A 288,358-nucleotide genomic window follows, 5' to 3' on the forward strand; every position below is an offset into this window, starting at 1 on the left:
AATACTATTTAGTTTATGCAAAAGCATGGAATGCACAACTGTATCATAGGCTTTGGAAAAGTCTACGAATATTTTATTTATTTATTTATTTATTTATTTATTTATTTATTTATTTATTTATTTATTTATTTATTTATTTATTTATTTATTTATTTATTTATTTACAGCATACTGCAGGCCGTGTGGCCCAAGCAGGAGGGGCATGGTAACAAATAAAAGTACATGTATAAAAGGCAGAATTGCAAAAATATGAAATTCAAGAAATGAAACAATATAACACGAAACAGCAATGTTAGTTAGGAAATACTAATAATATGAGTTTGGATTGATTCAGGTGAGTTGAGATGATGGAAAGGGATGAGGTTCCATTCTTCTATGGTTTGAGGAAAGAATGAAAATTTAAAGAGGTTTGTCCTGGCAACGTAAGGGGAGAGAGCGAGGGGGTGAGAATGACGGGTTTTCCTGGATGCGGAAAGTGTTATGTATGGACTAGGATCTAAAGAAAATTTACGGTTTATCAAGGAGTAGAGGAACTGCAGGCGTATTATTTTTCTCCTCGTTTGAAGGGTGTGAAAGCCATTTGTACGCAGTAATTCAGAAACAGACTCTTCTCGGCCGTATTTGGAAAAAATAAAACGTATGGCTCTTCTCTGTATCCTTTCAAGGGCGTAAATGTTGGTTTTGTAAACGGGTCCCAAATAACGCACGAGTATTCCAATTTGGGTCGAATAAATGTGGTATAGGCTAAGTATTTTACTTCATGGGATGCATTTTTAAGCTTATGGCGAAGTAGACATAGCTTTCTGAAAGCAGCGGAGGCGGTAGCAGCAATATGGCTATTCCAATTTAGGTTGTTAGTAATTGTAATTCCAAGATACTTGTACTCGCTCACTTCGGCCAAGGGATCTTGGCCAATAGAATAAGAAAATTTTAGGGGTAGTTTTTTGTTTGTTATACTTGACCTAGGCCTCCATCTGAAGGCCGAGGTCAAGTGCGTGGCAGATGTCATGAGCAAATCGGATGCTTGCGTAATGGTGCTGAGGCCACTGCGAAATCCATGCTGGAAGGCTGTTAAAATATTGTTGGCCTCCAGAAACTCAATAATATGTTTGTACATGACATGCTCTAAACGTTTACTGCAACTAGAGGCTAAGCTAGGAAATCGGTCTGTAGTTCGATAGGTCTTGTTTACTCCCAGATTTGCGCAAACGTATAACTTTCGCAACTTTCCAGGCTGATGGAATGGTACTTGTTTGCAAGGATTTATTAAATATTACTGTAAGAAACCTGCTGGACCAGAGAGCATACCGTAGAGAAAGGTATGAATGTTATCAGACTGAAAATAGGAGTTGGAAGCAGCTGCAATAATAATAATAATAATAATAATAATAATAATAATAATAATAATAATAATAATAATAATTTTATTTCTGTCTCAAGAAATACAGACAGAGGAGCTGCAGAAAAAGCTGTCATAAACAGCTTGACTCGGCCGCAGCACCGAAATACAAAGCAGCAGCGACAGGCAATCTCTTCGCAGACATGACGGCTTCATGTTAAGAAAGAATATAACAATATAGCAAGAACATAAGAAGACCAAACAAAATCTTAACTGCACTTACATGTGCACAAACCAAATTACTTCTTCACAAGCGTGATTACACTTGTCTAAGATAATCGTCAAATAACACGCATCAAATAGCAGCACGAATGACAAAGAATAATGGACACAATAAAAGTAGAACAAAAAAAAAACATCTTGTATTAAGCTTAACTGTTTACCTAAAGATTACTCAGTGTTACATTCTTTTACATATGAATTGCATATGGAACGTATATCTCGTTGAGTACAGGTAAACAAGTTGATATGAGGATCATTAGTGTAAACATCGTTTATTATAAAGGCTTGAGAAGTTCTTTTACCAGGCGAAATCACACCCCAAAATTCTTTAGGATTTCATTTTAGTAAACTAGGTAAACTAATGGCGTAGAAGAAATCTCTGGCTGCTTTAGTTTTTAGTCAAAGTTTATCCTTAGTATTCTGAAACAGTGTGGTTACAAGAGTACCACCGGTGCGTCTTTGTCGCCTAAGTCTAGCAAGGCGGCGAGAAAGATGAAGGATCTCTCCGGTAATCCATGGCAGGTCAACGTTTCTTGGTTTTGAGTGGAACAAAGCGGCTGACACATGTACGTACGGCAGCATTGAAAAGCTCAACCAAACTATTAACATCGTCGTAGATACTACGGCACTCGAAAACCGCTGAAGAATCAGCAAGAAAATTGCTGATAGACTGGTCATTGGCTTGTGTCAAGTCATAAAAAGTGCGAAGAACAAACTTAGCTTTAGGAACAGGAACATTAATAAGAACTAGTACCGCTTTGTGGTCAGCGATTCCATCCACAACGCCACACGTATATCTTTTTTCAACAAGATTACCGCTAAGAAATACAAGGTCCAGAATAGAGTGGCCTCTGGTATTCTCGGTGACAATTTGTTTTAGGTTACACGAGAGGGCAATATTTATTAGTTCTTTACCGATTGAAGAATCGTGTCCAGTGGTAGACCAGGATTGCCAAGAAATGCATGGCGCATTAAAATCGCCCAGCAGAACTAAGTTGGAACATGACACGCATATTTGATGAATATGCTTCTAAAGAGTACAGTTGGTCAACATCAGACCCCGAAGGGCGATAAATTACACCGATAACGACAGAGCAGTTGCCAAGAGACACTTTACACCACACAGATTCTACTTCATTATGAACACAGAGAATTGGAATGGTCGGACCGCAAGATTGAGCTACACCACCACCTCTTTTGTGTGTTCTGTCGCAGCACACAACGGTAAAGCCAGGTGGGGTAACTTCAGCATCGAAAACGTCACAGTGTAACTACGTCTCGGTAACACCGATAATATGAGGAGCATTAAAAGCGGTAGTAAGAATTCGATGCCAAACGGTCGATCGATCGATCGGTTCGTTGAAATTCACCCCCACCGTCGGCGTCCGAGACACACCGTCAGAGACGGTCTGCACAGGTGGCTCAATGGGTGACTTAGGTTCGAAAGGACAAAGCCGCTGTAGTAACGAACGAACAACAACTTGTATTTACAGTTAAAATTACAAAGTTCGGTTACAAGATTGCATAGTTTCAACAGTACATCGGTTACAAATTGTTACACTGGTTTGGACCACATAGGGCGACCCTCTTTCGGCAGAGCCGATGGTGCTTAGCACCGAAACCAGGTCCAGAACCCCCCTTCGGAGCTCTGCGGCCGCATTTTTTAGACGCAACGCTCCGCCCACAATCTTTACTGGCGAATTGCCGCCGGGTTGCGTCTCAACTGGACAATCCATTCACCAATCACTGCGTTCAGCAGAACTTGCGTGCGGGATTGGCCAGTCGAACGACCAAAAGTCAAACAACATCTTTTTTTAGTACAGTTCACGGTGTAGAATCCTCACCCGAAATACACAATATACAACAACAAAGGGGTGAGGGTCATGCCAGCTGTACACATCGCAAGTTCCGAGCAACGGCTCTCGAGCACAGCCGGCGCAACAAGCACTGACTAACAAAATACATTCACAAATCCCTAAAGCCTGGGAACGTCGGGACCATGTTTTCCAGTGCTCGAACATGTGCGCGACGCGATCGGATTCCAAGAACCCGCAGGCCATGCGGCGCCTTAAACAAGCAATTGTTTGCAAGCCAAACTGTCACAGAGGAGCCCGGGATAATTGCCCACCCGCCGAGGTCGGCCTCGTGTCCGGGCCGTAAGCCGAAGCAGACGTTCCGACGGCGCCTCGGAACCGAGACAAAACCGCAGGGTCCTTTGCGGCTCAAAGAATCCCTACGCCGGTCAGCGCGCGGTGCAAAGCCGTCAAAGTCAATGAGGCTGGCGCGCCTGCTTGGGGCCGCGCTATCTCCATTGCCCGCGGCTAGACCCGAACCAAGCACTCTTCAAGGGCGCCGATGAGAGCACCGCGGAAGTCAGACGGGCCCACCTGTTACGGCGTTTGACGCCCAGTCGGGGAGATCCCAGCTGGGAAGGAGTTTACCCCCGCCAGCCGGCCGCGCGCAAGGGAAACGCCTGTGGGGATCCTCAGGAAGCACAATGCGACGGGGGTCCGAAGCACCCTTTTTTACTGTGAGGCGCGACCGCAAACGTGGCGCTGATGGCCTTCTGCGCTCCCCGAGCTGTGCGGCAGCCCTGGGTGCCGACGGCGTGGTTACTCTGCTTGCTTGCACGGCCCCGCTCTGGGTCAACCGTTAACAGCCATTACTCAAGTGTGGAAACAATCTCGTCGAGACGCATGTCCCCTGCCCAGATGGCCCGCGCCGTCCGTATGGGTTTGTTTTGCAGCCGCCCGTAGCGGGGCTTACAGCGGTCAAGGAGACAAAATCAGGAAACTTATTGACAAGGCTTGTGGCATTCACATTCATAATTTTAAGGTCGTCATGCCGCATTTTCCGTCGTCACTGTGTACCATCCGAAGCGGACTTGGGGGAAGTACAAGAAGAATGAGTTGAAGCCGTGGTAAGGGCGTTAGTTTTGTGATCCCAGTCATAGCGGATGTTATCGATGAACACATGATCAAACTTTATACGCACAGCGTTGCCACAGCGTAGTCCCTACAGATGTCACCCATTATACCTCGTCCTTAATGCCACCAAACATGAAGATGCTGCCATAGCTTAGTTCATTGAGGACACAGACGAAACGAATATATCACGCATTAAAAAATACCACTAAAGCGAGAGTTTCATAGTTATTTGGAACGCTTCTAAATAAACCAGAAGAGTTATATCTTCGGCACACATTACGTTTAAGATATGCCCATTTTTTCCAAGTATGAAGTTTCTGAAACGCAGAGTTCTATTCGGAATTCGGAAAACGTAGCTGATAACGGCAACACGACCCTTAAACACTTGTTATATATATATATATATATATATATATATATATATATATATATACTACCACCGTCGCAAGCAGGCCTGGACGTCCAGGCCTCCTTGGCGGCTCAAAGCCAGGACTCTACCGGTGATCTCGTCCAGGCCATCGCCAAGCTGACACAACAGCTTGAGGCTATGACGAACGCCGTCGCATCCGTGAGCGGTCGCGCCGTTGCACCTCACACTGAGACAGCGTTTCGGCACCCTCCGTCTTTGACCCGTCCTGCCCGGCGACCCCGTCCACGTTTCCCTTCGCGAGAATATAATCCTTGGCACTACTTCGACCTCCAGGACGCCAAGATATGCCGTCAATGCTTCCTTGGTGGTAAAACCGGCTGCCGTGACTGCCACAACGACCGCAGTGTGCGTGGACACTGGCTCTGGTTCCTCGGGCAGCTGGACAGGCAGCCTGGTGGAGATGAGGCGCTGGAACTTCCAGCAGCCGGCTTTCGTAAAAATACCGCCGCTTTCAAGATGCCGCCATCCTTTGGGTTCACGCAATCAAATGTCTTGGGTGCTTTTGGTCATGCTTGGCCAGACCAAAATAAAGATCGCTGGTTGCAGCACGACATTGCGCTGCCGCCAAAGCATGGGACAAATACGAAGGCACCAAGCAGTAGCCCTGGCCTGACTGGAGTGCAGCTCTGATCGCTGCTTTCGGCCAGCTTCCTTTTGCCTGCGCGGCCCCTACATCCCCGAGCATCCGCTGCGGCTCGTCGTCGTCGAAGGTCGCGGGCGAGAACCATCGAGGGTTGCAATGTGGGCTTGTTGGTAACGCATCTTGAATAGGTTTACGGTAGCGCGGTGTGTGTGACCCTGTGTGTCTTCTTTTATCATACTTTTTAATCGCGCTACCATACACCTATTAAAGAGAACCAACGGTTCAGCAACAGCGGCCGCAAGTTGAGCCCTCAGCCGCCACCGCATCCGCCACAGGCCTCCGATTCGAGCTCCAGGCAGGCGTCTTCCGCCATCCATAGAGAACACAAGACAGCGGGTGCCGCTGCATCAGCAGCGGCGTCGGCAGCGGAGGCATGAGGCAACGACGCGGGCGATGTGCAGTACTGCGACTCTTGGGACACGGGCCCAGCTGCCGTGGCTCTGCAGCTGCTAAGGGCCGAAAAATGTGCAACAAGAGCCCCACTCCGGCACACGCCACCCCTGCCGCAGGGGTGGCGTGCCGCAGTCCGCCGACGAGATGGCCCGCAGGCGGCACATCTACGAGACGGCGAGATACGGACCAGGGCTTGGAACGAATGGCCCAGAGCCCTGCACTTCTCCACCCTGGGCTGCCTGCTGAATGATGATGATGATGATGACCTTGATGTGTTTGGCGCATACCCACTCACGGGGATTGACCAAGAGTCGGGCAGATTTTATATTTGTGTGAAGATAATAAATTTAAATATCTATAATTTTGATGAAAGAATTAAAGCGAGGAAAGTTCAAAACGATTCAGTAGACAGTCATTCAAAAAAAAGTATATATAGCATAATTGAGGCAATAAAGGACAAATGAAATTAACAATTCTATCAACAAAGAAATAGGTTTGATTCAACAATTAATTTTTTAATGGCGATGCATACATTCCTGTGCGAGTGCCCAAGCACAGACGCTCCAAAAGACAGCAGTACCGGAGTGTTCAATGGCAGGCCGAGCTGTTGCACTGTAATTCCCACTGTCCTTTTTCTCAGGGAGGAGAAACGCCGGCATTCTGGTAAATAGTGTTCAATTGTTTCTAATGAGTTTCGAAAATGGCACAAAGGAGAAATTGCCAGACTAGATCGATGCATGTATAAATTTAAGGGGAGAACTCGGCAACGCAGTCTCTTAATGTCTCTTCCGTCTGTCTGGTTTTGCAAAATTTCCTGTTCCAAGGGAATTGTAAGTGATGTAGTTCCGAGGATGACATTAGATTTGATTTTGATGTTAAAAGGATGTATCTTCTAAACCTAACAGGGCCGTTGATAGAAGCCTTGGCTAATCTGTCTGCCCCTTCATTCATAAATAGACCTTGGTGCCCAGGTACCAATATATAATGATAAACCCCGCAAATGAATAGGAGCCAGGGAGTGTAAAGTTTTTAATATATGCAACTCACCGGGAGCAGTAAGTGAGGTGTGCAGCGATAAAGAGTCTGCGATGACTACCGTGGTTGTCCTGAAAGCTTGTAGCTTACGCAAAGCTAGGAACACCTAGGGATTCCGCTAGGAATGTTGAAGTTGGGAAGCCGAATAGAAAAAGACCAATCCGATGATGATGAAAAAATTTTAACTCCGGCCTTTTCCTTACCCTCAGAAGCATCTGTTGCTATAATTATGTTTGTGTGGAGCTGATTCAAGTGATCCTGAAGTAAGCCGTTAAGAATACGCGAGGAAAGCTGCTTTGCATTGTTGGGGCATAAATCATCATAAGTAATAACCAATGAATTCGAGATACTGTTTATCGTGAATTACATCATTTATATGTATGTCTAACGGACTCAATAATGATTGTTATAATCATTTGAGGCGTGTGAAACCGAGGCCATGAGACTCCAAAAAATTGGGCTGGTTGATTGAGAAAGATTGACTGGGACCCTCCGAGTGGGGATTCATAGAGCCTTATGAATGTTCGAATGGTGAGCATTTTAAATCTCATTTCAAGGGAAGGTATTCGCAATTCCTTATAGAGCACAGCGTTTGCTACGAACTTTGGTAGCTCCAGACATAAGTGAAGTGCTTTTTGTTCAAGCAAAACTAGCTTATTTGCAAAAGCACTGGAGAATAACACACAGCCGAACTCTAGTATAGGTCGGATACACATGTGGTAAATCATTATTAGTGTGTCTGTGCATGCCCCACCGATTATCTCAAATCCTTCTCAATATCCCCATTGTATGGGAAGCTTTTGAAGTTACATGTTCAATATGGTGACGCCAGTTAACATTTTCATCAAAGAATTCCAAGGTACTCGACTTTCTCCATTTGTGGAATAGTGGAATGACGGTATGAAAGGGATACAACTGGGTCTTCTAGAGGAAAGGCAAGAACAGCACTTTTATTTACATTGAGGGACAAGCGGATACTGTCCAGCTATGCTTCTAGCTCGCATAAGTATCCCTGTAAGCACTCAAACAGTGACAGAATATCACTTGCCGAAGCTAAAGAACACTATATCATCAGCGTAAACGTACATGCTTATATTTTGATGATAAGGAATTGAGCTGAGTAAGGTGTTAAACAACAGCAGGGATAAAACTGCACCTTGGGAAACCCTGCGCATTTGCCTGAATTTTCTCAATGAAGTTCCACTATGTGCACAGTAAAACACCCCGCCCTGCAGGAACTCAGCAGTCCACTATTCAGGTAATTCAATATCCTGCATCCTCTTATTGATATACGATATTCCACACTATTGTATGCTTTAGAAATGTCTAGTGTAACTAGAGCTGCACATTTTTTTTTGCAACGAGCCAACTGAATTCGGCTCTCTAGGCCAACTGTGCGCACCAAATTGACGTCCCTGGTCTAAATACAATTTGGCAGGGTCTCAATAATTCTCTTGTGGTCACAAGCTTAATGATATATGTGTGTAATAATCTTTTTATTAATTTTATTAAATTTGATGCAAGAGAAATAGGCCGAATATTGTCTAGAACATACCCTTTGGTTTGCTCTTTCAGCAGTGGAATCACCTTCGAGATTCTCCATGCAGGAGGTATACATGCATACTGTATAGAGTAACTTACAGCATCTAACAAGCCATTAGGAGCGACGTCAAAGAGAAGTTTAATCATCTTAGTAGCGAGTCCATCAGGATCTGGGGCTGCAGCTGGTAAACGTGAAACAGCTTGAGACAATTCTGTCATAGAAATCTTTTTGAAATCTTTTGATGTGCCTTGTTTACAAGGAGAGGAGAGAAGAGAGGTAGCGAATCAGATCTCCAATCCTCTCGCAATTACATCTAGAGCCAGTTTTTTCACTGGTGGTTAAAACGATTCACTCCAAGTTCAAGGGGCGCGGAACCATTTTTTGGGATCTTAAAAACCGAAATAATGCATGCTTATATGATTTCAAAAGAAACTCATAATGGTGGATATTGTAATAATCCTTTGTCTTAGACTGTTCTTTTAAATATCCCAAATTTACAGTTGCCACCAGTTTTTAGGAGATTGGTTACGCACGAGTTGTCTCCATGCAGCTTTACATCACTTGTAGTCTCGCAAGCCGGTTGGACTAGCCTTGTGACTGGCGTCTACTGTTTGCCGCAACTGGGCATTTCCATGAAGAATAATCTGTGTATGGACAAACTAAAACTTTTTAGTATTTCGCAAAATGAGTATTTCTCCCTCGGCACATAGTTATTGTATTCTGGAGAGTCTCAATGTCAGCCACTATAATCATCACGTTACCGTATGCATCGAGCAGCACACGCAGCTAAAACATCTTAGGTCATCGCGGCAGGTTAGTACGGAACGGTAATATCATACCGTATACTGCACTTACCATACGGTAATACGGCACTGCTAAAACTCTCTGTTGTCAAAATGTTCCACACAGCGATCTTTTCTCCACAATAGGCAGTGTTCAGGCTGCTTGCGATAACTGCGTGTAAAATTTTGCCTCTACGGTGCTATCTCCTAAAGGAAGTGCAGCCTGAAAGTGCAACGGCACAAACAGTAGGGCGCCGAAAAACTTCATTATGACGCCAGGTAGCGAAGCTTCCTGCCGAAAGATAATCAATTGAAATTGCAAACAAAAAGATAGCCATGCATCTGTGTACCACATCAATAATGTAGCGTGGCCAACAAAGTGCGTACAAGGGAAAAATGGATGCCGTCTTTACGCAAGAATATATGATAAATTGCTTGCTTTAAGTTAAACCCTTTCTGGCATCCAATCTCTGATGGAATGGGGCAATGGCAACAGCATGAGATGAATTTTTTTCCACATCCCAGCTGACTATGTTGGCTAAGAGAAAAAGCCGAATAGTTGGATGCTAAACATTACTAACACTAATTGCTTTGTACAAATATTCTTATGCTCACCAGCACGAATGTCCGCATAAGCATTTCCAAAACAAAGCAGCCAGAGTCAAAATAAACAAAAAATTCATACTTTAATGTACTGTTTGGTCAGTTCAACAAATATACAGCTGTCTTCTATACAAAAGAGCAGAGAGAGAGAATGAGGAAAGAATGCAATGTGAGATGAATGTTCTGTGTGCGTGTTAGTGAGGTGAATGCACGATCACTCTAGTCCCAGCATCTGATTCAAAAATTGCACACCCATGATGATCACAGGCTGCCACACCACAAGATAACGAATAAAGTCCAAGAAGTTTCCATACAGGATGTGCGGCTTCTCCCAGCTGCATTGTGGAGTAAGAACATGACTGTTAAGGAACTCGCAGAACCGCCAAGCACAAAGGTGATCTTAAACTAACTGATCAGATGACAAGCATTTAACATGTAGGCCTAGCAAAACATTTTAAGAGTAGAAGCTCTGCAAGGTATGGGTATGCCAGCAAAATTTAGTCCTAATCAACCTAAATGCACATATGAAATATTAAACTTATACGAGCATTCAATATTCCAAATGCTAATCTTAATAATAAATCCTTGCCATTTTACTGATATCTGAAATACACTGAACCTTTCTTTTATATATTCAGCAATAGCCAAATACAGAGGGCAACTAATTTATTGGCAAGTATACAGCAAGAATCTGTTGAAGCGGTGCAACTGTATGAGGTTCATATGGAGCGTGATCAGAGACCTTTCAAAATGCACGTTCAATTTACATTCAGTTTCACCTCACGCGATTGGCCTAGGCCATGCAGAGTCGTCAGCCGCACTCGATGTGGCTTAGGCCAATCGCATTAGGCGAAACTGAACTTGAACTGAACACCCATTTTGAACAACGATCTCTGATCACGCCTCTGGTACGAGTTAGAATTATATTCAGCTGCATTAGTAAAGCAGTCATAATTAGTTAAGGTTGGCGACTGATAATTTGGACATGCTCAATTATCTAGACAGCTACACAGCACCACTACTGGCCCAATAAACTTTATGTATAAAGAAAAACATGGACATGTTACAGTGCGGCATTCAATAATTCAGTCCCCTTCATGACAGTATACTAATTTGGCTACCAAGTCTAGCAGAAATAGTGGTACTTTTGATTTGGATACATTACTGGCATGGTCATCAGCCATGTCACCACTGTGTCCTCGAAACCAAATATAGTGAATCCTACATTCTTAAAAAAGTTTACACCCTTTGGGTCGTATCTTGTCCCACAACAATAATAGTCATCTGTCTTGCCTGCATTTCCTTTCTATAAGGCTGCGAGCCCAGTACTTCCAAGTAATGAACAGCTTGCGCGTTATCAGTGTGACACAGCATTCTCCACAGGAAAATAGCGAGCAATGAGTTTCTAAGAAAGGAAATGCAAGCAAGGCAAGTGACGATTATTGTTGTGGAACAAGGTAAGTCCCAAAGGGTGTAACTTATTTAAGAGTGTAGTCGATCCAATAGTCCCTAAACCTGCTCAAATCCAAGACAAACCAAGCCATTAGGTTGCAAAGGCTGCAAATGAGCTTCGTCTTACAAAAAATTTTGCGCACACAGTGTTTGTTTATTTGCATACTGGCATGGTCCTGTGCAACTTCTACACGCAGTTTCAAGTGGTGCCAACTCAACCCTCAATGTCCATGCTGACGAGGGTGTCCATGCTGACAATTCAGTGAACGAAGAACCAGACAATGACTGTCGCGCAGAAACCCGCAAATGTTCGGCTATCCCAGCACAGTCACCTTTTGTTATGTTTCAGTGTATGCGTTGACTTTACTTTAGTCTATCTGTAGCAACAGCATAATAGATACAGATTGTCCAGGTCACAGGTAAGCGTACCAGAATGCAGCAACATGTTGACAAGCCTGCATTCTCAGACGATCACTCTTGAAGATGCTTTCACTTTTGCAATATTTCAAAGACTACCCAGATGCGTCAATGATCGACAGCCCTACTGGCGTTGTGGAAAGACAGTGCATTTGGCACTGTGCCAAGAATGTCATCGCTCATAGATGATGATGTGTCTGGCACTAGTTGCATAAGATCTCGCAAAACTGAAGGTATACCAAGAGTGACAATCTCAGAATACAGGACATTTTCTTTTTTTGTTGGTTGTGGGATAAAGTCAGTAAACTTCTGGCGAATTCCTATACTTTAGGATCCCAATTATTCAAACTTCTAGGCAGTCACCATTGAGTCTAAATTAACAATTGCCAACTATACAGTTAGCTTAAGAGATCCATGGTCTTCAAGGTGGAGAAAGCTCATGCAGAGAGGAAAGTGGGAATATTGCAAAAAATGTGTGATGCAGTGACAACAACAGCGAGTGCAATATTACATTTCCAAATACTACACTTCTTCAGGCAGCATTGGTTGCAGAAAATATTAAGTGACAAACGAACAATGAGCATCGCTATCTATCCATACAAAGTACTACGGAGGGGCTCAGATAGGCTGAGTAAATGCACACAGATGCACCTGCCTTCTTTGTCCTTTGTGAAATACCATCACCACAGCTGGGAATGAGTGAGATAATCACAAACACACCAAGAAACAGTTATCAAGTACGTGCTTACTGCACATACCTGATGTCCAACAAAAAATGTAAAAAGGATACGGGTTGCAAAAGATGCGCTTTAAGTCCACTTTCTCCTTGCAGTAGGGGCACGTCTGCTTCTTTCCAACAATGCACCACCCCCTGATGCAGAATTCATGAAATCTGTCATATTGAAGTGCATCCAAAGTCAAGGCAAATCAGCAAGTTTAATCGCATTATAACTAGCATTGTTAACCCTGCTGCCAATGTATGCTTTAATACTTTATTTGCAATGTTTCAATACAGAGAAAACGCAAGTCAATATCACTGTAAAAGAAAGCACCACAGATTTCTAAGTGACATACCTGCAATATCCAACTAAGTGAACATACATTGTGTACTCCTTGAGCACATACAAAAGAAAGATTAGTTGCTTAATTATATGAGAAATATGTGATAAAAAGAATGTGGATTCTCTGCGCATAAACTGCAACTGAATCTATTTATGGTATTACAATGCAGATCTGGCAAAGAACAAGCCAAGACATGCCGGTTTGGACATAAATAATGAAATTAATTTTCCACACAAAATACTTCAGAGAGAGCTAAATCAGAGTTCTCATTGGTGTGATGAAGTATGGGCACAATGATGGCACTTGTCAGGAAAAGTTCATCCAGGCCAGCAACCCAAAGCATAAGAGATGCACTTCAGTGCGTCTCAGGCTGTACGCAACAAGTTTCTCCAACATAAGTTTACACCAACCCACTGGGCAATGCGGGACACACTCTGTAGAGCACAATGATGTGCTAAGTTACAGCAGTTCTTACGAAGTAACACACAAACATGCTATATATAAACCTGTTCATGTTAAGATTGAGCAAGAGATAAATAATGCAAATTGTCCACTGCCTTCCGTACTACTCTCCCTGCTGCACACACCCACTACCCTCATCATAAAAACTCACAGCTTGCTACCACAACTTCAGTAGGATCCCGCTGATACATATTTTATGGGGCCATATAAAAAGAATATACGGTCCGACAAAATGTAATGTCTGATAATGCTTGCAGCAGCCCAACTGATGAGACAAAAAGGTACTTCGGCATTCTGCTTGATTTCAAGTTAAATAGGAAGCCAACGAACTTTGGAAACAATCTCAGTAAAGCTTGTTATCGTGGCCTAGTGGTTCGATTGATCCTTTAACCTGGTTGTAGCTGTGAATCACATTAAATGAATTGTAGTTTCCATCTGAACCTGGGGCCAAATCAATAACAGCTTCTTTTCCAGCACTCATAGCCTTTTTTCTTTTCTTTTTTCACTTTCCATACAGGCTTGTATGTCAAAGCAACTGCACAAGATATTAGAGTTCACAAGACAGCATCTGCAAACACGGGGTTGAATGACCCTTTGTGCCGTCATCCGCCCCCTCTCGGCTTTCAACTTCAAGAGCTGTTTTAAGATTGTTGACCGGCAAGAATCTGAACAAAGGCGATGTCAATTCTTATGCGTCCCACAGCAAGTCCCACAAAAAGGCTGTTTTCCGCACCGACATGCTGCAGTCAACGTGGATGCCACCAATGAACAATGTCGTGCAAGTGGTGGTCCGTAGCAACTTTTGGACATAATAACCAGGAAGAGAAGCACAACAAATGGGAATATACACTAGCAGGACCAGAGCACAAGAGTCAGAAAAACTTGACAGGAACATATTAACAAGGTTAGACAATACTGTATCAACGACACAGTAAAACAAGGTTTTACTGCATTCCTTTTGAGACCTTGATCACCAAAAGTCTACATAGTTTCTTTGAACATGTTTGAACATTCCAGCTGGAATTATAGTGCTCCCAATGAAAGCAAATGAACTTTACAGTAACTCAACCAGAAGTTCAGGAACAGCCTATGAGCATAGCAACTCATATGATCCAAAACCGGTAGTAGTGCAATTCATGTGAATATACAAAACGGAAATTAAAATGTGGATCATGGGGATATGTAGTGGGCGGAGCATTGCGAGCAGTGCCTTGCTCCATCTTAGTCTCTGCAGTGTTAGCCGTGAAAGGAGTGGGAAAATCACGGAAGAGATGAACAGCAGTCTTTAATGTGAATACCTCAGCTTCTATTAAATGCATACTAGTATTTCTTACTGTAACATATTTCTGAAATATTGTCATTTAGTGACACACACATTTCACGACTTTGTTAAATTCGTGACTTCGTTAAAGAAAGACTGAACCTGTTCTTTCAATTGTGCAGTTTTGTAAGCAATGTTAGACTAACGACCAAATTGTATGTCAGCAGTTCAGCATGCCTATTACAAGATAGTATTTTAATGTGGCACCACCAACAACTAGGCTGAACAATATACAATCAGACCTAATCAGAGGCTTCTTTTTAGTTTAATATCCTCATTGAGTGAGCTCAGTGCCACACTGGCACAAGTACTAACAAATTGCAGTATAAATGGAAGGAACAAGACCACACAGCAGCCACATATTGGAGCATCTGCAGGAAAGAAGTGCAACATAAGGACAAAAACAACAAATAAAGGAGTGACAACATCGGGTATATCGGTGGCTACACTCTGCTGATTTCCACAAAGTTAATGATGGCTTTAGTTTTACCAATGCGGCAGCATCAATGGAACAAGGCTTTCATTATTTTGCTTCGTTTGATGCAAGCTCGATGCAACTTATTTTCCCCTAAAATATCGTTTTGGAGCAGGATAATGCAATTAGGTGCTATTGGCACAATGCCAATAGCATTGTGCCATTCTGCCGCTCTTCCATCACGGCAAGTGTCTAACAGAAAGCAAAACCATGTGAGTAACTTGTTATAAGATGAGTCATTCCGCTCAGTATAGACATAGTATTCATAAAGAAAGGACTGCACCCAATAACTACCCTTTTCTCACATGCAAGACCAAAACACAGCGGACTGAAAAGTCCATGGACTACTGCGCAACTGATATCAGACTGTGCTATGTCCAAGCAAAGGCTAACATAATTGTTGCAACCACGAAAGCCTGCAAGCTTGTCCAAGAGATCAAAATAAGATCAAGTAGTAAATGCGATAAGAAACAGAATAAGAAATGGAATAATGGAAAAGGAGGAAAAACATTTCTTCTAACTAAAAAAAATGCAGATGCATACTTCGACCCTGCATGCCAACACTGCTGCAAAAGGATACATATGCCCACAGGGCAGCTTATACGATTCCTCAACAATTGCATCCGAATTGTCCAGAACGTGTATTTTGTTGCCACACACAGCACAAACATTGGACTCGAGTTGCCTCACGGGAACTCCTGTTGTTGTGTAGTACTGCAAGAGAAAAAAGGAGTGCAAACAAAACAATCATCAACGTGTAGCCACTTGACATTTTTTAAATTTTGGCAGAAAGAGCAAGATATAATCTCTCAAACCTTCATGCAATAGATGCCAGCATGTTCTAAAGGCTAAGATTACAGTGCTGTGGTTGCTAAAGTATTAGAAGTAAGGTTTATTCATTGCTATAAATGCAAACGTCCTTTTATGTTTGTAGAGAAAAAAAAAAACACATACAAGTCTCACTATTGTCCGAGACTGCCCTACAAAATTCAGAATAACAATGAGAAATACTGTATATAACGTTGGCTTGGGTTGCCATAAAATGCTGTAAAAGCAAAAGGTGCCATGCCACCTTGATATTTTAAGCCAGCTACACCCTTGGTACCATAGTACTTAAAGACAGCCACAGGCCAAGGCTGATGGTCTACCGCAACACAAACAACAGGAAGGCACATCTGACACACATCTGTTGTCCTTGTTCGGCTTGCGCTACAACAAAATAAGATATACTGTGCCAACAAGCCCCTATAGCTATCCTCATCGATTACAGCACAAACTCTACGAGACAACTACTGTATAGATTTTTTGCAAAAATGGGTTCAAGTAAGCAAGAACACCACAGAACCTATGGGAGAAATTAAAAATAGCCTAGCACCAATTTTTTCTGCTATTATGCCATTTCTCCACAAAACATAAAAACAGAAAGTTCCAAAGAAGTAACCTACCAGCCTAGATCGATACAATATCTTTTCTTTCTTTAGGATCTTGTTTGAAAAATCTTGATACACAAGAGTTTCAATGTCTACCTTACTTAAAAATGCAGTTATCACGGCTCGGAACTATATGCAGAAACTTGTGCTCAGCATAAGAACACCACAGTCGCTGAATCACAAGGGAAGATACAGACAGCCAAAGACCAAGCAATCCACCAGCAACACATAAGGGATATTCAGCTGCTTCTGCAGTGGTTCTGTATGAAAAACTTGGTGTCTTATTTGCACATCTCTTCACTGTACCGACTCCGATATAAACTAGTGCGTACATACCCCAATAGTGCAGGCCATTCGGTCTGTGACGACCTCCGAGACATCCCGACCCAACACACCATAGTATGTGCCATAGAACAGCAGCAGCAGGCCCACATCCATCCAACTCTGTGGCTTGGCCCGAAACACCACATTGACTCCAAGCAGTGTCAGCATCACCACGATATAGCCAATCACACAGAGCGCACAGCTGCAGAGGATCACATGGATTCACAACAGCATTTGCATTACAAAGTAAAGAAGCAACGAAAAAGCCCTCAACACATCAAAGTGGTAGTCCTCAAACCTTAATTCACAGGCAACAACAGTTCATAGGGTGTCCCAAGTCTTTGTCTTTAAAGAAGTCACCATATTTTTGCATAAAATTGTAGGGGAGTTGACTTCACACAATCTTGCATGTGGTGAGCACGCAAGAAATGGCCTATGATATGTACAAAAAACAGTGCAGCACACTGTAGTATACCGAGTGTTGTTGCCACAAAACCCTGCCTGGCTCATGTTCAGCCCCATTAAGTGCAGATTCACAAGCCATGTGTACATACCTAGTTCTCTTATGGATTGAGCAATTGATTCACGAGGTTTAACATCCTACAGAAATGCTGGGGCTCTAGTTTAATTTTGACCAGCTCGGGTGCTTTAATGTGCATCTACATGTAAGCAAGCAAATAGGCTGCCTTTTGGTGCTATCAAAATGTGAACATCGCTGCCAGAAACCAAACCTGCGAATGTGTGCTCAGCAAAAGAATTCCAAAGTCACTGAGCAACTGCAGCGCAGTCTTCCAATTGTATGATGCAATTTGTGGTTTCAGATGCACTGCACTGGCATGACATGCCTATGTCAACCTTCTCACATTCTGCAAAGCAATTCTGAACTTCAGCACCCAGATTGCTTTTTGAAAAGCAGCCACTGTAGAACAACTACCAAACTTAGAAATTGCAAAAGGACCATACCAAATACAACCAGTGTCCACATATTCAATCACCTAGAGATGAGGAAACAGTTTCAAGTTCAACCTGCACGAAGCCTGTCGCCACACTTCTCATATCTCACAAGGGGCCTCAACCTGCCCTGTAAACCTTGAAAGTTGAGAATGTATTCTACTTGCAAAGATATTGATGAACTTCAACTTTGTTGCAGAACGCGTCAGGCAGACAGATTTCCCATGCAATTTTATTTCAATTTGTTAGTATGGCTGGCTTCATTTATAGCACTCAAAGTCATCATATTAACAAGGTACTATCTTAACAGCACAAAGAGAAAAACAACTGCTTTAGAGTCATGAGTGATTCTGCCTGATAACAAAATGTACAAAATAAAGTATCCCTACATAGTTAAAAATAAACAACACCATACCTCTGCAAGTATATCACGTAGAACCATTTGTAGACCCATCGAGGCGTGGTCCCAGATATAGGTTTCTGGAGGGCCCAGCTGATAACTATACATGTGCATACAGTAAAAATGGTCCAAATAAACACAAAGCGCCACCAGTGAGAGTGCACCGAGATGCACACTGGTATCAGCCACATCCCAACCATAGTTGCTCTCTGTAAAAAAAGAAAGGAAATAAAAGGAATGTAAGGAGCATTCCCGCAATCACAGACTTGTACACATAATTCTTGCGACTAGATGTCCTCAAACTAATATTCCATAGCTTTTTTGCCGCCAGCAAATTCTTTTTGAGCAACAAGAAAAGAGCACAACCTTTGATGCATGGATTCTAATTTAGTGGACTTTGAAAACACGGGCCAGTGTAATGTAATAATTTTATCCCAATTTTCTACCTTTTGGACTTTGTCAAAGGACCAAGCAGTGCCCCACCAGTGTAATGTAATGTTTCTATCCCAATTTTTCAGCTTTTTGCACTTTGTCAAAGGACCAAGTAGCACCCCACCTTCGTTATCCACCGAATTGGTTGCTCATAAGCAATGGATGATAAGAAAAATGTAGAATCAAACAAAAGAAATCCTTACAGTATACTGGCCTCGATTTTGTGAGTCCTCATATCATGAGCCCTGACTTGCGTGAACTGCCCCCAGCAGCAACAGTTCTTAGAAAGGAATGTCACATTCAAAAAATTAAAACCCTATAGGTTCAAAAGTACTGAGCCTGCACTCCACTTGCTCAGTTTTGATGGGACGACCTCAGGTAAAAGAGCAGGCAAAACCATGCACAAAACATCCTGTTCGTCAGTGACTAGGTTGATGCACTGCAACTACCTCAAGGAAAAAATGCATAGGAAACCACTCGACCATACCTGATATGACTTGAAGTGTATCTTTTTCCATTGTACCAGGAGAATTTGTGCTATGACAACGGATGCTAGGAGAATAAGTATCATGTAGGCATGCATCTTTTCGTGACCTCTGTGCTTCTCGTGCAACCGGGCATGTTCAATCCTTTTGTGATCATGAAAGAAAGAAAAAAAAGATGGTAGGGGCCGTCCACAAGAAACACTGAATCAATAAAACAGCAATATCTAGCGTCATACACGAAGCTTAGCAACAGTTCTCACAACACCTGCAGTTCCATATGAAAATTCGACTCGCGCTGAATATAAAGACGAAAAGCATATGGTTCTTACAAAAGAAATGCCATAAAACAATGTGCACTGATCAGCGACGTCTGTAACGAGATATCAACAGGCAGTTTAAATTATGTAATAAAATCTGTTCAATAATGTCGATGCACAGACAAAATAAATAAGCACGACAGAAGCTCACAAGAATGTACTGTCGGCATAGTTGGTTCATGACCAATAACTTACAGTGCACGACAATGGAACAAGGGCGTACACACACACACTGCGACTAAGATTGCAACTCACCTGGCTCTGTCTTCATCTGGTAATTTCGAAAGGTCTATACTCTGCAAAAATAAAAATATACGCCGTGTTTTAAGTACCCTACGCGCTGACAGTTCATGTTAATGCAGCACAATATAAACTCACGCGAGTTTTTACGTAATGCCAAGCAGTACAATACAATGCTGACAGCTGGACTTATGTTTCGTTCACGGCTAGGCAAACGCACCTGTGACATAAATTTGCACGGTTCTCTTCTGATGACCAGGTCAGAAAATTCGACCCCAAGCTTGCCCTATCGGCATTTACATTTACAGCGTCTTCGCTCATTGCTTTATTACCGAGCTCGCAAAGATAAACATGCAATCGTCGGAATGTGTAACAGACGATCTTTAATCTTGTCAACCAATTACCGGTAAAGATCCAGGAAGTTCGAACGATAATTACACAGTCATTTATCGAATTATTTACAGAGGCACTGCTCTAAGCTGAGAAGCAAGGCCATCATATTGAGAGCTATTACTAAAGAGAACCGTGCGGACTACTTACATTGTTTAGTATGATATCTAGGCTGATCTCGCCGTGGTGATGTGCCATCTTGAGTGTGGCACCACAACGTGAAGTGAAACTGGTGAAGGCTTGCCATCTACTGCGCTTTTTTATCTGGGCAAGGTGTCGCTGCAGAGCAGTCACTAAAAGCCACACTGTTGTCTTCAGCTAAAGAAGGGCAAATTAGTGCGCAAATTAAACACCATTATTACTGATTCAAATATGATGCTCTATTAGTTGGCTAGACTTATGTAAATTGTTAAACTGGTTAAAGTGTTCCTACGTGCACCCTGTGCAGAGCAGACAGCCGAGCAGCTTCAATTTCGGTTTCGAATCACGCGTTTTTCTGCGCATGTTTCGGGACTAAATGTGCCACATGAGCAACACAAAGACACAGAAGCAAATAATCGCATTCGTCGGTACTTAGCGGCTTACTTGGCCAACGGCTGCGAAACCCTGACACGATCGTCAGTGACTTCCCAAAATAGCGCGCCCCGGGTGCGGTCCACGGTCCCAAACCCAGAATAGACGAGCGGACATCCTCCCACTCACTCCAAACACATTCTTCCACTGCCCAGGCAACCCCCGGAAGTGATCGGCCTCTCGTTATTCTGCCATGGCATCCACACTCACAGTCGAAACACCTCAGCAACCGAAATCTCGGAGCGTAAGCAAGAACAGCTCCATCAATAGCCTCTACACGGAGGGAAGCAATGTCGAGAGCGGCTACATGTGCGCGCTTCAGGAGCGACTGCTCGCCGAGTGCGCCAACCTGACCAAAGACAGTGACTGGCAGCACGCTCTCGTACTCGAAATCGGCTGCGGGTGCGGCGACACCACGAGGCAACTGTCGGACCGCCTTTCTCCACTCCTCGTTCACGGTGTTCTCGGCATAGACACGGATCAGGGAGCCATCGACTACGCTTTTTCGGTGCACGCCGACGAGAAGACGGATTTCGCCACGGCCAACGTGGAAGACTTGAACACTTTCGAACTTAAATGGGGCGGCCGTTTTGACTGGCTATTCTCGTCGCACGCGCTGCTCTTCGTGAAGGATCAGCCCAAAGCGCTTAGGAACTTAATGTGGTGTCTGAGGCCAGGGGGTAGATGCTTCATCGCAGTGCCCGCAGCAAAGCCGTCAGATCTTCACTCAGCAGCTGTCAAAGTGATACAATCCTCCACATGGAGCAAGTACTTTGAGGCAAGTCACTCGCATATACCTACAGTCGAGCTCGTTTAAGTGTTTGGAATATCCGAAGGGAATTGCAACAATTTGATATGCCAATAACTCAATATATACATGTTTGCATATGTATGCTGGTCACACTGCTTGAAGCGCAGTGGTATTCATGGTGCTACGTAGTACGGCAGCAGAGTGAAATCACATCCATTATAACGCAACTTTAATGGGTCTGTTGCAAACATGCACGCAATGTGTGCTGCATTCATTGGCATGCAGTGTAGTGTCACAGACTGCTGGGCTCATAGAGTAAAATACTCTATATATTTCCCCATGGTAGGCTGACAAAGGCTACACGATTGGCAGCCTCCACTTACGAACGGCAGCCTTCACTAAATTCTGCTAATGAGAAAGGTATTCAGAGCACTTGAACTCCTTGGGCTGTGCTGGACTTTGCGAGTTCACCTGAGCATCTATTTGAAAGCATTGAAAAGGGCAATTTGTGTGCCAAGAGGCTATGGCTGGTTATTACGCATGGCGGAATGATCAAAGGAAGAACTCATTGCATGGCTACAATGCCTAAGCAGTTGCAGCTAGATTGCCTACATCCACTGGCACATAGAAATTGCTGGACAGTGTCAATTCTACGGAAACCCGGAGGGAATGTACTCTTTGCAGGGCAGCCACAGCTGTGTTGTGTGGTTCTACATATTCTCTTCTTTCTCTCTGCATAACAAGTGGCTTCTAGAAATATCAAGTTAAGTCACTTATTCCTAGATGATAGCCTTCCAGAAAACAGATTCACTAAATCGTAGGATTACAGACAAAATGCAAGAATCGGCAGACAAGAATTGCAGTCAGCACTGTGCTTTAGTCGGCCACAGGTGTTCGGAGAACGCCTGTTTGTCAGTAGTTTGACAGCACAATACTACTGACAAGCACTCAACAGAATGAAAGCAAACCAGCCATAGCTGCTTTCTTAATGACATATCACCAACAGTTCCTATGAAAAACATTCTTAATATGCAACAAATGTAACGGTAGTGTTCTACCAACTTGGCATATATTCTATTGGAGGGGCCACCCAAACCATGTGTTCAGTGAGTAAAAGCATTCATATTTCACCTCTGAAAATGGCTTCATTTGGGAGACAGTATCTGTTGTAGTGTGGAACCTATAAAGCATACGCTTAACTCTCATTTGCATGACTGCATCACAATCTGCATACCCCAAAAAGGGAAACAATTTAGTATGTTTATTATGACTGCCCCATCATCCAAAGAACATTATGCCATATAAATTTTGTGTAAATGTTTGCTGGCTCTAGTGCATTGATCAACTGCAAATTCAGTTGGTCATGAGCAAAAGTCCACAGATATGGAGGAAAATTTTTTTTCTGTGCAGCTGGGCCATTCCACGCCAACCGTCCCAACCGTGGCACTCGAGAAAAATCGTTTCTCTCAAAAAAGTACGAAAAAGTTACTCGTATATGAGTATTACTTGCACAGCATTTTTCCAAAATATTTTGAATGGAAAAAAAAAATGTTGGCCACGTGAGCCTCATTTGAATTTTATGAAATGACGGAAAAGCAGGTGCAAAAAACAAGTTCGCCAAAAATCGTCCGTTTTGCGTATTATTTCAACATTTTGGCTTGTGCGTTGTCTGAACATTGTTCTTTCATTACATACGTATACTTCCAGTAGCGTGGAAGTGCACAATGTCGACCTACCTTAAGTAAGTGTACCTTCAAGATTCAGATTCTCACGAACTCCTGGTAATCTTGGCTTTCATTCCTCACCACACAGACCACCATGTGCACTAACCTGGTCTGTATTTCCCTCCAACATGCTATCAGGTGAAGTGGAAGCACGAACCAAAGTAATGTAATGATGGGACTAAAATTCAAATTATTTTTCTCAATAAGAACGCAAATTACTTCGATTAAAATTTCCGTGGCTAAAGTTGTTGTTCTTCTCAATGATACCCGCTTTTCTGCTTATTTTTTCATGAACCACCATAGTGTGTAACTAATGTCTAAACATAAGCCAAAATAGCTTACGAAGGTTGCAATGTAGGCTTGTTCGTAATGCATCTTCAAGGGGTGTGCAGTAGTGTGATTAGAAGACGGGACAAAAGAAAACACACAGGGACACACATAGCGCTGTGTGTTCCTATGTGTCTTCTTTTGTCCCGTCTTCTAATCACGCTACCATACACCACAAAATAGCATTTTTGCCAAATTCAGGCTTTTATTTTGGAGCCTGTGAGCAGCACATAGGCGAAAATAACATTTTTGAAGATGGTAAGTTCTAGGGACAGTTCTATAAAAGTAATTCTAGGTTTTTTTTCCCTCACCGGTTCTTGTAAAAAATTTCACAAAAGCATGAAGTTATTTTGTGAAAGCATGTTATAATGAAAGAACAATGTTCAGACAACACAAAACCTCACATGTTGAAATATTATGCAAAACGGCCGATTTTTGGCTAACTTGTTTTTTACACCTGGTTTTCCATCATTTCGTGAAATTCAAATGGCACTCATGTGGCCAAAATTTTTTTTCCATTCAAAATATTTTGGGTATATACTGTGGAAGTAATGCTTATATACGAGTAATTTTTTCGTAATTTCTTGAGAAATTATTTTTCTCAAGCACCACGGTTAGGACAGTTGGCATGGAATAACCCAGCTTATAGCTATGCCAACCGAGATCAACTGGTACAGCTAAATTTGTGCCTGTTAAAGCAATATATTGTGTTGAGATAATTCTGTTACATGGCTGTGCCTAGGAGAAATTTAGATTTTTTGCTTATGCCATGGTCTCTTAGCTTCTGACAGTAGATGAGTAAACATTACGCATGTGTTAAATTTAAGCAAACAAACAAACTGTGAGTCAAGAAATTCCTTTAATGAGTGACTTCACATAACATACTTCTGGAAAGTACATTTTGCCACATATACTTCATGACCTTGGTTTACTGGGAGAGGCCTCTGCCCTACAACTTGTATTGTTGATTATGGCAAATAGTTACTCAAAAGAAAAAAAAAGACAGAGAGAAAAGAAACTGTGGATGGCTTCAAGAAAAATCGAGATTACTCAAAAATGATTTACCGAATAAACAGCACCCAGGTTCCTCCCTTCCACTAAATCTTTTTAAAAATGAAACGCAATTATATATAATGTTTTAGATCTACTGAATGCACAAACATATAGGGCTTGAAATAATATCTCAGTAATCCTGTGCATTACTATATGTGGGATCTTCCAATGACATAACATTTTCATGGTTCAACACAAGCAATAAAATAAAACAGAGGTTCATTATAAACAAGCTACAATTGCATAGCTTGACAGCCAGAAGTGTTTCAGTCCTTGTTGAGCTGAAGTCCTGTTGATCTGTTGACCTAGCTTTCACAGTATTAGTACTGGGGTAATATTTCTAGAGCATTCAGAAGCAAGATACTGCTGCTAATCTCTGCCATATTATGTCCCAAATAGCCATCACCTTAAATGCCAACAATGGGCAGTACAACATCCTGAACTGCCTAGGAGTTGCAAAACAATCGCTGCAATGTACAAATTTGAGGTATTTCTCACATTTTCTTTTTTACTCTAATAAGCAGTAGTTTTCATTTAGCCACAGATTACAAGCTAACATTATTTTCAACTTATTCCAGCTCATTTAGCAGAAAACATGCACTGGACAACCTCTCCAATTATGAACAATCACCAGTTAATGCAACTCAACTTCAGTGGCGAAGTTTTTTTGTAGGGTAGGTGTATAGCAGAAAGCATCAACAATATCACTGCCCAAGCACTCTGTACAGATGGTTACTTAGCAAAGCTGAAATGTGGAACCCCAGTGTTTATTACTGGGTTAATCCCGATGGAGCCAGAGAGAGACTGCTGCATGCGCACTCGGCTGCGACGGAGAGCAACATCACTACTGGCGTAGCCAATCATGCGCCTCTCTTTCTCTCTCTCCTTTTTTTTTCCATGCATGTGCCTGGAGTGGCGCCGGAGTTTTCGGCATACAGGTGACGGATGGATGAATTGTCTAACCATATACAGCTTCACTGTAATATGAATTAGCAATATGATAAGAATATGAACAGAGTCCAACGTACTAGGCCATGCATAATATGCTTTAAACAAAGTTAAGCAAGTAGTGAATTTCTGCTCCATTCAGTTTCGCTCAGGTGAAGGCTACAATTGCCAGGGCAACAGTATTTTTAATTTATTATGAGCAAGTTTTTTAGTGAGCTTCAACACTCTGAGGAAGCAGCAGCAGCTTATGCAACTACCCCTTGCCAAATGTTGGGTAGCTGAAAGGGGCATGATGCTATGGCAGCAATTTAATGAGCCCATTCACATATTGTAGACATAGTGCTATTGCACAGCAGCTGACAAAGCGGAAGTATGTACTGCTTCAAAATGGGGCATGGCCATGTGCACATACATACGAACACATACCACATTACTGAAGCGATGACACATATTAAACAGCGGCTCTGCCTATGTAATCTTCGTGTACAGTTGTGTCTTGAACCACCATAGTCCATGTATATCACACAGATGCTACAAATATATGCTGCAATGGCACTGTTCGTGTGAATTTGCCCATTTATTTAGTTCCAATGCTACAAACAATACAATGACACCCATAAAATGCTTATCAGAGTTGATGAAGTTTTCATTGTGTAGTTACATTCAAGTAAAAGTGCAGAAGAAATCTGTCTCGATCAACTGAAGCATATTACAGAAATGTCAGAAAATCAACTTAACAGCATGCACAGCCCCATTCACTTGGAAATTTATCTTTCGCTTACCAAGGTCCACTTGTTTTACACACAAAGGAAGCTGCCATGACCAGCACCACTTTCAAGATAATGTATGCTGCTCAACACTGATGAACACTGATGAAGTTGAGAGCCTGACAAAAACTTGCATGATAGAAAAGACTCACGAACACAAAACAGATTGAGAACAAGGCTCCCATGTGCAAGCCGAAACTTCAAGTTTTTAATAATTTCTTCATCTTGGTCGGCATCTGCGTTCTTCATTACGCTCAACACTGTGGAGGCTAGCTTATTTGGATACTTACATAGCAGAAGCAAAAGATGGTTACTGAAAAGGCAAACATTTAATATGAAAAGTAACACAAGCCTACTAACAATACTGTGTACACTATATTATTGACCAAAAGTTGTCAAACAAGGGATGTCTCTGAAGTTGTTTCGGCAAGAAGACTTCATCCAACAGGCATTGCCAAAACATTAGTTCGAGCAACATTCCTCGTTTGACCACGATTGGTTTATCCAATTCTCTGTCTATGTATGATCAAAGTAGACTTCTGTGCCATACGAGAGACATGTGACATTGCATTTCACTTAGCAACCACTCAAGCGTGCTGATGTAAGCTAAAGCATTTAAATTGCTTTCACAGACAATCCCAGAGCTGGTTGCAGACATGGCAGATAAAAACTTCAATCGTCTGTGGTTCCATCATCCGCAAGCAGACCGCATATATTCAGCACTCCTCGAACAAGTTGGCTATGAAGTTTTGAAGACTAAGCAGCTGGAATTCAAATACAACTTTGCATCAACTGCAGAATATAAAGGTAAGTGTCTAGCATGATCCATCAGAGTAACAAAACCAACTTCAGAGCCTGTTTTCCAAATAAAATAGAAGCTGCCAGTAAAAATTATTGAGACAAGCTCTGGCCACTACAAATGTGCATTGTGTCCACGTTTTCATCACAGCTGCAGCTTAATTTATTAGAAACAAAACTAATAAGTTCTCATATAAATGGTGCAAGTAAAATTAAAGGGGGATGTGGTAATTGATGCTATTTTCATTATTTATGACACTAATTTGTTGAAATTTACTGCACGAATGCAATCTATTAGGCTGATATTAAGAACCGAATTCAGTTCTCATATGTTGTAGTTTTCAATTTACAACAATTGGCGCTATCTAAACGTCATCCCCCAATAAATTATTACAATTGCTTGTAATGCTTACTTCAAAATGTTCACAAAGCCCTATTTTGTGCTACAAAGCTTTTCGTAAATTTTTTACTGCACAGTAAGCACAAGAAAATTTGTTTACACATAATTATGTATACTGTCTCACAAATTACTTTTGAAAAAGGTGAATTATGAAAATATTTATGACATTTTAATATGAACAGCTTTATCACTCTTCAATGCTTCAAGAATTAATATATGCAAAGAACGACTCTACCCTAACTTATTCTGAAATTGCTAATGGATGAGTGACAGCAACTGTGCAAAAACTGTGCCTAAAGTTTGATTTGTCAGAATCATATCAGGAGAGCCTTAAAGCACGCAAAACCTGCCTGGATAGTAGTCTTTTGCTAGTTAGATCATATTTTCTAGAAATTTCTATGTAAGGCTTGCCATCTTTTAGCAGTATTATGCAGCTTGCCCTTTTTAAATACCTTGCAATTTTATTAACAGCTAACAATCACATGCAAATGTGCTGTCATAATTGTCCGCATGTCGCCACAATTAATATACTCATATAATAATATACTCATTCCCAGGTATAAACAGAACTTTGTCACGTGGCATGCTTTCAAAGTCTGCTCAAGTACGTTAAACATGGTCCTACAAGAAAGTTAGTATATAAGGTTATATTGCTGTGTAACACTGCACAACTTGGCCTGCTGAACCTACAGAGGGTTGTCTGCAATATGAAGTGGTGTTTCTTGGCAACTTCGGTCGGAAAGAATGCTTTGACAGCCCCAAATTTAGACAAAAATCTGCCAAACTGATCATATTGATCATTTTTCACGGGTAAAACTAATGTCAATTTGCTCAGTGTTTCCTTTAAAATCCCTTTTTTTTCTCAAATTATACTTGACCTTCCGCCTCATTCACATTTGTGACATAACCTCGAAACAGAAGCACATCTTGCAGTACAACTTAGTTTTTGAACATGGCACTGATGCAACGATTTTCAGCAATGAAACCTGATTATTGAAGTGCAGAACAAGAACTTGGGGCACTACAGTTGGCACTGGGCAACAAGAATTTCCCCTGACGTAGACAGGCTGCCATGCATTTAGACTAATGCTGTGCAAATATTCGAAACTTCGATTCGACCCGAAAGACACTTTTACTGTTCAAAATAAACCCACAAAAATTGCTGTCCTCAGCTTTTAAGTCAGCTTCACCACAGTACAGCTGTGTTATGCAGCGAAGTATGCGCTGTATTGAGGTAAGCTATACTTGTGCAGTGAAGCATATCAAAAGAAAGAAAGGGCGTTGCGATTGGCCTGCAGAGGTACCAACCTACAAAATTCTCCCAGCCCGCTGCAACTGCGGGGGTGGCGATCTGAAGGAGAAGCAACCTCCGAACTCTCCCAACCCGCTGCGGCGACTCGCTTTGTAAGGATGACAATGCGCCTTGTCAACAGCCCATCGGCGCCACTATGTCTAGACGCGGTTGGCGGACCAAGTATTGTTAGTGGAGTCGCCGTCGTCTTCACGGTTTGATTGGAGTGGGGGTACTCCCGGAAGGAGATGTGTTGCGATGCGGTCTCACGGGCACCAGAAGAGGTCACAGTCAATGGACAGATGCGGCGGCCACTGACTGCGGGTCAGCTTTGGGATAAAAGAGGCGCCTGCTCGGGCCAAGACCTCTGTCTGCAAGAAACCCTCTCACTTCGGTGTGTTCAGCGAAACCTGTGCAGAAGTGTGTAAACCCTCCCCTTCAAAGGCGGCTCGGCTACGATGACTTTGTACGCTCCCATTGGTCGAAGGTTGCAGTTTTCCCTCACCTAGGGATCTAGGGAGGACAGTGTTTATAGGCAGCCATTGAGCGGCTGGTGGGTGTGCATTCTCTTTCAGTCATGCTAGACTGATGAACTGTAACATTCTCATGTAGATACTGTAAATAAATTTCATATTCCTCGTTTTCGATGAGAACAAGTCCCTCCTTTCAACGTCCTCAGCGTGGATGAGTTGGACGATGGCATGGGCCAGCTACCATCTATTTCATGCCTGACCCCAATCCTTACAGGGGGCACTGTCACAGGGCCCGTGCTAGTGCTTATGACTAGCAGACACTATCAGCTCAAGTACCCAAACTGTGCTGCCTCTTCATGCATCTGGACACCACCAGCCACCAGGTGGAAACCTCTGTGTCTGCTACTAATCTGGCCATGTGCCACAAAACATCATTTCCAAACTACTAATTTGACCAAGTAGCAAGCTTAGCAATGTTTTTACACCCTTATTCTAAAGCAGTTGTGTACCACCAAGATACTTCAGTGGTAAAGTGGATTAATAATCTGGCTTTAGAAGCAAGGAAAATTTCAACACCAAGGAACCCAGATATGTCCTTAACAATGAAAGCTTCTGAAGAGGCTCCTTCCATGTCAGCACTGTGGAAACTGATAAGCTCATGAAGCAGCAGTAATTTTCACTTGCTTATGACTGCAATCTTTACTGCCACAAGCACAGGTTGAAAGTTATGTGCATGAAGGAATTTTGGGCCAAGGAGATCCGTGTGAGTGGTGGGGTAAGCACAATGTCCATTGCTGGCTCAGCAGGCAAAGAGGTACCTGCCAATACCAGACACTAGTGTCCAGAGAGCAGCTCTTTTCGGTGCCTGAAAGACTAGCAACATGCAGGTAAAGCCTGTGTTATTCAAGCTGTGGATTACTATCCTAGTACTATTGGTGGGGTTTCTGCTGGACACAACTAAAAGTCGTGATGTAGTGCAGCAAATGAGTGACTGGAGTAGCCGGTGCCACCTAAAGACACCAGCCTCTCCCATCATATCAGGTCAATAAATAGTGTGCCCATCCCCAAAATAAAAGAAGCTTACATTTGCCATTACCAACATCCATTTTTAACTGATGCCTTTTTTATACATATGTGGTGTCAGTTCCCAGCTCAGTTGATGCACACTGGCTACTATGTATTTATAAGCCAGATATCACCACCAATAATTTGCAATGCTGTTCATCTTAACATCAGGATAGGACCATAGGAAGGGGTGGATGGCATTGTAAATTTCGTTTTTAGTGGGTCGTGATGCAGCAGTTTGCAATGCACTCATGTTAGTGCTGTGTGCACTAAGTCAATGTCACTTGAGCTTGTGGTACCCAAGTCCCACTTCACTACAGCATACTAAGATAGAAGTTTCCAACACTGCGAGAACAGTTGTACTCAGGAAATACCACTTAAGATGCTTCTCGCCCTCTGGGCGCCCATCCTGCAGTTCATGCTTTTTCTTTTCTTTTCTCCACAGAGTTCCTCGAGACAATGTTTGCAAAGCCCATTCAACTTGTACCAGACACAAAACGGCCAACATTTGTTCGTGAACTTGCAAAGGCTGCACTGAAGAAGATGAAGAAGAATAAAGATGGCACTTACACTTGGATTGTAAAGTATGTGCTCGTCCTAGCTAGAAGGCCAGAGCTACTTTAAGGGGCAGCCATAAACCTTTGTTCAGGTGACATTACTTCTGTCTTTCTAAGTGCTGAAGAGGAATACTCAAAATGTCAAAACACTGCCACTCTCAATGCTCTAGCAACACTGGCTGTCTTATGGTACATTTTACTGGTCACCTTTGAGCGCTCGGAACACATTCACCTGGTTCATTCAGAGCACTATGCTCCAGCTCAGAGCACTTGGACGCACTCCGGAAGTGCAACTGAGACACGAGATCACATGGTTGCTCAGATTGCTCTGGGAGCAGCTGAACGTTTGGCTGGGGCAGGCTTTCTTTGGCTTTAATCTCGAGAAGGATCTGCATCACTGCAAACCAACTTGAAGCGTGGTAGGAACCAGTTGAAGGTACCATTATATTTACTTTTGTAGCATTTGCCACTCTCAGCTTTGCAAGTTTCTGTACAGATCGTATATGTGACTACTTCTACATTTGATTTTACATTCAAACAATGTAGTAATCTCTGAGCGCATACAGCAAAGGCACCATAGTTGGTGACAGTAAGTTTTCTGTTGTAGAAATGAGAAATGTAATGTTGCATTAGAAATAAAGACAGGCTTTTCAATAAAACCTTTAAACTTCGACATCTAGGGTATGTATGCTTTTGGTGTTTAATAAAAATGTTCCAAAGAGCGCAACAGCGCAGTGCCATTGCTAACGGTGGATACATACAAAGCAACACAAACAAAATATGAGTGATACTAAGAATTGACATTTATTGTGACAAAAAAAATGCATGATGTTTGGAATGGGCAATTTTGTGTCCCAGCCAAGTCCCCCTACCAAAATTATAGAGCACTTTGGCTATAATAAATATACAGAGCCACAAAATCAATGCCAGGTGACAGCATGAAACCAGAAAAGATGTGTGGCACAAAATGCAATGACAGCTACAATTTAGGCACAGGCAATACAAAACATGCAAATTCACAGCAATAAAAAAAATGTGCTTATAAACTATATTTACATGGGTCTTCACATTACAGGACTGAATAGTCACCGGCAACTGTCCATTATTGTGTTTTCCGCTTCTTCTTTCGGCCTTCTGAAATTCCATCCATCTTTCGTTTTCCCTGAAAGATGGACAATGCATGGTAATTATAAGTATTGTGAAATTATTGAGACAGGCTGCCACAGTCACATATTTTTACGCTGCAGCAGGACTGATGCACTATAACATGTTACTGATGTATGGAGGATATTATTAGGGCCTGCATGAACTTTGCAAAATATGTTTTTGAAACCTCGCATAAAAATTTCACCACGAATTTCACATAAAAATGGCAATAACATGATGCTCATGAAAAGCATTTTTGAAATCGCAACATAAGAATACATAATTATCGAAGTTCTTATCATGGTAAGTGAACTACACGTAACGAATGGCTTCTTATGCCTAGTGTGGCAGTCCCATCAGCCACAGAAAACTAAAGGACACAGCTTAGAAAGCTTGTTGAGCACAGAAGAAACAAGATCTATAACATTGTTTGCACTGCCTGTAAACGTGAATCAACTCCAACTTTCCCAGTTTTCAATTCACCTTGAACACAGACGTCTGTCTGCATTATCCAAAATTGAATGAAATATTATTTGGCATTAGTTTGGAGATTATGGGAGCAGCAAAATGTTTCTTCTGGTGCGATCATGCAGCCTGGAATTAAAACATGCGTGTACTGCATTGTACTGCTCTATTTCAGGCTGCTTGTGTAGTGAGCACAAAAGCTCCTTGCAGCACTTTTCTTTCCCCCAATCTTTTTCTTATGCTTTTGGATGCACAACACATTTTGTGCTACTTTCTAGCCCCAATATAATATTTAGTGCAAGCTCCTAAACCTAATGAAAGCTTCATTGGCTGCTTACCAATAAGACAGTCAACGAGCTTGGGAGACATCTGTCGTGCTTGGTGTGGTAAAACTTTTAGCACATTACTGGCAACAGGCAATGATCAAAAGCATTGATCATTACCCATTGTTTTTATCAGTTATGAACTGCACTTGTAAATTGTAACAAATGTGTACAGTCAAGCAGTTCACTGAAACCTTATATAGAACCATAATTAGGTTTTTATGTTTGCAGTATATAGCTATGCTGTTTGTAGATCATTCGCATGCATTGAACAAACATGTGCTGCACATGCTTAGCATTTCAGTGATACTCTAGGCGGTAAGAGTTCCCCTTACACATACCATATGGGAGGAGTTGGGCCTTGGAACAGAATTCCTTATTACAGTCGAACCTCTATATAACAATGTATGAGATACTATAAACAAGTAAATATGAAATTTGGTTGGTCTTGCTTCTTTAATTCGATAGTACTCTCCTACTACAGTAAAACCTCGTTAATTCGGCAGATCGGATAATTTGGACTTATAGCTTAGCCCTGGCGGGCATATGTATTATTTAATGGAATCAAACTCTTTCATTTGAATGTATTTGGCTGACAAGGGATAATTCGGACAACTCTCGGAGCTCAGTCAACACGGAGAGCTGCAAATGTGCAATGTAAAAGAGCAAAAATGGCACAAGCATCCAACCAAAAAGAAGCAGTAGAGTCCGCATCGCCATTGTCATCAGTGGAAATCGTGTGTGAACAACACGAATGCTGCAATGCATTGTGCTAATCTTTACCTTTAGAGGCCTTTAGAGGCAGTAGTTTCAATATGACTCGGTGCACACTTTGGCCATGTGCCTTCAAAACTGCAGGTTGCCAACCACGATTGCATCAATATTGACCACAGTTTTGTCCGCAGCTGTTGCGGCAAACCGTAGTTTTGCTTTGACTTTGTGGCACGTTGCCTGTGTGCCTTCAGAACTGCACAGTTGTAGTTCTGTGGCTGCGTTGATAGCAGCTACGATTTCATTCGCAGTAGTTGTGGCAAGCAGTACCATATTTTAAAATCTAAGTAGTTTCATTTTGACTTGGTAAAAAGCTGTCGGGGATGAAAAAAAAACAGGATTTCCTGATTCATTCAGTAAATAAAAGCATGTTGCCGTAGTAAGCATTTGTCTCTTTTGTTTTCATGATACCTTTGATAATTCAAATTAACATTCGGTTAATTCGGACATTTTCGGACATTCATACAGTCTGTTAACAGCACCAGATTGACTTCGTTGGGTCGCAGGCTTGGCAAGCCAACGTACTGATACCACACGATGACACCTATCGCACAGTTGTGTCATCGCAGCGATGCATAGCTGCAGAAAACCCTTTGCTGGCTTGTCAGAGGCACCTCAGTCGCGGTTCTTTCACGTGGATCTGACGACGATTTTTTTCCTGTCAGAATGTGTGTTGCCTGTAACTAATATCGAATATAAAGAAGCTATGTTTGTGGCCAATGAAACTTAGTTATAATGAGTTTAAGTGCTGTAGATGGGTTGTCTATGACATGCTCTTGTCCTGTGGGAAGTTGAGTATAGACAAAACTGAACGTTGTGTGAACGACCACTTAAGGAAACATGCGCAAAAAATAAACAAACAAGGAGAATAAGGGTGCACATATGGTGGCCCATGTTATTGCGTGTGGATGTGGCGCTCGATCTTCAGAGACAACCATTCTACCTGTGAGCAGAAACTCTTCATTTAGATTTGCACTGGAGGCTTTCTTTGTCGGGGAGAACAGAAAGAGAATAAACATGTTTATTAAATCGATGTGTAAGTGAACTTTCTATTGCATAATTAGATTCTGGGTTCAACTTCGTGCTCAACTGCCTTTGATCTACACATGCCCGTTGATATTGTTCGATATGCACATGCGTGACAAGAGGATATATATGCAGAATCCTTCCCTGCCATTAAACAGTTTTTAATAGTGCTTGTCTATGTCTCCCTTTCTTGTGTCGGTGTATATGATTGCACTAATTTACATGTTCGATGTGAACAAGGTCTGGGAAAAGACCACACAGGTAGAGCACTGATCCTGTGTAAGTCCTCAAGAGGACATTGAATATACTAAATGCTAGTTAGACTGGACCACACAAACCTTGGGTGTACTAGGGCGGCCACCACCTCTTCGCTTCCTCTCAGCCTTCTCCTTCTCCTCGAGCTCTTGGTTCTCTCGCTCAATGAGGGTAATGAGCGTGTTACACCGTCGCTGCAGCTCCTGCACATTGCATCAGCCAAAGCAAAAGACACAAGTGGGCTCACGTGTTACCACATGAAAACGCTACATCTAGACACTAGTATCATCAGCCATAGAGATGCTGCATAATGTTGATCTCGCAAAGATGTAGTAGTTCTTCAGATAGCAGTTCTAGCTTAGAAAAGAAAGATGAACACGGAGACTGCATGACAGGTTAATGCCAAGCTTGTGGGCAAAATTATTGCAACATCAATGTTGTCTAAAAGAAGATGAATACAGTGAAACCAGTTTATAATGAACTTGATAGTTCCACAAAAAGTGGTCATTATATCAGTAGTTCGTTATATATGAACTTGCCCTTAAAAACCTTCAGAAAATTAACCACACTAAAGTGGCATCAGCAGTTACAATCCAGCAGTACTTTGGTTTGAGAATCAGATTATATATGTAATTTTTGTTTCTAGTGTGTTCTGCACATAGCTGCAAGTTTCTGTTGAAAACAGCCATCTAAAGAACAGAATGCAGCATCATATAGCTCTTTCAAAATGGCACCCTGTTCCGATCACCTGTCATTTTGAAACTGCAGGCACAGACACCATTTTTTATTCGAGAGCTTGTGATATACATAGTATTTTACTACCAGTGGGACATCACTGTATTCTGCACAAGACAGCAAATCGTTCTAGTTGGTTGGAGGCAAAACTTTGGAAACTACTGCAGCATGCTACCATTCTGCGAAGGTCTCAGACATTGTGGTCTTGGCATTACGACTGTGTGACAGCCATACAAGAGCATAAAATTACGTTAACAGTGTCACTTCTGGTGAAAAAAATGCTATGATATCCGAAAGGTAGAACATCACCACAAACCATTATAAGCAACGCATAAATGAAGCACTGCTGAACCATAATCTCCTGATAATGGTGTAGTAACAGACAATCTTTTGCAACATTGTGAGGCGGCAGCACATTGTGCAGCCTTCTCACCAATTCAGGCTGTGTGAATATCAGTAATACCAGTAACACTTGAGCAGCCATTGTTCCCATGGCGGAAGAGCATAGGTGGTTGTTTCAAATCATTAAAATAGGCGTAATGCATGTGTTGCTGCAAGGACAACTGCACAAAAACAAGAGTGCCGTGTAGTGGCATCCAATAGCGCACTGGCACGCACACCAGTGCACACTTCGCGCCATGTTGTTTGTGCTGTATGCCTCCTCCTTGGAGGCATGCCTTGAAAGCGAATAGCCTTCTTCGCAGTTTCGGAAACCCACACACACATGCTCACTCATCTCGAAGGCCACAGCCTCATCATCATCAAGTATCATCGTCACGGTTGGACTGAAGTGGGGGTGCCGCAAGTCCACTTTGGTCGCACTTCCGTAATTCAGGGTTTCAAATGCACCTGCTTTTTACCTTGACTTGGATGAACTGCTCTTTGTAACAGTACGGCAATTTAAAAAACGTTCATTACATCTGGAAGCAGTTTGTACTGCTTCCAGATTTCCAATTGTAAATGCACTGGAATGCAGTAACTTTATGACCACAAATCATGACTGATATATTGTTATCTGGAGGAAAGTTCTCAAAAGATTTTTTATAAAAGGCTAAGCAAAGTGGCAGGTAGTAAGAAATAACACCAGACAACATATGTACCTACTCTTTTACTAACAAGTTACGCTACAGGAGACTTGACAAAATAAATTAACCCACCAGCACAGACACCTTAATTTGTGAGATAGTTCCCTTTCTGTCAGAATTTTCTCTACAACCTAATAATTTCTTCGCGTAAAAGAAACGCTATGAGGTTTCCAGGAAGGCTACGTAACATTTGGCTGATTCAATGCCTGTCTGTAAGAGCAGCCCCCCTTTGTGAGAACAAACTTTCCTGCAATATGCTGGCACATGTACAATATGCCGAGGTATGGTAAATGCCAAGTAACTTACAAAGCACGGCAATCCAATTTAAGATACACTGCAGCATGGCACAGCTGGCCCAGCATCATTGCCAACTACTCAAAGATCATGTTTGAGAATAATTGTGGATCAGTTAAGGCACTTTTACATGCAAATTAAGTTACTTTTGTGTCTGCAGCATTTAGTTCGCGTGAATTTTCGATCCGCAGTTACCAGTGGTAATCATAGAAGCACTGAAAGTTTAGTTTCTCCCTCTACCAGAACACACAGAGTGGCGTTTGCAAGGCGCCCGTGAGGTGTATGGTGGATGTCTGGATGTGCATGATTATCTAACAGGCAGGCAAAGATCGTAGCCAGGTAGGTCAGAGGTAGTGCTTTGCACTACCACCTGGCCTTTACTGTGGTTTTTCTCATTTATTGAAATATATTTAGGCATCCCCAAAGCCATGGGAAGATAAAATTAAAAAGCAAGAGAAATATAACTAAAAAGCAAGAGAAAGTTATAGGAAGAAGCAAAGATATAGCATGAAGTGTGCTGGGCGCCACGGCCTCCTTATGTGTAACTCCCAGATTCACTGAAATTTGGGTAGCAACTCTGCAAGGTCGTACAAGTCTGTTGGGTGTTTTTACTCCTAATTTATGATATAAGCTTTTCTTTAGGAGAAGCTGCGCCACCAAGGAAAAAAAACTGCAATGTGCTAGCATGTCGTGACTTTTACAGACATACATAACAGCACTACTAGGCAACACCAGAAAAAGAAGTGTTGCAATAGAATGCCAATGTGCAATCATGTCTAAATGTGTGCCCATGCTTGTTTACTTAACAACTGAAAGACGTGTCTGAGGTACAGAAATGAAAACTTACAGCGGCTGTTCGGGACTTGATAAACCAATCGAAACGGAACTGTGGTGCTTGTCGGATGGCAGCACGTAGCTCATCATATACATTTTCACGGTCAAAGCCCAGCTTGTGCAACATGCACACGAGAAAGCGGTCCTCCTCCTCGGTGTAGTTCTTTCCCTTGTTCGTGCCGTAGGCCATACGTAGCTGATGGAAGGGTGCCCGGTACCGACTCATCTTGGCTTCCAGGGCACGCTTGATGGACGCTCGCCGCTGGATGCGTGCCTCACCCTTCTCAATTTGCCCCATCAGCCGCTCTATGTCCTGCAGCTCATGGCAGCGTTCCCAGAACACTGCCGAGTACTCCATCACCTGGAAAGTGCATGTACGAAATATTCATTAAACTTGCCTACATGTCCAGAGTTCGTACTCCCGCCTAATCACTTCTAGAAATGTCACTTTCTCTCAATGTATAACAGCTAGAAAACAGCACCCAGTTATATCTAAATGTCAACAACCTATTTCTAAACAGCATTATATTTTGACTGCTTCAAGTTCCTTAAAGCCACTGAAAGCTGCAAGCGTGAACAAAACTCAATGGCACCACAGAAAAAAAAAAAAGGTTTGACAAATACGATGGCTAGGACAGCAAGCACATTCTTTCAATCTCGCGCTTTTGAAGAAATCAAGTCAACCACTTGCCTCCTCAGGTGTCTTTCCCTCAACATCTCTGGCAATGCTCTCAATGTCATCACGGCCATACTTCTCATTGGCCTTGATGAACTGATTGAAGTCTCGCCGAGCCCAGTTAGTGAACCCCTACAAAGAAATGCAGAATTATGACAATTAGGATTACAAGTTTGCACAGAACAGGGGTATCAAACACAGAGCTTATATTAGCCATTTGGTCTTTTTATGCCACTTTCAATGTTCTCCTGATTACACAACTGCATTCCCATACCTGCCAACCTGGCGAGATAAAAAATCGGGAGACTTTTTATTCGAGCCAACGGGGGAAGGGGTGGAGGGGGGTTGCATTCACTGTTTCAACTTCCGGTGAAACCGGGGGGTTTCGTTCAAACTTTCAGGCAGTGTTTGGTGGGTCCTTTTGCAGGAACCTTGCAGTAGTAGACTTTGATCACTTCAAAAATTTGTCGGAGTAGCTTCGCTCAAAACATGGTCCAGACTGACGGCCCTTCACTAGCAGCAGGTGTTGGAGGGTTGTGTTGCACAATGATGAGCAGAATTCAATCCTAGATTTTCGCGCCATGTTAAAAATCCTCTCACACTCTGCCTTGCTATGCAGTATCACGAGTAAATCGAACATCACCTTAGCAACTCAGTGAAACATGTTTTCCATCAGTGTATTTTTCGTTTTTCCAACCATAGACCACTGCACATCCCACCTTTCTTAATTCAGAATGTCCTCTTGAAACTGTACACCTGTAGTGGCACAAACTCGGCTTCGAGAGCATCTAAAGCGCCTTCAGCAGATTCATTGGAATCTCGGGGCAGCAGTTGAGGGAAACTGAATAAAGAAACGAGGACTCAAGAGCGCTACCTGCGAAATAAATTTCAGGTTGGCCACTACTGCATTCTTCAGAGTTGCGTTTCAGAGTTGCGTCCACATCCATAATGCTTCGCCTCGTTGCATTTCGGAAACATTTTCCGTAGGAGAGGCCCAACGTGGTCGCTGACCCTAAGGGGTAGGCTGCGTTCGGCGAGAAATCCCATAAACAGGCACTCTACACACGTGACACTGTCGTCACAGTTGTTCCGGAGAAAGTTCACTATGTTGTCCTGCTGCTCAGTGGTGCGAACATAGCTTTGATGCTTTGCCATGGACACGTGCAGTTTCGAGTCGTCTTTGCCACCGTGAGACACGCTGTCACATACACACATTGCACAAAATTCAGAATGTTCTCCTTTTCTTGATGTCAAAAAGCACGGAAATTCAGAAGTATAAGATCACAAAAACTTCTGCAAATACCACTTCTTAAGCTTTGATAGCATTATGGCATCAAGCACAAGAGGATTGTAACTTTACATGGTGCATCACACACACACGGCCTAGCGAACACTAATCATACACACAAGCAGCAGCAACAAGATGCACTGTGGAGGAAGGCATGCATGAAATGCAACAGCTACATTGGCTCTTGCTTTGGTTGGCTTACTAGGCACCGTAGTCGGCTGCTTAGTCGATGATACCAATGGTGCTAGTAGAGTGTACTAGTGCTAGTGCGGCCGTTGATGTTGACGATTACAATGTGGCTGTTGATTCCAGGGTGCCAGTTTCGCAAAAACCATTATTGCGCGAACAGAGACCACTTTTCAGGAGATATAAGACAGTGATCGTACAATCGGAAAGTTCAGTCAAAAATCAGGAGTCTCCTGGGCGAATCGGGAGGGTTGACAGGTATGCATTTCTCTAGGTCAGCCATGAGCTGTCAAACTCACAGTAGGCACACCAGTGCAGGGCTTTCGTATGTTTTCGTATGTGTTTCGTATGTTTCGTATGTGTACACCTGGCATGTGTTTCAGACCCCTGACACACTTAGGGCCCCAGATCTCTGAGTTAGAAGACAGGTAGTGATAGAAAATACAAACAGACACAGGCTCTACTTTGTAATGTGAAGCAAAACAACTTCAGAAAGCGTAACCCACCTCAGTAAGAAGCTTCTCCTTCTCTGCAAGCTCCTCCTCAGTCAGTGGCTCTGACTCGTCAATCTTTGCCTGTTCTTCTCGTTGAATGCGGCCCGCATCTGATCCTAGATCAGGATTTTTCGGGACCTGAATATCATAAAAGCAGATTCAAATGCAACGAAAGCCACCTCAATTGCTGCACAATGGTATTTCAGATCATTATGAATTTACTAAAGGAAGATTTCAAGTGTTTTATGTGCAAAAAGACATGCAGTTGTAATTCAGCTCTAGCCCCTGTTGAAAAAGATGCAAATAGTACTGAACACCTACATGTGCAAAAAAGAACTAAGATTCTGCTTGTTTCTGCAGCGTGTTGAAAGTTTCACGTTGAAGAATAAATCGAAAATTATACCAAACAAAATTGTTCACTGTCTAGTTCACACGCACAGTGGTTCCACCTAACCACAGTAGTCACTTGCACATCAAAAAACCAGATTTTCAACCAAGTTCACACCTTGTAGCCAATGGTTTTACGGTAATAGTAAATCTCCTTGTCAAGCAGCTCAAACAGCCTTGGAGGAAAGAACTGGAAATCCTGGATGTTCGGCTGTTTTGGAGGTCTGGGTGCCTGTGTGGGGAAAAATATATGCTGTCAGAAAAGGGATGACCAGCACAATGCGCAAGCATAGGGCAATGCAACGTCACCTTGGGGGCTTTTGGTTCGCTCACACGCAGGGCCTCCCTGAAGTACGCATCGACTGCATAGTTGGCCTTACGCTCCCGTTTGGGTGGTTCGATCCAATTCAGCCCCCCGCTCTGCAAGGAGATGGTAAATAGATGCAAATATTATAACAAATAAATGCTGCAGCACACTTATTGGCACACCTCTTCCTCAGTGGTAGAACAGCCATATGACCTTTTGGCATTGATCTTGGTGCAGGCAAAACTGATGTGGCTCAGCGATATAAGCGCTTTTGGTGCAGTGTCAAACGTACATCTATATACCACATGGTCACAGTATTAAAGGAGCCCTGATAAACTTTGTTGTCAAGTTGTGAAATGCATTTGAAGTTAAACTAGACTAATTCAGAAATACTTTGCAGCAAAAATTACTTCAATGCATTCTGCAGAAGCAGGGTTATTGGCAATCAAAGATTGCCTATGACCCCCTTCGCGGTGCTCTCGCTTTTTCTTCAATGCCTGGCAGTGCAAAGGCTACAGCGGAGCAGGGCGTGGCCACCACGCTCTGCCTACTGAACGTCACTGTGGTACGCTGTTCAAATGTACTTTTGGACCCTCACATAGACGCCACTATTTCCGATTTTGGTGCCAAAGACGCACCAAATGCGGTTGTCCTCCGTGAGCTGCCCTGCACTCAGCGAGCAAGCTTGTCATAACGCCCTACAACATTTGCGGCATCTACATTACGTAGCCGACTGCAGCTACATGCAACTGTAGTGCAATTGAGTGCGCGATTGCACTCATGTGCTCCAGTCTGACCATGCTACATGGTGCAGACTGGTTTTGTGTGCACCATTTGCGGCAAAGGTCTTGTGACTTCCTTCGCAGTGCAGTCGCAGCGCCCTCCTTCACCTGAAACATGCTTTTCACCACTGCAAGCACATCTCAATTATTTTTTCGCCAGTGAGCCGATCACCAGCAGATCATATGTCCATTGCGATGTAGCCAGCACTCTTCATCTTTGACACCTTGACACAGAGTCAAAATGAAACTACTGTTTGCCGCAACAGCTGCGGACAGTTTTCAAGAATGACAGCACCAACTTACCCAGCTGTTCATACATGCAAACATACTTAGGCTTAGCACTCAGAGGGTTGAAAACCAAGTACCTCCTCACCTTCTGTTTCTCTCTGTAGTCCTCCCCTTCAAACTTGTAGACAGATTCCTGCGGAGTGTCAAGGGTAAAGTTGCGCAAGGAGCCCTCGCCGAGCGACTCGAGCTTGGTCTTAAGCTCTTCTGTCTTGCGCTCGCCCTTCTCCAGGATGGCGTCAATGTCCTCGTCTGTGATCTCGCTATCCTTGGATGCAAAGATGTGGTCCGCCCCATGTCGAATCATGCCCAGCATCTCCTCCTTGCCAATCTTGGCCTGAGCATCCACAAGCCGGCCTGCATTTCATTTTTCTGAGTCAGCTCCACTCAGAATCATGGAACGCACTTTACGATTTACAGTAAAGTAAAGATGCCATGAGGTCAGCTTCAAAAGAATAATAAAAGGAAAATTAAACTTCACCGCTATAAAGTATGCTGCCAGCTAGGCAGCGTGGTTAAGCGGACAAATGGTACAAGTTCCACTCCAAGAAAAGTATCAATAACAAGCTCGTCAGTCACACATACTGATAACCCCAAAGCTTAGTTTTCCCTACAGAGAAACACCTATAGGGAAAAAAGAAGTAAAGGCAGAGTTTCCCAAGACCTACCCTGTGTGAAAGCCTGCCTTGTTTATCAACATAAAATGGAACCGGCCTTGACACCAGCATGGCTGTGAAAAGGTAATCTCACTTTGTCTCAGCGCTATGTCCACTGTAATGCTGTTGACTGTGCGTCACACTTTCTGCTAGACAATTTTTAACATAGGACGCCTGCATGCTATATGCGGATACGGCTGCACATACTGCAATGAGCTCTGCCCTTTGTATTCTATAGGGCTCTAACGTAAAAAGGTAGGGTGTGTCACGAATCCTTTTGCGCTTCTTTGTTCATTTTGTGCTCAATTATGCTCTGGAATGGTATTCTTGGCCAATACGTTTCAGAGATACAATCACTTTCGCAAGATCTTGCGCGACTCGGCACAGAATGCATCAGCGTAACCAGCCGCCAGCATTCCTGGCATAGCGCTAAGTTCGCTATCTACGCACAGTGCCAGAAACGTCGGCTGCGTACTTCAGCAACTCTAATGCAAAGTATCATGAAAGTGGTAGCGGTACTTAAATGAACCCTCGAGAATGCTGCCCGTGTGCTTGATATCTTTGATAAACAAAGCACAAATGGCAAAAATGATGTGCCACTTTCATTATGAAAACTCATTTAAAGAATAAGAAATTCCTGTCTGTGAAGGTAAATTCCACACGTCTCTTTTTTCTACATTACATTTACATCTGCTACATTCCTTCTTTTAAAAATCTGTGGCATGTTACATCAATGTGCATTTTTTTACTTTCTTACATTAAGCCTGCGAAAACTGAGGGTGCATTACAATCGGGTAGATCAAGAATCGGGTACTACTACCCGTCTCCCATCTTGCAACAAAAGAGCATGGAAGAGCCTAACATTTTTAAATTGAAGTGTAGTTGCACTTCAGAGTACATTTAACTTTAAAAAAGTAATGTGCCTCATGAAGTATGGAAGCTAGTGATGTTTAATAAATTTTTATTTACAGATCAAATTGATCACAAATATTGGAAAAAATTTGACTTCAGACATCGAACACTAAATATTTATTTTAAAGAAAATGAAGAAACACACAACTTCAGTGGAAGCAATAAATTTCACCAAGAAATATTTCTCTTGATTTGGCGCTAACAATCAACACTGAATTTTAACAAAAGACTTGGAGGACACTTATGCCTCGCCTTTAAGAGTGGAACACGATAGCGTAATCGGGCCTCATTTACATCGCCTTCTAATACGCTTGCCATGGTCTTGAGTCGCATAACTATGTTATTACTACGAGCGCACACTCCGGTGCTTTATGCCCTAGCGCCGACATCATCACTCCTCCTAGCAACCTCCGCAAGCAATGGAAGCAAGCCGCTACTGTCTCAATGTCACACGCACAGGCATTCATTCCCTCATGGTGGTTGAGGTGTCCACTGAGAAGCGAGATGGTTACTTCACCTTTCCTTTTCTCCAAAATAAAATTTTTATGCGATACAAACTCATCAGGTTGTTAAAGTACAATGGCCTATTACAACTGCCATCAACTTCACATAATTACCGCATTCATAATTAGGATATTCATAATTACTCATGTAACATCAGTACATGTCTCTAACACACATCATTGACTTAAAAGACAACAAACCACTCACTATTTTTCTGCCGCATTTTACTGAGAAATTCAATTAGTTCACTAATGCCTATGCGTCATGCGGAGGGCTTGCATGGTTCAGGATGCGTGGTTTGGGATAATGTTTTCTCTAGCGTACAACGCCACCGACATCTGATTTTCCGTGACATGGGGTCCTTAATGCTGCCATGTTAAGAAAACATTTTTTTAATCTGGTAACTAAGACATGAAAAATAGAAGTGGTGGTCCATATACTACTACCGAAACCACTGCCTCTCAGTATTGGTTCAGCATTTCCAGTAGAAATGAATTCACATTTGAAACGGCTGTGGAGTGTTTTTTTTACAATCAGGGAATGTGCATACCTTACATGCACCACATCCACCCTGGAGAGAAAGAGGCAAAGAGTGTGCGTGCATGTGTGTGTGTACTGTAACTGCCAACGGTGCTAAGTGGTAAGTTCACTATGTGCGGCACTAGAATGAGCACTAACCCACCTTGCTGGATGACCACCGTGTCAAGTCGCAGCTTCACTTCAGCCCTCTCGACAATGCGTTCCTCAACAGTGTTCTCAGTGATCATACGGAACACACGCACAGCTTTCGTCTGCCCAATACGATGGGCCCTGTCCATGGCTTGCAGGTCAACCTGAGGGTTCCAGTCTGAGTCGAACAGGATAACGACGTCTGCGGTTGCAAGGTTTATGCCCAAGCCACCCGCACGGGTTGAAAGCATAAACAGGAACTTGTCACTGTTGGGCTTGTTGAACTCATTGATGGACAGCTGTCAGGGAAAGAATATAATAAAGAACTTGTGAAATGCTGATGAAATCGACAGAAGAACATAAAACAGGAGTGATAAGAGCTGACAAAATATGCAAACAGTATTCATGAGAATGGTGTCATGTCACTACAAGTTGAGAACATACAGCAGACAACATAAAATTAAGGCACTGAATGGAACTGGCTTCATAAAGATTTACGTGCACCTTTCTTCAACAAAGCAATGTTGTGCTAACATATAGCCGGTTCAATGCTTTGCCAACACTGAATCATTACATCATCTTAAGAAAACCACTTTCCTGAAAAGCTACTAAGCGAGCCAAACGAAGAGCTATGCATACTGTGACACAAAGATGTCTAGATATCACTGCAGCAACAATTAAACTGCCCACAACTTTTATGATTAGCAGCGACATAATAAACACTTACACACAGCACTCAGGTGGAACCCAAACTTTTATTTGCTTGTTTCTCACAAAGTTCTGCTTACTAAAACAAGTAATTTTTTAAGAGGTCAGATCAAATAATGTGTACAAAAAGGATGTTTTACCGTGCGCTCTTCATGGGGTGTTTGGCCATCAAGACGACAGTAGTTATAGCGCCGCCAGAGGCAGTAGTCTTCCAGGATGTCAAGCATGCGTGTCATTTGAGAAAAGATCAGCACACGAGAGCCCTGGGCTTTCAGCTTAGGCAGAAGTTTATCAAGGATCACCATTTTGCCGCAGTTGTAGACTATGTGCTCATCTGTAGTGTACGGTGGTCCTAGAAGAAGCAGCAGCAAAGTACCAGTAAATCACGGTAGTTCGTATACCTGATGGGTGCGCTCTCAATGATCAATCAAAGCTATTTCTTTGCTGGGCACAGTTATGCATGTGCTAAACTTACCTTCTGATTAAATCAACAACAGTTATTTCACACATTTAGATGCAGTTGCCACAATTATTCAAAGCAAAGAGGCATCAGCAAATTTTATGATGGCAGCTCTGAATGACAACTGGGAGTGCACACGTCAATGTGCACACGATTAAAGTGGCAACCCCATGCATACGATATTCAAGCAACGCAACAGGCGCACTCTGTCGTGCGGTTGCGTTGCAGCGTGAAGCAACCGCATGAACGCGACATCGGAAAAAAAGAGTAGCGGCAGATTTAACATTGTTTGAATAAATACTATCACGCGCTTGTAAAAAACCTGAATCGTACAAGGTAAATGCTCCACTATGGTGTATAATATGCTATCAACCCCAGCGGAAATCCATCCCATGCGACCAGCGTAAAATGTTGTGGTGCCACCTGGTGAGCCAAACTTAAAACACTTTCGCAGCACTCAGTGGTGTCTCAGGACAGCGTCAAAACAAACAACCGATCTGAATAATAACTACAAGAGAGTGCAGATGCTTTTTCCTCAGCTTGAGATGAGACGAAGTGATGGCTGATTTAACTATTTTTTTGCTGCCATGGCAGAGAGCAAGTTGCAAGAGCAAACTTAGACCGAAGCGGGTGGACCAGTTTATGTCATGCTGTTGCACAATCGCCCTGTCCCCAGCAGATATCGCCGCACTGACTTCCAGGCGACAAGCTATGTTTTCTGGCTGGCAAAAAACCGGCGATGTGACAAGTGACAGCGACGAATCACTCTCTGCAACGGCAACAGCCATTGCTTGTCACTTGTCACCATCGCTTGAAAATCACATGTATGCGATTGCGCCTTAAAGCTACAACAAAATGTTCAATTTTCTTGTTCTCCCAGAATCCCTTCGGAGAAGGCCATGCACTGCCGTTCCCAATTTAGCAAATTATTTCCCTTGCAGTCTTAATACAATAGTCTTTTAAATGACCCACACACATGGTGACTTAATTCTTTGAGATAAAACTACAATCATTGTGTGGTCTTGCTGCTTTGTTTTTACTGAGAGGCCTTAACTGAGGGAGCTACATGAGCACTGTCTTTGTCAGTATTTTTCACGTGTAGCTGTCCATCATTCAAACCAAAAAAGGTAGAGAATATTGATGTGATCATTGCTTTATCTCCTTGTTGATGATATGGGGCTTTGTTTTGGCATAAGGGCGGCTTGGCCAAAGAGCACCAGAACAATCTAAAAGGAATTTACACATTGGTGCACACGTGATTAGGGATACAAAATGTTTTCAAAGGTCAAATTGCTCAACAAATAAAGAGCGCGGCATAAAAAGCCATCTTAAATTATGTAAAATGTTAAAATTTTTATCGCAGTGTCTAGCACTGGTATAGTGCAGTATTTACTCGACTAATGATCACACTTTTTCAAAAAAATTTGACACAAATTTAGGGGTGCGATTTGCGCGGGGTAAATTTCCTGGAAAAAAAAAACATTTTCACGCCATGTTTGCTGCGGGATGACAAGTGAACAAACAGGTGGCTGCCACCAAAACAGTGCGGGACACCAAAACAAAAATGGCAGCCGACGAAGCAAGCCGAACGCAATATTTGTTTCTTCTAGCGAGTACGCCACGTGTATTGAAACAGTTTCTTCCATATCAGTAATGAATCCCTACGATCACCCTACGTAACAATATCGTTAATATCAGTAAGTTTGTGGCAATAATGTAGCCATGTCCACTTTGAGAGGACAGAAACAGAGATGGGCACGCTCATCTGCCAGTGACACAGACACACATGGCGTGCATGCTGCGAAAACTGCGGCATTTGTCTTCACTACAATCCTAATATGGCACGTTTCCTCTAAGGGTGGGCGAATATCTTAGCAGTGCTACAAGTGCCAGTGTATGAATAGGGTACACTTCTAATGTGTCAATGTAAATGTGGTTATTGTCGTTGCCGCTTGCGATTTCTTGCATGCCCACAAGTGCCTTTTTTTTTTTTTACCACAACCATTCTAAAGCCAAGGCAAGTTTGATTGTAGATATTTTTCTTCTTAGAAGTCCAGAAAGTGATGAAAGGAATGAAATGGGTCATCTGCCTAAGAATCTGTTTGGTGCGTGCAGACCGCTTGGTAAGTTTTGGAAGAGTTGTTCGCGTAGCATTCAACAGATGGCAAGCTGAATCATCATCAGCTAGACTTGGCACATGACTTATTGCTACAACAAGTTCAGGGTGCGATCATTACGCAGGAAAAAAAGAAAATCGAATTTTGACAACAAAATTCAGTGGTACAATCATTACGCGAGTGCGATCCTTATGCAAGTAAATACGGTATGTACAGAGCTTTGCCGAAATTGTGGCTACACTAAGATTAAGATCAAAATGCAGGAACACTATCACAAACCTGACATTCAAAGCTAACCAGAAAGCCATACCTAACCACGCAAATCATCGCAGCCAGATTTTTTTTTTTTTATAGCTTGCTAAGCGGTCTGAAATCAGACATCATGCAGAAATGCTAATATCACAATTGATTTAAAAAGGGTTCTCTTTCAAGGAACTGCTTGAAATTGTAGGAGCATTAAACTGACTGCATTCTGCACAGTAACCTAAAAGGGGCCCTGCAGTGGGATCTTGACTACCTGGGGGTACTTTCACATGCACCTAAATCTAAGTACATGTACCTAAACTAAGTACATTCTTGCATTTCATCCCCATTGAAGCACAGCCTCTGCAGTTGGAAATTAACATGCAGCCTTGTGCTCAGCATGTTGACATCATTGTCACTGAGCCATCATGACAGGTCCTTTTTACCTTACTTGGATAGTTGTGTAAAAAAGAACCTGAATGCAAGCCTTCAAGTTCCTAACCCAGCCACAGTATCATTATATGTAAATAGACATAATTCCTTAATTTCACCGAGTGCTCGGTGTGACAAAAGCCTCAGTTACAGCTAATCAATGCCTCTTGACCTCAAAGCTTTCCTAGTAATTTCAATTGCACCCCTGGATATACATTCCAAGCCCTTTTCTCAAGGGGGTGATTTTATATGCACAACATGAAAAAGGCTATTAACATGTCATTATGCACGATGGTCACTTATGAAAACATGGCACATCTAAGAACCCACCAGGCTCTGCTCCGTCGAAGAGGTACGGATGGTTGCAGCACTTGCGTAGCTGCATGAGAATGTTGAGCAGTCGCATCTTATCCACTTTTCCAGCTCCGTTGACAACATCAATGTCCTTCAACAGGCACTTGGTGTACCACTCACGCTGCATCTTCGACAGGCCGACATAAATTTTCACTTCCTTCTTGGGCGGCAGCTTTTTCTCTACCTCAGACTTTAGACGACGCAGCAGGAACGGGCGCAGAACAGCATGCAGTCGCTCCACAAGGTGATTGTCACCCAGGCAATTGTTGGTGTTGAACCAAGCGTCAAAGTCCTGCGTTAAAACAGCACAGCAATGTCATGCTGCACTCGCAATACAGTGAACTCACAAATACAAAACTATGGTGTTAGGAATTATATATGCTGACATAAAAATATATTTATGCTTTATTTTCAGAGAAAATCTTACAATGTGCCGCAGAAGTTCATGAAACTATAATATCAATAATAACAATAAGAAAAAAATACACTTGAGAACAAATTTGAAAGTGATGTCTTGACCATTAGCAGACAAGGTGTTATCATATGTAATTTAGTCATCACAAGACATCATTTTTATAACTTCACAAGTAACTGTTCTTACTCACTAGCAGTATTTGATCCAGCTTACACTCGCTCACACTTCGAAATGGTTTCTAGTCTCGATGTAATTTTTGTTTGTTATTTTCACACAGTGATATGTATTTAAAATCTAAAATAAAATTTGCTACACATATGCTCAAAGAACAAAATGGCATTTGTGTATAATACTTTTTTTAACAGTACAATTCAAGTGGCAAATAAGGCAACAGTTTCATTAGATGCCATTATTTACACATAAGTGAGCATCATGCTACCCATTTAGCAAAACAAATGAAGTAATTTTCTCAACAGCAGAAATCAACTGCATATTGCCTTCACTAAAGTTTACAGTAGGCAATCAGTAGACAAGCACATTTATGAACAATTTGTGTTAGTGCTCTTGTAACATAGAACTGTGCCAGAACTATTGTTGAATTCCAATGGCGGAGTCGGAGCAAGTTTTTCTGCTCGTTTCAGAGCAAGTTAGTTCCAATGGCAGAGTGAGGGCGGGAATAAGGTGTTCCAATGAGAGAGTCGGAGGGGATTCAGAGCGGGAGTCACTCAGTGGAGCAGAAAAAGATGCACCACCAAAATCGGTGGAGTGGACCGGAACTCTGCGTGACGTATTTCCTTTACCACGTTTGTCTGCTGGGAGGCGCCACCGGTCATGACTCGCGAGGAAGCAAAAGCTGCTGCACGCTTGGCGAGATATCCATTCCGCACTTTTAAAAACACAACAGGTGAACGGTGCTGAAGAGACAAGTGACCGGTGCGGCGGTGCTTGGAGCAAACAGCGGAAGGAAATGACAGACAACACGCAAGGTATACAGGGTAGTTCTGTGATAGAACTTCCGCTTCCGCCTTGCTCCGGCGGCGCAGGTTGTGTCCCACTCATGGATCTGGAGGTGTTGCTTTGCGCCAGAGTCAAGTGCTCGCTCGCGGGGTTCGTCGGCTGCTCCAACTCCGCCATTGGAATTCAACATATATCTCTGCAGCAAGTTCTCAGCTATACAATCACATTGCGCAGATGTCATAACACTGCATTAGGTTGCTAGCACATTGAGCAAGAGAAAAAATTGCTACCATACCTCAGACGAGTTGAATACATCAGGAAGAAGAAAGTTGAGCAGGGCCCAAAGCTCGTGCAGGTTGTTTTGCAATGGGGTGCCAGTCAGCAGCAAGCGATTTGTCGTCTTGAACTCTCGCACAATCTCAGACAACTGCACAGGTAACCAAAGTACCAAAAGTAATGAATTAATGCAGTTGAACCAAACAAGAATGCGCCCTCGCCAAACATAAGAGAGAACTAAACCAACATAACGTTAACTTTATTAAATAGTCATGTGGCACGATGCAAAACAGCACCACACAGGGGAGGGAGGAGCCCCAACTTGAATTGATGCAATTTTTTTCCACAATACATTTAAAAAATATGTAAACTAGTATCAGATGCTTTCCTGGATGCACACTAATGTGCATGCAAATCTCTGCAGTATATCAAAATTTTAATAATTGCACCACATTGCAAGTTGTCTTTAAAGCTATCATCAACAAACAGGACAAAAAACAGTGCAATTAAGGCAAATTAATTTACTGCCAACAGCCAAGTCAGTGCTTCACATCTGGATACCATACTAATTATTAGAATCTAGGTCGATAGTACCTTTTTTTTTTTCAGATAATGATATACCAAACTCTAGGGTCGACTTAGATTCGAGGTTTTTGAAAAGAATGCACCTGTTTTTAATTGAAATTGATAAATATGGTGCACAGCTAGTGCCATCTAGAAGTCAGTATCACAGCTGCTACTAGCCGCACCAGTAGCCAACTGACGTACACGAGCAACGTCACAATTTAGACCTGTGTCGTATTGGAGCTGGTTCTTTATTCCATGGTATAAGCATGCGGCGTAGCGTTATCGTAACAGCACCAAAAAGACGATGCCATTATAGTGCCGCTCTTAAACGAAAAGCTGTGCTAGCCGCAGGGGCATCAATGAGAAAAACCTCCGTCCTTGGGAGATACTTTTTGCGTGCTTCACAACAAGTATGGCATTTACTATTTGAAGATAGTGCACTGTTTGGTGATGACAGTGATAAGGAAGATAATGACGAGGCTAGCAGCGATGGTGACACAGAATGAGCTTGGCACATTCATTACTCAACAAATGCTGTTTTAATTTTGTGAACGCTGTCCTCACTTTTTTGTTCAGCCTACATTCGAGGCAAGTTTCTTTCGGGCGTTGGCTTAGAATCGGGGCCGGCATAGATTCAAGTAAATACGGTATATACTATGTATGACCTCACATCCACAGCAATGGGTGGTAGCATATTTTGCTCACGGTGTAACCCATTGTCTTGTCTGCTTTTCTTGATGCTATCACTCAGCCTAGGCATGCTTGCACTTCATTTGAGGCCTTTGTTTTGTATAGGCAACTGCGCAGAAAGAAGGGTGAAAGGAAGAGGCGGGCCTCCATTGCTAGGCGACACTTGTCTGGGCGCAGCATGCACTCACAAAACCTGATGTGTCATTGCCTCTGCAATAAAAAAAAAATGTGCCCTCCTGGTGCTTTTTTTTTCCTCCGGTGCCATCTCAAGTTTTCCCAACCCATGTGTCAGGGTGTCCAGGGTGTCTACCAAGATGACATTTCCAAATTCCCTAAGTTTTCCAGGTTTTCCCTGAGTGCCATTGCAAATTTCCCTGAGTGATGCAGACTATGTTTTATGTCAAGACAGGCTGAAACCATATCGCCTGATGCTGTCTGTCACTCTCTAGTAAGCACATGAAAAAATAAAAAGCAACTCAATCCAATTGGAATACTAAGGAGTAGTGTTTATGTTATTCAAAAAGAGAATAGAAGGCAGGGGTTAGTAAAATGCACAGCAAATAAAGTGTCTTCAAAAAAAATTGCAAATGAAGTCGGACATTCTCAAATACGAACAAAAAGGAGATGCATACAGAAGCAAATATTTTCGAATATGAGCTATTTCTATCAACTTATAGCAAGCTCAGTGGTATGAGGCCCGAACTCTGTCACAATTGAGATTCTCTCTCAACAGCTCGTAAGTCAACCTCACCTGTCCTGACATACTCTCAGCCCGCGCACGATGCTTGAGTGTTGTGTTTTACTGCTTTAAAGAGTATTTTGGTTTGGATGAGGGACAGCTGCATCTCGGCATCAGCCAAAACTTGGCATCAGCCAAATTTTTCGAGCTCAAGCTCCTTCAAAACGGCGGCAGCAAGCTTCCTTTCCCGTTTATTCCTCAATGTGTAGGTCATATCTGTTCCTGTCCTCCTTCCGCCACTCGTTTGCGCCAAGGACCATTTGAAGCATCTTGGTCAGTTGCACAGTCCACGACCAATTTTTCGAACTCCCTAGGGGACGCGAAAACATCCGAAAAATCGGCCAGTTGGAAAAAAATACATGCGTGTCATTTACTGCCCTTAGAGGCTCAAACCACCACAGGCACGATCGAAAGCGCCCTGAAGGCCTGTCGGTACACATATTAGGCATATCGGTGCTCGTACTGTGACAGGAAATACCGGGTGCACGCGTGTATAACTAAGGTATACATACTGTGTTCCGTGGCAATAGCCCCTTCCCACACTTTTTATGCTTCACTGCAATACTTTCGCGTATGCTTCACCAAGCAACATTTCTGTATAGAGGCGAAGCTAACTTTCAGGAACCGGCATTATGCAATGCACCGTGCTTTTCAAGTTTATAAGCCAATCACGAGGACCACGATGGCGGAGTCCCTGCCATTGCTGACAGCAGCTAATTCTTTCAATAAAAAACTCGGCACCCAACGGCAAGAGGCTTCATAGCGAACGTCAAAGCAGCTAGGCCTAGCGTTGCTGCAGTGGTGGAAACAGCTGCCAGCGGATCTGCGTGCAAGAGTGCCGGTACGAGGTGGCGAAACAATCAAAACGGCAGCGGTGGTGCCTTTGATTATTGCCGTTTCGGACCTGCGGTCACGGCAAAACGTTCGGAAAATCGGACGGCGAAGAGTTCTTGCGTCGGAAATTTAATACATTCTGACACGGTTGACTCAGTGGGGTACATGGCAGTGCCACGAAGCCGTCTAAATTATTGGGAATCCGGATAGTCGGTCGTTGACTGTACACTGGCCACTCCTCCCGCCGACGAAAGGGCGTCAAAGACAATTCATTACGAGTCCTGTCTGTTACTCCAGCCAGCATTACCGCGACTTTCAAAGCTTTCAATAAAATTGCCGCTAATTTTCCCTGATAGCGCCCAAATTCCCTGAGTTTTCCCTGACTTTTTCCAGACAACTCAAAATCCCTGAGAATTCCCGGTTTTCCCGGTTGGTAGACACCCTGGTGTCCGCTTTCTACGCCTTGACATCTGCTAGCCTACTGTTCCGGCTACTGTAAAAGATAAAAGATACACGGAAATCTAAGGATCCTCAGATTTCCTAATATTAGTTCATAATACTGAGGCATTATTAGCATGACACAGAAATTGGATAATAATCGTTATTCTGAAAGGTTCAGTATTCTCATGTTCGTTGTACTGAAATATTTTTATATTAAAACTATAAGCAGTCAGCAGGGCGTTTCTGGGAAGTTTGTTAATGTGGTATTCGTAGCGATAATGTTTCAGTGTACTGAAACACAAGACGTTAGGAAAAGTTTGCTGTTTGGCTAGTTGGTACATGATGCTAAGAACAAAAACAGCCTAAGAAACGGGACAAAGAAGAGTGACAAACACAATGCTGACTATCAGTTAAAGGGACAGGCGTATGGGGCACAAGAAACAGCCAAGACAAGGAGGGGGCAAGAAAGAACCTCTGTTTAAAGAAGCATCAAACAAATACTAATAAGGAAAACCAGCTAAACACATACAGCTGAATCTCAATAATTCAAACTCAAAGGGGCCTGAAAATTTGTTAAAATTAAAAGTTTAAATTGAAGGAAGTTAATCAAATAGGGGACTTAACTGCAGCGGCACATGTGCACTGAGCTAACACATGAGAGAGAAGTTCCACAAGATTTATTCACACGTACTTACAAATTGCAGTCAGTTGTTAGGCGTATCGGCGTTCGCACTGTGATAGGAGACGGAGGGTGCACGCGTGTGCAATGAAAGGAAACATACCAGGTCCCGTGACAATTGCCCCTTCGAACTTTTGGTATGCTTCACCGCGTATGACTGTACTGGGGCAAAGTTGACTTTTGGGAACCGCCATTATGCAACGCATCGTGCTTTCTGCGCTCCGAAGCAATTGGCGTGGATTACAAAGGTGGAGTCGGCCCCATTGCTAACAGCGGCGAATCGTTTCAATAAAAAACACAGCACCGAACAGCAAGAAGTTTGGTAGCGAACATTAGAGTAACTAGGCCTAGTATCACCGCATTGTGGCTACGGCTGCCAACGGATCTGCGTGTGAGAGAACCGGCTTGAGGTGGCGCAATAACCAAAATGGTGGTGGCGGTGGCTTCAATTAATGCCATTTCGGACCTGCGGTCATGGCAAAAAGTCTGGAAAGTTGGACGGCGAAGGTTTTTTTGCGAACTAAATTTCAGGCGTTCCTGTATACAGACTCTTTGGGGTACATGGCTGTGCCGCAACATTAACAGAAGTCACCAACCCGCCACGAACAGAAGTAATCAGTGATGCAGTCCTGCACACAAATTTCAGCCAAATCTTTTTTTCTTCTCTGTTTCTTTTTCTCACTTGCTGCTTTTTTTTTCCCCCTCGCTTTCTTGCGGCAGCGCACTTCCACAGAGAGCATCGCGTACAAGCTGTTGCGATTGTCTCATTTCACGCAGCACACGATTTTGCACGCTGTGCACAAGGACACGTAACTAGTGGTATAAGTCTGTGCTACACGAATACTGAGGCAGACACAAGTGGATCACAGAGCATGATCCCGCGCTGGAACACAGTAGAAAATGACAGTTTTGGTGTCTGCACGTGTGACTGCACAACGTGGGAAGAAGCAGACGAAGTGGCAGTGCATCTCTCTTGCTTCGGTGAGATGTAAAACAGAAACATGCAGACATTCGTTTTCTGTTTTATTATTTCTCTAACCTTCATGTTATCTATTCAAGCAACACATTTCACAAATAACAGATGTTGCCTTGAATAATTCTCGAAGTCGCACGTCACCACGAGCGACGTCACAGCACGAACACGTGTACGTAGGCAAACTAGCACGTGCTTGCAATCCTCTGGCTTGGAGCACGGCGGCCCCGAGGAGAAGGGAAAACGGCATTCGGTTTGAAATTTCAGATCTTTCTGCAGCACTTAGCAATGTAATACTTTGCAGACACGATTGTTTTGCGCATTGTACGCTCTGCGCTTGTTAGCTCGAAATGGCCAGACCTGGTGAGGGTCCCTATAAGGGCTCAAATTGCCATAGGCACATCCGAAAAAGCTCTGAAGGCATGCCAGTACACTTATTAGGCATATCAGTGCTCACAATGTGACAGGAGATGGGAGGTGCACGCGTGCATAATTAACAAATGCTTACTGTGTCCCGTGACAATTAGCCTTTCCCATGCTTTACTTCACCGCAATACTTTGCATATGCTTCACCGCGTAACATTACTGTGCCAAGGCGAAGCTGACTTTCGGGAACCGGCATTACGCAATGCGTCATGCTTTCCGAGCTTCAAAGCCCATCGAAGCTTCGAAGCCAATACAAAGGCGGAGTTGGTGCCATTGCTGACAGTGGCAAATTCTTTTAATGAAAAACACGGCACCGAACATCAAGAACCTTAATAGCGAACGTCAAAGCAGCTAGGCCTAGCGTTGCCGCGGTAGTGGCTACGGTTGCAAGCGAACCTGCGCGCGAGAGCACCGGTTCAAGGCGGCTAGATAATAAAAACGGTGGTGGTGGCTTTGATTAATGCCATTTCGGACCTTCGGCCCAGGCAAAAAATCCAGGAAATCGGATGGCGAAGAGTTCTTGCATCCAAAATTTCAGACATTCTTATACAGTGAAACCTCGTTAAACCGTAGTCGGCCGGAGCTCGGAAAAAGTACGTACTAAACGGTAGTACTGTTTAAGCGAAATAGCACGAGATCGCCCACTTATCTGTCGAAAACGGAACTCGGAGAGAGTGCGATGAAAGGGGAAAAACATGCAGTATTTATTCACTTCGCGGGACGTAAATGTTATTTTCGTTTGATATTGCGGCGGCCTAGCACGACGACAGCGGCCTCAAGCTTACCGAAGCTGCGTGCCAGCTTCTCAGCCAGCCCCCCTCCTCTCGGCAAACACTCGCACGGCAGATTCCTCGTTGGCGTTACGTATTCTCCGTGCACGCGCGCAGTAGTGCTGCATAAGTCCCGGGACGCCTTTTTCATTGCCGGGTGCCGGAGTTCGGAAAACTTTTCGTTTGGAATAGTTACGTTATCGCGGCCCTGTTCTCCTTGCGACGATCGCATTCATGAGGCTGACGTAACGCGCAGCTTCTGCCACTGTCGGGCCTGAATAGCCCGTGATGTCGCTTTCCGTGTCGTCCTCATCATTGTCGCTAGTTGACACTTCGGCAACAACAGCGGCAACGATGGTGAAAAGTCGAACCTCGTAGCCGACATCTCTTCGTGGTCGCAGCAGCGCTGCCGAGCAACTTCGCATTCCAAATTCCACACACTGTAGTCAACAGCAGATCCATATCGCGGGCCAGCGCCGACTTCTTCGTGTCACGTTCGGTAGCACGGACGATGTCTAATTTTTCTTCTATGCTGAGCACCCGGCGTCCTTTTTATCCTAGCTTCGGCATGACGCGAGTCCTCGCTTGCACGACGCCACAACGCTCTCCGGCACGGCGCATCACGGCGTCCATGCGGCGTCGAAATGATGTTGATGTTGATGCGGCTTCACGGGCAAACGCACAGGGCGCTTGGAGGCCGTTGTACCGATCTCTGAGGCTTGTTCTGCCGGGCCGCCCGATGGAGACGACGCACCGCCGTGTTTGCGCGACGAAAAGTGGAAACACTACGCCTTAACCGATGCGTACGCACTAAGCTGGTACGGTTTATGCGGATACAAAATACATTATGTTCAATGGCCGCTGAGTCGGGGAATTGACTTTACTACTTTTAAACCGAAACTACTGTTTAAGCGGGTATGGTTTAACGAGGTTTTACTGTACATTGATTCTATAGGGTATGTGGCGGTGCCATGAAGTCGTCCGCATTATCAGGCATGTCCCAAAAGTCAGGCGTCCAGAAAATCAATCATTGACTGTACACTGGAAACTCTTCCAACCGATGACATGGCGTCGAAGACAATTCGTTACGATTCCTCTATTTCACTCGAGCCAGCATTAGCACGACTTTAGTTCCCTTTAAATAAAATTACAGCTAATTTTCTTTGATAAAAGCACAAATTCCCCGAGTTTTTCCAGAGTATTTCCAGTATATTCAAAATCCTTGAGAATTCCCAGTTTTCCCGGTTGGTAGACACCCCGAGTTCAAATTACCGGGCGTTTTCGCTCATTGGAATACACATAACTTTGACGGGACCACAGCGTCAGCTCAAATAAACCATAAGTTCGAATTAGGCATGTTCATATTAACAAGATTCGACTGTATTAATAATGAGAAGTGCAACACTACCTTTGATTTTTCATTTTTGATACGGTGCGCCTCATCAATGACAAGGTAGCGCCAGTTAAACTTCTTGAGGACAGCCTTTTCCCGGATGACCATCTCATAGGAAGTGACGCAGACATCCCACTCTCCAGGCATCAGTGTGTCGCGAATAAGTGCAGCCTGCAAAAACAGAACAAAAATAAATGGCACCATCAAGTAAAATATTACAAAAACCAAAATTCATGCCTACAATATTTATGGCCATGGCAGGGTTTCACTGAGATTTGTCTGTTCCAACTTTTGTCAATCACACTGCTGATGAAGCAAGTCAAACACTATGTTGTATATGATACACTATGTGTGATTGTGCAAATGAAAGCTTTTCTCCTCTTTCATTTATTAATTTTATTATATATTATAACACGGATGATACCTCGTGATTAAGAAACCAAAGGTTTGACGAATTATACCTGCCGGTTCAGATGTTATCAGCAGAAGCGGTACGTATAGCATATTTACTTGCATAATGATCACACTCACGTAAACATTGCACCCCTGAATTTTGTCATCAAAATTTGATTTTTTTCCTTTCCCGTGTAATGAGCGCACCCCAAACTTGCCACAGCAATACGTTGGGTGCAAAGTCTAGCCGATGATGATCACGCTTACCGTCTGTCGAATGCTACACGAACGACTCTTCCAAGGCGTACCAAGCGGTCTGCACGCACCGAACAGATGCCCCATTTCATTCCTTTCATCAATTTCTGCACTTCCATGAAAAAAAAGCTATAACCAAACTTGCCTTGGCTTTATTATGTGTAGGCTTCACAACGGTTGTGGTCAACAACAACAAAAAGGCGCTTTTCGATTCTTCTCGTCTGCACTCATGGGCACACAACAAACCGCGAGTGGAAACGATAGTAGCCACGTTTACACTGATACATTAGAAGTGTATCCTATTCATCGCCGACGCTTGTAACACAGCTAAGATATTCCCCCACCCATAGCAGAAGCGTGCCGTATTAAGATAGTAGTGAAGACAAATGTCACAGGTTCTGCAGTGTGCCCGCCATGGGTTTCTGTCACTGGCAGCTAAGCACGCCTATCTCTGTTTCTGTACCCTCAAAGTAGTCATGGTTATGTAATTGTCGCGAACTTGCCAATAGTAACGATATTATTCATCACTGTCACGGAAGAAACTGTTTCAATACGCGTAATGTACTCACAAGAAGGAAAAAAAGATCGCGTTTGGCGCATTCGGCTTGCTCTGCCGGCGGCTATATTTGTTTTGGTGTCCCACACTGTTACAGCAGCAGCCATCTATTTGTCGACCTGTTGTCATCCCGCAGCAAATGCGGGATGAAAAAAAAAAGTTTTCTTCTCGCAAGAAATTTGCGTAATGTTCGCACCCCTGAATTTGCGTGAATTTTTTTTTACAGGAAAGTGCGATCATTATGCAAGTAAATACGGTAACAATGGCACAGGCACGTGTGCCACATATATTCACATGTCACACATAATGTAATGACAGAAAACTATATTTTGGTTATTGCAGTGAACACAACAATTGCATGATTTGTAAATGTTCTCTTTGCTATGAACAGCACAGGGAACATTACTCTAACAAATGGTGCAACCTGAAAGACAGTTCTCCTGCTCTTGGTTAAGCAGGCAGAATTGCAGAACACAATTTTTTACCATTTTGTGAGCACTAGTTGCAGGAAACCGTGAACAGTCCCTCTGTAGACTTAAGGGGAATAAGGCAACAGGATCAGGACATTTTAGTTCCTGGTATCAAAGAAAATGAAGCATAATATGTTCCATTTCAGCTACTACAATAGCACTGTCTGCTACTTGTTTGTGCATGAAACATCCCCCCCAATAATATTTCTTTAGAGCCCATGTAGAATGCCCTCAGTGTTCAGAATCAGCAGCAACACCTTCATCTCTTTTCTAATACAGTCGCCAACCGATAAATTGGAAATCCATGATCCAGACAGGCTCATTCATTCGGACAGCTTCGCGGCATGGCCAATGGCCCTATAGACTTAATGTGTAATGACGACCAATATTTCAAAAAACTGCTAGCTCTACATTCCATTATCTGGACTCAGTCCATGGCTGTAGCGTACGCCAACTCTGTCGCCATTATCTTCTCTGGCAACCTTGACAAGACATCAAGTATGGCCTTAGAGATTGCACACCAGATGGCAATCTCTGAGGTCTTGTCTTGGTCGCTGCTCTACGCCTCTGAGATTTAACTGCAAATGCCAATCTTGGAGGCTTTGCCTGAATTGTGAACTCGCATCAACATCGCGATCATCGCATCCTTCTCTGAGACCCCTGCGCATGGCCCACTATGGCCATTCTATTTATTGAGTTTGCATTCTGCCATGCTGTGTATGTTTGTTTAGTTTGCGTTCCAGACAGCGCTGTGCTGGCTCCAAGAAGTCTTTCTAATGAAGTTATAGATAGGCCACATCAAATGCCACCAACGATGCTCTCACAGTCCGAATGAGCCCGACTCCGTAACTGAAACGGCTGAACTGCCGCCTACCACAACGAGCTCAAATGTGGACATCAGTGATAACCTGCTAGAGTGCGGTGAGCCAATTCCTGCCGCCATTAGATTTGAAGACTTTGCAGCCGTCCACAGTGTGGTTTCGTCGTGTGCCTAACTGAAGGATAACGAAACAACTGAGCAAGTTCTCCTACCATCAACCAGCGAATCTGACTCAGATGATGATGTGCCGTGTTATCCGGAGCTTTTCGCATGCAGATCTGACTCAAGCCTTTGCAGTCTTCGCATTGGCATACAGTGAAACTCAAAACTGGCAGAAATACAGGCGGACTTGATTGCACGTAAGTGGAAGTGTGTACCGCAACGCATCGACCACTTGTTCCTTGCACAGGGGTCTTCAAACGTAAATAAAGTGATCTTTCTTGGATACATTCGTTTTTTGCTGGCATTCATTAGTTCAGACTTACGCTCCCTGTGGAGTCCTAATTATCATTCGTCGACTGTAATGCGAGGAGACGAAACCCACCCTGGCATTTTGGTCTCCAATCAGGCAGACGGCACGGAGAGATGGACACCACCTCTGGAACTCGCTCATCCAATTGGCCAATGTTGACTTTGGCACAATGACCATGTGCGGTCCATTGATGTTGCGATAGTGTTTCATGTAGCCCAGCAATGAGATGGTTTGCAGTGTCTTTCCTAGACCCTGTACAAAAGACACGATCGTGCAACAAACCGTTTATATCAATTTCATGCAGATTACAACCACTCACAAGCTGTTTTATCAAATAGACAAGATATTTCGTCACATAGTAATGAATGATTGACAGGGTTTAAAAGGAAACTCTGGCAGTTGTTTTATCACATCAGAGAAATTGTTGTTTCAGATTTCCACAAGTGCTAGGCAATTAAAGTCGCTTAAAAGCATAGAAATAATTCTTAACAAGCAGAAAACTACATTAACATCAAATGTGGACCAGGAAATAAAGAAAGGTTCGCCTCACAGCATTTGCAGTAAACTTTGAGCAGGCATGCACTGAATAAAGGAGCACTAGAAGCAACATCTCAAGACAATGCGGTCAAATATAAGGGATTCTAAGAGTTCTTGGGTCGCAAGACTTTTCTTGGTAAAAAAAAAACATACAGAAACATCGCTTTTGTAGCTCATGCTGCTGCCGAAACATTTAAATAAGCTGATAATTCCTACACATTGGCTCATAGCAATTAGTTCTGCATGCATTTAAGGACAATTTCACGTGTTGCCACTAGCACTGCTGCTTCCATTGTGGATAATCACAAGCAGCAAGAACAGGATGGGCAATAGAAATCCTCTGTTCAAAGGCATGAATCCCGAGTCTGCATGGCGACTTAAAATTAATTTGAATATTCATTAAGATAATGGTCTCCGCAATGAATGTCTAAGCAGAAAATGCCATAACAGCCATAAAGCAATTTTGGTCACAAAGCGATTCCGGGCTTATGAAAAAAGTGCTGTCTGGCCACTGGGAACAGTGAAGTGACCCACACATAAGAGTTGAATCTGGAACTGCTCTGCACTTACCAGCAGCAAGACACCTTGCCAGGCAACACTGAATCACTGTATACATATCTGCTAATGACAGCTACAGAGTGCCAGTGTGGTGCTACACTGAACTGCGAAGTACCTTTATAATTGAAGAATCCAACACAGCCCTGCCACCCGTTTTAAGCACAAGAACACAAACTCCAAGACTGCTGTGGGGATTGTAGTTTATGTATGCACTCTGTTTCAGCAACTCTGATACCACAAATGTGCGGCACACTACAAACTTTATCGTCAGTCCAACATCTTCAAATTGACAACAGCCATTCCCATATAAATGTGTTGACTAAGAGACTGCTTCTGTGCCGAGTGCATTAGTTCATTGGCAAAAACAAATGTTAGCACTTCTTTTCACGTATCTGTAATCACTTAAGTTGATCTACAGAAACGAAAGTATTCTTAAGTGTACCCCGACACAATTTACTCTCAATAACATCAGATCACAATCATACAGTTGGCCCTGTAACCTGCTAACTCAACGCACTCCTTTAAAAGTGGGTGTTCTTTAATCAAACTCTAGCCCATTTCAAAACAGTTACTGCCATCATAAGTCTCACCATTTCATCAGCAAGGATGCCGTTGATGCCATGTTCATACAGCGAAATCATCCAGTTAAGGCCTCGGATCTGGTAGTCACGAAGCTCACCCCCTTTGATGTAAGTAGGTGAGGTCTCAAAGCGTGTAACTGTAATTTCCTTTCGACGGCTGTCCGAAAGCAGCTCTTCATCTTCTTCCTGTTCTGTCATCCGGTGTCGCAGGCTGCCACAGTACAAGCGAAGTCAAGCAACAGCACATTCAGGTATTGTATAAAAATATTATACTATTTTAGGTTACAAGACCATCAGCCACTTGCATACGGTGTGAGCAAAAATAGAAAGGTTGTTGCACAACTAATCATTCCTTCATATAATATTTTGAGACAACGAAAGTGGCTAACAATAGTGCGCCAATGACAATTTGCTGCTTTATCATTTCCACAGCTGCATATGACAACATAAGGCCTATGACAAGCGTCTTTCCAATTTACATGTGCATTCATGGTAAAGCAATAACTGTCCCACACAGTAAGCAATGCAAGTATCACCAAACCAGCACCTCAGTTTTCTACTAGAGATGGAAATGCAGAACAGTGATGTGCTGCACATACAGCAATGACATTGGGAAAAGTCACAGGCCTGCATGGCACATGCAGCTCAGACACAGCACACACTGGAAGAGCGGCTTCATAGGAGATCCCTTTTCGGCAGCATGCACTAAAGGGTCTTCATGGCGAAGTCTCTTTGCGAAGTTTACACGAGAACAATCTCAACTGTCTGTATGGCATCGATGGTGAACTGCAGATTGTGCTGCTCTCTGCACAGTGGTCTGTTAAGCATGACGATTTATTGCCATTCCCTTTGAAATGTGGCAGTGACATAGTTGCCTAGCCAGCTAGATTTAATCAGGTAAACACATTTTTTTCATTCTAGCATTTTTGTATACATCTCGTTAATCTTCTTTTACAGCGGAACTGTTAAGGGCTACTTTCCCCACTATTGTATCCACGTAGAGAAAAAAAAAAACGAAGATAGTGCATTCGCGGGCGACCCACGGCGGCGGTGCAGTTTGCCATTAAGGGGCCCACATAAAGAGCTTTGTTGGTCATCCTTCTTCACAGAGTTGAAGGGCACTGAGTTTTTTCTTCTTCAAACCTTCTCCATCTACCTTGTACCGCTACATATGCTGGATCGATGGATGGAAATTATAAGTGTCCCCTTTGGAACAGGGCCGTGGGTTGTGCCACCAAGCTCTTGCTATTATACTGCCCAATGTCCTACCTAGGTAAAAAAATATGAAAAAATTTTTAAAATGCATGATGTTCCTATAACCAAATTTTTTTACCCCCTATTGTGACTTTGTTTTTGTATGCCTCCCGTTCTTTTTTTCTCCCCTACATTTCTACCACCAATGCTCCAACCGCCTCTTACTAATATCTACTGCAGACATATTTACTTTCCCCCTGCTATCGCTGAACAGAAGGGCTTCAAGGAGTCCATTGGTGCCTAAATCAGCCGCTGGACAGATATCTTCACATTCTAATAAGACATGCTCCATCATTTCCCTAGCTTTACCGCAGCAAGCACGATGCTTCTTCTTCCTTCTTATATCTCGCTTTACAGGTGCGTGTCCTAAGGCATCCTGATCTTGCTCCGAAAGGTAATGAGCTTCCCTTTGAGTTAACATAAATTGTTTCTTTCCTGGTTTCGTTTTTTCCTCCTAAGTGGTAACTCATGGCAGGTTTCTTTTCCAATGCCGCCACCCATGAGATTATTTCAGCCTCTCCGACTTTCCGCTTGACCTTCTTTGCTGCTGTGTTGCTCAGCCTACAGGCTACATACTTGCTGGTAAGCTTCCTAGTTCCTTTCCTCCACTGTGAATCAATGTTTTTTCTGTGCAAATGCCTCTGCACTCTACCAGCCCGTTTACTTTCTTCCACATTCCTCAGTCGTTCTTCATAATTAATTTTACTGTGAGCTTCCCTCACTTCAATACTTGTCCACCCCATATCATGCTGCACAGCTTAATTTGTAGTCTTACCGTGAGCGCCTAATGCGAGACGTCCCACTGACCTTTGGTTGCTATCAAGTCCCGATTGTACCTATGATTTCAAGCAACAACCGCATTTCCAAAAGTAAGTCCTGGAACCATTACATCTTTCCAGATACCGCCGGTACCTCATACCTATTTATCACCATAGCGCTCTGTGCTTATTATGGCTGCATTTCTCTTCCCCTTTACTGCTATTGTTTTTTCCTGTGTTTCCATACATTTATTCCCTTCGTTTATCCATGTACCAAGGTATTTATATTCTGTTACCCAAGGTATTTCCTGGCCCTGTATCGCCACTGTCTGTTCAATGTTTTCATTGAATACCATAACACCTGATTTCCTAAACCTAAATTGAAAACCTAAATTCTCGCCTTCCTGTCCACAGATATTAGCCAGACGTTACAAATCACTTGGCTTATTGGCTAGCAACACAATGTCGTCCACATAAAATAAACCTGGAAGCTGATGCAACTGCTACATGGTGTGCCACCTGGTATAATAATATGCAACTGCAATACAAAGTGTGCACATATCAATACTACACGCAGCGCACACGCCAATCATGTGTCTCCTTGCGCACTAGGATGTGTTTATAGAGCATGTTTCCACTGCAAGCTAGCAAGTGCCATGGCTCAGTGGTAGAGTATATGACTCCCACGCAGCAGGCCCGCGTTCAATCCTGTCAAGAACTGGGAATTTTTTTCTCATTCCCGGTTGTAGCTGCGACAGATACCAACGGCGGCGGACAACATCCCCAACCAAAACAGCTATTGGAATGAGCCAATCGCGTCGCTGTAATACTTACAGCTTACACTGTAATACTGTCCTAAGTTGAATTTCACTTGGCCTCAGCTTTAAACGAGATATTTATAATGCACAACTTTTTTTTTAATTTCAATTAATGCTACTAAGTGCAAGGCAAAACAACATTTAAAAACCTAAGAGAGCTGTATATATAACAAAAGAGAGCGCTTCATTATATTGCTTACGTTGAACAACTGGTACACACAAAGCCCCTTTCTATCAAATATAATATTGTGTGCGCACATAGTAGGGGTGTCAGATGACTCAATCTGGTTGCGATTGAGCCTATTCAGGTTGATATTCTTGGTTGCAGTTGGCTCCCTTGTGCAAGCTGCAAAAGGGAGCCAATTGTGATAGAGAATTTTGATCCGCATCAGATTCGATCATGATAGAAAGTAGTTAGGTGACACTGGTATAATATGTACTCACAAAATCTATCAAAGTACAAACAGGATTTCAATGACCTTTTTACATACATTATTAAAACCCCTAACAAGGCCTATAGTTCACACAGTAGTGATATCCAGGGTCTGCCGTTGACATGCCTTAATTTAGGAAAACAGATATTTATTTATGTTAAACGAACTTCATGCTAATGTAACCAATTCAGTAAACACTGGCAGGCAGCTAAGGCATTTCTTGTCACAAGATCATGCTTTCCATGTGCACAAAAAATTTTTGCATGTCACATGTTATTGCATTGTAAATTCTAAGTTTGTTTAACTACTACTATTGTACAAAAAAACGTCACCTTTTTCAGTTAAGAATTTTTTGTGAACTGATTCCTCACTGGGACTCAAAGTTCAAGTAAGTGGATGGAGCAACCTTGTTTCAAGCCCTTTGTCTCTTCCCCAGATATACTTTTGCAAATGGAATAAAAAATGGTTGCAAAGAGTGCTTTAAAGAGTTCTTGCAAAGAGTGCTTTCCTAAACAATTCTTCTATCCTTCCAGAAAACACAGTTAAATATACTACAGCAACCATAGGGCAAGTTCTGGGCTTACCAAAAGAAAAGTAGCGTCACTCATACTTTCTAACACTGCAATTTATGGCAAATATTACTAGGCACACTGCACGGCACCGACAGTGCGAAATTTTTTTCTTTTTTGCAGAATAGCAGGTTGTCTGTGCATACCAAACGCAGATGCAAATTTCAGAAATAGACGCGTCAATGCACTTGCTTGGACAGCTATCACTGCATTGTGCAAGCAGCAAAACAGTTCCCAAACGTTACACAGTAATAACTACGGAAAATATGCATAGAAAGCCTCAAGAACTGCACAACAAATTAAAGTGACAGGCATGACTCACTCTCCCATGGCCGCAAGTTTAGCTTTCTCATCATTCTTCTTCAACTTCGGCCTGCCTGGTTTCAGCTTGAGAGGCGACGTGACACCTTTTGCCGCGCTACTTGTGGTCATAAAATGAGCGAAGATTTCCGTTTGTTGTAGCAGGTAGTCGAAACGATTGCCCCTGTCCAAATCCTAATAAAGAAGTGCAGAATGCGGTGCTCAGTAAGACATGCGAAAGTTGTTCCGACAAGCTAACTCGGCTATATTTTAGGCATCTTACCAGCTTGCTATCGTAGTCCGTTTCATCCTTTTTTTCGGTCGCCAGGCCCTCCTCTTCATCAGGCGTCTGCAACACAAAGTACACCGGACGCTTAGATTAAAGTACTCAAAACGGCGCGACGAGTCCTAGGTAACGGCAAGCGACAACTGACGTCCTTGCCGCGTCGTCGCGGTCAGCTGCTGCTGCTGTTGGTGTGCTCGACTTTCAGCTGACAGACGGATGGATTAAAAACAGATTGTTGTACTACACATTCAAAAGAATTGCAATTTGTTCCAAATGCCGGTTAATGGAAAGTCCGCCAAAACTCCACAACACTACCGGAGGAAGGCTCTATGAAGCGCTTCGGAAATCATCCCGACACTTTGATCTAAAGTTCGCCATCGCAATTTTCGATCGAACAGGCGCCGGGAACTGCACTGACTACCATATTTCTTCTGTAATAGGAAAGTAAATTTTAGCCCACTGGCCCTGAGTAAAGGCCCGCCAATTATTTTTCACAAACACATGAATAATTACTTTAAACCCACCACTGCACAGGTTCATGGCATAACTCCATCAGACGAAATCTGTATCCATGCTATTTCGATCAACTTACATATGCGGGTATATACATCTTGAAAGAATCAATGGGACGAATGACAGACTAAAGTTGAGCTGTCGTATGATCACTGCAGACTTACGGATTCCTTTGTACTCTCCGGACTTTCCTCCTCCTCTTCTTCGGGCATGGCCTCCACCATCTCTGGATTTTCCTCCAGCATCTTGGCACTGTTAAACGATTGGCTACTGATCGTTTACTTTACGAATTAACTAGTACAAAACGCGCTACAAAGCATATGCACTAATTCCCGGCAAAATGATGCAAGCCCTAGCCTCGTCCCGAGACGCAGCGCAGCATAGTGTAACAAACTGCGGCAGATGTCGCTACCATCAATAGCGTTTTTTGTGGTTTTTTGGAACCCTCGAACCAAGTATTTGGCCAGCACCTAGCACCACAGAACACCTATCTAGCACGTGCGCGCACTGCGTTTTGGTTGTTCAAATTTAGTGTTGTGGCCATTTTGGTGTCGAGCGTGGCGCGTACGTGGTTGACGTAGTCGCGAGAAGAGCAGACTGTAGCCGCACCATGAAGGCGAAGCGTAGTGGTGGTGGTAAACCTGTTAAACAGCCGGAAAAGGTGAACCCGTTTGAAGTGAAAGTGAACAGGCAGAAGCACGATGTGCTCGGTAGAAAGTCGAAAAGTGACCGTGGTCTTCTTGGTGTTTCTCGAAACAAGGCGATCAAGAAGCGCAAAGCGACTCTACTGCAAGAATACGTCTTGCGGAACAAATCGAGTACCTTCATGGACAAACGGATCGGTGAATTCGACTCTGCTATGAATCCTGACGATAGGATGGCAGCGCGACTAGCCCAGGAGCGCAAAATTTCACAGAAGAAAAACGTATTCAGCCTCAATGAGGAGGAAGAGTTGACGCATCTCGGCAAGTCTATCAACGACATGGAAACCCACGACGATCCCCGCAGTGACGACGAAGATCTTTACGACAAGTTGGGTCGGGACTTCACCGAAAAGACAAATTTCGGTGGGTTTCTCACGAAAGCCGATCCCAGCAGCGATGCTGCTAAATCGCGACGAGAAGCCATTGATCAGCTCATTGCAGAATCGAAGAAACTTAAGTACGAAAGGCAAGTTGAGAAAGACGAAAACTTCGAGCTTACAGAGAAGCTCGATAAAGACTGGAAGGAATTCCAGAGTCTCTTAGCTGGCTCCAAGAACAAGAAGAGCGCCGCAGGAGACAAGGAGGCCAGTACGGATGAATACGACGTGCTAGTGAAGCAGCTCAAGTTTGCACCCTTGGCTGGACAGGCTTCCGAAAGAGTGAAGACAGAAGATGAGATTGCCCAGGCGGAGAGAAAACGACTCGAGAAGCTGGAACAAGAAAGAAAAGCCAGGGCTCAAGGGACCGAAGCGAGAAAGCACGCGGATAAGAGGCAATTAGCCTCTGCTGACGATTTGGACGACAGCTTTTACAAGCGCGAGCGCATCACTGCAACTACGAAACAAAGTGAAAGCGACGAGGACGAGCCTGAAGAAAATGAAGAGGCTGGCCGTGTCACTGTCGAGTCGAAAAAGGAGTGCCACAGAAGCGCTGATGAAGGCTCTGACGAGGGGGATGATGAATCTGATGAGGATAGCTACGCCGATTTGGAATCTGACAAGGTCGCTAGTAGCGACGATGAAGAGTTACGAGACGAGAAGATTAACGTGAGAGACACGAACTCAAGTGTTAGACCTGCCAAAGATAAAAATCTACTATCAGAAGTGCACGTAAAACTAAAAGAAACAGGAATGGGCAAGCAAAAATTAACAGTTGTTGATGTACCTGATACTGAAGAAGAGTTTTTAAGGTTGCTGGGAAAAAAGACTGCAGATGAAAAGGCTGCCCTCATTGAGCATATGATTAGAGGCAATCAGGCAAGTTCGTCATGCAAGAAGCTTGAGAGGCTCTTTGTGTTTCTTCTTCAGCACATCAGTGATGTGGCAGATGGCCACATTCACCTGGTGGACAAACTGTGCCCTCACATTTACACTCTGGTGCAGCTTTCCCCAACAATGTGCGGCCACTTCCTTTTAGACGTAATTTCCGAAAAGGAGGAAGAACTTCAAATTCTTTTGAGTAAGAAGGCTAGGTTTTCAGTGCCTTTCCCAAGTTTTAGCACTCTTGTGTTCTTAAAGCTTGTAGGGCAGTCCTATTCTGCTTCAGACTTCTCGCACATGGTTGCTACTCCAGCAATGCTTTTTGCAAGTCACATGCTCACTTGTTGTAGACTTAAGGACCCTGTAGACTTTCTAAGAGGCATCTTTGTAGCCAATGTTTTCCTCGAGTATTTGGCATATTCTAAGCGCTTTTCACCGGAGCTCCTCACTTTCCTAGTACGGCTTCTTTCCCACAGTGCCTTGAAGCTTGAAGATGAGGAAAGTGCAGCAGCTGTTGGTGAAAGTGAGCTTAAGCTTCCTTTGAAAGCTTTGGGAAGCAGCCAGGTGGAAATGACTGGTGTGCTGAAGCTGAAGATAGTCTATGCTGGTGTCAAGCTCATTGAGAAGTGTGCATGTTTGTATGAGGCACTGCCTTCATACAAGGAGCTGTGCGATTCACTGTCGGCCGTATGCCAAAAACTTATGGAGTCCAGTTACCCTGAGAGCCTGAGAGGTGTGATAAAGGACACACTTGTCAAGCTTGGTCACAAAGTTGAACGCAAGCCACTGAAACCAATCAAAAAGCCACCACCGACAAAACCACTTTTGGAGCCAAGGTTTAGCATGAAGTATGATGGCCGCAAGCACTTCTCAGGTGGCGAGAAAAAAGTGGAACTCAAGAAGCTGAATTATCAGTACAAGAAGGAAATGAAGGGAGCCATGCGAGAAGTGCGTAGGGACAACCAGTTTTTGGCTCAGCATATCCTCAAGGAGCAAATGGCAAAGGATACCGAACGTAAGGAGAAGGTGAAGCGCATTTACAAAGAGCTTGCTAGTCAGGAAGGTGAATACAAGGCACTGAAGAAGAAGAAAGAAAAACTGTCAAATCGCATGTAAATAATGCATTAGGTACATAGTGTGCGATATATTTTGCCTGTACTTGCAAATTCACATGTAAATACTGAAATATACTCTGAACTTGTGTTGTAATACCTTTAAGTGCAATAGCATCTGTTGCACTCATTGCATAATTCTTGTGTGTGCAATTTCTGTCACACCTTGAAAAATCCACATGATGTTCTCCAAGGACCAGAAAGAATGCTATATTCGGATACAACTTTAGAAAAAGTGGAGGCCCCGCCCAGATGACCGAAGCGCGACGGCCGATTGCCTCCGCGACTAAAATAGCCCCGCTCAAAAAATTGTGCTCCTGAAACGCGCAATGCTCGGTATAAATAAAGACTTTTGTATTTTGATGACTGGTTTAGTAGAGCTCTCATGTACTACAGCACATGCCTGATAGCGACAGAAAAATAACCCCGTGCCTTCTACAATGCTGCCCATCGTCTGCTCTTTACTCTTCATTGCACATGACAAAAGTAGAAAGAGCAGCTACTCGTTTTCCGAGCTTAAAGTGAATCAGTTGCTATTGATAAAGTACTTATATAAAACAATGCATTTATCGCTGAAGCACACAGCTGACGCGACTTGGCCCAGTTTGAAGTGCGGGCGGCCGTTTTCTCCATCAGCGGGGTCACTGGCTGTCTGGCTCATGACGTCAGTCCAGAGTGCGTGCCCATTGGTGGATGCTCATGTGCATCTGCGTTGGAGGAGTAAACATCCCCTTTTTTCTAAAGTTGTATCCGACTATAGTTATGTAGTCTCTGCAGAAGTTTTGAAAATGCCACCAGTCAAAGTCTCAACCCTTTGATTGCCCAGTTTTTCTTTCCCCGGCTGCTTCACAGCCCCTTCCGGGTTTCTGTTGCGTGTTGCTTCAGTAGGTATTTCATGCTACATAAACCTGGGGTGCGATCTTGTACGCGTTCCAAAATAGAACGGAGGCGGTTCGTTCTTTACGTCATGAAATAGGCGGTATGGTCCGTTCCGTTCGTCCGATAGTAGACGACACGGAATGATTGACAGCAGATATCACGTCACAATTGACGTCATGGCGTTCGGCACGGTTCAAATTGACGAATCGTATTTGGCTCGGTGGAACGAACCACCTCCGTTCTATTTTGGAACGCGTACAAGATCGCACCCCTGGTCTTTCATTGTGGTTTTCGTCCAATTCGTAATTTATAAATTGTTCATATATCTCTTCACTTGTTAAAGTGTTGGTGGACCTGCCACACTGATGCGTCATGGTTGCCCCCGAGAATAAAGGATGTGGTTGCCCTGCTGTCACAGAGCACTGAGACATTTGCTCCGCCTTTAGTCAGAAATTTACCTTGCAAGGCTTGTGCGTGTTTAGATGTCTTCTCCAAAAATGGCACAATAGGTACACAATGTTTTTTTCTCACAAGTTTCTTCTGTTGAGGCAGGAAGTGTGGTGGTAACTCAAAACGAGTATAATCTGGAGTGGCAGTTAAAGGGAAGCTGAAGCACATTTAAAAAAAAAAGATGAATTTTCTGCAAAAAAACAGTTTTTTGTCCTCTGAATGAGATCAGTTTAACAGGCTACAAGTCGCCACAAGTTGGCTTTAATTTAGCAGAAATGAGCAGCGCCATCTGCAGGAGACTGCGGGTCGATTAATGGGTTCTGAAGGCGAAAACGATTGTGATTTCGTACTCGGTATTGGCAAGGCGCTTGATTTTATACAGCACTCCCATAACTTTTTGCTGACATCTATCTCGAGGCCGGTCTCTTGCACTATGCACAGCGCACAAGGGTGAAGAGCTTCGACGAAAATTTAAACAGCGATTGTGGCGCTGCTACATGTGCAATCGAGAAACTAACTTTGGATTGGAGTCTCGTAGAGAGCTATGACATCTTGACACATCTGGTGTATAGCGCTGCATCCATCACATTGGCTTAGTCCTTAAAACAGCATGTAACGCAGCAATTATGTATTTTTCTTTTGTATGTCAAAACTTTATTGAAACATAAGCAGTCATTTTAGGGCATACAGTTATGTAAAATGCAGACAGTACCACCAGTGGGTTGCTAAATTTTGAGAAAATGAAGGTCTGCACTCAATGTGTAACTGTTCCATTTGTAAGTGTGTTCTCTTTGTTTACTCATTATATCTTGTGAGCTAACATTATTGTATCATGGGAGAACAAAGACTAAGACTTACATATGCAGCTATGATGATGGTTTAGGCCAAGCCATGCTCGAGACAAGTCAAACCTTCCATGTCTGTAGGAAGCCTGCACAGATTGTTGTGGCAGACTTTCTTCTAGGCATTTTTGTCATCAACATGCAAGATAGCACAGGCCCTATAGGAATATAGCAGTGCACTGCACAAACACAGTGTTAGGTGGCGTGCAGTGGCAGGTAGTACGTTATAAAAAAGTCTCGCACGCTGCATCTCGCACGCTGCACAAAATTCAAAACAGTGGAAAGGGAACATGTGCACACGCATATTCACGAGGAGGTGCAAAATGTACAGACTTCCTAATACACACAACCTTTATCTGATGTGCAGTAGCTATGTAGTTCTTATATTTAGTAGCTTTGGTTAGAACATGGTGTGGAGACATTCTACTGTACCCTGAAATGTGTGACCACAGCGCAACATCCAAGCAAAAAGAGAATTATGTGCCAATAACAAATGGTTCTGTTACTGCATCAAAATAAAACATAAAAAGACAAACAATGCACATTTCCCTTTCTGCGTTCAGTGTGTGACACTGGTGCAAATCACTTGCAGGTGCCCATTTTTTTGGTATGCAGTTCATTTGGCGCCCTCTCACGCTGCCTACATGCATCACGCATTTAAGTAATAAGGTTATAAAAAGGCGCCACAGTTTGTTATTGGATGCTTGCATTTCACTATGGTACATTATTACACTGGCAATCTAAAAGAACTACAGCTCACAGAGGTTGTAATGCTACTGTATGGCTGTACGCAGCTGCAAAATGCTCCACCACATGGTCAATAACAAAGGACGTTAAAAGTTGAGCGCAGTTGGCCAAGAGTGGAGTAAAGCAGCAGGATTGAAGCTTCCCTCTCAAACTGGTGAAGTTATCATTACAATACCTGATTTGAATTTGAAATTTTTTGCATATATAAGATAAGTACATTTAGTCATGAAATGTGTTCAGGAGGTCTCGTAGTTGAAGACTAAGGGCGAGACCTCCTGTTAGTACTTACAACAGGAAAACAAGATATGTTATTACAGCAAACGAGAAATTGGTGCATACATGATTAAGAGCATAAATAAGTCATAAATAATGAAGCATAGGTATGAAAAAAAAGCAAATACATAAAATGCATAAAAAGTCAACTTTATACATATTGCAAGAATGTGCGCAACTCAAGTTTATATGAACTAATGGCATAATATTCTTTAAGCTTAGTAAAGTAAGGCATTTCATAGTGAAGTTGAATCAAAATTAGCGGCGAATTTTCCATACTTAGTTCTCGGTTTAGGCAACAAAAAGTTATTCTATGAAGCGAATCTCGTAGAAGCGACATGGGGGAACTGATCTGGGTTAATAAAGGGCTATTGGGAGTTTTCCATAGACGAATTTATAAAATAAAATTCCGAGGGAGTATTCGTTTTAAGTTTTGCAGTGGTAGTCTGTTGTGATCATGAAGCAACAACGAAGTGTTAGCCGTGGGATTGTTAAATGTCATTATGCGTATAGCCTGATTTTGAATGTGCTGCGATAGGAACAAATGCGAGGGGTGTTACCCCATGTCGAGATAGGGTAATTAGAATGACCATGAACAAATGAGTAACAAAGTGATAGCAGGGTTTTAATATCAAAGTATGACCAAGCCTTTAGTAGAATTCTAATGCCGCATACTGATTTCTTCATTAGTGAGTTAATATGCGTAGTAAACTTCAGATGCTTAGCCAATTTTACCCCCAGTAAAGTAGTATTGTCAGACGCAAATATTATATCATTACCAATGTGAGTAGATGGAGTGCCAGAAATGTGCCTATTGTATGAAGAAAAGATAATAAAATTAGACTTACTTAGTGTTCATACTTAGTCCATTGCTCTGGCACCAGTTCAGTACACAGAAGGCGCCTTTGTTGATTTCGGATAAGAGTAAGCCTATTCATTTATTTGCACTTAGTATGGTAGTGTCATCAGTACAGAGCATACAATTAGACGAGCGTAGGCTTAATGGAAAATCATTGATATAGATTAAGAGTAAGAGAGTACCAAGAACAGAGCCTTGCGGCGCACCAATATTAGTTACGTTAGGTAATGAGTAAGTGCCAGATATGTATACATACCGATTGTTCTCAATCTTGTAAGTAACTGTGGAGTAAAGTTAAAGCTGGGCCGGTTATTCCACTCGCTTCTAGCTTCTAGAAGTCTTACAACTAGTCAAACTGGACAATTAAAAATAGCAGTACAGCAAGGACATACAATGTCTTTCAATGTGATGTGCTGCTCCATCAGTTCACTCAACAAGACACCTCTTGATACAACTCAATTCCCTTTTTTTTTAATGGTTCTGCATTAGAACAGTCAAGCGAACAAACTCTGTCTGTTGGCTTGTGTATGGCAAGAGGGGAGAGGAAGCCGATGCAGATGAAAGGGGAGAAGGCACCTGCTGGAGGCAGTGGACTGGAATGTGCCCCGTGTAGTTTTTGTTTGGCTACCAGCAGATACTGAAGTACTAAATGGCGCTAGATGTAGTGTGCTTAAAAGTTATCGAACATTACAGAATAAGTTGGAATATGTGAAAGGCACAACAGGTGGAGCTAGCAGGGCCATACCCAGAAATTATTTTCGGGACCAGGGATGACCATTTTGAAATATCTATTTTATTTTGTGCATGAATCAAGCACATCACTGACATAATAGTATAAACGTATTATACATTTCAACATATACATATGACAGAGCATATGTCAGTTGTGGTTAACAGTACATTGCCATCAGAAACCCCCAACAATAGCCAACAACCCCCGCCTGGTTACAGCCCTGCGAGCTAGTACCCACATTTGTTGTTCGTTTCATGCCTCATTTAGCAATATGGACAAATACAGGCTAGTGATATTTTAGTACCCTGGGGACCCAATAGGAGCAATGAAAGACCTGCTGTTACACTTAGTCCAGTCGGGCCTTGGAGACTTTTTTTATTGTTTATTAGTAATCTGCATTTAATCTGTTTATTAAAGCGAAGCTTTCTTTGCCTCTTCCTTCGACTTTCCCAATGCTGCTGCTGCTGCTGCTGTGGCTGCTGCTGTCTGGCACACCGCATCAGGGGGTCATTCAGAGCGTGTGTGTACATAACAGGAGTGAGTCGGAGATGAAAGGTGACACAAAATTCGTTTTCACCCAACCGTGCCGAATGTGCCCAAGGCCCTCTGGAGCTTCCTGGGCGTCGATACATTAGCGTCTTGACAGCTGTTATTCTTGACCCCCTCAAAAGCATTGCAGAAACTGCAGCGCTTCTCTTTCGACTAACGTGCGAGTCCAGAGGGGACGTAGACAGAAATGTAGAGAGAAGGGAGAAGAGGAAGTTCTCATACAAGGGGTGAGGGGGAAGGCGACGTGAGAAGGCATGGAAACCCTACTACTATACGAAAGCGGTTGCAGGGAAACTGGATATGCTTATGTTCAAGGTGTGGGACAGTACATTGCTGAAGTTTCTGAAAAATAACCACCATGCAAATATGTCAAGTGGAAAAACTATGCAGGGCATACGGAAGCAGAACTGCATTAATTAATGCGCACCGCAGGGTCCAGGCGACACTACAGAAGCAGTCGACCGTCAAATCAACACTTCTGTGCTCGCCACGGTAGCTTTGTGGCTATGGCATTGCCAGAGGTCGCGGATTTGATCCCAACCGCGGCAGCCGCATTTTGACGAGTTGAAATAGAAAACGCACGTGCACCTAGATTTTGGGACACCTTAAAGAACATCACAGTGTCAAAATTAATCCAGAGTCTGCCACTACAGCATGCCTCATAATCCGATTGTGGTTTTGGCACATACAGCCCTACAATCCAATTCAAGTTTAATACTTCTGCCATGGTGGGATGTGCCATGCGAGGCAATGAGAATGCTCAATTAATCCTCTCGGAGGTTATGAAATATGGCACACAATAACACCTTAAGCAAACACCTCTCCCTGTGTGTTTTGTGTACTACACAGACAAACAGCAGTGGCACACACAAGGCAATGTTTAATGTCAACTCACCGCTCTAGTGTTAGACTAAACATTCAAAAAATTAAGCTTTAGCCATCAGCATCACCGCTAATTATTGTCAATCAAAGCATCCAGCACGGAAAGCTTCGCTTACATCGATTCCCGCAGTGCTTAGGATCTGCATAATTTGTTATTCCTAGCTTTATTATTATTATTTTTTGTCTTCTCCACCTCCTGTATTCTTTCCCTCTTCATGTCATCTCATACACCTCATCTAAAGCAGCAAGCTCTACATATAGTAGGGCTGACATCTTCAGTTTGCATTAAACCCTTTCTCTTAGCATATGCAGAACTGTTGACTAGTTCAATCTAATGGATGTAAGGTGATCTAATGGATGTAAGGTGACCTTGTGCCAGTGGCGTAGCCAGGAGGTGGCACACTGGGCATACGCCTCAACCCCCCCCCCTAATATCTTTGTTTAAATGGCAACTGCCCAGCCCCTCCCCTCTCCTACAGTCGTGCGTGCGACACCCCCACCCCACACGAAAAAAATGTCTGGTGCACCAATGTGAAGTATGTGCATTATCACTTCCCGTTATGCTGCCCTTTTTTGCTCCTACATTAAAATTATTGCTGAAGAGAAGACAGTAGAGGTAGCAAATTATTTTTGTCATGCCATACAAGCATGCCTACAGCTTCTTTAGTCAATTTAGTCAAGTGTTAGGATGCAGTGCAGGTACAAATCTAACACTCAGATTTTCAAGTAAACATTCCTAACGAAATTACAAAAGTGGCATTTCATTTCTGTTGCATCCACATATCAACACATTACAAATATATCCCGATCCTGTGAGTGATGGTTTTTATTAGGGTGTTTTTGAAATAACACACTTAAGTATACCAAAAGCCATACAACCCGCATGCTTTTTTTTTTTTTTGTACGCCCAGCAGTTCATGTCCCTTGACTTAAGAAGCGTGAAACCAAAAACCCTACTCTGTCAAAGCAATACAGGGAGGCTATGAGAAACACCGTAGCAGAGGGCTCAGGATTGTTACCATCCAAGGTTCTTTAATGTGCACCCAATGCATGGTGCATGACCGTTTTTCCATTCGACCCCCGATCAGAATGGGGCTGTCGTGGTCAGAAAAAGAATATATGACTTGGTGCTCAGCAGAAAAATGCCATAGCTACTGAGCCACCGCAGCGGGTCTGTCCCAACTCGAAAACAATGTTTGTACATATAATAAAAAAAAGAGGATGAAATCCCCATCAAATGGCTTACGTAATATAGTGCTATTATTAAATATGAATGGAAGCTGGTTCTACAGAGCGAGTCCTTAAAGGCATGTAGATGTCATTACACAAATAATTCTGCCTAAATTGTGTTTTGCAGATGACCCTACTTACACAACCTGTAAGCGAGAAACATTTGAGATGAAAACAACCCTAAACATTAAATCCTCTGGTCGCACCTCAAAGACTCGAACCCATTTCATGTGGCTTTGAAAAACCATGGCCTTAACCTTTCAAGCTGTGGCACTAATGCAGCTTTGCAGTACAAATGGTTGGTGGCTCTGTACAGGTCACATACCATAAAATGACAACAGTACTAAAGCAGAGTCATTAGTTTGGCAAGTCAGTGAATGCTCATCTTCAAAGCAGAAGCTTCGGGACGAGGACAAAACTCAGGAAGGACTTCTTTTTTTCGTCCCTTCCTCCCCATGTGTTCTTGTCACCGAAGGGCTCCGGAAGTGTACTTGAATGTGGGGGCAGGAGCCGCAGCTCATTTCACTAATAAGAAGAAACTTTTATAAAGAATGGTCCGGCAGTTTTTGTTGCGGTGGCCTCAGGCGGCGCCTCGAAGTCCTTGGACTTGGGTGGCATCTTCGGCTTGCCGTAAGGCCCAGAGCTGGTCTGCCAACTCTGAACTTTTGAGAGCCGCCTACCAGTGGCAGCGACGCCGATGGAGAAGGTGCCCGGCGGCCCCCGCAGCCGAGGCATCATCGCGAAGAAGCGAGCTTGAGGCTTCTCGTACTCTGGCAATGGCCGCGATTATGGATGCGTCGCGAACGGAGGGAGTTTCATTACCGTTATTTCCGGCACATTCCCAGAGCATGTGTCGCAGCGTTGCTCTCTATCCACAAGCTTTACAAGCGTCTGTTGGATATAAACCAGGGTAGCAGTGATGTAAGACAGCGCGGCTAGGGTAGGTGTGTGTCTGGAGCAAGCAGTTACGGCCACGTTCCTGTTTAATTTGTCACTAAGACATACTTTTTTCGTTATTATGAAACCATGGCTAAATTTACTATATATATTTGGTCCTCGGGGCTGTGGGAGTGCTCACCCCCACTTCCCCTCGATTCCGTAGCCCCTGTTTGCTATACTAGTACCACTTCGAAAATAGCAGGGATTGTATTCTCAATCGATTACTTTCAATGATTGGCATAGTATCTCATAGGGGTGAGAGGCCTGCTGTTTGCTAGTTTGTCCAGTGAACATGCCTTGACAGTGACAGTTCAAAAAGTTGACTGAATATATGACCCAAGAGCTCTTAATAGACATGTTATTATGCCATCCTACCATTTTCAAGATGATGAAATAGGATCACGGCAGCAAGAAAAAGAAATAGAGGACAAGATGCCCTCAAACTGCTTGCAATGCACTCAATGTAAAAATAAAAATCTCGGATGATCTTGAACAAGCTTGGTTAAAGAAATCAATGGGCAGAGTATCTGAACACTCGTGCAACAGACTTAGTGGTTCTAACAGATGCACAAGTTCTTTTGCTTTGACTTCTTTTTCCACCCCCACTGCCTGAACCAAAATAAAACAAGTTGCTTGCTTGTGCTTATGTTGATGCTGCTACCAAAAAAAAAGATGCAGTATAAAATATGCGTTCGTCAACGATAAGTCCCGAATCCATCACTGCAGACAGGCTTCTCTGTGTCTGTTTCGACAAACTTTCAATGGCTGGTGCCTTAACAGTTGCTCTGAGAAAGAAAAAGAAAAACACACTGGAGTGGCTTGGCTTCATATACTTTATTCAGGCATAAAAAATTTAAATTCAGAATGCCTGCGACTCTACACCCTCATGTGCTTCCCTCTTTTATAAACTGGTAGCATTGTTCATCCACTCAATTATAAAACATGAGCAAAGAAACATTACAATTCGATTGTGCCTTACACACAATCCATATTCTGTACTGTGTTGTGGCTATTTGTGCCCCAACAGGAATCACTTACAAGATGATGCCACTTGGTAGTGCAAAGCAAGGTATTAGCACGGCACATCACCAGCACAGTAGCAACTGCACAGGGGAAACTAAATTTCTATTACCGCTTTTGACAAAAATGCATCCTGGCCAAATGTCTGTAAAAAGAATCAGATAACATCATTTTCACCTTTCATGCCATGTCGCTAGTAACTCAACGTGCTTGCACTACATTTTGTAGACATGCTAGCAACATTGTAAGAATGAGCAAAAAGTGTAGTAATGCCACGTATAGGATAAAAAGTAAACGGTTCTGACGTGCAAGCTGTTCCTTAGTTAAGCATGGAGTAAGTTTATCTGGAGAAATTTACAAGAGGCGGCTCGTTTCAAATTATACACAAGGCTCATAATGCAAATCTGAGTAGCCTTTGTAACACTGGCTCACAGCAGAGGCCATCTCGGTCACAAGAACAAGCCATTGGTAGCTATCGTACACGTGCATCGTGTGCACAGACGCTGCAGGTATAAATATAGAGTGCTTTACATGCAGCCACGAAACTTAAGTTTACAAAAGAGAAGACGACACATCAAAAGCAGGGTGGTCTACATAGAACATCTGTGAATGCATAAACTGTAAGCATATACATATATATTATGTTTGTATATCTCTGAATGAGGTATGCGACAGCTATGTATTTATAGTATGTATAAGCCAATGTGGCACAACAGGCAGAACCATTTATACTTAGCTCAGCTTTTTTTTTTTGCCATAGCACTGCAACAAGATGTACAATGCATCAGAAAGCTCGCAAGTGATTCACTCGCCCACTACAAAGTGCTTAAATTCACTTATGTATCACTTGAAGAAAGCAGAACATACTCAAGTGCCATTGTATTCACACCTTCATACCTGAGCAGCCATCAGAAACTTCATGCCTCGAACAACAGCACAAAAAGAGCTAAAAATTTCATAATTGTACAGTCCATTTTCCAAAGACAGTGCAGTTTAAACTTGCACAAAATCGTGGCCAACAAACTAAATGCATCAGGAGATACGCCATCGTCACGAGGCCTAAAAACAAGGAGGGGCACTGAAAAAACAAAAACAATTCCGATGTCCCTTTAAAAAATACTTTACACAAATTCTATGGATATCTCCCTTTCAAAAACAAGGACTGGCAAAGAGTCCAGAAGTAACAGTGCCCTCAGCACTCACAATTTCAGGCACAGCCAGTCAGTCACAGGAAATCAACTCGGTAAACAAGTTCCAACTTCATGTGGAAAACAAAATCAATGGGACACTATGATGCCCCTCGGTGGCCTGAAATGGCAAGCAGTCCAGTAGCATTACTGATTTCTACAATCACTCATTCAGCGCCACCTCCCAGACGATGAGGTGACTTCGTTCACTCTTGGCTATGCCTTGGTGCAGTTTCTTCTCAACAGGTGTTCCAATAGCTGCCGAGATACGGTCGCCACTTGAATCTTCGTCCTCACCATCTCCTTTGGAAAACACAACAGCAATTTCTTATTAGTAATGCCATCGACAACAAGTAAACCATCATTCATTATAACTTTAAATGCATCATAATATAACAGCAGATGTAATTGTGGTGACAAAGATAAACATATACAACAGCTGCATTGCAAACGCTTCACACAAGACTGACCTTGAAGTTAGCATATGGCGTGCTGCCCTAAATCGCACCTCAAGCTGTCTCTCCAGTGTCAATCCCTCTAACTCTTTTGTTACCGCGATAAAATGGTCATTTTTTATAGGTCTCGGAAAAAAATATTTACCACTACAAATAACATTCCAGCACACAATGCAGCATAGCATATTGTGCATAATGAAATGCTCTTTCCAAAAACATATGTTGCCAAAAAGAAATTATTAGGTAAAACATAAAAATTCTAGAAGCGCTATTTTTACTGCCAGTTGATAAATACAACAATAAAAGAACATGATATCTACAAACACATTAATATCAAAGGAAATTCAGTATATACATTTCAAAGATAAATAATCCAGGAATAGTGTCTGAAAAAATAAATGTTCAGTTCTTTGGATAAAAAAAACAAAAAAAAACAGACCAGTTCACCGCTCATGCCATGCAGTAAAGCAGTTTCTGGATTTTGTGAACAAAGTTTCATTCCACACTTTTCCCACAAAACATCTGGTTTTTGTTCAACTTTGTGGTCCTCATAACACATTTTGCAGTTCCACCTTTTTGGCATCTTCTGAGGATGTTACGATGAGGAGACCAAGGAATGTACTTCACCAGTTCGTCTAGAGTCATGCACCTCTTGCACGAACGATCACTCTCAGAGTAGCTGGGCAACTACAAGATTATGCATCCAAGCATATCTGTTTGCATTTTTGCAGACTGCCTTTATCCCCTCTGCAGAGAAGAGTAGAAAGAAATCCTATGCCGTTGTAAACTGTCTTGCGCTGATCCATAGTGCTGGGCCAAGATGTGCTACGGGCGGCCTTCTTGGCGTGAACAAAAGTTTCTTTGCTGCCAATGGCAGCACATCATAACCAAGCGAAGTATGCACCCTAAGGATAATCAGTAGAGCTCTCAGGTTATGCAAAAAACACCGGCAGATAAGGACGCGCAAGGAAAGAGACCACTCAAGGCCGTAAAGGAAACTCGCCGGTGAACAGCTGCGAATGTCTTATGCTGACTCAAAACACTGTCACAGTCAGAACTTGAATCCGCTTTGATGTCATCTTCGGAATCATAACTCAAGTCCTCGTCACTAAATTGAAGTGCAGGTACAGCATAGCACGACACTTTTCTCGCGACACAGCCGCGTGGTATGACGCCATGAGCGCAACTTTAGATAACTGCGCTGTGACACCGGCAGTGCCCCTTGCCTGGATTTTATGAGAGAAGCGAAACAGAAACTCTTAGAAACTGGTTGCAAATGCCAGGTCCACATGTTGGACATGCGGCAGACCTTCAGAGATGCACTTTGCCGGAATAAGACGACTCGGACTCTGAACCAAAGCTCACTAGTGACCAGCTGGCGTCATTTTTGGTAAATTATCACCGCTCAGCACTGTCGGACAGCAAAGCCGGCGATTTAATCCTCGGCTTGCTGCGAGTCATTTGATTACAAAATTTTGAAGCTAGTGCAGCGTAATCGTGAGCGGCATGCATTTTTCTTGAGCGTGGCAGAAGGTGACAGTCACGCCTCTTTTTGCTACAACATACGCACATCAGCTCGCAAAAAAAGTCCGTCAAAAATCACAACATTGGTGGAGCACGAAAATTTAAACTGATTCTGAAAGCTCAGTGCCTGTAATAACTACTGTATGGCCTTAAGTGGATAAGAAATGGCTCGAACAAGCCAAGATGGGTGATCTAAAGCATCAATCACCAGCGATCAATTTGAATAGGTGCGGTAACGAAAGAGTTAACAATTCCTGGAGGTGTTGAGTGCTGGCACGCCTTCAGTTGTGATATTAGTCAACATATTAATGTAAGTAGAAAATTAGTACTGTCAATGTTGACTGTAAAACATTTCTGATGAACATTACAAGCTAAGAAACGCCTTTTACCGTCGAAGATCCCTATCATACATCAAGGCTATAAAAATTGACGTGAAATAGTGAGAATTCTGAACAATTCTGTGACTTCAATAACAAAGAATGCTACAAGTGGAACAATCCACATTTCCCCATGCACAGAATAAAATGCAACAAGCCCATTGCACTTGTGTTTCCAAGCAACTAGTAACAGCTGTCATGTGTGAGAATGGTGGGCATGAGGACTGTGCAAACTAACCAACTCTGAAGTCAATGTAGCCTTCGCCGCCAGACAAGACAAGCATGCACTTGGGAGATGCATCTTCAGAGCCCAATGCTATGTCTCCAGTCTTTTCTTCTGATGCTCCTTCTTTGTCTGAGGAAGTCATACCGCCAGTACCTAGCAAAGCAGAGATAGCCAGAGATGACATCAGTAACATACCAACTCAACAAGCCCACAATGACATGAATTGAGAAAATAAGGTAGCTTATGTAATAAGAAAAACACCACGGCGGCTAACAGTATTATAACAGCATTTGTATGTCTTATGTTCAAAGAGACAGAGAAAGAAAGAAAGAAAGAATGGCAAGAAGTAGAGCAGGCTAGACAGGTAGAGTGCCCCGTCAGAATTCTCTCAGGGTCTGTTCGGAGAAAAAAAAAAAGAAGACTGCTAATTAGAAAAAATGACAACTCGAGGCCAGCCTTCTCATTTACCCTGGTGCCCCGACTGGCATACCAAAGACCATATGACTACAGTACAGTACAAATTTGAAACACAGCAGCACGACATGGCATAAATACTCTCTCAGATTAGTACACTAAATTTATCGATTGTGAGGGAGAAATCTTACACAACAGGGCAACAGTCATTCTGGCACAATCAACAGGTGCTTTTAATTCTCACTTCATTGATCTATACAGGAGCCACTATAATGAGTCAGTTACAGTGGGGTTCCCAAAACACGAACAGAACATTTTCTAACCCAACAGAAGAACAAAAAATTTGTTCAGTGTTTATATCTTTAATGTAATAGCAAAGCACAGCAGGTTGACAGTTTTGCAACTTTGTTTGTAATGTATATCCCACACTATATTCATCATGTTTTGAGCCCCATACAGCCAAACCTCAATATAACAAATTATTCGACATAACAAAGTAAATAAAAAATTTGGAGAACGCTTAACCTTCACATTTAAGAGTGAAACGCAATAGTATTCAAAGTTCCCCAATTGCTTCTCACACTTCTCGGCAACTGGAGTGTATGTAACCGTAATGTTTACGTGGAAACACTTGCAGCGAATGCTATGCACGAAGGCGAGCTTTGTGGTGGAACCACAGCCTCTTGCATGGGCCACGATGCGGCGGAGGAAAGCACCAGCTGGAGTTAATACAAACTAAATAAACCGGACGTGCTGGCCGTGGCACCCAAGACACCCATCGCGCTGGCGCGCGCAAAATAGCGGACCCCGCGGCCCGTCCATGAATGCAGCGGCCGGTTTGTGTGTGTGAAGAGGTTTCTTTGAGTTTTTGCGTAACAGAATTATATTTTCCCGTATGGACAAATTACAATCCGAGAGCTATCATGTCTGTAGGTTGTGTGCAAGTCATAGTTTACAATTTTTCTGCCTCTTTTAGCTTGAGAAATACAATTAGCTCTGCGAATTCCTTGCATCATATGGAAGGCCTAGGTATACGTGGTTCGAAAATTTTCTTGCCAGTGTGACGCCGGACGCCGGATTTTTGCGGCGCGGGCTCATTAACGCTATTGTGTTAAAATTGACTCGCCAGTATACTACAGCGCAACAGATATCTGGTTATAAAGAATATCAGATATAACGAAGCTATTTTTGTGTCAGATGCGACTTCAGTATAACAAGGTTCGACTGCATTTAATGTGTCTTTATTTGCTACTGTTCCCTGAAGGAATAAAGCACGCAGAAGTAATAGTATATAAGTGAGGTGACAAGAAAAATCTAGCTACCAAGCAATTTCTGTCCGCCCATAGTTCTCACAAAGTCTGGAAATCATTTTTCAAGCAAGCATTTTTTCCACGATGGGCTTTCTACAGTTTCATTACACCAATTTGTTTTGGAAAGGAATCACCAGTGAAGTTTCATTACTAAAATGAAATGAAATTATCATTAAGTGTGCTGAGAAAAAATGAATTGTGGGCATGTTTAAGAATTGTCTGGCATGTCTGAATCATGAATGTGGGTTAATGAACTTTCTGGGTTGCAATACTTCGCCACTACCTCAATTCCTCAACTAATACAACTTAAGCTTGTTCTGCAAATACAAATGTGCACTAAACTTAAAATTAGAAAACTTTTTATCACTTGCGAGATGGATGGCTGATGAATAAATTAGTATGATACTGTTTGACATGATACAGTACAGTGCAGGGGCCTGGTAACTGCTGGGTTCAAAATGTACAGCATTCATTAACGACCACTTACCAGGAACAGCCACAAAAAACTTGACCGAGTCCCTGTGTCCATGAAATGACAGCTGTGCTTGCGCCATAGAGCAGTAGGGCACAAAGCTTCCCGTTGTGATGTTTTCTCGACTGTCACTATATACCCGAACGACAGCACCAGGCATCCGCACTCCACTTGCAGATGGCGTGGTTGAGGCAGATGTCTGCTTGTTCCCTGCTGGAGCACAACACATACGCATGCACCAAGGTTACATTCCAGTAAATGGCCACCCTGTCACCTAGTAAACCTGTCAACCAAATTTTAGGTAGGACTCGTTGGTGCAAGCAATATTCGGTGCAAGCATTGATAGTAGTTTCTTCTATCTGTGGTGACAGCATCACAATGGTTGAAATATGGACTCACCAGATCACAGGCAAGCAGCAATGCATTGCCAAATTTGGGCCTTATCTTTGGATGATCCCTGTCGAGGATTCTTTCACTTACACAAAATTTTGCATGAATAGCACTGGACACGTCAATGGACAAAAGCATTTCTGGGCACAGTGACAAGAATGCCGTCACTCATAGATGCCGAGTTGTCCGACACTAGGTAGTCTCGCGAAATCTTGCGCAAGTAACCTCGAAAGTGGTCATCCGAGATATGACACACTTTTTTAGTCACTTGTGGAAAAAAGTCACTTGCTTTCTAATGAATTCAAATATTTCAAACTTCCGATTATTCAGAAAATTAGGCGGCCTCCTCAAGCCCGAATTATCGGGTGGTGACGTATACATAACGGGGAGGAGGAGGAATGAACATTTATTGTAAGAAACAGCGAGAAAGTGTCCTTTCTTCGCCCTAGGTGGGCGGCTCTCTAAGTCCAGAAAGCCGTTGGCTAATGCTGCAGCCCGGGCCCGGTCCACCAGACTTCGCTGATCTTCCAGGCTCTGTGCCTTTAACATTGCCACCCATGTTTCTTCGATCGCTTGTAGCGGTTCTGAGGCATCATCTTCACTGTTTTTCTCGCGATGCAGGCACACCAACACCATGTGTGGGAGCGTGTCTGGTACGTCACAATACCGGCATAGGTATGAGAATTTGGTGGGGTGCATTTGGTGCATGATAATTCCATGTACATACGTATTTGTTTATAGTCTGCGGAGGACGGTGGCTTCTTTCTTGCTTAATTTTGGATGAGGTGGAGGATATTGTCTTCTTTCCAATCGGTAATGTTGCAATATTACGGCGTAGTTGATGGGAATGTCCTCCACCCTCGTCGCTTTCCGGAGACCATGCGGCAGGAAATCCCGGCTGGTATGCTCTCGGGCGACAGCATGTGCTGCTTCGTTTCCTGCCAGGTGTTCGTGGCCTGGGGTCCATGCGACGTAGGCGTCGGGTAGTTCTTGGCGTCTTATTTCTTTTAGAATCTTCACTGCTGTGGCAGAAATTCGGCCTTTTCGTAGGTTTCTATATGCCGTTTGCGAGTCGCTCAAGATGATTGCTGTGTCTTTGCATGTGGCGATGCCGAGGACGATGGCCACTTCCTCCGCCGTTTCTGGATTTCAGGCCGGTATGGTGGCAGCGATTAGCTCCTTCCCTTGGTTGTTGGTCACGGTAATTGCGTATGCTCTTCTACCTGGGTATTTTGCCGCATCTGTATATCTCGTGTTGGGGTTCTTTGAGTATTTCTTGCTCAGCGCTCTAACTCTTGCTTGTCTTCTGTCTTTGTGGTGTGTTGCATGCATGTTGCGAGGTATTGGAGCGGCTGAGATAGAGTCACGAAGAAGTGGCGGCAATCGGGCTTTCGCGTCTGAGTCTGCCATGAAGTTTTTGCTGTATGCGAGCTTGCAAAGTACTGCTCTGCCTGTTTGAGTCAGCTTAAGGCATTCCAGCTGGCTGGCTCTGTGCGCTTTGCTCATTTCTTCCCAGGTGTTATGGAGGCCAAGTTTGAGGAGTGTCGTGGTTGAGGTCGTACTGGGGAGTCCTAGTGCGCTCTTCATTGCTTTTCTGATGGTGATGTTGAGTTTTTCAATTTCAGCTTTCTTGAGGAGTAGATACAAGGTGCCATATGTGATCCGGCTTATAAGGAGTGCTTGGATTAATTGGACGGTTTCTTGCTCTTTAAGTCCTCTTCTTTGGGTGGTTATACGCCGAATGAGATGGGTTACTTGTGTTAGGGTCTTCTGAAGCTTTGGAAGTGTAGCTGCCCCAGAACCGTCTTTATGTATTGTGAGGCCAAGGACGCGGAGGGAGCCAACTTGAGGGATACCGATTCCATTGAGTGTGACGTTGGGATCTGGAGCGACGTAGGCTGGTGGTCTTCCCCGGGTCCTTGCCTTGAGTATAAGTAGCTCTGATTTTTCGGGGGCGCACTGGAGACCGCATCTTGAGAGGTACTGTTCTATCTGATTGATTGCCTCTTGGAGGGTAGTTTACTGTTGGCTGGTTGTGGATGCTTTTGTTCATAACGTTATATCGTCAGCGTATATTGAATGGCTTAAATCTTCGATGCCATCGAGTTGTTGTGGGAGCTTAATCATTGCGAGATTGAACAGCAAAGGTGAAATGACGGACCCTTATGGAGTTCCTTTGTTGGGCATTTCGAACTTGTCGCTTCGGATGTTGCCTATACCCACCGTAGCTGTGCGATCTTTGAGAAAGTCGTGTACGTATTGGTAGGTCTGGAACGGGGAGTTCGATTTATTAAGCCACTTATTGACCCCAGCCACACAGGTTTCGCGCAGTCACTAGTTTTGGCGCACTTTGGTGGAACATTGTTGTTGCTTTCTTTTTTTTAATCAGGATGGCACAGTAAATCTTGTTTGGGTCAATTTGGCACATTTGGCGCAAGAGTTGGAGCACTGCTTGACCTATTGAACCATACTGAGAGCATAAGCCTGTTTATCATAACCGGGTATGACTGTGCTATAATTTAGTATTTAATATATCATATACAGACAGACATTAAAAAAAGAAGCTTATGAAAATAGAAGTACCATATTTTTCAGTGTATAAGTTGCACCCTTGTGTAAGACACCCCCCCTACTTATTGATAGTTTTGAGAAAAATATTTTAACTCAGTCGGTATCGTGAAAGGTAGTAAAGCACACTTGTACACTAACTGCAAAACGTTGTACTCACCCATCTCAGGGCACTAAATTTCCATAAACAAAATTAATAAGAGCTGAAAATTCTAGCAGAATAAAACTTGAACCAACACTCCTTTTAGGTGCAGAAAAATGACATTAATTGCATTTCACTCAAAGTTATCAAGGACCTGCAACGCACTGTCAAAAAATTCAGCGACTTGGGCTGGCGGTTACCACTGCCAACCTCTGAATAACTTTTGCATAACGTTGTAAGCATATTGAAGCACGTTGCTGGTGTTTTCTCTGTGGCATAGCTTGCTCAGGACAAACACACTAACAATGATCCCATCTCGCCTGAACATGTGTGTACAAAACCAAAATGGCGACTGGAAAGCAGAAGCACTGTGATTGCTGCTGAACTGCTACTGCTGGACTGCTGAGATTTCTTGCACAGGTGACTGATGGTGATGATCACTAAGTGGTGCTTGCTTTCTTATGTGTAGATGTGGTGATTGAAAAGTGTGGTGATATTTTTGTTTATTGCATCAGTAGTGGGGATTCAAGCTTTAAGAAAAACTAAACTATAACAGCAAACTAATAGGCGTGAACTCCAATCATGAAAGCCAAGATGGCGGTCTCTACTGCGGCTGCCTACATGTCAAGCCCTAGAAGCCGACATTTGTTGCAACTGTTAAAACAAGATTCAATTTCTCTCGGAATGTTGCCCATTCCTGGTACTCGTGAAAAAAGACGCACATATTGGTCGCGCTAGCATGCATGGCTTTATGCATATACAGTTAAACCTCAATGTAATAAAGTCGGTAAAATCGGCAATTTGCTTCATTATAGTTAAATTAGATCTTTTGTACAACTAAGTACAGTCATCAATGAATTTTTCTTACATGGGAGGGGCTGTAAAAATTCTCCGAATTATTGGGCAATTGGAAAAGGCAAGCTGTAATGAAAAAAAAGGATGGGGGGGGGGGATTTTGTTAATTTAAATGTTGGCACCGTAAAATACGGTTTCATGTCGTGTCGACGATATCTTCACCTTGGTGGTACGAAATGAAGCTTACCAGGCTTCCGCATCTACTTCCCCTTCCGCGGCTGACATTGTCACCCGCAGTGGGATGACACTATCATGAAAAGCACTAGCTGAAGGGAGCAAATGCTTCGTCAGCCTCTAAATTAAACATGTCTCCGGCACTTGAGATCACGCAACCTCCATAACTAAACCCACAGGAAGACAATGCATGATGCCACACCATCTCAGCTCACCCAGTCATTGCACACGTAGCAGATTACCTCTAAAACAGGGCATGCATGTGCACTTGAGCACGTTACCGCAAGCTCTCCTCCCCCCCCGCTCTTCCCATAGTTCATGTGAAAGACGACACTCATCAAGCCACCATGCTGCTCGGCTCACTTTCACTCACATTATTTCCCTCGCATGCTTTCACTTGCACCTAAAGCCTACAGCGCACAAGGCATGATAGGTTATTATTGCAATTGGGCTTTATACGAAACATGACGCTGCTCCGATTTGGCAGTTGCTTTTGGTCGCACGGTGTGTGATTTGAGAGGTGCATTTGCAAGTAGCTGCATATAATTCAAGCATTGTGCCATCTGCATCCACGGAAGTTTACATTTATTGTCTTGGTATTCCTTTGCAGCGGCAGGGTAAATTTGTTACGGTGAAATCTAGTATAAGCACAGACCACTATATAGAGATTCAAAATATATGGTGCTCTATTGATAAGAAGTTATAAAAGGTTAAATACTTTGTTATGTCTAGAATTTCATTACATTAAAGTTCGTTATATCAAGGTTTAACTGTATAACACACACCACTGCACAAGACGCATCATCAAAAATTTTGGAAGCAAGCTGTGTCTTATACACCGGAACATATGATATATCTACTTCAACAGACAGAAGGGAGAGAGTCCCTGTACATGCACATTTGGGATGCAAAGGGAGAACGATAGGCTTGGGTTAACTGATAGTCTTGCTTGGAACTCAGCAGCTAGAAAACAGAATGAAAACACTGCAGGGCAATAAAAATATTCATGTTAAAAGTACACTGGAATTTTGAATTATCAAAAGTCAGCCGTATTTACAACACTGACTTTGACAAAGTACAGAGACTTGCAACTCACCTTCCGAAAGTGGAACAGAGATGATGACGCCATTGCCGGTGCCCATCCAGAGTCTGTTGCAGGAAATCAGCAAAGCCGTGATGCGCACAAACGAGAATCCAAGCTTGCCCGTGCCTGAACGGGATGCAACATAAAACAACTCCTTAAATCCTTTGTCACTGAAACTTTGAGGAATTGCAAGCACAACCCCATGCACTTTATATCTTCCATGCTGCCAAACAGATTCGTTTTGCCATTAACAAAAGTGACTCAGCCCAGAAGTCTGGAATTGAAGTTACTAGGTTTGAATTCCCTCCCATCAGGAATGTTAAGGAGGTAGGGGGGAGGAAAAGAAGAAAGAAGAAGGAAAACAAAGGAAGAGAAGTAGTGTGTTTCACACATTTCTCTAGCAGTAGTAATGGAGCCTCCTACTTCACTGAAAAGTTAATCAGATCCACGCAACTTCCAACCTAGAGGGTGCCATTTTTGGAACGCTAATTTCAGAAAATTTCTCTGAAAGAGTCTTCAAGTCACAATTTTCAGCCTGGTGACATTTCGCCATGATCATGCATCAAGGAGCTTTGTTCTGTGCTGATGACATAAATTCAGTCTTAAATTCATTACAGTTAATGAGATGCCTAAACTGAACATTACATTGTAGAAAACATTACATTCTCGCCCTTCTACAGTTTTGTAATGCATATAAATTTTGCCTGATTGCTTTAAAAACAATCACAGACATTTCTTCCATTCCTGCTAATGGCTGCTAGCCAGATGTGATGGCAAGCAACAGTAATGCAGTAGATGATAAATGCAGAAGCCAATAAGCAACTGGATAGGACTATAAGCCATTGTAATGAAACTGTATAAGAGAATGCAACTGACACAACGAAAAAAAGCTAGTTAGACAAATTTACATCTCTTTAGCCAAACGCAAGTTGCAAAAGCCGGTGATCTCACAGCGCAGTCAGGCATACTAGAACTACAGCATGCCATGTGGCATAAATAGAAATACATTGTGTAGTCATGCTACAATTGCATAATGATAGTGGTGGAAACAGGCTTGCACTAGTTGCTTGGCCTTTTTACTTCTATGCGGCCAGAGCAACGGCAGCTAGCCAATAAACATTTTTTCTCCTCAGGTGGAATAGCATACCCAGCATCTTGGAAACATAGGGCTCAATGTCAATGTCCTGCAGGTGCTGGTATGTGTGAACATTGTATAGTCGCAGGGTGCTGTCCAGTCGTATTGTCACCCAAACTCCATCTCCAACCCAGGCCATTTGCCTAATTTGGCTTTCCTTCCTTGGGTGAGCATCAAAGGAATGCTGAAAAATATACACAGATTTAGTACATTGGTTCTTAATATCTTAATATAGCTGAAAACAACATAGGCAGCATTCTCTTGTATAGGAAAAACACACCCATTCGAATATCCAGCATGCATCGCAACAAAATAAAAGTATAAAAGAAAAAAAATAAATCAACAAAACGATGTCTTCTGAACAGCATAGAGGCAGCACACCTCATCAGGCACCTTGCTTATTGGTTCTATCAAACAATAATCTTCACTTGTGGAGTTCCAAACACACTGATGAGAGAAGTCACATCAGTGTGCAATCCAGGCAACACGTGTGATAACGTAATGAGAATGAGGAGAAGGCACACCATATTTACATTCTCCCATTCACTGCTGTTGCTGTGACATAGAGTCGACTCCCGATAATTCGAAGCCGCTTAATTGGAATTTTCTGTTAATTAGAAGTGAAGTGCTGGTCCCGTCAGTTTTGCATGTAATCCTATAGAATAAATCGCTCGATAATTCGAAGTCCTCATCCAGTAATATTGTTTGATTGGAAGTTAATATTCAGCCGGGATCCTCGAGGTGACCGTCATTCTTTGGTAGAATGTGCAATTTTTCAAGTGTTGCAACAGTTCCGTGCTCCGCGTTGGTGTCATCGCCACCGCAGCCGCCCACAACGCCATCCTTCTTGGAGCAGCGCGATTATTCATTGCTACGGCTGCCGTGGGCTCCGCGATCAACTCCGGCAGGAGGCGAAGCGGCTCCCGCCGGAGGCCACGCACGACTGCCGCGCGTGGCCGGAGCTGATCGCGGAGGCCACGCGGGTGCCATAGGTGCACGCAGCGCTGCATACTGGCAGTGGCAAGATTGTGCGAGATTAGTCTTGCAGCGTGTGCAGCGTATGTCGAGGCGTGTGTTGGTCGAGTGCTTTTGTGCGGGAAGCTCGTAGGCTAGGTTGTTCCACGAGTGATTCGGAATTGACCGTACCTAGTCGCGCAGTTTATAGCCATGGCAAACCGTGGCTCTTATCGCACGCTCGACCTGGCAACGAAAGTCGAGGTTTTGAAGAAAGTTGAGAAGGGAGGTGCCGCCAAACAAGACATAGCGCAGAAGTAAGGGATCAAGCCGAACACGCTCTCAAATTACATCAAGAACAAGCGCACAATAATGGATGCATTTGAGAACGACAAGTTCAAGACTTCTCGGAAGCGAATGCGCACCGGCGCTTACCTAGAGTTGGAGAAGGCCCTGCTGGTTTGGATTAGGGAGGCTAGGAGCAACAAACTTCCTCTCAGCGGAGACATTGTTGCGATGAAAGCCCGAATGCTTGCAGCAATGTTGGGGATCGATGACTTCGTTTCGTCAGATGGATGGCTGATGCGCTTTAAAGATCGCCATGACCTGGTTTTCAAGAGCGTGTGTGGTGAAAAGGCGTCCGTTAACCAGGAAACATGCGCCACGTGGAAGAACGGAAAGCTGCGTGAATATCTCGCCGAATACAGACCGGAAGACATCTTCAATGCAGATGAGACTGCACTCTTCTATCGGCTTCTACCAGAGAAGACCCTGACATTCAAGGGCAACGACTGTGCAGGGGGCAAACGCAGCAAGGAGAGAGTGTCGGTGCTGATCGCGGCAAACATGACTGGCACGGAACGATGTCGGTTACTTGTGATCGGGAAAGCCGCGAAGCCGAGATGTTTTAAACGCGTGAAGACGCTGCCTGTGGACTATGAGGCGAACAAAAACGCGTGGATGACGGCCGAAATCTTCAAGAGCTCGATAAGCATATTGGACCGCAAGTTTGCTGCTTCGAACCGCAAGGTATTGTTCCTTGTCGATCACTGCAGTGCTCACGTGAATGTGCCAGCCTTGAGTGCAATACGCCTCGCATTTTTGCCTGCAAACACAACGGCTGTTTTGCAGCCAATGGACCAAGGCATCATCATCATCATCATCATCATCATCATCATCATCATCATCATCATCATCAGCCTGGTTGCGCCCCCTGCAGGGCAAAGGCCTCTCCCATGCTTCTCCAACAACCCCGGTCATGCACTAATTGTGGCCATGCCGTGCCTGCAAACTTCTTAATCTCATCCGCCCACCTAACTTTCTGCCGCCCCCTGCTACGCTTCCCATCCCTTGGGATCCAGTCCGTAACCCTTAATGACCATCGGTTATCTTCCCTCCTCATTACATGTCCTGCCCATGCCCATTTCTTTTTCTTGATTTCAACTAAGATGTCATTAACTCGCGTTTGTTCCCTCACCCAATCTGCTCTTTTCTTATCCCTTAACGTTACACCTATCATTCTTCTTTCCATAGCTCGTTGTGTCGTCCTCAATTTGAGTAGAACCCTTTTCGTAAGCCTCCAGGTTTCTGCCCCGTAGGTGAGTACTGGTAAGACACAGCTATTATATACTTTTCTCTTGAGGGATAATGGCAACCTGCTGTTCATGATTTGGGAATGCCTGCCAAACGCACCCCAGCCCATTCTTATTCTTCTGATTATTTCCGTCTCATGATCCGGAACCGCCGTCACTACCTGCCCTAAGTAGATGTATTCCCTTACGACTTCCAATGCCTCGCTGCCTATTGTAAATTGCTGTTCTCTCCCGAGACTGTTAAGCATTACTTTAGTTTTCTGCAGATTAATTTTTAGACCCACTCTTCTGCTTTGCCTCTCCAGGTCAGTGAGCATGCATTGCAATTGGTCCCCTGAGTTACTAAGCAAGCAAGTCCCTGAGTTACTAAACACAACAATCAAAGGCATCATCAAGAATGTTAAAGTCCTGTACAGGCAGCACCTCCCCGAGCGCATGATTTTGTGTATGGATAGCTCCACAAAGTACGATGTGAGCCTGCTTAGTGCCATCCACATGTTGGCGTGAGCATGGGATCGTGTGAAGCAAAAAACAATCGCGAACTGCTTCAGGGCTTGCGGTTTTGTGGCAGCTTCTTTGGAGGATGCCTCTGAAATTTCAGCGGAGGAAGCATCAACAAGCGAGCTTGACGGCACTGATTTTGGTGATGCTCTTGGGAACGTCAATTTTGAAGATTACGTCGCCGTAGACAAGGCGGTCGAAACGTGCGGTGCGCTGACGGATAGTGAAATTGTAGAGATTATTTGGCCCCAGGAAGCGACCCAAGAAAGCGACGATGACGTTGAAGGCGAGCCGCAACCTAAGGCTGCCGATGTAGCTGCGGGCCTTGCTCTCGCGGAGCGCTTCTTTGCGGCTGAAGGTAACGCGGAAGAAGCGTTCCGCCACGTCTACAGCCTGCAGAACTTGCTTTCAGCAGCACGATTCGGCAAGAAGAAGCAAAGCAAGATGACCGACTATTCTTCTTAGAGAAAATACTCGATTTCGCCACAAATAAAGTGCTGTTTTTTGTGTTTTGTGCTTAATTGGAAGTTCGTTTAATTCGAAGTTTTTTGCGGTCCCCGTGAACTTCGTATTAGCGGGAGTCTGTAGCTGCACACGCTTGCGCCAGATTCATGGGAGAGAAGGTATAGTACCTCTCTTCTCAGCAAGAACAGCCTTTTCACTGAATAAACATGAGAGGGACGCAAGATTCGAATCAGGACAGTCCCTGTTGCTCTGGCCCTGTCTACAGCTTGTAGTACCTTCAGACAGAATCCTTGTCCCTGTCTTGGCAAATAAGCTAATTGCCCAAACACGTGCAACAAGAAGTGAGCTGACTCCTCTACTTCTACTGTTTGCAAAGGGGATGCCCCTCTGCTTGATGATAATCAATTTTATTGTACAAGCAATAAATATTGTCTTGCACATACTGTTGTTCCGTATTATTTGCCTAAATCCACAATGTTTGCAATTTACTTTCACTACGTGTTCGCAGCCCATGCTACAAGCTGACCGCGTGTGGCTATAACCAGAGATTGCCTTTCGCACTGACTGCACACAAAGCATACCCCATAATGCAGACCACCCAAGAACTCTCACAAGTGTACCCAGTGAGCCGCAGACCACACTTCGGGAACTAGTGTGTCAAGGTTGCCTAGGCTTTCCTCAGTAAACGCTATACATTAAAGCAAATATAAGCAATAGGTAGACCGAAAAAGAACAATTAGAACAATATACAATAAGAATAAGGAATCTTAGAAATAGTGTACCAAGGGCTTAGCGTGTGCAGAAACCAAGCTCCACTGTAGTCCCTTGCCATTCTTTTGTACTCTCCTTGCATTCTTTTTGTACTCCCAGCGATTTGAGTTTCCTAACTTAAGGTTACCTATTTATACAACCCCAATAATGTAATAATATTGTAATAATGTGGGCTTGGCAGCACTGTGACAATGCAGTTCACTGACCCCCGACGCCTTTTTGCCTTACAGCTGCTCACAGTTTTCTGCTTTCCCGTTGGCGCCTACTGTTCTCCCGGAATCGCCACAAAGCCTGCGGGCACGCCCGGCTTACAGTGTGTTGGCTTGCGGGATGCAGCTGCCTGGCGGAGCGTCCTCAGTCGTGTGCCAGGAAATACCAATACCGCTCTGTGCCACCTCACATCTGCAGCCTGCTGTATGCCGTCGCGCGAGGTGTTGGCTCGCTCTACTCTCAGCGCGCTAGTACTACAGGCTGGCCAACCTCGTCTACCCTCCATACAGCACTAATAGAAACAGACCTATAATTGTCAAGTTAGCACATTTCAAAATAAAACAATGTATTCTTATAAATGCTAAACAACCAAAAGAGTCCAACCACCGCATATCAGAAGACTACTCAACTAACACTCAGCATGCACATAAACAACTAATCGAGTTTGGCAAGTCGCAGCAGAAACCTTTCAAACTTGGGTACGATAAACTAATATGGAGAACAGAACCTACAAGTATGATAACACAACAAACAGAGTTATATCAACTTCAAAGCTACCATCACGCACTACCACAAAACCAGATAGCATCCCTGTATCATTTGTTTATACTAACATTAGTAGCTTGCTGCCCAAATGCGAAGCACTCTGTAGCCTCATCAATTCTTCTGATTGTAAGCTTCTCATAATAACAGAAACGTGGCTGAATTCTACTGTCGATAACACAGAGCTTAATTCATTCCTCTCTAATTTTGACATTTTTAGGCAGGATCGCGTAGGCAAGCACGGAGGAGGTGTTCTGATAGCTCCCCATCGCAGCCTTTGTTGCTCCATTGTCAACATCACTTCACCTCTAGAAATATTATTCATATTGTGCAGTTCTTCATACCTACAACTTATTATCGGTGTATGCTATCAACCCGCCGACGCGAATGCTTCCTTCACTGTTCACTTCCACAAGGCACTGCAAACTGTTACGAAGTCATTTAGTCATTCTTTTGCAAAAAGCGCGAATAACGAGACACAGAAAGAGGCACATGACCCAGTATCTGTGTCATGTGCCTCTTTCTGTGTCCCGTTATTCACGCTGTTTTCAAAAGAATGCGTTCGTACCAACAAGCCCGGCTAGCCACTATTCTGAAGTTCATTTAGTCATGCGCAACTACTCCTCTTAGGTGACTTTAACTTTCCTGATATAACATGGTCCGAACCAGCCATAACGCAGCCTAAGAATAACCTCAAATGTAATTTTCTTAACACATGCCTCACCTTTGGTTTGACGCAGCTAGTATCTACCCCAACGAGAAAAAACGAACAGTGCTCTAACATACTTGACCTTATCTTAACATCCCATCTAGACAGTGTTTCTTCGTTAACACATCTACCAGAACTAAGTGATCACTCAGTACTGCAGGCAGAATTATCCTGGCAACTAGCTCAGAGCAAAAAAAAAAAAAAAAAGAAAATAACACTTTACGATAAAGGTGATTACATCAGTATTAACAATGCACTAAGAGAGTTTTACAGCTGGTATATTATAGATTTCCCGAAGCACACAACGGACACCAACTGGACGCTTTTTAAAAATGAAATGATTGAACTCACTGAGACTTACATACCAACTATCACCTTTACCAAGCGACCTTCGTCCCCATGGTTCAACAACACATTAAAACGACTAAACAATAAAAAGAAAAGATTATTTCGCAAAGCCAAACAATCCGATACCACTCCTGCCTGGGAAAAATATTACGCCAGTGAAAAGGCGTTTGATTCTTTGGCTGCAACAGCTAAACGAACCTTTTACTCAACAACACTCCCTAACATGCTGCAAAACAATCTGAAACAATTTTGGAAATACATTAACCCAAGTAACCGTAAACCATTATTATTATATGATCATGACAATAACCGTGTTGCCGACCATACAGTATCTGAAGCACTAAACTCTGTCTTCTCTTGCGTGTTCACTTCTGAACATTACAGTGACCTCCCATACTGTCTATACCTCAATCATGCAACCATGCCAGACATAACACTTGAGGCACACAGTATCACCAAGCTAATAGAATCCCTCAAATTAACATCCTCGGCTGACATCGATGGAATCAATTCCAAAATGCTTAAGAACACTGCGCACATCTCTAGTATATTTTTGTGTCATATCTTTCAGCAATCATTCTCATCTGGAGTGGTGTTGCAAAACTGGAAAATAGGTAACATAATTCTAGTACGAAAAAAAGGATCATCATTCTCCAAGACAGCTTAAAGGAAAGCATTAACCCTTTTAGGATCGATTTTGTGCACCATATGCAACCACCCAGGGTCGATATTTTTTTTTATTGCAGATGTCAATTCTTCTGAGTGGCCTATTTCGAAAAAATTTACAGTAATTTTTCTAGGGTGACCGTAAAGCGAGAACAAAAATATTTTACGTTAGCATATATGTACTCTTTATTCATGAATAACAACAATAAGAAAAGGAAATAAACTTATAAGAATTAAAAATTTGATGCATTGTTATAGTTCAAGGCTTAGAACATGCGCACACGAGAATATCTTTCAGGTCTCAAATGTTCCTGCTCTTACACTAATATTTACGTCTACGGCGTAATCGAACTGCATAGGTGAGCACACTCAAAAAAACTGTGTGGTTGTGTGCTCGTCAAAAAAGCAAAATGTGTGACAAACTTCCGATAATCTTTATCTTATCGCCAACCAGATGCAATTAGATATTGTGAGTCTCCCCCCAAAAAAGAAAAGGAAACCTCACCCTTGGGAGCACTAAATGAGCAAGCAACAGGTGGCTGCCCTTTGAGCGATTAGTCAGCCATCAGTTTTGCGAGTGCAAGAAGCCGAAACCACCCGCGGAACAAAACCCAAACCGCCGCCCGCCCACGCGCACGCCAATGCGTGAGCGGTAGTATATAGACGCGCCGGAGCGAACTAGCTCTAAAACAAACCATGCAATGAAAACCGAGAGAGGGAGGTGCAAGAAAGAAATTTCCTGTATTCCCACATAGTGGCAGCAGATGCTAGGAAAGAAAAAATGAGCAAATTGGCACGCTTTTTAAACGTACAGACAGCGCCGTAAATATACAGCATTGACCATTTTGGACTTGTTAATGGCACCATATTTTTACATTATTGACCCTGAAAGTTTTAAGATGCAAACATGTGAACATTCATTTTCTCTTTCAAGCAACCCCAATTAATTGCTCCACATTCAAACTGACCTCTACAGTGAGTGTCTTGGGGTGGACCACATGTATCCGGTTCCTATAGCCGCACCAAACCTTTGTATGGGCAACTGTCGTACACCGAATCGAGTGGTGTGGCTTCCCAAGGTCGAGTAGGTGGTAGTTCCTCAGGTCCCACTGGCCATCTGAGTGAAGGACATAAATTCAGCAACACACACTTTGAGCAGGTAGCACTACATCACAGTTTTTTCTTATTTTTGTTGATGTTTTATGGGAACAGTACAAGCTACATATGTAAGGTTTACAGAAGTCACTGGTGGACTTAACAGGCAGAGCTCAGTGGTCATCTAAAACATATTGTCAATGACTATCAGTGACATTCAAAAAGAAGCAAAGCATACAAATGCACTTATATATGAAAATGAGAGCATGAACCAACACCAATTCAATTAGAGAAGCTGCCAAACAATAGAAGAATGTACGTAAATACAAGAATATTTGTATGCACAATAAATAATGAATTTATTCCTTATTTGATTTTCATTGAGTGTTTCCTTATGTGATCAAATCATACATTAGAGCGACACAAATATTTCTATAGATAACATGATCATCTCATACGAAAAAAACAAGAAAAACAAGCCTTGCCAATGAAATTGCTAAGCAGGCATGTACAAAACATTAAATTATTTCGTCCACATTTACATGGACATGGTCGTCTGAATAGACAATGCATGAAACAAGCCGGAAGCTGTTATAAGATAGCCAATACCTCCCAAGAAGAAGTTAGGCACACTATATAACATTGCAAGCAGCAAACATGTTACAACAAATGTACAGCAGCATAGGATTGTTACCTCAATCAATATTACTACAGATGAAAATGATAACCACATAGACCATACGTTTTAGCTTTTGCATACCTATTCCTTGTGCGGCACCACATTGCATGGTCACACCTACTTTATGCTATGCAATAACTGCAACTACATCTTGGTCAAAACACTACTGAAGATTCAAGCAGAAGAAATTAAATTATGGGGTTTTATGTGCCAAAACCATTTTCTGATTATGAGGCATGCCGTCATCAGCGACTCAAAAAAATTTGGACCACCTGGGGTTCTTTAATGTGCACCTCAATCCAAGATCACGGGTGCTTTTACATTTCATTCTCATTGAAACGCGGCCACCGTGCTTGGGATTCGATCCTCCAACCTCGTGCTTAGCAGCCCAACATCATAGCCGCTAAGCAACCGTGGCGGGTGAAGATTGAAGCAGATTACGTACAGTGTATATTTTGTTGGTTGTAATAGCAATGTGGAAGGCACAGCATCAAAAGAAATATGTTTATATATGGAATATATTAGAAATGTGTTTTGTGCAAATACAGCTTAAAAGCTAAAATGCAGCATACCTTGCTTTCTATGGAATATTGCAACAGTGCCGTCAGCCAAGGCTGCAAACACACGACCCTTGACATGGCTGAAAGAGAAACAATTGCACAGAGATAATGTTAAACCAGTTGTTTGAGCATGCTTGAAAATGTGCTTCATTCAGCACAACCAGCAGTAGCATTATTCCTCAAAGATAATGAATTCTATGCACGTAAGAGAACCCAACAAAAACATAGTTATATTTAACGTAAATTGGTGATGCCATTTCTCATTGTAATGTTGAAACACAGTGCACATCATGTGTCACTCAGATGATGGCAGACAACAGCAGCATATTATGGCAATGTTATGTTGCACCAAAATACCTCCCTCCCTCCCTCTCCCTCTCTCTCCCCCTTTTTCTATCTCTTAACCCTTTCGCTGTCACGGACGTACCGGTACGTCATCGCGCTTCCCACCCACAGTGCCACTGACGTACCGGTACGTTCTCTATCGTGCGTTCAAAATTTCGCGCCTGAGCGCAAAGCTGGCGCTCCTGGGTTGGCCACGCTATCTGTTGACTCTTTCTAAAAGTTCGTATATTCGCCCCGACCTGTGTTACTCCATGTATTGAAGAGTACAGCGCGACTGCCACTCCCCACTTTCTCTTTGCTGAGTGGCGCGGTGGCTCCGTGTTCGCTGTATCATGCGTCGCGCGCGTGTGGTTATGGGTTCAAGGGTTGTTCTGCAATCTCCGCTGGTTTGAAGGTTTTTATTTTTCTTCTGTTGGTGTGCCTGCTACGACGCGTCAAGTTCAGGCGCACATGCCGTTGCCTCTCCGAAAAGAGTGACTCGTTGCTGCTTTCGCTCTCTCGCTGCTCTTTCGCTCTTGCAGCAGTAAACGTAAAGCCCTTCGAACTTTGTTTAGCCTTTTTCCATCTCTCTCTGTCATCTTGATCTCGCAACGTCCCATTTATCTCCGTTGTGCGGGCGACTGAAAGCGCATCCTCCCTGCGCCCGATTACTTTCGGATGGCTCAGCGCGCGGGACCTTCGTCTGCTCATTGGAGCGGTGGCTCAATTCCGATTCAGAATACGAGCCGAGCTCGGATTCGGACTCGGACAGAGTCGCATGCGAGGAAGAGGGTTCCGCATCGTCAGATTCGGATGTTGAAGGGATTTTATAGTCAGGCTGATGATGATGATGATGTTTACTAACAACAGCTGCAGAACAGTGAAATGTGTATATTGCATTGACTATGTTATTTGTATACCAATCATAATCAAAAATAAATTGCTATGTGCATTCCCTGTTATGCTCGTTCCCTGAAACCAAGCCGACACTGGGGGTGCGTCACGGTCAGAAACGTCCGACAGCGAAAGGGTTAAGAGGCATGGCACTGCTGCAAACAACACACATATTTCTGATCTATACAGAACACAACAGCCCAGTAATGCCACAAATGTGGTATCGTAACTGTGTGTACCACAAAGTGCATCCTCTGTGCAAAGTGTGAGCATGAAAGAGCCAACAAAATTGATAGTGGGTGTGTATATCTCGCACGTTTACCTGCCATGGTGGCGTAGTGGCTATGGCTTTGCACTGCTAAGCACTAAGGTCAATGGATCAAATCCTGGCCATGACAACTGCATATTGATGAGAGCAAAATGCAAAAATGCGTGTGTACCGTGCAGTACATACAGGTGGCCCCTGCGGCTCCATGATGCCTCTGCCACATCATGGCTGTGGTTTGCCCTTCCACTGGTTGCACTACCGTCACCACGCCTGAGGAAGCTGGAGCAGCAGCATCGATCGGTCAGCAGTGTGGCTCTGCCTTGGGCTTCCTCAGACCTCACAAGTGGTTGCCACTCTTGCCGAGGCAGGAGTATGGCCCCTGTCACTCCTCTTCCTGCAACAGGGGCTGCGGCACATTGACCGCCTACACTGGGCCGCAGATGGCCGTACCCTCCTGGCACGCCTACGCTTCCGGCCCTCGTCACAGACGTGGCAGCTGTACTGCCTCTATGAGGAGGTCGTAGGGAACACGCCAGCAAAAGCAATGGAGCCATCCCCACCAGTCCAAATCACCACAGTGCTACCGGGCGTCTGGACGAGGTGCTCCACAATCTGTGCCCTCCAGCAGACAGCAGCCTCTCTCCTCCCGGGAGGCATGGGGACCATTACCACCACACCTTCGTCGATGGCTCGGTGGTACCAGACACAGGCTCATCAATGGCTGCCTGCGTAGCACCTGCTCTGCAGAAGAGCAAGCTGGGTCGCCTCCCAGCACAGGAGAGCTCAAAAGCAGCGGAGGTAGCAGGCCTCCACCTTCACGTTGACCTTCTCAAGGAGGAGCTGCCAGCGACCCCGGCAGCCATCTTTGGAGACTCCAAGGTGGCTCTTCTCACCCTACTCTCGACCAGGTTAACGGCACTCCAAGAGGTGGGCGGCTTGGTGTACCTGCACTGGCTTCCAGCCCACATGGGGATCACAGGCAACGAGAAGGCTGACACCTTTTCAAAGAGCGCCCACCACTCTGCGGTCCCTCTCAGCCTTGCAGTGACAAGAAGACTTCGCACAGCATAGGTTGCGACGGCATCTCCTGGCTTGCCACCTGGACAAATGGATGTCCCTGGCCACCCTCCATGGCCATTTCCACAACGTGGCCTTGCTCACTGGGAGACTTCGCTCTTGCTGTGCCTGAGGGTCAGCTGCTGCTAGACAGGGGCACGTCGCTACCAGCTTGGGCTCGCTGCTTCACTGGCCTGTGGCTCCCGTGGGGAGTCTGAAACCCTGGGACACCACCTTGTGCCTGCACGGCATACCTCCAACATCGAGGCCGGCTCCTTCAGGAGTCTGCCGCCTGGGCCTTCCTGCTGCCAGAGAGGACATCCTTTTCCCCTCCCACTGTAACCAGCTTCCAGCATTGCTCAGCATCATCGAATTCCTCGACTCGACGGGGCTCTCGGCGAGACTGTACCGCCTATTAGGCAACTGGTTCCCAGCACCCTCCCCAAGTCTGCCAAACCATGCGGTCCTCCCATGGCTCCTCATGACCGATCTGTCACTGGCTGACAAGGCCTACCATTCTGACCAGCCCCACTGATCTCCAGCCTACCAGTTTGCTTCGCCCCCGCCTTGGCGACAACTTCTTCTTCTCATATCCTATCGTCTTTTCCCCCCACTCTCCACCTCTCAGTTGGCACTGAGCCATGCTCCCTCATGGGCTGCAGAAGATAGTGCTAACCTTTTCCTTCTTCATAAAGAACCACTTCTATCTCTACCATGCAATGGGTGCGTGTTAAAGAATGCTAGGTGGTCAAAATTATTCAAGAGTCCCCTGCCATGGCGTGTCTCATAATCAGAACGTGGTTATGGCACATAAAACCCCAGAATTTATTTATTTTTGGAGCTTTTATTCAAGCAACATTAAGTAGAGGGAGACAGTTCTTTATTGAAGAGCAGGGAGATCTGTTGTCATGCTTTGTAACTGCTTATAAGCCACTTTGCATGAGGTACAACAAACGGAATGGAAGGGCAATGGGAGCAAGAAGTCAGGGAAAAAAAATCTGGTATTTTACGTGCCACAACAACGATCTGATCATGAGGCACACCGTAGTGGCAGACTTCAGGTTAATTTTGATCATATGGAGTTTTTTAACATGCACCTAAATGTAAGTACAGGAGTGTTCTTGCATTTCGCCGTTTATCAAAATGCGCCATCAGGTTTGAACCAACAACAATGCAAGTCAGAAACAAGAAAAGAAAGAAAGAGAGAAAAATAGGTGACCATGGTATTTCCACAAGATGGTGAAAATAAAATAAATTAAAATTAGGCCAGAGGCCTGGAACTTACACAATGCTTAGCACCGAGTCAGCAAGTTTAACGGAGTCTATGCATACCCTCCACTGTGCCACAGATGAATGCACGTAGATTCTGAAAAGAAAAAGAAGAAAAAGATGCCTTATATTAGGCCCAGCATACATCTACAGTCAAACACATTTATAATGAACTCGATATTTCTATGAAAAGTGGTCACTGTACCAGTTGTTCATTATATGTGGACTTGCCCTTCAACACGAAAAAAAATTGACAACACTGAAGCTTGCGTCAGCAGTGACGATTCGGCATCACATTGGTCAGAAAATCGTATCTTTAGTATCTTTAGTGCGCATGCGCATTATGCAGGAGCACGCACAGTCTCTTGCGTGCACCCGCAGCTTTTCAAAAGCTGCATAGCGTCCGCTCTGGGCTGCGCAACTCTTGCGGGACATTCTCGCGTGTTCTCACGTGTCTACGAGAGCGCATTCTTCAATATGGCTCTTGCCGAAAATATGACTCCACCTTGTGGTTTGACTCTGTGGCAGCTGATATTGGCTACACAGTTCCAGAAGCTGGCATATGGCAGCGCAGAGTAGCACACTACCAGCTCCTGCGCATGCTAGTCAGCAATCCACTTCTCAACTTTTGCGTCCAGCCAACAATTGCCGTTTCGTGCGTGTGCACTTCACTACGTACGCACGACCTCGCACGCTGCATACGTAGGCGGTTGCGGACGTCCCACTAATATTGTCTTGGTATTCCTTTGCGGCAGTAGCGAAATTTCGTTATATTGAAATCGCATACGCACTTCGTTATATTGAGGTTCTAATTACATGGTGTTATGATCAAGCTGTCGGGTGCGAGAGGCATTCGCACGTACGTCCTCATGACAAGATGATTTACCTCGACCCAGAAAAGGCTGTTACGGTAAGTCTGGACCTCGACCTGTCAAGTTTGAGAAGTGCTTAAGCGGGCGTGCCCATGTCAAAATAAATGCCCTCTTCTCCAAAACTGCGTCACCCCTTTCTCCCTGAGCTGACACGAAGGGAAGGACAAAGGAAAGAAACCCAAAGGTTGGGAGTTCGCCGACGGCAAAATCTACTTCCAAAGGCTCCCCAAGACAGTGATGACCGCCAAACCGCAAGGGATAATTAAGGCCGTCATGGCCCCCGTATGACTGACCTGTCAAGTGTGAGAAGCGTTCAAGCAGACATCTCCATGTCAACATAATTGCCCTCTTCTCCAAGATGGCGTCATCCCCTTTTCCCTAAGCTGACACAAAGGGAAGGACGAAGGAAAGAAAACCCAAAGGGCAGGAGGTCGCCAACGTCAGAACCTACTTCTACAGGTTCCCCAAGAAGGCAGCGAGGACCACCAGATTACCAGGGGTAATTAAGGCGGTCATGGCCCCCGTATGATTGACCTGTCAAGTGTGAGAAGCGTTCACGCAGGCATCTCCATGTCAACATAATTTTCCTCTTCTCCGAAACGGCGTCGCCACTTTTTTCCCGAGCTGACACAAAGGGAAGGACGAAGTAAAGAAAACCTGAAGGGCAGGAAGTCGCTGACGGCAGAACCTACTTCCACAGGCTCCCCACGAAGACGTCGACAACCACAGGACCACCAGGGGTTATTTAAGGTCGTCCTGGCCTCCATGTTGATCAGAACTGCTCTAGAATTGGGAGAGTCACAACCATGTGCCAATGAAGTGAATACAATATTTTCTACTTTTTTTCATCACCACGATGCCTGGCTTTGTCGTTGTTTCCCAATTTTTTCAGTGAAGACCCACCTCACCCTGTCGAGATCGTATCAATGGTGTTCTATGGGTAAGAGGTTATGAAATACTTCGTTATATAGAGAATCTCGATATATTGAAGTTCATTATATCGAGGTTTAACTGTACATCATTATATTGAGGCTTACCTGTGTATATAATATGTAAGGGTGAACTGGTTGAGCATAGGCAGCCAGCTCAAGTACAGAAGAGGAGGAAAACTTAGCACACATATACTGTCAGAAGCCACGCATTATGTGCTCACATTCCATTTTGTGACCCCAGCCACATTGTGGGCAGAACGCTGGACATTTTCTCCAGCTGATCATATGCCAGGTGGTTGTCAGTGGGCAGTTCGGAGATGCCATCCTTGACAATGTCAGGCGGGGCACCCTCCTTCAACAGCACCCAGGGTCGCCGGGGCCCACCCATTCGTTCTTTTCCACCCTGGCTGCTTCCCCCTGGGGCAGCCAGCTCCTGGCCAGCACCAGCAGCTTTGGCCCTTTCCATTTCTTCCAGTGCTGAATAGTGAAAAAAAGAGTCAAGCCCAGTCAAGTCGAATTTTTATGACATGTAGTATTGATTCACAGTATACTACAACCATAATGAAACCAGCCTGACAATTTGCTCCGTGTATAACAAACTTCTGCCAAGAGTTTATGCAATGTGGATGCACACTAACTTGAAAGCAAACTAGGAACTAAAAATGCGGCACTACTATAAGAATAAATGAAATGCAAGCACAGGTGAACTTAAATTCCAAAAAGCAAAGGGACAAAATATACAGCCCCCAGCTCACTTGTCTAGAGTGTGGGAGCATTGTGCTCTGGCATGAATCAGCACCTTCTAGCTAAGTGCTGCTGGTTCAAGTCTGTTTTGTTTCTGTGCATGCACTGCCTAATGAGCCTGCCTGGCAAAGGTGACAGCTGCATTGATGAATTATGGGGAGCACACAGGAATGAGGCAACGCCTTTGTGTGGCTCATCTTAAGAGAGCAAGGTGTGAAAGGAAATGAGGACTGAAAAACAAAAGTGATGAGAAAAGTACCTTTGCAGTCCAGCTGTTCAGTGCTCACCCAACTACTTTCATCGTTGCATCCTTGTTTCTGCTGGGGCTTTGTTTTCATATAATTAAAACATATCAACTTTCCTAAGAAGCACTAGGGCACCCTTCCTGTAAGATAGGCTGACTGACAAGCTCAAGCTAGGTGAAAAAAAGAAGAAGACTCATGAATAGACAGGTGCCCCTTTGGTAGTGTATAATTCTGAGTAACACACGCAGTATGTATTGAACCACAGTATGCACTGACAAACATCAAAACACACTGTTCCCATTGTCTAAACAAGTACGCTCGAAGCTATACACACAATGAAGAAGCATTTGAACATGAATTATTCCACAAACCACCATAAATAGACAATAATGAGAGCAAAAATGCTTTCACACACACAATCTGGTATGCAGCAATATGTATACATAACTATCAGGTACTCTGAAGCACCCATAGTGTGGTTGAATTTTGGGGTTTTATGGGCAAAAACCATGATTTGATCATCAGGCACGCCATAGTGGGGGTCTCCGGATTAATTTTGACACCAGGGATTCCTTAGCATGCCCCCCAATGCACGGGACACAGGCGTTCTTGCATTTCACCCCTATCAAAATGCGGCTGCTGTGGCCAGGATTTGATCCAATGACCTTTTGCTTAGCAGCGCAACACCATAGCCTTGCTAAGCCAGCGTGGTGGGCACAAATGGTTTCGTCCGGCTCCAGATATAAAAATGCATTCCTCTGCCAAGTTAGCTTGCATTTGCACAGTTTCATGACCCAATGAGGATTTTGCCAAACGCTGTGCTCCAAGTCAACACTATGCTGGGTAATCTTGATGTCAATGACAATTTTGATGATCTCCATCCCCTGAATTCTGTCGTGTTTTACTACAAGCATGTGATATTGAACACAACATGGCCATAGCTGCAATAGCTACAATAAGAAAGTGTTAACGGAATTGACTGCTGATGCATGGGCAACATGTGTACGTGAGGAACAATATGTGCCTCCTACTAATTTTTTTGAAGTTGGTGCACATCAGTTGTGTGACTATGTGACATACTTGGTTGCCATTTACTTGCCAGTGAACTTTCCACTTGTCGTTGAAGAAAACCATAACACATGCTCTGCTAGGATGAACGGTAAGACACAGCATGGATCACAAATCCTTGTTCGTAGCCATTCCTTAGCCCTGTCACTACAAGCAATGGCTTTTTACCATTAGTTGGCTAACTTTTTGCATAAAGGTATGACAAATGCCTTTTGTGTTGGCATGCTTTCTTTGTTTCAAGTGGCTTCCTGTTGTGAGCCAATTCCATGCTGCGCCTGTTAAACACTGAATGCTGTTTGCACGATAACACTAATTTTGCAGCTGTGCAAAACTTCCCTACAAGGTTTGCACAACTCAGCTGAAAGAAGCTGAGAAATTTCTTGTAGCACACTTACCATCAACTGCCTCTGCAACGGCTCCAGCACCTCCTTCCCCTTCTGAAGAAAGCAAAAGGTAGAGGGGAGAACTGCTTCAAATGTGCAATTTATTACAGAGGCTACACACAAATGACACACACACACACACACACACACACACACACACACACACACACACACACACACACACACACACACAAAGCCACCATTTCAAAGGTTATCTTCCATCACTTGGCACCTGCGAATCGTGATTACGACGCATTCTACAGGTACTCTGGGAATACGAGAGATTCCTTTTATAGATTAATTTTCACCACTGGGGGTTTACAAATCAACATTACACAGGCATTTTTTCATCAGACCTCCATTATGATGCAGCCACTTCAGCCAGGAATAAGATTTATAAACTTGTTAGTGAACTAGTTAACCCTTTCACTGTCGGACCTTTCTGGCCGTGACGCACCCCCAGTGTCGGCTTGGTTTCAGGGAACGAGCATAACAGGGAATGAACATAGCAATTTATTTTTGATTATAATGGGTGTACAAGTAACTTAGTCAATGCAATATGCGCATTTCAGTGTTCTGCAGCTGCTGTTAGTAAGCATCATCATCATCATCAGCCTGACTATAATATCCATTCAACATCCGAATCTGACATGCGGAACCCTCTTCCTCGCATGCGACTCTGTCCGAGTCCGAATCCGAGCTCGGCTCGTAATCTGAATCGGAATTGAGCCACCGCTCCAATGAGCAGACGAAGGTCCCGCGCGCTCAGCCATCCGAAAGTAACCGCGCGCAGGGAGGATGCGCTTTCAGTCGCCCGCACAACGGAGAGAAATGTGACGTTGATGATCAAAAAGACAGAGGGAGATGGAAAAAGGCTAAAACAAAGTTCGAAGAACTTTACGTTTACTGCTGCAAGTCGGAAGCGAGGGTGCGGCGAGAGAGCGAAAGCAGCAATCTAGTCACCCTTTTCGGAGAGGCAACGGCACGTGCACCTGAACTTGACGCGCCGTAGCAGGCACACCAACAGAAGAAAAATAAAAACCTTCAAACCAGCAGAGATGGCAGAACAACCCTTGAACCTGTAACTTCACGCGCGCGATGCATGATCCAGCGAACGCAGAGCCACCGCGCCACTCAGCAAAGAGAAAGTGAGGAGTGGCAGTCGCACTGTACTCTTCAATACATGGACTAACAAAGGTCGAGGCGAATATACGAACTTGTAGAAAGAGTCAGCAGATGGCGTGGCCAATCCAGGAGCGCCAGCTTTGCACTCAGGCGCGAAATTTTGAACGCACGATAGAGAACGTACCGGTACGTCAGTGACACTGTGGGGGGGAAGCGCAATGACGTACCGGTACGTCCGTGACAGCGAAAGGGTTAATTAGTCAAGCTTGAGTGTTATAAATGGTAAATATTCATTTTAGGGCATAAGTTATACTTGGAAAATCTGTAGAGCATGTTCAGAAACACCAAAAAGTTCATATTCATGAAACTATCACTTATGTTGTTTGCTTTCCCGGGAGCCTGCAAAATATGAAAAAATGGCCTCAGTATTAATTTCAGCATGCCTGGAATGCTGCACCCTCAAGTGCATTTTCAAGAGACAACATTGACATTTCTCGCAAGAAAACAAGCATATCAAAGTGCTTTGATCAGCTTTTAGTGCCAGCCTATCATTTACACAATGGATACATTAATGTGATTGTTTGGCTTATACTGAACACCACAGCCAATCAATTCGCAACAGGCAGGTGGGCTTTGTCCTTTGGGAAAATGTCCGAGAGCACTACAATCTTGATGCATAAGCGTTACATATTCTTTTTTTTTTTCTCATATTTTGCATGTTTCCATAGGAGCCCACAAAAACAACAATGCAAATGATAGCATGGAAACACCCACGTAAAGTCATTCTGAACATGCTCTACAATTTTTAAAACGCAAATTATGCCCCAACAAAAATAAAATTATAACTTTGCATAATTGAACATAACCTAACTTATGTGCTCTGCAGAAAATGTGTCAATGGTCGCATTTGCCCACACTACAACTTTTTTTTTTAGTTTTGTTTCTTCTAATTATTGTTATATGAATCAACTAACCTGTATAGTAAAATGCTGCCTTTACTACCTTCTTGAAGGTGTTGCTATCATTTTGTTGTATTTATTAGCCTAATCTTATTAAAACACCTGAAAAATTGTTTGACAATCAACTGCAAACAATGACCAACTCTGCGGACAGTATTGCAGCTGTTCATCAGGACTAGTCTCCTCCTTTAGTGGAAGAATCTTTGTTCGACTATAATTCTATAGATCCCAAATCATTAAAGCAATATTATAATTGTGCAGTTAGGTTAAAATATGCAGCACAGAAAAACCTGCCGTAGTAGTAAATAAAGACAACTATAACTTCAAAGATATGAAAGCATGTTGTCTAGTTAGTAGTTTTCTTTCAGGAACTGCACATAACTATGACACATTCAAGTAGTTGATTAAGTGGAGTAGTTCTGAAATGTGGGAAACACAAGAAAGCCTTTCTAGTTTCTAAGTTACGGTACTAACTTTCTTTAGGTGGTGACGACGGCCTGCTAACAGGAGCAGGAGCACTTTTGACAAAGATAAGCTTTCCAACTTTAGGATTTACATCCTGGTCTTTAGCCCCACTTTGGAGCTCAGATGTCTTTGAGCTGGGTGAAGACTCTTGCTGGCTTGCGTCAATCATTTCATCCAAGCCCAGCTTGTTAAATTCTTCATCTACAGGGTAGTCTGTCTCTTTTGCACCTGCACACAAAATTCACAGATCAGTAATGGCAGTCACACAAGAAGTGAAGTTAAATGGGGGAGGTTATGATAAATTTATGTTATGCATATTCCATTTGCACTAACATGTACATACACTGCATGGCACGTGGTGTAGCGTAGCTTGAGAAGGGTACAATCCTACACTAGACTGCAGGCTGTGGAATAGCATCACATGGCAATGATTTGGGCAAGTTGTAGTAGTGAATCTATGGCAAGCAACCAGTGCAGAAAGGGCATTAGCCACAGGAACACTGACAAACACAGTGTTAGGTCTCATTCAATGTTCTTGTGATTAGTGCCTTCTCTGTATTGGTTGCCTGCAACAAGGCTATGCTAGGGAACAGCAGCTGGCCAGTTCCCATGTTTTGATTAATTACACAAGACCTGTTTCAAATTTGGTTTTTTTTGGTTATATAGCCTACTCTTGAAGACAGAGTTCTCCATGCTATGTACATAGCTCTCCTAAAATGAGAAAAAGCAGGATGAAGGACTCATTATTAATCCTCCCCATTTTTTTACCTGGAACCGAAGCTATGCAGAGCAGGTGGGAGGGGCAAACATGAAACGTGTCCAGGATGTCTGCTGGGTTGTTAGCATCGACGACATACACCTCGCTGTTCTCCCGAGTAGATGCACAAATCCAGACAAGCGAGGAAAGCCGCTGAGCCATCTCTTCTTGCTCTCTCCGTTCCTGCTCCTGCTGCTGCAATGGTTAAGGCAGCCCATGTAAACCGCGTAAGCCACAGTATAACTACACAGACAGGATATACAAGAACCAGGTAAGTATATTTGCGTAAACCTGTTATCAGGGAGCTCTGTTTGGTGAACTAATACTGATATGCCGGGTGTAATTCTAGACCAGATGTTAAGTAGAAACGGTATTTGCACTCCCTAACTTTCCTGATAGCAGTAAATATACACAGGGTGTCTAGAAAATTTCTTTTTCAAAATGCTTCGACCTTCTCAGGTTTACCATGACTTCTGGAATGAAAATTTCTAAACTTAAAAAGAAGAAAAAAAAAAGAAAAGGTAGCGACCGCATTGTCAGCACAACTTTTCTCACTATGTCAAGAAATTCAGCAATCTAGAAGAAACAAAACTTTTGGGAAAATTCCCAGCGTACATCAGCAGGAGGAAAAATTTAAGTAGTAGCCTTTTTCTAAGCATTGCAGTGCAGCCCGATAGCTACTGAAGAAGCAACAGTCATAGCATCCCCGAGGTAACATTACAGCAGCAAGAAACTAACTCTTCAACCTACATTATTTCCCTATATAGGCACTATATAGTAATGCCTCATCAACCACACAACTTCTCATCCAAACATTTTCAACCCCATAAAACCACCCAAGGCACACACTCGGAATGTGTTAGTTGGTTTGTGCAACAGCTCAAACAAGTTCATATCTTCATGGCAAAAAAAACAGCACAACTTTACACAGACGAAGAAAGAACAGACACACACCAGAGCAGCACGGCACTATTTGGCTTTCTCAGCACCAATCAACTAATGCGACGAAACCACCTCCGCTTTATCAGGTCTCAATGAACTTTGCTTCTTATGAAGGGGACTTGCCACCTAGATAGGAGCATGAGTTGGACAACAACCCGTACTCTACATTGATATCAGCACCGTCGCATGCAAACGCATCTGAGTGTAACAGACTGCAAACTTACCAAAACGATTACCAACTGGCATCCTATCCTATGGCTGCTGGGGGCAGTAAAATTTTTTTCACCCATTTCATGTGTTTTTGATTTATTTCGTGTTCTTATGCCATGTCTACCTGTAACTGTATGCACCGTAATCACACAAACAACTTGCTGATTGGGCACATGGGACTGCTTGCTATATAGCCAGCTAGATGCTGCATATGTGTATGACCGTCATATATTCTTAAATTTCCTTGACAATTCATATGGACGCCCGCCCACTCCTCTCTCCTGGGCAACGAAACTGCACACATCCTAGCTCGAGAGTTAGTGAGCCGAGCAGGGGCAGGAACAATGTGGGGCCCGAATGCGGAGAGAGACCGCACGATCAAATATAATGAGATTACTAAACCGTACAGATTATTGAGGCAGTATTGCCTACCCCCCTCATTAACTAAACAGCAGGCGACAGCCATGGTGCCTACTACAAACAAACACTTTCCCAAAGCCAATTACTTATACTCATTGTTACCCAGAACTCTATTTAGATAGATGTAAAGACTATAATCAGTGGGCGGACCTCAGACACATAATCTGGGCTCGCCCCAACATAGTGCAGGGGCCAAACAACACATATGCGAATGTGAAGCAATGGGAAACCCACTGCTCTGCTCAGAGAGCAAGGCCCAACTACAAGTCATCAGGCAAGTTGAAGGTGCCGCTAGGACTCAAGGGCTCCTAGCCGCAATCCAAGGGAGGGGAGATAAACTCCTCTGACACTTGCTCTTTTCAATAAAAGTTGTTTCAGCATCATCCTTGATATTCTCGTAACTTTTTCAGGTGCCCACAGTTTCACTGACTTTTCCAGGTTTTGCTGATCACTAAACACCTTGATTGCAGGTGACACATTCTCTCCAATTAAAAATTACAATCAAGGCTACTCATACGAAAAACTAGAATCAGTGCAAAAAGAGGCAGTGCGTTTTGTTTGTAGAAAATATGACAAGGGATTTTTGTCGTCTAACTCTCTTCCTGTGCTTGTTCTCAATCCTCTTGAGAGCGTTGCACACTTGAATGCCTCAATTTCCTTCACATGTTAATCAATTTTCCTCGCCTCTACTCTCTAGATGACTATTTGACTTTTTCCAAACCCTCATGTACCATGAGTCACCATGCTCTAAATATCTCAACCTTCTTTGGCTACACTGATTCGTGTAAACACAGTATTTTTCCAGCAACAATTGAAGTCTGGAATGCATTACCGGGTGGCATCCGTTCACTACCACTGAAACGATTCACGCAAGCTTGTTTATAAATGTTTGTATGCTTGTTGTTCATCCCACTCCTGCAATAGCCTCATTGAGGCTGCAGTGTGTATAAATAAATAAAATAAATAAGTAAATAAGGAATGCAACCGTTTTGTAAAAAGCACTGTTTGTATCAGTATTTGCTGCTTCTTGATTTTGGCCTCCAGTACGTTAAGCAATGCTTCCAGGATTGTCTCTCAAATACATGTCTGCAAGCTTGTGGTAGTACATGACTGTGTTCAAACAGTAAGGATTCGTTAGGCACCTATGATTCAATTCATTTTTTACCGATTGTGTCTCACTTGTCTTTACCTCCAACTACGAAAAAAAAATTTTTGCTGTTATTTCTAAGATTAACAGCAGTTGCTTTTTTCACATTTTAAGAGCTCTAAAGTAGTCAAAATGACACAACAACACCCAATGCAGAAACATTCTCTCTCTCTCTTTCTTGTGTGTGTGGACAGATACCCATAACTGCTGGCTCAGATTCAGATGCTGTTGTAATACCAAGGGTATTATGGAATGAATATTTCTGAAGCAAAGGAATAGAGCTGCATTGCACACATAAATGTACATATTGGGACCAAATCTACTAAAGTACAGCTCCAATTGCCATCTTACCCTGAGTTCAAGTTCTAGCCTGTCGATGTCATCAGCTGGTGATGGTGCATCTGCTTTCTGCTCCTTGTAGAAAATGCTGGCCCCAACAATGGTGCCCCCATCACGTGTCCGCCCACCCGTCAGGTTTACACCAGCTGCACACCAGACCTGTGAAATAGAAGCAGCGATACACTTTAGACTGCTCAGCATTACAGAGCTGCACTAGAAAAATGTGTTCTGTTAAAATGACATTTTACACCACTATGAAAGCGAACAGGTCACTTTAACCGAGAACAGAGGCTTGGTATGGCATAAAATCATGCAAAATGAGGCATGGTAGATGGAACAATGGTTGCCAATTCCTGTGATGCTGCATATTGTGGCAATAACTTACCAAAGCTAACACTCATTAACAGCAAAAGAGATTACACGGCAAATTTAAGATAATTATGAGCTCAGCCTGGAAACCTTTGTAATTTTTTTTCATAAGGAAGATACATATCTAAAAGAAAAATACTGGGAAATTTGTGATGCCTAGCAATGATAGTGGACATGAGGTTCTTAAACAGAAGTTTGACGTTCATTTTCTCTGCCAAAAAGCCTGTTCTTTTCCATCAAACAAGCCTGTATAGCTCTGAAAAGTAATCTACTACTTTAGCTCAATTTGTATGCTAATTTGTGCCCCTCGGAGCATAAATACACTGCGGACAGGCTGTTCCCAAGCCAGCTCTCCTTGGTAGGCAATGAAATTACCATCAATGACTACAGCAGTAAGAGTTGCCACAGACACGCAGTAATCAAAGAACCTGCCCTAGGCAATGAATGATGTCCCAGTTGGCCTTTATGACAAGTACTGTGGAAAAGCTGACACTTCAGCTGCATGCTGATGAAGGCCAAATGCAGGCCAACAACATACTGATGAGTCATTTTCACTGTAAGTGGTGCTTCTTCAAAGTTGGTGGAGAATGATGTCATGTGAATTAACCAGCAGTAGTATACAGGGTCCGCTCTGATCGTAAGACCAATCTATGACTGCATCAGTTGGAAAACTCTAGAAACTCAAGCAATGTTGCAGGGCACCTCATGCTTCATCTACACTGTATATGTGGATTTCTTTTCCAGCAGAGTAGCAGTGCATGCACTACTTCACACTGGGTTCATATTGTTACGTAGGAAGACGCAGACGAAAAGCTATGTACAAATATATTTACAAGGAAATACGCCGCACTTGGCCAAGAGGCAACAGCCCATGCTAGCCTCTAATCGTCGTCGTCTTCTTCACACTGCTCGCCTCTTCATCATTTCAAATACTGGTCCGTAGCACTACCCCCGGGGGCAAAAGTGCCGTCCCGGAGCGACTAAAGGCGAGACTCGGAAGCAGTGTAGTAGGCCTTGAGTATACTGACATGCACAACATCACTAGATGCCAGAGTAGAGGACGAGGTTGAACTCACAGGAGCAATTTCGTACGTCACAGGCGTCGCCTGGCGCAGCATGCGGTAGGGCCCTGTGTATCGCAAAAGGAGCTTCTCTAGAAGTCCGACGTGACGAGAGGGCGACCACAGGAGCACGAGCGCATCAGGTGAAAACTGTACGTCCCGGTGGCGGGCGTTACTGACACTGCTGAGTGGTTTGCGAGGCCGTCAATCGAGTACGGGCAAGCTGGCGTACATGGTCAGCGAGGGCGATTGCGATGGCGTCGCACGCATACTCGCTTGTTGAGATCGCAGCAGGAGGAAGTGCCGTGTCAAGGGGCAAGGTCGGTTCGCGACCGTACAGTAGATAAAATGGAGAAAATCTGGCGGTGTCGTGCCGGGAAGAATTATACGCAAATGTGACGTAAGGAAGGGCAATGTCCCAGTCGTGGTGGTCCATGGAAACGTACTTGGACAGCATATTGGTAAGAGTATGGTTTAACCGCTCTGTCAGGCCATTGGTTTGAGGGTGGTATGAAGTAGTCAGCTTGTGTTGAGTGGAGTAGAAACGCACAATGTCAGCGATAACTTTCGAGAGGAAGTTACGACCATGGTCAGTAAGCAGCTGTCGCGGGGCGCCATGAAGCAAGATTATATCACGCAAGGAAAAGTCTGCGACGTCAGTGGCGCAACTGGTAGGGAGAGCCCGCGTGATAGCATATTGGGTGCCATAATCAGTTGCGACGGCTGCTCATTTGTTCCTTGAGGATGACGTGGGAAAGGGACCAAGGAGGTCTAATCCAACACGAAAGAATGGTTCCACAGGGACGGTGATCGGCTGGAGATGACTGGCAGGTAGCACCTGAGGTGTTTTCCAATGCTGGCAGGGATCACAGGCAGCAACATAGCGTCGGATGGAGCGATCGAGACCAGGCCAATAGAAGCGGCAGCGGACGCAGTCGTACGTGCGGGTTAACCCCAAGATGTCCTGCAGTGGATGCGTCATGCATCTCAAAGAGCACAGTCTGTCGTAGATGTTTTGGCACGACAAGAAGAAGATCAGATCCATCAGGAAGTTCCTTCGGTACAGAATGCCGCCCTGGAGGACATATCGACGAAAGGATGCGTCGGTAGGTGTAGAGCGCAGGCGCTCAACGAGTGCTCGCAGCAATAGGTCTTAGTACTGCTCATCGGCGATGTTAGCGAAGGCAGACACAGAGAACATGCCGTTGGCGGTACTACTGTCGACGTCGTCAGGCTCGTCTACCGGGTAGCGAGACAGGCAGTCAGCGTCCTTGTGTAGTTGGCCAGATTTGTAAGTGAAAGAATACGAATATTCTTGAAGGCGTAAGGCCCAGCGACCAAGTCTTCCTGTAGGATCTTTCAATGAGCATAACCAGCAAAGTACGTGACGGTCTGTGACAATGGAAAAGGGTCGGCCATATAAGCATGGGCGGAACTTCGCAACCGCCCAAACAAGGGCCAGATACTCACGCTCAGTGATGGAATAGTTGCGCTCCGAGGGTGAGAGGAGCCTGCTGGCGTAAGCAATAACACGGTCGTTGCCATGCTGGCGTTGTGCCAGTACTGCGCCAATTCCGTGACCGCTGGCATCAGTACGGACATCGTAAGGCGCAGAAGGATTGAAATGGGCCAGAACGGGAGGCGTTGTGAGAAAGTCGATTAGATGCGAGAATGCAGAGGCCTCGTTATCACTCCACTGGAAAGGGGCATCTTTTTTCAAAAGCTCGTTTAGTCGTCGTGCTATGGCCACGAAATTTTTACGAAACGGTGGAAGTACGAACAAAAGCCGATGAAGCTGTGCACATTCTTGACACACTTCGGAACAGGGTAGTGCGTAACAGCATGGATCTTGCCTGGGTCCGGTTGCATTCCGTTCGCGTCAACGAGATGTCCAAGGACGGTAATCTGGCGATGGCCGAATTGCACTTCGATGCATTGAGTTGCAGACGTCCAGGGCTGCTGAGAGGTGCTCGAGGTGCGTAGTGAACGTTGGAGAGAATACTATTATGTTGTCCAAGTAGCACAGGCATGTGGACCACTTGAAACCGTGAAGAAGGGAGTCCATCATGCGTTCGAAAGTGGCAGGGGCATTATATAGACCAAACAGCATCACTTTGAATTGATAAAGACCGTCGGGTATTACAAAAGCAGTCTTCTCGCGGTCGAGATCATCCAGGGCAACCTGCCAGTAGCCGGAGCAAAGGTCAATAGAGGAGAAATAGCGAGCACTGTAGAGGCAGTCAATGGCGTCATCAATCCGAGGTAGGGGATACACATCCTTTTTGGTAACCCTGTTAAGGTGCCGATAATTCATGCAAATGCGCCATGAGCCATCCTTCTTTTTTACCAGTACAACAGGTGACACCCATGGAATACATGACAGTTCAATAATGTTCTTGGCAAGCATTTCGCAAACTCCTGTGTGACTAACTTGACGCTCAGCCGCCAATACTGTTTCGTAGCAATACATACATCTCCACATGAGGCCACTGTCAATGACATGCAGGCAATGTCGTACAGGTGCACATTGTGCGACAGAAAAAGCGTACTTGAAGCTACGGTCTGAGAATAAGTTCTAGGACAGTATGCAACACAAAGGTTACAATTATACCTGATTGTACTTGAGCAACAGCACTGAGTTGCACAGACCTTATTTTTTACATGACTACATGACACTTACCATGAGTCATGGGAGTCTGCATACCACAACTGCTACTTAGCTTTTCGTTCCTGCTGATCTCTACAATGCTTGTCCTATCAAGTTTTCAAGTGTGCAGTAGATAACACCATTATTTAAATGCAATAAAATTATTGACAGAACAGTGGATACAGCTCATCCTCCCATAATCACAGTGTTGGTCAAGGCAATACTGACATCAGTTAAGGCAAAGGAATACTCATGCTTAACAACTATATTTTTGTACTTTGCAACCTCAGTGCCGGCACCACTAGGCAAGGTGAGGAGCGAGACCCTCTGATATCGGTCAATCAAACAACAGAGAAACTCGAACAACAAAGAGCCAAGCAGGAAACCACGAAGCACAAGATGCAGTTGCGGAGCCAGGTTGACCTTCATAGGGGAGTTGGTCTCCTGGAGCGGACGGCAAAATACGGGCACTGGCACTGGCACATGGGATGGTGCGCCTCCAGTTCGATGTGTTGATGCACTCAGTGGAGGCTGGGGCAGGTCCAGTTTCACAGGCGTCGTCTTGGTCGGCAGGCTCCAGCCATAGGCCTGGACTCGACCGTCTTCCTTACGCACATGTGCCCGCACTTGCTTGTACTGCTCCCGCCGTTCACGAGCACGTTGCGCTTGCAGCCTTTCTGATGCCCTGCAGCATGCATACATATATGACATGCAGCTGCCGTCACAAAGGCATGTACACTGTTCAAAGAGTGAAGACACAACCACCGACCAAGTAAAATATTAAAGACACTTTGATTTAACCTTCACATGCAACCCCTTCATGCTGAACTATACTCCAGAACAACATGGTGTTGGGCTAGCTGGTGATCTTCTAAAGGAACATGTTGAGTGTGGATGAAACAAGGGTTGTTTCATTTATGCTGAACATGTTTCGTCCTGCAAGAGCATACAACATGTGCACTGAAAGAATCTGTTCTCGATAACCACGCCACCACATATACATACCGCAGGGTTCATTTTTTTTTGTTTTGTTTAGTTTTTTGTTACCTTGAGCATACATTAACGAGACTACAAAGAAATGCATGTCACAAACTTTGCTAACTTTACTGCAACAGGCACTCACTTCAGTTCCGCTCAGCAAGAAGTTCTGTTTGTCCACATTTTAATTCCATCAGCAGTTCTCTGTAGTTCCCCAGCTTGATGTTAAATATTTTCTCTGAATGACCTAGAATCTATGAAATCAGATGCCTAGACTCACAGGTCGCTGTCCAAGAAGTCAAAGCCTCGGTGCTTTTCCCCTAGCCTCTTCTTCCGCATCGACTCTAGTGCGGGGCTTAGCCTCCTTGAAGGAGCGTTGTAGCGGACATTCACGGTTGACACTGGCTTCTGCTGTGGCTTATCAGTAGCACTGAACAGGTTGCTAAAGCTGCGCAAAGGAGGAACAAAGCATTTCAAAAGTGCATGACCCAACATCCAGCTGACTGTAAGTGCTGTACCAGACATAAATATTGTGCTCCAGTACAGAAATAAAAGTTTGTCACTAAAAATCTAACAGCAAGAATTCCATTATGAGCATAAAACCAAATAGTGTATACCTGGCATGCGCAACACATGACAAGCTGTCTCAAACAAAGCGCAAAACTAATTAACAACAGTATGCAATAAAGAAAACTGGCTTTCAGCACGACACATTAAACAGAATCAAATGAATAAAGGGAAAATCAGACATCCACCTGTTCGAAGCAATTGCTACAAAGGAAACCCATACGGGTTCCTCGGAAGAAAAGCCTCATAGTTGAAGAAAAATTCGTCCTGGTCCGGGACTCGAACCCGGGACCACCGCCTTTCCGGGGCAGCCGTATGGGTTTCCTTTGTAGCAATTGCTTCGAACAGGTGGATGTCTGATTTTCCCTTTATTCATTACTTCTCTCCACCTTGCGGGTTTCCGCAGAACTACTACGTCAAACAGAATCAAAACACAACTAGCGTATGTATGCACATACATTGAGCTGCCACGGAATGCAATGCGTTGAGAGTGCAGCTGGAAAGAGCAGGCAAAGTAATTAAGCAACAAAACTTGGCAAATTGCAATGTGGAACTGATTAAAAAAAAAAAACACATAGAAACTGGTGCCCATAACAGTCATTTAAATTGTGTCATGCATCAAAGGTCCATAACAGTGTTCAGCACCTCACCATTTGTCCAAATACAGTAGAACCTCATTAATTCGTTCCCGTTACGTATGTTTTCCCGGCGGCAACATTTGCAATCGAGAACACAAAGAATGATCCAATAGAGTTGCGCTCATTTTTTACTGGTTCATACATTCCTGGAACACAGGATATTTCGGCACCAACATTCAGTACGTCACCAAACTGCGATCGTGTGATGCTTTTTCCAGCTATTAAATCGCATGTAACAACAAGATGCGTGAGGTGCGCGCTATCGAGAACAGTATATAGCTGCCCGCCGCAGCAGCTTCACCGCAACACTCGTCCGCCCGTCTCGTGTAAAATCGCCGGCATGCACCCAGTTTCTAATTTCCACACCAGCAAATCTCCGGGGTCGTTGCACATGGCATTCGCAGCTATCACCATTACAGTGCACTGTATCACCGTCAATTACATTGTGATAAACATCTTCGCCTATCTTTTTCACAGCACGTGGTGCCATCGGAAGCGTACAGCATGCGACGCCATTCCCTGGTGTAGACCGTGATTGCATATGTTTTCCGGCCCATGTGAGCAAGGCACAAGGCGCGCGCAATCGATAACAGTATGTAGCCGCCCGTCTGAGGTGAAAATGACGTGCGCACAGTTTATTTCGGTACCAGCAAATTTCCAGCCAAGTTGTTGCACGCCGCATTCACAGCTATTGCCGCCAAACCTATTGCAATAAATGTCTTCACCTATCTGTTTTACAGCACGTGATGCGTAGTGCAGTGTGCCACTGGTAGTGTACCGCATGCTTTTAGTAGGCAATATTTTAAATGCGCCGCCGTTCCCTGCTGCAGGTGGTTCAATGTGGGCATCATGTTTCGCTTCGGCGGCATCCGGCGTCGCCCGCCAGCTCAATATTGTTTGTTTCCCATCGCCCTCTTAAAACACCACGCAATAGGAAAACAACAAAACATGTCTCCGGCCATGAGAGCACCACCAGTTCGACGCACATCAGTGTCTCATGCCACAACGATCCGTGTGATGCTTCGCATTAATGTCAAATTTTTAAAAATTATTTTGGATTGTACGTTTTCCCGGTTACTACGCTTTCTTTCCCAATACGTGTGAACGAGGTTCTACTCTATACACATTCCGTTCATTTATTTCTGGTTTAAATACCAAAAGAAATCACACGTGAGGAGGCACCAAATTGTGTCGTTGAACTCACTGCACCGACATTAACAAGCGGAACCACTTGGTCACTTTCCTTGCCAATTTTATGGGGCAAGTTTCGTCTCTATTTTAATATTTAGATGCCTGTTACTATCACTGACAGCTTTTGTAAAAACAGTGTAAAGAACAAAGATCAATATAGACTACAAGATATAAAATGCACATCACCAAATCATGCCACTCATAAACTGTACTTCTTTGTTGTGCATCGTGAATCTTTACGCATATGACAGGCCTCAGCTGGTCCCCAGGTTATTTGGTTCTTAATTCTAAACAGAACCTTGGTTTATTGATACTGACTTGTGCTTCAGTTGCTTGTAAGATTAAAAAGGCAAAACAAGAAAGAAAGCAAAGCCAGCACAAAAGAAAAATTACAATACAGCAATTTGTGACAATATATATAGGAAACTAGAGCAAGAGACTGCTCAATCATTAGGTGATAAGCAGTATATTAAGAAACCTAAACAGGGAGGAAAACAATAAAATCACACAAAATTTGAGGCACAGTGCAAGTTAGAGGCATTCCATATAGAATGACATACCACATATTGGAATGCAGAGTGATCGGTTAGTATTTATGAACTTTGAGCAATCTGTACCCGTGACAATGTTTTTGCTCTGTTTCCACTCAAAATGTAGCCATCAGAGACAGAAACTAACCCATGGCCTCATGCTTAGGAATGAATTGCCATAGCTACTTAGCCACCATGATCGGTCACATAAACACTGTACACAAGCTACTTAATTCATATATTAAGCCTTTTTTTTATCCCACCTAAGTGTTCTTTAAGCACAACATTACATCAACATTGAGCAGCAACTAGCTCCTTTGAAGCAGCATGCCCTCCTACCTTTGAGCCAACAACAAGAGGTAAGCCTGCTTCTGGTTTGTTTTCCCAAAGACACTTGTTTGCTCACGTACATCAGTACCTTTGCGGTGGTACACAAATGTTATCCTAATGAACATGCGCTTCACCTTTCTTTTCCCAACCTGCTCTGATTGGATCTATCAGCCCGTTATATTAAGGATGCATGGTGGTGTGCATGAAAATGTGTGCCTACAGAAAAAGCTCACATTCCAGGCAGGTCATGGAAACAGTCTTTATAAAGCCACCCGATTCCTTTATCCTTTGTCCTCTAGGAATAGACGGCCTTGATGCTAAGGTTAGGTACAAAACAGTGTTAGGCCAACTGCTAGGCTATATCGAGAATGTCACCTTCGTTATAATCAGTGACAGACCAGGAACGTAGTGGCAAATGTCCCTCAAAGGGAACATGTATACATGCGCCAATGAATCACCTTGTCCACAGTTCCCCTCTCCTTTCTTATGCTTTGTATCCACGGCCTCAGCTTCTCTTTTATTTTTTGCCCATTGCCACAAAACAGTGGCAATGGGAAAGGGCAACGCTGTCAGATGGCGAGGGATCTCTTTGGGCAGCGTGCTTTGATACTATGAATATTTGTGTTTGTGAAAGTTTTTGTGACAATTTGTAAGTTTATGCAAATTTTACATAAACTGCTATGTGAGCTACAAGATCGCCCATCTCATGTTTAGTAACCAGCATACTGCTGGTTATTGCTAGCAGTATGCTGACCTTGAGTGTGACAGCCTTTTCAAAAGCACATGACATTATTGATGAACAAGTTTCATTTAAGTCGTCTGCTGCCAAGTCAAATGTGTTTAAGAAAATACAGCCTATACTGCACCCCAAAGATGCATGTTATTTAGTCAACAGGTATTTGTCTACAAGTGTAGAGGCTTGGAAGAGTCAGTACAATTCAGTAACATGACCAGCATAGCATGGAAAACAAGGAGACGAGACCATGAATGTGCTGCTGATAACTATAAAATGGCACCATAGTAGCATGTTTGCATTGTCTTGTTTTTATCGCCAACATTACGCTGATCATCACAATGACGGAATCTTAAAATTTGCCTCTTCCCCCCCACTTTTCAGGTGCTGGCTGCCGCTGTTTTGCAGAGGAGAAACAACTTGGGCCACTGGGTATGTGCCAATAGATATGTGCTAATGGATATGTGCCAATGGATATGTGCCAATGGATATGTGCCAATGGATATGTGCCAATGGATATGTGCCAATGGATATGGGCCAATGGATATGTGTCCAAATAGACAATTCAGGCCACTATGTGCAAATGGTTATATGCCATTATGTCCCAGAATGGGCATGTGTGACTCCGAAATGAGGTCATACAACTCTCACCAATATTCTTCCCTCGTTAAGCATCATACATCGCCTTCGTCCTTAAGACACGGACCGCTAATACACCTAGAGGCAACAAGGCCGTGCTCGTTGCTACATCGCCAACTCAAACAAACTTTGAAGAATTTAGATTTCACCAATGCTTTGGATCTGCCGTTTCCTTCTTTCTTTCTTTTTTCTTGCCAACATTTTTTTGACCAAGAGTCAGGAAAAACACCACTTTTGTATTCTCAACTTGCTGCTATAGTCTTCAGCACTGAGGGATATGTGAACTTTGGGCTCAACAAGCGACCACCTACATCACGAACTGATGCCACGTGTGCTCTGAAAATAGCCAAGAAAGCTAGGCTAGTTGGTGGTTATAACTATACAACATTATTAAGCAATGATGCACGAAGAAGCGCACAGTAAGAGTGCTAGTGCTGTGCATTCGCATCTGTAGTTAGCAGCAGTTAATCATAATTAATTGCAGACTGTGAACTTCTGCTTGCCTGTATAGTATGTAAAGTGTCACAAGTTATTATGTTGCAGAGAGGTTACAGTGCTTCAAACTCAGATCAGACTTCAAATCAGAAGTGTGTGAAGAATGAGCATGAATTATTCAAAAGGATATATGAACACCACCTAAATCATGTTGTACGCTATACGAAGCTAGCTCCAAAGGTGTGGCACACATTCCTTGCTGCAACTTTTGCAGCAAGTTGCAACGTCCAGACCAAGAACTAAAATATAGGAATGCCGACTCGCAAGTATCCCACCGTGCTCTCTGCCTCTTTTCACCTCCTTTCTTCTTCATCGCTTTCTGAAGTAATCTCCTGACCTTGTTTTTTTTTTGTCTGCTGGTGCTAAACATGCACACCATGCGGCAGTCAAGTTGAGAAATGAATGTGTCAACAAACGAATGTGTTAATAACCCTTTTATCTACCAAATATTAAGTGGCTGGAATGCGTGCTTTCACTGTTGTTGCTGTTTGAAACGATATATCATTGTGGCATGTTTTTCAATTGCAACTGCAACGAGTAAAGGTATGATCAGCTGATTTCTAAGAGTGAAATTATTGTGCTGCTGAAATTATTCATCACTGCTATACTAGAGGAGATAAAGGCAATAACAGTGTACTATTTAAGCGGAGCAGCGACGGCATATCGGCTCATGATGGTGCTTGCGGGTACAAGGCTAATCGAAATAGAAAACAACATTAAATACTTTGAGCCCCCGTGGGTGCCAGTTTGCTACTACATTCACGACCGTCACTTGAATAAAACCGCATTTGTTTTAAGCAGAGTTCCAGCATATAACAAAAGTGTGCCGACGTTCCTGAGGGCCTGCAGTGTGCCCTTACTAATGTTAGGGCACTGCTGCCACCAGTCACTAAACTAAGTAAGACTGTGTGTAATAAAGACACCTGAAAGATTTCATTGTAGCTGGAAATAGCCTGGTCACAGGAGTCACATGATGTATAGCATGCCGGCTGAAGCATGCCACAACACAGGCAGTAATATGCAGTAAATTGAAGTGCACTAACACAGACGAGATACAAAAGCACACTCAAGTGAGCAAAGCTACCCATCAAATTTTCTCTCAATGATGTACTGAATGCACACCAATGTGAGCTAGTTTAGAGCTTTTCCATTACAGCTTGTTATTAACAAACGAAACTGTAAAAGTGTACCAACATACAAAATTGGACTGTTTGACATCCACTTCTGTGACACTGGCACTTGCAGTAGAAAATTTGTGCATTTAAAAGCAATTAAATATTCTGTGAACTTTGGCAGGCTACAAGCGGTACTCGCTAGAGCGCATACACACACATAGCGCCACATTAGCGACAGCAAAAGAGTGTAAATCATTACACCAAACGAATCTGTCAACAAATAGAAAGCCCACTATGCCCCACTACAAGCCATGCCGTGCTTGCGTCGCCACAGACAACCCCACTATGGGTGCTAGTAACTAGTCACCCCGCCATCTATGACTTGCATCACAAAGCAGCTGGCTTGCCAGGACACAAGTTGCAATGCCTTATTAGGCGAGTCGGCTTTCCTGTCTATTTTACTCAGTGGTGCAGACCTTTGTAAAATTTCAGAGAGAACCAATTATCTAAAGTAGTAACTTGACACAATGAGTGTAATTAGAGTTACTGACATTATGGTTTGTAAGAATTTGGCATTTATGTTTCTCTATCTTCATTCTTTTCAAAGCATTACAATTCATATAGAAATCACAAGACCAGAAAGGGTTAACTGAATTGTTCCATCTGTTTTGTTTGAGAAGTTGGAATTGTAAAGTATGTGCCTTACCTATTCCAAGATTTTTCAGGTTTGCAAGTTTTTCTAAAATATCAGAGATTAAATAAAATATCTACATGCAACGTTCACTAGCACTTTCCTTTTCTCATGGATTCGTTATGGCTGCTGAATAACACTTATCGCATCTGAAGTTTGAACAGGGAGTGCCAGAGTTATAGCTCCTCTGAAAGTTGACATTGCACTGTTCAATAAAAAATTACATACAGGTATGAAAACAGAGCTATAACTTTCCTTTTATTAAGAACACATTTCCAGAGAATATGACACTGGTGAGGATCAAGTCGAGCCATACCGCTCAATGCACAATGTGCCACCCAAATATTCACCTAAAGTGTGCAAAATAACACATGCAAAAAGTTATTGAAAGAGGAAAAGTGTCATCCACCCGAATGTGGCACATCGCTACAAAGGAAACCCATACAGATTTCTTGCAATGAAGGCTCCGCAGTTGAGAAAAAACTCGTCTTAGTCCAGAATCTGGCACCAATACCTTTGTGGGGCAGCCACTCTACCAACTGAACTAACCAACCAAGAGGCTGGCAGATCACAGCATGAGGGCGAATTATTCAACAATTTGAAGCACAGGGACACTGAATATGGAAAATCAGTTCTGTGGAATCCCGCAAAGTGGAGGAAGGGTCATAATAGAGAAAATTGTCATCTACCCAAATGTAGCATGTAGCTACAAAAGGTGTTAGTGCATGCAGAAAACCAGCAACAACCCCGACTTATTTTATGCACAAGTAGTAGCTGCTGGGCTGCTTCCTACTGCTACTGCAAATAAAAACTTTTTTAGTGTGCTTACAATTTATCACTGTTAGTATAAAATTCAGTAATATGCAAAGTTGGGCAAGTTGGTGATTGATCATCATACTGTGTTGGTGAAGCAGCACACTGATCAGGACAAGGTGTCTTGTATTGTTGTCTCTCTCCACCTTGCCCTGGTCAGTGCACTGCTTCATCAACACGGTATGATGTTAGTATAAAATCTGCCTTACACTCTTGCTTATTGTTATTTTGCTATTTTTGTGCCTTTCATATCATTCGAATTATTCCTAATAAAAGCATTATCCTCTGCTTTTAGTGGAACTGATCTCCAACTTGAATGTCACGCAAACACTTGAACGTCTCCAGACATGCGTGTGCATCATGTCAATGCTCACAACTACTGGATATAAAACTTCTGATCCTAAAATGTTACATGAATAAGTACAATGGTAGCTGACATCTTCGCAAGCATGCACATTTGGACCGTGCCACTGACTGATTTTAGATGTTTGAAATGCGGTTCCCAAACATGGTACTTTTAGACATCATCCAATACCTGAACTTGAGCTGGTTGTTTCAACTTCATGTCAACAGCACAAAAAATGATAGCACCATATCATCTTTTTCACTTTTCTTTTTTTTTTTGTGTGTGTGTGTGTGCTTACAACATGCCTAAGCCATGTGACAAGAAGCAGTCAAAACATGTAAACGCAATGTTATAGAAATACTTTTATTTAGTCGACATACAATGTGCTTCTAAGTTACATATTAGTTTCATTGGATTTTTCCATTGCATTCACTGCTTTCCACCTTCAGAAAGAAAAATAGTTACCTCTCCCCTTATTCAGGTACTCACACACATCTATAAAACCACTAAATGCAGCACTATTGCATACAGTCAAAAGGCAGCTTTTTCATTAGTAAACCACGCTATCTCGTGTACTTGTTTTGTGTTCACTGTACCTTGCTCTTTAAGAGCATGACCATCACTTCCACTGTGCCCACATGCACATGCAGTTCCACAGTGTTCAAAAAGGAAGACTGGCCACTCTAATATACAGAAAGTCTAATAAGTCCATTATTGCACGTACATTTGATGACTCCTTTTGTTGCCTACTCACACAGATATACGTTTTAGCTTGACAGGAGGCTAGAGATTAACAATTGCACAGCTCATGACTACAAGCTTCTCAACAGTTTCAAAGCACTGATCCCCAGCTCTCCTTAACCCCCTCCGTACCATGGAGAAGCTGGGTTTGTCCCCACATTTCTGGTAAAGATGGCCAAGCAAGAGCTCAGCTCATCAACAGTACTTTTCATTTTTTAGCAATGCCATGGTCGAGCAGGTTTCGTCTCAGTGGTTTCTCATGCTTCTGGTAGATGGAAGCACACAATCTTAGAGGAAGCACAAACAGGAGCAATTTTTTTTTTTCTGTAACTAAAACATCCTTGCAACTGGGTTCTTTAAACACAATTTGGACATTCTTGGTCAGACTTCTGGATATACAGTCGAACCCACTTTTAATGATACCGGTTTTAACAATATATCGGTTATAACAATGATAAGCTGCAGCACCATAAACTTTTGTATGTTTTCCATGGTGAAATAACCCACTTACCACAATGCCCCAATGCTGCATTATTGGTTATAACGATGAAGTTTGGCTGCTGGCTGTCCGAGCTGAAAGGTAGTGAAATGAGAAATCTTTGAAAAGAAAAAAAAGAAACAGAAAACGAGAAATTCGAGCTGCTGCGCAATGGACCGCTGCTTCAACAGCCACCGCGCGCTCATTTTCTAGCCATCTCCACGCGCCTCTCTCCCATTTCCCTTCCTCCCTCTGAACAAGAATGGGCTGTACCCACAGCTCTACGCCGCCCCACCCTCCGAAAAACGAATGGACTGCACCAACTGTGCTGCTCACAGGTTGCTCGCATGATGCTCGCTGGTTCCTCATTCAGTGTTTTGCAAACAGCTTAATCGCTCGCATTGGTCTTCGTTGTTTGCATCGGAAATCATTCCTGGCCACGCGGTTTCTCACCGCCGAAACAGAAGGTGGCTGATCTACCCACTGATCATTGGCAATGTACAACGTTGCCGATGAAAAGAAAGTGCACAGCTGTAGATTTGGAAACTAAGTGCTTCTAACCGATGAGGCGATCGTAGCGAACATGCTTGCATCAGATAGCGACGGCAGCGATGGCAACGATGATGTGGTAGGGGTGGCTGCCTCAACGTTGTCCTCACAAGAGGCCCAGCAGATGATTCAGGCGCTCCGGGGCTTCATTTTCGCGAGGAACCTTCTGCTGCACTACATGGAGCACCTGGATGCCCTGGAGAAGGATGTCGGCAAGCTTTGCATAAAGCATGCAAGGCTGAGGGACGTAGGGTTTTCTCGTGCAAGCCAGTAAGAACCACGTGGTGAGATGCCTGTGGCAATCTCACCTCAGCGTTTCTTCTGGATTTCTCAAGCTGACAGGCTGCCATGGCAGCGTTTTCGCAATATTTAAAAGGCCCTTTTTGGGGCCACCAACGCAATGGCACCCGTGACACCTCTTTGCAGTGGTTATAGCAGTGCCATTCTTCAACGCCGGCAGCTGCAGCTTGTTACACGCGATTGGAGCACCCAGGAAGCAGTTTTTTATTTCATCATCATTCATCATTAGTACAGAAGGAGGTCCCGGAGTTACAAGAACTGTCAGGGGGACCTCCTATTAGTAATTTAACATTGCATGAATTAATACATTTTGGCAACATAGCAACGACAGACATCAGAAAACACGAAGTTAATGAAAAAAATAAACAAATACAAAAAGTTGCTTATAATAATTGAAGTTCAAAATACAGCAAATAAAACAGATACAGCGTATGCATAAATAAATAAACGAGGGAACAGAATCAGCAGCCAGATGGAGGAAGGTGGTGGGGAGGAAGGTGGTGGAGAGGAAGGTGGTGGGGCACCGGCCTCCCCTCCATTATTGTTTTCTCACAACAGCTCTGCCATCCTCCTATTTTGATGTTTTCATGCAACCGGGTTATAACAATTATTGGTTATAACAATGGAATTTTTGTGGCACCTGAATATTGTTATAAGTGGGTTCGACTGTAGTATGGCTCTGAAGGGGTTAAAAGAAAAGCTCACAGGTAGCACACACTGGAATAATATGAACACTCTGAGCTTCGGTATGGCTCTCTCTATGTGGGTAGTCATTTGGGAGCTGCTTTGACACAATGGCATCAGATCAAAGCAGCTAGGCACATTTATTCATCCCTGAGGGCATTAGAAGCATTGATATTCTCTTGCCAAAAACTATTTCATATTGAAAGTCTCTGTCAATGAGGAAGACCTATCTCCTTTTCTACCTACTCAAATAGTTCACTATCTGGAGTCAATTCCTTGTCTGAGACCTTACTGGTACAAGCCTTTGAAGCGAATGTGACGTTTCCCAAAGGTGGTATTACAGTGGGAATTATTTATCTTGCAGTGTTCATTTGGGTGGAAAGCATATGGCGTCTGGTGTTCATTGTCGTGGGCTTCAATGTGACCATCTTGGCGCAATAAATCACCAAAGACACCAAGTCTGTATGAAACTTCACCATCATATCATGGCACTATTGCACCACTGGTCATTTTCAAATGGTAGCAATCAGTTCCTCTTCCTTTTTAAAGCAATAAACTTTGATCTCAGCAGTAGCCAGGTCCAGTACCAGAGAAATAAGTTTATCTTTTAATATCGATGTTTTCTTGCAATACCTTGCACTGTAAGCAACCATTACATCATGACATCACAAGCCTCCCTGCACTTGTCTTCACTAGAAACATTAATACAGGTGCGTGTATATGAGCCAGAGCCTTTTGCAGCAGGGTCGCCTATATGTTGCAAGAAATGTTCTTGACACACTGATATCTTGAAATTTTCGCTCCAGATTCCTTTGTGCTCCATACAAAAACACAAAGTGAATGAGTCATCATGAGTAGGGTCAGATGATAGTTTGCCTGAAAAACAGAAATTAAAGAACTATTGCAGACATTGCAAAATAAATTACATACTGACTTTGCTGTAGACATTTTCGGAAAATGAGTATAAAGGCCAATACAGTCAAACTTCAAGGTAACAAACTTATATTTAGTGGCGGCAGCAAGTATAGCCACACTAATGGAAAACCACAAGCAGAATGTCACTTGCAGTATAACTAGCCAATGTTGGTGCGTAAAATCGTGCCGGTGTCTCTGTGACAGGGGCAGCTATGTGGTCACCGGCAGAGTCGAGAGAGAGCAGTAGTTCCTCGCAAAGCTACCCCACATGAATAAATTGGCTACTTTTCATTGGTCTCCCTGATCGGTGGCATATGACCTGCCACAAAATATCTCCAAGACTCATTCACTGCATGGCAGGAAAGTCCTGCTGCTCACCTCCTGTTGCAGTGTGTGTTCTGCCGCTGCCAGCACGCTATGTTTGTTTTGCTGCTAGTGTGACCATACTTGTACTCGTGCACATGTGGCGCCATGTCGTGGTGACCACTGCAGTAGCTACAGTTAACGTGAAAGCTCCGCTTTAGGTGCAATCTCTACTGCATTTGCCAATGCTTTTGATTCCATAATTAGTGGTCAAGTCCCTTTCCCAATCCTGTTCATAAATGCTTATAGATTGATTGGTATAGATTGATTATAGATTACAGATGTTATCCACAGAACTGTGAAGTAACTTTTGCTGCTGAAACATAAAAACTTTAACTTACTGAAATATTTAACAACATTTTTTTTATTATAAGTACAAATTGCCTACATTGGGCTCAATTGTACTATAAACATGAGAAGGTCTATCCACCACTAAAAGAGGCACTACAGAGGGTACAAAGTTAAAGTAGACTGGCATATTACACATATACAATAAGAATGCCATATAGGTAATGTGAAGATTCTGGCTGATGACATTTAACATCACCTAAAATGCTTTTGCTATGAGAAATGCCATAGTGGGAAGTTCTGGATTAATTTTGACCCCTTGAGGTTGTCTAACGTGCTAGAAGATAAGGGTTTTTCCTCCTGCTCTGATAGCATCCAGACAAGTGACTAATGCTTTGTGCCCACACATGGCAACAAAACTGCACTGCCACAACATCTAGCCATGTCGTGCCTATGTGCCGTTGTTGCAGGAATGTCAATTCACATAGGGAATCACATTGACTTATAACAAGCCTAAACCACAGCCACTGCAACATTAGCATGGTGGCACAGTTCAGCTACTACTTTAGTGAAGACTTGCCTGCTGCTCTCAACAGTATGTTGCGAGACAACCATAAGGGCTACATTTCGAGGTTGTAGCAGCTGTGCTGCTCCAGCACATCAAAATTCACTGATAGGTACTTGCCTTGAATAAAGAGGGCAGAACAGATCTGAAAGTTCTTCATAAGTAGCCAGTTGTTCTGCTGAATTGCTGCAGCCCAGGGGCTCTTTCCGTCTTCTTTCAGAAAACTTAACAGCCTCACTTGCGAGAGCAGATTAGTTACAGTTATCAGGCTACATCCTGGCACCACGGAGCAATGCCAAAGATGTGAGCACTTCATTGGACACAAACCATTCACAGAAAGTGTTGCCGCAAAAGCAGCAGACACACCAACACATACAAAAATGCGAAGCAAGTTATGAAACAGGAAATACTCTTCAGTGAGCTTCTAGCAGAGGTGCAATGTTACCACAGCACAGCAAGACCTCGCAGAACTGTCAATGACAATATATGTTTAAAATAATGTACTGTGTATTCCTTGAGAGCATAAGAAAAATGAGAGACAGGCCCGGATCAAACACAGTTCGGCAGGCCTACTAGAGCATAGCAAATACAAGCATTCAATCTGTATGAGTGACAGGTCCTATCAAAACTTTCTTTAAATATTCGCAGAAGTTGTTCTTAATTTAGGCAAACTTCTAAGCTTCAAGCTCAGTTAACATGAAGGAAGCCGTTGTTCAAGCTCAGATAATGTTCTGCCTCTTTGAACCTCCTAAAGTACGACGACACCGACTCACTCAACAGTGCTGTCAACTGAGTAACCAGCTTTAGATAGGCAAAAATGATAAGCATGTGAATGCCACCGTAGCAAGTTTGCACAATGTCACATGATGTTTGATGCTTTCGTTTTGCTTTGTGTTCTAATAATTTTTTGTGATTTTTCTAAAACTTTGATCTCGGATATTCAACTGCGGTGCAAGAGATTCAAAAGTACACTAATTTCAATATAGAACATAGCTGATGAAATCAAGCCAGAATTTCACCACATTTAATGTTGTGAAATCTGAAAGAACCAAAATAAACACTTCTTCCACAAGCCAAAATACTGCGGAGCTAAATATGAATTAAAGTCGGCAAAAGAGATTGCAGTTCGGCAGCGCAAACAAAACAATGTGAAGTGCAAAGCCAAATCATGCAAAAGAAACACAATAAAGCACAACAAAGGATGCTTAGCACTGCAGGCTATTACTGGACAACTTGCAGTACTCACTTTGTGCTTCAAATGCGAATGCGTGAGAAAAGAAGAGAAGAAAGAAATGCCACCACCGATCATGACGAAGAAGCAGCATAAGCAAGATGTTTAACAACTTACATCAAGAACAGTGCCACCACAATTACTTTCAGCCCCTGTGTATAGCACAAGCATAGCGAGAGCCACAGTCTCATCACCATTTGCAGCTATACACTAGAGGAAGACAGGAGGAGAGTTACAAAGAGAAGACACAGCATTATGTTGATATTCACGGCAAGACCAAAACACCCCACCTTACGCTATGCTTAATGAGCAAAATAAAATAATGGTTACTTTCTGCTACAATGGAACATCAATTTAGTGCCACAATATATTCAATTTGGTTTCCCTCTGCAATATTTGCAATATACACAGTTTCCATTGCCACGCAAGTTCACTAAAACCACTGCTAAGTAAGCACCTGTGCTTAAATGTCTGAACAGCGCTACATCACAGTGAAATAGTCAACCACCGATCATTTGGACACCGATAATTTGCACATGCTTGATTATTTGGACAATCTTGTGGCCTCGCCACTAGCCCCATATACTTAATGTATAAGAACGGCCGAAATTTCAGATACCATTACAGCGTGTCGTGCGATAATTCTGACTCCGGCAGCGCGACTGTGAGCTAATGTGGCTACTGTGTCAAGCAGAAATAGCTATATTTCCATTCTGAGCCATTGCCTGGATGATCGTCAACCATGTCACCGGCGCTCTGCAAAACCAGAACTAGCGAAGCCTAGTCAACCTAGTAGTCGCCAATGAATATTCGGTTGCATGTATTGACTACATTTGTTTATATGTAGCCACAGCATGACAATGCTCATGATACAGGTCTCGTTTTCATAGTGATGCTGTCTACTTGATTTTATGCCACTCTTATCATCCGCTCTTCATGGCTGGCTGATCCCATTGACAAGGCATGCGGAGCGTCACTCTGACAACTTACAAAGCACAAAAAGCGTGAAAAAGAATAGAATGAAAGGCATTGCTAGAAAATTATGGCCATGAAATGACTAGGCCAAGGGCAAGCATGTTAGCACACAGCAACACACTCTGGTAAACATTGGCCATATCCTTAGATGATCACTTTCGAAATATGCTTTCATTTTCGCGATATTCCGCATGGCTAGCATAGGACGCATCAAAGGGCAGCAATGTTTATGCACTGTGATAAGACAGCACGCGTAGTAAAGCACCTGGAATGCCATTACTCACAAATGCTATTCTATCTTGCAGTAGCCCTGCAAAAATGAAGGTACAGTTGAACCTTGCAACAAAGAAATCAGCGGTGAATGTGAACAAATTCGCTTTCGTGGGAATTTTGTTGTTGTGAAATGAGACAGCACAGATGAGTAATGCATCGCACAACGAAACTTTACTGTCAAAATTCTGTCAGCCTTCTTTGGCAAGCTTTGCTCGAGGATATAGAACTGCAATGCCGACAGTACAAAGTGCGCCGCATGTGTTTATCAGCAGTGGCAGCACTGCCATGGAGCAGTATTCTCGGTCAATTGCTTTTGGAGATACGATCACTTTTGCGAGATTTTGCATAACTCGGCACCGGACGCAGAGCAACAGCGCTCCACGCATGCAGCAGCATTTCTCCAGCGCATGCTGTCACCCCTAGGCACAGACTCATTCAGTGCCGAGTGAAAAAGTGATTGCACCTCGTATACCTGAAGGCAATCAATTGAGATTACAGCCCCTTCACGCAAATCTATGTCCGGCACCAAATCCACGTGAGGTGCCTGTCAGGCGGCACCAAAATCAATATTCTTGAAGCAAAGAAGGCGTATTACCGGACGATCACTCAATCACAGTCCAATGTGCGGCACTCCATGCTGCGAGCGCTATCTCAAGCGTCATAAACAATTCCACGTCAATGGGACGTGGGTTTCCGTGTTTTTCTCACATAGGCGCACACTATGCACTGCACTAGGTGTGCAAAAACCAACATCACATGTCAACAGCAACATGTGTCCCACTTCAAACGGGCGATCAACAAACAAGATGGTGGCCATGACGTGTTTCCAGCACATGCGATCACTTCCAGCACATGGTTGTTCTTGAAACAAAAATGGTGGTGCCCAGACAAGCGTAATGTAGTGGTATGTTAAGCAATTTTAGTTCAATCACATTTGAGCTCATTTTGAAGCCTGCTAGTCCTACGTGAGTAGGTAATATGCGGGGTTAGGTTTTGGATAATTTTGTTCATGCGAGACTGTAGTACAGTGACATTTTTTTTCACTGTCAAGTACGAAATGCATTGAATTCTATGGGTGTTCGCCGGGAATATGAAAATATTTTGTTGTCTCGAGAATTTTGTTGTCGTAAGATTTTGTTATCGCGGGTTTCAACTGTATCTACGAAAGTAACGATCCAAGAATACAGCACACCATTTTTTACCACTTGTGGAATAACCTATCTTTTTTTTTTTGAGAAAATCCGGTATTTCCGACTCCTAATTATTTAGATGCTTTGATGGAGAGTCTCCACTGAGCCCGAATTACCAGTTAGCGAATGTACTAAGAACAGAGAGAATGCAAAATGTGGGATGCTGTTACGATTCAAAAGATGGACAAGCATTTGTAAGCGTGCAACCACTTTCCTGTCTTACTTTACTATTTCTTTTAATAGTGAGAAAATATCATATCTGTTGTCACGAGTTTCATAGATGACGTGCATGTACCCTTTGTCACATTCTGTTGCCTTGTGCACCTTCAATATATAGCAAGACCTTATTAACTGCACAAGAATGGCAAGCAGGTTCAAATCAAATGAGATCTGAAACAATTAAAGCAACCAGAGTGTACCAAATCGTAAAGCAACATGTACCATAGCCATGCCAAAGAGAAGTGGCAGCATTACATGCAACCGGAGAGGAGGCAGGGCACTTACATCTTCCAAATGGAGGATCGGTTCTTCTTTGGGTCCGCAGTGGGGTCTGTGCGTGATGCCTTGATCATGCCTGTCCACCGAATGGCCTCCTGCAGCTCCATGTAGCGCTCCTTGTACTGGTTCCTCTCCATGAGCACACGAGCCATCTCCACTCGGGTGAAACGCTTGCGCTGAGCCATTGGAACATCTTCCTGCTGCAAGTGGCATCCCAAAGCAGTGATCTCAAGAGAGCTGTAGTGCAGCATTGTGACGAGTGGACATCCAAGTGCGACCCCCACACACGTATGTACGAACTACGGCAACCACAACAACCTCAAGAATAGGAAACCAAGTTATTTAGCAGTGACCCTCCACAATTTCAGGACTTAAGCATTGGAGAAGAACACACTCAGATGAAAAATGTGGCAGTTCTCTATGAAGAGAGAACCACGGGCCTCGCAACAAACAAGTCACTGCTTCTGTGCTGTTTGACTGAATTATGGAGAAGTAATAGTAGCAGTTTCTTTTTCTTTGTGCCACCACACATCGAAATTTCAAAACATGCCTCTGTTTTAGAGGTAAATCCCCTATTTACCTCTAAGTGCTACCTACAGTGAGCCTGGGTAGGAGCTGGACATAAGCAATAAATACCATTTGCTCTTTCTAGCAGTTGTCTTTACTATTATCCTGGTCAGCTGCATTCAAGGAAAGCTAAATATGGTATTTCAGCTCATGTGTGTTTGATGACATGGGGCTTTTGCACAGAAGGGATACGCAGTGACCTCGACATGACAGCCAAGAGCTTTAAATTGCTACCTGCCGTAACAGCTTAGTGGTTATGGCGTCGCACTGCTGAACTCGAATTTGCATGTTCTATCGCAGCTGAACTGGACACATTTCTATGAGGGCGAAATGCAAACACACTAAGGATTTAGATTTAGACGCATGGTAAAGAACTCCAGGTGGCCAAAATTAATCTGGAGTCCCATACAGCATGTCTCATAATCAGATCGTGGTTTATATCAAGGATATATTTTTAAAAAGATTTTTAGCTTTAAATTGCTCCCTATTCAGTGGTAGCCTGACTTGGCCCATGCCATATCTCAACTTCCTTTTTTCTAGAGCAGATGGAAACCCTAGTCTAATAGGCTTGTCGAACTCTCTTTTCTGGAGGTCAAGATGATAAGCAACAGCAATTTTCCATTACAATTGACAATACAGCAGTATGCGCACAAATGCTACATGTATATAAAACAGGGAGTTTTACAAAACCACCTATAAACAGGATTTGATCACTTATAAGACAGAAGCAAACTTGAAAGAATAATTATGCTGGCCCGTGTGCACAGGCCATTGCACACTCGTACGTGAATCATCACATATGTAGGTTATTGCAGTGCTCATGTCATTCATTTTATTTTTTATGACCTCCAGTCATCTGCATTATTTTCAGAACATACGTGATAAAAAAGAAAAAAAGACCTCCCGATTTTGTTTCCCAGTCTGCAATATTGCCCCAGCCCGTTTGGTAGTGTATAATGTTGTTTATAGCATAGCCCGGCTTTATATAACCAAAAACAAAAATTATGACAGCTTAACAAGCTGGAATAAAAATGGAGCTCGTATGGAAAACTATGAGCCTTAGCATGCAAGCTGCAAGGTAGAGCATATTAACCTGCCACCTGTTGCGAAGTTACCTTTAAGCAGATCCTATTTCCCCTCTCTGTTGTAGTACTTACAACATATAACACATGTGTTATGTGTGCATTGTGTTATGCACACATAACACAATGCTCAGGCTGCATCTTCTTTTTACTAATCCTACAGTATCCCTGTGCCGAACAAATAACCAGAGATTTAAAAAATACATATTTTTTGTACAGAACGCTGGACACTCAGTTATTCTACAAGAATACAAAACTGACACAAGTCAATTATGTTACACACAAGAGAACTACAAGAATTGTCAAGAGACCCTGATAGTAAATACTTGCCAGTTTCAGAATGTACATCTACAACAAGGAGAAAACAACAGCCTGTTAGCTATTACACAAATTAAATCAACCACACCTGCATGTCACACTTGTCCCAGTACTGCATATGGTTTGGATTTAAATATGCAGTCCTGCAGACGAATTTTTACTCAATAGATGCTCATCTTATTCTGGCCAGTTTTGTGTTCTGCATAGGTGTAAAGTCTAGACCATACGTATGCTCGCCAGAGTGCATTTTCTCACCCCTCCGTATTCATGTGCCAGCCACACTTCGCAAGGAATGTTGGTTAGCACCTACAAAGGACGCACACCAGTTTGCACTCACTCCTGACTAGACGACTTGGCAGGCACCGCTTCATATTGAGCTATTGATAGTGCTTCAAAATGCGTAATTTGGGTTTGGCTACTATCTTGTGGTCAATCTGGTGCAGAAGAGTGCTAGTCCACACCCCACAGCACAACTAAACTGGAGCACAGGAGCATACTCCAGTCTAGTCGCATCGTCTAGTCCTTCGCGAGTCAGTGCAAATGCCCACATCGGACTGGTGTAGATGTCCGCAAATATGTCGTACAGCCTAGTGTCATGCCAATGAAGACCTAGGTATTGTTTACAAAGCTCGCAGCATGATAATGTGATCAACTTCCCAAGTATTCTTTGTTTCCAGCTGCAATAGGTTACTGGAACAAGCTACCAGAGGTAGCCATCTCTCCTCTACATCGGTTGAATATGTCATTGATGTTATAGAATAGACATCAACTTTCGTATGTAACATGCTCACAATACATCACTGTACGTTACATAGTTCGTACTTATACTTTGTAATAAACCTACGCTAAATTTTCCACGATCTTGTTATCTTATGTGCTAAACATGCTGTTCATTGCATTCTATGTTTACTTGTTCTTCACTCTTGCTTGAGCCCAACCACAGCCTGCAGTACGTATAAATAAATTTAAGGAGAGTGCTGTTTTAAATAAACGGCAAGACACATCCAAGCTCAAAGTTCACGTCACAGTTCTTTCAACCTTCAACTAACTACACTGAGCAGCTTTACAGCACACACTAATGGTGAACACTGGACAGGAAGATAAGTGCAAACCTCATCATCAGACTTGGCAGCCTTCATTTTTTCAAGTTCCTCTCTGATCTTCCTGAGTTCGTCTTCCAGTTCATGAATCTTCTGCTTCTGAGAATCTCGTGCATGCTCCAGTGCTTTCACTTCACTCTGAAGGATCTCTTTTTCACTGAAAAAAAGAAAGGAGAGGGGAAGGGATGTTTTACCTGAAAATGTTCCAATGCTAGCTTTGCTGAAAGAAACGTGGTTGCCACCAAGAACATATGGTACTCTGTATCATGACTTTCCCATTGTGCAATACATCTCAGTGTTAAGAAAAAAATGGATGGGTGCAGAATTTTATGAAGTAAATTCTAGTTATACGAAATATCCTCACATTTCAATTCCACTCTTAGATGATGAGCTTTAATTCTAGGAAGTTAGAGACAATTCACCAGTTGCTGTCGTATGCAAACTTGTCAATGACCTGGCACCTTATCACAACCTACACAAAACAATTGTAACCAAGTGCTTGTGACATAAAGACAAACCAGCAAAGTTATGTTGAAAGCAGTGATCCTTTCAAAGCCTTTGCACACTAGATTGCAAGAGCAGCCCATTTGCCAACGGTTCCATCTTACAATCTCCTCATATACTAAGATATGCAGGAATTAACAATTGGCATAGTGAGCTGCCAGAAGGGTAAACAAGGGGTATTAAAGGCAACTAGTGGGCACATGACAAATGAGCCAGTAAACATAATCAACTGAGTGCAAGAAAGCCACCTGTGATGAGAAAGCCCCTGCATGAAACCTTCCCTCCAGTCATTTCTCTGCAAGGCAAATTAGCATGGCAGTGCAGCATAATCTTGAAGCAAAAATGGTAAAGGGTGGAACTGGTGTCTCCAAGCATATGAACATGTCTTGCACACAACTGTCCTGCACCAAAAGACATGAGTCAATTTGCTTGTGACCTTAACATAGTGATTGATTGACGAATTCATTGACCGATTGATCAATTCATAGATCAGGTTTATCATTCTGAAGCGACACTGGCTATGAGCCATAGCAGAGTGCTAGAGGTTAATTTTAATTACCTGGGCAATTAATGTGCACCCAAAGCACGATACATGAGCATTGCTGCATTTTTCCCCAATGAGAATGTGGACGCCACAACCGGCAATTAGAAACTGTGACCTCATGCACAGCAGCACAATTTCATAGCCACTGAGTAACTGCTGCAGATTCACGCAGAGAGCAACTGCAGTACTCGTAAGCTGCCGTAAGGAAGGCGCATGCAGGGACCGCGCACCATCTGCTTGGCTTGAGAATTCACTAGCATTCACACCAGCAATGCATAGAATTTTTTCTTTCAATGTGAAACTATGCCACCACTGTGAAGGTGACACAGTGATGGCACAGTGGCCCCTAATAGATTTTACTCAAGACGACTGCAAACAGCTAATGCACAAGCCTGATCTTTTGACAGAAAAGAGTAAAACTATAGCTATGTACATAAAAAAGTGCTTATCTTGTGGCAGTTGCTGTAGCTTCATACTCCAAAAAGAATGCTAACCACCAAGAAAACAGCCCTGCAAATTACCATGGTTTGCCAGCACCCAAGCAGTCAATGGCAGGGAAAATGGGTAGAAAAGAGAGCCTCTGGTCTTCCCATAGCACATGCAGCTTATTGGATTGGAGGTAGGGGTGAAATTGCCCAGATGAAAATCAAGGACACTCGTTTTGGCATGCAGCTTATTCATGGCTCAAATTTAAAGCGCCCTTTAACTGCCCTGTAAAATCTTTTTATGTTTCAGCGTATAATTTATAATTTAAGACTAATCAATTAGGAACTGTACAGAGTGTAATTCCTTGCTTACGCTTCACTATGTGCTTCAAGAACTTCTAGTATTTCACATCCAAATGTGAAAAGTCAGAAGGCACATTTTTTGGTATGACTGCTTAAGCTTATTGCAAAGTCCTTAAACCGTCATTTTACATCACATACATAGTTATATGAGCATTCAACAGGTAGCTGGGCAAAGTGTACAAAACATGAAATGTGTGCAGAAAGCTACAGCCTACTTAAGTGTGGTAAATTATGACACAAGACTCTACGCTAGTTCGAAAGTGACAAACGACACGCCAATTTCGAAGTATTCATTCAGTTCAAAAGATATACCGAAAGTAGTGCTGCACTACTCTGAATCCTCAAACTTGTGTAAACCTAATATGTTCATAACTCCTGGCCTCATTTTCTGCAATCATGTTGATTATGATTGACACATGTGTTTAAAAAATAACTTATTTCACAGAAATGAAATGACATGTGCTACTTGCACTCAGCACATGTAAAAAGTTTGGCACTGCAGATATTTCACAGCCTGAATGCTCGAATGAGGCACGACATTTCCAGTAGGGGGATATGGGAGCTCATAAAAGAAACGCAGCAGCAGCAGCAGTAGCCTTGGCATCAAACTCACCTGGTGAGAAGGTCAACCCTGGCGATTAGGTCGTCTTTAACAATGTTTAGCGCATTCCTAGAAGCAGAAACAACTAGGTGTTAATATGGGCATGCAATGGGCATAAATGGTGAAACAAATCATGTGTTAGTCCCTGTGAACTTCTCTTGAGCTGCCTTTGGCAACCGTATTGCTAAGCACCACCATACACAACAACTAACAATGTTACGATGCCTCTCGTGAGCAGCAAACACCCTTCCATGAACTCGGCAGCATGCAGCTACTCCCAGATAGCAGATGCAATAACAAATTGCCCACACAACAAAAGTACCACTTACTTTGTGGCAAGGAGCTCAATGTTCTCCATGATGATGTTTTCAACCTCCTTTCCCATGCCTGCATGAATTAGCATATATCAGTGAAAATAGCCTTTAATAAAAGCACTATACACATTATTTGACAAAATCCAGATATTGAAGTGATAGCTTCAGGAGCTTAGCTTTGCAGTGCTTTATTTATTATATTTGTTTGAGCAGCTTTTAACCCTTTGAGGGTCAGTGACATAAATATACGACGCCCGAACAAGTCTAAAAAGGGTCGACGTCGTATATTTACAGCGCCATCTGTACGTTTAAAAAGCGCGTCAATTTCCTAACTTTTTCTTTTCTGTCATGTGTTGCCACTATGTGGGAATACAGGGAATTTCTTTCTTGCACCTCCCTCTCTCGGTTTTCGTTGTATGGTTTGTTTTAGAGCTAGTTTGCTCCCGCACATCTATATACTACAGCTCACGCATTGGCGCGCGGGGGCGGGCGGCGCTTCGGGTTTTGTTCCGCGGGCGGTTTCGGCTTCTTGCACTTGCAAAACTGATGGCTATCTCGTTACTAATCTCTGAAAGGGCAACCGCCCCTTTCTCACTCGTTTAGAGCTCACAGGGGTTCGCATAGGAAGGATGCCGGCATGCATGTGTATCCCTTGCTTTTTTTTTTGTTTCTTTGTTTTGACACTCACGAAAACTAATTGCCTCTGGTTGGCGATAAGATGAAGATTAGCGGAAGTTTGTCACAGGTTGTGCTTTTTTGACAGGCACACAACCCCACTGTTTTCTTGAATGAGTGCACCTACGCAGTTTGATTACGCCATGGACGTACATATTAGATATTAGTGTAAGAGCAGGAACATTCGAGTTTTGCGAAATATTCTCGTGTGCGCATTTTCAAGGCCTTGAACTATGTGTATAAGAATGCATCAAATTTTTAATTCTTATAAGTTTATTTCCTTCTTTATTGTTATTATTCAAGAATGAAGAGTACATATATACCAACGCTAAATATTTTTTCTCACTTTACGGTCACCCTAGAAAAATTGCGGTAAATTTTTTCAATATATTAAGTAGAGTAAGTAAGAAGAATTGAAATCTGCAATAAAAAAAATCGACCCTGGGCGGTCACATATGGTGAAGAAAATCGATCCTCAAAGGGTTAAGTGAAAGACCCTGTTTTTACAAATCAAACAACCTGGTCAGATATCAAATGATTTACAAACTTCGTGGTCTTGCTAATTGACTATGTCTAAAAAAATGGCTGACTTTATTAACTGTACACATGCACCATATCTAGGAAACAATGGCTCCTACAGTATGCAACTGCACAAAGCATAAGCAATCAGTGCTAAGCATAGAAGTCATAAGGCTTTCCAGTTCTAGGCAGCGCACACTGTAAAACAGTGTAAAGCTTGGCTTTAGGAAGATGCTTACTGTTATGAGGGGCTTTAAAAGAAAAGAAAAAGCAAGGGTGAGGCAACACTCAGGAGACAAAAATTGCAAGAATAGGTACACAGAGAATATGCTGACGAGAACGTGCTTGAATAAATACAATTTGTTTTATTAGATAATGACACTGCTTTTCAATTACAATTACAGCAGTTTACATAATCTAAAACAATAGCTAAGTGTAAGCAAGAACTTTGTACTCGGACCTGTACATAGACAGCATCTATATTCATGCCAAATGACTGTTAAAAATACAGATGGGTTATGCTTACCGAATATGTTGTCAGTAACTGTCAGTAAGGACGTGCAAAAACAGAGGAAACAAGTTTGTTACTTAACTGTTATACAACACTGCATTCCTTGCAAAGGATATTGCAAAAGCAGCTATTATTCAAAGAATTTTAGGAATGAATCCTTTCAGGAAAATACACCAGACATAATAATAATAATATTTGGGGTTTTACGTGCCAAAACCACTTTCTGATTATGAGGCACGCCGTAGTGGAGGACTCCGGAAATTTTGACCACCTGGGGTTCTTTAACGTGCACCTAAATCTAAGCACATGGGTGTTTTCGCATTTCGCCCCCATCGAAATACACCAGACAGAACATGAGACAAGATGCTTTCAAGCAAAAGCATCACAAGCAAAACACAACAACACAAGCTATGAAAAGCAAACCATTGCAAATTAACGTGCAATACAAATACTAAACAAGCACAACAAACACAAACACAAATAAATGGGCAGAGAAAGTGCAGAGCTTAGGCACATCAATAGACAAATGGCCTAGTTCTAGCACAAAGCTTCTATTTGCAGTGCGAAATGACAACACACACTGCTATACAATGTTTACAAGATGTGAGACAAAGACATTAGGAAATGAAGACTGCAATTGCCTATAATATCAGCCAATAGAATGTATCACACCACTTCTTTTACAGTGTTTGGGTTTGTTGGTACCTATAATATTTTATAAGTGAAATCAAGCAAACAAGTCATAAAAAGAGCAAGAGAAAGCAAAAATGGACAGTATTAAACCCAAGTTTGCTTTACCAACATAACTTTGTCAAGCTCAAACAAACTTAAGCAAGTTCACAATCATGCCACAAGTAACCTACTTGCTAAATATTCCTTGTACTGCTGTACCAACCAAATGGGCAGCTCACAATCAACTTCATCTCTCACAAGGCGTTTGCTGCAGGGCAAGCTTTGCAAACATGTGACAGCCACTTAGAGTAAAGGTAGGGCTACGGGACATGAATTCAAGAAGCTGCCACCAAAATTAGTTAATTACTGGGCTAAACAGGCTGCAGAATATGCCACCGTGTGGTGATAAAACAAAATATCTCTAGTCACATGGCCTGTTTGGTTCCTAGCACTGCCGAAAGCTTAAACTGAACATTGCAATACAAAAGTGCCTTTTCGATTTCAGCGTGCCTATGCGTCTAGTAATCACTCATGAGAGTTCCCTAGGAGGCAGCTATGTGGTGATGAGAGACAGATTATTTATGTAACAGACTACCTGTTGCGAAATTAACATGTGGTTACCCTTGTCAAAAAAACAAAAGTTTTTTTTCTGCATATCCACCCCTTATGTAACACCCCTTAGAGGGGTCCTTAAGGTAATAAAATGAAATGAAATGAAATGAAACGAAATGAACAGAACTCAATATGAGGCAGACTGCCTGGCATGAAAACACTATAAAAGGATTCCATGATAGAGGCTTTAAAACAAAGATAAATTGGGAAGGTAATGCTATGATATGTTAGGTTTAAAAGAAAAAAAAATCGGTTAAGTAGGCATCTACATAATTATTATGTGGCACTTTCTGAATGGTTTATTGATTTCCTCTAGCATGGGATGTACATGATAACAACAGTTTTTAATCTAGCAGTGTGCTGAAGTGCTTTCCCTTTTAATGGTAGCATGTTATTGCCAAAAAATCTACAAGCTCTAGGAAACTTACAAAAGAATTATTCATAATAAATGTGATACATTATGATGCCCCTGACATCATGTTTACCAGTACAGTTATTCTGCTCAGCATGCGCCAAGTGGAAATAATCCATCAACCACATGAGGAATAGCTGCACGCTCCGAGCCTAATTAAGTCCTGCCACCAGAACATAGTTATGGTGGATGCTTGATGGAAATGGCATCCTGAAAACAACACTGCGCCCTGTACAGCTTTACACTGTTAACGTGGCAACCAACACTGTCGATCTAGTAGAAGACTATACAGTAAAACCTCGTTAATTTGGAAAATCGAATAATTAGGACTCGCCCTTTGGTTTTGACAGGCATATGCATTATTTATTTCAATGAAACTCTCGTAAAGTCCAATGCATTCAGCTGCAAATCGGTTAACTCGGACAACTCTCAGAGCTCAGCGAGCGTGGATCGCCGCAAATGTGAGACGCAAAAGAGCGAAAATGGCGTTAGCATCCACCAAAACGGAACGACGGAGTTCGCATCGCCATAGTACTCAGTAGAAATCATACATGAATGACAGCAACACCAAAACGTTGTGTGCTTATATGTGCCTTTAAAGCCTTTATTCTTGAGTTTACAGCCATGCATAGCACCGCATTGGCGGCATGCCTTTATGACTGAGTATTCCCCAACCATGATCGTATTGATAGCTGCCACGGTTTCGTCCGCAGCGGTTGCAGCAAACCGTGGTTTCGTTTTGACCCTTTACGCACGTCGGCCGTGTGCCTTCAGAACAGCAAGGTCTCCGTACATGATCACGTCGACAGCTACCGCGGTTTCGTCCGCAGTGGTTGCAGCAAACAGTAGCATCGTTTTTACCGAATGCAAAGCTGTCGAGGATGATTAGTACCATTTACATTGCTATGGGCGGTATACGGTACTGGTGAAAAACTAATCAGGATGTGCGCACGGTAGTGGAAAGCCCGTCTCAGATGAAGCCACAACTATGCTGCTAAGGAAATCGATCGTCAGGCCTTCACCACTGCAAGCACTAATCAGTCATGAGATGACAAGAATTGAAGCTTCTGCACTGCTTTCTTGCAAAATATAAACAGGATTTGCTGATGCATTCAGTAAATAAGGGTGTGTTAACGTAGTAAGCATTTGTTTGTTTTCTTTATACCCTCGGTAACTCATCATCATCATCATCATCATCATCATCATCATCAGCCTAGTTACGCCCACTGCAGGGCAAAGGCCTCTCCCATACTTCTCCAACTACCCCGGTCATGTACTAATTGTGGCCATGTTGTGCCTGCAAACGTCTTAATGTCATCCGCCCACCCAACTTTCTGCCGCCCCCTGCTACGCTTCCCTTCCCTTCGAATCCAGTCTGTTACCCTTAATGACCATCGGTTATCTTCCCTCCTCATTACATGTCCGGCCCATGCCCATTTCTTCTTCTCGATTTCAACTAAGGTGTCACTTACCCGAGTTTGTTGCCTCACCCAATCTGCTCTTTTCTTATTCCTTAACGTTACACCTTTCATTCTTCTTTCTATAGCTCGTTGCGTCGTCCTCAATTTCAGCAGAACCCTTTTCGTAAGCCTCCAGGTTTCTGTCCCATATATGAGTAGTGGTAACACACAGCTGTTATACACTTTCCTTTTGAGGAATAGTGGCAACCTGCTGTTCATGATTTGAGAATGCCTGCCAAACGCACCCCAGCCCATTCTTATTCTCCTGGTTATTTCAGTCTCATGATCCGGATCCGTGGTCACTACCTGCCCTAAGTAGATGTATTCCCTTACCACTTCCAGTGCCTCGCTACCTATCGTAAATTGCTGTTCTCTTCCGAGACTGTTAAACATTACTTTAGTTTTCTGCAGATTAATTTTAAGACCCACCCTTCTGCTTTGCCTCTCCAGGTCAGTGAGCATGCATTGCAATTGGTCTCCTGAGTTACTAAGCAAGGCAATATCATCAGTGAATCACAAGTTGCTAAGGTATTCTCCATCAACTTTTATCCCCAATTCTTCCCACCCCAGGTCTCTGAATACCTCCTGTAAACATGCTGTGAATAGCATTGGAGAGATCGTATCTCCCTGTCTGACGCCTTTCTTTATTGGGATTTTGTTGTTTTCTTTGTGGAGGACTACGGTGGCTGTGGAGCCACTATAGATATCTTCCAGTATTTTTACATATGGCTCATCTACACCCTGATTCCGTAATGCCTCCATGACTACTGAAGTTTCGACTGAATCAACCGCTTTCTCGTAATCAATGAAAGCTATATATAAGGGTTGGTTATATTCTGCACATTTCTCTATCACCTGATTGATAGTGTGAATATGGTCTATTGTTGAGTAGCCTTTACGGAATCTTGCCTGGTCCTTTGGCTGACAGAAGTCTAAGGTGTTCCTGATTCTATTTGCGATTACCTTAGTAAATGCTTTGTAGGAAACGGACAGTAAGCTGATCGGTCTATAATTTTTCAAGTCTTTGGCGTCCCTTTCTTATGGATTAGGATTATGCTAGCGTTCTTCCAAGATTCCGGTACACTCGAGGTTATGAGGCATTGCATATACAGGGTGGCCAGTTTCTCTAGAACAATCAGACCACCATCCTTCAACAAATCTGCTGTTACCTGATCCTCCCCAGCTGCCTTCCCCTTTTGCATAGCTCTTAAGGCTTTGTTTACTTCTTCTGGCGTTACCTGTGGGATTTCGAATTCCTTTAGGCTATTCTCTCTTCCACTATCATCGTGGGTGCCACTGGTACTGTATAAATCTCTATAGAACTCCTCAGCCACTTGAACTATCTCATCCATATTAGTAACGATATTGCCGGCTTTGTCTCTTAATGCACACATCTGATTCTTGCCTATTCCTAGTTTCTTCTTCACTGTTTTTAGGCTTCCTCCGTTCCTGAGAGCCTGTTCAATTCTATCCATATTATAGTTCCTGATGTCCACTGTCTTACGCTTGTTGATTAGCTTAGAAAGTTCTGCCAGCTCTATTCTAGCTGTAGGGTTAGAGGCTTTCATACATTGGCGTTTCTTGATCAGATCTTTCGTCTCCTGCGATAGCTTACTGGTTTCCTGTCTAACGGCGCTACCACTGACTTCTACTGCGCACTGCTTAATGTTGCCCATGAGATTGTCGTTCATTGTTTCAACACTAAGGTGCTCTTCTTGAGTTAAAACCGAATACCTGTTCTGTAGCTTGATCCGGAATTCCTCTAGTTTCCCTCTTACCGCTAACTCATTGATTGGCTTCTTGTGTACCAGTTTCTTCCGTTCCCTCCTCAAGTCTAGGCTAATTCGAGTTCTTACCATCCTATGGTCACTGCAGCGTACCTTGCCGAGCACGTCTACATCTTGTATGATGCCAGGGTTCGCGCAGAGTATGAAGTCGATTTCATTTCTAGTTTCACCATTCGGGCTCCTCCACGTCCACTTTCGGCTAACCCGCTTGCGGAAAAAGGTATTCATTTTCTGCATATTATTCTGTTCTGCAAACTCTACTAATAGCTCTCCTCTGCTATTCCTAGAGCCTATGCCATATTCCCCCACTGACTTGTCTCCAGCCTGCTTCTTGCCTACCCTGGCATTGAAGTCGCCCATCAGTATAGTGTATTTTGTTTTGACTTTACCCATCGCCGATTCCACGTCTTCATAAAAGCTTTCGACTTCCTGGTCATCATGACTGCATGTAGGGGCATAGACTTGTACCACCTTCAATTTGTACCTCTTATCAAGTTTCACAACAAGACCTGCCACCCTCTCGTTAATGCTATAGAATTCCTGTATGTTACCAGCTATTTCCTTATTAATCAGGAATCCGACTCCTAGTTCTCGTCTCTCCACTGAGCCCCGGTAGCACAGTACGTGCCCGCTTTTTAGCACTGTATATGCTTCTTTTGTCCTCCTAACCTCACTGAGCCCTATTATATCCCATTTACTACCCTCTAATTCCTCCAATAACACTGCTAGACTCGCCTCACTAGATAACGTTCTAAAGTTAAACGTTGCCAGGTTCAGATTCCAATGGTGGCCTGTCCAGCCTGTCGGTAACTCAATATTCGGTTAATTCAGACATTTCTCTTCGATCCGTGAAATATGAATTAATGAGGTTTTACGTAGTCCTGGTTAGAATGACTGCCGATGCTGCCCATCTTTCTTTACCAAGCAATTGTCTATTTGTACGGTGCACTATGTTTTTATTCTGACAAATTTAAATAGTGATTCTGCACTTACTGCTGCTCTTTTCGCCCTAATTTTGCAAGATGTATTTTTCGGTCTTCTAATGTTCAATAAAACACTGGCATTGGCACTCAAGAGAGAACAAAGCAGTGTTGTGTGCGAAATCTGCCTGTAGTGTAGTAAGAATAAAATGGAAGCTACTGCAAATGCAAGAAATTACAAGTACTGTCACCATGTAGATCATCAGACAGTTTGTGGCACTTTTGCAAGCCTGTCCAAAAAAAATGCCAGGGCCACTTGGGGCATACATTTGGGAGTGTTAATGACACTCTCTCCAAAACAAAATACTACCTTAGTGCTGCATTCCACTATGTTTCAGCAAGCTTAATTTGGTGTAGGAGGAGGATAAAAGGATTCTACTGCCTTTAAATATGCTGTGCAGGATACCTTAACTCCACAACACCCAACATATAGTTTTTGATATGCTGAGTCTGCTAACACAAAATGATTATTTTACCAAGGGAAACGTAGAACAAACACCGTTGTAGCATTTCTGACATGTTGAAGCAAACTGTCAGTGGTGGATAGCTCAGCAAACCAATCATTATACAAGTAATTGCTATACTAAAGAATTTATAAATCAAATAACATTTAATTGCAGCTTCCTTTGCCACATGTGTACTCTCCATGGCCACAAAGGTGACCGTGTTGTTTTAATTTTCATTGGTATGGAATAGTGCTTCGGCTTTGTCGGATTAAGATTGACAACTAGAAGATGTCAAAAATACTAAAATTTAGGGTATGTGTCTTGTACATATGCATCCAAGCAAGCAAGCAATAACTGAAACAAGCACCCTGGAGCAAAGGGTCACAGCCAGAACGAGCAATAACATACAACATACTGCTAAGCATGGGGAAAAACAAAATGGACAAAAATGCCACAGAGGCCTACCATTTTTGCCACCATGATTATCTGGCTCACTTTCTGCGTCACTGTCTGAGAAGAAAAGGAGAGATTTAAAAAAAAGAAGCAGAAACAAGGAAAAGAAAAATGGGAGGAAGCAAAATCGTGCACTCATTCGAGAGAACCACACAGAAAAAGACAAGCACTGCATGAAACCCATCCAGGAATAAGCCTGCACATGCGTACAGCAAACTGCCAAAGCCAAGGAGCATGCTCAGTTCAGTTTCTCAAGTGTCAACATTTCCTGTTATCATGCCAATTTCAATTTCATACAACGCATGTTCTCCAAGCTTAGTCAAGCTTTAGTCACTGCAGATGTTCTGAAACTGCAGAAAAAAATTTGTCTAGATTGGTTGCCAGTACAGAATAAATTCCTCATTTATTTATAGAAATAAATTTTCTAGGATTTCCCACAGGAAATTCTTGCATAAAGCGCAGCTTAATTCCTCTCCATGGGCTCAAATTCTGCTGTGTAGCAATTACAGCAACACATACAAATGCAAGAGTCTTGGCTTCTTGCCCCACCAGCAAATGCCCATCTGAGAAACTGAGCTGCAACAAGGATGCAGCAGCCAATATATACAGCAAGGCACGCTGAGGGAGAGCATCAAGGTGTGATCAGACATGCTGCGATCATGCCTGAAGCGAGTTCACCGAGTTGCCAGGACTAACCTGATGATGCATACTCTCCCGGATGAACATAGTTTCCTTATGGCGGCATTTATTGAGCACACAAGCAGAAATATTGTCAGTAAGCACTGTTAGTGTTTATACAAGGCACAAAGAGGAAACAACAAATTGCCTGACTTGTTAAAACAAGGCCTTTTTCTTATTGGTTCCATTCATTAGCAAACAACAATCAAGATAATCCCTTCCCAAAAGTTAATAAGCATTAAAGGTGAAGAACAGCCCGATACACCACAAATGCAATAAGGAGATTTAGATTAGAGGACACAAGTGGCTCACAAACTTGAGAACCCAAAGTCTGCTTCAGTTTTGCGAGGACCCAAGTGGCTTGTAAAGCACAATACAAGCCCTTTTGCATCTCCTAATCTTTAGCTCCCTTATAAGAGATAAGACTAAAAAGAACTTGCGGCTTTGATCATTCTACAAGTTACAGTTACATTTGTGAAATGGTAAGCTAGTGCAAAGGGAGCAGGGTAAGCTACAGAACAAGCTAAAACCCCTCTGGTGCCCCCTTGCCTGCACAGTCCCACTAACAACTCACCTGTAACATCTGAGCCTTCTTCGCCCTCAGCCATGTTTTCATCATGAAAGCTGAGCTCTTGGTAAAGTGTATTTGGCCTGCGCTGCTCTCTGAGATGTTAAGAATAAGATCAACAGAATTGACACCAGTTCTTATAAAACTCACAAGGTACACAGTGTAATAAGCAGAACACAATGAAACTGCACACAACAATTTAAGTCATGCTAAGACTTCCAAGCAGTAAAAAAAATTGTGTGCACAGATAACCTTCGCTACCTGCAGCATTATTTCGAGTTAACCACTACAACATTATCACTTACAATTATGTGCTTGCACTCCCAGGGCAATGTCTGCCTCATTAGGTGCATGTGTCTTCATAAGTCACTTGAACAACACATTTCTTTGAAAACTGATCCACACAATCTCAGGTAGCAACAAAAGCTATTTCAATGCTTTGTCATTCACATGAGCAACAAATACAGGGGGAAAATGTCTGTGACAACCGTGCAAATCCTGCTTTAAGTGTGACCCCACATGTGTTCGTTCTGAGAAAGCATGGGCAGACAAAGTGCACATGCTAAGTAAACAGTGGCCAGGCCCTTATGACAAGATTAATAGTATGTGTGGTCCTGCTGTTTGTGTTGCGCAGCTTGTCTATCTTAACAATGCTACACATCAGGCAAGGTTTCTTGTCCTCATTTTGCACATCTCAAAGAGCCAAACGTTACTTGTGAAAGGTTGCCTCATCATTCAACCTGGACTCTTCATAGTGCTTTGGTGATACCAGGGTCCTTCTATACTTTCCTTCTGGTCATGGAACTTCCCCAAAAGTTCCATATAGGGACAGAAGGTGGCGCAAGAGGTATTGGCGTAAGTAGAAGGGGTAGAAGTAGAAGCATCAACCAATCAATGTTCGAGTTAAGCAAGGGATGGCTAGAGAATTGGTGGAAAAGAAGCGAGGAAGAGATTGATACGACCAAATCTGTTACACGCATTGGTAGCGGTACAAGGTAGATAGAGAAATTTCAAGGAAGAAAAATAATGATTAAGAAGATGTATGCAAAGATGCTAGAGTGAAAAGCATGTATAGCATACCTGATTAACTCAAGCAAACTAGATGTTTCAAAGGAGATGCCAATTATCATCATCATCCTCATTGGGAACAATTTGCCATGCAAGATCGATGGGCGGCGCAATCATGCAAATGTTTCATGAGGAAAGGCACTTCTCACACTTTTGCTTCAGCATGTTTGCAGAGTGAACATGCAACAGGAACTTATGGCAAAATAATTTCATGTGTGATGCGTTTGAATTTGCGCTTAAATTATAGACGGCACCATTGTATGATTGATTGCATACCCCCCGCTACTAGCCTTCCTCGCACAAACCATTTCTGTCGGATGTCTCTATTTTCACTTTGTCTAGTTAGCTAGGTAGATAAGTTAGTTATATTTGGTTGGCTAGTTCAGAAAATTAGTTATTAGTTGATTGGTAAGGCAATTGTATTTGCTTAATTTTTATACTTAGGTAGGTTATTAGTTTAGCTAGTGAATAATTTTGTTAGTTTAGTTAAGTAACAGTGAATTAGTTGGTTAACTTAGTACTTTGTTATTGAATTAGTTTATAATTAGCATGTTTAGTTGTTTAATACAGTAATTAGTTTAGTTAATAAGTTCTTTGTTAGTTTAGTTTATTAATATTGTTGTAATTAGTTTATAATTACTTATTTGTTTGATTTGTTGATTAGATATAATTGGTTAGTTAATTAATACATTTAATTCGGCAAGTTATTTATAACTATACTATGTTAAGTTATTGTTTAGCTTAGTTAGGTTAGTTATTAGTGAGTTTATGTAGTTGATTAGCTTAGTTATTCATTGGATAACTAGTTCAGTTCGCTTTGTTAGGTCAGTTATTATTTAGTTAATTTTGGTATTTGTGATTCTGGTTCATTAGTTAGTCAGTCTAGTTAGCTTACATCATTATGACTAAATCATATATTCATCATTTTAATTAGTACACTTAGCGAGGTTAATTTGGCACCCTTGTAACTTGACTGATGAGCAGGCACACAACAAATGTTAGGCATTCTTGCTATCAAGAAGCATGGTGTCACTACACCGAGAGAGATTTACCGTGCAAAAACTGTAACATTAGTGGCTAAGAGCATCAACGCACACTTTTACACGTAATTACATAAAAGTGCGTCGTGAAATTGCTCCGTGGCCTGTTTCTAACGAGGCAGTAGCCTCAAGTGTCCCTATTGAACTATTCATTACACCAGTGTTACAAATGCAGGCTAACTTGGAAATGAAACAAGGCATTGTAAATGTTTCAAAGTTGTTCATGTTGACACTTTCAAGCACTGTGCACAAACAGGGTGGTGGTTTGCACGTTGTGCCAAGAACATTTACATGCCAATAATCTCAATCAACTCTTGCACAAGAACGGGCATACTCGCAAAACGCCGCTGGTGTCCGTCAGACATCTTCTCACATGCCCTTCTACTTGCATCAGCACCACAGTGCATCCACTGTAGGAACTGAAGTGCTCCCATAGTGTTACGTGGAAGTTTCGTGACTAGATGAAAAGTATTGAAAGATCTTGGTGATACCAAGATGGTCCACCAGCCCAACTTTGATGCCTCTGACACCAACTAAGGAGCCCAGCATGCCAAGTTGCCATACATGTCGAGAACACCTTGATAAACCCTTTTGTGCAATTGCTTCTTATTTCTCAGACTAGTATGCTGGTTTCAGAGCCGACAAAATTTGCTCTGACCAGATTAAATATGGTGGCAGAGTTCTGATAGCATGCCGTTCTGCATTAGGTGCATTTAGAAGGCAAGGCCTGGAGACATACGATGAATGTGTGCAGTTGGAAATTCGAACATGTGACAAATTACACTGTCTCGTTGGCTGGCCACCCCATTCGGATCCTAATGTTCTCACGAATCATTTTTTGGATATTGGGGATAAAATTGATTTCTCAAAGTACAAGTTTCACATTTATGGGGACATTAATCTTCCTAAAGTCGAATGAGAACCTGGTTTGGTCAACAGTGACTGCACAGCCGTACGAGAAAAAGCTAGATGTCTCATCTATTTTATTAACTTTCATGGGTTAAGTCAATATAACACGATGAACTGTGCTGGTAACATTTTAGATCCAATTATATCTAATGTGCCTGTTCTTGAAGTTCAAGATATGCGTGATCCTCTTGTTCTTGTAGATAAGTTTCATTGCCTGTTTATTCTGTCATTCTATTTGTCTTTTTGTCCAATGCTTGAACTAAAACCAGAAAAATTTAGGTACGCCTATGGTGATTACCCGGGGCTGTACACTTAGCTTCACAACTATGACTGGTCTCGATTCTGTGGGATCGGAAATGTTGACTCATGTGTTGAGCCACTAACATCAGTTGTACAAGGATCAATGAAAAGATATATACCGCGATGTCATCCGAGGAACTTTAGATTTCTTTGCTGGTTTTCCTGTGATTTGAAACACTACTTGAGGAAAAAACTGGGTTATCCCAAACTGTACATAAAATCTGAAAGTGAATATTGGTACCAAAGATATTCATTATGTAGACAAATTGTGAAAGAACTTATTGTATGCGATGAAGGTGAATACCATAAACCTCTTGAAGAGAACTTCAAAAAAGAACCAAATTCCTTTTGGACTTTTGCGCGGAAGCAAAGTAAAGATAAGGTCAATGCTTCTGTGCTGAAGATGCGTGACAGTATTTGTTTCAAACAGCAAGATATATGCCAAGCTTTCGCTTACCACTTTAGTTCTTGCTTTGTGTGCCCTGACAGCACAACCCCTGTTATCACCTTTGATGAACGCACTGACTGCTTAGTGTATGAAAGTGTCGATGAACATGAGGTTTTATCAGCGATTTAGAGGCTTAAGCCAAAACTTTCAACAGGTGTCGATGAAATTCCCAGCTTCATAATCAAAGGATAATAATAATATTTGGGGTTTTACGTGCCAAAACCACTTCCTGATTATGAGGCACGCCATAGTGGAGGACTCCGGAAATTTTGACCACCTGGGGTTCTTTAACGTGCACCTAAATCTAAGCACACGGGTGTTTTCGCATTTCGCCCCCATTGAAATGCGGCCGCCGTGGCCGGGATTCGATCCCGCGACCTCGTGCTCAGCAGCCCAACACCATAGCCACTGAGCAACCACGGCGGGTATAATCAAAGGATGTGCTGACATTTTCAGTCCTGCTTTGACGTATTTGTTCAACTTATCTTTGCGCACTGGTGTTTTTCCTGGCCATTGGAAGCTGTCAGTAGTTGTTCCCGTGTTTAAATCCGGCAATGCTTGTGATGTAAATAACTTTCATCCAGTGCCACTTATTTATTCTTTTGCTAAAGTTTTAAATGGTAATGTACGAATGCATTAGTTCATATTTCAGACAAAAAATCTCGTATTTGCAACATAGTTTTTTAAAATGACAATCCGTTGAATAAAATTTATGTGCCTTTCTTGGATACAGTGGGTCTCACGTGTTTAATCACGGTCAGGTAGACACAACCTACTTTGACCTGACTAAGGCCTTTGACATGGTTTCACATGAAATACTTCTAATGAACATTGAAAAATACAGACTTTGCCCCATGTACTGCAAATGGCTTAAAAGCTACCTTGACAGCCGTCAAAATCTGGTAAGATTTTCTGGCTGTGTGTCCGACGAATTTGTATAATCATCCGGAGTGCCCGAAGGCTCCAACCTTGGGCCTTTGTTGCTTCTAGTTTTTATCAATGATTTGCTGCTACATGTAATGAACTCGCAGGTTTTGTTCTTTGCAGATGATTTAAAATTATTCTGTAAGAGTGAAAATTTAGAGGAGTGCTGTGGTCTACAAGCTGACATTGGCGACATCGAGAAATGGTGCTTGATGAATAGGCTTAAATTGAACATTAAGAAAACTTCTGTTTATCTCTTACTAGAAAGCATGACAAAGTTACATTTAATTATACTCTTCTAGGTAGAAAAATATCTCATGCTGCCCATGTGCGAGACCTTAGTGTTATTGTTGACTCAAAGCTAGATTTCCGGTTGCATGTATCTTCAATTGTTTTGAGTGCACTGAGACATATTAGTATTAATTCTAGGTTAACAAGAAAATTTCATCGATATGAGTGCATGCGCACTCTTTACTGTGCTTTCGTGAGACCACGCCTCGAGTTCACATCAGTAGCCTGGAATGACGTCTCCTTTAGTAATTCCAATCGAACTGAAAATGTTCAGCATAAGTTCGTACGCATACTGTATGATAGATATACTGGTTGCCATCATTTTTATAACTATGATTCTCTCCTAGCACACCTTAGTATGTCTACTCTTCCTGACAGGTGACTTGTGCGTGACATGCGATTCCTTCATAAAATTTTGCATGGCTTCATTGATTGTGACCAATTATTGACGTCACTGCGATTTTGTGTGCCTCATGCAAAAGCTGCCAATTGTTGTGATAAATTTTATCTTGAGACGCGTGCAATTTGTCCCATGACTCGTTTGCAGATCACCTATAAGTCATCCTTTCCTAGCACGGACATATTTGCCTAAAGTGCTGTTTTTAATCATTCTTTTTGGATTATTGTTTTATTGTCTATATTGTCTTTGTAATTTTCTTCTTTTTTTTCTGTAATGTGCCCAGTTCGTGTCATGGTGTTTGTATCTGATCAAAATAAATTATTTATCTATCTATATATATATATATCTATCTAAAGGAAAACTAGTCTGCCAGAAAAGGTCTGATGATAAAAATTAAAAGCAACAAACAAAATGTCCTGGCCTCAACTGCAGACACGTACATTAGTGCCACAATTCCAAACTGCCATCATACAGAGTACATTTCTGGGAACTAACAAGTTAATTCTTCATATCCAGGTACTACTAGAATGTTGAACGCCGGCAAACCTTGATAACAACAATGGATGAGTCAAGTACTTTCAGTAATTCTTAGTAAGAACTTAGTAACTGCAGTCACTCTTAGTAATTGCTGAGGTCCCTTCTCCTTTAATCAGTCACTCACCAAATAAAACACACGGTGCAGGAGTGCAAAGGCCTCCAATCGCAGTGCAAAGAAGCCTTCAGCAAGATGCCCAGGCATATAAAACACAGCTGCTACAAGGACTGATTCTACCAAAGAACCCAACATTTAACCGGATAGATATCCTGGGCTACTGGGGTGCGATCGGAGATCGTTGTTCGGTGCGTTCGTTCGGTTACCGGCACGTGCGATTGGCCTACTCCACGCTGACGTTGCCAGCCATGGGGCGCGGCCACGTTTTTAGTGGTGTCAACGCTCCTGTCAATCATCGTGCAACCGAGCACGTCGTCTGCTAGGCGCCGAACCCGACGGGAGTTGGGAAGTTTGGAGCAATCATACGCTCGTTACGAGACCGGCTTCAAATGGCGCGTCTGGTGAATTGATCCAACCGGTGGCTGTGGCTACTGAATGGCACGTTCAAATCCAATCCATAGTTTAATTCAAGAAAGTGGCGCTTGCATTGGGAACTTAGGTTATTGCACTGGCGTTGCTCAAGGTGGAAGGAGAGCGGGTGGCGGTGCGAAACGTGTTTGAAGAAATGGCAGAAAGCGAATTCCAGCGTTGCTTTCGTTTCTCAAAACAAATAGTGCATTGATTGTACAGCGAAATCGACCCCATTATCGGTGCCAGCCAGCCACTGGAATGTTGTTGCTGCTTCTTGAAAAGTGCGCCACTGTACCCGTCGTTTCTTTTTTCTTCTCGCTGTGTGCGACACCACATATGGACGACGCAGAGAAACTAACAGTTATAAATTGCAGTAGTCTCACGTACTACATTTGAAAACGTGTTTAAGCTTGAGAATAAAAAAGTGCATTTTTTAGATAAAGATTTCATTCATTGGAAGACGAGAAACATTTCGTTTTGTAGTATACTGTCTGCAAGCAAATGACAAACGAGGGAAATAAACTTCTGGGGAGTTCACCGCTTGCAGATTGGCTGCTCTCACCATCCCGTTCTCAGAAATTTTGCATACTACCACTTTGTGAAGTTGCAGCAATCGAACAGAATGCGCATCGAACAAAGATCTCCGATCGCGCCCCTGGTTTGGAATACATTTGACAGGCAAAGCTACAGGGCCAGTTCTAGCTTTCTTTTTCCTTGTCAAGCTCCCTTGTTCCAATCCTCGCTCCACCTTCCTCCACACAATGATTTAAATTAAAGTTTACGAAGCTTTGAAACAAACACGCTATACTATTGCCATTTAAAGAAAAGACCTTGTAAAATATGACAAATACTAAACACTTGACCCCTGTTTCCTTTATCTAGACATGTAATCCTACCTGCGCACTGTCGTTTTGTCGACACCGACTTCATCATCATGCGTAATGTCTTCGATGTCTTCCACTTCAGGAGTGAGTGATGTTGTTTCCGACATTGACATGTCTGTGCTGAACCCATCCACCCAACCACTTTCTACAATGGGAAACGGAGAAACAGAAGGTGCACTCTAAAGTAAGTTTCATGATTTCATAAATATTTCCTCGTAATAAAGACACTAAAATGTCAATATTGAGACAGAACAGATAACTATAAATTTTGCAATCTACAAAGTGTCAGAAGTAAGCATGCACATCTTCAAATATTACATACCCCAAGGCCCCATCGAGCAAGCAGCATTTTAAGGATTCCAACATCTGCTGATGTAGCCCAGTGCTACTTCAACAATCATTCGCCCTACTCTTAACTGTGTGATGCACGTGTTTAATGCAACATGGCATGAGTAAGGATAGGAAAAGATTTGTCAGGAAGTTTAACCACTCTAAACAGAGGACAGATTGGACAACTGTACATAAAAATGCATCAAGCTGCTTTTAATTTGCAAGGAATTTTTGAAACCCATGACACATAGTACCAAAAGGCAGAAAGGTAAATTTAGGTAACACTGTGTGCTAGTGCATGATGTGTCGACTGTGGTAAATCTGGTCAGGATTCTATATAAAAGCATTTTTCTTTTGCTAAGTTCTGTCTAACACAATAACACACCGACAAAGCACTAAAGGTACAACAGTTTTACAAAATTTCCAAGAATGTGGCACTCTTCTAGATGCTGCAGCATACAGCAACAACTACATCACTGCTAGTCACAACAGCACATTGCTATCTCAGAAGCCATGATGTGCCACGCTTATTTTATGCAATCAAAACATAATCAGCATCAACCAATTTTATGTCCAGTGCAAAACAAAGGCATCTCCCAAAGATCTCCAGTTATCTAAGTTTTATAATACATCAGCAGACTGCATCCTATGCTTGCCAATTTCCTAATTTCATCACACCACCCGATTCCTCTGCCATCCTCAACTGCATTTCTTCCTTTCCCTTGGCACCTATCCTGTAAATCTGACAGAGCGTCAGTAATCTATTCCCCACTTCACATGACCCACACAACTATAATCTCAACTAGCGTGTCAGCTACAGCCATTTTCTCTCGAAGCCATACTACTACCTTCCTGCCTCTTGACATCACAGCTTCCATCTTCATTTAAATCACTGATTTAAGTTTTTTTGTTTTCCTTGATGTCTCAGCCCCATACATTGGCATAGCCAGAGGGCGGGGGGGGGGGGGGGTCGAACATCCACCCCCACCCCCCACATTGAAATTTTCTGACGAAACTCCCCAGCCTTTCCCACAAAACAGAAAGTTTCAGAAGGTGGGCTCCAAAAGTGCGACATGGATGAAAGGGAAAGCTTGAATGTGAAAGCAAGGCAATGGCTTGTCCTGGTATGAAGAGCAAGGAGGGGGGGGTTGTCATGTCACCATACCTAGAACTTAAGTTTATCCAGTTTACCCGCAACTGCTGTCATGTCTATAGTAAGTAGTAGCATTTCCTTGCCTTCTGACGTCACAATGCTGAAAGTGTGATTGAGTGATAAGAAACTTGCAAAATAGTGCCAGCCCCCGCCCATACATAGCCGTGGCCATACCATGCACTATAAGGTCTGGCTGGAAAACAACAATGATCGCCACTGTTACCTGGGCTGCTACAAGTCTGGCCTGCAACTGAGAAGACACACAATAATGCGCTGTCTTGTTTCTGTGGGCCCCATCTTTAGCACTGTTCGTTTTTCCAAGTCATGTACCAGCTAGGTCATTGGCATATGTTGTATAAATGCATCAATTCGTAAACGAAATTTTAGTTTTCTTTTAATATCATCATTTTTAAAGATAGCATAATTTCATGCTAAGTGTCTGCACAACATGCATCCTCGTTGTGTTCTTATACGGGGAGTGCTAGGAGTTTGAGTGATGTACAATCTCCACACAGACACACACACACACACACACACACACACACACACACACACACACACACACACACATATATATATATATATATATATATATATATATATATATATATATATATAGAGAGAGAGAGAGAGAGAGAGAGAGAGAGAGAGAGAGAGAGAGAGATGAAGAAAGGGAAGGAGTGGTACATGTTGGCAGAACCCCCCCCCCTCTCAAATAAATTTCTGGTTATGCCACTGGCCCCATATGTTAGTATAGGTAAAGGACAAATTTTTTTTTCAATGTAATGTAACTTGCGCTATAACAGAGACAAACAAAATTACAGTTTCACTAAATATAAGGAATTAGGATTTATGATGTAATAACCTTATTGAAACACGCAGCGGGAGATTGCGCCATGATATGTACAATAAGCTCCACCCATCATTAAACAAGAAGCTAGGTGGCAATTGGTACCAACCAGTCAAGAGAATACACACACGCACAAAGCATGTGCATGCATTGTCACACTTGTCTTAAACAAACAAAAAGCATCAGCAGCTTACTTTGCACCTGGCCAACCTTAGGAGGCACGTTTTCGGCAGCTGCTGTCTGTGGAGCAGGAAGAACAGTACCAACACGTACCTCCTGCAAAAGAAGGTGCAGGTCTGTGCTCTCCATCGAAAAAAAAGAATACACTTTCTTGCACAAATGCATGAAAGCATATGTCATGAATGTGCACCACTATGCAGCAAAGGTAGCACCAATGCACAAACACGGCAATAAACTAAATGCTGGAAATGATAGACCCATTCAATTATTAAATGCATACTGTAAGGCACAGGAGCATCTAGTGGCCAGCTACTTCTTAACTTCCTCGAAAGCCGAAAATACAATTATTTCGTGAATTAACAACATTGTATTCATAAAAATGTTTCTGCTGTAACATGGTTGTAACATTTATCTAACATTTTGCTTCAGTTAATGATAATTGCCTCCACATTGATGCTACCTTTCTGGATCGACCAAACCATTTGGCTGTGCCCCACACAGATAAATATACCTGTGTGGGAGATATCTAATATACAGCAAAACCTCATTAAACCGTATCCGCTTAAACAGTAGTTTCGTTTTAAAAGTAGTAAAGTCAAGTAATGCAATCAAAAGTCACTGAGCTCTCTCTGAGCTCAGTGGCCATTAAACATAATGTGTTTTGTATCCGCATAAACCGTACCAGCTTATTGCGTTTAGTATCGGTTAACACGTAGTGTTTCCACTTTTCATGGCGCAAACACGACAGTGCGTCGTCTCCATCAGGCGGCCCAGCAGAACAACAAGCCTCAATAATCAGCACAACAGCCTCCAAGCACCCTGTGCGTTTGCACGTTAAGCCACATCAACATCATTTCGGCGCCGTGCCAGAGAGCATTGTGGCGTCGTGCAAGCGAGAACTCACGTCATGCCGAAACTCGGATATACAAGACGCCAGGTGCTTAGCTTAGAAGAAAAATTAGACATTGTTCGTGCTATCGAATTTGATGCGAAAAGTCGGCACTGGCACCGGCATGGGTCTACTGTTGACTACGGTGTGTGGCATTTGGAATGCGAAGAAATTGCTCGGCAGCGCTGCGGTGACCGCAAAGAGATGTTGGCTATGAGGTTCGACTTTTCGCCATTGTTGCCTCTGTTGTTGCCAAAGTGTCGCCTGGCGACAGTGATAAGGTTGACAGGGAAAGCGATAGCACGGGCGATTCAGGCCCGACAATGGCAGAAGCTGCGCGTTACGTCAGCCTCATAAATGCAATTGTCACGACGAGAACAGCACCCCGCAATGAAAAGGTGCCCCACGACTTCTGCAACAATACCGCGCCTGTGCACGGAGAATATGTAACGCCAACGAGGAATCTGCTATGCAAGTTTTTGCCAAGAAGAAGGGGGTTGGCTGAAAAGCTGGCTCACAGCTTCAGCAAGTTTGAGGCCGCTGTCGTAACTGCTAGGCCGCCGCGGCACCAAACGAAAATAACATGTTTGTTGCGCAAAGTAAATAAATACTGGATGTTTTTTCCTTTTTAATCGCACTCTCTCTGAGTTCTGTTTTTGACAGGTAAGTGGGCGATCTCATGCTATGTCCATTAACCAGTACTACCGTTTAGTACATACTTTTTCCGAGCTACAACCAAATACGGTTTAACTAGGTTTCACTGTATAGTAACAAATGTATCTGAGAAGATATTGATAAATGGACTAAAAGAAGTTGGGCTGCCCGACATGAATTGTTAATTGGGTAAAGGCTCATCTGCGCAAGTGTATTTGTTGCAGTGCAGACAACAGATATTAAACATTGGCTTGGTGGAAACAAAGCTCATGGAGTTCGCTGCTTACCTGCCATCCATCTTATCAGCCACCAAAGTAATAGCAAATACTCTGCAAATCCATTTTAATATGCTTCTCTTCAGCCTATAACATCTTGGCGGAGGTACGGCACAGATTGCAAGGTCGGCGTCATCATCCTTAACTCTTTTGTTACCACGCCTATTCAAATCAATCACCGGTGATCGATGCTTTAGATCGTTGATTTTGACATGTTGGAGCTATTTCTTATCCACTTAAAGCCACCCAGTAGTTAGTACAGGAACTGCATTTTCAGAATCGGTTTAAATTTTCACGCTTCGGCGATTTTGCGATTTTTGACGGACCTTTTTGCGAATTAAGGTGCGTATGTTGTAGCGAAAAGAGGCGTGGCTGTTGCCTTCTGCTGCGCTTAAGAAAAAAGCATGCCGCTCACGATTACGCCACACAAGCACCAAAATTTTGTAATCAAATGACTCCCAGCAAGTCAAGAATGAAATTATATAGCCAGCTTTGCCGTCCGACAATGCTGAGCGTTCATAATTAACTGAAAACGATGCCAGCTGTTCACTAGTGAGCTTTGGTTTGGAGTCTGAGTCGTTTTATTCTGGCAAAATGTATTTCTGAAGGTCCACCACATGTCCAACTTGTGGACCCGGCATTTTCAACCAGTTTCCAAGAGTTTCGGGAACGCTTCTCTCGTAAAATCCAGGCAAGGCACACCACCGGTGTCTATGGGCAGTTATCAAAAGTCGTTCCCATGGCGTCGCAAGAAAAGCGTCATGCTTGAAGCTATGCTGCACCTGCACTTCAATTTAGGAATGAGGACTGGAGTTATGATTCCAAAGATGACAGCAAAGCTGATTCAAGCTCTGACAGCAATGACATTTTGAGTCAGCACGGGACATCCGCGGCTATTCACCGCATGTTTCCCTTATGGCATTGAGCGGTCTCCTTTCTTGTGCGTGCTTATCTGCCTATCTTTTTTGCACAACTTGAGAGCTCTACTGATTATCTTCAGGGTGCATACTTCGCTCGGTTATGATCTGCTGCCATCGACAGCAAAGAAACTTTCGTTCATGCCAAGAAGGCCGCTTGTAGCACATCTCGGCCCAACACTACGGGACAGCGCAAGACAGTTTACAATGATGTGGGATTTCTTTCTACTCTTCTCTGCAGAGGGGATAAAGATAATCTACAAAAATGCAAACAGATACACATAATCTTTAATTGCCCAGCTACTCCGACAGCGATCAGTCCTGAAAGAGGTGCATGATTCTAGATGAACTGGTGAAGTACGTTCCTCAGACTTCTCATCGGACCATCCCCAGAAGATGCCGAAAAGGCAGAACTGCAAAATGTGTTACGAGGACCGCAATGTTGAACAAAAACCAGACGTTTTGTGGGAAAAGTACGGAGTGCACCTATGCTTCCCGAGATCCAAGAACTACTTCACCATATGGCATCAACGATGAGCTGGTAATAGTTTCTTTTTTGTATCCGAAGAATGCCAGTGTACTGAGCATTTATTTTTTCAGGCACTATTCCTGGGTTATTCATCTTTGAAACATATATTCTTTAATTTCCTATGATATCAATGTTCTTGTAGATATCATGTTTTTTATTGTTGTTTTTACTAACTGGCAGCAAAAATGGCACTTTCTGGAATTTGTATGTTTTACCTGACAATATTTTTTTTGCAACATATGTTTTTGGAAAGAACATTTCATTATGTACAATATGTTATGCTGCAATGTGTACTGGAATATTATTTGTAGTGGTAAATAATTTTTTTCCGAGACCTATAAGAAACGACCATTTTCTTGCGGCAACGAAAGACCTAAGTCATGCCAATGAGACCTTGCACTTTCAGTACTACTGCCGGATATAAGCCCAGCACTTATTATGTATGAAGCTGTCCTGAAGGCTTGCTTGACACCGCATGGTAATGTTGGAATCACCCCTCTGGTTTGTCCACAAGGTGCAGCTTAAGGAATACGCTTAAAGGCACCCAGTTCCTTCCCCCCATCACATCTCATCCCTTGTCTTCTTTGAGTGATTGATGTCCTCCACCAAAGTGGAGAAGCATTACGATGAACATAGAGGACATACGAGATGCAAAAACATTTTCTCAAAGGCAAATGCAAACATCACAAGCATGTGCTAGTCACAGAGTAGAATTTATGCCAGCCATAGAGCAGACGAAATACCTGTGTTTATAGTTTTTATCTTCTTATTTTACATGCTAATTACGAACTATAGTGAGGAAACAAGCAGTTTCACCTGAAGGGCAAAACATTGACAGCAATAGCAAAATTAAAATAAATGAGGTTTTACGTGCCAAAACGACTTTCTGATTATGAGGCACGCCGTAGTGGAGGGCTCCGGAAATTTCGACCACCTGGGGTTCTTTAACGTGCACCTAAATCTAAGTACACGGGTGTTTTCGCATTTCGCCCCCATGGAAATGCGGCTGCCATGGCCAGGATTTGATCCCGCAACCTTGTGCTCAGCAGCCTAACACCATAGCCACTGAGCAACCGCGGCGGGTTGACAGCAATAGCAAAGTTCAGCACTGTGACTCCGCGGATGGTGTCCAAAGCATACATGGATGTGACATCTCGGTGCGACACAGAACTACAGGCAACTTCTGCTGGGTAGAAGTAACAGCATCCTGTCAGCTATGAAACATCCAACAACGTTAGCATGATGAACGGTGCCGCCAGTGGCCAAGTCCATTTTGGCTGCCGCTGAAGTGCTGATTGGCTGGGCTGAAGTACGCGTGAGAAAGAGACGGGTGCCCCCCAGCCTGTCTCCTTCGCACGTAAACCTCCAGTCAATCAGCGGCGACCAAATAGATTGTCCACTAGGTGGACATTTACAGAATACCCCCACAACCCCTGCTACAATGCCCCAGCAATTGCTAAACTCGTACACTACATGTCATAGCTCATCAGTGGATGCAATGGCTGATGAATACGTAGCAAATGATGACGACATGACGTAATCGTAACTGACGACCAATTATGTCTTTAAAGCCAGCTCGGCCTAAAAGGACACGAGTATCAACAAAGGTGGTGATAAAAATCCTATATGTATAATGAACACTCATGAAGAGATTTGGATGACAAGGACGGCAACAGCGGCATTCGACAATTTGCAGCTTTACTTTGCGTAGTTCCTGCGTTTCGCCACGCAACAAGCTATCAATCTCAATGCTATAAGGTTGGCTGCGGTTCACATATCCCATCAGACCATAGTCAGATAAAGCATGCACAAAAAAATTTGCAACTTAATTTCACAAGTTTACACTTGCATTGATGTTAAATAAAAGCTTTTCTATTGTTCAACGTGCTTAGCGTGCTCTAATGTGAGTGGTACGGTGCATCACTCTTACAATGAAGAATTTTGAACGTCTCAGGCACATTTTTATAAAAGTGTTTGACTGCACCTGGAACATCACAGTGACAGCGACAAGAAAAATTTCCCTGGAGTGTCCATATAATGGCTATCGCAATAACATGCATTCTGTTCCATCTGCTGCACTGCAGTGGTTGACCAATGAGACCCTCAAGGATTCAATGTCACGATAATGCAAGTGATGCCTCCTCACGTGGTCAAGGAGAATTGTAATGATGTCAAAGAGAAGTCACTCTCACCCGTTGTTTAGAAGAGGTGAGGGCATCTAGAAAGGACTGGTTTCAGTTCCAAAACTGCAATATGTGCCCAAATTAATCAAAATATAATTTACTGGACCTTCCATGACGCGCAGCTCTTGCAGCTAATAGAACAGACGCTACTGCAAGTGACATTTTTAACTATTTGTTAATGATTACTGCATGAAAATAAGCTTTCTTTTGCCTCATTTGCAGTTTCAGTTTAAAATGGTTTGTCTTCAATGAGCTGTCTCCAAACAGCCCTGACACAGATGTATGCAGTATCAACTGCCAAATCAGAGCCAAAGCAAAAGTTGACAGTAAATTTTGATGAGCAAAGTGCACACTTGTGGATTTGTGCAATCCTTCTTTCAGCATTAATTAGCAATAAATATGTACTGCTTCTGATTTTTATTTCAAATTGAGCTAGAGTAATGTGTCATATTGTCATACGTTCAGATATTCTTCATTACCATCCAAAAGTCTGCTGGTAACGGTGCCCTTTGAACTTGTTGCCAATAGCATGCATTAGGCCACATTTACGCCTGTGCAATAGCTACACTGCGTCTCACCAGCAATGTGCAGTGCAGTAATGGCTTGTGTCAGCCAATCCATAATGATAGCCGGGTGCATGTTACAGACAAGGCCTTTCCCATTGTGCACTGCTAATCCTTCCGTGACACTTTCATTCAGTCAAGTTTCTCGCAGATAGCAATCCTAGGAAGACACTGGAGGAGCCCAAACATTATGGTTCCCTTTCCTGGTTGTCTGATGTCACCCATAGCTTCACTGCACAGAGATAGTGAGACGTAGTATCGTGCTACACCTGTGCTGATATTCCCAGTATGCTACTTTGTGCACTTGACCTCACTCTATGCCCTGCAGGTTACCAGAATGAAGTGTCCATGGTGAATGCATATAAATATATATTGCAAAAAAAAAGATGCTATAAAAGCCCCATGAGCACTGTGGTGATTCAGGTGTAACCATGCTTTGACAGCAAACATTATCATGTAGCTTTGAGAAATGCTTATAAAATATTCCTGCTTGCAGCAATAATTACATTATTAAGGGCCTTAACTGTTCCTGTAAGTTTACTAGATGCAATTGCATTAGTGACTTGTGATGCTTCAGTAGCATTTATCAAAGTGATGATAGTATTCTTGCTGAAAAGCCCAGTTCTGCAATTCTGCCTGGTGCAGCTCACAGACAACATGCCCATTGCTGTAAAAGTTCCCACTGACTTTTTTTCATTCTATTCAGTAGTATATACACAAAAGTAAGCTTTATTTCACAGGTATACAAGTTTCATCCACAAAGGGTTGAAGGTCGGTATTGTCACGTGGTAGTGACGTTAAAGAACGCAGTAGCAGTACTGTGAAAGACAAAACTAGCTTTTATTGGGCGAACTTGTGCCCACAAAACAGGCTACACTTAAAGCGCAAAGATAGCGGCGAACACAGTCGGGGATCGTCGAAAATCTGATCAGCAGGTCAAGCGCGTCGGCTTTTATAGAGCAGTCGTCGAATGTTCCAATCTAATCGTTCGGACCCGCGTGCCTTCCACAAAGTTCTACACCATTCGCGTCACGCGATGAAATCAGATAATACAAGGTGCGGCCACAACAAACAGCGGATAGAAGCATCGATAACTTTCCAGAAACTTCGGATACATGCAGGCGCGTCCCGCGCTGTGCGATAACATTTGTTAGGCGGCGAAACGTGGTCGCCCGATAAAGATAAGTACACGTGTCAGTATAGTCTGTAGAAAATGTTTTATATTATAAGAACTTTGCTCTGAGGCTGAATTATTATTTCAGTGAACATTATAAGACAACTGTCTCCATATACATATGCCATACTATCCGTGTATAGTGCATGAAAATGAACACAACTGTTTCAAGAACAATAAGATTTGTACACCCTTCCACATTATCATGAAAGGCTCTGCACACTGCTTGATATCGACCGTTCTGCGGAGCAGTTTGCTCTAGAGGAACGAGACGGCGCTTTCGGCGACGTGCCGCACATTGCCTCAGTGAACGCGCACAAATATGAAACCATTACCACGCCTATCCTGCTACTGTGTGATCAGCTGTTAGAAATGCAACTGGGCGTTTGTCAATGCGCTGTCCTCCATTCATGTTGCAAAATTCGGAGCGGTAGAGGGAAGATATGCACAGTAGTTGGCTGTAAAAATAGTGACTGGCATACTAAGGAATGGAATGAATCTGGTCGACGTTCACGGAATGCTGCTACATAACAAATGCTCGCGTTGCCGGCGCTTCGTGATGCATGGCTTTCCTCAAGAATAAGACAAAAATTACTGATCTGTCAGCACTGTATTGCTAACCTCCAAAGAAAAAATTTCAGCCACAGAACGTCGGCAAGAGTGAGTACTGCTCGTTACACAGTGACAAAAGGAGTAGCACCGCTTCTTTGTCTTCTGCACATTACCTACAAACAACCACCCCAGCTCATACGCTGAGTTATGCCCACTAGCATATCAAAAATATGTGAGTGAGCGCGCTCTGGAATCAATGTGTCAAAGCATGGGTGATGTCGATTATGGGGGAAGGCAACTACAGCGACAGCACACGAATGTTCAAAGTTGAACGTTTCGTGACGGTCCCCTGAGTACGCTGGTGAATAGCGATAATGCATCTTTGCTTCAAGCTATTACAAAGTACAGAATGTCTACACTCCGAACTTTGCACCATGCAAGAGAAACCTATCGCAACTGAGCACACCTGCGAGTGCTTAGGCAGAAAATAAACAATTTGATAGTGACAGCACCGAGGAACCTTACTGAGTCAGAAACATGACAAGTCACTGGTTCAAAGTTTTTTTTCCAAATAAAGAACTAAGAGCAAAACACACTCATCTTGATTTCATTCATACACAGAATGATTAGAGAGCTTGATATACATTTCTAGCCCCACCTTTAGTACAAGCACAGTGTACCCTGCTCAGGCTGTTTGAACATGGCGTAATGAGCTCCAAAAGCGCTTGCATGTCTTCTGAAGCTGTGGCCAAAGTTTCGTGCCATCCACTCAGTCACAGTCTATGATATCCACCAAGCCAGAGGTTAACTGAGCCACACCAGCATCATGCACATCCATCGTAAACAGAGAGGCAATGGAGGCAGCTGAGGCAAGGAATGGTCGCGTCGCCATGTGATCAAACATGGTGGCGCCTACGGAATCGCTGTGAAAAGGGTCAATAAGTACTAACCTGTATTTCGCTTTTGAGGCTGGCATTGGAATCGTTGCTTTTTGTAGGCGAGATGAGGTCTGGGTAGTCAGGGGATGTTGGGATTGTCTTAGCTGGAGTGGTTTCACCTGAAAGACCCAAGGAAGCGGGGCCACCAGGAGATTTGCTGAGGGCAAAGTGCATCCCAGTCTTGCTGCTCAGCCACATGGGAGGAAAGGAAAATGACAAAGAGGTAAGCAATAAGGTTCTAGCACTGCTTTTGACAGAGTCAACATGATAACTTAATGCTCAAGATGCCTCCAAAATTTAGGAAGTACAATGTTACAACACAGGAACCAACTAGCAGAAGGCAAATCACAGAACATAATGTAAGACTGCAAGAAACTGTTTGTCACTGCTTCATAAGGGTTTCACCAATTATGCAAATATGCTGAATATGCTATGACTACTACCCCAATGCATAGGTACACCTCAAGACTCCTACCTGGTTCTGCAAAGTGAAAGTGCAACCAGTGAACATAATAGCATTGTGCCTCGAGTGTTATGTGGTAGTTGAAGGTTGAAGGTTGAAGGTTTATTTCCGCAACTGGTGTTGCGAGGACAGCCAGGGAGGACAGCCAATAACACTCCTTGACAATTCCTGATCTATAATTTTACACTGAGGTACTTCTAGCATCAAGTTGAAGGCACAGGAGTGAAGGAGTGTTTGCCAAGCAACTGCAGTTTGCTTGAGGTATATTACTAAAGTGCAGTGACAGCTACACTCAAGGGGCGTAGCTGCAGTCGACTAATCAATGTCAAAGGTATGTCGCGCCAAAATAAGTTTGTGAATATGGGGATAATATGGATCCAGTCTAGCAACAACTTCTTACCGACAGGCCTCACAATGAAACCATGAATGACACAAAAAGACAAAAACCAATGTCTATGTTAAATGCCAGTGCTATCAGCTCCAAAATCAGTGAAACTCAAAAATATGTCTCATAAACACTCACCTTCCTTTTACACCTGCCATCTCCATTCTGTCAGAGCCAAACAATATTTTTGTTCTCTCAATATAGTCCATGTGTGTCTTGAATAACTATAAGTAAACAAACAAACATGTACATAAACTACCAGAAGGGAGCACAAATACATTTCTTTTCAGGCATTACTTACTTCAGTATACCTTTCATGTAGTTTTGCATACTCCTTTTTCATTTCAGACTCTTTCTCTTCTAACCTTGAAGCTGAAAGTTATTAATGAAGGATTAATGACTGGAATGTGTCCCCACAGCACTGCTAAATATCAACAGCCTATGATACGAAATAAGTGCATCACACCATGATCTGAAGAATTTTTTGACTTGAGCTCCAGTATGCGAACAGCAGACTCCAGCCCCTCAACCTTCCCTTCAAGGTCCCGACGATCGTCATCTACAGTGTATTCCACTTCCAGGAGTTTCTGTAACATAGCCAGATAAAACAAATAAACAGCGGTGCATAAGATAATAATATGATCAAACAGGTCCATACGATCGTAAGCGGAATTCTCACAGCTATTGCTTAAGCATGCAAGGTTGAGCTCCGAACATGATGACAGGCATGAAACATACAGACCAGCCAGTGAACACAAACGAAGGCCAGGAAAGCTACAATCATGAGATGTAGTACAAGACACAGATGGCAGCATTCCGGAAGCCAGAAAGACATTTAAGCAAGAGCAAAAATGACGAAAGCGATTGCATGCGCATCGAGGAATAAAGTGAAACCCACACGGCCGAACCACGCAGAGCATACACCCAAACACGGGAAGTGGGCGACTCTGGCCTTGCGAAGGGCCCGTTCACTAAATGAACGGAGAGTTCAACGAAATGAGACGGCGAGTTTCATCGCTGGCAGCACGGGTATCAAAGCAAGAGGTCCGGCGACAAGAGTTCTCACCTACTAGATTTTTTTGTTTCACTTATTTTTTTAACCTCGACAGCGGTACTTGACATCGAAAGTGCGAAGAGAAACGACTCGCGTTCTAGGTATTGCATAACGTCGTTACGGCCCTGCCTGTTCCAAACAATAAAAACTAGGTCACCCTCCCAACAGGGCTTCGAAGATTCCTTGGGTGGTCGAACAGCTGACTCGCGCTTCCCCGGCGCCCGACTGCTTACGGCCATTACGGCGCTCGCACGCTGTCGCATTGTTTCACAACACATATGGCTGGCAAGCGCACGCACCCTGCTACTGCACTTCGCGAATTGGAACATGAGCCATCACGATCGCAATGTCATGCGATGATGGAAACAGTACAGATGTGAATACGATCTGCGTATCATGATAACTATCCGTTTTGTTCGCTGTTTTACACTTTGTTGTGATCATATACAAAGAGAAAGCACCCTGATCATGAACAAGTACAGTGGTAGTTAATCTGCCAGGTTCAACGACTGCCGACGCACTGTGCAAGCGAGAAACATAACCTGTGCCCGGGCCCGTGACCGTCGACCTAAAATGTGGTGAATGGAGTTCCGCACTGAATACCACCAGACTACGACAGTATGGTGCTTGACCGTTCTTGAACGCCTAAACATAGCGTGATTTACAGGATGTATCACGCTAATTAGTGAGGTGAGCGCAAGAATCTCATTCTTGACAACATTTCACGACGGTTCTACACCGGAAATTGACTCGCAGGCTCAGGGCAGTGGTTAGCTCTTAGCAACAAACGACAATGCCAATAAAGCAGAGATGAATCAATACACCGGAATAATATGAGCACAACATCACCTGTTCGGCGGCTTTTCTCAGCTGTTTCTCGCGCTCGTACTGTGTCACCAACTGTTCGTTATCCTCTCGGAGCAGCTCAAGTTCCACTTCATGCTCTTGGTTCTCCATGCAAGCTAAGTCCAAGCTCTCGAGAACGTTCACCACGAGTGGCATAAGATCTTTGACCACATCCTCGTCATACTTCTCGATCATGCGCTGGAACTCCTGGTATATATTACCAGCCAACGTCTGCACTTTTTCGGACATCACATCGTGCGTCTCTTCGTTCGTCGTTCCGTAGACGGTTTCCTGCATCGGAGATTCCGTCTCCATGTTTGTGGAGCGTTCGCTGACTATTACGGGCACTCTGTTACTCCTCAGTCGATGAAATACTGTAATTTAGGGCGTGGAGACGCTTATTTCCTAGGCCTAGGGCCTGGATACCCATAACGATTGGCGCAGATGCGAAGTTTGTCCTGTCTTGAGCTGACCGACAACTGCCAAGCCGACGAACCCCTGCATAGATACGGGAAAGGAGTACGGTCAACTTCAGCACGCGCGTTGGCCATGCTCTGCTTCCTGAGGATTTCCCGTTTCTGCGCTTCGATGGCGGCGCGGCGGTGCGGTCGGCCGCGTGTGTGGCCGTGTCCAACCGTGAGCCGCTGAAAGGTCAAAAACAGAAATGACCAATGCAACAAGAGTCACTGCCATTTGCTCAGTTTCCACAGCAACAATTAAGGCACTGCAGCACTTGCTCCACACGGCGAGCTTTATTCGGCTATTTATTTTTTTATTATTTTATTATATGTAAGCGCGTCGCTTGCAAGATGTGCAGCTGCGTTCAGCTGGAAGCGAGCAGCCTTCACAAATATCACAGAAAATTGAGTGACAGTTTCTGCCCAGAAGTCTTTCTTGCAATGCTGACACGTATACCGTTAACAAAGATATAAAAAATTATATATCCTTAGAGGTCATTGAATATACCAGATATGCCACACTCATAAAATGTTCTCAACGCAAGTATTTCACCTGCACCCAGTGATTACAGATGCGAATATATGTGCAGACGCTAAGATATCGTGTGCGTTTTGTAGGTTCGTGCGTCCACCGCACCTAAAGAAGTTATTATCAGTAGTCCGTTTCTTGTTGCCTGTTCGAAGACTGCTATGTTAGCCTGAACACGCACGTGGAGACAATAGATAAGATAATTGAAAGGAGACAATCGGCTCAAGACACACGTATGTGCGCATACGTACGTACTTCTAGAAGATAAACAAGACTGTGCTGCAGCCGCAAGAAACACCAACACTCCACTCGACGCCTCAGCCGACCCGATGCTATATCGCAAGAGGAGCTGAAGATCCCTCGACCGTCGGTAAACGCCCGTTCACGAAAGCTGCTGACCTAGCACTGTTTAGTCTCATAGTGCGTGCCCTGTCATTCAACCACAGTTGAACGTGAGCTACAGCACCGACGAGTGCAGAAAAGATGGATCCCCAAACTCTTGCGATAGCCACCATGATCATATTTTCCGAGATGGGAGACAAAACCTTCTTCATTACGGCGCTGATGGCCATGAAACACTCCAAGACATCCGCCATTGCAGGAGCGCTGTCGGCCAATGCGCTGATGTCCGTCTGTTCAGGTACGTAGATATTATAGTACCTTATAACGTAGGGCACGTGGTAGGACAATGTTGATCGCACGACTTCCATGTGATAAGTGAATAACAATGCTTCTCATTACTGATGTTCTTCTCTTTATACAGCAATGATTGGTTCAGTCGCCTCCATCTTGCAAAAGGACTACACGCATTACCTGTCCGTGATTCTTCTCGTTATTTTCGGCTCCAGAATGATTGCTGAAGGTTAGTGCGATCGGGGCACGTCCCTTCAATTATCAGTTGTTATGACCCATATATGTTACATACATATACACATGTGTTTTCAGGTTATGCAATGGAGAAAAGCCAAACTAAGGTTATTATCCGGGCAGCTGAAAACGAGGTATATATAGTCTTTTCCCCCTTTTTTTTTCTCGTCTATTCTTCATTAAATCATTACTTGCACTACCCTCTGTTAAGCTCTGTAAAAGTGCAAGAGTTGTAAGCGTTTTTTATTGCCAGTTTAAGCGCGATTTAGATGTCGTACCTTTAATCCTGGAAGCATATGTCCCATAGTAGGCGTAATATCACTATGAAATCCATTTGCATGGCTATTGCTCTTCTTTATTAACCCAAATTTCCTCCCAGCTGTAACAGTGGACAGACTCGATGACCGTTAAGTGAGAGTTATGCACAACTGCCTTACGTGCATACGCAACTAAGATGGAAAAAAACGAAAGAAAAAGTCGCAGTTTCACCCGAATGGCGAAGCATCGATTGCGATAGCAAATTGGCAAAAAGCCATACGAAGTAAGGACAGTGTTTTTATCGGGCGTACGAACTTGTAAACATTCGCTTGCTAACTAAATTAACAAGCATGGTGTCAGCGCGCCCAGCAAACATGAGCACATCACTCTAGATGACCGCAGACACTCGCTGTCAAAACGCAGGCGGGAGGAAACTCGGCAGCAGTAGCGAGCGAAGTGACCATGCACAGGGGTGAATCTCCGCATGGCTGCCATTGGCTGTTTTCGAGCAGACGCTCTTTCGACGCCAGCGCCAAGATCCCCTTCAGTTACGGCCCTAACCGCAGGGCGATGCAGAAGCAAAATGGCGGCGCACACGATTGTTTACGTTGTCATGGCAACAGGAACAGCAGCCGCGCGGCAACTCCTTTCCCAAACGTTTTTCTTTTCTTTTTGCTTTTGTTATGCCGACCTGCTCCGCACTCTTTCCCCCATGCCGCGCGCCCCGCTTACTGTTTTTTTTTTACCTGTACGCAGCGGGTTGTTTTTTTGTTTTCTTTTTTATCGTGCGTGCGCGCTACGGCGCACCACGCGCCAGCTCGCAAGCAATGCGCGCGCTACGCGCGCATTGAGAGACTTTTAGCTTGTACGCTATTCCGGTAAACGGGAGCGCTTTGGGCGGATTACCGGATGGTCGGGGCGTAAACTTGAGCGGTGAAGCCGCCTGGTGTTGTAGAGCTCAACCAGACAAACGCATAGCTAAAACTGCAGTAACTCACCATATCCTGCTTCGCCACCCGTGCAAATTTTTGACTTTTAGCGTGTGCGGTATTCGGGCAAGCGCGGGCGGTTTTCCGGTTTAGCGGGGGCGCCAACCTGAGCGGCCCGATTGGTGGCGCCAGCTGGTGGCGCAAAGCTCAAGCACACAAACACAGAGCTGATTACTGTATTCTGCTTAGCTGCTGGCGTAAATTTTCGACAGTGGCGTAATCGTGTTCACAATTACGCCACTGCCAAAAATTTGCACGAGTGGCGAAGCATGATATGGTGAGTTACTGCAGTTTTAGCTATGCGTTTGTCTGGTTGAGCTCTACGACACCAGGCGGCTTCACCGCTCCGGCCGCTCATGTTTACGCCCCGACCATCCAGTAATCCGCCCAAACCACTCCCATTTACCGGAATAGCGTACAAGCTAAAAGTCTCTATTGCTTGCGAGCTGGCGCGTGGTGCGCCGTGGGCTATGCATTGGCACGCACGCAGTCTTGCCCATACTCATACCAGCATGTGCCGGGTCATTAAAAAAATTCCACTTCCAACGCAACATATCTTTGGTCTCGCTTTATTTGACTTCGTTTCCGAAAACAAATATTTTTCTTACAACGTGGCGTGATACACGCTCAAAAAGTGCGCCAAAGTGAAAGGTTCCCGACATATATAAGAGTGCTAAACATAAAAGTTCACAGACGGTGAAATAACAAGAAAGCGCTAGAAAACGCGAAGGCCGTTTTATAATAATAATATTTGGGGTTTTACGTGCCAAAACCACTTTCTGATTATGAGGCACGCCGTAGTGGAGGACTCCGGAAATTTTGACCACCTGGGGTTCTTTAACGTGCACCTAAATCTAAGCACACGGGTGTTTTCGCATTTCGCCCCCATCGAAATGCGGCCGCCGTGGCCGGGATTCGATCCCGCGACCTCGTGCTCAGCAGCCCAACACCATAGCCACTGAGCAACCACGGCGGGTGCCGTTTTATAATACACACACATATTAAACACACAAAAAAAAATGATTTTTATGTAACGCCCTCAAGACCGAAATGTAGACGAGCTTCTAATATATGCACTAAGATGTTGCACAAAATTGGACGACGTGTATGACATAGTCATGACAACTATAGAAAGGAAAAACTCACTGGTAATGGCAAAAACAACGACACGCAAAATACCCAGAAAATAGAATAAAATGCTAACATTGTTTGATTGACAGCCATTATAAAAATAGCTTACTTATAAACCTGCACGGAAGTATACATGAAATGCGTGACATGTTCATTACTACTGAACAAAATGAAAAACACATGGCAGAACAAAAATAACATTGTACTAAAAACTGAAATACACATTATCACATTATTTTGCACTTGACCACAACTTGAGTAACGGTGGCAAGGGGGGGCAGAAGGTAGTCGGACTTTGCAGCAGCACATAGAAAACATTCGCACAAAGGCCTATTCCTCAATCAAAGACGAGGTAAAATAAGCCAACAACACTTTTCTTTCGCCCCGAATGCACTGCTTAGCAGTAAAATTAACGCACTAAGTCGTACTTACTAGGCACTCCTTTGTATAATAAACACGAACTGCAAAAATCTGTATGTAGGACACTTGCAATGCTCATGATTTCCAGAAGAAAAAAAAAGTGTATCATGCCTACACAGAGATAATTACTGAGATAATACATACAAAGAGCAGTGATTTTTCAGCTGTTAGTACGTCTGTAGAACGTGACACACAGAAAAAGCACTGAGGGCGGAATGGAAATCTGGGCAAGTTACTGAAGTTGCAGAATGAGAATTGGCACAGAAAAACACAAGTTATAGACCAGGTGACAATGAGGAGGAATGTCTGTTTATCAGCTTCCTCTACCGGCAGGAGGGAAGTGTAGCACAATCAAGGTGCAACGACGTCCGGAGGCTCATGGAGCACACACATGGACAGGGCTGTGTTCGTGTACATGCTCCTTTTGATGTCCTTGGGTAAGCGCGCTCACCTGTTGTCTTTAGGTACGCGGAACAACCTTGCAGGGCTTGTTTTTGAGGTATTCGTGCACCACTGCACGATGCAAGAGCGGTAGGAGTCGTGACACGGGTGAAACATCGCGGAGCACAAGCGCACAGCTACCGAGGACCACAAAACGGACGAAACTACCCACGCCGATCAACGTACAGCAGCGCACGTTTCCCGATAACAGCAGATAACGAAATATGAAACGTCTGCAGCAGAAGCTGGCGCCGAGCCGCACGGCGCGCGCGCGGGGACAGTCGAAGGTGAGGGAGGGCGAGAGAAGGGCTCGGCCATGCTAGGGAAACGGATTTTCGGCTTCGCCCTCCCCGTAGATGGCGCCAATTACCTCTGCCACCGAAGCCGGGGAGTTTCCCACCGTGGACCATCGTGCTGTCTATCACTTCAACGCAAACTGAACGCCGAGAACACACAGCACGCACAAAGCTACAAACCACCGATGCACCTAGACAGGGGCGTAGCCAGGGGGGGGGGCTTATGGGGCTTCAGCCCCCCCCGAAATTTTTTCGTGCTGTCCACGCACCGCCGACCAAAGCGACCCCCCCCCCCCCCCCCGGCGCCGGAAATCACTCTGGATTTTGTCTAGAATGTCTTTTTGACGCTCGATAAGACATTTAACCGCGAAGATTGCAAACTCGGGCTGGATTTCGTGGCAACGCCCATACACCGGGAGTCACATAACGCCAAGCAGTCCCATCCGAGCAGAAAGTTTCAAGGGCGCTTTGATGGTGAGCGGGCTCGCCGCGGCATCTCGCTGAGGCCACGGAATCTATGGAGCGCATGGATATCAATTGCGAAACTTTATGGGTATAAATCTCATAAGCTCTTGATGTGAAAGGCGCATTGACATTTCCAAAGTTGTGCTTTAGATTTTCAATTGCGGAACTTTGTGGGTTTAATGTTGTTATAAACATTTGACGCCAAAGGTCTATTGACTTTTCTAAAGTCTTACATCGGAACATACAACGAGACAAGCCAAATCAACACACTAGCAGACGAGTTGACAAAGTAGGCAGCGAGGTACAATGAGACGAAGCGTTGGGGTGGTTCATTTGTGCCGTCATGTCACATAAAAAAGATATCAACATTTTTTTTAACCTACGCCAGAACATCCATGTCAACACACTAAAGCCAGCCAAAGTGACTACGTTCTCATTTATTTTTCCTACTTTGACTTTTATTCGCGAAAACACAATGAGCCTCTTTTTTTTTTTTTTTTGTTCTCGCTACCCTACCAGCGGGCTGCCAGAGCCAGCCAGAGCGCATACGTTTTTCTCGTATGGCCCCGACCACCGTGCGATGCACTTCGGTGCGCGTTCGGTTTGCTCTGGCCGAGTGGATTTTCACCTGACAGAGTTTTGGACGCCTTCTGGCTAGCAGACGAGAAAAAAAAAAAACAATGGTCGCTCGCCGCCATCACTGTGGGGACTCGAAGGATTGCACCGCATTCCTTGAGCGGAGCCTTTCCGGAAAATCTTGTTTCGCCGCTGTAGGATACTGAGCAGTATGCGTATGGTTCTCAGTGGACCAAGCGTCTCATGTTTTCTTCGGTATTCCTTCCGTAGCCCCATTAGGTGCCCGAAGTAGGCATTCGATTCTGGCCAACATACTTTCCTATGCGGTTTTTTTTTCATTTCGGTGCCTCCGCCTCACAGAAAAAAATACATTATTGCAGCGCAGCGAATTGTCGCATGGTGAAAGTTCGATTTTGATACTTCTTTTGCGGAAAGTAATGGGCGACGGGACGCTTCAGTTGCCGGATACGTTTATTATATTATTGCGAAAGCAATTATATGGACACTCCAGGCGCATTCCTGCCGTCGCCGTCGCCCTCATGTTCCGTATAAAGTCCAAGGGTGATAACATCGTGACCACGCGCTGCATGCTGTATGTGCGAGTGAAAGCGTAGGCGGGGAGGTGGAATGGGTGAGCCGACGATGGTGGCTCAGTCTTGTGTGCGCAAAGGAGAAAAGCGGGGAGCAAGCGCGCCGCCTTCCGTCGCGCGCAATACATCGGGGGGAGTGGATGGAATGGGTGCGGAATCTAGGATTCTGTGAACCTATGATTGTGCAACATGTTTATTTGCCTTTTTTTGACGCATTATATACAGTTACTTCTTCTTACGTACATAGACTCATTGGAGACTTATACGTGTACCTAAATATCTTGTTGCGAGGTTTTGTGTATACATGCAGTGAACTTTGTTTCCAGTGACACTTTTTGTCCTTTATCAAGCCGTATTTTCGCATTTGTATATCCCATTGTATCTTTGCATTTCTAATGTAAGAGGGCGAGTCAAATGAAAGTGAGCATACCCTAACCACGCAATAATGGTTCGGTTCACTATCTGCGAGGCATGCGCGTAGGAGAACGGCATGTCTCATTTACAAAAAGTGACACGCAGGTGTGAAGATAAATGTTCTTTAATGCTCTCATACTCTGGGTTAAATATGGTTGCGTCACATAATGGACACTTCAAAAGTTGAACAGCCCGGTGCCGCGAAGTTTTTTCACAGCTGAAGGTGTTTCCAAAACAGAAATTAATCACCATATGACTGCCGTGTACGTTGAACACTTCATTTCATTAAATAAATAAACCAATAAAGAAAGAAAGAAAGACTGTGAAGCGTTGGAGCAAACGGTTCAAAGGACATTGCAAAGGCATTCCAAGACCGGGCCAAAACCATCGTTTTGGCCCGGTCTTGGAAGTTACAGAAAGTTAAATCCTAGTGTCTGTTGGAAACAGAACTTCGATTTAGGGCCTGAATTTTGTTTAAAATATTTTGAAAAATTCGAAAGTTTGAAAAAATAGAAGCACGACGTTTACAAACTAATAGCTATGCATGAAGAACAGATATTGTGGTTCTGTAAATGGCATTTATTATAACAGTCAAAGCGAACAAATTTGTTATGTCAATTTGTATCTTACGTGAATTGGTTACGTTGTGTACAAGGGTTCTGCAAAAGCCGTATTTCCACAATACTAAATTTTTTTGAGATTCATGTGTAGCATATCTATTTTGTCCGCTGTAGATGTACTATTAGATGCAATTCACAGAATTGTGATATCATTTTTCATTGTTGAGTCACGGAGATTTATTCTTGATAGTTTCGTTTTCTGAAGATTTTCAATTTTGGCCAATTTTAAATAAATAATTGACCGCCTAAATGAAAAATTCGAAACCAGTAGTCACTAGAATTAAACTTTTTCTTTTAAATGCAACAAACCTCCTCAAATTTGGTGAAGTGGTTGCAGGGAAAAACGAATTCCCCTGCTACATGTACTTAAATAGGAGCACCCGAGCTAAAGCTTCCTCTTAAGGAGGAGGCTGAGCTGCAACGTGCAGATGTGTATATATATATATATATATATATATATATATATATATATATATATATATATGTATATGTATTGGGCCAGTGGCGTAGCCCCCCCCGAACAAAATTTCTGGCTACGCCACTGCACCTAGACTCTGCCCCCAGCGCAGACCGTTTTCAAGACACGGTCGCGTGACCGCGCGTAGCCGCCACATACGCAGTTGCAGCCGTAGTAGAACGCCGCCTTCCATCCGGTGCCCCGCAACGTCGGGTGCCTCTCACGCGATCAAAGACGGCGCGCTTCCCCGCTTTCCTTCCTTTCGCGCGGGCGAGATTGAGCCGCGATCGTCGGCTCCCCTCGCACGCTTTGGCTTGCACATACAGCATAGGGCGCGCGGAGACGGTGTTATCACGCTTGGACTTCATAGGAGACATCACGGTGACGCCGACGGCAGAAATGCGCCGGGAGTGTCCATATAATTGCTATCGCAATAAAAAAACGAATGCACGGGCCGCCTGTCGCACAGAGCGGACAGTGCATCCGCTTCGTTTCGCGCTGTGTACTTGAGAGTCCGCAGTACACGGCTCCAACCCTCCTACGATTGCTTCGCGTTGCTTTCTAGGCGATGGGCGAATATATGGGACGAAAAGGTTTCGCCAGTATATAGGCGTATATATACCAGCAGATTAAGGAGTCCCCGATGAACGGACAGTTGTGGTAACGAGGGAAAAACGAGGTCGCGATTTTCGTGAATGAAGGTTGTTGTCTGGCAAAAATTAAGTTGGTTCGCGCAGAAAAAAAAATATATTCTGTGGTGGTTTAGCGATGAGTGCGAGAGAAATGCGTTAGCATTACTATTTTATTATTATTTTGTGTGCATTCAGGGAGACGCTTCAAAATTTTGAAGTATATGTGCGCATAGTTTATTCCTTTGTACAAAAAGAATATCCTCGTAACATTCAATAACAACACGTAACCGCCAAAGAAAATTACGTCGAACCATTTTGATGTCCCGGATCCATAGATTAAACCGCGTTCTCCACAATGCAAAATGTTCACGTGCTCACTCGTGTGCGTGGGTGCGTGTGTGCGTGTGTGTGTGTGTGTGTGTGTTTGCGTGTGTGTGTGTGTGTGTATGTGTGTGTGTGTGTGTGTGCGTGCGCGTGCGTGCGTGCGTGTGTGTGTGTGTATGTTTGTGTGTGTGTGTGTGTGTGTGTGTGTGTGTGTGTGTGTGTGTGTGTGTGTGTGTGTGTGTGTGTGTGTGTGTGTGTGTGTGTGTGTGTGTGTGTGTGTGTGTGTGTGTGTGTGTGTGTGTGTGTCCGGGACATCAAAGAAACGCGACGTAATGCTGACGCAGTTCTCTCGCATTTACCGTTAAATCGACACTGACCTCTCTTTTTCGTTCTTTTTTTTCTGTCGTTCTGCTGCGTCACCTGAACACAATAAATTTTTTTTCTTCTACATTCCACAGACGTCTGGAGCAAACAAAAGCTGGCGGATGCTTTTGGGCAAGTCCGCCCTCGTGCAGACGTTCCTCCTGATATTTCTGGGAGAATGGGGCGACAGGTCGCAGATCTCTACGATCGCACTTGCAGCCAATGAGGTAAGTATGCGTGCGCGCACTGAGTGAGCGCGTGTGGTAACGAACGCATGTGATTTCGCTCGAATAACCCAGGAACAATTCTCACTTTTAGCGCAATGTCTGGTCATTCAATTTCGCAAAACTTATCACCCGCAATTTATATCGAAATTCAACACTGAGTGATAAAAGCGCGACGTTCAAGTTGCCTCAAAAAATTATTTCGAAATTATTCGAAAACGGGGACGAAGAAATAATAAAGCTATTTCGTCGAAATTGTATATCTATCACAGCGGCATATACATTTTGATTGGCTCAGTAATTAGACGAGCAGCTATCCTTATAAGACTTTTGCTGAAAGGGTCAAACGATCTGTCCCATAGCGAGACTTATTGGAACCCGTCGTCCGAAGGTTCCAGACTTCCGAGATGCCGACGCTGCTAATTTCTTGCGAGTAATTAATTCCGGCCTATTTCATCCAGAAAACGAAAACTGAATGGCGAGGAGACGCCCGCGAGTGCACGAGATTGTTGGCGCCTCAGTATAGCCACCGTAGCCTCAGCGGCACGCGAGCTTGTCTTGTACGACGGTGAAGCGATATGTCCAAATGGTCGCACGTGCATACTCATCGCCACGCGGCACCAATGCTGCAGGGTGACCAAAAATTAGTGTGCCGAATTAGCTCCAAGGCAAAAGCAGTGAAAATAGAGGCGTAGCGTTCCCATTTTCCCGGGAGGGGGAGGGGGGGTGGAATCCAGACGGCGTTGCCTGTGGAAGGGGGTCGTGTGGAAGCCGAACTGTGCATGGAGGGAGGCGCACAAAATAAACAAGTCATTGTTGCGGTCAAAATTTCGAAGCATATGTACGCATGGTTCATTCCTTTGTATAAAAAGAATACCCAACATTCAATAACAGCAAATAACCACCATACAAAGAGGTAGCAGATACGTTCAGTCCTTCCAGTACCCTTACTTATGGCCGCAGCTTGTTACTTACTTTCTAAAGCACTTCACCGACAAGACTTCCAAAAGAAAAAGTACGATCCAGAGGTGCAGTCGGTGCTGATACAGAGCAGATAAAAGAATGATAGAGCACTCCAAAGTTTTTCAAACAGGTTCTTGTAAAGCCCACAAGATGTACTGAATCTTGGACTTGCTGGTGGCTGTATGTAAGTTATTTAATTACGACCTACCCGGGAACCACCGTGAATCCTACTATGCGATAGTATTAGAGAAGTGTGTACATGTACAGAATAAAATATAGCCTGTTTGCGGCCTGCTAAGCTTGTGTGCTGCATTGCAGATGGTCGCAAAAGTTGTCGCGGGTGCCATCTTGGGCCACGCGGTGTGCATCTTGGTTGCTGCCTACGGTGGATGCCTGATAGCAAATAGGATGTCCTTGCGTTCAGGTGAATCTACATTTGAAACTTCTATCAGCACTTTTGAAAGACGACTGTAATGTATTTTTCTAACATGCACATGCTTCTATCAGCTGAACACTTCTTTTTTTCTCTTCCTTTTTCAGTTACTCTTTTGGGTGGTTGCGTCTTCTTACTGCTCGCCTGCTCGAACGTTATAATGGGCCCCGCACTATGACAACTGTTTTGTACCTTGTACGCGCTTCGCCGTTCTTTCCACTGTATGTGTTATTCATCGCTCATTAAAACCATATGAACACTGCCCACACGTGCGACTATCCTTTACTATATGTATAGACCTCTCATCATAAGTTGAAGCAAACCATTGTACAAAGTGTGAGGGAAAATGGGGGCGAGGAAAAAAGAGGGAACGACAGATAGATTAGGCAGCGCAAAGACCGGCTACCCCTTGCTGGGTTAAGAAGGTAAATCACGGGTTAATTAAATGTAAATAATCATAAATGTTTTACGGTTCCATTAAGCCTTACTTCAGCGAACCAGCTGGCATCTGCGCCTGGGGATCTACGACTGACAACGCCGGAGCGTGTCCTAAATGCCCGGCTTTTGCGCCTGCGATGGACACGCGATATCGTCTGTTGTGGCTACAGTGCACTAGAAAATACTTCTAGTTCACTGTAGTTGTGGCTGTGCCACAGTACTCGTGGTGTAGGCACACGATTCTCAGGGAAGCCGAAGTCGATCGCCCGCCGCGGTGGCTTAGCGGCTATGCTGTTGCGCTGCTAAGCACGAGGTCGCGGGGTCGAATCCCGGCTGCGGCGGCCGCATTTCGATGGGATCAAAATGCAAAAGCGCCTTTGTCTCTTGCACTGGGGGCACGTTAAAGAGCCCCTGGTGGTCAAAATTGATCCCCCCCACGAAGTCGTGCGCATAATCAAATCGTGGGTTTGGAACGTAAGGTCCCAGAATTAATTCATTCAAAGTCGAGCCTAATGTTCCTGAGCACTGTACCCGCTGGATAACGGGCAGCAAATTCACAAACTAAGTGATTTTTGCAGTACCCCTGCATCGCACAGGACTTGCCTTTATTGCTGTTATCCATTCTGTTAATTTTGCACTATATACGTATGCCAACGGTGATTCCCCCTAATAATAATACAGGATCGCTCAAAAATCTGCGCGGTAAGATCGTACCAGACCAGATATGGTTGCATTAAAATGGCTTGTTCTTGGGTGTTGGTTAATACGCTTGAAGCCATTGTAGCGCGAATATTACAGACGCAAAGAAAAACACCGGTCAACGCGGGCGCCAAATATATACATGTAGCGCTCGTAGTGTCCGTTTTGTGTTCATTGTGTCTGCTTTCGCGCCACATGGCTTCAAGTATATATTATTATCGCTGCTGTCCGTGTATCTATATAGGGTGTCTTTTTTAGGTGCGCCATTTTTTTTCTAAAACTTCCTGTGGCAAATAGCCCAATTATAACCCTTGATCTAAATTACTCGATGAGGCGCAGCCATTACTTCCACTAAAAATAAAAGTGCTTAATGAAATAATTAACATATTTACGCTAACTAACCGCTTAATTACCTTACGGCGCATATTTCAATCTACGAATTATGTCCGGTGATTCCGCGAGCACAAAAGTAACTGGAACAGCAATGCATTTCGTCGGACACTGAAAATTAACATTTCGAAAGTGGAAAGTCCTGAGAATTCATTTCAAGTGGATACGCCCTGCGAACTCGCTAGCTCTGGTTCGTAGGTTAAAATATGTACCGTAAAATAAGAAATTAACAATGCAATTACCGTAATTATATTAAGTGTTCAATTAAGCATCCCGATTTCTCGTAAAAGTAATGACTGCCCCATCGAGTCATTTAGCTCAAGGGTTAAAATTGTGCTATCTGCCACAGGCAACGTTAAAAATTTGGTGCAGCTAAAAAATGACATGTATTATAATTGTGATATATTTTGCACAAGAGTGAGTTTGCACTCGGTGACGAGCTCGACAGGCAGGAACCCTTACGCGTGAGCGCCTGCAAGCCTGCCACCCAGTGCAGGAAAAGAAATATAAACAAATGACCAAGAAATTAATACATAATAACAGGAGTGAGTGGATATGGGATGAGAGGGAAATAAAATGGAATGCAAAGAAACAAGGATAACGCAAGAAAGGATAGAAGCGAGGTGTCATGGAGATGACGATGGATTATTATTATTATCATCAGCCTGGTTACGCCCACTGCAGGGCAAAGGCCTCTCCCACACTTCTCCAACAACCCAGGTCATGTACTATTTGTGGCCATGTCGTCCCTGCAAACTTCTTAATCTCATTCGCCCACCTAACTTTCTGCCGCCCCCTGCTACGCTTCCCTTCCCTTGGAATCCAGTCCGTAACCCTTAATGACCATCGATTATCTTCCCTCCTCATTACATGTCCTGCCCATGCCCGTTTATTTTTCTTGATTTCAACTACGATGTCATTAACTCGCGTTTGCTCCCTCAACCAATTTGCTCTTTTCTTATCCCTTAACGTTACACCCATCATTCTTCTTTCCATAGCTCGTTGCGTCGTCCTCGATTTAAGTAGAACCCTTTTCGTGAGCCTCCAGGTTTCTGCCCCGTAGGTGAGTACTGGTAAGACACAGCAATTATACACTTTTCTCATAAGGGATGACAACCAGCTGTTCATGATCTGAGAATGCCTGCCAAACGCACCCCAGCCCATTCTCATTCTTCTTATTATTTCCGTCTCATGATCCTGATCCGCCGCCACTATACCTGCCCTAAGTAGATGTATTCCCTTACGACTTCCAGCGCCTCGCTGCCTATTGTAAATTGCTGTCCTCTTTGGAGACTGTTAAACATTATTTTAGTTTTCTGCAGATTAATTTTTAGACCCACTCTTCTGATTTGCCTCTCCAGGTCAGTGAGCATGCATTGTAGTTGGTCCCTTGAGTTACTAAGCAAGGCAATATCATCAGCAAATCGGAAGTTACTACGTATTCTCCATTCACTTTTTTCCCCAATTCTTCCCCATCCAGGTCTCTGAATACCTCCTGTAAACACGCTGTGAATAGCATTTGAGAGATCGTATCTCCCTGCCTGACGCCTTTCTTTATTGGGATTTTGTTGCTTTCTTTATAGAGTACTACGGTACCTGTGGAGCCGCTATAGATATCTTTCAGTATTTTTACATACGGCTCGTCTAGACCCTGATTCCGTAATGCCTCCATGACTGCGGAGGTTTCGACAGAATCAAACGCTTTCTCGTAATCAATGAAAGCTACATAAGGGTTGGTTATATTCCGCACATTTCTCTATCACCTGATTGATAGTGTGGATATGGTCTATTGTTGAGTAGTCTTTACGGAATCCTGCCGGGTCCTTTGGTTGACAGAAATCTAAGGTGTTCCTGATTCTATTTGCGATTACCGTAGCAAATACTTTGTGGGCAACGGAGTAAGCTGAGTATTCATTATCCGCATATTATTCTGCTCCGCAAACTCTACTAGTAATTCTCCCCGGCTATTCCTAGTGCCTGTGCCATATTCCCCCACTGCCATGTCTCCAGGCTGCTTCTTGCCTACCTTGGCATTTAAGTCGCCCATTGGTATAGTGTATTTTGTGTTCACTCTACCCATCGCCGATTGCACGTCTTCATGGAAGCTTTCGACTTCTTGTTCATCATGACTGGATGTAGGGGCGTAGACCTGTGCAGCCTTCATTTTGTACCTCTTATTCAGTTTCACAACAAGTCCTGCCACCCTCTCGTTAATGCTATAGAGTTCCTGTATGTTACCAGCTATATTCTTATTAATCAGGAATCCGACTCCTAGTTCTCGTCTCTCCACTAAGCCCCGGTAGCACAGGACGTGCCCGCTTTTTAGCACTGTATATGCTTCTTTTGGCCTCCTAACTTCACTGAGCCCTATTATATCCCATTAACTGCCCACTAATTCCTCCAATAGCACTGCTATATGTAGCAGTGCCTCACTAGATAACGTTCTAGCGTTAAACGTTGCCAGATTCATATTCCAAGAGCCCATCCGGAGCCTGCAGTTTCTTAGCACCCTCTACTGCGTCGCAGGTCTGACCGATGCCATGGTCAGTTGCTTCGCAGCTGCATTTTTTTTTTGCGTTGAAAAATTGCGCGGCACCGGGATTCGAACCACGGACCTCTTGCACGCGAGGCGGGTGTTCTACCTCTACGCCACTGCTGCACCCGCCTGCATCGTACGTACTATTCTTACTTATTACTTTGCTAATCATTAATCATCTCTTATACGCGGCATACTTAATTTGTTTGTTTCCCGCCTTTCTTCTGTCACGGGATATTTTCTGTAGCTCATAACGGGACCTTGAAACAGAAGTCTAAGGCTTTCGCTTAATAAGCCACACACAAACACACAAAGGGATGTGTCACAAGCAATACTAGATTAGACGCACGAAGTAAAGCATCTGATCATGTGGCAGAAAAATTGTCTGGAGTATAGAACTCGCCTCAAAGCTCCCTTTACAACGGTATACCCCGTTCATACGGCTTTAAGAAAAAACCAAACTTCTCATAAACGTTGCCCCCGGCATTATCAATGCTGTTATTAGCATTTCTCAATATTTTCAACCACACTGGGGCGCGCAACTGGCTCAAAATAACACGCCTCCATAAAATCCTGCAGCCCGTCCTCGGTAGCCCAGGAGGAAAAGCGCGCCGTGCGCAGCCGGCGGGCGAGGAGAATCGAGGAGGAGAGTGTCGCTACTTTCAAATTATCAAGGGGTTTTAGAACCGACCAAGGTCCCTGAATAATACAGGGACCTTAGATCCGACAGTGCAGCAGTACTATATACATATAGTGTTCTGTGGATTTATGTAACAACAGTTACAGATATGTCAACAGCCTCCTGGAATCAGCGCTGCGCTTGCTTTTGCGGCCACGTTTTACTGGCGAAATGTGGCAAGTTCACGGCTATGTCGAGTAGTTGAAAGTGTCGTTGTAAAGAAGGCACCTAGACGGAGTTCGAAACTGCGCCTTTTTCATTCGACATCGACCAGGCGACATTGTCCATCCTTCTAAACCAAGCTGTAAGAATATTATAATATTCTTACACCGTGCTTTAAACTAAAGACAGGCGAACATGGAGGAAGAAAAGTGCAGTCAACCGAGAAGGCTCAGCATAGAGCGATCCTCCAAGGTGTATTCAAAGCGATGTTACTATAATAGATTGATCCAAGGTAATATTGCACATATACGTCTTTCTTTTTTGTATTTCGTCTGCTTTTGCACAGCTCTGACAAAAAGTGGTCAGTTTTCTTTTTCTTCCATTTTTAACGGCAGATGATATCGGCTCACCAGAAGTTCAGGACAATTAAAATCGCACGAGCGTGACCAAATAGCCACCATAAACGGGACAAGTGCTGAATAACAACTGTTTCGATAAACAGTCGTCCAGTTAAGAAATGAAATCAGAATGTGCACGTAAAAAGATTACATGGACCAAGTAGTATGGACATGCTTGACGCTAGCGTGCAGAAAATGACGACTGTCAGGCGCTGATCACGTGCGACGTGCTTCTTTCGATCCCCACGTTCACGTGCTTGTCACGAAGAAGCAGGAGGCTCACACATCCTATGTTTGCCTGAATTCATCATACTCTGCCTATTCACGAAGATGTTATGGCTTGGAGCAGTGGTGAGTAAGCGGGCTAGACGTTCAAATTCTCGCGGCATGAGAAGGTGAAGTGACACTAGCGCCTTATGCTCGCAGCCGTCGTTTTCTAATCGTTCGGACAAGTCTGTACTCAAAAAGGTGCGCGTCTACAGCGACGTCACAGCCGTCACGACTTCTTGTCTGGCGGTGCTTGCGTGATGTGCAGTCATTGCTGTTCTTAATGATAAGTTTTGTTTTCTGTCGGAAATGCAGTTTTCTTCCACCTATCTGGAAAGCTGAATGATCGATCTCGAGCATGGATAGCCGCTCCGTGAGAGCCATATTTATCCAGCACGCGTGTCAAGGTGCCTGCTCGTAGCGCGATTCGTTCGCCGGGTTTCGGGCGAACGTTAGTGATCAACTGTTAGTATTCGGCCGTCTGAAGAGTGATCATGCGGAACTTTCGCTAAATCCTATATTGCTGCTTTGGGCTAAATCGACAGTCGGTCTAGTCAACGCATCACCAATAAGCTTTCCGACCACTGCCATTGTTCGCGCCTCTCATTCCGTTATGTATCCCCAGCTCATCGTCGCGCTTTCGCTTTTCGTTGGTGCCTGTGCCTACGTAGCTGATCAACTCCAAGGTGCTGCGCCGAATTTGGAATTTCTTGCATCTGAAGATGTGTTCAAGGTATGATGGCGGCGTCAAGAGTTCACGTGGCCTCATTTGATGTTCAGTATTACTTGCGTAAGCATCCATCCCTACACGTCATCTCTGCTCTTTGAGCACACGGTGTCAGTAAGCGAACCCGACGAATGCACGTGGGGCGAGGTGACGGTGTTGTCGCTGTTTCCATCACTCTGGCTGTGCTGCTGCGGCAGTACCTAGATCAGCTGATGTGCAGGGTCTACAGCATAAATACAGCATGCCGCCTGCTGTGTGATCATTCGCTTCGAGTGATAAAGGTGTATTTCCCGAATAGTCTCCGTAGGAATTACTCTTGAAGTAACTGGCAATATTTAAGATTGTAAATTTAGATGCATAAAGTTAATTGAATGTGTCGCGCTGCTTTAAGCTGTGAAGCTTCCTAAATGGCATTGTGAAGTCAATTTTTCTTTACAAATAGGCACAGCTAATGCTAGCCGACGTGTTTTGTTTCTTCAGCTAACAACCAGCGAGGTAGCAGCAGGGAGGTAGCAAATGGTCCACGACCACGCAAGCGATGAACTCTTCGATTTGTGTTATGTTCATACAAGACAGTTGAATTTGTAATACTTTCATTACGAATTTATATATGGCAGCGGTACTTATATATAAATTTTCGGATGATGAATGACGAGTTACTGAACTGTGCTAGATAAAGAGGCACTATTGAAATTTATAGTGAGTTCATAAATACTTTGCCAACCTTATTTGGATATGTATAAACAGAGAGTTCATCTGCCCAGCTAGTAAGAGTAAAAGGCGACTACTTTTGCAATCGAGCAGCAAACAGAAATTGTCCTGCTAGTAATAGCGCAAAATGTAGACAAGAGACGAGACAGGAAGACACCACACGCGCTGTTGGTTAAGAAATTGGTTAAAATACAAAAATTTGTTAAGAGCTATCTGTATGAATCATCTTCAACATCTTGTCATTAGCAAAGAACTGAAAAGTCTAGTGTTGCCTGGTGCAACAAATTCCAAACTATGTATAGTTGTTAGTTTTGTCTTTGCATGGGCAGTCCACCCAGTGGGGGACAGAGATTGGGGAAGAAATCATCAAGGTTCTGGCATTGCAGTGCAACAGCATTTCATTCACTGTAGATGACAAGCGAGAGCCTGTTCTTAACTTGCTTGAACAGAATTAGTTTTCTATAGATGATGGTAAACTTATAGCTTTCTTACACGTGGAACTTAAACAAGGTTAAACTTTTTACATAAATTTTGTTCTTAATATGAAAATATTTTTGAAGTTAGCTTAGAGTATAGACATTTATTTTTTAAATATTTTGACATTCAGCTTATTTTGTTTTGTTTCCAAGTCATCTGGCTTGAAAGATATCTGCAGCATCATCAAAACTGGCTGGATTCATAGGAGAAGATAACATGCAGTCTGAAATGTATTATGCCCCTGCCACATGGGCACAGAAAATAACATTAACTGGCTAATGCCTTAAACTTTAATGTCAATTCACGAGGTGCCACACGGACTTGCTTAATGGCATTAAAGCTTAATGCCATTCGCGACGTGTGTTCTCGTAACTCACTTGGCCATCAAATATGTACTCATTCCCAATGTCTCCACATTCTGACGAGACTAAACGGATTCTTAGTGAATAACAATTGATATATTCCTCACTTTCTTTAAAAAATTGCTCTTTCTCGTGGCGTAGTGCGTTCTTACAATTATTACAACTCACTTGGCCGTCGAATGCATACTCTCGTTTACAATGTCCCCGCAGTGGCCATAGTGACCATATTCTCATGATATTAAGCAAACTTGTAGATAAAAACAACTAATATATTCTTCACTTTTTTAAAAGAAGCTCTTTATTTTCGTAGAGATCAGCAGGCGATCTTGCCGCTACTCATGGCTAGAGCACTAATCAAATCGTGAGCGTGTTAGCCAGGAGAAGCTGTTCGATTGCATGGTGGCAGCTCCTTGCCTTGTTGGCCTCATACTGAAGCCTTCGAATTTCTCAACGATGCTTGACTCGAAGAAGCACATATGCCAGAACAAACTGAAGCACACGGTCAAATTCTTCAGGATCGCTGCTTGAGAGCTTTGAAGCTGTGAGCGCTATTTTTTCAATTTCAATGCTTTGGCTACACTATGGATTGGCCGTCGAGCTAGCTTTGGCTTCAAACAGTTTACGGCTGGATGCAACTATGACATTCCTGAAGTAATCTACATACAATATGCCGATTAATGTTTCTCGTGCCATTTCTTAAACATCTGCTCCCTAGATAACTGTTTTTTATTGTATTACGATTGCAAAGTAAACTTAACCGTTTCACGGCAGCTATCGCCATCGCAACGCTTAATGTCATTAAGTATGCATGTGTAGCAGATCGAAATATAATGGCGTTAAGAAACTTAAGGTCTTAAACTTTTAATGGCATTAACCTTGCCCCTGTGGCACAGGTATAAGACAGTAGTATGTGCAAACAAATAAATGAACTGGACTCTGTGATGAGGACTATTGTAAGTTGGCAAAGCATTTGTTCGACATTGGGAGAGTATCACACCATTCACTAAGGCTGGTAATAATGCCATAGTAAAAGAGAGAGAGAGAGAAATACAACACTTGTAACTATTCTGGTATTTTTCGCTCTATAATTTCTACGTGCTTTACCTACACTCTGGTGCACTAGAAGCTCTCCGTGCCTAATGATTATGGAGATAGCTTGTGGTCTACTAGACCTAAGATCCTGCCCTGTAACAATGGGCAGGATATGCCTGTGTTTGAGTTCTGCTGAAGAAGTGTTCATGTGATATTTGAAGTGTATTTAATTTGTACTTAATTTAATACCATGACTATGTGATTTGTATTGTCTTCTGTTTCGAAAATCCAGTATCTGCATGCCTAAAATGTTTGGCATGCCACTTCTGCAGCACAACTGAATGGCTACAAATTAATTTGACTCTTAATTGCTCATTAAAGGGGTCCTAAACACTTTTCTAACTAATCATAGAATGGCCCCACTGTGAAAGGACGTCGCCTCACGAATCTCATGTCGCAAAAATTTTTCGAATCCTTCAAATATAAGTGGAGTTATTGCACTGATAACTTTCTCTCTTTGTCTCCACACTAGTGCACTGGAAGCTACACAGGGAAGAAGCCAAGAGTGCAAAAGCCTGCTAAAACATTGAGTGTCACGGCAGTGAAAGGGCTCGTTGCAGCAAACCATAGTCCCCATGGTAGACTATGCTAGGCGGCATGCCGCTGCTGTCTCTGAGGCCACGCGCAGGCCATCAGTGTAAAAATAAAATGATATTTCTGCCTTTTTGAGATCCCAAACATATACATGTTTTCTTTATTTAACTCAAAATTAACAATTATGTATTACTGGGAATGTTCTCGTGATCATGAAATCACCCAATAAGGGGTCTAGCTGCTTGCGATGGTGCTGCATGACGACGTTGTTGAAGTGAGAGCAAGTGATTTTTTGCTGCATGAGACATGAGATAGTAAATTCTCTGCTGTATGCAGTGCAGTAATAGTTGGCTCACATGTTGACAGCAGCCTCTATGACAGATCAGCAACATTTTCTTACTATGTTCAAAAAGTGTTTCAAGGATCCTTTAATGGCCTTTTAATTATGGGAAAACAGGCATCATAGCATTTCTGCTGTACCACTGTAATAGCCCAAAATGGAACCATTTTCGGAAAATTCTGAGCTCAGATTAGCAGTTTCCTGCTTATTGTGTATTGTGGGAACTTGCAAGCAACTTGCAGCAAGCATTGTCATTCTCTGTGGTAATTTCATGCAAAGTTTGAGTTTGTTCCTAATTCTGTATGCTTCAAATTGCTTTCAGCCTGCTGCCACACCAACTTCAGGAGCTGATGTATCCCCAGAAGCCAACACGGAATTCTGGCATGGATTCATTGGTGCTATATCTGTCATCATTGTCTCTGAGCTTGGAGACAAGACATTCTTCATCGCGGCCATCCTTGCCATGCGCCACTCACGCTTGGTCATATTTGGGGGTGCCATTGCAGCTCTGTCCATTATGACAGTGCTCTCAGGTAACCGTGCTTTTACGATTCTGCCTGGTTACTATGACATGAGAATTTCTAGTTTAAGTAGGGCAGCCTTGTCAGTGCCTAAATCTCATTTTCATTGACATCTGTAGTGATTTTTCACATTGGCACTTTTTCCTAGTTTGCTATGATTATCTGTGACTACACTTTGTTTCATACTTATCGGGCAACACTGCAGAAACTATGCATATAGTGTAGCCATAAAAGTGTCACTCCGAATGTTTCACAGTGCAGTAGGTGTTGATCTGCAATGCCTCCTACGGAATAACTATTTCATGTATAACTACAACTTGTGGACCTAAGGTTGTGTGAAATTACATATTATTTATGCACCTTCGTGCTTTTAGTTTGTGACTTAACATGTTTCGGGTGCAAGCACTAGCAGTGCGCTGTAGCCGCTGCTCTCAGAAATGTCACTGCGCACATTCGGTGGTAAAGAGATCCAGATATACAACACTTCCATGTATTACAAGCTATGACATATTTCGCAACATAAAAGTGGGAGACATTGTTATATCAAATTACATGACATACCTGTATCTTTCTTTCATGTGGGATGCACTATATTTTGTCACAAATCTTAGAATGAGAGAAGTCTCCTTAGGATTTCTAGTGTTTCTTTCTATGTATAGAATCAAATATAGATGGGCTACTATTCAACTCTCGTGAATCCAAAACTTCACTTTGTCACCAAGTTAGGAGTGCTTGACAAACACAAAGTGCATGCAGCGAGATATGCACTGCACACTTATAATAGCAGGAGGTCAATGTTATCTTTCTACACCACAGATGGCTCCACCATGATTTTTAGACTATCATGATCATAGGGTATTAGTTGCTGGGGGATCTGTCACGGCGTTGATGCATCTTGGCTTATTCTGAATAAAGCACATAGGACACATGTAAATAGTAAACATGCTTCTAGACAACACATGCTCGCATTAGCCAGGGGGTCCACTCGGAGCTACCACCGTGTGCGGACGTGAGGTTTGGAGCTCCTGCATCAGCAGCAGATGCCGCAGCGTCTCATGCCCTCTTCTTCGCCCTATTCCGATCACGACAACGGATGCTTCCTGCGACCTTCCATGGCGACGTCAAGATCACCACCGATGCAGCAGGGACCCTCGCGGCGTCTCTGAGCCACTGTGCAGGCCGTGCTCGAGCTAAGCCTCAGTGTGGTCAGGATCCAGGGACTGCCTACCTTGTCCAAAACAGCGAACACCCATTGACCATGATCATGGAGGTGGAAGCTACCAACGACGACAATCCATCAATGGAAGGATATCCAGAAGACCCGGCGGATGGATAATGGCTCACCACTTGCGGCCGGTAGGGACGCCGCACCGATGCTAATCTGACCCAGCAGCCCGCCGCCAAGAGACGCAGCATTCGAACCAAACTGTACCACGACAACCCCAGAGACTCCCACCTCTGGCCATTGATGATTTTAAGGTCATCCTGCGCCCGAGAAATGGTCTCGCGTTCAGTGAGTGGCCTCGCCACTCTGACTCACACTGTCGACATAGAGGCGAGCCTCAAGGAACAAGAGGTCAATGAACTTCACCCACGTGTTCAACGTGCTCAAAACATCGCCCTCATCAGCACGCCAAGCGAAAGAATCAAACCAGCCTTAACAAGATGACATCGCTTACACTTGGCCCGCATCGCTAGCACATCTCAAAATACATCGCCTCCCCTGATAATTTTTGCAAAGAAATCATCACGGGTCCCAACACAGGGTCTACACCAACCGACCTTTTAGACCATCTGTTGGCACCTGGGGTGGAAATCCTCCATGCTCGCATGATGGGGCGAACTACCACGACTGCCATTACATTTGCTGGCCTCAAAGTACTGCGCTACGTGAAGTATTATGTGGCCAAGTACTGATGCTACATACACACCCCAAGGGCCCAGGTGTGGAGCATATGCCTTACAGTGGGCCACCATGTGGATGTCTGCCCCACGCCAAGCATCAAGAGCTGCACCACATGTGGGACTGAAAACCCATCCACCACCGAACCTTACCAGTGCCAGCCCCAGTGCCTGACGTGCAGAGGGGATCACTCAACAACCAATCCCAGCTGCCCGGGCCGGGCACGAAAGCCACCCAACAAGCAGCGAGTGCGCCAGGAACTCGAGAAACAAAAACAGCGACAGCATCGTCCTCTGGCCCAATCTAGAGAGCTACGAAGCTGATCACGGTCCCGATCCCAGTCACGATCTCAGAGCCAAGGCCCTGGTGACTGTTCTAAGAACCGCGAGCGGGTACCACCACCATCTATATTATCATCCTCATCACCACCGTCGTCACCACCACCAGCGAAGAAGAAGCTGCCACCGCTAACGCAACAGCTACCATTAGCAGTGCCCGAAGGGCCAGCCAGACCTAAAGGCATAAGTTGGGTGGAGGGCCCGCCACCTTCACTGCGTAAATCTCCCTCACACTCATCCGAACCTCAGTCCCTACCACAAACCCAATCCCAATCACAGGCGCCTCATGCCAAGATCCCTCCCCAGTCCACAACTGCATTGTGCCGCAACCTCCAGCATGAGCTTCGATGAGAATTGCACTGAGCTATACAGGAGGTACAAGAAAGCATTCTCACAGAGGTCGAGGAATTGATCCGAGCCGCCTTTGTAGACTTCCAAACCACAGTGCTGAAGCCAATGCTACATAAAATTACCAATGAATTCAAGCACAGCGTGAGAGAGCTCACGGCCAACCCCTTCCTTCTAAATCATCGTCCTCCTCATCTTCACTAGTCGTATGCGCTACACCAACCTCAGCGCCGTCACTAACGACAAGCGAGCGCGCTCACCCGTACGTTCACCCAGCCCAGCTACAGAATGATGGCTCCTTCAATGCAAATGCAAAATAGAACAGCGGGACTGACGCTGTGGCAATAGAATTGCAGGGGGTACTGATCTAAACGGGGCTCGCTGCAACAGCATGTTGCCGCAGCGTCAGAACCGCCGGGCATCATACTTCTCCAAGAGCCGGGCACCACACTTGTTCCTATCAGTGGCTTCGAGACCATTAGGAGCTCGGACGAGGCGAAAGTGTGTGCACTTGTGTCCAGGAAACTCGCCTATACCCATACTACTCTCACATCAGACATCCCTCATCAAATCATTGAGATTGTCCCCGCAGACACGCGACAAAATAGCCTGTACATCTTAAATGTATACAGTGCACCTCGTGCTTAGTGGGACAATTTTCAGTACCTACTCTTAGAACTCATAAAGTTGGGCCCAGTGTCCGTAGTGTGCGGTGACTTCAATGCCACACACGTGGCCTGGTGCTATTGCAGTAACACACCAAAGGGCACCTGACCTTGGGACATCGCACATAATCACCGATTCACCCTCATAACAGATCATATCCAGCCTAGTCGCCCGGGAAATAGTGTCGAGAGAGACACTTGCCCGGATCTCACTTTCACGAGGGGTGTCCACGGCGAGTGGCTGGACACTGGCGAGACGCTGGGTAGCAATCACCACGTTCTCATCATCCGCATCAATCGCACAAGTCACAAACGCCCTGAAAAGAAAACTTGCATTACAAATTGGACCAAACTGCGATATTCGCAGGGATCGAGCCACAGGAGATGAAAGCCCCAAAAGTTATGCCAGTTGGCTCAGTGATTTAGGCAACAATCTAAACAAAATGACTAGCCGCATAACCACAATGACAGAGATTCCCGAGGTTGACCCGCATCTCCTACATCTGTGGGATGCACGCTGAAGTCTCACAAAGCGATGGAAGTGGCAAAAGTTCAATAAAAAATTACGCTGCAGAATATCCTAAATCACGAGAGCAGCCCAGGAATACGTAGACCAGCTAACCAGTGCTAACTGGCAAACGTTTTGTGGTAAGCTAAGTGGTACGCTGTGCACCGCGGGAACCTGGGCAATCCTTCGGTCGCTAATAGATCCAAGAAACTTGAAATCCCATAAAAATCGGCAGCTTCAAATATTCCTCCACCAGTACGGAGTAGACGGAGCACCTGAAGGACCTTGAACAAAGGTTTCTCTCCCGTGGCTCTAAGCTGAGCGATCCGGACTATCCGTATAGAGAAGAAAGTGACCCGCTAGGCACTGACATAAGTGTCCACAAAATGAAAGCCGCTCTTGCAGACATTCATAGGAACATGGCACCCGGTGAGGACAGGATACGGTTTACTCTACTGCGAAATCTCCCGGACGAGGACCTGGAAACGCTCTGTGCCATGTACAGTCAGCACTGGCACGCCGGCACTCTCCCTCTGGAATGGCGATGTGGCAAGATCACTTTCATGCTTAAGCCCGGAAAACCCCTGTCGATCCAAAATTTACGGCCAATTTCCCTCACATCGTGCATTGAAAAGCTGCTTGAGTATGTAATCTTAAAACGGCTTCAACCTTTCTTGGCGATGCAAAATTTCTTCTCCCACACACAGTTTGGATTTCGCCCCATTTGTCCCCTCACTACGTTCTTCTTCAGATAAAAGAGGATCTTGTTAACCCCCCCATCAGGGTGCAGACGAGAGCTCTTTTGGCACTTGATGTCTAGAGAGCTTTCGATAACGTTTCCCATGGTCTGATCCTTGAGAACCTGGCCCACTCCCACTGTAGCTCCCGTGTGTACAATTACGTGCAAGCCTTTCTTAAGGCCCGTGTAGCCACAGTGGGAATAGGCCCATATTGGTCATCAGACATTAAAGACATTAAAGCTCTGAAACGCCAATTCCAGTGATTGAAGTGAAAATACAAGGCATACCAATTCCCACTGCACGAAGGGTTCGAATCCTTAGTTATCACCTACAATCCAATGCCAAAACTCACTTCACGGTAGATCTCCTTGGACGACAGTGCAAGCAAATCATTGGTATGATGAGGCGTGTTAGTAACCACCGCTCAGGACTTAAGGAAGCCGATATGCTGCGGTTGGTCAAGGCATGCATTATCAGCCGGCTAATCTATCACCTCCCTTACCATAACCTGACGCTCTCCAAAAGCAACCGTATAAACACAATTATTAGAAGAGCTGTTAAACAAGCACTTGGAATTCCTGTATATGCTTCCGCGGAACGACTACTTGCTCTCGGGGTACACAATACCATTGAGGAACACATCGAAGCACACAGAATGGTGCAACTCGAGCGATTGAGACTGATCCCCACAGGCAGGCAGGTATTTGCTCTCACGGCTGGGCTACCCACAGCATTCACCCTCTACATGAGAGCATGTCCCAGTCCCCTTAAACATCCGAACCTTACTCACCATAGCGCCCATACCGCGCAATATGCATCCAGAGCATCATAATGGTCTCCGGGATGCACGGGTTAGATACCTGAGGAAACTCCTCAACGCCCAGTCGGAGGGCACCGAATATTATACCGACGCTGCCCACTATGCTCTTGCGATCAAAAACAAAGAAAGACAAGTGTCGGTGGTGGTGGACGATCAAGGTAATACCATCACCTCGTGTAGCGTCCAAACCGAGGCTCCGCTCACAGGAGAGACATTGGCCATAGCACCTGCCATCAACCACATCGTCAGTCACATGGAAAGATCACCAAAACATGACCACATCATCATTACAGACTCCCAAGACACATGTCGAGCCTACCTCAGGGGTCATATACCTCAGGAAGCCGATCACGCTCTCACCAGCACATGTAAGCTCTTTGCCATGCCAGATCCCTCAATACCACGCATTTGGACACCTGCTCATGCCTCACTGTCGGGCAATGACCGCACTCATGCGGCTGGCAGAAAGCTAACCTGCTGGGTACCTGGCAGTGAGGCGAGCAACCCATATCAAGCCTCCCAGAATTTGCCCAACACATACCGTGACACTCTAGACTTTTACAGACTAGGGTGCTTGCGATATCACCCTCCACCCAAATCCTTCTCCGGGAATGAAGCCGTATCTCTGAGACCGCTTCAAACCAACTCCTATACGAACCTCCTCCTTCTCAACAAGTTCTCCTTAACCTTATATCTCACCACCTGCCCAGGCCGCTGTGCCCCACTGACGATGTTCCACGTCACGATTGAGTGCCAAAAACTACCAAAGGATACTCTGTTCTACAATCCCCCCAGCCAACATATGCGCGGTGGGAGGCGATCCTCCGTCGCTCCGAGCCTTAGGTCTGGCTAGCACTGATACGACGAGCACGAGCGGTAGCGACAGCCGTTGGGGCCCTGGTCTGATGGCCCCAACCACATAAGTCCTTTCACTTTATAATAAAGTTTCTCTCTCTCTCTCTCTCTCTCGCATTAGCCAACACAATGTTATAATATTTCAGCACAAATTAGAAAATATATTTGCATCAAACAAACTTGTAGACCGCTGACAGTGGATCAAGTACAGTGAAGCACAGCAACAACAGTTCAGTTCTTTCTCGAAATTATTTTAAAAATGCAAAGGAAAAAGCACTTGAACCACAGCTACAGTGTTTTCTCTTTAATTGTTTTGGCACTGCTAAAGCGAGCACACTATAGGGGTTTTGTGTGTAGTGTCGGGTGCAGTGCAAAACATTGGAGCTGTGCAAGCATTATGGCCATGCTTATTGAATGGGGGAATGAGTAGCACACAAGATATAGTTGTGCCTTTTAAACCCAGTGGAAGCATATAATACAGGGTAACTACATTGACAGTATGATTTGCTGACTTCAGTTTGAGCACTCAATCTTTGCCAAGCTACGATGTCGATCAATGACAGTTGGATTGAAATGCTGGAGGAGTTCATATTGACATTTATTTTTATCAGTGTTGGATTTCTTGAAATAAAAGTGCAGTGCTCATTTTAGGGTTTGCCACACATCTGTCAAAATAAGCAGCCTTCTTCAGTTAACCATAATACTGATTTTACTTGATATCTCACTGTTGATATTCCTTTTCTTACAGCTGGCCTAGGCTTTGTAACAACAGTTATTCCCCGCATATACACGCATTATCTGTCCATTGCCCTCTTCGTCTTCTTTGGTGTTCGTATGATCAAAGAAGGTAAGAAATTCTCAAAAAGTGCATGTTGGCAGTTTCTGTATAGCATATGCTAACGTGCAGGCATAAATTATTTTTCATCTACTGCAAGCATTGACATTGAACATGGTTAGGCAAGCTTCTCGAGACTTATTTTAGTATTCCCCTCATTTCTCACTTCATTTTATTGCACAAGAAAGCCTCAGTCAATGACATAACTGCAGGTTCTGCTTTTCTCGGGCAGTCTAGTTAAGCTATTTTTGAAGTTACATAACAGAACAGCAGAAGCTAGTTTAACCACCTTCGTGGTTTTATTCAGTGAAAACTAAATGAAATAAATAACTTAATAATTAAAAGCTTAAGTAAATCCCACACATTGTGGGAATTGTTCTTAATGAGAAGCATTTGCTGCACCATGCATGTGATTAAATGATTTCACATGTTGGTTTGTGTGTACTTCCACTTTTGTGACTCGCTAAAAGTCCATCAGAAGTAGACTGATGCATGCCCCCTAAAGGGTCAGTCTTGCACTGCATGGTTTTGATGGGAACATCCCTGACGATTAGTAGTAGTAGAACACATAACACCACCTCAGATATGTTGCATGACATATCAGTGCAATGGGAACAAGGAATCGCTCCACATATGTGCATGGCAGTGGAATATTTGTATCATCTGTTTTATAAGGTAGAAAAAGAGAGGGAAGGCTTGACAACACTCAGACACCTGGCCACAACTAGCTTTGTAGGTGCTGCACGGAGGCTGTGATTGTGGGAACACCTAATACCACCTGGAGTGCAAAGCGCGATACATCAGTGTAGAGAGAATGAGGAAACACTCCAACCCACAATGTGGGAGCACTTGTTGAGTGTTGCATCTGGACCCATCTCGAAAGTGGTGCAATGTCACATAGCATCTCAAAGCGCTGGCTTGCCTGAGGGAACTGGTAAGGTCATTATTCTGTCAAGTTATGCAAGCACCTGTGGCCTAATGAGTAGAGAATTGGGCTACTGCGCTGGGAGGCTAATTCAGTATCCATAATCAGACAAGTAATTAAAAAAATTATTGAGGCTGCGACTGAGGCTTCCCAGTCAGACACAAAGAAAACCCGGGGATTAATCCTAATAATGCTTTGCATTAAAGTCTGCACTAGTTAAAGAAGTGTGCTCGCATACTGTTGCTTAACCTGCCTCCTTATTTTTCATATCTTGTTTATTTTCTTTAAGGCTAGCTGTCTGTTCCATTTCAGCATATTACATGCCAGCTGATGAAGGCATGGATGAGTACGAAGAGGTGCAGAAATCACTAAGCAAAAAGGAGATGGATGTGAGTATCGACCCTTTTCACGGAGCAGTTTGTTCTCAAGAAAGAGATGGTGCTTTCGGCGGAGCGCCGCACGTAGCCTCAGTGACGGCACACGAATACGAAACCACTACCACTTCCGCCTTGCGTCTGTGTGATCAGCTGTCTGAAATGCAACTGAGTTTTTGCTAACGCACTGTGCTTCAATCATGCTGGTTTGAATCATGTGGATTGAAGACGTGTGTTGTAGTTGGCTGCAAAAGTATTGACTGGCATATTAAGGAATGGAATGAATCTATGTGGCCAAGTTGGTGAACCACTGTTGCAACTGTCTGTACGTGTTACCGGCACTTTGAGATGTACAACTTTTCTCGAAGCTATAGAAACTTGCTCAGCCACCAGCATTGTATCACTAACCTTAAAGAAAAGTGCTTCAGCCCTGGAATGTCGGCAAGAATGAGTACCATTCATTAAACAACGACAAAGGGAGTAGAACCGCTTCCTGTCATAGTTTCACGTACAGTATCAACACACATCTACCCCAACTGGCATGGCAACGTACGCCTACTCTATTGCCAACGTGTCAATGAGTGAGTGGGTGCATACTTGAATATATGCGCACCATGTACACACGATAAATGATGGACTGAATCTATTGTGACAGTCCATAAGAGTAAGCGAGTTACTAGCAACAATACATATTTGCTTCAAGGTATTACAAAGTACAGTGGAACCCCGGTTATACGTACCCCGTTTTGCAATGACACAGGTTTTGCGATGGCGTAGTGCAGTCCCGGCGAAGTCACCATAGAAGCAATGCATTAAAAACCCCGGTTATCCGACGTAATTTTAAAAGCCTGACCGGTGTTATACGACAACCCTCACGAAGCGCGGGACGGAATGGCGGACGAAGGAAAACTGTAGTGGATCTCTTTCCTCACTCCGTCTCTCCGCATGTGGAGCGCTTGACACCACTCGACCGGTTCGCTCCGGCGACACTCGCTGTGCTGAAATAGCGTCTTTTCTTCTCCACAATTACTTTCTCCCTCTCTTCTCGGCGGCATCGCCTCTCATCACGTTGGGGAAGCGTTTCTCTCCTTCCAGTTTCCCAGCAGCAGATTGCCAACAAGGTAGCGCGGAGAGGCCTATGTTTATCACACGTGTTCTTCGTCGTAATCCTAGCGACCAGCATTCAGCGGAGGTTTCGAGTTGTGTGAAGCAACGCGACGCACGATGTCCCGAAAGCGGACAGTTCTGTCACTCGGCGATAAGCTGAATATTATCGAGGAAGCGGAAAAGCGGCATGGAGCCACAAAAGCCAGCATTTCCCTGGACCTTAAGATACCTGAACCTTCACTTAAGACGATCCTGGCTAACAAAGCGGTGATATTGCAGAATGCCAGCAAGTTCAGGCTCAAGCGGAAAGCGGCAAAAGAAGGACAGCATGAGAAGTTAGAAAAAGTTCTCGTTAAATGGCTGCTTTAAGCACGGAGCTCTGCGATCAACGTTGAAGGTGCCATTCTAAAAGAAAAGGCAGACTTTGTGGCATTGCATCTGGGCATCGACTACTTTCGGGCATCGAACGAGTGGCTGGTCCGCTTTAAAAAACAAAACGGGATTGTGTACAGCCGCTTCTGCGGAGAAAGCACTTCCGTGCACATTTTGACGGTGAAGGAGTGGATGGAGTCACTGCCGGAGATGATTGCTGCATTTCACTGACGTTTTGAACGCCAATGAAAGCGGAATTTTTTACCATATGGAGCCCGAGCAAGCTTTTTATGTTTGAGGGTGACAGCTGTCATGGTGGCAAGCATAGTAAAGAGCATGTGACGGCACCATTCTGTGCTAACGAGGACGGTTCCGAGAGGCTGCCCGTGCTCGTTGTTGGAAAGTTTGCCAAGCCACAGTGCTTTAAGGACTTGATGATGCAGCCGTGCAGCTACAACTTCAACAAAAAGGCGTGGATGACGTTTTGGCTCTTCAGCAATTTCTTTGCAGCAGCTGGATAACAAAATAGGTGCTTAGGCAAGGAAAATATTGCTTTTCGTGGACAATGCACCGTGCCACCCACCCGATACGTCTAGCCTGAGGAACATAAAGGTTGTTTTTTTTCTGCCCAACTGCACAAGCCGGCTGCAGCCACTGGATGCCGGCATTATTAAGTGCGTCAAGCAAGGGTACCGGAAGAGGTTAGTGCAGCGTCGGCTGGCGGCTATGGAGCGCAGCAAGCCAGAAAAAAAGATCACTGTACTTGACGCCATGCGTTTTAATGCCAGCTCATGGAATGCAGTGTCGCGAAGCACAATCACTAACTCATTCAAGCACTGTGGCTTTAAGCAAGAGACTACCTCCTCTGCTGGGGACACAACAACTTCGATGCCGCTTGAGGCCGATGCAGGCTTTGCCGACAACGATTTCGAGGGTTTAAACCTCACCACGGCCTTCGCCGAGTACATGGAGGCTGACGACAGTGTTGCGCAGTGGCGTAGCTAGGTCGTCTGGCACCCGGGGTGCATAGGTCTTCTGTCACCCCCTCCCCCCCCTGATGTAGTCGAGGAAGGCGAGGATATCGACAATTTCCGGGTTTCAGCAACTGTGCAGCCGCCTTGGATACCGCGCACGTTCCCCGGGTCACCCTCTCTTTGGCTGTCTTTCCCAGAGATCGCGAATGCAGCAAATATAAACGCTGTTTTTCCTGCACCAAATAACACAGAGTGCTGCACTGATAACGTGTGATAAGCCCATGTGCACATCTTCTGTCAGACTGTAAGGCTTGGCAGCCAATACAAATGCGGCATCGTGGAAAATATGGCTCACGTCACAAGTAACAAAATATAACTTTATAATAAAGTTTTAATTACCAATTTTAGCCGCAATATTGCATTTGCAAAATTGAAGCCCGACATTCATATCTTGCCCAACAACAACTTCACAAAAATTGTCGTAGGCAGTATGGCATGCAGTATTTTGTCTGTGGGCAGCCCTGAACGAAAATGAAAATTAAATTGTTTGTCAGTGACGCTGATCTCCCCACCCTATTAGAAAACGATACCTGCCTCCCCGCTGCGCTGGCGCCAATGCTATGACAATTACGAGTTCTCTTCATTCTGATCAATAAAGCCTTGTTTTCATTTGCTGCCATACGGACAAACGTGATTATCCGAGCTGCGGTACCACCGCAAGATTGGGAACAGTATAGAGCACGCTTCGCGTTGATTCTTGGCGTCACCATAAAAAAAAAAAAAAAAAGAAAAGGCCGCGATGAAGCCCATGCCAGTGATAGCTTGCACTACTGTTGGTCTACACTCGCACTGGAGAGGATTAAGGGATCAACGTCACTGGTCCACTATTTCATATTTCTTTCGCTGCTGCCATATACTGGACGCCGCCCGCAGTGCCAAAGTACTGTAGGTTGTAGCACCCAAAAACATTTTGTTTAAGAAGTTTTTGTTGAGGTAATAATATGGCTTTGAGTCCTCAATTCTCGAATTGAAGTGCTTCCTCTATAAGTACTAATTACGGGATTATTAAGGATATTGTTATTACTTATCTGCCATATTTTTCATGCTACCGAGTTGCTAGTAATCACAAAAAGACTTCATAGAATTTTGATCGGGAAATATCCTTACAAAATTCACCTTTTTTTTTTAACTCTGTGCAGCTGATGCAGACACTGTACTTGTGACATGAAGTCACACAACAACAACAGTTTTCTGAAACTTTCGAGAGTAAGAAGGAAAGCGTGAAAATAACAGCAGGTTTCGCAGCGGCTTCTTGGAGCGAGCGTGAGAGGGGAAGTAAAAGCGAGCCGGACATCGCGGCGGGCCCGCGACTACAGCCTGTCAAGCCATACGCCACCAAACTCTTCGGCCAAACCGAGTCTGAAGACGATCCAGAGAATCCCATTTGCGACTTTTGACGGCCCCACTTATGCAACGTCACTGTCCACGGACGCTTCGCCGTAAACGCGAGCGCCGGGCGCGCTGGTTCAACGCCCTCTTGCTGCTGTCTTTGTTCGTCTTCGCTGCGCATTCTGAACGGAAGTCCCAAGAGCCCTAACACGTTACAACGCCTCACTGTATGTTTAGCGACTCCTGCTCCCAACATGAACGCACATCACGAGCGCACCCCACATGAAACGTCCCGCTAAGGCGAGTAGTTTAGCGACCATTTCGCGAAATAAATTTTTTTAGCCCGCACATTCATCCAATTATTTCGTGGGGTGTTGATAGAACTGCAGCCGACAATTCTGCGGCGCAATGCATCGGGTGCATAAGCTCGGGCTACTGAATACCGGAGCATTCTTTGCAATTTGCACCCAGTCAAGCCGGCGGAAAGGGGGGTGTCTTCAGGCGTATATGACATCCCCCACCCCCACTGGTCCCTTGCACCCAGGGCCCACGGCCCCCCGGCCCCCCCTGTTCCCACACCACTGGTGTTGCGATCTGCGGCGAGGTGTCGCTGGATGACGCCATCGAGGAGGCTTTGCCGAGTGCCGACACCGCTGCGACATCCGACGAGGACAACGACGACGCCACAGATGCTGTGCCTGTGCCTACCACATTCGCCAAGGTGCTACGGCACATAGACGGCATACGAAACTTCATCTGTTCACCCGACGCCGTAGAGGACCTCCTTTTGGACGTTGCCCAACTCAAGCGAAAGCTCTTGTTTCACGGATCAAACAAGGTCCAAAAAAAAAACTTACCGACTTTATTTAAAGTTCGCACTGTCTGGCGGGAATCGCGGCAGAGGGGACTGAGCCTGGCCATTTGACCATGCCGTTTCATGGAATGTGCAGAAACGCAAATGTGAAGGGTATGCACAGTGCAGCCACCTCGTGGCACAGAGCTCAACCAAACACAGTAGCAGTAACCAAGTGTATACTTCTTTGCTGCAGGTGTAAATTTTTCACAGGAGCGTAATCGTTAGTACATTGTTGTAAATGTTTAAAATGTTGTACACTTGGTTAGAGCAATATTAGTTCTTTGTTTGGCTGGTTAAGCTCTGCGCCACCAGGTGGCTGGACTGTGCAGACCGATCAGGTAGCTCACATATGTCTACGCTACAGTTTTTTCATCAGCTTGAGTTTATGCCTCTGCCCATCTGTCGAAACACCCAGCTCACCTGTGGTTCCTGGAATACCAGACACTTTCGGTGCTGTGACAGAGTGCTCGCAACACGCACTGCTTCGATAGCTCTCGCTTGTGGTCGACTGCTAAGCAGCTGGTAGAGAGGTTGGAGAGGCTTCATGCGCTCGCTCCTGGACAACCGGAAGTAGATGATACGAAGTGCCATCAGGACGCAGAGCCAGGGAAGGTGGAGTTTAGCCCCAATCACTCGGCGAACGAGTTGAGGGGAAAACATATGGCTATGGAGGAGGGTAACTTGTAATCGTCCGTAGCTCTCTTAAAGGGCCCCTCACCACGTCTGGCCATTTTGAGCTGACAAGGGCAAAGCATACCTTGAGCGATAACAATCCTGTCTGTAAAGTGTTACATTGCTACGCGCCGCGGAAAGATCTGAAATTTCAAACCGAACGCCATTTTTCCTTCTCCTCGCGGCTGCTGCCCCGTAAACCGGAGGATGACATACTTGTGTGCCTGTGCCTACGTACTGTACTGGTGTCCGCAGTGTGACGTCGCTCATGGTGACACGTGACTTCAAGAATTATTCAAGACAACATCTGTTATCTGTGCGATCTGTTGCTTGAATTGACGAATTGAAGTTTAGAGAAATAATAAAACACACAAACGGAATGTCTGCTTGTTCCCATGGTCGTGCAGTCACGTGCACAGGTACCGTAACTATGCCGTTTTCTACTGTGTTCCAGCACAGGATCATGCTCTGCAATCCTCTTGTTCTGCCTCGCTATTCGTGTAGCACTGAATTATACTGCTAATCACGTTTCCTTGTGCACAGCATGCAAAATCGTGCGCTGCACGGACGAGACAACAGCTCGCGTGCAATGCCGTCAGCGGAAGTGCGTAGTGTCAAAGAAAAAAAGCGAGGAGCAAAAAAAATGAAGGCAGCGTATACTGTGACATATACATCACGCAATCTTTGAGGTCCAGTATGGGAGAACGCAGTGAAGGAATTTCACTTGTGGAGGCTAGACGGGGTGAGTGGAGCGAGCGTGTTGCTTGGCAGTGGATCGCTCCTGCTGAAATCATGGGTTCGTGGCACTGAAATATTTTTATCTCGGCTATCAATGAGCTGATTTGAAACATTTTTGCAACAGAGTGCTCCCTAGAGGACACTTGACAACTTGCAGCGTTTAACCAAAATTCGTTGTGGGGCCTGGTGAGGGGCCCTTTAATGAGACACTTCTCACAAGTTGTGGTGCGAATGATTAACTTTAGCTGTACCCTATGCGTCTACAAAATTTGTTCAAATCGTTTCAGGGGCTCTTTAATGGAAGATATTGAATATTTGCCCAAACCTACTTATCTTTTAGCCTGGTGGTGTCTTTTGACATTTACTCTTGCAGTCTAAATGGCAAGTTGTTTCTTTGCAAATTCCTTAAGCTGAGAATAAAAACGAAGACCACAAGGGCACTTTTCTCATAATGACTGCTAAATGCAGGCGTTCACCCAACTGAAATTTTTATTGATAACCAAATAAAGATGATGAAATCAGAAACATGTGAGAAAATGGTAGCATATTGGCATTAAAACAGACCCACTCCACTTTGTGTCTTTTCACAATGTAGTGCATTTTTGCTTCTGTTATTTGAATGTTTGTGTTTTTATTTTTAGGACAGTGCTAGCCAGGCGAGGGACTCGGTAGTCAACATGGAGGCTGGGTCATCATCAGTGAGCTTTCGTTGGCGGCTGCGCTTGTTCCTGTCCCAGATGTTTTTCCAGGCCCTCACCCTCACTTTTGTGGCAGAGTGGGGAGACCGCTCACAGATTGCCACAATCATTCTCGCTGCACGAGAGGTGAGTGAGATGAGTTACCATCGTCTAATATCATAACATTATATCATAACACTACACTTGAAGATGGAAAAGAATGCTCATGCATCTTCATGTAAATAAAGTAGAGCTTGCCAATTTGACCTTGAGTCATGTAATATCGTTCAGCTTCTATAAGAGTGGATCAGGGAAAGGTAATAGTATGTTGTAAATAGGCAGCAATGAGTAGACAGTCTCTTTTCTTTTTAAAATGTGCAAAGTGAGAGTTTAACAACTTCAGTGTAGCAGTGCTTGCCACCCTTTGCACTGGCTCCGCCACTGTAACATGTTGCTGAGCACAGGTCTGCTGGTTCAATTCCGAGGCACACAACTGACACTCCTAAGCAGGCAGAATGCGTAAACTCCCATTGGTTTAGAAGTGAGCTTTAAGGAACTCCGAGTGGTAAAAATTAATTCGGAACCCTCCACTACGATATCCTTCACAACCTGGGTGTTAGTTTGGGGCTTTCAGCCCAATAAATTATTTAGGTGCCTGCTATTTGTGCAAGACAGATATTATAGGCACCTGATGCCACAGAAACTGAAACATACACCATGTCAGTGGCGTAAAAGCGAAATTCGGCACCCATCTATGGTACAACTTGCAACTTTAGCTCACCTGTTTCTTTAATTCAAAAGATTCGCTGCAAGGTATAATGAGAAAATATATTATATGCATACTGATCTGCATTGTTCAGGAAGTGCACTCTCACCTTCTCCCTGTCTTGCAAACATTTCACTTAACTGCACTCTCCCTCACCCGCGCTTCTTTTTTTAACTTTTTGCACAGTTAGTGGTCTTTGCTGTGGCCACTAAAATGAAAACGGCATGATGCCTTGCAGTGAACTTATTTGCCCTAAAATTTAAAGAAATGCAAGGACGTATAACAAATAATGTCAGTTTTATAGTGCACTAGCTTGCTCATTGCTTACTATACTTGTCAGATTTTTATACACTTCTGAATACAGTCAAGACCACATATAGCAATTCAATTTAGTGGAAACCTTTGGCTACTACAAATGGTTTATCAACATCCAAAATGTTTCACAAGGTGTCTACGAGAGAGCTGCGAAATCATGATTGCACATAGTGTCCATACCTTATAGTACTAATTAAATGATGCATGGATAACGGTATGGAAATGCACACTGGGCATAATGGAACAAACAGATGGTCAGAGTAAATCCTCATTTAATAACGGTTTGTCTTTATTGTGATCAGCATTTAAGATAACTGCTGGTATAGTAGAAGATTGTGTGCCAACACTCGTGTTGCAAATCATTACTCACATTTCCAAGTTAGTGTAGAATGTGGTCTGGTATAGGGAGAGTGCACTGCCTTTATGTTTTGTAGTACATTACTTCTATTACTAGTGTACATGAACTGTTGGATGGAACTGGAACTTAAAAAGTTTGTGTCTACTTGCATGTGTATTTCCCAGGACCCAGTGGCAGTGTCACTTGGCGCCATCCTGGGCCACAGCCTGTGCACTCTGCTTGCAGTCATAGGAGGGAGGCTGGTGGCACAGTGGATATCTGTCCGAACAGGTTAGTGGTGCATGGGACTGCAAATGAAGGCACTATAGTCTTATCATTTCAAGAGGTGCTTTATTAACATGGCTACAGCTGCCACTTTCCAAACTGTAAACATAGCCAACATATTGTTAAAGGGCCCCTCACCAGGCCCCATAGCAAATTTTGGTTATACACTGGAAGTTGTTACGTGTCCTCTAGGGAGCGTTCTGCCACAAAAATATTTGAGAACGGCTCATTAATAGCTGAGATAGAAATATGTCAGTGCTGTGAACGCAGGATTTCAGCAGGCAGGCTCTACTGCCAAGCAAGACGTTCTCCCGGTCTAGCCTATGCAAGCAAAATTCCTTCCCTGCGTTCTCCCATACCGGACCTCGAGGATCGCATGACGCATACATCACAGGCCCCGCCTTCCCTGTGCGAGCTGTTGTCTTGTTTGCGCAGCGCACAATTTTGCGCGCTGTGCACAAGGAAACATGACTAACGGTATAATTCAGGGCTACACGAATACTGAGGCAGAAGAAGCGGATCGCAGAGTGTGTCCACGTGATGGAGCACGGTAGAAAATGGCATAGTTTCAGTACCTGCACATGCGACCACATGTCCGTGGGAACAAGCAGACGAAGTGGAAGTGCATCTCTCTTGCTTCGGTGCGAAGTAAACAAAAAACACGCAGACATTCCGTATGTTTGTTTTATTATTTCTCTAAACTTCAATTTGTCACTTCAATCAACAGATTGCACAGATAACAGACGTTTTGAATAATTCTTGAAGTCGCGTGTCAGCATGAGCGGCGTCACACTGCGGACACGATTACGTAGGTGCAGGGGCACAATTACGTCACCATCCGGCTTGGAGCGCGGTGGCTGTGAGTGAAGAGGGAAACGACGTTCGGATTGAAATTTCAGATCTTTCCGTGGCGCTGTCAAGATTGGGGCTCAATCCCATCGCTTGTAGCCCGTTGTCAAGATTGGAGTCCGGTATGAATTCGAAGGTAGCTGGCCCATGCCGTCGTCCAACTTATCCACGCTGAGGACGTTGATGAAGGGTGCCGTAACCCATGAACATGTCAAGCAAGCTATTTCCTTCAGTGCGCATGTGCGCACTCTTTCTGTCACACCTTCCCTCTCCCCTTATCTTTTCTTTATATTTCCGAGTGTGAATAAACCCGGCGTTCTTCGGCTGGAACGACTGTCTCGTTCGCTACGGGAGGGGCGTTGCCTCCACCCGTCAACCATTGCAACAGTGGCGACGAGAACCCCCACGGATACGCAACAGCGACCGGGCACCAGCCACGACACGAAGCCGCCCATCAGCCCAGCCGCGACCATGGCCCTCAAGCTTCCGGATTTCATTGAGGACACAGATAAGTGGAACGCATACCTCGTAAAAGTCGACGCTTACTTTGAAGCAAACGAGGTTACAGACGACACGAAGAAGAGAGCCTTGTTGGTTGCGGCGTTAGGATCTAGGACCGTGGAAATTCTTTGCGGTAGAGTAGCACCTAGAAAGCCGAGCTCACTAAGCTATGAAGAAGTCGTTTCAACCTTGAATGAGCACTATGATCCATCTCCTAACGAGATATCGGAAAGTTTCAAGTTCTTTCATCGAAGCCAACAAGAAGGAGAGTCTATGCAGGCGTTTATCGTAGCAATTCGTCGAATAGCCCATAACTGCAATTTCTCTTCGATGTTGCAGCGAATGCTGAGGGATCGCATCGTTTGCGGAGTGCGGTCGAAAAACTTGCAGAAACAGCTACTAGTGAAGAAGGATTTGACTCTCGCGGAAGCCGAAGCACTTGCTCTAGCAGCAGAAAGCGCAGAGCTAGGTTCGCAACAGATAGGCAGTCAAGGTGACGCCATCGATGCGCTCAACTTTCAGCGGAAAGGGGCACCCGCAATATCAAGGAATGAACCGAGTATGACAGTGCAACAATGTAGATGCTGTGGCAGACAAGGGCATCAAGCCATTGCGTGCTCGCTGCGAAGGCGCCGGTGTTACAAATGCGGGCGACAAGGTCACTTGGCGAGAGTATGCTCGCGAACAGTTCCCGCCCAACGAACCTTGGCGATAACCGAACGTTCAGCTGAAATGGAAGACAGCGGCAGCAATGCATTGCAAATATGGTCAGTAAAAAGTAATGAAAGTCTGGTTCCGCCCATACAGAAACTTGTCACGTGGAATGGAATTCCGCTGAAAATGATAATTGACACCGGTTCGCCTGTCTGCGTGGTGCCTAAAGCAATATACGAAGCTCATCGTCATAAGTGGCCACCGTTTTGTGAGGCTGCGCTAACCCTTTCATGTTACCTTGGAAAGCTACCAGTGCTGGGCGTTCTGCAAATGCAAGCTTCTTATCAGTCTGCGACAGTTGACTGCAATCTCGTAGTGTTGAACTGCGAAGGCCCTAGCCTTTGTGGCCGTGACTTACTGCAGAAACTCGAAATAAAAGGGGCGCCGCTTCTTCAGATCACGTCGCAGTCAACCGAAGTGAAGCTGGAGAGCCAAGGAGCAGCACCCGTGATGGAGCAGTACGCTGACCTCTTCACGGAGGGCTTGGGACTCATCAAGGGGCCACCCGCATGGCTGCATATAAAAGACGGAGCAACACCAAGGTTCTGCAAGGCAAGAAATGTTCTGTTCGCTCTGTTAGACAAGGTCTCCGCCGAGTTAGACCGACTCGTGGCCGCCGGCATTATCTCGCCTGTTTCCTATGCAGAATGGGCCACCCCGGTGGTTCCTGTATTGAAAAGCGATGGGACAGTTCGCATCTGTGGAGATTTTAAAGTAACACTGAACCCAGTTTGTGAAATGGAAAGGTATCCTCTACCCGTAGTAGACGACATTTTCGCTACGCTTCGCGGGGGACAGCAGTTCAGCATCTTGGATTTACGCGATGCCTACAACCAAATTCTTCTAGACGAAGATTCGCGTAAATTAGCTGTTATAAATACACACAAGGGCCTCTTCTGCTATAATCGACTGCCATTTGGAATCGCGTCTGCACCTGCGATTTTTCAAAGAACGATTGAGTACGTTCTGCAAGGTCTTCCAGGGGTTCAAGCGTACTTAGATGATGTCTTAATAGCAGATGCGAAGGATCAGCCAAATAAGAATCTGCAAGCAGTTCTGCAGCGTTTCAGGGAATACGGCATCAAGCTCCGGGCGGACAAGTGCCGACTAGGCGAATCGTCCGTTACGTATCTAGGACATAGAATTGATGCCGCAGGGCTGCACCCGTCAGAAAAGAACATCGAGGCAATTAAGCTGGCTCCGACTCCTCGAAACGTTACGGAGCTTCGGTCATTTTTGGGCATGCTCACTTTTTATAACAAATTCTTGCCTAATCTGTCCACGCTCCTCAGCCCCTTATACCGACTTCTAGAAAAGAAATCGAGATGGTCTTGGGAAGGGCCTGAGGATGAGGCATTCCGGAAGGCTAAAGCCGTTTTGTGTTCCGCTCCGGTGCTGACTCACTTCGACTCCTCAAAAGAGATATTTTTGGAGGCTGATGCGTCACCCTATGGCGTGGGAGCAGCTTTATTCCATCGCATTGCAGGACAGTATCAGCCCCTAGGATTCCGATCTCGGACGCTCACTGCCGCGGAAAAGAATTACTCGCAGATCGAGCGTGAGGCATTAGCTCTCGTCTACGGTGTCACGAGGTTCTGAGATTATCTGCTGGGCAGGCAATTCACACTAATAACTGACCACCAGCCATTGTTGGGTCTCCTAAGAGCGGACAGGCAAACGCCGGTTATGGCCGCTGCCCGCATTCAGCGATGGGCAATCATACTCGGGGCCTACCGATATCGATTGCAACATAAGCCTGGAAAATTCATGTGCAATGCCGATGCTCTGAGCCGCCTGCCTCAACCGTCACAGGACGAAGCGGACCAGGAGGATGATGCCCAAATTGTACTGACCCTGGACCAGTGGGATCAGCCTGCCGTGCCGTTAAAGGAACTCAAAGCACTCGCCGTCGCTGATGAGGTACTCTCACAGGTACGCAAGTACACACGGGAAGGTTGGCCGCACAGTTGTGACATGGAAACGAAAGAGATGGCAGAGTTCTACAAAAAACGGCATGAGCTGTCTGTTACTGAAGAAGTGCTCTACTGGGGTCATCGTCTTGTAGTGCCGACAAATGCGCGAGGGAAACTGCTAAAGCTACTACATGCAGCCCACCAAGGCGTTTCCGCTATGAAGGCAAAAGCCAGGTCTTTATTTTGGTGGCCTGGCTTAGACCACGACATCGAGCGCATTGCAGCGACCTGCCACAACTGCGTGCAAACGTTACCGATGCCTCAGGCTAAAGAACCAGTAAGTTGGCCCGATACGCGCGAAAGGTGGTCGCGCTTGCATATCGACTATGCGGGACCAATCAAAGGGAAAATGATTCTGGTAGTCGTCGACTCGCACACAAAGTGGATTGAGGCGGTTCCCATGTCACAGGCTAACGCTCACAGCACCATTAATGCCCTCAGGACAATATTTAGCCGTTTCGGTATACCGCGAACGGTCGTGTCGGACAACGGGACGCCATTCACCGCATGGGAGTTCGAGCAGTTTATGAAGCGAAATGGAATAGTACATATTCGGGCACCCCCCTATCACCCCCAGAGTAATGGCCTAGCCGAGCGAGCCGTGCGCACCGTCAAAGAAGGCTTGAAGAAGCTAGGAGGCAGTTGCATCATAACGTCGTTGGCCCGGCTGTTGTGCAATTATCGAAACGCACCACACCAAGGAGGCCCTTCTCCTTCAGAGATGCTATTAGGTTACCGGTTGCGCACAAGATTGGACATGTCTTTTCCTCCCAGAGCCTGCCCTGCTAAAGCTGTGAATGCCTCAAGCTGGAACTTTGCACCGGGAGACTATGTGTACGTGCGAAATTATGGCGTCGGCGATAAGTGGGCCCCAGGCACTGTGGAAGCTACTTCCGGCGCTCGCCTCCTGGATGTTAAGACTGTGGACGGGTTTGTCCGCCGCCACTTGGATCAAGTTCGTAAGCGGACCACCGATGAGACCCCAGCAGCCGTCGACCTGTCGAGGCTTCCTACAATGGGTTCCCCGGTATTAAAGGAACCAAGGACCTCTGAAACCCCTGAGAAAGTACCAGAAGCGCAACCTCAGGAGCTACGTCGCTCCACACGATCAAAGAAACCTGTCGTGCGTTTTGGTTACTAAGGGTGAAGAAATGCCGTAACCCATGAACATGTCAAGCAAGCTATTTCCTTCAGTGCGCATGTGCGCACTCTTTCTGTCACACCTTCCCTCTCCCCTTATCTTTTCTTTATATTTCCGAGTGTGAATAAACCCGGCGTTCTTTGGCTGGAACGACTGTCTCGTTCACTACGGGAGGGGCGTTGCCTCCACCCGTCAACCATTGCAACAAAGGGAAGGACTGCTTCTCATCGAGAACGAGGAATACGGGTTTATTTACAGTATTTACATGCAGTTCATCAGTCTAGCATGACTGCGAGAGAGTGTCTCAGTCCAACATGACTGCTTAATAAAAGTGTGTCGAGCATACACACAACAGCGGCTTATATCCACTCGGTACCCCCTTGATTCCAAGGGGATGGAAACGTTCGTCCAGTCATTGTAAACACGCCGCCTCTCCCCGGGACGGCTTACACACACACACGCACACACACACACACAGGTGCACGGTCCGGAGCCAACGTCAGAGGGGCTTTGTAGAACTCGGAGCTCACCCAGGTAGTGCGCCCGGATAGCCATTGTCCTGCGTCTTGGTCGGCGCGTGGGAAGGGGCCTTCGTCGACGTTCCCGCGGCAACTCCTCCACTCATAGCAGAACAGGGCGGTGTTAGTGGGTTCGGTAACAATAGTTGGCCCGCCGAATGCATTCAGTCACAATGGCAACTTAGTGACGCCATGGCTAGAGGTTTGCAGCGGCGCTCCCGGAAGCGTTGACGCCCGTTGTCACAACTGGCTGGCAACACTTGCACCTCAGCTGGGCCGTTCTTAACAGTGCGTAGCAACGTAATACTTTGCAGACACGATAGTTATTGTGCAATGTATGCCCTGTGCTTGTCAGCTCAAAACGGCCAGACCTGGTGAGGGGCCCTTTAAGGCATTACAAAAACAACCCACATTCCATGTTATTTGCATTGGTGAAAGACACGCTCTAAATTGACATTTCCTTTTGATATTACTGATAGTAACAAAATTGTAGTATACCTTTTGGATGCTATTCATATGGTAAAGCATGACTGATTATTTAAAATCTAATTATAACGAAGCTTTATGGAAGTAGAAATACTGTAGCTACGTTTTATCTTTCAATTATAGTTGCTGACTGATAATTCGGACAGCTTCGCAACACCGCCATTGGCCCTGATAGACTTAATGTATAAAGACAACCAAAATTTTGGGACACCTTACAGCACACTGTTTGATAATTTAGGCTCCACCTGCACAGCTGCTTGCTGATTTTGTCGCATTGTCCAGCAGAAAGAGCAATCTTTTTGTTTTGATACATCGCAGGCACAGTCACTGAACATATCGCTGTTCTGGTAGTTGATCCAGTAGTCGCCAACAGTCGCCCATAGTCGCTCGTCAAAACGCCTATTTTCAAGCTGCCTTAGGAAGATTTTCAAGCAATAACAGTACCTCACACTATTAGATTATGGTATTTACCCAATTCCAAGGTGCACTTGTTTTCCCCAGGAAAATTAAATTGAAAACTGCGTTCGTGGCGTTCGTATTCTTTGCCGCATAACACAGATACATTGCGGCGAAGCTGACTAGGAAACCTGCTGCCATTGGGCAACACTTATTAGACCCTTGCCCATTTTCTTGCTTAAAAATCGGGTGCATATTAGATTTCTACTTTGTTTAGGAGCCTTCATGTTGTCTCTACATTAGTTTTCTACTTTGGACACATCGAAACGAGTGCGTGGTATAATTGGGCAAATGCTGCCAAATGAATCGGGTGTGTTTTGATGTTTTTTGCGCAACTTGCTTAATTAAATTTGAAGAAAAAAAACAGTCACAAATGACAAAAGACAAGAAGAGAGGTTCACACCACAACGACTGTCGTTGTGGTGTGAACCTATCTTCTTGTCTTTTGTCTTTTGTGACTGGCTTTTTCCTTCAACTATGTACCAAGTGGTCCGGATTTCAACGCTTTTGTTTTATTAGGCCCACCAAATAATTTGATCACTTTTGTCAGTCCTCTCAGGGTTAACGGAAGTCAGGTTTATTATACAGTTTTGAAAGAATGCCTTATCAGTCTATTTATCTATTTATTCAGTGTTCCTCTTTAGTGTCCTTTTAAAGAACCCTAGGTGATGGAAATAATTCTGAAGCCCTCTGCGTTAGTGCGTTTCATGTGTTTCTTTGGAACGTTAAAACTCATCCATCAGTCATTGAGTCACTCAGGCATACAGTGCAGCTGACAGCACTTTGATGTGGCCATCTGGATTGGTTAGTTGGTTTGCAATGTTGATATTGGTTACATGATTGGAGGCCACAAAAGGTTTGTTACTATTATTTTGGCAGCAACAAGTACGCTGAGGACATGTTATTCTTAATGCTGCAAGAATGTTTTGAAGAAGGGGCCAATTTACCTGCAGTTAACTTATTTTGCTGGCATCTCTTGGAATACTCACGGGTTTTATTTTCTCCTTTGCAGTCACTTTCATTGGAGGTGTTGTGTTCCTGGTCTTTGCGGTGTCATCGTTGTACCTTGGCTCCGGAGAAAAAGCACTGAGGAGCCTATGAGGCAGCTTTATGACAGGCCCAAGGCACCAAAGAGAATCTGAAGTTAGGACTGTTAATATAAAGAAGTTCACGTTCACGGATTATGGATGGCCACGGCTCACAAACTGTAGGTAGTGAATGAAAAATTCAATTGTGTCTTTCTATATCTTATTTTATGGGCATTCTTAAAGGGTCCCCTGGAAGTTGAGTGGTTAACTGGTGCTGCCTTTAGTATGTGTAAGCAGCAGTATTGATGCTGCTTATGTTCCCAACGAATTCTGTTATTCTGTGATCCTTGCTTGTTATATATTTAAGTAGAGGCCATGCAAACAAATCAGTTGTTTAAGTCAGTTCGCTTGAGGAGATTGCATAGCATAGCATTCTTGGGCACCGGCATTTTTCAGCTCGTTTTTGTTACGTGGTACAGTCGACTTGTTGTCCTGTTTAGTCTACTGTTCTGTTGCTTCTCAATTGTATGTATTGTATCCTAAGGAAAGAGGTCTGTAGCCGTGGCATGTAAACCCTTGTACAAATTTTACATTTCAATGTATAGCTTTTGCAATGGTTGCTGTTGAAGGCTCGTGTATGAGACACAGCAATAAAAATGTTTTTGCAGCAATTTGTCCAATGAGAATTCTGACAACGGAAAACATTTGCAATATATATTTGCAATCAAGCTTGTAAGATTGCAAGATTGCAAAGTCAAATATATTTGCAATCAAGCTTTAGCAGGAAGCATGGTACAGCTGAAGCCATAATTTGGAGTCAGCGTTACAACTGGATGTTCTCCTCGATAGCACAAAGTACCGGTGCTGTAATCTTGTATGCTTAACTGTTTTTGCAGTTGCCTTTCAATGAGCTGGTGGCCATTAAATGTTGAGCCTTTGACAGCAAAACAGAGTAATCTGTCTTATGATGTCCTGTTCTTTGTTTCTAATACTGTTGTTCTAGAGACACGCTCATGTTGATTTCAGCATAGTCATTAAATCATTTGTACAAAATATTAGTACTCATTATAAAAAAAGCAAGCTTTGCTACTCACTAAAAAACATTTTGTGTGTGTGGTCATGTGTGCATGGACTTTCACACGCTTAATTTTGAATTAATGCTCAGAAGGGTCTGCAAACTTTGTAAAATCTTGTTGCTTAGTTATAGAACAGCACCACGCATGCTTAGTGTCCTTCATTCTCGGGTTTTACATTTTATGAAATTAGGGGGGAGCTGAAAATTGGCTGTTATTTTAAAGAAAACCAGTGATAAATTGAGTGTTTTGTTGTCTGGCAGCCCAGTGTTCAGGGTTTTCTGGTAACTCTTACAACCAATTAACACAAGCACTGGTCTCTTTGGACACAAACATTCTTTTTAAATGAGGGAAATCACTTGCAGGAACATGAAATGGCAAAGTGAGCCACTCAGAAATCATGTGACGAACTCGTCTCCACAAGTTCTTGTTGTAGGACATTATTGGTACATTTAAAAGAAACTGCATTAACAAAATCTAATAGACATATTTGATGATAACTTCTTTATTTTGTTCTCTTCACTTCTTTAACAAAGGAATAAAGTACGAAAAGTAGTGCAGATGGGCATGGTTTGCAGGAGGTGTTATGCTTCTCCACATCTTGCAAGTCCTTGTTGACATACATTGTCTTATGCATTGGGACCATTTTTGCGTCCATCCTACACGTGTTGGGCCTTTCATCCTTGTTGGTCGTCTTCCTATATTACTGGCTGGCAGTGTGTGCACTTGCGAAAAAAATTAATGGAATACCAACTAGACAAATCAGCCACTCCTTTGTGGACGCAACGTAGTTGGGTCAACATCCTCTAAATGTCATAGCTATCGTTTGCAATGCTGAGCAGTGTCAGCACGTCTTAATTCATGTCTTAGCACATTACCACTGTTTATATGTATGCGATGTGTGGGAAATGCGATGCAATGCACCATTGTCATGTTATGTAAATGCAACTACTAAAGAAAGCAGCAGGCTTTCGTTCACAAAACGATGGTACACACTGAATATATTATGTTTTCATACATATCTCATATTCATACTTTAATATTATTGATATTATGAAATGCCTTGACCACTTGTTAACAATAGGTGGGCAGCATTCGTTAGCATTGTAACACCTGCATATATATTATCCTTTGCAAAAGGGCAAACTTCGGCAAGAAATCGGGTTTAAACCGATTTTCATAGATTTTGTTCGTGGTGCAAAAATTCGGATTCATAGAATATTACCCGAAAACAAAGAACCCAATTTATACTCACTTAGCAGGCTGTGAAACATTACATGCTGGTAGTGATGCTTGTAATTTGAGCTAATATCCATATTTTAAGCAATTCATTCATTTTGTGCTCGGATGCTGTGCCGTTTATGTTGAAAGAGTCTGTGCTGCCAGTTTTACCATAGGAATTACCCAGTGGCCAAGGATTTGCCTAGTGTTTAGTGTAGCACTAGCTTTGCGACTTCCACTGTCAGCAGGTACCCACCAACTTGTATGACCAGAATTGCCCCCAGGCTTGAGTGCCATGTGGGCATTTCATGTAGCTGAGATTTCACAACTGATCCTCCTGTGTTGTAAATGTAGCATGTAGCATACCTGTGCAACCAGGCCGTTGACCATGCCACTCCGCCTGAGTTGTTTGAAGTACCGTATTTACTCGCATAACGATCGCACCCCTGAATTTTGTTGTCAAAATTTTATTTTTATTATTTCCCGTGTAATGATCACACCCCGAACTTGCCGAAGCGATATGTCATGTGCCAAGTCTAGCTAATAATGATCGCGCTTACCATCTGTCAAATGCTACTCGAACGACTCTTCAAGACAAACCAAGTGGTCTGCGTGCACCAGACATTCTTAAGAAGATGCCCCATTTCATTCCTTTTATCACTTTCTGCACTTCCATGACAAAAAAAAACAAAAGCTACAACCAAACTTGCCTTTATTATGTGCAGGCTTTATAATAGTTGTGGTCAACAACAACAAAAAACGCGCCTTTCGATTCTTCTCGTTTGCACTCGTGGGCACGCAACAAATTGTGAGCGGCAACGATAGCAGCCATGTCTACACTGATACGTTAGAAGTGTACCCCATTCATACGCCGATGCTTGTAACACTGCTAAGATATTCGCCCACCCTTAGCGGTAACCTGCCGTGTTAGGATAGTAGTGAAGACAAATGCCGCAGTTTCCGCAGCATGCCCGCCATGTGTACCTATGTCACTGGCAGCTAAGCGCGCCCATCTGTTTGTGTCCTCTTAAAGTGGACATGGCTACGTTATTGCTGCAAACTTGCCGATCTTAACGATATTATTCATTACTGATATGGAAGAAACTGTTTCAATGCACAATATGTACTCATGAAAAGAAAAAGATCGCGTTCGGCGCGTTAGGCTTGCTCCGCGGGCCGCCATTTTTGTTTTGGTGTCCCGCACTACATACAGCGGCAGCCGCCTATTTGTTGACCTGTTGTCATCCCACAGCAAGCGCGGGATGAAAATATTTTTTTTTCTTGTTGCGAGAAATTTAACCCGCATAATGATCGCACTCCTGAATTTGCGTCAATTTTTTTTACACAAAAGTGTGATCATTATGCGAGTAAATACGGTATTCTAAACTAAAGAAAATGAGAACAGAGCATTCAAGTAAGATTGATCATTGATGCACAAAACTCTTGCCATGACGGTTGTATTTAGACCAACAATAGGTAGCAGCAGAAACTCCCGAACAAATGAGGAACGGGCAGTAAAGCAGACAAAAGCAGAGTATCGGCAATGTATATGTATGCTGTAATGTTGAAACTATTTTCATTAAGAGTTTCATGAATTGAATGAATAATTGCTGCAGCATTGAATGCACAGCAAGTTGTGTGTATTTGGATGGACCACATTTCAAAATGGCGGCATTGGCGCTTGAAGCACACAAAGAGAGGATTCTCCACAAATTCTTTGGCGACGTGGTGTCCGCGACATCGATGCCATTAAACTATAAAAAAGAATGTGGAAATGCAAACGGAAAGGAAAAAGGTGCCTGGGAATGTTTGCATCAGTTGAGACTGATACGCACAAACGAACCCTACTGGAACCATGATTAGGTTGATAACATACCACATACATATGACTATATTGTCTGCGGTTAGTAATGCATCCATTGGTGATGCAGGTATGCATGAGGATTCACTACAGCATTAAGCACTGTCAGTCATTTAGGCATGAATGTCGATGCGCTCTGCCCCAGCTGCATCTACAGGGGAAAAAAAGTGCTTTAAGTTCACAGAATTGCTGCTAATTGTTGAAAACCTGTTGGTTTACAAATTAATTAGAAAAATCGTGGTGCAAAGTTGAGCAAGTCATGTCTTAGAATTCAACACATACTAATGCGGAATAAAACTTCCACGTGCACCCACATGATTAACCTTTATCAAATCCCACATTCCTTTCTCCACTTCTAGGAAAGCTAGACTGCTCCACACCCGGAACTCTGTGACACCCTCTATGGCCACTCCTCAGGGCACACATAAACCACATAAAAGGACCTAGCATGGCTTCACTGCTTCTGGGAATTTGAGCCCCACCAATGACTCGGACCAGAATACGTTAAAATACTAAGTTTTGATGCGAACGTGTCAAATGGCCCATTAAGCGAAAAAGCCAACATCTGTCATCTGTAGCAGCAAAACGGCACCTAAACTTGCATCGCCATTGGCTGCAATGCCACATCACGAGTGTGTCTCAATGGAGTTCTCATTGGCTGTGACGCCATGTACTAGCTGCACCTCGACGGAGCAGAGCAGGCGAAGGGGAACTCCTGCTGCTGGGTGTTGCATGACGGCAGAGGGCATCGCCGCAACATTATGTGACCCTCACTTTCGTCACGAGTGCTCCTCGACGGAGCAGAGCCAGCACCTCCTAGATCGCAGGCCTGTGCACTCTGCCTTATGATGTCATGTTACTTGGACTGAAATTTTCACTGATGTCAAGCAGTGACGTCAAAGTCACTGCGGCTTACTCAGGAGCACCTCCTTTAAATACTATGGCAGTAGGGCAAGGTGGCACGATGTCATGGATCGAAGGGCACAGGCCTTCTGCTATCTAGGAGGCGTAGCAGGCGAAAGGGAAGGCCTGTTGAAGTTGAAGTTTATTGAATACTTAGTGCAGATACAAAAGTATAGATATTTAGTACTGAAAAAGGTCCCATAGTGCAAGCACTGTAGGGGGACCTTTTGTAATGTAAAAAAAAAAAACAGAAATACCACTTAACAGAAAAAAACAGCAGGGGAATATAACATCATGCACAAAAATACTAGTACAAATACATATTGAGATAAAACAGTAGTACAATGGAGAATGGAGAATATAAAACGATAGGGTTAAGAGGAAGCTGTAGCTTGGGCCCAACTCCGACGCGGCCTATTCAAATACATGTAAAATGCAAAAACATTTTTCTGAGATAACCTCGGGACCGATTTTAATTATTTTTGTTGCATTTGAGAGAGAAAGCTAAATTCTAGTGACTGTTGGGAGCGAAATTTCGATTTTGTTGAATTTTGTTAAGAAGATTTTCAAATATTCGACTGTTTGAAAAAATAGAAGCACAAAGTTCATAGCTCTGCATCAAAAACAGCTATCGCGGTTCTGTGAACGGCGTTCTTTAGATCATTGACAGCGGACACATTCGATATGTCATTTTACATCTTACATGAATCTGTTACATTCTTTACAAGGGTTCTGCGAAAGCTGTACTTCCATGTTATTACATTTTTTGCGATCCATGTGTGACATATCAATTTTGTCCACTTTGGATGTACTATTAGATGCATTTCACAGAATTGTATCATCGTTTTTCGTTTATGAGTTAGAGTTGTAAACTTGATAGTTTCGTTTTTTGAAAATTTTCTATTTTCGCCCATTTTTGATGAAAATTTCATAACCTAAATGAAAAATCCAAAACCAACAGTCACTAGATTTTAAGTTTTTTTTTTAAATGCAACCAACCTCGTCAAATTTGGTGCAGTGGTTGCCAAGAAAAACGAATTCTCCTTTTACATGTATATAGATAGGCGCCCCCGAGCTAAAGCTTCCTCTTAAGGCATAAGCTGATGTAGGAAACGACATAAACAGTATTAAAAACAGCAGAGTTGAAGTTGTGTTTAAAAGACATTCAATTAACGGTGCTATAGTTTAACCATGAAATTGTGAAGCTGATGTTTGAATGACAATATAGAAAAGGCACACTTAATGTTATAAGGCGAAGAATTCCGAAGTTTGATTAAAACAAACGCTACTCTTTGAGAACCATAGTTAGTTCGCACGTTGAGGAGCATAAAATTGCAATTGGAAGAAAAGCGCATTGTATTTGAATTAGTAAGGTGCTGGATAAGAACCAATTTTTGAAGGCTTTGGTCTTTAACTGCTTGATAAGCAAATGTGCAGACATTAAATTTGATTAGATTGTCAATATTCAATATTTGAAGTTCCTGATACATATCAGTAACGTGTACGTTGGTTACTCCATGTGAGAATGCAAATGGCCTGATTCTGTACATGTTGGAGGGAACAAAGGTGGCATTGATATGTTTGACCCCAGGAATCAATACAGTAATTTAGATGACTGTGAATGAATGCATAATATAAGGTGATCAAAGTAGTTAAGTCAGAGTAACATCTAGCTTTGAGTAATACCCTAATACCATAAGAGGTTTTCCGCTGCAGTTCATTAATATGCTAATTAAATTTTAAGCGAGAATCAAGCTTGATACCAAGGAAGCAGGGGCGTAGCCAGGGGGGGGGGCTTATGGGGCTTCAGCCCCCCCCGAAATTTTTTCGTGCTGTCCACGCACCGCCGACCAAAGCGACCCCCGGCGCCGGAAATCACTCTGGATTTTGTCTAGAATGTCTTTTTGACGCTCGATAAGACATTTAACCGCGAAGATTGCAAACTCGGGCTGGATTTCGTGGCAACGCCCATACACCGGGAGTCACATAACGCCAAGCAGTCCCATCCGAGCACAAAGTTTCAAGGGCGCTTTGATGGTGAGCGGGCTCGCCGCGGCATCTCGCTGAGGCCACGGAATCTATGGAGCGCATGGATATCAATTGCGAAACTTTATGGGTATAAATCTCATAAGCTCTTGATGTGAAAGGCGCATTGACATTTCCAAAGTTGTGCTTTAGATTTTCAATTGCGGAACTTTGTGGGTTTAATGTTGTTATAAACATTTGACGCCAAAGGTCTATTGACTTTTCTAAAGTCTTACATCGGAACATACAACGAGACAAGCCAAATCAACACACTAGCAGACGAGTTGACAAAGTAGGCAGCGAGGTACAATGAGACGAAGCGTTGGGGTGGTTCATTTGTGCCGTCATGTCACATAAAAAAGATATCAACATTTTTTTTAACCTACGCCAGAACATCCATGTCAACACACTAAAGCCAGCCAAAGTGACTACGTTCTCATTTATTTTTCCTACTTTGACTTTTATTCGCGAAAACACAATGAGCCTCTTTTTTTTTTTTTTTTGTTCTCGCTACCCTACCAGCGGGCTGCCAGAGCCAGCCAGAGCGCATACGTTTTTCTCGTATGGCCCCGACCACCGTGCGATGCACTTCGGTGCGCGTTCGGTTTGCTCTGGCCGAGTGGATTTTCACCTGACAGAGTTTTGGACGCCTTCTGGCTAGCAGACGAGAAAAAAAAAAAACAATGGTCGCTCGCCGCCATCACTGTGGGGACTCGAAGGATTGCACCGCATTCCTTGAGCGGAGCCTTTCCGGAAAATCTTGTTTCGCCGCTGTAGGATACTGAGCAGTATGCGTATGGTTCTCAGTGGACCAAGCGTCTCATGTTTTCTTCGGTATTCCTTCCGTAGCCCCATTAGGTGCCCGAAGTAGGCATTCGATTCTGGCCAACATACTTTCCTATGCGGTTTTTTTTTCATTTCGGTGCCTCCGCCTCACAGAAAAAAATACATTATTGCAGCGCAGCGAATTGTCGCATGGTGAAAGTTCGATTTTGATACTTCTTTTGCGGAAAGTAATGGGCGACGGGACGCTTCAGTTGCCGGATACGTTTATTATATTATTGCGAAAGCAATTATATGGACACTCCAGGCGCATTCCTGCCGTCGCCGTCGCCCTCATGTTCCGTATAAAGTCCAAGGGTGATAACATCGTGACCACGCGCTGCATGCTGTATGTGCGAGTGAAAGCGTAGGAGGGGAGGTGGAATGGGTGAGCCGACGATGGTGGCTCAGTCTTGTGTGCGCAAAGGAGAAAAGCGGGGAGCAAGCGCGCCGCCTTCCGTCGCGCGCAATACATCGGGGGGAGTGGATGGAATGGGTGCGGAATCTAGGATTCTGTGAACCTATGATTGTGCAACATGTTTATTTGCCTTTTTTTGACGCATTATATACAGTTACTTCTTCTTACGTACATAGACTCATTGGAGACTTATACGTATACCTAAATATCTTGTTGCGAGGTTTTGTGTATACATGCAGTGAACTTTGTTTCCAGTGACACTTTTTGTCCTTTATCAAGCCGTATTTTCGCATTTGTATATCCCATTGTATCTTTGCATTTCTAATGTAAGAGGGCGAGTCAAATGAAAGTGAGCATACCCTAACCACGCAATAATGGTTCGGTTCACTATCTGCGAGGCATGCGCGTAGGAGAACGGCATGTCTCATTTACAAAAAGTGACACGCAGGTGTGAAGATAAATGTTCTTTAATGCTCTCATACTCTGGGTTAAATATGGTTGCGTCACATAATGGACACTTCAAAAGTTGAACAGCCCGGTGCCGCGAAGTTTTTTCACAGCTGAAGGTGTTTCCAAAACAGAAATTAATCACCATATGACTGCCGTGTACGTTGAACACTTCATTTCATTAAATAAATATACCAATAAAGAAAGAAAGAAAGAAAGACTGTGAAGCGTTGGAGCAAACGGTTCAAAGGACGTTGCAAAGGCATTCCAAGACCGGGCCAAAACCATCGTTTTGGCCCGGTCTTGGAAGTTACAGAAAGTTAAATCCTAGTGTCTGTTGGAAACAGAACTTCGATTTAGGGCCTGAATTTTGTTTAAAATATTTTGAAAAATTCGAAAGTTTGAAAAAATAGAAGCACGACGTTTACAAACTAATAGCTATGCATGAAGAACAGATATTGTGGTTCTGTAAATGGCATTTATTATAACAGTCAAAGCAAACAAATTTGTTATGTCAATTTGTATCTTACGTGAATTGGTTACGTTGTGTACAAGGGTTCTGCAAAAGCCGTATTTCCACAATACTAAATTTTTTTGAGATTCATGTGTAGCATATCTATTTTGTCCGCTGTAGATGTACTATTAGATGCAATTCACAGAATTGTGATATCATTTTTCATTGTTGAGTCACGGAGATTTATTCTTGATAGTTTCGTTTTCTGAAGATTTTCAATTTTGGCCAATTTTAAATAAATAATTGACCACCTAAATGAAAAATTCGAAACCAGTAGTCACTAGAATTAAACTTTTTCTTTTAAATGCAACAAACCTCCTCAAATTTGGTGAAGTGGTTGCAGGGAAAAACGAATTCCCCTGCTACATGTACTTAAATGGGAGCACCCGAGCTAAAGCTTCCTCTTAAGGTGGAGGCTGAGCTGCAACGTGCAGATGTATATATATATATATATATATATATATATATATATATATATATATATATATATATATATATATATATATATATATATATATATTGGGCCAGTGGCGTAGCCCCCCCCGAACAAAATTTCTGGCTACGCCACTGCAAGGAAGGAACAATGATCTGATAGATGAATAGGATGTTTGTTTATAAAGAGGGGCACAACTTGCGTGTTATTTATTGGCCTGGAATTAAAAATTAGGAACTTGCTTTTGGAGAGATTTATCAAAAGCTTATTTTTACCACACCATGCACTAGCGTTAATAAGTCCTGCATAAAAGGTTGTTTTGAGGTTGCTTATAGAATTACTCGAACATAAGAGAATCGTGTTGTCGACAGTCGTGGCAGCGATATTCACGCCTAGGGTTGTGTAAGGGGAGAGGGCATTGCCGCATCGGTGGCATGTGTTGGCACCACAGGCTGCTGCTTGCTGGCTTGGGCAGTACGTACTGCTATAGTACATTACTTGCAGTGCAAAACTCGGAAGGTCGTTCAGCGCTGTTCAGTTGGACATTAATGCTTTTGCATTCACAACGCATAAGAAGTGCTTAGGTGCCCTCGGATTTTGTTAAAGTGCCCTGTTCCTGCGTTGAGCGTCCGCGTAATCGAGCGAAGGACAGAAGAGCGAACGCGGAGCACAGCTGGGGATGAAAGACGGTGATAGCAAAGAGCGTGAGGAGAAAAGCGGTGGAGGAGGGTATGGGGAAAAACGTGAGGAGCCTAGTGCCGTAGAAGATGGGCTCTGCGGCGACGGCCGCTACGAGATGGTGCCAGGGTAGCGCGCTGTCGTCTGTTCATCGATGGCGAACGCGTCCGCCGATACCATATATGGAAACAAAGCGCTGTATGAGCGGAGGTCTGTTTGTGGCGACTGCTGTGAATCGTGCCCACACGTCACCCGCGCGCTGCCTCTCGCGGCCTCCTGATCAGCGAGACAGTCGCGCCTCACTTCGCTCCGTTTGCAATGTGCCGCACGAGACAGGTTGTCCGCGGCAGTCGATATATCACGAAATGAAAACATGCATACAGAACTTCAAATTTCACATTAGGGAGTATCGTAATCGTCGGTGAATTTTTTCTCTCTCTCTGCTGTGGCTAACCACGGTGGCTGAAGGACGCGGTCTGATTCATCACTGAAATCTGCGACGCATCTCTCGTCGTAATGCGCCATTTTGCCATGCTGGCTCACGAACGCTTCGCGTTTACCTATTCAGTGCGTGCATATGGGACCTGCAACTATTCTCCATTTAAATATCAGCCAACGTGATGGGATCCAAAGTGCAGTTCCAAGTTATCCAGTAATTCAAAATACGGAATTCGGTATTATTTAGACTTCAGTGTATCGGCGTAAACTAGGAAGCGGAACAAAGTGATCTCGTTGAAAGAACAGTTTTTTGCACCCTCGGATGTCAGATCTAGCTATGACAATCGGAAAGCAAGGTTTAAAAACACTGCGGAAATTAATCAATCAGTAATCGTCATCTGCCTTGCTTCCCTTTCCTTTCTCGAAATGTCCGCGATCGCTACTTTCCTGTCAGGAATGCTTTGTCACGCTGATAACGCGCATGCCGTTCGTGACCTGGAAGTACAGGGCGCACAGCGTTTAGAGAACGGAAATGTGCGCAATATAGATGGCGATTATCGTTGTGGGACAAGATAAGCCCCAAAGGGTGCAAGCATTTGATTGTCTTGTGCCCATACGCCTTCCGCAGCACGCGCAAGACGTTTCGCGTGTCCCACCGCGACTGCATATCTGATACAGCCTACCCGATTATTTTTTAACGATTATTGATTGTCCAATCAGTTGTTTCCTCTTATGCCATCTGGCCGATTGCGTTTATATTGCGTCAATCTAGTCGGGCATCAGCGGCTCCTCGACCTAGACCTTTTTGCAGGAATGACACCGTTGTTTGCACGGACACAGGCGAGCATCTTTGGGAGTCTGATTGATTTGACCGCTTAACGATGGGGGATAGCGTTCTCGTTCCTTATACGCGGTATTAGCCTGCTCTGCTAACACGAACAGAGCTGGGCAGTATATATATATATATATATATATATATATATATATATATATATATATATATAATTTTGCGCTCACCATTTTTTCTAGGCAAGTGGCCGAACTACCTGAACTTCTCGGAATGCCGTGATAGGCGTGCCCCGCGCGATGCGCTTCGCTGCTCTTCGACATGTTAGTGTTTCTTCATCCTAACGAACAGAACGAGGCTTGACACTTCCCGCGCGCACCGAGTAGACGTACTCCTCTTTCAAGGATAGAGTCTGTGCTTGCAAAGAAGCACATGAAGTTTATATCGAGTGTCGCTTTTTGTTGTTATGTCCGTAAGCCTTTGTGGCGCCTCGTGTTCTTTTCCGCTGAAGTGCGATGTCGTTCTTGGCGACGACATTCAAATGCGTATGCGCCAAGCAGGCGTATTTCTGGTTTTTACTTCTGGCCAACTGACGTGCCCTTTGTACTCTCAACTCGCCTAGCAAGCAGTGGGAGACGTGTCTGGACAAAGCATGACTCAGCGGCATTGTACAGTGGAAGGACTATTGTAACCTCGTCATCTTGGCTATGCCTGGCAGATCGTGGGAAACCGTTTGCAGTCTCTACCGCCGTCAACATGGCTGCATGGTGATCAGTGGTGTGCTGGCTTTTTCTGTAGTACTTGTAATGTACCATATAGCACGTGCCCCACGTAACCTGTTCAAAAAAAAAAAAAATTATGCAGATCCCACGCGCTGTGGGAATCGATGTAAGCGAAGCTTTCTGTGCTGGTTGCTTTGATTGACGATAATTGGCGGTGATGTCGTCGGCGAAAGCTTAATTTCTTCAACCTTTAGTCTAACAGGAGCGTGGTGAGTTGATGTTAAACGTTACCTTGCGTGCACAACTGCTGTTTGTCTGCGTAGTGCACAGAACACAAAGGGAGGGGTGTTTGCTTGAGGCGTTGTTGTGCGCCATATTTCATAACCTCTGAGAGGGTTGAGCATTGTCAATGCCTCACATGGCACATCGCATCGTGGCAGAAGTATTAAACTTGAATTAGATTATGTACGTGCCAAAACCACAATCGGATTATGAGGCAGGCCGTAGTGGCGGACTCCGGATTAATTTTGACACCTTGATGTTTTTTAACGTGTCCCAAAATCTAAGTGCACGTGTGTTTTCTATTTCGCCGCCGTCAAAATGCGTCTACCGCGGCGGGCACAGAAGTCTTGATTTGACGGTTGACATAAGGAGCCTCCATGTACCGCGGCGGTACATGGAGGCTCCCTAGGTCGACCGCTTCCGCAGTGCCACCTGGACCCAGCGGTGCGCTTTAATTAATGCGGCTGTGCTTCCGTACCCCCTGTGTAATTTGTCCGCTTGCCATTATTCCATCGGGTTTATTTTTTCAGAAATACCAGGAACGTACTGCACCGTACCTTAAACTTAAGCTTAACCAGTTTCCCCGCAACCGCTGTCGTATTATAGTAGTTTCATTGCCTTCTCACGTCACCTCCCCCCCCCCCTTGTATGGGAACTTCCTCTTCTCATTCCTCCTCTCCTCGCTCCTCTACAGTTCTACGTCCCCTCGGGACTCGCACGTTAGTAGAAAGAGAAGCGCCGCAGTTTCTGCAATGCTTTTGAGGGGGTTCGCGAATGATTGCAGCTATCAAGAGGCTAATGTAGCGACGCCCACGGAGCTAGCTCCAGAGGGCATTGTGAACAATGGGCGCAATGTGGGCCGGAAATGCGTTGTGGAGGCCAACAAAAAGCGACTGACTGAGTGGTGGAACAGTGTGCGTCTGATGTGACTTCGGATTGCATAGCGACCTTCTTTTTTGTTTGTTTTTTCATCCTTTTGTCTTTTTTTAGGTCAGGACATTGCGTGTGTCGACCTGTTACCAAGGGCAGGCCGCCACTACTTCATCATCAGCAGTGGGGTCCAAACGAGTTTCTCGCGTCGCCTTTCCTCTCTGACTCGCTCATGTCATGTATACACACGCTCTGAATCACCACCCCCAACGCAGTGCGCGAGACAGTAGTAACCACAGAAGCAGCATTAGTGGGAAAGTCGAAGGAAGAGGCAAGAAAGCTTCGTTAAAGATATATATATATATATATATATATATATATATATATATATATATATGTGTGTGTGTGTGTGTGTGTGTGTGTGTGTGTGTGTGTGTGTGTGTGTGTGTGTGTGTGTGTGCCGTGCAAGCGATTGCGCGGAACGCCGTATTTCGCAGTTTTTCTTCCAGGCTTGGGAAAAAAGCGTTTATGTAGCACGTATTGAGCAACAGAAAACTGGATGGGGAATTTTTCAGGATGGTCCACAATTTTCTCATTGGCACTTTTGCTCTGAATATTTGAGCAGCGATAAGTTAATTATAAATAATCATGTAGTATTCTGACTTGCTACAAGCGGTGGCAAACATGACCTTAGTTCTGTCCAGCTACATGGCACTTGCATACTTTTAAATGTTGGCGCAAGTTCTCCGGGACACCCGGTATATATAAAACAAAAGCTGGGGCTTGGCATACAAAGTTGTGTTTGGCTGCACTGTTGAAATTTATCGTTGTCTTTCGACATTTCCTGCACTTTACAAGCTTTCCGTGCCTGCAAAGACAAGGACAATCGCTTATTACAGCATTCATCGTCTACGACGCAGCCCATTCACTCATTCGTCCCTTCGTCACTGCCATTATACTCGCGGTCTTTCGCTGTAAATGGCGCTCGCCGCCTACAGCGCCTCCGTTTCACCGTTGGGACATCTCGTCCTCGGATAACTGAGAGTTGCGGAGCTTGACTGAAAGCTGGTTGACATTGCCTGCGTGATTTCATATCCAAACTGCGTGTCTTGTATATTATAACGATCTGGATCTGTGACCGGGGGACCAGCTAGAGGCTCGTGTAGTTGTCATTTCAACTTGAACCACGTGTTCTTTCTCTCTCACGCCCAGGTGAATACTTAGCGCAGGTATATAAATTAACCTACTCGGCCCGGCTCGACTGACGGCCACTTTACACATTGGCCGTCGCAGTCGATATAAGTAGTCGCAGCACTAAAGTGTACGTACACTCCAAATGTGTCGGTGGCTCTTCGATTTCCAAGTAGCGTTATATGATGGCAGACTTTCGAAGACAGCTGCGCGTTACTGCACGACATTCCGATCAGCGGTGGTCCGAATGTCACGACAAGGCCGGATACGCAGAATCTGCATGAGAATTAACTTTGGCGGCGATGTTCTCTTGGGCGCAAAAGAGGCAAGAGATTCAAGGAGGCGGTACACACGACGCACGAACTAAAGTGTTCTTGCACAGCGCACGTATCACACGCGGTTATTGTGAGGGGGCGCGCTGTTCCGTCTTCCTGCGACTGCGAGGGACAGCGAACGGTCGCGTTAATCACTGTACGGGGCAGTTGCTTGTGGGCCTCAGTAGTTCATGACACGGAGAGAGAAAGAGAGAGATAAAACTTTATTATGTCCTTGATGGGGTCCAGGGGTGGCGGGGGTTGGGAGACTAACCCCCAATCCCCCTCTTCCTCAGACGGCAGCCAGTCCTTGCTTTCTGGCGGCGCCTTCGGCCATATCCGGACGGCCCAGAGCTGCTCCCCTGGGTCCAAGCTGAACAGCAACGTCTCCCACTGCTCGGTCGTAGTTATGATGCGTTTAGTGTTAGTGCTGCAGGTGTTGGTGAGTGAGGCTTTGGGGCATTGCCAGATAATGTGATCGAGGTCAGCGCGTGCACGGATGATCGCGGCTCTGAGATATGGAAGAAAGTATATCAACGCCTTGTGTTTGTGTGAAGGCCAAACATTTTCGGCCCTTTCTCCGTTTTCTCAACGTGCATATCTAAAGACAAGGGCGATCGATCGTTTTCAACAGCAGTATACATAGCCGTGCAAGGGCGAGCGGTTTCGCAAGATGCTTCGGTAAACTGAACTTAGTCTCGTTAACGTGCCGCAGAACGTTCTGTTAATTTTTATTATTCTGATTTTTTATTACATTTTACCCCCACACGCTGCAAACCGATTTTTTTCGTCCCAAGGCTGCCCAGATGCGCGCGTGTTTTTTCATAGGCTCAAAACGAAATGATAGTTTCGAGAAGGACGTTCTGTCCTGTCGTTTAACTTTGATGCGGAATCGATATGCCAGCTGGTAAATTAAAGCGTTGTATGCTGCGATCTCCGGTCATGATCTCGAGTCGAGAGTGAGATATACGTGCTCTGCATGAACTCATTTCTATATCTACAGCTGAAATCTCGCTCAGACTCCATTTCGCGCCGCTTACAGTTTGTGTTTGGCGCTGTTGGAGTATATGCAGTAGGCATGGCCCTTCGTGCATGCAAATTACCTTGCTGAAGAAAAAGCTATGACTGGTGGCATCCGCTAGTGTAAGCGATTACGCAGTGTACAAGAAAATGCAGATGGTGCCACAGCTTACACGAGCACAGCAGCGGGCGCCTGCGTGCTCGCCGACAAAGCACGCATTTGCATGCTGGTAAGCGTTTATGAAGCGCTATAGGATTACTAAAGGTCCCTCTCGGTAGTATTCCGCACTCGGGTTAAGAGGGGGTACCAAAAATTTCTGGTCATTACCATGAAATAAATAAGTGAAAAAACTTTATTTTACTTTGCAGTTGCCTTAGTTGCCGCTCAAATTCACGTGGCTCTCCCAGCCTTTATTAATCCTCCGTCGCCTTTCATTGTAGAAGTTCTCAGATTTAATGATTATTCACTGTTCGGCCTCTTGAATGACTTCAGCTGTATCACCAAATCACCGACTTCGCAGTGGATGTTTCGTTTCTTGAAAGAAGAAATAGTCACTTGCTGCGAGATCGGGAGAATGAAATGGAGGGGGCGATATTTCACAGCCATTGCTTTTCTTCCACAGCAAGCAGCTTGAAATGAGTGAACGGGTGCATTATCAGCCAGAAGACAGACGCCTTTCGTGAGCATACCACGGCATTTTCGCTTCAGGGAATCTTGTAATTTATTCAGTAGTGAAAGAAATCTCTTTCGTTGTGCTTCAAGAAAGTTACCACCTGCCTTAACAAGTCGCATATCGGGCGGGCCTGTGGAGAGGTGTTAGCGGTTGAAGTACCCAATGTGCAGACATCTTAGACCTATGGTAGTTTGTCGAGAATTATGTTCCACACGCTACCATATAGCTTAAGCCTCTATTATGCATGATCATTTGAATGACGACTCGTGTATTTTGTAGAATGACATTTTCCACAATCTTAACTGTGACCGCATCATGAGTGAAAGAGGGTTGGTCAACCCTATAGGCTCGTCTGTGAGAGACATGTGACCAATTTGGAAATTTCTTTTCGACCTCACGACAGTGGCACATGATGAACAATCATTTCCATAGGCAGTCTTCATTTCATCATGAATTTACTGGGCACTAAGCCCTTGAAATGCAGAAAAGTTATAACGCACGCTGGGAGCCTCAATTTTCTCCATCTTTCGGGATGCTAACTTCTACCACCACTTGCAAAAAAAAAAAAAAGCATATTAGCACGGTAATCACACTGTTATGTACATAGACATTGATTGCACCAGGGAACATTAATTTGCATAGCTTTCATAAGTATGTGTAAGGATCAAACCTTTTAATATTCTCCCGTATTGGCATCTCCTTCGAAAAGCGCGGGGACAGGTAGTCGCTTAGTTCTGAGCTAATTAGGTTTTACTACATCTGTTTAGGTCTAGCATATTGCCTATCTTTTCTATCCTTTCCTCGTTGAACTGTCTAGCTATCCTTAAATTGTACATTTACCTATGCATTTAACGACCCCCGTTATATCGATATCTCACCTGCTTCTTTTTACCTATACTCTAAATCTCTTACTTATCTTGACCGCTGAGCAGTTAATGCTTCCACACACAAATTTGAATCCCAGATCTTCTGGAAGGTGGACGTTCCCTACGGTTCTTCCTGGGCGACTTTTTCTGAGCAGGTATATGCGTCATCCTGTCGCGAATATTTACTCCGATATGGTTTTTGTCCTCACCCAGGCCAGTTCAGGCCTCAGAGGCACTATACCCTTTATGTGGTCGCGTACGGATTTTCCGTCTTGATTCATTTCTTGACGCATTTGTAAATCTCTACAGTCTGTTTTGTTTCCATTCTTTGGGTCCAATTTATACCGGCTCTGTTCGTGTCACCATATATATATATATATATATATATATATATATTAATGACTAGGGTTGTCTATTTACACTTTCAGTTACACTGTACTTGTTTGCCGAGTTTCTTTACCTCTTCCTCCATTCCGTGTCCACGCTTTTGAGGTACCAATATTTGTGCACTATAGTTGACCATTTCTCTTCATCCATATTCGCGAGGGAGGTTCAGAAATAACGCCCCCTATAGCGGCTTCGCGTATCACAAAACCCAAACTTGTGCGGTTTTGCGTCGAGACTTCGGCCGTTTCCATTTTGTGACTATTCACGCCCATGGGTTCCCGGGGAGAGGGCAAAATGACTGATGATATTTGATTGTGTTAGGCCTCCAAGCGCTACACAGGGGCTATGAGAAATGTTTTAGTTAGGGCTCCAGATTTAAATCATAATAATAATAATAATATTTGGGGTTTTACGTGCCAAAACCACTTTCTGATTATGAGGCACGCCGTAGTGGAGGACTCCGGAAATTTTGACCACCTGGGGTTCTTTAACGTGCACCTAAATCTAAGTACACGGGTGTTTTCGCATTTCGCCCCCATCGAAATGCGGCCGCCGTGGCCGGGATTCGATCCCGCGACCTCGTGCTCAGCAGCCCAACACCATAGCCACTGAGCAACCACGGCAGGTAGATTTAAATCAACCGTGTTTCTTTAAACGCACATCAAAGCTGGTTACACAAGCGTGCTTTCTTTCCCTTCTTTTTAAAATTATCCCTTCATAGCAACGCGGCCATGGCGGCCGGGAATCGAACCTTAGATTCTGTGCTATAGCAGAACGCCGTTGCGACTGAAAGCCACCGCGTGGCAGTGACTAGAAGTGATTACGTCATGCCGCTTAATTGTCACTTCACATAATTATAGCGCCCGTAGTATTCCTTATTCACGAACCGTCTTACCGCGTCCCGTCAGCGCAATTGGTGCCACTCTCCGTGCCTGTCTCGCGCCGGCCGATGCAGGCCCCGTCCTAAGCGCGGCAGAACATATCGCCCGCAATGCGAGCACAATTTCGCAACGATGACTGTAGTACGTCTCCGTATATACGGGCACGCTCGGGTGAGCGTGCGCGGTGCACTTCGGTGAACGCATTTCGCGAACGACCGTGTCGCTAAGCGCCTCGGCGTATATGTGTATATATATATACGGGGAAGTTAGCGCGAGCCGGGCTGAGTTGAGGAGCGCGGCTGCGAAGAGCAGCTATAAAATGGTTGAAACGGGGCTTCTTTCCTGGTCCCGCCGAGGCGCAGACGCACGCATACGACGCGGAACGCCGAGGGCACTCGGATTGCACTTCTCGGTATACAGAACGGTGCAGAGCTTTCCGGATGGCATCCGACCTTTTCAGGCTACAATATTAAGCGTAGTCGAGTTCATTGTTCCGTATAACCACCGCAGTACGTCAGGCGAAAATTAACGAAATGTGCAATATAAAGAGTGACTCCTCCCCCTCCCTACCCTCTCCCATTTGCTCTCTGTGTGTGTCCGCTACTTATATTATTATTAAAAATAATCATATAGACTTATATAAATGCGACAGCAGGGAGAAAGAGAAGCGGGCCAGCAATTGTCTCTTGAATTTTCACATTCACTAATCCGTTTGAAGAGTAGAGAAGAGATATAGAAAAATGGAAGGGAAAAGGGAAAAAAAGGAAAATGGAGGGGTGGGGGAAGAACGGGAAGGCACACCAAAACCTACCACACTATAAACAGTGTGAGCACTACCGACGAGAATCCAGTTCCTTGGTTGATAAGAATGCCAGCACAGCTTTGTGAGCCTCGTATTAGCCCCGAGAATTAGGAGTGGCGCCCTCTCGCGAGTGACGTCACGGCCAGGACGCCGCTCGCTCCGGCTCGCTCGGCTGCCGCGCGCGCTCGTTCCCTTCGTGTATGCTTGGGGTATGGGTGGCTCGAGCCGTACGTATTCAGTTTCAGTTTCAGTTTGTTTGTTTATTCAGACATACATTGCCTGGGTTGAAAGGACTAAAAGGCAGATGAGCTCTGCCTGACTAAGGTCCCTCCACCCATGCATTTGCTCAGAAGCAGTGAGAAAAAAAAAGGAAAAACAATGGCTTTGTACATTAAAGCGCCACAAAAAGATTTTCATGAACAGAGGTAATATCGTGATTAGGCATTTTAAATTGGGTAACGGAAACTCACAATAATGCAACAGCAACAACCCATAAGAAGCACAAACGCGTACATAAATGGCAACATATTAAAAAGTACAAAGTTTGTGCAAGCGTTATACAAAATGTAACATAATTCCTAACAATGTATAACTATTAGAAAACGCAGCAGAACACAGAGGTTATAGAACAATAAAAAGTTTTTTTTTTTAACTCAGGAACTTATTTAGGACAGAGCACCAGACAGTAAGTAAATTGTAACATTTTTCTTTAAGCTGTGGATAGAAGTACAGTTTTCAATAAGTTCGTGGATATGACTATTGTTGCGGAGAAAGTTAGGTATAAGGTAGAGCAATGTTTGATTACCGTAAATTGTTCTGAATAACGGTATTCTAAATCGCTCGTGTCGGAGGTCATAGGGAACATTAGTAGGGTAGCACTGAGCCATATAACTAGTCAATTGATTTCCAATTTCCTTGCGAATATACAAGGCGAGCTTCAGATTAAAAAGTTGGTTAACAGTAAGCAATTTAAGCTTGATAAAATATGGCGCAGTGTGTTCAGTTGGTTCCAGATTTTCTATGCAGCGAACAGCTCTCTTTTGTATAATTTTTAACCTTTCAAGGTTCGTTGCTGAAGTCGTACCCCATATTAAGAGACAGTAATTGAGATGGGAATGAACTAGTGAATAATATAACTGGAGCTTTAGCCAGTTTGGTACTAGAGACCTAAGTTTATATAAGACAGAAATTGATCTAGACATACTGGCATGTACTTTGTTGATTTGCGGTGTCCAACTGAGATTTTCATGGAAAAGTACACCTAAGAATTTAAACAACGGGACACGCTCGATGTCATTATTTTTAAATCTAACAGAAATGGTGTAATCTTCGCGTTTATTTCTGCCTTTGAATAAAATATATTTACTTTTACTAACATTTAATTCTAGCTGGTTACACTCAAGCCAGTAAGAAAGCGATACCAACCATTCGTTCGCCGCGATTTCTAAATCTCTTAAACGGCTTCCAGAGAAAAACAAGCTGGTATCATCCGCATACAGAACTATAGAGGAAGATTGTGGTACCGGCACGATATCATTTATGTAGATAGTAAAAAGGAGTGGACCGAGTATAGAACCTTGTGGTACACCGAATTTCAAAGGCTGTAGCTGAGATTTATACCCGTGAAGAAACGTATACTGTAGCCTGTCTGTTAAGTAACTGCGCGCTAATTGTAGAGCTACCCCTCGAATGCCGTAATGTGGTAATTTTTCAAACAGTATATTATGCTTGACCGAGTCAAATGCTTTTCGGAAGTCTAAAAAAATTCCTAGGGTGAACACCTTGCTATAAATATTCTTTGCCAATTTTTCTTTGATACTAAGTAAAGCTGTTTCAGTAGATTTTTTCTCGCGAAAGCCGAATTGTTCCTTGATAAGCAATTCATGTTCATCAAGAAACTTGGTTATTCTTGTTTTTATTATGTGCTCTAAAACCGACGTATTGAAGAATACGTCGGTTTCTTTCAGCTGCCATACCTTAACCACAGTTTCTTCTTCAAAAGCGTGTGAGTCGAGAAACTTTGCGGCTTGGACATCGCAAGCTAAGTAGCGTTAAAGGGGTCTACTAGGTTTTGCAATGCATATATATGCGCCGTGCCTATCGATAAATTTTCACTGAAAAAAGAATATCTGCAAATTCAACGCGCGAAGTTGTGTATGATGCTTCGCTAAACATTTAACATTCCCTTAGTATTTAGCTATGAGAGGCATTGCATTTTACGTGGAAGAAAAATTTGGTAATTGGCGTCAACATGTTATCTGATTTTAGAAAGACACTGCCCAGCGAAGCTCTCATCATGATTCCTATTACTCTGGTGTGTTGTTCTATTCAAATATGGCCATTCATTAATGCGTAAAAAAATAGTTAGGCGCGCATTTCTTATGAAAAAGTTTGCTGCTACTTTCATCCCCCTCTGAAACAGGCCTCCAAAAAACGAATTGCTCATGGCTGCTAACACGACGGCGCGTCATGTAGAGTATTTACATAGTTAATTCACAAACACCATAGTAGCAATTACCTGAGAGAAAAGTTTCGTTGTTAAGATCGAGAGCCACTCAATTGAAATTGATGAAATGTTTCATAGTGGCCCTCAGTAGCCTTTATCGACAATATGGCACACCCCTGATCACGTAACGGTAGCAATCGACTGTCCGTATGGCGAGGCACGATATCTTCGCGAAACCCATCAGTTCACTACAACTTCGAATTAAAACCATAAAGCATGTTTTTTACAGCGCCAACTGGAATGGCTAAAGTATTCTCGAGCTACTACACCGCAGCTTAGATTTCCTGTATCATCATCATCATCATCATCAGCCTGGTTACGCCCACTGCAGGGCAAAGGCCTCTCCCATATTTCTCCAACAACCCCGGTTCTCCAACAACCCCGGTGATTTCCTGTATACAAAAGGAAAATTCAAGCACCTTCTGTCTCCCCATGTCTCGATCCAGCGTTATTCAATTATACAAACGGATAACTATTCGCTTCGTCGGTACATAAAAGAGAACCTTGCAGGCAAATTAAGTTTGCTCCAATCCAATCGCAAACATTCATAAAGAAAGCACCACAAGCCTTGCATATACTTTCACTTGATTTCTGACCCTCCACCGGGGGAATTTCGATATCTTCAATATGTCCCATACTAGTAATCATTGACGCTTCGACTTCTTTCTGGCTGCAGCTATGCGGTCCAGCAGGCATACTTCACTAGAAAAATTGGGCCGAGCAGCCTGTGTCAGTTCGCCAAACAGATTCGTCATGTATATTCCTCAAGCAGCAAGCACCAGTAAATTTCTCAAGTGAGTTTGATTTGATTTATTAATTTCCATTTACACACACACATGTACAGAGGAGTGGTAAGTGGAGGTGGATGAGGGAAAAAAGTCGCACAGACGCGGCTTGAGGTAACCTCACCCCCTTAGGTACAATATGGCTGCATGGGGTAACACATCAAGCGCCATATAAATTACATTTATATAGTGGCCATAAAGCATTGCAGTTATACAATATATGAAAGAACAGTGAAAGATTTCCACAATAACAATGCAAAACACACTGCGGCATTGAAATAAATAAATGATATACACTTGGTAATATAGACAAAAAAAGAGGAACATAACTTACATTATTAATCATTAACAAACGCGCCCTAAAGAGGTGAGTTGAACGTGTAACACGGAAAAGGAAATATATATTGGTACATTCCTATTTGTACTCTGTAAATAGCTGTAAGCCTTCATTAACTTTACTTCAAATTTCCGCCGCTTAAAAAAAGTAAACACGTGAAGAACCGCCTAATGTTGACAGGCAGTTAAAGAAGCAAGTGAGGCGTGTAGAATCTACGCTCCAGTATTAGTTAAGTCCCCGTGCTACTGCCGAGCGTTTCTGTGAGGAAATGCAAAAATTCGATATTATACCATGAACTACCCGTCGTGAGCAAACCTATTTTAGCGGAATAAAATCAACGTAACTGCTGTAGAAGTCATATATAGCCAGCTTTGTGACATACTTGTTGCACCGCGGCAGGTATGGTATCATAACTGGATTCCTATAGGCTATGCTTTTGCGATTGTCTATCCGCGCATGAAAAACCCGCAGTGGCTGGTCTGCGTCGCTTCGGCTGGCACTGTAGCGTTGCCTTCGAGAGCTGCATTGTTGTCTAAGAAATTAGCACTTTGAATAAATGTTCGCAAAGGAAGACGTCGTAAGAATATATTTGAGACGACCACCGTAAGTATACAAGCAGAGAGAACGAGGGCGAACAAACGAAAACACCGCAGAAAGCGCCCGGACAACGCCCGAACTGTAGCAGACGACAGGCGCGAGTCCTTGCCCTGACGTCACGCGAGCGGCGCTCGCAGCGCCCCTGTAGTTCGTTCTCGGGGCTAATAGTTAAATAAGAAATATAAAAAAATAATAATAAATGAATAAGGAATAATTGAAGCGCAGTTCGAGAAGTACCACGTTTCTAGAACTTTCTAACCCTCACGCAGCGACAACTGCTGAGAATTGGGCATTCTAGAAAAGCGAGTCTTCTGTGTGGTTTACGCCGATTTCAATTACGTTCTGCCTCCGTGTTTTCCCCATCGCTCGAACCATTGTTCGATTGCCCGTTTTTCGGGTACCTTTGATCCAGGAAATACTGAAGAAAACGATGATGGCGACCAGGGGCACGACCGTAGTACTTCTCCAAAGATATCAGAGCAATAGGGAAGGCAGAGGTGGGTTCGAGTTTCAAGAAGGCCCATAATTCGGCCGGCGTTTACGTCTGTGTGCACTCGCCACGCGGAAAGTGAGCTGGCACTGATGCTGGTAGAATGGTCGCAGAAAACACGCCCCGAATGCTTCCAACGTTCGACGATGTTGCTGATTGTATAGCGTACATAATGAATCCGAGTTTCGCGACTCTTTTTGTTGTCATTAATAGGAAGCTATCTTCTTAGCGGCTGTTTGCATGCCCTGTTCTTCGCTTGCAATATATATATATATATATATATATATATATATATATATATATATATATATATATATATATATATATACACGCCATTCTTAGATAAATGTACAACCTTTGTGGTGTATATTTGCTACACAACAATTTCTTTCCTTGAAAACGCCGCGCCCGCTACTTTCCTGTCGAGAATGCTGCGTCACACTGATAACGCGCATGCCATTCGTGAGTGGAAAGTACCGGGCTCGCAGCATTAAAGAAAGGAAACGCGGGCAGCATGGATGACGATTATTGTTGTAGGACAAGATACGCCCCAAAGGGTGTAAATTTTTCGAGGAGTGTACGTCTCAAAGGGTGTAAACCTTTCTTACACTCTTAGAAAAATTTACACCCTTTGGGGCTTATCTTGTCCCACAACAATAATCGTTATCCGTCTTGCCCGCGTTTCCTTTCTCTAACGCGGCGAGCCCGGTACTTCCCAGTCACGAACGGCATGCACGTTATCAGTGTGACGCAGCATTCTCGACGGGAAAGTAGCGAGCGCCGAGTTTCCAGGAAAGGAAACGCAAGCAAGGCACATGACGATTATTGTTGTGGGACAAATTTACACCCCAAAGGGTGCAACCGTTCTAAGAGTGTACTCATAGAAATATTACACCCTTTGGGGCGTATCTTGTCCCACAACAATAATCGTCATCTGTCTTGCCCGCGTTTCCTTTCTTTAACGCTGCGAGCAAGCCAGGAAACCGTGACGGTGCACTTGGGACTGTAATTTTGCGCACTCATCTTGTTCTGTAGATATATGCTTAAGAGGATGCCGTCGCCATAGCAGTATCGTATAGCACATGCATCCAGGCCCTTGTGTCTCAAGGGCTCTGGTGAGGCCATAGTGCTGTGGCCAATCTTTGCATCTGACATGTTTTGTATATCATCTTTCGCAATGTACTTTAAGGCTCATAGTACACGTCATTAGTCATCACCATAATCGTATTACGCGTACATTTTACGCAATTTACAGCGAATATACCTTTTAGGCCCCTTTACAGTCACGTCACATCAACTTCAGAGTCCATCACTCCACTGCAAAATCACTAACACTGGCGTGGGGCTCTTTGGCCATATCTGGTCATTGCGGCAGTAGATACCACACGTTCATTCATAGGCTCACCCGGAACGTGTGTTCCTTTTGTTCCCTTTAGCAATAGAAACAAACATTGTGCAGGCTATGTCCATCTAATGCGTTTTGGCGGATCTGTGCGGCCGGCATATGCTGTCGTCGATTACGTAAATAATTTTTGCTTGACGTGTCAGTGTGTAGGTAATAACGGGGGATCTCAACGGTAACACGGCAGTGACCTGCTCTTCAAGCAGACAGTCATATCCTTCACGAATGATCAGATGGCTAAAGGGATCTTGGCTCTGGGGACGCCGCATGGCGACGGAAGTGGAAGGCCTCCAAGCTATTCCGGATGTCGCATTTTGGGGAACGCCCTAGTCCGTCAACAATACTTTGAACGTACGAAGTCCTTTGCGAGACGGGTGGCTTCACAAGAAAGCGACACAGGACTGCGATGTTAGTTCATGGAGCGGAAACGAGTGTTTTGGCATTCTTCGCTGCTAACCATCACGGTAGTGTGCGCGACACCAGTACGGAGGCTGGAACTTCAAATTCATCAGTGTGGAGGATATTAAAAGAAAGGTCCATATGCACCCGCACCATGTACATTTTCATCAAAAACTTGAAGACCGAGATTTTGAAAACGGACGACTTTGCCAATTGGATTTTCACGAAATTTGAACAACCGGACTTTCTCACTCGCACGATTTGAACGGATGAGGCTAATTTCTCCAGAAACGCACAAGTTAATCTTCACAACGCGCACTATACCGGAGTGATAGGAATCGCCACTGGCTGGCACAAACACGACACCACTACCAGTGGTCGTTTAACGTGTCGTGCGGTATTTTTGATAGCAACATCAACGCACTCAACATTTTTGACAACACACTAACGACGCAACGCTACGTCAACGACATCCTCAAGGGCCCCGAGAACGACGTCTGTTGCAACGTTCCACTCGTGCACCTCCGGGAGATCTGGTTTCAACACGATGGTGCTCCTGCGCATAGTAGTAGTCAGTCTCGAGAGTGGCTCGACAAACTTTTTCCTGGACAGTGGATTCCTGCACCCTGGCGGGCAAGGTCACCGGACACGACAACCGCTGGGAAAAAACCGAGAAAACCTCAGGCTACGTGAACTACCACACCGGACGCCCTAAAGGCAGAAATAAACCGAGTCTGCCGCCAGATTTGAACGTCGTTGGCCAAAGCTGCAACAGCACAAGTGTTGGAAAGAAGCAAGTACTGTATTGCTTCAGACGGTGACCCGTTTGAGCATGCGCTATAAGCGGCAGTGGAAAATAACAGCTCAAAGCTGGTGTAAAACGTGACTGTTTAACGCACCTTTATGATGTCACCCTAGCCTTACATAAAAAAAGCTTGCGACAAGGATAGAAATAGATAAAAAGCTGCTTTGCCTCTTTTACGGAGTTCAAGAGACAGAAATAGCAAATGGCTAAACCAGTTGCACGTTTGTATGTTTCTTTGTGGGCGGCTGAGACGCCTTACGTGCTTTTGGTTTATTTTTTATTGAAGTAAACTCTGTAGAGCAGCTCTTTTCTGTTCTTCCGAGAGCTGCCTTCTTTCTTTTTTCATGCTCTCTTGCGCACTGTTTTTTTTTAAATCTTGGTTGAATTTCTTTTGTAGCTTTGTTTCATGATGCGCAAAGGTTAAAGCTATACCGAGTGCCCCATGATCGAGCACAACATTCTTGCGTCCACAGATGCTGACGCTTATCGCACCACGCTAGTTAGGTCACGAAACCTGCCGAGTCATCCTACATGACGAAGCCTTATACGATTCGGCGATAAACGAATGCAGAATAGAAGTGAGGCGTGCAGACAGGACACAAGAGTCCTTACCATGAATCCTTACCAACTAGCTCAGCTTTCTGTCGACCTAAACGAGTGCAGCCAGTAACTTGCAAAGGTTGCTCATAGAGAAAGAAATGGTTGCTTGGAGGCGCTTGAGTAGCTGTGCGCGGGCGCGCATCATTTCGTATTTCGCGTATATCGCGGGCTTTTGTTCTTGGAAGAAAACAACCAGACACACTTTAGCACGAAATAAATGCTTGATTCGGAGGTTATTTAAAGTGCCCTACAACTTTGTAATTGGCATGTTTGCGATTCAAGCAATAATTAAAACCGCTAATTAAAATCAATTAATTAATACTTCGGGATGAAAAAAATATTGGCTGTAAGTACACACGAATACGGCTACTATGCAGGCGGTACGATTTCTCTAGAGCTCCTGGGTTTTAAAGAAATCTTGGTCCAAGCTAATTGGGACACCCGGTGTGGTATTAGTTACAGTTCCGGAGATCGTTACCCCTAAAAAGCGGTGTTTTCGTGCATTTGCTACTGCTTGCCCATTGACCTTTACACTGTAACGCTTCATTTCCTTCCGAGTGAATGTAACAAGGCAGCATTTCTCTGAAGACAGCTCTAAGTTCTATCATGGAGCCAAACTGGACAAGCGCCCAATGACAGAAGACAAGATCCTTCGAACCTGGCCTACGCGAACATCATCGCGATCCGCTATGAAGGCGCTGCTGCGATACTTGAAAGACACGGGACTTTCTGACAAATTGTGACAGTACACTGTGTGGCGCAGGACTGTACGGTGACACTGCGTAAGACTACGAATGCCTTTGCGGCTTGCGTGACAGTGCCCACAGAAATAGTTCGTGTGTACGTGCGTGTGTGTGCTTAGGTTTTTTTTTCTCCTTTTTTTATCCTTCGTTCTTTTTCACCTATTGCATCCCCTTTCCCTTCCCCCAGAACAGGGTAGCCAACCGGAGATAATCTCTGGTTAACCTCCCTGTCTTTCCTTTGCCTTTCTCTCTCTCTCTCTCTCTCTCTCTCTCTCCGGAGATCGTTACATATGTGCTGGAAATTTCACGGCGACATACATGGCCCCGCTATGTCTGGATAGTGACTTGTTGAGATAAGCCGACCATCAAATTTTAGCTGTAACCCTCGCTTATCGCTTGTCAAATGATATCTGCATGTTAGTGAGCAGTGCCATTGAGTCCGCGCCTAATGTCCCATTATCTCACATATTATGAGAGGTAAAGTGTAATGCTATATATGTTTTCAATCTCTACATCTATAGATATTTGTATATATTATTATACTGAATAGGCCAGCTCCATGAACGAATTAAAATTATGGGGTTTTACGTGCCAAAACCACTTTCCGATTATGAGGCACGCCGTAGTGGGGGACTCCAGAAATTCGGACCACCTGGGGTTCTTTGACGTGCACCTAAATCTAAGTACACAGGTGTTTTCGTATTTCGACCCCATCGAAATGTGGCCGCCGTGGCCAGGATTCGATTCCGCGACCTCGTGCTTAGTAGCCCAACAGCATAGCCAGTAATCAACCACGGCGGGTGTTGTATGAACGACCGTGATGTCGTTATGGGAATGTATTTTCATAATGACATTATTTTCAATATGACACTTGACCCCGCCGTTGCATCTTCGGCAATAGGGGCTGTTTGAGCCGGTTGGTTCATTCATATCGACTTCGTAGAGCAGCACTTGACTTGGGTGTGTGAATGAGGGGAGCTGGTCAGGCCACATACTGGCTCAAAAATTTCGAGGGTAGCACGCGTGCCTGGTGTGCCACACGTTGGCTACGCCGCTGTATTTGACCTACCATTGGCAACAGCGTTAATGCAGCACACACTGCGCCAGCTGTAGCGCAGCAGTGACGTAGCCAGAATTTGTTTGGGGCACGCACTCGACAGTGATGGAGGAGGGAGAGGGAGTGGCGGGGGACGTGCCCATTGGGCCTCAGAAAACTAACATTTTTTTTTTCGATGGTGACAACAGTTCCATCTGCGCTGGCTTTTACGTGTTTTATTATCTGTTTCCGACATCTACCCACTAGGTGCAGCTATGAACAGCAGTCTTTAGCCGGCCTTGTGCCGAGAGTACCTTCTTCGTTACGTTCGTGTTGCGTTTCGCTGTTCTGACAACGCAAGTAACCCTCGGATTTCAGCAGCGTGCTTGCTTACACACGGAAAAGTTCTACGATACGTGTGGATGACTGCGCTAGGTGCACGGATGCAGGAATGCCTACATCCATGGTTGTGTGACCAGGGGCGCTATAACGTAAAACTATTCCAAACTTTTTTATTCCAATTCTGCTATCAGCCCCCCACGATTGGTGAAAAACTTTTTCGACCACCCCCACTTCACCTGTCTGTCACGCGACGTCACGAAAACCGCGATAGCTCCCCATCTGATATGATGTGTGCACACTGATTATGCATGGTTTGACAGAAAAAAGAAAAACAGTGACTTTTGATTCGATCCCTTTTCGCCATTAGCCCTCGGCTATTGGTAAAAAGTTTTCGGGCTGCACCCATTTCACCTGCCTGTCATGCGACGTCACAAAACCGCTCAAACTCACCGCGTCAAAGTGACGTGTACGCGATAAAGATGCATTATTATGCCGAACAAAACTGAATTTTCTTCGGAATAGCCGCAGGCTGCCCCGTTCCGAAAGGAATAAAAGATGGCCGCCGCCGATCGCTGAGACGCTGGCTATTCACACCTACCGGAGAGCATGGGTGTATTTGCGTATAATAAAACTCCTTGCGTGGCCGTGTAACGTTTTCGAGCACTTTCGGCACGTTTACCACCCCATTCGGCCAACTCTTCTTTCCTGAGGGTCAGTTTTAGCGTCATTCTTAAACTTCCGTTGCATGCCGCCGTGATTTTCGAACAGCCACCACAAGCTAAGTAAGGGAAAGTCAACCAATCGTAGACGCCGGCACTACCCTCTTCATCCGGTTATCAATTTTCAGTGCACTGGCTCTGCCCCAGCGAATCCCTCTCCACTTGAGCGTGATCCTCGCTTCTTGTCAGCCAATTAGATACGACAAGCCGCTCAGTGTAAGCAATGTTATTCGTTTTTCAAGCAAACAAAAGTGACCTCCTACGAACGAGGAGAGTGTTTGATTGGTCTGTTCAGACAACACTGCAGGTGAGCGCCCGGTGCTTGCGTCTGTGGTTACGCAAATTTGACGTCAGGAGATTGGAATAGAAACATATTGGAATAGTTTTACGTTATAGGGCCCCAGATGCGTTTTTTTGCGAGCGCCATTCTGGACACAGTCACGTTCCGCCATGTCGGTGTTTTGAACCGATCAGAGGACGTAACAGCCCTTGTGAGCCAATCACAGCTGACAAGATGGTGAATTAAATTTGACATTATGGAGCAATTAGTAGTTAATTAGTTAGTTATTTTGTAATTAGTAGTTAATTAGTCAGTTAATTAGCAAGTAGTTTTCAGCTCTGGCGGAGTCGCTTGGAAAAATTCAGCCTATGCCCGGAACAAGTCTAAAAAAATAACGCACAATTTTCATTTTAATTCAGAGAAACAGGATTTCATTCGTGCGCTCAAACAAGCACTAGTTTATTTAGATGAACTATATTTCATTTACTTGGGACTATTTTTGGACAAGCCATGCCGCTTACTCAGGCTATCCATTTGCAGGCCGGTCCTACTTCAACTGCACACAATGTAATGTCATTAAAGCTCCTATGGCTATCTCTCTCTCGATTACTTCTGTTTCTGCTGGTCTGCGCCAACGCTGACCTATTTCTCTTTACAGGCGCACGGAAACACATGCTGCTTGTCCCTCTGCATCTTAGGCTTCTTCAGCCATTTACTTTTCTTTTTTTATGATCGTCGCATACCGTGCTGTTCAGTGGCCAAAGTCCCCAGGCTTGTATCCCCTAGCAAGCAATAAATGTTCTTTCTTTTTTTTTTGCAATCGCGAGGGGAGTTTCCGAGAGCGGTGTTACGCAATTATACCGCCGAAGAATAAACAAAAAAGCGGTACGCTTACTCAGCGTGCATGACGCACCATTCTCAACGCTTCAGCGGCGAACTAAACATACATCAAAACGACTATACAGCAGCTACGACCCCGAATGGCGGTTCGGAGGAAATTGCCTCTGACGGCCACGGCCACGCCTCCTTCTGTGGTAATGGCGTTGGCTACTCCAGCACAGGGCTCGCGGGAGCACGTGGTACCTGAGCGCGCTCCCGAAAACCGCAAAGCCGCTGCAGGCGCGTTGCGCGTCCAGCGGAATAAGCAGCTGTACTGGCAGCTCTCCCTTGCCTGGACGACGTCTCGTAACCTATCTGTTCACTACAGGAGATTAAGAAACAAGAGAGGCCTATGGCTGACGTTACTTTTGTTCCTTTTGCCTTTGGTATTTTGCAAGCGACTGCCGGCCGAAGAACGGGAGAAAACGGCTTCAAATAAGCAGAAAGAAAGCCGACGTTCGCAGACGGGTTACGTACGCGGCTTACACCGTTAGGCCTAGTGTTGTCGACGGCGAGCGGCGGCGCGTGCCCTTTCCCGTCGGACGCCCTCGCCAGAGGTTCCATCGCAGTGTGGGCAGCAGCGGGGTTCTTTTTTACGCTCCTCTTTTTATCCGTACACGCAGCCAGGCAAGGTCGCTGCACGCACACTCGCACGCACACAAAGCCTCGCCGACTCACGCGCACGCAGGCACTTCCTGCTCCACAGGTGCGAGGCGCTGGCTGGCTGCGACGGCAGCCAGCCTTGGTCGGTCGGTCGCGCAGCGCGAATAGGCGCCCTCTCGGCAGCTCGCACGCACGCTTGCCCTGCCGCGCCGCAACGACGCAGCCGAATTCGATGCCATGGCGACGCTTCGCGTCGCGTTACGTCGACGCTGAAGAAATTCCTCGCTCTGGACTTTACCGCCATGGTCGTCCGCCGGCTGCTGGAGCAGGCACCTCTGCAGGTGAGAATTGACTCGGCGATTCGCGTGGAGCGGGCTGTTCTCTGCGCGACGCAGCGTGGCAGCGTGGTTGACACAGCGGCGCGAGAGGGTGCAGCAGACGACGCGTTTCTGCGGCGACGCGCGTTTTCTTCTCGATTGAACTTGGTCGACGGACCCCGTCAGCAAACATCGCTGTTCTGCATCAAAGTCCGCGACACAAGGCACCCTTAACGCGAATGCCTGAGCATGCGTTAAGCTAGGCTGTAGCCTTGCCCGCATGAGAGTGCTGTTGCTCCCCGAATGTGTAGTCGCTCTTCGCCTCTGATAAATTGTTAATATTCTGTATAACACACAAACAGTAACTTCTTTAATTACCATCCTCCTGGCATACGGCACCTCTTTTGCTGTGTTTCACTCGAACCAAGAATGAAACGTAGACGACAGAGCTCAGAGCCGCAGTTGTTTAACGCACCACAGCAGCGACATCTGTAGTATTGCGCACTCAGCACGTTGGCGCTAAACGTATCCGCAAATGCTGACGCCGGTGAGCGAATATGCCTCGCCTGCTTATGTGCCCTTTGTGAAAGTAGACGCCAGCGTGACATTTTTAACGGTGCGCCATCCGTGCGACCCATGCACGGGCATCAAGGAAAGAACTCGGCGCGCGTTCCACGCATTGCGCGCACCGCTCCTCCTTGGCAGCTAAAGCGGGCACGCGGACGAGACGTTCTTATGCTCCTCTTTCTTTCTTTTTTCTTTTTCCTTTTACGGACACGGCTTTAGCTATGTCCTTTAACGTGTACACGAAGCGGCTGGATGCCTACCGTACACTATATGGCGTCCTTGAGACGGCGGGACAGATTGCGGTTCTATATGCGATAACGTCGTTGCTTTAATGCGCACCACCGGCGGGGGCAGCCAGCGAATAAATAACTATAGCGTGAGGGGCAGCGTCTAAGGCTGAATCGTGGCGTACACGGCTGTTGCGTTGGCGCTATACCATGGTCTGCAGAGAACGCCTACTCGTCATTGCGCGTCGGCCCCGCGCACGAATATGCATGGGCGCCTCTTAAAGAAACGTCGGCGCGATTAGGGAGCAGCGAATGGATTGCACTTGTGCACTGCACCAACAAGGAGCGACGACAGAGAGATGCACTCGAGTGAAAACTAGAGAGATTTGTCTGGCGGGCGGCACGCCTATGAGGCGCGACTGAGCGCGCGCCTTATGCATCATATATCCGCGGTGAAGCGAAATCTATGTTTTAGTGTTCGCAGCATCATGCGTATCGGTGCGATTAGTTGCGTGATGAAGGGAGTTCCTTAGCGCAGTCAGTCAGCCGCTGTTCTTGCTGTTTCCGTGAGTCGTGAGCGGTGTAGTGATATCACTTGTACAAGATATGGTATGTTGCATTTAACGGACGGGGGGAAAAGATGGCAGACGCGGCAGGAACTTAATTAAACGACAGTTTGCCACAAAATTTGATTAATTTTCAGGACACGGTTTCATGGAGGTGTAGCCGCCCAGACCATTGAGCACACTTTCAGCTATACATTTACCACCCCCGGGGCTCTGCATTGCACGCGCCCTGAGTCATCGTAACATTTGTAAAACTTCGCATCAAGATCCGGTTAGCTCGCGTGACCGTTCCTCGGGAAGCAGACCCGTGACAAATCTTAGTATACCCGAAGATCTAGTGAACCATAGATGTCCAAACCTGACCTAATTATAATTAATTAAGTAATTATCGCTTATCTAAATAGCGCGCCAATTTTTGAGACATTTGCCCTGTGGGTGTAGTTTCGCAAATTTTCGAACTAAGGTGGTCTGCGCAGCACGGAAAGACCTACTTTTCCGACATGTCAGTCGTTATTGCTCATGATTCCCCCCCCCCCCCTTTTTTTTTCCCTTTTGTAATGTAGACGTGCGCACTGCGCTTGCATTATGGCGTGCGCCCACATATGTCGATCGTCACGTGCCCTTCTGTGGGAGCATGCAGGTCGCGGTTATTTCGCTGGGGCGAGAGTATATTGTTTGCAGAGCGAATCCACAGAGTTTTGTCCTCACAGGTGCGTCCTGTCAGGAGCGAGCAGCCAGCCACACACGGCTTCGCTTTGTTGAAGCGGAAACAAGCGGCGCGTATATATATATATATATATATATATATATATATATATATATATATATATATATATATATATATATATATATATATAAGCGAAAAAAAAGAAAGAAGAAACGGCGAGAAAGAAACTACGCATGGTGACAGACAGGACAGTGTATTCGCTCGCGAAATAGAGCGCGTCACGTGGGCACCTTGACACGGAATTGTATCCGTTTTTTCAACTTCTAAGCGGACAAAACAAAAGGCCCGGTCGACCCTATAACAGAAAACGCGTAGAGGCGTACAGTCATGGCGAACTTCGTCATGCAGTCGCTGAACGCACCGCTGAAGGTGCGGTGGTGTTTCCATGTGTTTATGCTAAGCGCAGAATGTCCTTTATTGCGATAGCAATTATATGGACATCCGAGCCGCATTTCTGCCGTCGCTGTCGGCGTTGCCGTGAGGTTCCGTGTAAGGTCCAAGGGCAATAAAATCGTCGTCGCGCACTGTGCGCTGTATGTGCGAGGAGTGAAAGCATGCGAGGGAGAGCCGGCAATCGCGGCTCAATGTCGCTCATGCATGCGAGGGAAGCGGGGAGAAAGCGCGCCCTCTTCCGTCGTGCGCAAGGATTCGGGGGGAAGGGGGAGGGCGCGTTCTACACCGGGCCGCTGTATCTTGAAAGCCATCTGCGACGGGGGCAGAGTCCGGCCGCGCGCTGTGTTTTCGCGGATTAGTTCGCGTTGACGCGAGGCGCAGCACGATATAATTCGCTCGCTGCTGCTGCCGCGCTTCCTCGCTCCACCGTTTTGACAGCTGGTTTCCGCGGTCATCGATTGAGATGTGTTCATGTTCGCTTGTGCGCGCGTGACACCATGCTTGCTAATTTAGTTAGTAAGCGAACGTTTGCAAGTGTATACGGCCGATAAAGATACTATCCTTTCTTGTTATAGCTAGCTTTCCACTAATTTGTTATGGCAATCGGTGTTATCGCAATCGACTTCTTTTAAAATACGAAGCTATTTGCGAGTACATCTACCACTATCAAAACACGGTGTTCTTAAACGATCCCATAGATGAGAATGAATAAGGCTATTCCACTTTATGCGATGCCAGCACTGGAACGCCAGCACGAGACGAAAGCGACCAACGCAACACGGCGCTGACATCAATTGCAGCGCCATGTTGTGTCGCATGTGTCTCGTGTCGCATTCCCTGTCGCTGGTATCGCATAATGAAAAACCAACAAGCCGAGCGCAATGTGTCAGCATCCTTTCACTGACGACGCCGGCGACTCGCGCGCGAACTTCAACCCATGAACTGCGGCTGTACACACGCACCTTTGGTTGTGTAGCCGCGTATGCAAGCAACAGAAGGCAAGCCCCGGCTTTGATGTTCAGCCGTGAAATACACATATGTGTTAACGTTGGTCTCTGTTACACGTAAGGAACGAAGAAAGCGGCATTGCTGATAGTTTTGTGCGTTTCAACAAATCCCGGGTAGTCGGGAATGTGCCTCAAATATATTTGGCGCGAAACACGCATATGCTCGTATTGCTTGCCCAACGCAACTTAAGTCGCCGACTAGTGGACAAGTCCAAAGTTACTGGAGGGCTGTTTCTATTTAACTGCGAATTCTAACGTTGGCGCCAAACGTTTACTTTAACCCACTTAACTAAAAACGATATTTAAATGTATCCGGGTGACAGGAGTATAACGCTGCTCCGAGCTAGAGTAGAGGATGTTATCAACGCTAACTAGGCATAATTTACGTTTGTATAACAAACGTGCCGGAAAACATTGAAAGGCGCATTTATGTTAGAATGAAGGGTATAATTCACACATATATCCGTTAGGTATCACATATAGTTGATTTATTACAAGTGGCTTCGCCGTAAGACAAAAGGAAGAGAAAAGTGCACCTCCCCCTCTCCCATCTTCGCTCGCACCGCTTATAACAGTTATTTCTGACACAAGCCAACAATATAAAGCAAGCGTAGTTTTATTCTTGCGCCAAAATGTAAGAACCAAAACAAATGTAAGAGACTGTCGCGGTATATTGGCGATGGTTAGTTTTCCTCACTTTGCAAATCTACTCACTGCGTCTGTTATGATCATCGTTTGGAGCACAATTATCATGTCAAATAAGAGGAGTAGCAGGCGCCACCTACAGGCAGCAACGTCTTCTTGAATGCAGTTAATATGGCAACCAATCAATCAATAATTTTTAATGTTCCCAGGAACAACACTGAAGTATGAGTATAATAATAATAATAATAATAATAATAATAATAATAATAATAATAATAATAATAATAATAATAATAGACCGCTGAAGCAAATACATATATGTAACGGTCTCCTGTTCGCGGTTACTGTCGGCTGTAACGTTCTGGGTGCCTCGCCCTAACCTGCGTAATCCCAGCATTTTCTACGTGAATTCGGCTTGCACCTTTAGCCCTATAATACGTCTTCTAACACAACAAAATACATTGCGTTATCATCTTGATATTTTCAGCTCCCGTGTTTATTCTTTGTCTGACTTAATTCTGTCTTTGATATAATTTAATTTTCTATTGCATCTTGCACCACCTTTCTTTCAGTATTTCTGTTTTGTTTTTCTGTTTTCTGCTATTTGTGTAAATAAATGAAATGAAACGAAATTAAATGAAATGTCATGCCGCACGCATTACAAAAGACTTCCCGTGGAGCGTCGCGGTGTACTATTTGGCTTAGCCATGTAGTACAACATACGCGCATTCGTGGCATCCGAATTCGTTATTACCGTATTTCGCGGCATGAAGAAGGCGTCGCTCCGATGTAACTCAGTTGCGCGTTCGCGTCAGCGACAAATGGCGAGTCCAACACAGCAAACTTCGTCCGTATAGAGCCTGAAACGCGAATCGGCAACGGCTTTTCTCGCGCAGCAGCTGTGTAACGGGGCGTAAATCGTCAGAGCTTTATAGAGCTATACCACGTGATGTCTCACGGCGTGCACGCAGGCTCAGGTGCCAGAACAGCCGCAACGGGGGAGTGCGCGCAGTGCTTGCTCAGCCTGTTTCGTGCAAACAGGATGTGTGTCGTAAGTGCAGTCGAGCAGTAACTCCTTCGCGTCCTGATGATCAAGCAGGTTTTTTTTTTCTTTTGCTCTGTTTTGATTTTTGATCGGTTTGATTTTTGAATGCAGTCTTTACTGTATATATAAGAGTAGAAATGCGCGAGAATTGTTCAGTGAATGTACTAACATAGTTGTAACAGGAAGCAATTGGCGTTGGGGCGTTATGGAGAACGCAACACATCGATTCACGTGCACCGCTCTCCGCATAAAGAAAAAAAAGAAAAAAGTATGAATATTTGTTTTACCTCTCTCTCTATCACAGTTGATGGAAGCAGCGCTTCCTCGCAAGAATATGTGCTATTTCAGTTAAAATGTACGTGATCTCCTTCTTTTGCTCCGTGTTTCGTGAAGCATAATGCAGTGTACTTTGTATCCGAGCCGTATGCACTTTAGCAAACAGGTTTTCAGTATTTCATTTTTTGTATGTAGGCGCCAATAATCAGTTGGAGGGTACCATTACGAGCAAATACCGCAAATCAGTTCAGCGAATCAGTTTAGCGTCAGCGACAAATGGCGAGTCCAACACAGCAAACTTCGTCTGTATAGAGCCTGAAACGCGAATCGGCAACGGTTTTTCGCATGCAGCAGCTGTGTAACGGGAGGTAAATCGTCAGAGCTTTATAGAAGTTATACCACGTGATGTCACACGGCGTGCACGCAGGCTCAGGTGCCAGAACAGCCGCAACGGGGGAGTATTGTATTGATGCTGCTCTGGACGGTCTTCGCGCGCTTGGCAAGCAAATAGCATACGCCAGTTCTGAGCTATACTTGAGTGCGTTCCTTGAATTAGGTTGGGGTTGGGGGGGAGGGGTTGAAGCGAGGAATTCAAGAATTGAATTCGTGAATTTAGCGATGACAGAGCTCGAACTGAGCTGTGTAATGGGACGCACCATTCTTGAGTGTCCAGGGATCCTGCCCCAACCGCTAAAGACTACAAAGTTTGGATAGCTGCTCGGTCAGACGTTATATATCGATAGAAGTTTTCGTCGCGGCATCGTTTTCTCTAGTGTAGATATTCTTATCTTTAAGAGATATAGTTTAGTTACATGCAAGTATTCATCCGTCATTTTCAAACAAACAGAAGAATTGTGTGTGCATAAACTGGCGCAGTACATGTAAACCGGCTGTTATTAGAGTTAAATATTTCAAATGCGGCTAGATGCTAGCACGAAAACGCGAGCGTGTCAGATATCATGGTGTACTGCGTGTATGGCTACGCGCTTTTTTTTTTTCTGTGGCACCGGAATCAACCTCCAGTGCGTCGATTATGCTCTCCGCTTCACATGCGAATGCCATGAGCATGCGCTTTAAAGTTCGATACCTTATGTCAGGTCGCAGACCGAAAAATCGCTCGCAGAAGGTGAGTCAGTGGCATTGACGGTCCGCTGCTGTGCGCGATGTCATGGATTCGATTTCGGACCACATACCGGTGAGGGGACGAAATGCGAAAAAAGGAAAAGAAGATGTCGTCTATTGAGCCTTCGATGCGCGTTAAGGAACCCACACGCGCGTCAGTCAACCAGCACATTGGGAAAACGCGGACGGGGGTGAAGAGAAACGTCCTCGCAAATCCGCAGTAATACTCGGGTTGAACTTGGAAGCATCGCAAAGGCTGCGTTTCCATCGAGTTACGGCGTGTCCTGGATGCGCGACGTCACGCGAGCAGTTATGATTCATGCAGGCGACCCAAATGTGACACGGTGTCGCGAGGAGTCGACGGAGCGTTTAGCACCCTCTCCTCTAAGCGCAACGAAAGCCCTCTGACGCTTGCTCGACCGCGACCTGGACTTGTAGAACTTCTTGCGTCACCACCTCGCTCCTAAAGCCTCGACTGTCTGATAGAGGATCTGGATCAAGCCCACGGCCGTCTATAAGGTGGCTTTAGTTATACTCGGACGAGCCTTGCAGCGCTTCGCTGACACAATTTTTCGCGCGGTGAACGCGACCCCGTCGAATGTGTCTTCGAGCGGAGTCCTTGTTTGCTCCAGTTTCGGCTGCGCGGATCGGTGTAGAGAGTGGAGTGTATGGAAGCCAAGGGCACCGTCGTTGAGCTTGCTTGTTTTTCATAGGAATCCAAATAAATTGGCATCTTACAGGGACGCGTATGTTCCTGGTCGCATAATATCACAAAGACAGGAATAACTACCATGTGGTGAGACTGTAAGAATGACCCTCTCGAATGCATGCGTGCTCATACAAGCGTAGAGCGAGAGCGGGCTCTTTGACACATATGCGATATAGAGAGCAAACAGTTATTGACGGTAACGCTAGTCCGGGTCGCCCCTTGCATAGGAGATTACATATAGGGCCTCATGTTGCCGAAGGTTCGGGCGCTGGGCCCTGAATGTCGCACCCGTGTGAGAGATAAGGAAAGCAAAAGTTGCACAAGTCATCACAATTACTGTATAGATACTGCGTGACGCGCAGTGGGTATCATCACGACGTTATTTCTAATAATTTAAGAGCCACTCAAGCTTCTCTTTGTAATAAATCCGTTGTCATTTTGTGCGGAATGTCTCTTAGTGACTGGCGATATAATTATAATGCTGTAAACTTCCCCTAAGCAGAGCTTGTTGCCTGGCCCCGTTTCTGTGAAACGCGTGCGAGGAGATACAGTGATGTCTACTGGTGGCCACGCGGTCACAGATATCTCTCTCTCTCTTCTTCTTCTTCTTCTTGTTGCCGAAAGCAAATAACGCAGATTGCATTTTCCTGTGCTGAAGAAGGAGCAAGCAGTGGACCCATCTGCTCTAGACGTAGAGTGAACGAAATCAATTACGAAAGCCATTGCTGCTCGTGCAGCCTGTGCCATTTCACCGATTACACATAGCGGCGCGGGCTGCTAACGGGTTTCTGTTGGCTGCAGTATGTATGACCCACAGTGCTGCCACTTTCCTGAGCGCTCCACGGTTGTACCGGACCGGTCCGAGATACTATCATCACTCAGTAACGTTGCGAGTCACCAGCTGAATGTCTTCCGACGCTAACGCTTAATAATGATCTCGCTCTAACAATTGATAACCTCGGGCAGATTGATATAACATCTTTAGATCTAGCAAATGCCTTCGACCGGGTATCACATCCTAAACTCCTGAACAAACTACAACACACTCTCGTATTTGGCAGTATAATAAACTGGATAAGAGCTTATGTTTCAAGTCGACTGCAATTCGTTGAAATGGAACGTCAGCAATGCGACTGGGTATATAGAGGTGTCATCCGGAGTACCACAAGAGACAGTCCCAGCACCAATTCCCTTTTTACCATACGTCAGTGACATAGCAGATAACATGAAATCAACGGTGCGCATGTTTGCAGACGATTTGATTATATATATGGAGATTAGAAACCATAATGATCAAGTAACGCCAAATTACGAACCTGCGCAAGCAGCAAATTGGGGTCAGGCACGGCAAATGAATATTAATTTATACAAGACTGTTTTGATGAGAATAAGCAGAAAAAAGGACCCACTAGAATTCATCTACATGATCGAGCAGCAGAAATTAAATATCGCCGATGATTATAAATACTTGGGCATTATTCTATCGTCTGATCTGAAATGGGACAAACATGTGTCACACATATCTTACAAAGCATTTTCAGCACTTTGTTCGCTTGAACGCGCTTTAATATCTGCCTCACCTGACACGGATTAAGGCACTGGCATGATGAGAAAGAGAAGTAAACTTTATTGAAGGCGTAGATTAGTAGTTGAGACCCTGGCAGAAGAGCTAGTGTGGAGGCCATGTGGCCGCGACGCGGTTATCCCATTCTGCCAGCATGACTTCGCATTCTGGGTCATCCGTCTTGATCGCACACTCCCAGGTCTCGATCGTGGGGGCTTGCCGAAGAATCTTCTTTGGCGGGAAGTTGGATGGGCAACCCCAAAGTATGTGATCTTGGTCTACGGTCTTCGCAGTGCCTGCAGTTGGGCTTGAACTCTTACTTGGAAATTTCAGCCAACATATTGGGGCTTAGCATGGATCGAGTCTGTGCCCGCCGTAGAGTCGTGGCCTGCTCCCGGGAGAGAACCGTGCTCGGGAACGGATACGCTCTGCCCGAATCCTCGTCGAATTGCGTGGGTTCGTGATAGATGAGGATGGGTTCAAGTCGGCCATCCGGGTCGAGCGATCCCACCTCTCGGTCATCTGCTGCTCGGGCGGCTAGGTGAGCTGCTTCGTTACCCGGGATGCCTGCATGAACTGGCCCCCCACATTGGGTGGATAGTGCCCTGGAGTTTGAGAAGTCTGCTTGTAATGGGGCCGATTGCCCCAATACAGTGGCTTCTTATGGCCTAGAGCCTGACACAACGAATTTAACATTAGGTAAGGACGCGCCCATGGCAATTGTGGCCTCTTCCGCTTAGACAATGGAGGACGCGTTGACCGTGGTGGAGCTAATGGTCCGACCGCTGCCATTAACGGCAGCGATTGTGCAACGGTCATTGCCCGTGCAAGACATGATTTAACAAGAAGCATGGAGTGATTAGCCTGACCGCAGGCTATACTCCTACTGTGCCGGTGAAGAAGTTTCGGTTTCGGTCACAATGCGAAACAGCGATGGAATAGTTGGCACGAAGCTATTTGCCCAAGGCTTGCACTGTTTCTTGTAGTATCGGTTGGCGTAAACATTCGCAGATGTGCGCTAATACCTCCTTCTAAACATAAAAAGAAAACCTATAACTTTAATTTAGAGTCCTCCTCATTTGTTTAGGTGGCGCTCACCGGTGGCGAAGAAGTGTAGAGACACGGCGTCTTCTTCCACCTCGTTCTTATATCCCTCCTTTCGCTTCTTACAGCTGGCTTCGCTTGAATTCTTTCGCGTGGGCGCTGGTTTATGGATAAGCTGTTGAGCGTGCCGTCAGCCAATCATTCTTGCAACACTGGCAAGCGCTCAAGAAGCCAGATACAATATTCTCTACTGAAACATCTTCTGTAGCATCGGTGGAGCGCCTGAGAGTGAGAAAAAGAAAGAGTGGCTGAGAGGTAGAATTTTGTATTGGCAAGCTGTTCGTCCATAGTTCAAATTCTTGTGAAACACTGCGGCTTTTCTTTTTCTTTATACACTTCTCGCAAAGCACTTTGGGATTGCAGCGACAGACACCGGTGTACAGCAGAACGACCAGGCGAGTCAGCCCATAACAGCTCTACTGTTGTAAAACTGGTGAAATATGACGCAGACACACGCTCCGTGAATACAGATACTCGAAACTGATTACATCTGAATGACTCCTGCGGGGACGCATCACAAGTGCCTTCGTCGCGCAACTCGTAGGCAGAGAGGTTGCCCAAGGACCAATCATATCCAGTATATAGCTTGGGGCACGAATAACGAGACACTTTTATTGTAGCCCGTCTAGCGGTCCCTGTGACATGTGTCGCGGTTACGTACAGAGATAACATGCTGCATGTTCTCGGAAACAGATCATGCTGGGCACAGTGGGTTGAGGCCAATAGCTGAACCTACGAGCAGCCAGCATTGTAATCAACAATTTATTTTCCCCCGGACCCCTACACCGCCGCTACAGAAGATAGTTCGACAGAGGAAAGATGGGACAATAAGCGGAGTTTGAGCATGGATTGCTAATATCAGTAACTGATGAAGCGTAGACAGATTACATTATCAAGCAGTGACAACTGATTCGTAATTGCAATAATTAACATCTGATGGGTGCGTACAGTACCTGAAAGACGACGTAGTGGGTGTTCCTTACCCTATGTATTTGTTTGTGTATATCACCCTATGAATTTGCTTATTTGTATTCTTGAATTCCGGCCGCAATAATTCGGTCTCCGAAGCTGGAGCACATTCCGACGCCGTGCGCTCCGCAGCAGAACGCTATATCCGCTGAGCCGCTGAAGAGCGCAGAGGCCATAATTGGCTCTGCCATACCATTCCTTCTCCTGGTTAAACGTGCGCATTGTTTTAAACATAACTACAGGTTCTGCAATATGGAAATCAGCGTTGTGTTTCCCTTTGTTGTCTACTCATGTCGCAGCCTCAATTAATCACATAATAATTAAATTAACGTTTATTAAACTAGGTAACAACTAATCGCGCTTATAACATTGATTTCGTTGCCCTGGCGTCGCCCAAAAACCCGCGAGGTCGAAACGCAAGCATTTTAACCTGTGGGTGAAATTAATTTCCACATTCAATTTTTTTTAGCATTTCTTCAGTACTGAGAGAGAGAGAGAGAGAGAGAGAGAGAGAGAGAGAGAAATGAGATGCGAAAGGTGGGTATGCTAACCGGAAGAAATGCTGAGCTAAGAAGGGCAAGGACCGCCTATCATGAAAAACTTGTTTTCAATATTCTGAATATGCATTCTGCTGCACCACGGAATACAGTAAACAGCGTTCTAGGGCGTCGGAAAGATTATACATTATCTGAGCAAATAGCTCAAGATGGCAAGACCTATACCGGCCAGCTAGGCTTTTGCGGGCTTGTTAAATAAACATTTCGCTGGAAGCATTGCGCCTGCTAGTAGTTCACGAGGACTAAATTGGCGCTTGCGCTGGAAGTATATTCCTTGAACCAACAGATGAAGCTGAAATATACAGGACATTTATGTCTCTAAAGAATAGCAGAGCCTTAGACATCGATAACTTACAAATTAGACCAATCAAATATGTACTTGAGTATGTAGTGCATTTACTTGCGTGTATGTTCATAAGATCCGGAGAACTTCCGACTGCTATGAAAAATTCTAGGCTCTCAGTTATACAAGATTGGAAGTAAAAATAAACTAAAAAAAAATATCGATCGATATCTATCATACTCCTATTTGCAAAAGGGTCTGAAAAAATATTGCATTATAGGTTTCATAGTTATTTGATAAGAATGAACTATTTTCAGCATCACAGTACGAATTAGAAAAGGAAGATCAACTGAATCAACATTGTTATAACTAAAGCTATGTGTGTTCAGAAATATGGAAAATAAACTGTTAAACCTTGCTTTATTTATTCACTTTAGCAAAACCTTTAGTTCGCTCGACCAAAAAATTTTAACGCATAATATGTAAGCCCATGGTGTTCGTGAGAAAACGCTCTAACTTATCAAACCATATATATAACAAATATAAGCCAATGTGTCTGTATTGGAAAACACAAACCATCTTTATTGCCTGTAATTAGAGCCGATAGCCCAAGCAAGCGTGTTGGAACATCTCTTTCAATGCTTACGTAAGTATCATAGTCTGTATTGATAGCAGAGTAAAATTTATTGTCTGCGCTGATGATTGCACCATGCTAACTTCTGGTACTGATGCTAATGTATTAGCAACTGAATGTGATGAAATATCAGACAAGCTTTATCGTTGGCCTTCATCAAACCTACTTAAATTTATTTCTTCAAAAACAAAGGTATTGGTATTTCGTGCAAAAAACAAAATTGAGAAAACAGAGCAGGGTATAAAGTGCGCTCATGAAGAAATACAGGGCATTTTACTTAACTGCAGCCAACCTTTAAAGACGTGCAAATGCCACGTAGCTGGACCGAACCAAAGTGATGTTGTTTGCCGTCGCTTGGAGATACTCCGATTATTTTTCTTTTGATTTTTTGCATTCTGCCTGATCAGATAATTAGTCTTAATTAATCGAATTCTCAATCATCATAATTAGATGAAAAGTGCCAATGAGAAAATTGTAGAGCAACATTAGAAAGTCCCAATACAGCTTTTTGTTGCTCAATGCGTGGTATATAAAAGTGTTTTTCGGAGCATCAAAGACGCCCGCGAATACACGCAAAGTGCCTCGAGCGGCCAATGTTGCGTGCATTTCCGCGTTGTATTGGACTACAACGTGCCCTCGATTTCGAATAAATATAGAAACATCAAAAAAGTAACAAAATTTCAGCTACGACATCGTTTTGTACTAAATGACACTTTGTGTTTCTTTTCTTTTTTGTAAAGGTTTATAAATGTTACGTTTTTTTATAGTGACTGTACATGTCGCCAGATTCGTTCTTCAAATTTTTGAAATGATTATCTGTGCTTCTTGTCTTGTATTTAAAAACTTGTGAAGATCTACGCACTGCTCTTTTTATATTGTCATTCGCTTTGTTCTTGTACCAATTATTTTTGTATCTTACATCCCATTTCGCTGTGTCTGCCTCGTAGTGGCTACTGGGCCCCTGTCAAGCTGTTTATACAGCTTCTTGCTCAGGTAACCGGCCAGAACTATCTGGTAAATAAAGTGACTTGACTTGAAAAATTGAACAAACATCCAGTTTGCTACACTGCACAGGGGAAGAGGTAAAGGGTGGCAGGAAGACGAAAAAGCACATGCCAAGTGAGAGAGAAAATGAAAGAATGCTAGGGAAAGTGCAAAAAGCTGGTCAAGGTGCAGCTCGACGAGGTGTTTGACCCGTCTTTTTGGAAAAAATAGAGATATGCAGATAAAGGTACAGCTGAACGATAAATTCCTTTTCAAACTTCAATCAGACACACAATAGAAGCAGCACACATCATAAGAACTACTCCAGACAGAGGCAAACAAACGCTGAGCGACTGGCCAGAAAAACACCAAGACGAAAATAACACAACACTTAAATGGAAAGTAGCACAAAGGCATGAATATATGTACGCAGACTAAAAGGCACAGGAACTGACTAGCATATACCTTGTAATTACACACATCAGCAGTATAACATATATTATTATTTGGACTGGTAATGGAAGTCCGCACAGTGTATATATGTACCTATTATTCTTGTACATGCTTATTATTTTCACATTTGTTCCCGCAGCCTTTGCCTTTGCATTTATGTGTTTCTTAGCAAGAGCGTTTTGTTCTTCTTGTATAGCTACGGCGCTGTAGTCCATGCTACTGGTTACGTATGTCACCTTTACTATTTGTTGCTCTGTATCACGTAAAAAAATTTGCTGAAGTTCGTCAATGCTGTATTAATTTGATGCTAGTTGAAGATTTCGTGTCGCGAATTTCAAGTGCAATCCGTGCCGGAACACCTGCTGTCTGTGAATCTGATCAGCCAACGTATGTGAAGCTCGCGAGTTCTTCGCGAATTCATTCCTGTCACATCGTTGATACGCGGCGGCGGCGAGCTCGAAACAGAAGGTCGGATCGAGAGTAACGTTGTCGACGTGTCAAAGTTGGGTGGTTCCTTTCTAATGTGTTTTACCAACCATGCCCAAGTCACACTTTGCTAATGTTATCGGCTGCCTGTACTGCGCTGTCAAATTCGGAGCAACCACGCCATGAAGGTGCACCTAAAGTGTTGGCTATGGTATGAAAGACAGCTCACCTACATGGACACGTTGGAGAATGCAACCAAAAAACCGTAGCTACGCATCGCGTACGAAACCTTATAAAAAACATAGTGTGACACATATGCCACATACCCGATAATTTGATATGGTCATATGAGAACACATGTGCAATATATGTGTCCATATGACAATATTTGATACGTGCCGTATGAGTCATGAGTGCTGGGCCATGAGGCCCAAGGAGGGGGGGGGGGGGGTTGACAGGCAGCAGTTGAAATGGAGGGGTACTGTGATTTTACCTATCCGATTGCGCTCGATCCACATGCTTTCCGGGCATCGGGTAACTGGAGAGAGAAAAGGAGAGAAAGTCACGCTTGGACAGAAACAACACTAGATCCAGTGACTTCGGTGACGATGCAACAGAAATGCACATCTTTATTGGATTGGTATTTACGAAAAGGAGAAAGGAAAAACGGTAAATATAAAGGAATGTGGAGCCGCACGTGCCACCTTGATTACATTGAAAAGTATTGAAGATTGATACGGTGTAAGCATCATAGACAACCGGTGCTATATAGCATTTGTAGAAACTAATTTGATTGCACTTACGCGGAGTACTCCGCTATTCTTGAAACCGCGTGAATACCTTGTTGGAGCGCTAAAGAACCCTAGGTGGTCCAAATTAATCCGGAGTCCCTCACTACGGCGTGCCTCATAATGAGATCGTGGTTATGGCACGTAATACTCGAGAATCGAAATTAATTTATTGGAGCGCGAAAGGGCTGCGCGGGATTGTCAGGTCATGCTTGTTTACGTCTGTCGACAGATTCGTGCTCGGCATGTGCATGCCACGGAGAAAGTGTTCTCAAGCTCGCGTTGAATCGTTGACCTGACCACGCGTTAGTAAACTTGGGTTGCGGGTGCTTAATTGGTCATTTAAGTTGCACGGACCGCAAGCAACAGGTCCGCGAGCCGTGCGTTTGTAGCCGCTGCCCTGTAGGACACACCTCACTCACGGCAGGAAGTCCACGAACGACGTTGTGAGAAGTGGGAGTAAGCTCGTTGGGCGTTTGGTTTGCTTTGACCTCAGCGTTTTGCGACACAATGATAAAACGTTTTACAGCCCGGTGATTTCTACCTATTGACATGGCTAAGCGAAAAGGAGCAGTCGGCGTCGCTCTTGGTCGTTCTCACAATTTGCGAAAGACAAGTTTAATAATCGGTAGGAAACACCGGGGAATCGTTTGTGCGGCAGCAGAATCTCAAGCACTCGTACTTATCTCTGTACAGATATCACGCTATGCCACGCCCGTTTCCCTCGGCACAAACAAGCGGCGTGCATCACCACCGCCGTAGGTGTAACGGTATTAAAGCTCCGCGGGTACGCAGCAGCAGCAGCGTACAGATGTATGCCGGCGCGAAACAATGAGAGCTAAGCCATGCGCCGCGTGTCTGCAGGGACACGAGCGAGGAGCGAGGACGACCGAAATGGAAACGCGGGAGTGCGCATTGCATGCACTCAGTCGCCGGATACGTTCGCATCACACGCTCGGCGGGACGCCGTTCCGCGTTTGCGCCACACGGTTACCGCAATTTCGTCCCTGGCGCGTCCCAGCTAGAGCATGGCGCGCGTTAACGTATTATGTGACTGGCTGCACTGCATGCACGAGCTGGAGGGCGAGGCTTCGGGGGAATTCGCTCGGCGCCTGCCATGTATCTTTTGAGCCCCCGCCGTGTAAACGAGGCGACGTATAGACAGCCCGATTAGCGCTTATCTGGTAGTCATGGATACATGCGCGAGCGGTCTTTGCTCTACCCTCCTCGAGCCAACAATGCGTGTTCTCTCTCACCCTTCTTCGTATTCCTCCAGGACGCGTTGCGATCGTGGCCCAGATAAGGCGGCCCGCTCTTGTGACCGCCTGCTGACAACACCCGGCGTTCTCAAGGCAAGAACTCTTTTATTTCCCTGTGCCCAAATTTTCCAGAAAACGGCAGCCACTCCTTGCTTTCCGCGGACTAGAGAGCCCTGGCCGTACGTAGCGTAAGTCGGGCTGCTCGAGTGAGCCTTCCTCACGCGTCGAACGGATCGATCTAACCGCATTTTCGCTTTGCGAACACTTCGCACCCTTAGTTCTGGAAGGTCGCGACGCAGTACGTTCGACTTTCATGACTCCAGCGTTCGCTCAACGCCAGCGTCGATACTAATCTGGGGACAAGGAGGCCGGTGTGCGCGACGTTTAATCGAGGCAGTTGAAGGAGTGCCTTGTCATTTGTCGCGAAGGGCTGCCGGGCGCGAGAGCCCCCTGCATGTACGGAAATTGCATTGCCGTTCGCAACCTCTTGGGAACTCTGTCGGCGCCAATCGCGGTGTTCTTATGTCTAGCTGACCTTTTCTTCAGTCGTCCCCTTTTTTTCTCTTTCTGACGTCGCATCGTTACCATACAAAAACTAAAATTATAGTACAATATGCTTGCGAGATATAGCAAATGCGGCATGGGAGGCGACGTGTTTGTCGTCGAGAACTTCCTGACAGAAATTTTAGCTCTCGCCACGCGAGTGGTTGTCGCACCAGGCGTGGGCCAGATCAAGAAAATAATTCTAAAAAATTGGCCTACGTACTTTGTTCTCTCGTGTATACATAAAGGATTGACTAAAGAGAAATTGTTTTGCTGTTATTATGCTCAATTTAGATTTTATGAAACTTATTTTGGACGTTCAGAGTCCAATTGTTGCTAGTACATACACTTTTCTTATATGACGATCAAGATATCTCAGCAACGTAAATCTGACCAAAACACTTCCTCGTAGATAAAGAAACTGATAACGGTTTCTTATTTAGCCTAGTTTCGTCGTCTTTCCATTACTGTTAAATGCTTTTAAACGGTTTGCCGGTTTATTCGGTTACTCCGGAAAAAGTAACCTTTTAAAAAGTAGACAAATGCTGAGTTTAGTTAGGGGACGTGTACTGGCAACCACAAGAAGAGTAGGATTTTTCCTACGGCGAGGAGAAAAGTGGTAGGTCAGCGGAGTGAATATGTCAAGGCTGTCGCGATCAGATCGACCAGCCTTTATCGAAAACCGAACTCACTTTCTCAGCTGTGGTTTTACTTTGCTTACTTGTTTCTTATCGGCATCGTGATTGCTGTTCCATTTTGTTGTGTTTCAGGGGCACAGCAACATACGGGTAGACAAAACTGTGTTTATTGCATGACCACTTCAATGAGGGTAGAAGTTACTTCTCACTGGCTTGGTCATTTCAATTTTCGCCATCTTCAATTTCTTTGCAGGACTCTAGGAGCCGAAACCGAAGGCATCCAAGCGCCGGCATGGCTCGCCATTATCTAGTCGCTTCAATCGTCGCCCTCGTGGCGTCGTCTTGTCAAGCCAACACTAACGTGCTGCGCGCCAGCTGCTTGTGGATCGAGTCCCAGGAAAAGGAGAGTTCCGTGCAAGTGGACTGTTCGCGAAAGGGCTTCACCATCGTTCCCGCGGGCAGCTACTGGCCGCCAAACATCTACAAGATGGATCTGAGCCACAACTTCATCAACCACCTCACAAACCTGGAACCGTCAAACGTCTCGGTGCTGGACCTGCACGACAATCGCGTCGCCATCGTAGAGCCGGGCGTGTTTTCCGCTTTCCCGCAACTTCAGTTCTTGGACTTGAGCAAGAATTCGCTCGCAAGTCTTCACGCGGACGTCTTCGTAAACATGACGAACCTGCGAGCTTTGAACCTTAGCGGGAACAAGCTAATGCACCCGCCTACTGAACTGTTCAGGCCGTTGGTGTCCGTGGAGCAACTGAACCTGAACAATAACCCGCTGCGGTACCTGGAGATCGGGCTGTTCAAGCTGCCCAACCTTGAGCGCCTAGAACTGTCGAACATCGACGCCCACTCGCTACCTGACGGCATTTTTCACGCAACGCCGCGCCTCGTTTATTTGGACCTGTCCGGAAACTCGTTTGAGAAGGTTCCTTCCAGTGCTTTGCGAAGCGCTGGGGGCTTGAAAGTTCTAGTCATGTCGGACAATCCGGTAGGCACGCTTGGTTACAACTCCTTCTTCAAGCTGCAAAATATCGAAGAACTCTATGTGGAGAAAATGAAAGAGCTGGAGGCTGTCGAAGGCGACGCCTTCGTCTATCAGAAGAAAATGAGGTCTCTGTTCTTGGGCAACAACCCCAAGCTGAAGAGCATAGACCTCGACATATTTGGCGTGTTTTGGCGCGTCGAGCCGGCGGCCAACTGGACCCTGCGAGAATTTTATCTGCAGAACAACAACATCCAGTATCTGGACGAAGATATTGCACCGTGGAAAGAATTTGAGATCTTAGACCTCCAGGGAAACCCCTGGGCCTGTGACTGCAATAATGCTTGGATTCGAAGGTTGCCACTACAAAAGGAATTGACAGTCCAGCTGAGGTGAGTAAATAAGTTCGCACGATTAAATTTTAGTAGAGATGAAATTTCGTGCTGCATCAGGTGTGACGTCAACCTGACATTGCTACGTAGACGTACAATTCCGAAGCTATAGTCTTCTATGCATAGTTACGTATAGTCAAGATGTACAGCGCAAATTCCACTTTTTGGTGTTTGAACGAGAGTAGTAAGGGAATGCAGGGGTTCAGTTTTCTTTTTGTTAATCACAACAGTTAGAAGAATCAGGGAATGAAGCCAGGAAAAGCATGTGGGGAATTCATTGTTACGTTTAATTGAAATGTAGAAATAATGAGGACAAGAGAAACGAAAGTGGACGAAATCTTGCAGCAGGTGGGATCCGAACCTAGATCCTCCGGATCAGTCGTGCAGTACTTTGCCAGTTGGGCTAACGCGGTGCCGTCCTCTCGTCCACTTTCTCTGGTACTTGTTTATATTTATTTAGAAGACTAGCCCTAGCTGAGAGTGTTAGCAAGTGCCGCTTGTGGCCAAGGCAGCGATTGTGGGACATTCCTTTAACTGCAGGCGTCATGATTTGTTCTTTAAAGTGTAGGGCTAAACTGTAGAGGTTACTTTATGGTGAGCTTGCAAAATGCAAGAAATGAAAATAGAAGGTCACGGAATTGCCTTATTGTAGTAGACGCCTTTCGAGTAAAGGTGAATTCTTTCGGCATAGAGCCAGCGGCCTAGCGCTGAATTCTCCACTGTGCCCACATGTACAAACCTAAGAGCGAAACAAAATATAGGCCGCAGCCCCTCGGAATGCGGCAAACCTTTTGGCGTTATCGGACGGCCACAATTTCCTGGTGGCTGCATGATATCCGCACCCTATACATAGCCACCACCTGGGCCTGTATCAGTGGCGTAGCAAGAGGAAGGGGGGCGGGGCACACTGGGAACGTGCACCCCCCCCCCCCCCGCCCTGTAATAGCGACCCCCCACCCCCGAGAACAATTTATGGATACGTCATTGGTATCTCTGTATTGACTAGAAAAATATGTGCTGTCCTCAGTGAAGGAAAAACAAACGCATAACGATGTGACTAATCGCCCTTTGAAATTCGTTGTTTTTGGCGTCTTCGTAATCAGTCGCGCCTCTACAGCACACCTACGCGAACCATGCACCTCGACTCACTCCGGCTCAAGCTCATACGGAGGAAGTTCTCTCACTGAAACTCAGTACCAAACACTTAGTGAGTTAGCCGCCCTGCGTAGTCAGCGTCCCATCATCAGCGCACCATCGGATTCATCTCGGAGTGAAATAACATATCTTTTCCTGTTCTTCCTTTTTTTTGTTGGTGGCGTTGATGCTGCTGTCGTATTGTCGTTAAACGTAAGAAACGTAAATAATTAACATATTTACCAGCGAGCAAACTGGTACCTAAACATCTTTTTTTTGTGTACTTAATTTCTTTTATTAGCTACCCACCCCTTATGTAATACCCCCGATCCCGAGGGCCTTTAAGGTAGTAAAGTGAAGTGAAGAAACACTAAAGAGGTGGGTACTGAAAGGCGAAAAACTGAAATTGCCCTTTTGACGTCCTCATCGCAGCAAGCCGAGCGCTTTTGTATTAACTGGTTTGACTTTCTGCGCAGGTGCGGAAGCCCAACCAAGTACGAGCACAAGCCCATGCTGGAGGTGCCCGACGAAGTGTTTGCTTGCCCGAGCTTGCGTGTAGAGCGCGAACAGAGCAGCACTTTCCGCACGGGGGTGCTGGTTGTGGGGGCGCTCAGTATAAGTGCCATCTTGTTGTCGGCCATCTTGCTGATCAAACGGAAAAACCTCTACCAGCGGTTCATCTCACGCAAGAACAGGAACGGTAGCGTGTACTACGTCAAGGCGCACACAAACCCCGTGGACGGATTCGATCCGAGCGTCTAGCGACGGACACTTCTCGTGTTTGTACAGACTGTGCGTCGAGTCGGCGACGCCGGCGTTGCGAAGGGCGCCGGCCCTGGAAACAGATTCTTCGAATGCTGCTTACGACGACTGAAAGAGCCGCCGTGATCGGTGCGCAACGCAAGCCAGAGCTACCGCGGTACGGATAGGACTATACCTTGCGTGGTCTCACCGGCAACGCTTTCTTGCGAACGGCATAACTGTTGGAAGTTCTTAGTGTGACGAAAAGGTTACGCGTACATGGCACGGCATGACGTAAACAACTTTTTGATAGATGTGTGACGTCTTCAACACAGCGTAAATGCTGCGTCATGTCGTGGTCTCCATGCAGCGTCATGCCATATTGGGCAGAAAAGGCTATTCACCTTGTCCGCTTTCCCTACAGGACATTCCTTCTATGTCTGAAGACTGACAAAATGGCGTGGTGTCGACGGTTTTGAACGATGGCGGTTTGGTGACGTGGTAAGGACCTTTGAACCATTTTACAGCGATCCAGCCTAGTGTAGTGACTGTCATTCTTGCTACGGTGCCGTTTTCGTCCAGTTCATTATAGGTGAATTGCCTCGATCTGCCACCGACAGCACAGTCCTCTAGGCGAGAACGAGACAGCAGCGATTTGAAGTACACTTCCACGGTTTCCCTCAACCTTCGTGGCCTCGTAACGGTATCCAATCATGACGCAAATCACGACAAAGACCGATGTGATCGCGACAAATGTCGATGCAAAGTAAAGTCAAACTGCATCGGCATCTGGAGACTTGCAGACGGCAAGCAAACAATCAAGGTGCTAGTCCTTGCCGATGAACGGCGTTTCAATGAGATCCACTGCTACCCGGCTTATAAATGAAGTCTTCAGAAACTTAGTGCAGCAGCGATCAGACAGGGAGATTCTCAAGGCTGGAATTTCCAGAATGAACAGTGGCTGCTACACGAAAGACTTTGCCTTTCCACACAGCATGCCAAGATATGATTTTACATCCCCGAGTCCCTGCGAAGTGGTTTTCAAATCATGCTGACTTGTCACGCATGGTATGAGCCTTCTTTTGTTACTGCGCACATTCACCTGTTAGACTAGACACATGCTTGTCACTTGGCCTACCACTAGAGTATTCCTGCCTTTGTGTACGATAGAGTTTAAGTAAGGGCACGTAGTCAATTCCACGTGGCGCTGTGCAGCTGACTTGTTCTCGCACTATAAAAATAGCATGGCTGGTCAATAGTGTCGTCTCCTTTAACTAAATATATGTCATGCGTATAACGGTGTGAAAGCCAGACATAAACGCGCACTTCTAGCCGCCGTAAACAGCACTTGTCTGCCAATGCGAAATCTAGGACGGAATTCAGGAGCAAGAAAAGTGGAATAGAACAGAATGGCGGCGTATCTTTATGCGTAGAAGAGCTGATGCGGCTGTTTTCGTGGAAACACGAAACGTATGCTTCCCGCAGACCTGGCTTGCTGCTTCGCACGAAGGGCAAGAGACGAGACCGTGAGTACGCGAAATGGGCACAAACACACGCGCCTGCACTCCAGTTGTCATTGGGACATAAACGCCCCCTCTGCGCACGGCGTGCAGACATTGTCTGCACGGCAACAGCCTGCAGCTCGGACCGCGACTAAAACGCAGCGAGCGATGAGCGGCGACTCCACGCAACGTATTTCCGGCACATTTTAGCTGTGGAATGGTCCCGCTTTGGCAAATAAATTTCATGTCACGTGATATAACACTATTATCATGGGTGAAGTGCGTACTATACGGTGTATCCTTAGGCATTGGCGACCACAGGATACAGTAAACCACAAAAGTTTACGGACCATGGGATCTCGGGAAACGTTTAATTTCCGAGAAGCCTGCGGCAGCAGCCAGTAATATCGTACATCACAGTGTCTTTCGCAAATACTAGTAGTGGCTAGAAATGCTAATACTATGCTGCGTTGTGATGCTGAGGAGATACTCAGCTTTTTCTAAGATACCGTGGTCGGTAAAATTTTGTGGCCGACTGTACATTTCGGCCAAGGTTACGGCGAGTCACTACGTGGTGCAGAGTACAAGTGCGCTGAAAATATGGTCTGCCTGAGCTTTTTTTTTTTTTGAAGATTCTGTGAGGCGACCAGCGGATACAGATACTAGTAACGCGAGTTGTATAAGTCAGTCCCAGTACTAAACCTTACTTTTGAAGGGATCGCCCAGCTCAAGCATTTGATTGCATGTTGTGCAAGTATGTTTGATCTCGCCTTCCAAGGCCACGCTGCTTCCTAAAGCAAAATTTAAAAATGTGCGCTCAAGTCAGACTTCACTGGCACTTGCCGAAGAACATTTATATTTTTGGACTTCCGCGAACACTCGTTTTGTGCGGGAATGTTAGAACTGATGTAATTGTATTTCGTCTAGTCGTTGCTTCTGTTCATTGTTTTGAGCACAATTATCGTCTCAGAAAAAAGAATAGCCGACACCACGTACAGGCACCAAGATCTTGAATGCACGTAATAAAAATGGTAAATTAAAAAAGATCCTTATCATTCCGCTCTGACCCCTGCGAAGTCACGTGGCAACGTATATAGGAGGCTAACTATATAGGGTATATTAACGCAATATATTGTAAGACAAAAACACAAAACAAAGGAATACAAGCACTACCAATGACTGCGTGATGGCAGGAGACCTACCACCGACCGATACACATGCCATTTGGAGCGAATGCGCCCTGCCACATCCTCGCGTCTCTGCTCCAGCAAAGAGCCCCCTCTCCTCACAAGTTTCTAACGGTATCCGTGTAAATATCTGCAGCCTTGAGCGTCCTTTAGCCGATTCTGGAATTTTCACAAATACCGCGTTTGCCAATCCACGAGGGCCTCATCCTTGTCAGCTTGAACTGACACGGTTTTCGATGTGTGCCTACTGAAATGAGTGTTCATAAATCATTTTTTACCACACCTTCGGGAAGCTTGCGACGTGACATTATGTCCTGTTGGCAGCATAACAAAGGTTTGCAAGGGTAGTTTCCGTAGCTGCTTTGTTTTCTGTTAACACCTCGAATATTATTGGTTGGTGCACGATATGACGAGTCGCTGGTATGGTAATTCTCTTTGAGCTACTTGTCGCAAAGTCGACATATTTTTTTTCCTGAAGGTGGGCAATCCGTACTTTGTACATCGTGGAACAGCGGTTAGCGTGCGCGCTCGTATAATGCTGCTCTTCAGTAGGTTGGCTTGGTGGGCCACTTGGTACACGTCAATTTTTGGCAGTAAAAATTTATAGAGGAATAGCCTAAATTACGGATAGAACCCATTGACCAGTGTAACAGTAATTGTTTGCTGTTACCTTGTGTTTTTTCATGGACGAATGTCGGCCAATCAGTCTGCCTCCGTGTTCTACGCTGTAGTACCAGCGTTCCAGCGTTCAGAGTTTGTTCTATTTGTCCGAGTCTGCTGGATTCTGTTCTTAAGGGGAAATGTGGGTCGAAAAATAAGACTTACCTTTAAAAAATTTTAGGTTTTAAAATTACGTAACTACGCTTCGGCATTCAATTTTCACGTGTAAAGATATCAAGGCGTCTATCCAACAACAAGACGGCGAAATATGGTTCTAATAGAGGTATGGTAGCTGTAGTGGCTTCATCTCCATTCATGGTCCATTGATAAAGTCCACAAGTTTTGCAAAGATGGTGAGCTTTCCTGGTGTAACAACTGACGAGCATCAGCACTGGCCGAGTCCACTTTGGCGAGTGAAAAGCTGTTTCGCTGTATTCAGGTAAAACCCCAAATCATGTCTGAGCCTCCCAACAGCAAGATTTGCTTGCTAGACAAATCAACATAAGGTTTTCTTCATTAACTGCTGTGCAGATGGCCGCTTCTATAGCCACACTGTGGTTCAATGGTTGAACAAAGGCTTTGAGGCGGTTCTGCAGGTGCTGCGTGTGCTTTCAACTAGAAAGACAAGAAAAAAAACAAGAATTTCTAAATATTATTGCACTGCAGCGAAGAAAGCACGGCTGGAGAAGGAAGCTCGAAAGGGTTTGACGGTACTACCCCCGCAACAGGACAATATGAAAGCTACACGTTTGTTCTGGAAAGACTGGTCTGCACTTCGGCCAAAATTCACGCAAATTGAACATCTTCGATAGTAATAAGCGTGTTTAAAATCTGTATTTCGTATTTCTTTTTAAAGTTTCAGGCTGCATTTACTACTTGTGCGCACAAATTCTGGTACGTAATGTGAATCAATTTCGGCAAAAATTTACACGCACAAGGATTCGTGAAATGCAAATATCGAGGATACATTTTAATTTGCAGCAATTCGATCTGGTCGTCTTTTTGGAAATCAGTCATCAATTCTCCCAATAAATGTAGTTGAGAGCGAAAATATTAAACAATGCTAGAAAATTATTTTTTAGCTTACTTGCGATTATTTGTTCATAAGAAGCAATTAATATAGCTGTAACGCTCGCCTAGGCCTGGTACGAAGCCCGAACCTAGCACACCAGACCCTATCTGTTCCCACTTCCAGAAAGCACCGAAAAATAACCAATTAAGATATCGAGAAACCTAAATCATATTCGAAAATCACAATAAACACTATTGTGCAGAAGTACTATCGAGTAAGTATTAACTAAAATGGATCTCAGAGGCGCCTCTCTGTTTAAACCTGTTTCTGTTTAACAATCGGCTAAGTGAAAGGGCAAAAAAATTCTGATAGTCTCCATATAATGCAAGAAGAGAGCTCCCGTAACAAACTATCGAACACACTTTGGCCAGAAATCGCAGAACTGAATTCCTCTGGAATGCGATAGGTTTCGTGAAACGTGCGCATATTGGCAAACTGCTGTAGTGAATGACTTCCGAGAATGAAATAAAAAAATGTTTAGCGAGGTGTGAAGGTCGGGCATGCTCTGTTGATTCCAGTGTAGACGCTCTTATAATGAAATCAGCGAGACGCTGAAGCGGATCCTTTCATCTGAATGCATGAACGCTTTAATATGATGCTGTACAGATGACATGTTTGAGAGGAAAGTTCAACTAATCCATTTTTTTTTTTTGGCATCAAGAATCCGGCTACAGTTTTAGCCGGTGCAAGCAGTGGCACCGGAATCATCCGTGAATCAAGTCCTTCCAACAATGCAAACACTTGTGGCGTAATGCGTGCAACAATTGTCACAATGCATTTAGCCAGTGTGGTGGGTTATTGTGCTTTGTGTGCAACGCGCGTCAGCATTGTGCATCTCCTTAAACGGTAATGAGAAGCATAGCACTGTGCTAGTTACCGATATCGTACACGTAATATCGCGCGAGTGAGCAGCTGCACATGAATTTTATGTTTTGTCTATCGTGCGTTATGTGGCAAGATACGTGAAGGTAACACTCGGACAACGAACAGTAGCGTTGTAAAAACGTGTAAAATTTTATTATATTATGTCGTAGTTACAGTTCTATGAACTAGATAACAAGTGTAGATGAGTCAGACTCAAGAATTTGTAAAATTTGTTAAGAAAAAAAACGCTAAACAAGCGCCTGTCTAAGGATGGCTGTAGGGCGTTCCCTTGACCTTGGAGGCCAAGATCACTGCCGAAGGTTCTTCGCGGCTGTTCGACAACGTGACGAAGTGCAGGCCATCGGGCCTTTGGAAAGTCCGTACCTCCTTGAAGGATTCTGAAAATGAAAACAGGTGGCTGTTTAGGTACGACGTAAGGAGATTTAGGTACGACGCAAACGGAGACCAAAGCTTGAACCCCGCCGGCAATACAACCATTGGTCAGTATGCTAACTAAAACGTACAGTCTTTGTCAAAAGCATGCGGCCTACTCCACACCTTGACGATAATAGTCTTTAGGATTCCTGATACGGTTCCCATGGCAGCCCTGACACTCCAGACCTCTGTAGAGTCAGTACCAAGATATTTTTCATTCCCTAGGGCGTTGTCACTTACGGCATACCACAGGAACTCCATTAAACAGCCTGTGGCCAACATGGCGGTCGCAGGCGACGTAGCCGATACTTTTGACGAAAGGTGCACCGTTAGAGCAAATACGAATTTATTTATTGGTTGTGGGATCTGGCGCTTAAATGTGTGCGTGTACGCAGCGAGGCAGAACAACGTCAACAACAAGGCAATTACGCCATTAAACGGCACCGTACCATCCACGTGAAGAGATTCTTGCTCAAGAAAACCGGAAGCTCCTTTGTAGGCGTAGACCTTGAGATTCTTTCCCACTCCGCGAGAGCGCACGAACATTAGGGTCGTGCGGCCGTCAGGCGATGGCAACCAGCTGATGGATTGCACGTCGCCTGCGAACAACTTTTGCACTTCCAGCATCTCCTGGTGGTGCCCGGGAACGTAGCTGGACGCAAAAATACAACCGCATTAGCGATATCCAAACGCTTGCACGTGCACTTTGAGATTGAAACGCGGTAGTATTGTTTGCGAATGAGACTGTACTTGTACACCGACGTGGGCATGTCCGCGCCGGCCACACTTCGCTGGCCGACCACCACGAAGCAAGCATCACGGTGCCCAAGAACAGCCACAGAGCCGACGGAGACTGCGGCGATGCTGGCGATTTTCTGGAGACCACGCCGGGACCAATGGTACGAGAAGACGCGGTCGAACTGGCCGGTCTGCTTGGCCGATACGGCTATCAATACAGAGCCGTCTTTGGGACAAAGCTGGGCTGATACCTGCGTGGACATTTTAAATGCGCGAGCATTTGTATGCTTAGAATAAGCGGAAAACTGTCCGTCCGCCACGCAAGACGATCGCTTTCAAGATAGGGGCCGCAAGAGCGAGCGAATTGATCTTCGTGCTGCCTCTCCCTGCAACATCAACTAAGCGAAGAGCACTAAGAACTAAGCACTAAGAACTAAGCGCATACGAAGTTATCACCAGTCTGCGCTCTGTCATCGTAGATAGCTTTATACGGCCCGTGCGGCCGCGCCATACGCAGCCGTTGTCGGTGTTAGGTTTATCACGGTTTGTGATGGTTCGACGCAGAGGGATAAGACATTAAATAGCGATAACGACTTATGCTGATCGGAACGTCGTCAGCGCATCTGGCGCCGCCATCCGTAGCAGTTCGTGTCGCCGCACCGCTGTCGTTTGTAGTGGCTGGATAAAGTTTCATAACATTGATAGTGACCCAGGGACTCGTGGCAACGAGTAAGAGGCACAATGCTCACGCATACTTTGACAACTCGCAGAGAAGTTTCTGCGTGAATTTGTCATCGCATCCCTTCTACGCGCACATGTCATTGTATGCATACATGCCATTGCAGTTAAATGTGCGATTTGACTGCCTTTAGTGTCCGTATTCGGGAGAGTAGTTTCGCTTGCGCTTCGAAAAGGAGCAGCCGGTGACAATAAAGGCGCCAACTTTTACGTTAATTACATATTAGTAAAAACTGGATGTGCGGTATCGCGATCCACGTTAATTTATGTGGTATGGCTTCCATACCGGCATACATGGAGGAGGTCGGGCGAGAGCGCAGAGATTTTCTGGAGCTGGGTATCTCAATTTTAATACCCATTTTTCGGATGCGGGACCACGCTGGCCCGATGTTGGAGGGAAGATTACGTCACAGTGAAAACGACCGCGCCACGAGATCAATGTCTCTATGGGACTATGTTCCCGCTGCTAAGCACAATAGGGCAGAATGAGGCAATAAGTGGCAACAATTAAAGACTGAACGCCACGAAGTCCTTTTGCGACACGCCTTCAGTAATTCAGCGCGATTTTTGTTAGGCTATTGAATAGCGATATGGAGAACTGCCACCAAATTGTACTAGACGGGAGACCCGTCTCGAGATAAACGAACATGAAATGATAAAGGTGGAAGCGATGTAAAATATGACCGTAGGCCTTTAGATAGAGATCTGCACAGGTTATGCTTCACATGTATTAAAGAACATCGAATTGTGTGGATACGAGCAGTTATTACTGGCTAATTTTCTTCGAGAGCAATTCGACAAATAGCATGCACGCGGTATGCACCTGACAAGCTATATCAAGTCAGCGTCACACCACAACTCAAAGAAAAGTTGAAACATCGAAGTAGCTGTAAATAGACGTCTGCTATTTTGTTAAAATTGTGTTATTAAGAGAACTTGCGCAATTTCCTTCTGCACAAGAAAACATGCAGTAGAGAAAGCGCGCTTGATTCCTAGTATTTCGATTACAAGTAAGACTGCGGTACTGACCTTCTCCTGCTGTTACGTTGTACAAGAACTGGGCAGTAACAATGAGCAAATTGAGTAGAGTTCCCCTTTACCTCGTGGCTGTAATGAATGGGCAAGTTCTGGTGAACGATGAATCCCTTGGACGTGTCATGGACACAGACAATCTTCAAGTATCCGGCAGCGGATACTGCTAGACAACCGAGTGCTTCGTAGTTGAACGGGGATACGCTCTTCAGGGCGTCCATTCTGAAGACTTGGTACAGGTTGAGAGATTTGGTTGTAGGATTCCACCTGAAGATCTCTACAGAGCTGTAGCCCTCACCTGAAAAATATTAGGATGAGTGATAAAAAATCATTATCATAACATTGATAATGACACTGGGACGTGTTGAGACGAGCAAGTGCCACAATGCGTACGCATACTTTGACAACTCGCAGAGGAGTGCCTGGGTGAATCTGTCGTTACATCCCTTCTACGCGCACATGCCATTGTATGCGTACATGCCATGGTAGTTAAATGTGAAATATAAATGTTAAGTGGGTGTAATTGATAGGTGCAACCACGTTAGGAAACAGCTTTGAAATTGTACCCAATGCCGAGTGCAGCGTCAATCTACACGTGGCAGCACGAAGCATATGCACTGATAAAAGTAGCACGTTGCGACGACGGCGTCTGCGGGCATGAAGATGATGCATTGATGCGGTAGTGTACACGGACCTGCTTCAGCACTAATTTTGGTGGATGTGCGCATGGCCGCATTCTTAAAGCAGGCTAGTATGCGTGGCCGCGGCGCCGTGTCGAAGCCTTTCAGAAGTGTAGACCATGGCACGCAGCTAGCGAAACAGGCCATACACCCTACACGCTCCATTCTAAGCCTTTTGGGCGAACTTAAACGGGTGTTAGACCTCAGCACCAGTATAACTGGCACAAACGCGAACGATAGGGAATCGAAATCATTACGCATGGCTATATACTGGGCAGAATGTACCGATGAACTGGTAGATATGCAAGATTGTAGAGGGAAACTTGGGAGGTCAATCAAGATCGCGCTCTTTTGGATCCCCTACACTTGGAGTTTAAAGAGAAGTCTGTACAAACCCGCTGAGCTACGTTCACCGATAATCACAGGCAATCGTAGAGTCAAGTCAGCTTCAAGAAAACGCAATAAAGCTTTTGCATCCTTGCCCTTGAAACTATTCACGAATGTCCCGGGATACCTTTTTTTTTTGTTAAGTGGCTGAGACTTGGACGTAACCGTCTCCACTGTTGAAAGAAGGACAACGGCCCAAAAAGTGCTCTATAGTTTAGACACACCATCAAGATTTGCACCTGTAATCGTCGTTCATTCAGGTGAGAAACGAATAATAATAATAATAATAATAATAATATAACGAATAAGCGTTCCTAAACACGATGCCCTACCACATGCGCCAAGATGAAGTTGCTTCGCCACGGGAGCGTCCTGGTGGCAGGAGAAGCATCAAGGAAGGGTCGAGCGAATAGCAAGCGGGAGTGGGCGAGACCCGGTGAACTGCATTGCCGAAGCGGCATGTGGCGAGTGGTGGAGTAATGTGGTGTAGGCACGCAGAGATCCTGTTGACGAGCAGAGTTTCATTTGTGTTGTCATAGCCGGTAATTCTGCAATGGCTCGAGAGCTTAGCTCCAATCTCGAAAGCTTGGTAGTGAGTGCACCTTGTTCAGAAACCAGTTGCTCGTGAAAACCATAACCTAGGGCACACTGCAGAATATTCTAGGGATGCCCTCGAGTTGCCGCAGGTGACCCAAGGATTATGCGGATGTTCAAGCACGTAAGTGATGGCACCTTGAAAAGTGGCAAGTGCTGCTGTTGTAGATGTTTAGACGTAATATGCGACGGAACTGTATAAAGAGCCAAAACCTGCGATCGATGCGATAATCCGCGCCGCTAAAGCTCTTGTAACTGGTAGGGCTAACCTGGTTAACGTAACCGTGATCCAAGTAGGAATAGATTAAGTGAACGACAGTTGCTTGAAGTCTAGCGGACACAGATCCGACTTGAGTTCAGGAATTGAGAGGGACACGTTACAGATGTTAGGCACGTTGCAGGCCCGATGTCGGGTGGTGGCGAGTCTCGGTGACTAGGGAAAAATTTGCGTAGTTCACATTTGTCTCAAGGACGAGCGTCGAACTGCTAGGACATTATTAAAACCAAGTATTTTAGTACGAAGATGCAGGAAGTGGGGGTGGTGGGTGCTGCAGTTGTTGCAAAACATTCGACTAATGTGGCCGTTAATGCACCAGGTGCTATAAGGGTTATCGGGTGGAGAGGAGCATACAGTAGTCTGATATATCAGCATGTCTTACCATGAATACCTAGGATGGGCACTTTCTTTGAGCACAAGGAGACCGCATTTGCATTGACGACAATGATGTAATCTGCTGCTTGAGTGGATAAGAAGTGAAGTGAAGAGCCTTGGGCAACTGGAGTATCCTGCGCATGAAAAACAACCCCGATTTTATTTTTAACTGTAAGAAGCCGAGGGGAAAAAGCGCAAACATTCCAGCGTTCGCCATTGATTCCACGAAGACTCGAATCAATGCAAGAGACCTTATATAACCAGTGAGAAACGAAGGACGGTCACCATGTTCCTTTTTTTTTATCAACCATTTTGCCACACGACGTATGGGGCAGCTCCGCCAAGCGCTGCAGTTTGTCACCAAAGCTCACCTAAACGAGCGAAGTAAGCTACTGGCATTGAGATTTTAACTACTTGGCCACATACGCTGAAAACTGACGTTCCACTTGAGCAGACAGTGCTTAAGCTAAAATATCATTTGCATTGCTTCCTCCAACGAAACTTGCGGAGTCAAGGAGGGTATCTATTAGCGCAGATAAGAGCGGCATTTCTCGATATTAAGTTGAGCATTTGAAGGCTTCCTTATCATGGAGGAAAGAAGATAAACGAAATGGCATTTGTGTGAAGAGGAAACGATAAAAACATTCCTAGTTTCTGGGAGCACTTTTCTATCGCAGCTGCTAATGGCCTTGTGCTTGCCATAATGTGGCCAGGTGGTCGTCACCGTATAGAAGGTTACGGCCTGGGGTTAGATCTCCGGGGCTAACTAGGAGGAGCTCGAAACTACAAACTGGTTGCTAGACGAGACGCATAAATTCGCACAAACTAAAAATGCGAAGGCAAAATAGATGTCGTTTTCGACGAAGAATAAAATACATAACGCAGCAAAAGGTCTCAAAGTCGCTTGGCAGGCTTATGCGTTTACGTCATTTCTTAGCAACTAGGCTAAAGAAGGAATTGTATTCCACTATGCATTCTCATTTTGGTCATTGCGTGTTGACGAGGGGAACAGGTAACAAAACTGATCAAGGTAAGCTTCCTGCATGACAAAGTGAAGCAATTGGACTACACAAATCCGGAAATCGCATTGATACGTTGGACCATGTCAAAGCATAGCATTACTCATTGCTGCCTTATGTATGAAATGAAATTGAGAATACATATATTGCGAGGTATCGAGAGTTTTCAGTGCCTTTGCTCGTCAGTTCCCGAGGAGGAACAGTGGCCATAATTTGCGTGAAACGCACAGACTTGTAGAGCGCGAAGAAATCACAGAAAACGAGCAATGAACTCGAATTATGAATGTGTAGTGAGTACCCTGGCATAATTGAACAGGCACAAACAAGTGCAACTGCTAAAAAATGTCGATGTTCGCTCACTTATTTGTTAAATATGTGAAGTGATATGCGGTCTAATTTGGGTACGGTTAAATGTGTGTACTGTTGTCTCACATTTTGAACTTGCTGCGACTGCCTATTTTGTCCCTCGTTATAATGATCTGTACAATGTGTGGCAACAACGTTTAATAAATGCGTGAAATGTTATTAGTACTTTGTTATTGTGTAACTTCAGCATTTTTGTATGACAGAACTAGTCTTCATATTTATAAAACAAAGTAGACTTTGTAACAAACACTTGCCGTTGCGCACAGCGCAATCAGTACCCCGTCAGAAGGTTGATCACCTACTTTTGTCTTCACCCGCGGCCAATGCTTTGCACTGTACAAAAAAAAAAATGAAAGAAATGGTATTTCAATGCTCCTCACAAGCCTTCATCTGCAGCCGCTTTGGAAGAGCGTTCAGTGATGCACGCAATGTGCTCAAGTTGTTATGGAGGAACCGCCAAGCCGCTTCAATGCTCTGAAAGTTTCTGCGATACGCAAGCTAAAGCACTAGCTGATAATTTACTTTGGAGACTTCAACCTATAATTCCAAAAAGAATTTCTTTAGCTTGTATGTGCCGACGATCATTGGGGACTCGTAGGTACGAGTTGGAGCTCTTTTCAACCTATTTTGTCTACAAATTCGACAAGACTTGGGCCGCGAAGCGTGTTTGACAAAAATTCTTCGAATGATGAGCGTTGTGGGAGGATTAAGTTTCTGCAACAGAAGTAAATTCTTGAAAGAGACTATAGGGTTTTACTTCCTTAGCGCACCTTGTAAATATTGTTAGTTAAGCAGTGACAAAGACGACATGAAATGGGAAATTAAAGAACTCATTACTAGTTTGCACTTGCCTCTTGCACTGGGAGTGCTTTCGTGTACGGCCCCTGGAGTTTGAAGATTTTCAGAATGCCGCAGGGCTGGTGACGAAAAGCCGGTGAACTAATAACGAATATATCTGAAGAGTCTCGCAGAGGAGCATAAAGGGCAGAATAGGATGGACCCACAGTGAAGACAAATATCTGCTCGTAGTAGGCGAGGAGAACCGCTTGTTCTGGGGACGAAAGAAGCAGAAGCGACTTAAGTTTGCATTTAGGCGCCATAGTAATATATACCTTGGAATGCGGCGCTGAGTTCATTAATTCGGTTCTTGTGTTGTCCGAGCTGACGGGTGAGCGCTTGCAGTTCGCCGACAGATCTGATGCTCTGCTTCAGCTCTCGTAAGCTGACGTTTCCAATGTGACCTGTCGTATGGAGTGTGGCAATGCTTAATCCACTTGTGAACCGTTTAGGGGCAGTAACCGTGTTGTTCCTGCTCTTCAGCATCTGCAAAAAATGTATAGGGTTAAGTGGTGTGCAGTAGGGTCACGGGCAGAGCACGTACGGCCTGATGAACAAATTCGTGAATGTTGACACCGTTCAGGTAGCCCGTGACGCGGAGATCGTGTACAGCTGCATTGCCTAGTACAGTTTTCTTTCCAGTTATAACTTGTTCCTTTGACGTCATCAGCAGTTCACTGGATGATACCTTGATTCCGTCCACGGTGCCCTGGACGCTAGAATTCAAGGTAGACGATTATAAGCTTCGGTTTAGAAGAGATAATGAAGGGGCCTTACTTTGCGTTGCCGGTG

General features: G+C 44.3%; 9 protein-coding genes across 24 annotated transcripts in view; 5 read left to right on the forward strand and 4 right to left on the reverse strand.

Annotated features, from left to right (window-relative positions):
* Nucleotides 1-10,041: 10,041 nt before the first annotated feature.
* Nucleotides 10,042-20,401, reverse strand: LOC135903888 (E3 ubiquitin ligase Rnf121). Of its 2 annotated transcripts, none has more exons than XM_065434333.1 (8): nt 20,286-20,401; nt 19,761-19,801; nt 19,191-19,332; nt 18,287-18,480; nt 16,933-17,122; nt 15,747-15,880; nt 12,637-12,738; nt 10,042-10,312 (listed from the first exon to the last, which is right to left on the reverse strand). In XM_065434333.1, exons 1-8 carry the CDS (start codon nt 20,331-20,333, stop codon nt 10,192-10,194), a joined length of 972 nt encoding a protein of 323 aa, XP_065290405.1. In that variant the 5' UTR covers nt 20,334-20,401; the 3' UTR covers nt 10,042-10,191. The 2 variants fall into 2 exon arrangements, with proteins under 2 accessions (XP_065290405.1, XP_065290407.1); XM_065434335.2 differs by lacking the exon at nt 20,286-20,401 and adding an exon at nt 19,966-19,989.
* A 238-nt stretch (nt 20,402-20,639) lies between these two features.
* On the forward strand, nt 20,640-31,589 carry LOC135903889 (juvenile hormone acid O-methyltransferase-like). Its single transcript, XM_065434336.2, has 3 exons — nt 20,640-21,486; nt 26,911-27,085; nt 30,751-31,589. Exons 1-3 carry the CDS (start codon nt 20,902-20,904, stop codon nt 30,927-30,929), a joined length of 939 nt encoding a protein of 312 aa, XP_065290408.1. The 5' UTR covers nt 20,640-20,901; the 3' UTR covers nt 30,930-31,589.
* A 54-nt stretch (nt 31,590-31,643) lies between these two features.
* Nucleotides 31,644-68,373, reverse strand: Iswi (Imitation SWI). Of its 3 annotated transcripts, none has more exons than XM_065434329.2 (18): nt 68,155-68,373; nt 67,475-67,540; nt 67,214-67,386; nt 63,068-63,269; nt 61,455-61,634; nt 58,432-58,587; nt 50,924-51,055; nt 49,233-49,548; nt 45,791-46,002; nt 44,956-45,241; nt 42,290-42,558; nt 41,137-41,247; nt 40,946-41,059; nt 40,453-40,578; nt 38,488-38,604; nt 37,810-38,157; nt 34,932-35,051; nt 31,644-32,024 (listed from the first exon to the last, which is right to left on the reverse strand). In XM_065434329.2, the coding sequence occupies exons 1-18, from the start codon at nt 68,233-68,235 to the stop codon at nt 31,965-31,967; spliced, it is 3,069 nt and encodes a 1,022-aa protein (XP_065290401.1). In that variant the 5' UTR covers nt 68,236-68,373; the 3' UTR covers nt 31,644-31,964. The 3 variants fall into 3 exon arrangements, with proteins under 3 accessions (XP_065290401.1, XP_065290402.1, XP_065290403.1); XM_065434330.1 differs by having other exon boundaries at nt 68,070-68,185; XM_065434331.2 differs by lacking the exon at nt 68,155-68,373 and adding an exon at nt 68,002-68,020.
* Nucleotides 68,374-68,453: 80 nt separating this feature from the next.
* l(3)07882 (Nucleolar protein 14 homolog l(3)07882) lies at nt 68,454-71,150 on the forward strand. The gene has a single exon (XM_065434332.2). It carries the CDS (start codon nt 68,601-68,603, stop codon nt 71,067-71,069), a length of 2,469 nt encoding a protein of 822 aa, XP_065290404.1. The 5' UTR covers nt 68,454-68,600; the 3' UTR covers nt 71,070-71,150.
* Nucleotides 71,151-80,263: 9,113 nt separating this feature from the next.
* syd (JNK-interacting protein syd) lies at nt 80,264-176,068 on the reverse strand. Of its 10 annotated transcripts, none has more exons than XM_065434321.2 (30): nt 175,343-176,068; nt 173,906-174,026; nt 173,741-173,811; nt 173,578-173,663; nt 172,604-172,775; nt 163,932-164,013; nt 161,417-161,549; nt 154,084-154,172; nt 152,844-152,888; nt 146,025-146,042; nt 144,320-144,377; nt 144,003-144,059; nt 141,566-141,710; nt 140,466-140,483; nt 138,493-138,686; nt 121,629-121,796; nt 120,794-121,055; nt 116,306-116,452; nt 113,247-113,427; nt 112,488-112,706; nt 109,942-109,983; nt 107,711-107,966; nt 105,702-105,782; nt 101,887-101,954; nt 100,509-100,657; nt 92,794-92,965; nt 91,659-91,772; nt 86,449-86,646; nt 84,250-84,390; nt 80,264-81,958 (listed from the first exon to the last, which is right to left on the reverse strand). In XM_065434321.2, exons 1-30 carry the CDS (start codon nt 175,652-175,654, stop codon nt 81,819-81,821), a joined length of 3,939 nt encoding a protein of 1,312 aa, XP_065290393.1. In that variant the 5' UTR covers nt 175,655-176,068; the 3' UTR covers nt 80,264-81,818. The 10 variants fall into 10 exon arrangements, with proteins under 10 accessions (XP_065290393.1, XP_065290392.1, XP_065290391.1 ...); XM_065434320.1 differs by having other exon boundaries at nt 86,449-86,643; nt 113,247-113,430; nt 175,343-176,067; XM_065434319.2 differs by having other exon boundaries at nt 113,247-113,430; nt 175,343-176,064.
* Nucleotides 176,069-176,481: 413 nt separating this feature from the next.
* Nucleotides 176,482-187,055, forward strand: LOC135903885 (putative divalent cation/proton antiporter TMEM165). Its single transcript, XM_065434328.2, has 6 exons — nt 176,482-176,966; nt 177,090-177,188; nt 177,272-177,327; nt 185,265-185,396; nt 186,675-186,780; nt 186,897-187,055. The coding sequence occupies exons 1-6, from the start codon at nt 176,810-176,812 to the stop codon at nt 186,965-186,967; spliced, it is 621 nt and encodes a 206-aa protein (XP_065290400.1). The 5' UTR covers nt 176,482-176,809; the 3' UTR covers nt 186,968-187,055.
* Nucleotides 187,056-192,284: 5,229 nt separating this feature from the next.
* On the forward strand, nt 192,285-222,258 carry LOC135903882 (putative divalent cation/proton antiporter TMEM165). 3 transcript variants are annotated; one of them, XM_065434318.1, is made up of 7 exons: nt 192,285-192,442; nt 196,924-197,134; nt 204,048-204,146; nt 205,372-205,448; nt 212,183-212,365; nt 213,822-213,927; nt 221,572-222,258. In XM_065434318.1, the coding sequence occupies exons 1-7, from the start codon at nt 192,422-192,424 to the stop codon at nt 221,658-221,660; spliced, it is 786 nt and encodes a 261-aa protein (XP_065290390.1). In that variant the 5' UTR covers nt 192,285-192,421; the 3' UTR covers nt 221,661-222,258. The 3 variants fall into 3 exon arrangements, with proteins under 3 accessions (XP_065290390.1, XP_065290388.1, XP_065290389.1); XM_065434316.1 differs by lacking the exon at nt 192,285-192,442 and adding an exon at nt 192,561-193,091; XM_065434317.1 differs by lacking the exon at nt 192,285-192,442 and adding an exon at nt 193,279-193,366.
* A 31,534-nt stretch (nt 222,259-253,792) lies between these two features.
* Nucleotides 253,793-277,400, forward strand: LOC135903881 (chondroadherin-like). Of its 2 annotated transcripts, XM_065434315.2 has the most exons (4): nt 253,793-254,080; nt 270,379-270,454; nt 271,796-272,928; nt 274,539-277,400. In XM_065434315.2, the coding sequence occupies exons 3-4, from the start codon at nt 271,835-271,837 to the stop codon at nt 274,822-274,824; spliced, it is 1,380 nt and encodes a 459-aa protein (XP_065290387.1). In that variant the 5' UTR covers nt 253,793-254,080; nt 270,379-270,454; nt 271,796-271,834; the 3' UTR covers nt 274,825-277,400. The 2 variants fall into 2 exon arrangements, with proteins under 2 accessions (XP_065290387.1, XP_065290386.1); XM_065434314.2 differs by lacking the exon at nt 270,379-270,454.
* A 2,814-nt stretch (nt 277,401-280,214) lies between these two features.
* The window catches only part of LOC135903880 (uncharacterized), a 26,495-nt gene continuing 18,351 nt past the window's right edge, over nt 280,215-288,358 (reverse strand). The window contains exons 22-30 of the mRNA XM_065434313.2: nt 288,344-288,358; nt 288,111-288,282; nt 287,842-288,052; nt 287,581-287,780; nt 285,352-285,478; nt 283,100-283,329; nt 281,274-281,512; nt 280,973-281,175; nt 280,215-280,486 (exon numbers count right to left, since the gene is read on the reverse strand). The exon at nt 288,344-288,358 is cut by the window's right edge and continues 247 nt beyond it. Of these exons, the coding sequence (XP_065290385.1) occupies nt 280,353-280,486; nt 280,973-281,175; nt 281,274-281,512; nt 283,100-283,329; nt 285,352-285,478; nt 287,581-287,780; nt 287,842-288,052; nt 288,111-288,282; nt 288,344-288,358 (1,531 nt within the window). The 3' untranslated portion in view covers nt 280,215-280,352. The remainder of the gene's footprint in view (nt 280,487-280,972; nt 281,176-281,273; nt 281,513-283,099; nt 283,330-285,351; nt 285,479-287,580; nt 287,781-287,841; nt 288,053-288,110; nt 288,283-288,343) is intronic.

Source organism: Dermacentor albipictus, chromosome 3 (assembly GCF_038994185.2).
Source record: "Dermacentor albipictus isolate Rhodes 1998 colony chromosome 3, USDA_Dalb.pri_finalv2, whole genome shotgun sequence".
Taxonomy (NCBI): domain Eukaryota; kingdom Metazoa; phylum Arthropoda; class Arachnida; order Ixodida; family Ixodidae; genus Dermacentor; species Dermacentor albipictus.

Excerpts from the sequence above, each read along its gene's own strand:
- syd (XM_065434319.2), bottom strand. The coding sequence starts at position 175,654 with ATGGAGACGGAATCTCCGATGCAGGAAACCGTCTACGGAACGACGAAC. Across the intron at positions 173,812-173,905 it reads AAAAAATTCTTCAGATCATG|CTTCAAGGTTAGAAGAGAAA; the intron begins GTGTGATGCACT and ends AATAACTTTCAG. Across the intron at positions 141,711-144,002 it reads AGGGTTGACCTTCTCACCAG|TGAAAAAGAGATCCTTCAGA; the intron begins GTGAGTTTGATG and ends TCTTTTTTTCAG.
- LOC135903888 (XM_065434333.1), bottom strand. The coding sequence starts at position 20,333 with ATGGCACATCACCACGGCGAGATCAGCCTAGATATCATACTAAACAAT. Across the intron at positions 17,123-18,286 it reads TACGTGATATACTTGCAGAG|CTGTGCGCTCTGTGTGATTG; the intron begins GTATGGTGTTGT and ends GATCCTCTGCAG. Across the intron at positions 12,739-15,746 it reads AAGCTGCCCTGTGGGCATAT|ATTTCATGAATTCTGCATCA; the intron begins GTATCCTTTTGC and ends TCAATATGACAG.
- LOC135903885 (XM_065434328.2), top strand. The coding sequence starts at position 176,810 with ATGGATCCCCAAACTCTTGCGATAGCCACCATGATCATATTTTCCGAG. Across the intron at positions 176,967-177,089 it reads GCTGATGTCCGTCTGTTCAG|CAATGATTGGTTCAGTCGCC; the intron begins GTACGTAGATAT and ends CTCTTTATACAG. Across the intron at positions 186,781-186,896 it reads TAGGATGTCCTTGCGTTCAG|TTACTCTTTTGGGTGGTTGC; the intron begins GTGAATCTACAT and ends TTCCTTTTTCAG.
- Iswi (XM_065434329.2), bottom strand. The coding sequence starts at position 68,235 with ATGCTGGAGGAAAATCCAGAGATGGTGGAGGCCATGCCCGAAGAAGAG. Across the intron at positions 41,060-41,136 it reads GCGAACCAAAAGCCCCCAAG|GCACCCAGACCTCCAAAACA; the intron begins GTGACGTTGCAT and ends TTCCCCACACAG. Across the intron at positions 35,052-37,809 it reads TCAAGTCCCGAACAGCCGCT|GAGCTGCAGCGACGGTGTAA; the intron begins GTAAGTTTTCAT and ends TGCAATGTGCAG.
- LOC135903882 (XM_065434316.1), top strand. The coding sequence starts at position 192,972 with ATGTATCCCCAGCTCATCGTCGCGCTTTCGCTTTTCGTTGGTGCCTGT. Across the intron at positions 193,092-196,923 it reads CATCTGAAGATGTGTTCAAG|CCTGCTGCCACACCAACTTC; the intron begins GTATGATGGCGG and ends AATTGCTTTCAG. Across the intron at positions 204,147-205,371 it reads TGTTCGTATGATCAAAGAAG|CATATTACATGCCAGCTGAT; the intron begins GTAAGAAATTCT and ends GTTCCATTTCAG.
- LOC135903881 (XM_065434314.2), top strand. The coding sequence starts at position 254,042 with ATGGTCGTCCGCCGGCTGCTGGAGCAGGCACCTCTGCAG. Across the intron at positions 254,081-271,795 it reads TGGAGCAGGCACCTCTGCAG|GACTCTAGGAGCCGAAACCG; the intron begins GTGAGAATTGAC and ends ATTTCTTTGCAG. Across the intron at positions 272,929-274,538 it reads GAATTGACAGTCCAGCTGAG|GTGCGGAAGCCCAACCAAGT; the intron begins GTGAGTAAATAA and ends CTTTCTGCGCAG.
- LOC135903889 (XM_065434336.2), top strand. The coding sequence starts at position 20,902 with ATGGCATCCACACTCACAGTCGAAACACCTCAGCAACCGAAATCTCGG. Across the intron at positions 21,487-26,910 it reads CATGGAGCAAGTACTTTGAG|ACAATCCCAGAGCTGGTTGC; the intron begins GCAAGTCACTCG and ends TTGCTTTCACAG. Across the intron at positions 27,086-30,750 it reads ATCAACTGCAGAATATAAAG|AGTTCCTCGAGACAATGTTT; the intron begins GTAAGTGTCTAG and ends TTTTCTCCACAG.